The sequence below is a fragment of the Falco peregrinus genome, chromosome 12 (assembly GCF_023634155.1).
Source record: "Falco peregrinus isolate bFalPer1 chromosome 12, bFalPer1.pri, whole genome shotgun sequence".
Taxonomy (NCBI): Eukaryota; Metazoa; Chordata; class Aves; order Falconiformes; family Falconidae; genus Falco; species Falco peregrinus.
In genome coordinates this window covers 27,129,222-27,415,893 of record NC_073732.1, presented here as the reverse complement: position 1 = coordinate 27,415,893, position 286,672 = coordinate 27,129,222, and the positions used below count along the sequence as shown (strand labels likewise).

The following is a 286,672-nucleotide window of genomic DNA, read 5'->3' as shown; positions in this document are numbered from 1 at the left end:
AATCAGAGGCATTAATATTAAAAGCTTTCTTTGATTTTTAGAAAAGGGGAAAATCTGTCATATCAGAACAACTGCTTTACCGAGATGGATTTGGGCCAGGCCCAGGTTTTGTCAGGAATGGAAGATCGGGATTTTTTCATTTGTGCAATCCCTGAGGTAGGTGCCCAGAGCAGTGTACGGGCAGAGCTTCTGTGGATGTGTCAACCACAGCTTCCCACAGCTCTTGGTTTGTTTCACTCCCTTTAAGTGCTTTGTTTTATCAGCTCTTGCTCAATAGTGTAGAAAATAGACCTGTTTGGAAGCTGTACCTGGGAGTTACTGTAACACACACTGACGCCATTTCATCTGTGGAAGCCACAATTTATTGCACTGAGCATGTAGCGTTGACAAAGAAGCGACGATGCATTTAACAACTCCACGCTTGATTATATCAGGGAATTACTGTGGGAACACGGAGTGCGGCGCTGCCTGCTGCTACTTCCCTGTGTGTGCTCTTGGGGTCTTGTTGTATGAACATGTCAGTGGAGCAGCCTCTGTCCCTGGATAGTAGTATAGTTCTGGTCTGGAAAAATTGGTCTCCCGGTATTAGTGTAAAACATTTTTATCCTGGTTAGAGAATTAAGCTGTTTGCATTTCCCATTTGAGATGTTCTCTGCTTACCAAGAGGGAGGTGGCTCCAAACAGTCTGTCTGCTGGGGCTGACTCGCATGCCCAGGTGGGCCTGTTTGCCCTGTTTTATAGCTGCCCTATCAAAACAAAAGTTAAAAAAATAAAAATCAATTAAATGCAAACACAAATGGAGGTAAATCCTTAGCTGAGGCTTATGCATTTTGAACAAATGCTGGTGGAAACTTTCTAGTGATTCCCTGGGATCTGCTTGTTTGGAAAGTGCCCATCAGATGATGGAAATGGCTCCTAAAAAACCTCCTCTCCTCTCTCCCCATTTGGTTTCACGTTCCCACAGGCTGTGATAAGTTACAGTAACGGAGCAGGTCTGCAGGAGCCAGGTCCCTGCCCCTTAAGGACTCGGTCCGAGCGCTGGTTTACTCCTCACGCAGTGCCGCGGGCCGGGCAGCCCCCACAGCCGCGGGATGCAGGGCTGAAACCATCCCCGCCGGGTGCTCCCCGGACCCGAGTGCTGCCACCCCCTCTTCCCTCGGGAGCCTTGGACTTCCCTGTCCCTAAGATTTATTCCTGCCTCGTGCACATCGAGCAGGGCTCAAGCTGATGCAATTAGAGTAGATTTAATGAAGGAGCCATCTGCACAAAGACGACTGGCATGTCATTTCTTTTGCCTGGAAGGATCTGTGCTGTGCGTTCACCTTTCTGGCCTCACCTGTCCATCGCCGGCGACCTGTGTCCTCCCTCTGCGCTGCCCCAGCCGTCAGGGTGCTGGGACGAGCAGCACCCCTGCCGTAAGGAGTGCTGCCTCGTTACAGCTGGGTGCTTAATTGCAAATAGAGCAGTGGTCCAGGGGATCCGTGTGGGTGCCCCTTTATCTCCCACCCACCATGCCCAACCGTGAGCTAGTGGCACAGCCCTGCAAGCTGTGGTTTGTCGCATGAGCCGCTGTCTCACACCTGCGATGCAGGTGACGAGTGCTTTAAGAAAAAAAAGGGAGGGGGAGGGGGATATAACTTGTATAAACATTTGCATTTTAATTTTCTTTTAATTTCATGAGGCCCGTTATGTGTTTATCAAGGCATGTAACAGCTTTGTGTTAACAACGCAACAATGCACCATTAAACATGTACCAGCTGCTCCTACCCTGGTTTCCGTTACCGACAGCCCTCAACAGCTCCTGTCAAGGGGAGAAAAAAATACATGCTTTGCTTTAATAACTAACACTAACACTGCAAAACAAGAAGCAATAACAGAAAGGCCCTGACATGTTTCTTTGATGAAATACTGCCTGGGAACTCATTAGCTGAGCGTGCGGAGGATGCAGAGGAGCGCCTGATCCAGAGCACATGGCAATTTGGAAAGAAAGGTTAATCCCAGGGATCAAATTATGGATGTTATTTCTGATGACAAGTTTATTGATGTCTTACAAATCCCTGCTCCAAAGAAAGTAATTTGCATTATAGTGAACGCTTTCTGCAAAAAAAAAAAAAAAAAAACACAAAGGTTTAGCAAACCTGTGCTAGGTACCGGGATACCACTGGGAGCTGGGAGAGACCCTGAGGCAGCTGCAGGGAGGCTGTGTGCTCCAGTGTCACCTGGGCGGGGGGGGGGGGGGGGGGGGGGGGGGGGGGGGCAGGTCTTGGCTGCAGGAGTTGACTCCAAGGTGGCCTCAGGACCACCTCTGTAAGAGATCTGCTTGGTGAATCTGGGCTCTGCTGGCACATGATACTTCATTCCTGCTTGTTTTGGTTTTTTAAGCTAAAAAAAAAAAAAAAGCACCTATTTTTATGGTATACCTCTGAATTTGTTGAAGAGCACAAAACCACATTTTTATGTCAACATCGGTTTGCTAGTTTGCACGCATCAATGCTGTAACAAAGCGGGCAGGTCTCTGAGCAGAAATCTGTCTTTCCTCGTGCTCTCAAAGCGCAGAGAAAGGCTGTGCCCTGGCACACCTCTTGTACCCACCTGTGGGCTGGGGGAAGGTCACGCTGCCCACCCCTGGCTGAGGACCACCAGGTGCACCAGGGAAGCACTGCCTGAAGCCATGAGCCCCTCTCTGGGTGGCAGCCCCATGCCAGCACCTGCCCAGGGGGCTGGTGGATGCTGGCTCCTCCCAGGGCTCCCTTACAGCAGATGCTGAATGTTTGCCTCTTCCCTGTGGGCTTTCCCGTGTGGTCCAAGAGCTAAGTGGGCTTGAACTCTTGCAAGAAGCTGACATAGGAGATTTGTTGGGGATATTAAGGAGCCTTACCTCTGTTTGATGCCAGCCTCTGCTGACAGGAAGGCTCTAGCCCATTTATTTGGGGTGGCATCAGGCAACCAGATGATGCTAAATTAACAGGTAGGAAAAAATTACCTTGTTGTCATGGTCCCTTAAGGGATTAATTAGCTTGTGTATCATTGACAAGATAGAGTATCACGAGCTGCTGTGAGTCACATACCTATTTTTGTTGCAATTTTTGCAGTGCAATAACTCAGCTGGGGGTGGCACCCCAGGGTGATGGGGAGAGGAATGGTGGGTGGCCGAGTCCACAGCACCGGTGGCTGCTGAGCCCAGGCTGTCTGTGAAGCCAGCTCCGACACATTTATGCCGTTTTCTTACATGCTGCTAGTGCAAAGCATCCTTATAAGAGATTCAAACAGACTTTTTACTATCTTATGAAAAAGAATTGGATGTAATGATTCAGAACTTCGTGAATGACAGCAATTTGCATTTGCCCAAAACACAAGAATATCTCATATTTACTCTAATATACAATTATGGTGTATTTTAAATATAGCTTATACACCAGCACCTGTTTTTTGTAGGGATGGACACTAAGTAATCACTGGAGGGCAGTGTAAAATTGTGCATTTTGTCTGTGATTAGGCTCAACAAATGAGCAATGGGCTTAAATTTATACTCAGAGGGAGAGATTATAGTAGCTATAGTTTGAGTTTCATCACTTTCTGATATACTAATACATATATATTGTTCTGCAATTCAAGGTTATCATATGAAGTTAGAAACTTTGCTGTGAAGAGTATCACAGAAGGTTACTCTGGACCGTCTCCTCTAATGGATGGGAAGTGGCTGTGTAACCCTGAGGCTGGCGTTTCTGTCCCTAGGTTTAGCTGTGTGAGAGCAGGCTGCCTGCCCGAGGCTACCCGCAGAAGGAGCCCAGGTGGCTGGTGTACACCAGTCATTACTGTTCGTATGAAGGACAACAGCAAGAGCATCATCATTACTAGCCAGTAGGCAAGACTAGTTTAGGAGTTTAGTGTTTTATTTCTCTATCATTTTCTCTTGTTTGGGTGAACATGTTAGGTTTCTTATCTTTTTTTTTCTTTTGTCAGTCATCCCAGTCCTTCAAAAGCTTAAATCAGGCCTCCTAAATCTGTACAGAAGCTGGTGAGAAGGCTTGCTGCCTACCCTAGCTCATATTTTGCATTGTAGCTGTGGCAGAGAAGGAGAGGAAAACACAACTTAAAAAGGGATGGCAGATAGGGAAGACTCCAGCAGAGCAATAATACCATGTGTTTGTTCAACTGGATGCATATGCTTGTCCTGACAGTGCTGCCAAGGTGTTCCAAGGGTAGGATGACAAGGGCTATGTGCGCATGTGCCTTGCTTATGCTTTTCAAGCACATCTACCACCCAAGGGAGGGAAAGCCCACCAGCTGCAAGTGCTGGTTTCAGTGCTGCACCAGTTACACTTCTCCCAGCAACACTGAATGTATGTTGAAAATGGCCCCCATGGGCGGCAGCCAGCGGCTGTCGGAGTTCTGAGGCTGCCAAGGCCAGAGCTGAGGAGCTCTCAGCCCTTGGTGCATTGGCTCGGAGAGGGTCCATGTGGCTGGGCCACCAGCATAGGAAACGTCATTCCCAAGGCATCAACCCAGGCTTTTATAGTGGCAATTCTCTGCCTTGTTTTATTGTAACCTGATCATGGGATTTTTTTACAGACGCAGCCTTTGGTCCAGATGCTTTTGAAGCTCATGTGCTCACTCAACACACATAATTTAGTAGCTGGTACTTGTTTGTCACGGAGTAAATAAAAGATCTGCAAAACTGTACAATATCTATAAAAACATTTTAATGAAGCTTAAACCTCTTATAAAATAGGCATGGCATTAACCACAGACAGTGTAAAAGTTGGTATTGCTGGAAGTAATTATGCAGTGCTATTGGGCTTGTGCAACGCTTGCTCCAAAACTCCAGTCACCTTTCCCTTAAATTCCCCATTGATTTAAAGAACTTACTTTATTACCTGACAAGCTTCCTTATTCTCTGCATTTATTTTGATTTTGTAGAGCTTTCAGCCATGCCTTTATTGCTGCTGAGGAGTAAAATATCTGTTATAGCCAGAGCCATAAATCTCCCCTCTACCCAGGGACTAGATCTTCATGACTATAGATCACTTTAGTTATTGCCAAAAAGTGCCATCATATCACATTGCAAATTAGGGGGCTGAAAGACAGGGCTTTGCTGATTATGCCGATTATGTGAGTCTGAGGAAAATCCTTTAGTCCCCAAACTCAGTTTAGACAGTTGGACAAAGTTCAGGGAGAAAATTAGAAATTGATGGTCAGTGGCTGCTCTCTCCGTGGTCTTATTGAAGATAAATCCTGGGAGGGGAAGGGTGGCTGCCCACGCATCCCTTTGGGTGCAGGAGCAGGAGGTCAGGACCCGTGCCACCCCGTGGTGCGGGTGTTTGGTGCTGACAAACATCTCGCTGAGACCTCATGCCACAGAGGGGGCATGAGAGCTCCTCCAAATGATGGGCAAGTAATGCCCAAGGCTGATTGACACCCTTTTAATCACTGAAAATAGGACAAGTACCCCGCCAGTGTCCCCAGTGTGATGGTACACACCAGCAGCAGCACCGGGGATGCTCCATCCCCATCCTGAACCCAGCTGCATCCTGGGGACCTGCTTGCACCCTGCTGTGCTCCTGGATCACCTGAAACAGGGAGAGCCCAGAGCTCTTCAAAATGCTTCTCTCCTGATGATACAGAGCCACGAGCCCGGAGCAGGGGCACGGGAATGCTCCTGTCGGGCCTGAGACGCTGTGACAGGCGCGCCTCATCTGTCCCCTTACGTGCAAGGAATAGCTTAATTAACAATGGCTTTTAACAGGGTTGGGTTTTAGACACCTCATTGATATAAATGGAGATCAAAGTACACTTTTAATGTAAAAACTGTAGTGAAATATGTGTCTTCTGTAACGCTGGAAGTGCAGGAGAGGAAAAGCTGCTGTGCTACAGGTGGCCAGAGCTTTGTGGGGCTTTCCTAGGATCCCCACCTTCCCTCCCCTCTCCTGTGACTACAGTTGCACAGCCTCATCCTTTAAGCCCTTCTTTTCTCTCTGGAACATTAGTAAAGTAAAGAAATATGAATAAATTAAATGCAATATTAATTATTTACCAATCTGAAGCATCTCTTCCTGCTTTTTCAGAACCCAGCATCCCCCTCTGCAGCACAGCTCTACTTTATTTTTTAAATTATCTAACATTTCTTTCAATTTTTAATTCTCCCCCACTATTTAATAATTAATGGACTAACTTTCTCTGTAATATCTTTTTCCAAGCAGTGCTGCAGGGCTTAGAGAGAGGCCTCAGAGACAGGCAGAGTGGGTGAGGCAATAGCTCAGCGTCCCGCAGCTCTTGGTCTGATCCTGCCCCTGCTGCAGGCATCCCCTGCACCCTCAGCTGCCCAGCTGCAAAATAACATTGGGGTTTTACCCTGTTGATGTGTTTTCTTCTGGTCACTCTGCTACCGTGTGGACCTCTCCCAGTCTTTTTTTCTGTTGGTCCAATTTCTTCCCTTTCCCTTATTTTATTTTTCTGGGCTTTTCTCTCATACTGTCTTCTGTACCACTGCCAGCCCACATTGATTTTTCTCTGGTTTTATTTTTCCTTTTTTACATTAAGACCCTTTCACCCTGTTTTTTACTGTTGACTCTACTCTTTCAGTATGGTTTTCACTCTTGCTTTGCTGGGTGGTGTTTCCCACTAGCTGGCCATGCTGGCGATACTTTGCAGCCGATATACTTTCATGATATTTCCATATTTTCAACAGCAGATGGACCTAGAATGCCAAACTCTGTTTTTTCTTTGCTTCAGTGTGGCTTATTTTTGTTTGATAAGGGTGTAGTTTGATTCTTCAAAATGCAAAATTCTCTGAATGACATTCCCCACACCTTCTCTTAAAGGAATTTCTCATCCTGTATCTCTTCCCAGAAGGAATCCCCTGAAGCTTTAGTACATGCCTCAGCAACTGCAATGGCGAAAGATAATGCAGAGAAATATCTTTTAATATAACTTTTTTTTTCTGAAGGAGGCTTGCAGGTAGTGGTTTGTGTACAGTTTTCAGATGCACATCTAACACCGTATTTTACATATACCTACCTGAAAGACTCGAAGCGGGGCATTGAGGACACCTTTCCTGGGATTTTCTCTCTCCGAGTGTCAGCCTGAATTTCCTGTAAGGAAGCAGAGGATCCCGATGTCTGCGGTTGGAACTTTTAACAGCTTCCTATTAGTCCATTAGGAAAAAGGATTTTGGCATTCAAAACAGGATTACCATTATCTAAGAGAATATTTTCCCCTGAACAGGATTAAGATTTCCAAGCTTCGTTAGGGAGGAAGTGGATCGTGACAACTCAAACCATACCAAGGTGGCCGGCAGTGCAGTGTTAGGGGTCGGAAACAAATTAGCCTGTGAACATTTTGTAGTGGGTTGGCTTGGAAAAGTGGGCACCCGTTCCTGCTCCCCGTGTCCAGTGTCTACGGAGCCTATGGAGGGAGGTGAGGAGAGTGACTGATGTGCAAACTCTGTCCAGTACTGGTGCTTTTAAATTAATCCCTATTTCTGATCTTTCTGCAATTTGGTCATTGCTAGAACAGCTTCCTTTTTTTTCTCAGATGATTTATAGTACCAGGGGTGGGTGGTGCAGAGGATGACCTGCGCCATGGGGTGAGGATGCAGCGGGGCTGCCTGATCCCCCGCCATGGCTGTGCCTGGGCTGGTTTGGGTTGTGCAGGAGGAGAGTGAGCAGGGCTTGGGCTGCTGCTGACCATCAGAAAACTGGGTGGTTTTGGGGGGGTTTGTTGGTTTTGTTCGGTTTTAGGCTTTCTTTTTTCACTCGGCTGGATTGTAATATAATAGGGAAGTACCTTGGTGTCAACACTGTGCAATCACAAATAATCAAAACTGTATATGAGCTACAGAAAAAGAGAAAGCCACAATCATATAGAACCACAGACTGGTTTGTGTTGTCAGGGCCCTTAAAGCCCACCTAGCTCCAGCCCCCTGCCCCGGGCAGGGCCACCTCCCCCCAGCCCAGGTTGCCCAGAGCCCCGTCCAGCCTGGCCTTGAGCCCTGCCAGGGACGGGGCACCCACAGCTGCTCTGGGCAGCCTGGGCCAGCGCCTTGAAATTTTGAGTGCAATGTATTAGCAGGGCAATTTCGCCTTTGAGAACCAATTTTCCCATTTGTTTTTATAGCTCAGGTACCACAACACTTCCTGGGGCGTAGCTGGTAGCCGAAGAGAGGGTAGGGACCCGCTGGGAGGTTTCGAAGGGTAGCACCAGCCCTATCCATCCCCCGGGAGCCCTCAGGGCTCCAAAAAAAACATAACCCCTGGAGGACAGTCCCTGCCGTAATGCAAACATTTAAACCGACTGCAATTAATCCCCTGCCAGCCCCAGTGCTCTGTAATACCTGCACAATTGAATGGGCTGTGCACTTTAGCCATATTAGAAGTATACTTTATTCATAAATCCAAATTATAGCCATTTGCATACCAGATAACCCGTAATTGCTGTTTAATGCTTTTACATCCTAATACTGTTACAAAGGACAAAGACTTATTAGGATCTTTCTCCAGTGATCTCTTTTGATGAAGAAAATATTAGCTGGGAGTTCTTGGCATTAATTCTGAATGGCTGATATTGATGGCTTACTGTAAGCTCCGCTTCAGCTGGCAAAGAAGATATTTCAAAGCCCAAAGCAATAGAAAGATGTGAAAATGGAATGACATGTATGTTTTGAAACCAGCTTGAGAACAGCTCAGAGAAATAAAACATGGCTTTATAAGTTAAATCTCCCAAGGCCTGGAAACGCTTAACCCCAGCCCATTTGTATTCAGCATCCCTGGGATGCTGTCGCACTTTGCTTGTGATCAGATAAGCAGGTGGGGTTTTGCTAGCAGAAGATTACATTAGTTTGGGATTGTTTTTTATTGCTGTTTTAGCAGAAAGCCTAACTTCATCTTTGTAAGTAAACAGAAGCAGTGATTTAGTCTGAGTGCTTGGAGTATCCCCCCTCCCGCAGGAGGCGATGCCGCTGCCCTGCGTGTCAGGTGTGGTTTCTGCACCGCTGCCGCCCGCCTGCGGGCGGAGGTTGAGAAGGAGGTAACACGAAAATAAATGGGAGAAGTACAGTTCAGGGGCTGGGTTCCCCACTGCAGCACCGGCACCTCTGCATGACCTGTGCCTTCCCCTCCTCCTGGTATCACAGGCTGTCTTCTGATGCTCGGTCCTCTCTATGCCACCCCTCGTGCCCGCTCTGAAGGCGCGTTACAGGCAGCAGTGCAGCACCTAGCAACCCCGAAGCACAGAGATTTTGACCTAAAATGTTGATTGTTGCCCAATGAGGTGGTCAGAGCCTCACTGCTTGCTGCAGATGACTGGGCAAGGGTGGAGCTGTAAGGAACAAGTGGGTTGTATCCTTGCTACGGGTTGTATCTTTGCTATAGGTTACACCCTATGAAATGTGTATATTCGCATACATATCTTCACTTCTGGGCCTTACCGATGACAGCTAAGCTGTGGCACAAATTTTAAAGCTGGCAATTAAGCGGATTCAAGAGTAGCTAATTACCAACACCAAGTAGAGCGTTTTATGGGTTTTGTTCACTCTAGCTGCACTTTCCACCCAAGTCCCTTCAGGGCTGGTATTTTACCAGGTGCTTCTCTGGTGTGATTCCTTGATAAGGCATGGTGAAGAAAGACAAAAACTCCACCTCCTTCACAGACTGATGAAAATACTGAGTTTTTGTTTCCCCAGCCTTGGACGGTGCCCTCCCACCCCAGCCCAGGGGTGGGCTTGGGGCTCCTGCAGCCCTGGTCTGGGGTCTGCCACACTGTCACTTCAGCTTTTTCACTTTCTTTGAAGAAGAAACGTTGTTTCATATGATTGTATTTCTCCCTGAGAAGACATTTAAAATCGAATTTCTGATTAATCGCAGTCTGGCATGCCAAGGTTTGAATATGTTCCTAAAATATTTTATGCTTGAGGAATTAGACTGATCTCTTTAAGTCTAACCTCAGGGAAGGCAATTTTGAAGAGGGGTTATGAAGCGATACCCATCTTTCAGAGGTGACTGCTGTCTATCAACCTCCTCGAGTTTAATTAAAATGAATGATCGAGCTGTTCTTGCCTGAATAGTCATGCTGGCGCTGTATTCCTCTGGAATTGCTTTATCCCAGTCTCTGTTGTTTCATGGACTTGGGGCCAGTGAATGGGACATGCATTGAAAGGCACTAGCTGGTACTGGGGGACCATGTCCAGTCCTGGCCAGCCAAGGCAGCCCCAGCGGAGCAGGAGGAGGAGGAGGAGAAGGCGAAGGCAGCACGAGAGGCTCTGCAGGCTGAGCAGCCCACTTCAAACACCACACAATTCTGCATGCATAGCAACTGGCACTGTCTATCAGGTTAATGAACCACAGAGAGGATTTATAAAGGAGCCATTACTCTACCAGGTCAAAGCATTTTTTTTAAATGCCTTAATATTAGTTTTCATAACAAGCTATTATCGCCAGCTAATAACTTGAGCAAATAATTGATCTGTCTTTTGAGGAGCTTTTCTTCAGGCATCTTGGGATGCTGTGTTAAACTCAAGCTAGAAACCTCAAACAGGGTCCATGGCCACAGCAACACCATCTTAAGATAAGAGGCGAAGGAAATGTGGCAGAGGAAGGGTGTGAGTGATGGGTGCCCTGGGTATGAGTGGGTGAGTGATGGGTGCCCCGCAGCAGCACAGCCTCGGACAGAGTGGGTGTGAACTGAGGCACTGCCCAGCGCTGCACCGATGCTTTTTGTTACTGGGACCCATGTCTGGTTAGAGTGGTTTGGCGTCTGCTGAAATAGAGGGGCAGGCTTTGTGTTGTGCGGGATCCCTGTTGCAGGCTGGGTTTTGTTCTGCGTGCACGTCGGCTCCTGAGAACACCTCTCGACGGACGGGAGCCGGGTGCTAGCTCCTGCCCAGCAGGTCTTTGGCTGGAAACACGCTGCTGCTCTCCCTTCTCATTCCTTCTGCTGGTGCCTGCCTGCAGGCTGCACAGCACGGGGGAGGGGCTTCTCTGGGGATGCTTCGGTTTGTCACAGTCCTTGTTGCCACTGAATTTCCCGGGAGTGAGAGCTGCTCCCACCCAGAATTGCAGGAACAGGCTAGCTAGACCTGGACAGCCCCGAGCGCATCGCAGCTGTGTCTGGTACCCGTTTGCAGAACCTCATCTTAAAACTGCAAGCCTGTCTGCGGCCCTAAAGCTACCCATGCCTCTTTGAATTCAGCGGGTTTTCTTTTAGATCGGGCCTGTTAAGTAAATGTCTCTTTCAAATATGCATCAAGGAAATAAACAAAGCCCCACTATAGTGGCATATTTAAAAGGCTGCCGTGCTAAAAACAACATGCTACTGCCAGCCACTCACCCAGAAATAAATGGAAGCATATAAACAGAGCTTGCAATAAATGTTAATGCATTTTAATCTGCTCTACTACCTACCTGCCAATTAATTTTCACAATACACTTGTAATAATGAAATAAAACATGGCTTTAAAAGTATACAGCAGAGTTAACCCTTGAATGTCTGACAGATGGAAATGTGGGAAGAACCTGCCCCTCACCACTGACCTGGGAAAGATTTAACAGTGTTGAGCTTCTGGCTGCGTAAGGAGGCAGCTGTGCTTAACTACGCATTCCGAGCAAATGATATATTTTTAATTACAAAATTGTTATTACTGGATTCTAAAAACCTAAAATGCATGAAAAAAATCTGCCAACTTTGAAAACTCTGGGGAGCTACATAATGACTGGTGCTAATTATATAGTTACAACACGAGCTGAGCGAGCAGACTGAGAAGGCAAAATTTTAAGTAAATAAAAATGACAGTGGGATTTAATTAAAACAGAAGGAACTGCGTGAAACCTGTGAACTTTATGTAGCTGCTTGTTCTTGCCAATACCACGTGTGACAGAGAGAGGCTGGGAAGGCAGCAATAGCAAGAGATGAGGTTTTGTCTGTCTTCTGTTCCCCCGTTCCCTTAAACATGAGCAGCAAAGGCTGGGAAGCACGTTCAGGCGGCGCTTGGTGTGCAGAACAGCAGGGTCTGCTCTGCCTTACGCACCCTGGGGAGGCTGGGCTTGGGGCGGCTGCCGGTGGGAGCCCTGGAGCAGGTGCTGCTGGTACCCAGGTCCTCAGCAGTGGGATGGGAGCAGATGCTGCTGCTGGAGATGCGGTGGCTTCAACCACCCATCTTTAACTTGGTTGCACTGTGGGAAGGGGAAAGCAGCCAGTGCCCTCTCATTTGGGTAGGGATGACAGTGATTCAAATGGTTTCTAACAAAAATAACAGCTTATTTCTGGGTGACTATTTAATTCTCTAACAGAAGGTTTCTGTAGCTCTGGGGATAATGTGTGAAATGCCCCTGGGGTAAATACAGTCCCAACTATTGTTACCCTTTGAGCTGTGCTGCCTTTCCCCTGCAGCTCAGGGGATGCCACGTGTACTGGTCCCCACAGCAAAGGAGCCCAGACCACAGGTGCCCCTTGCAGCCCTCCCCTTGGCTCAGCAGTTTTAAACGTGACTTGATGAAATATGTATGCAGGTTATTTCAGGGCGAGTCCTCCAAGCTATTAGTTTATGCCAGGTTGACTTAGCACAGCCCTTTGATTAAAGACAACTGAAATACAGTGCGGGTTTCCTTCAGTGATCATCCCCTGAACGATGGCATGGGATTTGGGTTTCTGTTGCCAGAGATGCCTGTGCTCATGTGGTGGCAGATGTGGGTGTACGCGGTCCTGGATCCACGGTGCCCAGTCCTGGTGATGGCTCACAGTCCACGCCTTTCTGCTGCCTCCTGCCATCCTTTTTTCCCTGCTTCTGCAGGTGGATGGCACGGGAGACTGGCCCTGTGGAGCAGATGGTCTGTGCGTGGCTCTGTATCCTTCAAGCTAACCTCAGGAAGCCCATGTCCTCTTTGGTGAACAGCAACAAGCAGAGAGATGGCGAGAGGCAGTGACCACCCAAATGGCACGCTGCAGAGATGAGTAGCTTCTTGCAGAGGCCAGGCCAAATGTATTGTCCAGGTGTCTTCTAGATGACAGCCAGACCTTTTTTTTTTTCCTGCCTTTCTCTGAAGCCTTGGTGATGGGTGAGAGTGAGGACTGTAACCTCAGCTTCTGGGACCACAGGGTGAGGGATGATGGGGAAGTTTTGGGTTGTGTTTGAGCTGGCGTGAAGGAGGGAGGCAAAGAACTGCCACCTGGGGCCTGAGGAGGAGTATTTCCTGGGTGAGGGCGAGGGCAGCAGCAGGGAGAGGGGACTGGGGAGGGCTGAAGCAGCACCTCCCTGTGTGCGGGGCACAGCATCCCAGCATCTAACCCACCCTGCCAGCTTTAACACAGGAGCCTAGGGGTGAGAAGATTGCATTAGCGCTGCAGAAGAGAACATATGCTATCCCACATTGGCCTCTAGCTCTCTGAAGAGATTCCCACCTCTCCCATGCCCCTCTACTTCCCCAGCCCCAGGCACCTGCTGATGCTCAGGCAAAGGATGCTGTTGGCTCCTCCCCAATGCATCTTCCCGAGCTGCAGCTCTCCCAGCCCTAAACTACTTCCCCGCCTGAACATTTTGCTGATGGGGAATTGTGTTGGTACAGCACTGCCTCGCTCCCAGCAAGCGGCATCAGCCACAAATGCAGCACTTCCCAGCCAGGCGTAATCAAGGCATTCACAGCCTTTCTTTGGGTTACTTTTATCTTCCACTATTCCAAATTTTGCGCAGGCCCCTTGTTACCCTGGTGGTTAATAGCAGCTTCAAATGCAAATCCAACAACACAAGGGTGGTGAAATTGTGGTACACAAAGGAGCCGAGCTCCTGCGCCTGCCTTCAGTGCCTCGTCCCACGGCTGCAGAGGCAGGAGCAGCCCCAGCAAAGCACGAGCACAGCCCTGCAGCTGCCAGCAAAAGGGGGGCGTAGGGAGTCTCTCCGTGGGGGAGCTGCATTTCAGGGATGCACTGAAGCCAAAACTCAGGCTTTCTTGCTTTGTTAGAAGTTTACCTGTTTTTTTAATTTTTGGGGGGAGGGTAGTTATTGCCCAAAATAGCCTTTGTAATTGAGGCGCTTGTGAGCACAGCAGCATTTGGATTTGCAGGATCTACTATATGGAGCCCAGCAAATATGGGAGCTTCCCTGGCACCCAAGGGGGAAACAAGGGGCCCAGGGGCTTCACACTGCTGAATCCACATGATTATTGCTTGATTATTCTTTTTTAATCCATTACCTTGAGTATCTCCTTAGTCCCCAATCTCCAGAACATCATCCCAACACCCAGCTGCTCTGTACCACAGCACCGCACAGCTGCCACTGCTCTGCAGTGTGCCATGCTCCCCAACCATACTCGATAGCTTCTTCAGGACTCAGGCTATGAAAATAATCTGTGGCCTCCCGCAAGGCAGTGGTATGTTATTTGCGTGATGAGATTAGCTCAGGAGCCTGCAGCATCCCAGAGGAGGTGGATGTGGTATTGCGGACCCAACAAGGAGTGCTGCACCCAGCACCAGGCTGGGAGGGGTGCTGGGTGCTCATCCTTTCTGATGGAGGTCACGCAACCCTGTGGGGGAAGCGTACCAGATCTGGGCTGGACTTCTGTACAGCTTCTTCTCCAGCTATGGCTTTCCTGCCTGCAGCCCCCGCCCAGCCCGGCACTCCCTCCTTGCTTTAGGCACTGCGATGCGCTTGCAGGCAGCGTAGGCTTTGTGGTCTGTGCCGGCAGCAAGGGAGGCAATGTGTTTGCAGCAGCTTCAGAGCAATTATCTGGGGAAACGTGAGCATTTGCTGTGATGTATTCAAAGTCTGGGCTTGGGAAAAAGATATCAGCACCAGCATCAAGAAAAACTTAGCTGCAGAGTTTCCATTGTTTGTGGTCCACACTTTTAAGTAATTAGAAGAAATCTATTATAGAAAATCCTAATCCTACATTGGAAAAGGGGTGATTAAGAGACCCAAAGGATCGTTACCATTGGGGCTGGCCATGCCCATTGCCCCGGGCGGCCATGGCATGGGGCAGCCCCAGCAGCTCTGCACCTCGGCAGCAGGCATGGAGCCTCCACTTCGTACCCTGATCCCTCCTCTCCCCGCCGCCGAGGCAGCTGCCAGCCCAGGGAAGGACCTTGCTACTACTTTACCTGTAGGCCACTGTAATTTCCTGGGAGTATTCAGTACAAGGTGCTAACTGCATGCTAGAAAATACCGAGATATGTAATATCTTAGTGGATCCAGTGCCAGAGAGAGAGAAATGAGCCAGCACAACTACCACCGAATTTAGATGGAGGGTTCAAGTTTAAAACTCTTTAGAAGGGGGAACAAGTTTTGCAGTTTGCATGTGCCTAACGCTTGAAGCTCTTTGTCATTTCTACCTCGAGCCCAAATACAGTAGGTTATGCACCATAATGGTTTGTATTTTATAGTATCTTTTGTTTTGAATGTATAGGACATTATGGACAGTTCATTAATTACCGCTCACAGCGCCAAGCGAGTCAGGGACAAAACTGTCCTGCCTAAAGGGATGGAAGATCTGAAGCAAGAAAAACAAATTTTTATGAGCACACGTGAGCAGAAAAAAGACAGGGTCCTCCTCCCCACATCCCACCTTTAATCACCTTCAGTAAAATTAGGATGCAACTCCCAGCCATGCTGGTTAGAAGTTACCTCTCGGTTCACAATCAGTGATTTCAAAAATCCCACTAACTCTGAGAAATAGTTTCCCAGAGTTTTTGATCCCAGAGCTATCCGCTGCTTGAGCCAAGGACAGCCCACCCCAAAGTGCAGCTTCACACTCTCAGCTGTAGTATCAGTCAGGGTAAATATTTACAATATTCACTTCTTTGCAGAAAAAAAACCCATGATAATTTAGTTGTTGGGAAATGTGCAGTAATTTGCCATATAATTATGGGTTGGAGCAGGCAGCCAACACTTGCATAGCTTAAGTGAAATGTGAAATGCTGGTATTGGCACGGTGACGAGCAGTCCCGGCTCGAGGTCAGGCATGGTGCCGCAGGGAGGACGGGCACTCGCCCGGCCCAGGCCACCCACCTCGCTCCCCCCAGGCCGCTGCCTCTGGCTGCACAAACTCAGCTGTTGGTGGATTATTAGCTAGAAGATCAGACGTGGTTGCAATAAATTGGGAGTGTAGAAAAGCTCCCCAAACCCATCTGTGGAGCAGGAGCCTGCAAGTGTGCATGTGTCCATCTGTCCTGGGCACCGCGATGATGAATAGTTCAGGATCCCACCGTATTCCTGTTATTAAACCAGGTTTGATTCCTATGTAAAATGCATAAACAAGGATATTCCGTTGAAATTGGTGGGTTATATTTCTATTAACCCCTAAGAGTGGGTTATATGTTCCTATTTCAGCTAGATAGGAGCTGCAGCAGTCCATGCATCTCACGCTGAGGGTGGCTGGGGCTGGGGCAGCAGCTGGGTGCCCTTCACCCTTCTTCTTCCATGTACACAGCCCAGCCTTAGCAATAACCCCACATCAAGTACAGAAAATAATTTAAGGGATAATGAAAGCAATGAGTTCAGGCTGCAATTTTATTGGCAGGAGTCCCCCGCTGCTGAAATGTCATTTCACTCTTCAGATAACGGGACAGAAATTTCAGCTCTTCCAGCCCTGAGTCGAGCAGCGGGAGCTGAGAGAAGCATTAGCCTCCTGGCGACGGGCTAATTGCTCCATCCGACTTTCTATTAATAAGTGTTGTCCGTGGGAGAGAGTGGACCTGAAAGGAGCGGGGGGCTCAGCTGCTGCGGCGAAGCTTCAGGCATCCAGGGTCCCAGCTGGGCTCCATGCAGGAGGGGTGAGGATCCTCCGGGCAGTTTAATTCATTTCCAGGCTCCAGGGCACGTCTGGGATTGCCTCAAACCGTATCACCGGGCAAAGCTTCAGGGACGGGTCCTGGTGCAAGCCAGAGCGATGCACCTGCCCGGCAGCACCGTGGGGAGCAGAGCCTGGCCCGGCCACCGTCATCAAGAATGCCATAATTTGCCATCAGCTTTAATTAAAAAGAGAACGAGCTCTTTTATGGAGTTCACAGCACGGTTACCTTCCTCGGGTTTTTTTCTTATGATGCTGGAAACCTACCCTGCCTTCCATCACCAGACAGGCTTGCAAGCTGGGAAATGCTGCCAAAAGCGTGAGCTCCAAACATGGCTTGCACTGCTTTAGCTAGAACCAGCCGGTGCTGTCCCTGTTCCCAGAGCTGTTCAAGTGGCATTTCCCACCAGGAAGGGCGTGCATTAGGATGGAGACATATTTTTGTTTAGTAAATCAGATGAATGCTAATTAATATAGCCACAACGGTGTTACTTTGAAAGCGGCAAGTCATATAGGAGGAAAGATAGAAGTCCAAAAGGATAAAAAGTCATGACATATTAATGATTGAAAATGTATGCTGGAGCTGGCAGAACAGAAAGTATTATGAATAATTCAAATGAGACAGGATTTCCCTTGCAAGGTCGAGGCATGTGAAAGGGAAGGCTTTTGGAAAGAGCAGCATTATATTCTCCTGGCGTTGCGGAGAGATCTCCATCCATCCAGAGGGTTAAGACAAGTTCAAGCATCTTCTAGTTGTTCGGAGAGGAGATTATATTGGAAACGATTGGCACCACGGCTCTTTTGGCGGGACATGACAGCTGCTGGGAAGAGTTAAGCCGGAATCTTTGATGCCAAGTGAATTAAAAGTCTATTTTTCAACTCAGCTGACAAGTCCCGGAGGAATGGCCACCGGCAGGCAGGGGAAGGAGGGAACGGAGCTGTAGGCAGCCGGTGCAGGGTTCTGCCTGGCCCGACAAGTGCCTGGGATCTCTCGCAAAATGGCTTGAAAGAGGAGCCCGGCGCAGAAGATGAATGTGAGTACACTGCAAATTGGATGCTTTGGGGCTATGCTCTGCCTTCAGGCTGGCTGGTCTCTGGGGTTTTTAGCCACCTCCCTAGAAACACAGTTCAGGAGACAGATCCTTCAAATAAAGCCCGATCTGAATGCCCAAAAGCGCGACTGCCCGCCTGATTGCCACCTTACAGGCAGTGCTGCAAACTGTAATGCAGTAGGAAAACCTGAGCCTTTTTGGTACAACGCGGGTAGAAGTGGGGAAAAAAAAATCCTGTACCTTGTCCGAAGGAGCTCGGACACAGCAGAATTCCTATAGGCACTGGGGAAAAAGCTAAAGGATAGTAAAGAACTTGTGTTTCTGATTTCAGAGCTCCAGCTCTGCCTGAGCCCACCTCTTGCTGCTTTTCAGCAGCTTGCACAGACAACAGGGGAGATGCAGCAAAATGTATTAGCCTAGTGCTCTGCATAATCAAGTGTATTGCACCTTCCAGTCTGCCGTTCAGCAGCCTGAAATGTTCGTGGGTGCATCTTATATTAATCTGCAGTAGCAACAGCTACAACGGCAAATCTACTGGATCCTTGAGAGAGATTCTAATTAATCCTAAATTAATATTTTTAATCTTAATTTGATTTATTTGATGAATTTTGCATGGACTGCTTTTTTCTTGAGGAGTATATCAAGGGCAGTTGAAAGGTTTCTTGGTGTGACCTTAAGCTAGCTTTTGTGTCTGGAAATTTTAAAGGAAATTATTCCAGCACCATTTTTAAGGTGTGGGTGTAAGTGAGGTGCTGCAAGTATCTAACTGCCTCACAGGAGCCTTTTGGGACTTGGATATCTCATTGCAGCACATTCTGCTCGGGACAGGCGAAGATCTACCTGCGATCCCCAAGCACGAGAGGCTGCAGATGTTATATTTGGTGTTTGGCTGGGATTGTGACTCAGCATCTTGAAACAAGCTGCTTCCCCCGGGGGGCTGTGCAGTGAGGGGCCGGAGGCAGGTGGGAGCCCACGGTCGGGTCCGTGGGGCGCTCTGGGGGCTGGTGGGGTGTGCAGCCCCAGCTCCGGGGGTCCCTCCCTTGTCTTTTGCAGCAGGCTCTGGCTCCAGATGCTGCTCTGCACCAGGGGAACCCCTGTTTCCCCACAGCAGGAGGGAAGGGGCCGTTCAGTGCAGATACAATGGCGACAGGGTGGCAGCAGAGAAACCACCTGGGGATGGGCAGAGCAACAAGCTGTGCCCAGGAGAGGGGGTGTCCAGCCCAGGCTGGGGGGTGCTGGGCAGGCAGCCCCCCACCTGCTCTGCTTTGAGTCCCTTTGTTTTGACAAGGTGTGTATTTGGCTCCGTTCAGCAGGGTATCAATGCTCAGGGCTCTTAAAAATGAGTAAATTGGGTCTTTAGTGTCTCAGAGGGGCTTCAGAGCAGCTGAGGTCCCATGGGAAAACCCAGTGTACAGGTGCTGCTGGCCACTCTGCCGTGAGCCATAGGAGTGATATTTAATTTGTTTTAATGACTCGGACAAGACATGTTCATATAACCATGCTCTCAGTAGCAGCTGGACCATTCTGAGTGAAATTCATTGATCGGAAAATGTGGCTCCAATCTCACTCATGGCAAAAATGATTTTGCCTGTGCTGCGCACCGCTGGCTTCTCCAGCCCGGGAAATCCAGTGGCAGCCCCTGGCATGGCCAGCCCTCCATGACCAGGAAAATTAGAATAACTTTTACAGGGAGGGGAGGAAACAGCCCTGTGAGACTGAGCCCTGGCAGAACTGTACATGGAGGAGAAGCCACGCCAGAGGAGAAGTGATGCTGTACATGGAGGAGAAGCCACGCCAGAGGAGAAGTGATGCTGTACATGATGCTGTACTTGCCTACTGCCTGGAAAAATCATGTGTACCCTCAGGGAGCAGCCTGCACATCACTCCTCTCCATGTGTGATCCCTGGAAAGCTACATGCACACAACCTGCAGAAACATGGGAGCTCCCGGGCTGTATTTCAGCAAAAACCTGAGGGGTGAAGGCTGCAAAACTGAGCTCTGGTCCTGAGTCTCTGCAAACCTGCTGTGTACTCTGGGGAAATGGCATTTCTCAGGCTCCTGACAGCATGACTTGTCCCTGCTCCTGCTTTGTCCCCAGTTCCTCTGTGCTCTTACCCCTGGAACAGACAATCCTCAAGCATTTTCTAGAGCAGGTGAGCTGCAGAAAGGGACAGCTGTTGCTCCCCAGTAATGGTTAGCGTCCCTCGGAAATGGGCTGGAGATGCCCCGGGGCAGAACAGCAGTGCCACTGTCTGGGGTGTCATGCCTAGGGTGGAGAGGGAGAAGATGTGATGCTCCCTCTGCCCAAGCCGAGAGACAGCCCTGAGGGAGCTGTGGGAGGAGGTGGGCAATGCTCCTCCATCTGCCCCAGCCCCACACACCAGGTCTGTCCGGAGTTGTTAATGACAGCAAAAAGGCAAAGGAGCCGGCTGGGAAAGTCATTCCTAATTGGATCTGTAGGCAGCTATCACTGTCCGCCTCTGCCTCTGACCTCCTTAAACAGGATCCCGAGGAGCACTGAGCACACAACCACACTAATAAGCTTATACTCTTGAAAAGGGAAGAGCCGGTGCGGTGTGCTGTCTGTCGGTCCTGCCTCAGCCTTGAAGGTGTTTTTCCTCCCAACCCCGCAAGAATTATTTTAATTCTTTCTAGACCCCAGCATCCAAGAGCTGCGCACTTATTAATTCCCATTCAATTAATAGCTCCTCTAATCTCATTCTGAGGCTAATCTCTTTCCAATTGTGTTGCAACATAAGAATTACACGCTTTTTGTTCCGACGAATGTGATAAGGGGAGGAAGCTGCCTGCATGAGGAGCTGCAGGCAGACCTGCCTGGGCACACGTGCCTGCCCACACTCCTGCCTTGTCCAGTTTTTCCCACAGAGCCTCCAGGCACAGGAAATATGGGAAAAGCAGCTTCTGGAAAGAAGTGCTTTCTTCAGCCATCCTTGTAAGGCATCCATGTCTTCAGAGCTGGGTAGCCTGAGCAATTCTTTTCACTGCAGCAAACCCTGGGCTGTCAGAATTGCACCTTCTTGGGTGCCAGCAATATTCCTGTTTCCCTCCGCCCAAAGAGTTACAAAAAAACCAAAGCAGAATTGGGGAAAATCTCCTTCTGCAGTATGTAACAATCTTGAGCAATTTTAAAAGCATTTGGGACAAAGCAGATTATTTTTAAGCATCGTGTCCCTTTAGAGCCACACACAATTTTATCTGGCAGTCCTGTGGAAAAGCGCTGGTTTGTGCCTGCTGAAGCAATTCTCTATTTAATGTAGCCAGCCTCTTTTATCTTAACCACGTTCTCATTACTTATGGGGTTTCACTGTTAAATGGAAAAGCTATCAAGTGTGCTAAAACATAGGAGTTATTCAAGAAGCAGCAAGACAGGAGTGCCGAGGTGCAGGGCAGGGTGGGACCAGCTGGGTGGCAGCCAGGGTGGGTGCAATGGGTCCCTCTCCCCGGCTGGGCTGGGGGGAGGCAGCGGGGGATGCTGCAGCGGCAGTCCCGTCTTGTCTTGTACGTTTGGCAGGGGGTGGTTCTTCTTGCATTTTCCCAGAGGAAAATCTTTGAAAAATACCAAATTCTGTGTTTCAAACAAGACTTTCCTTTGAGGGCCATGCAACTTTGACACTCCAGAAATTGCATTCACACAAACCAAGGTACTCCGCATCCCTCTGTTTGAAAGACTCAGGTGTAGATTAAGTGTTGGCTTGGAAAAGTGGCAAGGGTTAGCTTCCCACTTAAAAATCATGTTGATGTAGAAGCAATACTTGAGCTGTATTTTGTGGAGGGTTTGACACTTATAGATGGGAAAGGGGTTCGGTTTGGGGGGCAAAGTGAAAGCTCAGCTCCAATCACACCACCAGCTCTCAGAGAAGACACCTTGGGGCCATTTCCAGACCTGCCGCCTCCAGGGAAAAGCAGCTTTGGGCTTTCAGGAGCATGTCCCAAGCCCTGGTTTTACGGGGGTGTCTGTGGTGAGCCCCAGCACAAGCAGAGGCACTGGGGACTGGTCCTCACCACACTGGGGTGGCCGTTGGGGTCTGTCCTCCATCACAAGGATAGTGCTGATTCAGTGCTGCTTTCAAGGCATTAATTTTTTTTTTTTTTCCCTGTGAGTTATTTTAGGACATCTCCTTTCTCCCAGCCCAAGCAGCCATGCACTAAGCATGCTCAATCCTCCCTCACGTAATTAATAACAAAACCTCCAGCAAGGCTTAGCCACTGGTGTTAATTGGAGCGCAGCACGGGTGATGGCAGCCGGCGCCAGCCCCGCTAAGAGGATTATTCACTTTCTGTTTCACCGACTTCCAGTTCCAGTGGGAAAACCGGCAGCATGAGGCCACTGCCGAAGCCCGGGCTGCAGTATGAGCCTTGGGGACCTAAACATCCACAGCAGTGATGTGCTATGCTGCCCTACCATGTATATAGTCTGGGGCGGTCCTGGGAGTTAACTTTAGGTTTTTTCTTCTCTACCTTAGCTCTACTACCCGGCTTTCTTGCAGAGAAATGCAAATGTTGGTCCCACACTTTCTTGCAGCACAGTCAGAAATACCCAGCCCGCCCACTTTGCAGCTTAGGAATAGCTGAAGATGGAGTTGCTGCCTTGTGAGGGTCCTGTGAAATAAACAGATAAAGCTCACATGAGCTAGATTAAACCTACCACTTCAGAACTCCTGCGCTCAGTATGGTCATTATTAAGGCATTTAAACAGATTCAGTTGGTTTGTTCAAGATATTATCCTGGAATGACCGTAGGGAACTGAATCTGCTGTCGGGGAGCCAGCCTCTCAGATGCAGCGTAACCCTGATGCCAATTGCTGAGCCAAAATAGCAGCACCTCGAGCTCAGTTTTCTGTCTACATCTTGAAGCCTTGCTGGGAACAGGACTAGGGGGAGATGCCTTCAGCAATAACATCTCTCTCCATCACACTGAGTGATTTTCTTCTTTGCTGCATCACAGGGCTCAGGTCGGGGAATACGGAGAGCTTGTCAGTGATAATCCTCTTTGTGGCTGCAGGCAGGAGACCTCTTGCCCCACGGACTCAGATGAAGTTAAAGGACTATATCGCCTGTCACCATACCTTATGCGAAAGGCAGCATGCTGTTGAGTTTACATAGCACATGTTGGCCGAGGCAGTGTCCCTGGCACATCTTGCAGCCTCCAGCTCCCTGTCCCCAGGACTGGAGAGGATCTGCTTTCCCATCCCAGCACGGGGAAGCTCGGAGCTCAGGCTAATGGCCCACACCCTGCCAAAGCTGTAGTCTAAAGACCTGGAAATTACCCCTGTGCACCAATAATCCAGCCTTTTAATACGTACCATGTTGTTCCCTCTGTGATAGCATAGATCGGTCTTGTTCTGTGCTGCTGCGTCTGCCAGGGTATCGCTGGTGAATAAGCAGCCAGGAGCTGGCAATGACATTGCTTTGTGCCTGAAGCTTTGCCTAAGTGGGTTACAGCCTGCGACTAGCGATACCTCTGTTTAAACAGCGCACATATCAGAAATAGATCTTTTCTCTAGAGTAATAGGTCGTGGCAATTTGCTTTCTATTTTTTGCTGTCCTACCCTGGCATTTGTGCGCCAAGTTTGGCAGCATCCCTCTGACCTGCTGCTCGATAGCGGGAGCTTCCAGAAACAGAGCTTTTCGATTTTTGATTTTTTCATTGGGGATGGAGGGTGTGAGAGGGGGAAATGCATGTTTCTCTGTCCCTGCAAATGGTGGGGTCCTTCTGCCATGGAAAGGGCTTTGGCCTGATGCCACAGGCAAAGGGAGAGGTTGGGAAGATGCCCCACCCAGGCAGGGCAGCAGAGCCACGGATGCCTGGGACCCTCCAGAGTGCCCCAGCCTTCAGCTCCACCTGCGAGAACTTACGGTTCCCTAACCTTATTTAAATGCACTTTGACAAGGGTTTCTGCACCCGTTCTCTGCGATGGAAAATGGCTTTATGGGACCAGTGGGAGCGGGGACTGTTGGTACCCTTGTCCTTTCCGCTGTCGCCAGTGCCAGTGACTTCCCTGCGTGCTTTCCTGCGCCCCTTAGCTGCCTGTAGGCAATGCTTTCACCCTGCAAAATTGTGATGGTTTGTTTCAGTTGTTAAATTCAGCCTCAAAGACATCCCTCATTTCACCTGGCTTTTACCTGAGCACCCACCCAGTGAGCCCTTGGCAGGGATGGAGCTGCCTTCCCTCCCACCAGACACCAGTAAAGGGGATTATCCCTGAGCCTTCCCCAGGGCAGGGGACAGGCTCTGGGTCAGCAGGAGCTCCTTAGGCTGGCAAGCACAGGTAGGATCCTGGGAAGGAGCAAAACAAGCCAGGCTCTTGCTTACGAGGGTAAGGTTGCTCACCGTGGCTGTAGGACAAGGCTGTGCCCATTATTTTGTTTACTTGCTTCGTCGCTTCAATTTCCAGTGCACAGATATTAAATAAGACTCCTTTGAGGAGAGGAAAATAAATTCTCTTGGAGAATTATGTTCCAGGAGATCCTATAGAGAAAACAATAAATTCATCAGATACATTTTGTAAAAACAATTAAAAATAATTTAACTTGACACCAGTAGTGTTAAACAAGATTAAGAAAAGCTGAAAACATGGGCTCACAGTTTAATAAGATAATTATATTCAATACCTATCCTTTTCACCTTTTCTGGCTGAGATTGCAGAATATTCCTACTACTACCTGCACCCCATGCATGCTCCCACTTCCATCTTTTCTTAGGGAATAAGGCTCCTGGGGTGAACACACTGCCCATCTGCACTGGGGATTTGCTGCCAGCCCAGCTGCAGCTGCAGTACGCCAACAGCCATCTCACCGGTCATCCCAGCTCCAGGGAAGCTGTCTGGTTGGCATCACGCAATAAATTATAGATGATATAAATTGAATTGCAGAACAGGAGCCGTGGCTCTTGCAGCAGCTCCTGTCTCTGGCACTGGGTCATGCAGGCACAGCACCCACCCTAGCTTGTTCCTCCATGCTTCCTTGGGTGCTACCTCTGCCCATGGCTCGGGGCTGGGGAGGTGCCATCTCCCTTGGCAGAAACCAATGGCCAGCAGAAGAAAGATCATGAGCTCCACCATGCATGCAGCAAATGTTCGCCTGCTCCCTCGTTGTGATTTTGGGGCTGGAAAAGCCACAAAACGGGGCCGTTTGCCAGAGCAAAGCCCCGCACTCAAAGGCAATCAGCTGAAAAGAGCAGTGAGTGATGGAACCAAGGCAAGACAAAGCACGTACAGTTGCTTTCAGGCTAATATGTAGATTTATGCAGAAAACAAATATAAAGAGCTGCATCTGTTGCAAGCAAAGTATAATTCATCATCAGGCAAGAGGGCTTGTTTCCTCACAGCTACATTTGCTGTAGTTACATATTTTATTTTCCCTGGTTTTGCGTGTCATGTGGGAGGTTTTGGGTTTTTTGAAGTTACCTTTCTTTCTTTGAATACAGATGAGTACCAAAATACTTCCCAGTGCTGGGTGACCAGATTGCTAATGTGGTACATTAGAAATCTATGGCCATCAGCTCTTTGGTATGTTTTGCAAAACCAAGCAGGTAAAAAGCCAGTGATCAGCCTTTGAATGAGTGCAGAGCTGTTAGGTGTGATAACAGATAAGGTTTTCCTGGCCTTTCCATATTTGCAATCTGTTTAGTCTTCTGCAACCCAAGGGATGACGGAGGGAAAGCTTTCAAACTGAAATTTGCCCTCTAACAGGCGGCTGTTAAGCATGCACATATATTTTGGAAAGCAATTCTCCTTTGGTGCTTGAAAGGAATCTGTGACCGTGCAGCTGCAGGTTCTGACACCCTTTGCTGCCTTTTTGGGCTCTGCCATTGTCCTTGCTGCTATGGGGCTGCCCCACGGGCGCAGCATCCCGAGCCAGGTTTTGGGGATAACTGCAGGGAGATGCTTGGGGAGGCTGCTGGCTCTGTCCCAGGCCACAAGAAATGGGTCTGTGGTCTCAGTGATGCCCTTGCGAAGATGAGATGGCTCACTCTGTCATCAGCTGAAGCAGAAAGGGAGAGCAAAGAGGGGAGACACGGACACACACACCCCCAGTGCGCACTGCGGGCATCCCACTGACCAGCCCATGCCACCTGGCACCGTGCTGCCTCTAGCAAAATAAATGCTAGGAAAAGCTGTGGAGGAGAAGGCCGTGCAGGGAGTTTGGTCTCATCCCTGAAACTGAGAGGAAAGGGAAAAAAAAGCAAACTCAAAACAGTTCATCCTTAGCCTGTTTATTGAACTGTTATGTTAATATTGCATTGCTGCGAATGGCTGTATTAAGCATATCATAAATCACTAGAGAAAAGCAAAGCAGCGGTATGTACTGCTGTAAACCTGAACTGCATCTAAATGTATATGGGCTCGTAAAGATGCAGAGACAAAGAAATAACAAAAGATAATTGCCCTTGACTGGAAACTGGGAATCAGCAACAGTTGTAGGCTCAAAATTAAATGGTAATTGAGCAGATTGATGGAACCAGATCCCACCCTTTGAAGGGCACCTGCAGCAGTATCTCTTTCAGCAGTAATTAACTGCACCTTCCCCTCTCCTGGTGCAGAGGTTCCCTCCATGTCCCCAGCTGTGGCTGCTTTAGGCTGGGTTTATTTATGTGTAGCCTGCATCCGCCTCTGAGCTGAGCTGAGCAGTGAAGGGATGGTAAAACTCCTTGGTATGTATTCGTCTTGGGAAGAAATTGCGTGACTGTGCAAGGACTAGCCTAACTATTTCTCCAAACCATTTTCTGGGACTCTCATTTAATAGGGTTGGGCAAGAAATGATTCACTGTAAGATATTTACAGTCCCAGAAAAAAATTCTCAGCCCTAAATCAGGCAGTGGGCTGGATCATCTGGGGTGCACAAAAAGTTGGGAGAAATTCCTGAATGTTGGTTCTTGCTCTAAACGTGACCAGTCCCAACTCAGCCAGCTGGGATGAAATCTGCTGCGATACTGGCCGAGCGCAGTCCTCCCTGGTTTTGTTAATAATTACTTTCCAGCCCCAGCTATGATACCCAAAGGCTCCTGAGGCAGATATCGCTCTCCTCATTGAAAATTAATTAAGGGGCTGATTCCATCCCCCTGGTCCCATAGCCCTTGCCCCACACATCTGTGGGGCAGCAGCAGTTCTACCCAAAGGATCGTGGGCAGGAGGGGTTTCTGTGCAGAAACACTGCATAAACCTTCTCCGCACATGTTAAAATCTGTGAGTTAATGCATTTAGTAACCAACATAAATATTAAGATGCAGCAGCACTGTTGTGGACTCGTGCATTTGAAGTATTTCAGCTATTTCCCTACCCGCATTCCTTACCCACATGCCTGTGAAACCAGTTTATAAAAGGGCATTTTTTTCCCCTACAGCTTGATGATTGCACCGAATTCCAGAGGCCTTTTGACAGATAAGGAGGATCCCTGTTGACCTTGCTTTTTGTTTACCAGCCCTCCTGTGCCTGCCGGAGGGGAACTGGCACAGGGAAGCAGCCCTGGCAGGCTGGATAACAGAAGGAAAGAGGAATTCCTAACCTCACGAGTGTCAGTCAACCCCAGCCACGTGTCCTTGTTGGAAAAATAGGGGATAGCAGACATAATTCTGGCTTGGCTGAGACGAGGAGGAGAAGGAGGGATGATGATCAGGTTTCTAAGGTACCAAGCACATCTGCATCAACCCATCTCAGCTTCCCAGTCCCCAAGATGGCACATGCTTCACCCGAGGACAGCGGGACAGTCAGATGCGTCAGATGCGTTGGGTGGTGTCGTGCTGGAGGGGATGGGCATGGCCAGGGCAGGCTGGAGGAGATGGACATCCACACCAGGAGGAGTTGAAGGAGAAGGGATAATCAGAACTCTTCACCTGGAGATAACCATTATCCAAGCAGTCCTTGGGGAATGCTGGCACCGGACTGGTAATAACTTAATTGCAACCCATTTACTCCTTGAAGGGTATTTTTGGTAATTGCCTTTAAATGCACCTTTGTTAAAGCAATGAGGCAGAATTCACTTCCTACTGATTTCAGCATAATTTCAGTTTAAACATATTCAGGTGGTAATCCTCGCCTTGCTGAAGCAGTGATAAACCCTCTGGTGTGTGTATCAGCACATTTCACAGTATTTGGGAATAAAATTAGTTATCCTGGCTGGCGCCGCTTTGGTCTCCTGAATGACAGATCTCAAGAGATTTCATCCCTTTTCTGTTCTACTATACTAAAATGGTCAAGAAATAATTTTAATTTAAGGGGATTTTTTTCCTTCCTTGCTTTCTCCTTCATAATCCACTGAGAAGCAGAAAGGCATGGTGAGTGCTGCTGAAAACGGAGGTGTGCCCTTTCTTCTTCCTTCCCCACCGTTACCTTTTTGAGTATTCCCCAGACGTCAGACTGTGAATTTGTCGTTGAGTTTGGTCAGAGATGCATATAAAAAGAGTTAAATTAGATATGTAAGAGAGGCTGTTTGAAAAGCTCGCCCCTTTTCATCCACTTGGTTCATTCATCCTCCATCCTGCAGCAAATTATTTAGAGGAAAACCAGTTTGGGCAGGACCATCTTCTTTATTCTCCAATTTGTACAAAGGGTGGGAGGCGAGGTGGTCTTCGCAGGTGTGTTAGGACACCAGTAATGGCCATTTGTGCAGCCTTTATACTGTCGCAGCAGCATTGGTGTGGCCATCGTAGACAGCAGCAGCCACAGTCCCCGTGCTGCGAGCCCAGTGGGGTGGAGAAGAGCTACGGGGGGTCTGGGGTCCTCTGGGCCTCGGCGAGGGAAGCCCTGGCAGAGGATGAGCCATCCCGGCAGCTTTTCTTGCTGCAAGAATTGAATACCAGTATGGGGAACTGGTGCCTGACAGAGCCAAAAAAGATGAAAACAACCTAAGAGGGCATTAGTTCTGAGACACTGCCGTTATCCCTCTCCTCCGCCTCTGTTACCTCCTCTGACAGCAGAGGAGCTTTAATGAGAGCGTAATCACTCAGACTCTTGCTGCCTCGTGTGATTTCCCTCCCCCCTTATCCCCCCTCTAAATTAAGCAAAGGATTAATTTGCTAAATTTAAATAGTTAAACCTGCAAATCCAAACGGCAATGCACAAAAACAATTGCCGCAAAGGTTTTGCTGGCAGCCGCGTACACTGCGCTGTGCCGTGGCCCCCAGCTCCCCCAGGGAGGCTGCAGCTGCCCAGGGAGGGATGGAGCTGGCCAGCCCCCATCTCCATGCCCCACCAGGCTGCCGGTGAGTGCCTCATCCTGTTAGTTTTTAAAGGAAATGGCATTATTTTATGTGTTTTGTGTGTTTCGTTTGTTGCTGGAGTCTCGTTGCAGAGTTGCACAGGGCTGGCTGGGAAACATGGAGCCATGCAGCATCCTTGTGCTTCTAAGTCCCAAAGCCAAACCATCAGGGTTTTCTGGCCTATGATAGGGATAACCCGAGTGTGCAGGGACTGCGGGATGTTATCTGTGATTTTTGGAGGGGAGACACCCTTTGATGTATGAATAAGCATTTAGTAAAATCAGTAAAAAAATGTTTGAAATACGAGTTGCAGTGCCAGTTTATCTCAAACGCGGCGAGTCAGCAGCACGCAAGGGCATTTGGTTGCTCGAGGTTTTAAAAGTTTGTGAAGGTGCTGAGGACCACACTGCACAGGGCTGGAGCTGTAGCAGCGGTCTGGATGTGCACCCACTCTTCTGAAATATTTATCCCTCTGAAGGGATCACAGAATTTCTGTTCTGATCTGTAGACTGCTTTCAAGCATTTTCATCACGAGGCTCTTCCCCTGCTACTCTCAAGCCAAAGCAATCTCGTTTTCTTCCTTTTCTGGTTTTATTTACTGGTTGTGGATGTATGCTGCCAGCCCCAGGAGTCACGCAGCACTTAAACAGGGCTCAAATTCTCCCTATAACCAAAGCACTGAGCAAAACCCCATCCCAGGCTGCTCCCAGAACAGCAGAAATCCCATGAGGTGGGAAAATTACAGGTGAGAACTTGTGGTCAGTAGAATAACAGATAGGGCAGGTAAAAAATAATACAAGGCATTGGTGCCTGGCTGCATGGCTGAGCAAGGGACAGCAGAGGCGCGGGTCCTGCCTGCAGCAGTGAGGACAGCTGATGGAGGGAATAGCACCTCTGCCACGGGTGTATTTATAAATGCATTATAGTCATCACTTCTGTATGAGTGATACATCCCTTTTCCCAGCAGCATTTGAGCTTAAATTTGACCTTTTTTCATTCTGCCGCCTACTCTGATGTCTGTGGGAATTATTTTAGAGGCACCAGTCTGCCAAATCGGTTGTATCTGGGACTCTCAGCATCACCTGGGCAAATAGTTAAATAACACCAGCTGCAGCTGAACACAACGAGAGGAATAGTCCAACGTCCCCAAGTCGTGCTTCCATCCTCCTGCAGTTGTCCCTGGCACCTCTGGTAGCTAGTGGTGGGACCTTGGTGCAGCTTGTCCTGTGCTCTGCCATGTGCTGCAAGACATCCATGGGAGGCTGGCACGGCACGGCACGGCATGGCCCATCTCGGGCAGGCAGCAAGCCAGGGCTGTCTTGCACAGGAGTTTGCTAAACCTCTCCAGTAGAGCTCAGAAAGCGTGAGTGGTTCCTCCCAGCACCAGCTGGGGGCTAGGCTGGCTGCGGGGGATTAATCAAGCAAAGGGTACTAATAGGAAACAGTGACAGATGTCAAGTGTGTATTGCTCCTATATATAATTTGGCCTTAAAACACAAATTCATGAGTTCCTGTTTGCTTTCGTAATCTTGGAAGGTGTCTGTCACCATGGTATCTGTGTGCTGCAGGCAGGACAGAACAAGGATCCTCTTCACACCAAAAAAAGCAGGGGTTTTTTTCCTTGGAAATGGTGTAATGCCCATCCTGAGCTGTGGGCAGAAAATGGGGGGGTACACGGGCTGGTGCTGCCGAGGGACACCCTGGATGGAGGCAGCTTGCAGGCTCCCTTCCCTCCTCCTCCTCCCTAGACAGTGCCAGCAAGCTGGGCCATGGCCAGCTGGGTACAGCTGTGGTTCCTGGAACAGGGAACATTTACCAGGGCAGATGTTTTAAAGATGCCTGAGAATTAAGGCGGTGGCGTGAATGAAGCCAGGGACCCTTCTGGCTCCTGCAGGCTTAGGAAGAATAAACCACAGCTATTGCACTTGGCTTGCGCTTTAAGCAAAAGTTGGCAGATGCATTATTTGTAATGAAAGATTAGAATACCTCCACAGCATGTTCAGCAGCAACAGACCCACAAAATGTGTGGAAGAAAACTTCTATAGGAGAGGAGGAATGGGTAAAAAAAAAAAGGTCCTGAATATAAATGGCCAGTTCAGGGACCAAGGAATATATTGGCTCTCTGATTTTTGGGGGCCTATGCTCACTTAGGTGTGTGTTGGGGTCCAACACGGACTCCAGGCAAATGCTGACAGCCTTTCTGCTGCCCGTGGGATGACAAAAACCAGAAATACTTACAGAGTGGTTGTCCTATGAAAAGGAAATGTGCATTGATCTCAGTGCAGTTCTTTTCCTCTTTAGGGGTAGTGGGAAGCATAAATTCTTTGTGTTCAAAGGAAACGATGCTTTCCTGTGCTATCTTGGGGCAGGTGGGTCCGCAACATTTCCCCAGCAAGTCCCTGCCTGCATAATGACAGCAGTCAGCTCTGCGTGGAAGTCAATTAAAGAGAAATCCCCTCAGAAACCCCAGCCAGACTTTTACACACAGTTTCTTTGGACTGGTTCTGAGTCTAACCTCGGGCTCTCAGTAGGCTCCACGTTGCACAAGTATGAGCAGCAAACCCATTCACTATGAGGAACACCATCCAGTTTCAGCTGAAAGTACCCAGAGGCTGCAGCTCTGTCCTTTTCCCTTGAAACGCAGCCCAAACTGAACTAGCCCACCTGGAGAGCATCTGGCTGGGGCTCCTCTAGGAGAGGGGAGACTAAATGGACAAGCTGGCAGGAAAGCCAGACTTTCAAAGCTGGGAAAAATCCAAACTTTTTGAAAAGTCACAATCCAAAAGCATTTGGTTAAGAAAATATCAGATCAAATGTCATCATTCGCTACTGACTGTGCTCAAAGCCATCACTAGCTGGCCGCCTTGGGTATCCGAGGACTGACTGATGCCAGGGACTCACCGGTTTTCTGGTGGGGCAGGTGGGCTTTGTGGCCCTCTGCTCCCATCTCACTGCCTGCATCGGGCAGCACGTCCTGTGCGGGGCTGCTTAGGGTTTGGGAGCTCAGGAGGGTGCTGAGCGGTGGGGGAGGTGAGGACCCAGCCAGAGGAGGTGTTCTCATACTTAGGGAGTTGTATGATGTCTGTGAAGGCCAGGAGGAGGAGGCAGCTTCAGGGTGGTTGTGACTTCCCGGCTTGCCTGCCTTCCTTCCCTGACCCAAAAGCTTCTGCAATTTAGCACAAGAGAAAGAACATAAAATGCATTTTAGAATGGGGTTAGTGTAGTGCCGGAATGGTAAAACGAAATAAATCTAATAGCTTATGATAATATGCAAACTGGCTTTTAAAACAGCACTGCATTCATCCCATGAAAGTAATAAGTATCTTATTTTTGATATATTTCTGTTTCAGAATAAACTCAACATGCCTTACTTGTACTAAAACCTTCTTTGCACTGAATAAAATAACTGTAAAGCATGTTCTTTCATCTACAAGGGCTTGTGTTCACACTCTTCACCCTTAAAAATTCAAATGAATTTCAAGTTTTTCATTGCATTGGAGAAGCAACCTATTTGATGTGGGCTTGTAAATGAGATAAATTACATATGTGTTTTGAATAACAATATCTGGTTTCTTCTTGTGAATGGTCAAGTGCAAATATACTCTCCACATATAATTAGAAATGTAGAGGGCTTAGTACAAGATTAAAAATGATCGTATCTGTCTGCTATGAAGAAAAGTAAAAAAAAAAAAAAAGAGAGAGAGAAACTTAGAAAATCATCAGACACGTGTATTCTTGTTAACCTCATGAGAGAACACCATCGTTTGAAGACAGGGCAGCAGGCAGGCTGTTGCAAGGTCTGGCAGTGTGGAGAAGCAGTGCCGGGGAGGCAACCGAGCCAGCCGCGTTGGCTGAACGGTGCTCACCGTGGCTGGAAAAGCCTTGTTGCACCCAGAACCGGCACGTTTGTAGTGGGAGGTGGCTGCCACCCACAACGTGCCCCTCTGGGCATCACGGGCTGGTGCTGCACTGGGAAATTTGATGTACTACACAGGAGGGGAGCTCTCATCTTCCACAAGATGTTATCAGTGCTCTCCTTGCATCGAAGAAATCTTCCGAATCAATCAGGTTGTCGTGGTGTAACCCCGGCTGGCAACTCGGCCCCGCTCAGCCGCTGGCTCGCTCCCCCGCAGTGGGATGGGGGAGAGAATCGGGAGGGTAACAGTGAGAAAACTGGTGGCTGAGATAAAGGCAGTTCGATAGCTGAAGCAAAGGCCGAGTGCGCAAGCAAAGCAACCCAAGGAATTCTGTCGCCGCTTCCCACGGGTGGGCAGGTCTTTATGTACAGCCCCAGCAGAGCCGGGCTCTGCGTGTAACGGGCGCTGGGAAGGCAAAGGCCATCGCTCCCAGCGTCCCCCCTTCCTCCTTCTCCCCCAGCTGTACGTGCTGAGCGTGACGCCATATGGTCTGGGGTACCCTGGGGTCAGGGGGGTCAGCTGTCCCGGCCGGGTCCCCCCAGCTCCCGGTGCCCCCCAGCTCCCGGTGCCCCCCAGCCCGCTCGCCATGGGGTGGGGTGAGGAGCAGCAGAGCCCTGGGCTCTGTGTGAGCGCTGCTCAGCAGGGACTGAGCATCCCGGGGTTATCGACGCTGTGCCCGCCACAAACCCCAGACACGGCCAGTGCCGGCCGCCGTGAAGAAAATTAACTGTACCCCAGCCCAAAGCAGCACACAGGCACACCATGAGCTCCTATAAATAAAGCTTTCCACAGCCTGTGACTGCCAGACTGGAGACAATAAGGCAGCTCCTCCGCTTTGCTCAGCAGATATTTGCTTTTTAGGGTGGTGGCGACACTAAAATAGACTCAAATAAAGAATTGCGCCCTGCAAAGTATGTCAAATGCCATCCTCCTCCTAAACTTATAGGTGTGCAACTGGTAAAAACTTTTGCCAATATAATCCTTTTCCAGCATCGAGGCTTAACTCTTTGCTTCCTGTCATTTGTTGGAATTATCTTTAAAACCGCATTTTACACGGTAACTGATTTTGTAAGTCCCAACCACAAGTGCCAGGAGCCTGGGAAGCAAGCAGGGACCGAGCGGGGAGGAGGGATGCAGCCCTGAACATGGATGCTCTTGGTTAACACGAGAGTAACTTGGGATAATCTGTGCTGGTAACCTGGAGAGCACCTGGTAGAGACACTTAACCAGAGAGGTTAATATCACCTTGGCCAAATAAGCTGTACTGCTGTTCACCGTGTGTCATACTCCTGTTTTATCCTTCCAAGCTGTGGATAGGAGCCAGGGTCACTGGCCCCACGCGGCACGCTTAGCTGGACAAAAAGCAGGTGTCTCCATGACACCTAAACCAGTTCAGCCCAAGTCTGCCCCAGCTCCCGGCAGGTTACACAAATCTCCTTTCTGTCTGCGTTGTGCCGTTGCGTTTTTGGTACCCTGCATGGGTTCCTGGGAGTGAAGCCATGGCCCTCCATGGCACTCGGGCACTGCTACCAAAGAGATGGGGGTTAAATAAGACTCGCAGGTCGGCAGCGTAGGCATGGCCTCCAGTGCGGCTCTGCCACTCCTTGGGATGAACAGCTGCGTAGCGAGGAGTTCAAAAGCCACGGGAGTTAACTGGCTGCAGATGTTCCCTCCTTCCTCCCTTTACCCCCTTTGGGTGAAGCGACAAACCAGGCTGGACCACCGGCATGCAGACATGTTATGGAGCAGGAAACCGTAGAGGAGGGGACCACCAGTACTGCCACGCCAGACCCCTGCCCCCCCCCCCCCGGGTGTCTGTGCCACAGACACGCTCTGGCGTGTGTACCACTGCTTGGTATCACCCCACCACCCCACCCCACCGGACAGCTCTAAACCCCGCGCAACCTTAAGGATGTGTTTCTTACATAGTTTTCCTATTTCTGCCAAAAAATAAACTCTCGATCCAATTAAATGGTTGAATTTAATTAAGACTAGTTGCTGGCTCTCCCTCTGCCAGACCCCAGGGCTGCAGGAATACATCCCCAACATTCTCCCTACTCCCTGTATCTGCTGGTCTGGGTCTGTAGGGACCTGCCAGAGCTGGATGCTGCCGTGTCTCCCAAAGACCGTTCCGGGGGTGCTCTGCCACATGATTAATGTTCCCCATTTCGGCCACACAGCCTGGAAAGCTCTTCTTCAAATAGATTTGGGAATGGGAACGTTTGTACGTTAAACATGGCTTCAGTGACCCAGAATATATCAAGTAAATTAGGGGGTTTAGCTTTTTTTTTTTTTTAGCAGTTATTTATAGGCCCCTCTTAACTAGTTATTTGAAATTACTGCCAAAAAAGAAAAGGAAAGAAACGGGAGAGTGCGGGAAGCGGTGATGCGCCACGCGTGCCCGTGTGCACCCTGGGGGTGGCACTGGTGGTGGCACTGGTGGTGGCACTGGTAACGAGTGACCGAGCCCACGCGAAGCCCCACGCGAAGCCGGGCCCCCCGAGCCCGGCGCAGAGCGATGGCGCAAGGCGCCCTCCCGGCCACCGGCGCTTCTCCCGGCAGAGCCACGCGGGGAGCCCGGGGCAGGCGCTGCGCACCCTGCCCGCAGGCAGCGGGGCGGGGGCTGCGGGCGCCACGGCGGCGGTTCCCGGCCCCCCCCGAGCGCCGCCCCCCGCCCGCTCCTCCCGCTGCCGCCCGCGGAGGGCGCTGCGCGCGCGGGGCCGCCTCCTCCCCGCCCCGGCCCGGGGCCGCCCCGCGGCGGCTGCAGCGGCGGCTCCGGTGCTGCGGGGGCGGCCCCGGCGAGGCGGGCGGCCCGCCCCGGGCCGGCGGTTCCCGTGCCCGGCGGGCAGGGCCGGGTCCCGGTTTGTCTGACGGGCGCCTCTCGCTTCTCTCCGGCAGGACTCCCGGGAGGATGGGATGGATTTAGGGAGCGACGCCGGCAGCAGCCGCTCCAGCTCGGAGTCCAACTCCAGCAAAGCCACGCCGTGCTCGGAGGGCAAGTCCTCGCCGTCCCCCAGCAGCCTGGACCTGGCGGCGCTGGAGGACTCGGAGGAGGAGGAGGAGGACGGGGGCTACCTGCCCTCCCCGCCGGCGCGCCGGCCGCCGCCGCGCTGCCCCGCCGGCGATGCCCGCTGCCGCGCCGCGCCCGCCCGCCGGAGCGGCTCCCCCGCCGCCGCCGCGCCCCGCCGCCCCGCCGCCTCCCGCCCGCGGCCGCCCCAGCCCCAGCGCCCGCCGCCGGTACCCCCGCAGGAGCGGCGGGCGGCGGGCGGGCGGCGGGGCGGCGGGGCGCAGCCCCCTCGGGAGCCGCAGCCGCCGGCTATGGACTGGGCGGCCCTGGAGAGGCACCTGGCCGGGCTGCAGTGCCGGGAGCAGGAGCGGGGCCAGCGGGCCAGCCCCGCCTCGGTGAGTCCCGGGGCCGGGAGGGCGGAGGAGCGGGCGGGCGGGCGGCGGGTGCGGCTGCCCCCGGGGCGGTGACTCGCTGCTCGGCCGCGGCCATGCCGGGGGAGCCGGGCTCGGCGCTGGGGGGTCGCGGTGGGGATGCCCCCCCCACCTCCCGGGACCGGCACCCGGTGGCGCTGGGGCGGCGTGGGGTCGCGCTGAGGAGGGGTACGCGCCCCCCAGCCCGGTGCGGCGGTGCCTGCGGGAAGCGGGGGGCCGGAGGAGGTACAACTTTCCCGGGGCATCTCCGGGGGGCGGCAGCGGGGACGGGCAGCGGCTGGTGCCGGCGCCCGGTGGGGGCGAGGTGCCTCCGCCAGCGCTGAGCCGGCTCCAGGGGTGGTTTTCCCTGCAAAAACTGAGGAAGAGCCGCCTTCCCGCTGGCTGGGGACACTGGCGGCGCAGTGGGGGGTGTTCCCCTTGCGGAAGGGAGGATGACAACCTGCTGTCGGCCAAGACGAAGCCTCAAAACGTGTTTTTACAGAAAACCCTGTAAATTGTTACGCGGCTGCATCATTTGCAGAGTGTTTTAGGAATTGCCCGTAACTTCGGAGATGCCAGGCGCAGCCATGGGCAGCTGAGCAGGCGCTGCACGCGTGACACCATGCCGGCGGAGACTTCCATCACATATGAATTAAAAGGAATCTACAAAATCTCCCAAAACCGCTGCAGGAGCCCTCGGATGTGATGACACACATGATGAGAGATGTGTGCTTCGCCACCATGCCCTGCGGCCTTGCTGCTGGAGCACTTCATGTTTTTTAAATTATTTTTTTTCCCTTTTTTTTAAGGCATTCCATCCCTTGACTTCCTGTGAAGTCATCTGGCTCAGGGAGGTGGGGATTTCCCCCTAAATCCTCAAGTTACACCTAATCTGAGAGAAATCTCGGTGGGTGCTGGATATGATAAATAAACTGATAGAGGAGTGGGGCAGCTGCTGTGCAGGAGGCTTTTTCCAAAGCCTGAACACTGTAGCCTCAGTGCCCTGAGGAACCAACAGGTAACATCCCTAATTACAGTCATTTGTGCAGAAACTCAGCTTAAAAAAAAAAGGGAGGGGGGGGGAAAGCAACTCATTTTTGTGGTTTGGGAGCTTATTGCTTCAGCGTTATCTGATAAACTCCTGCTGCCCAAGCTGCTGGCAGCATCAGCAGTGCTGGAAACTCTGCCTCCAGGTGTGTGCTTAACGAGGTGAGGTATCACCAAAGGAATTTTGCCTCTTCACCTCTGTAAGGATTTTCCTCCTCCATCCTTCTGTTCCCTCGTGCAAGCACGAAGGCACTGGAAGGCATTCACGGCTGCTTCACGCCCTGGCTTGTCCTGCCCAGAGTCAAGGTTTACAGCGTGTGCTTGCAGCCTGAGCACTCCTCAGCAGCATGTGGAGCCAGCTAGAGCTGCGATGGCCACCCAGATCTGGGCATCAGGGAGCCCAGTGCCTTCTGAGCATCTCCCCATGGGTAGGGCTGAGCTGCCAGTCCTCTTATGCTCACCAGCAACTGGAGTTTTCCGCTCTGCAAACATGAGTTTTTCAGTGTATGTGGCCCTGGAGAGACCTTCCTCAGCCCTTCACCCAGCCAGTGGTCCCAGAGGCACCTGAACAAGGAGCTTTCCCAGTCTCGTCTTTGCTGCTTCGATGCCCGGATTCCCCTTCCCCTGGCGCAGAGGGAGGAGGAGGAGAAGGTGTTCCAGCTCTGCTCCCTCCATTGCCTGCCTGGGGCAGAGGGAAGGGGCTGTTGGCAGCAGCCCAGGCCCTGCTGGGCAGGGGCATTGCCCCCACACACACCCCCCCCACCCTGCCAGCTAGGAGGTGTTTGATGTGGCTGTAGCACCCAGGCTTATGCCCCATCAGCTGCGGGGACTCAGTACCTTGAAGGCTAACTAAAACCAGATTGAAGAGAAGAATCTCCTTTTATGTTTGGGTTTGTTTTTTTCCTCCTGCCCTTGACATTTTCCTGTGGTTTGGTATCTTGTTATTTATAACAAAACCTTGCCTTGCCCTACTGGAAGCTCAAGTGTTTGTAAACATGAAAATCATTAAGTGAAACCATCCAGGAAGTAACTACAGAGAAACGGACTAGCTTGCTCCAACTGCTAGCAGAATATGTTAGAAAAAGGAGAATTTCAGCGCTATAGGCCTTGACTGGTGTAGTCTAAAATGATCTTGTCACCAGGGATGTGGTGTGATAGCAGCTGTTGCTGTGAGGGGAAGCATTTCCTGGGCTGGTTTGCGTTATCAGGAATCCAGTGTAGATGTTTTATTAAAGAATATAAAATCCTGAGCGAATGCTGTGAGATTAGAGGAACAGAGAGTTCTTTCTGCTGTTGGTACCTGTATTTAATTGCTTTTTATCGTGCTGCAAGAGAAGGCAGGAGAGAGGCCACTGCTCTGGGGTCTGCTCGCCGTCGGGTCAGATGTGCTGGGAGAAGAACCCTGCCCACTCCATCCCTGCCTCCTGTCCCTGGCTGGCAGCATCTGAAGCTGGTTTCAGGAGTTTCTGGTGATTGCAAGCCAGCAGTGACCTGTGCCGAGTCTTTGCAAGCCAGCAGTGACCTGTGCTGAATCCCTGCAGAGGGATGTTGGTCAGGCTGGAGTCCCAGGAGAAGAGGAAATTCACGGTTCTAAGGAAATACTCACGTGGGTTTAGGAGGTTTTCTAGGCAAGGAACATCTGGGCTGAAATGCAAGGAGTGCTCAGGAGGGCTGCAGCTGGGCTAAGAATATTTAAGCTGAAGAGGGACCTTCGGTCACCTCTGTACATGCAGAGATCTGCCCCAGGTTGCTGGGAAGGTTGGAAAAAGAGAATATTAATTACATGGGAATGGCTGTTATCTCGCTTCCCGATGTGATTGCACAACACAAAGGAGACATGAGGGGCAAGGCTGGTTCCTCAGGTTGCATACAGGGTTGAGAAGCTCCTACCGGGGGAGCGTTTGGAAGAGGCTGGTGACTTCTGCTCAGCATCAGCAGCCCTGTTAAGTGATGCTGGTGAGAGAGCACAGGACCAGCCGGGCTGGGTGGTGCTGGGCTGCAGGTCTGTCTGTCCTGGCCATGCCGTGGCCATGGGCAGGTTGTTCTCAAGGTGTGGGCTTGCTGTAATACCACCCAGGTCCCTAATGCCGCATCAGCATGGTGGCTCTGCGAGGGCTCGCATGGGCCAGGTACCCATGGGAAGATGATGTCTAGAAATGCAGGCTGTTTCCTCCTTTCTTCCCCAAATGAGGGTGAAATGACTGTTTCTGGAGCTGCGGGTCAGCCGAGCTGCCTGCAAGCCTGCTCTGGCACGCACAGACCCAATGAGTTGCGTTACATGGCTCTTGAGTCTGCCCGGCATCTACTTAAGAGAAGAAATGACATCTTTTCTGAAGGCAGTTGATGCTTAAAAGGTTCATTTAAAAGGTGGTTGGACCAATCTCATCACCCAGCTGCATGAAGCCTGCCCCCTCCCCTCTCTTTTTTTTCCCCCCCTTTGCTCAACTCCTGGCTGTATCCAAAGCGGTAACAAATGTGCCGTGAGATGATTTATGGTGCTTAGGAGCTGCTGAGGTGCTTGGGAAGCAACGGTGCTCTGCTTGCCTTTTCACTAATGGCTCTAATAAAATCCAAATCGCCATTAATGGTTTTAATATTCTTTCCATTGCATCTCCGAGGATGGTAATTACAATCAATAGGATGTATTTTCTGAAAATAATATCTGCAAATTCCGTCGTCAATTAAAAAAAAAAAAAAAAAACACTTGCAGGAGAGGAAATGGCACAGCCAGCCGACTCACCCTCGCAAAGAGACTTGGGTGCCTGTGACAGTCTGGAGATGAATGACACTACCGAATGAATTTTGCTGTCCACAAAGCAGGCTTATCGCAGGCAGTGGTGATAAAAGCTCATCCCTGCGGCCTCCAGGACTTCCGCAGAAGCCTTCTGCATGGGTAAGGGTGTGCTGGTCTGGATTTTCCCTTCTCATTGCTAAAATATTCCTGCATACACTGTGGAGACAGACAGACACCGGTTAGCTGGTGCCTTTGGCAGGACCTGTAACACATCGTGTATCAGCACCGTCTGCCCAGGCACGTCACAGCCTCAGGCATGGGGGCTCGTGTGTTTACAGTGTGTTAGGAAGTTAAATTTGTTTCCTTCTGACTTGTTTGATCCTTGAGGCTGTCTTGACTTAGTGGAGGTGGGCAGGGTGCTCCAGCTTTGCTCAGAGCTGTGTTTGATGGGCGGCCAGCTGCCCACGGGGGTCTGCAGACCCCTTTGGGGGGGACCTGGAAAGGTGGCGAAGAAGAGCCGGAGGCAGTGGTGGCAGTCCTAAACCTGCTGTGTGTAGGTTGGAAAAGTTTCAGGTCTGCATTTGAAAACGGCTGGAAAACCCTGCAAAGGGCTTAAAGGGCTAACAGGAGGTGCCAAAAGCTGTAGGATGGAAGTTATCGCAGACCGTGTTAATACCTGTTTCTTCTGCCTGTGGCTTTGTAGGTGTCTCCTCTCATGGCTGCTGAAAATTTGAAATAAATTCAAAGTATATATTGCAGTGTGGGGTGGAATCTTTAAACAATGTAATAATTGGCCATGGGCAGGGGTCTGGTATTGACCGAGCAGTAGGGCAGCTCTGGAGAGAGAGCTGGGTCAGAGCAGCTGTGGTGGAAGGAGAAATGTGTAGACCGGTCTGGCAAGAGGGAATAGAGAAATGGAGTGAGCAGCGGTGCTTCTGCACCCAACGGGCACTTCTTAAAGCCCTGCGAGAGTGTGGGTGTAGCAGGGCTGTCGGGAACAGGGGCCGGGACCAAGCGCAGAGCCCTGGTGTTGCGGCGTGTTGTCCCTACAGGCATTTAGGGAGCAAATATTTGCTTGAAGATTGACAGCGAGTTTGTTCTCGCTTAAAATAAGTAATAATTGCCTGATTGAGCTTGCTTAAAGTGTTACGTTCTTCATCCCTAGATGATGTTCGATCTTGTCTTGGCTGCAAGTGTTGGGAGAGAGAAGTAACAGCCAGGGGTTTAATGCCTGAAAGCAATTTTCCCCAGACAAGAACTGTCAGTGCATTAACTTCTGGCACACTGATTTTCAAAATCAAACTTCTACCTTGCAGGAAATTGTATTTCTGTCATTCCTGCAGCGCAGAGGTCCAGCAAGACCTTCTCTCTCCACCTGACAGCTCTTTTACCTATTCGATTTGACCATTTAACTCTTCAGCAGGCTACTGAAGAAAGTCAAGTCATGATGAGAGAGGTTCTATGGGGCAGTTCATTTGTTTTAAGGCTTAGCTGACATGAAAATCAAACCTTTTAGCTGTGGAAAATCACTGCAGTTTCAGTCAAACCGGGGGTCTGTGCCTGCTTTGTGCCGGTGTCCCTGGGTGTGCGGGACCTGCGGGGAATATTGCAGCGGGCGATGCATCACTGCCGCATTCTGCTGTGGGTGAATCAAAGCAGCACCGTACTTTGGCCGTTTTCCACCCAGCTCAAAGGTTAGATGAGGCTGGCAAGATATTAATGATTCCGCCAAAGTGTGCAATGTCATTAAGCTAAGAAAACATCTATAGGTACTCTAAAGTGCTTGTTGCTTGAAGAGCGTTGGTAATTATATGGATTGGAAAGATGTATGTTTGCTGCTTCTGAAACTCGGCCAGGCAAAATGCTCGCAATTAATAATCTGGAGCAAAAACTTTATCTCCATTGCTGCTGCAGAGCCTTTCATTAAACAGAGTGCTAAATACATGGGGTGACAGCATACGGATTCTTTTTTGATGAATGATTCTCCTTTATTCGAGTATTACTATTCTGTGAACACCTCTGTGTGATGGACCCGGGCGAGCTGGCAGTGCTTCCCAGTCGATTGGTGAGTGGTTTGTATGGGGTGTGGAAATTGCCAAAAAAAGCTGAGAACGCTGGGTGGTTCTAACACTAATTGTGTTGCAGGCAACGGTAAATCTCCCTTGACTGTACTTGTGTGCAGTACTGAAGGGCGCTATTCGTGATTGCTGACTGTATAAGGCCAATAAGTATGTTTTAAAAGAGTATTCTTGATACTGGCTATCTTAAGTAGCAAATGCTAAGGGTTTCTGAAACGAGAGGTGAGCCTATATGCAAGTCAAAATTTTTATTGTCTCAGAACATCATTTTGCTTGTGTGATCTTGAAATGATGGGATTCTGCAGTCTGGAGCCCTGTACCCCTCTCCTGCTGCACCTTGACTAATACCTTTAAATTCCCACTTAAGCCTAAGTGAGTATCTGGGGTTGAAATCGCAGTGGGCAGCAGGAACGCTTATTTGACAGGATAATAATTATGTACTTATGTATCTGTTGCTTGCACGTTGGGTGTGATAAACGCAAGGTAGTGGGTTTTTAATTCTCAGAATTGACCTGTGCTGTGTAAAACCTGTTATTTTTGCCGCTGTTATGTTGGACAGACAGCAGTTACTGCGGTTGCGCTCTGCCTGGCAGTGGAGTAGGATGGGGTGTCTGTAACACCTGGCGCTATGGCAAATAACGGTGTATGCGGAGAGAGAAATTATAGGCAGAGGGTGTTTAAAAACCATGTGAAAAGTGTTTCTTCAGTGCAACTCAAACCACGTTACAGATCTACTGAGGAGCACTCGAAAGCCAGGCTAGCTCCAACCCAGCAGCGACTGCCAGAGCTGCTGCTGACAAAGCTTTTCAGGAATGAGTATTAAACTCACCAGGCCCTCAAACTCTCGCGGGCACTTAGAAAGGTAATAAAATGCAGCAAGCAGAAAGCGATAGGGTTGAAGTCTAACCAGGCGGAGGTTGCCGGAGGAGCTGGGATGGCCAGCAGGGATTTGCTAAGCATGGAGCAGCCCCTGCTGCCCCGCCAGCGTCAGCCCTGCACGGCAGACGGGTGGGCGAGTGGTCCTGGGTCTGGCACGGAGCGATCCCTGCCTTTTCAGGGATCCTGCATCTGTAGGGCAGGGCTGCCCTCAGCTGCAAAGGTAATGGTCACGGTCGTTCCACAGGGACCTCAGGCACGTCTGCTGAAGCTCCTTATTTAAATGTTTTAAATAATACTCCAAATACTCCCAAAACCTTACCAAGTGTGTTTAGGTGCACAGCAGAATTGGCTTAGCAGTGATATGGACAGCAAGAATTGTTGAGATTTATTTCCTTATTTCTCTCTGCCTGGATTTAAAGCGGTTTTGCACTAATGGCTGCGAGTCGGAAAACCAAGTGCAACACTTGTTTATTTTTTTTAAAGTTTGTGTAGAAACTGGAAAGGCAAGAACTGGGTTTTGGCTGCATTCAGGGCGTCATTTTTCCTACTCCTAACAGAAAAAAAAAAAAAAAAATCCGTAAAATGAACGTCCGTGGTGGAAAACTGGGTCCCTGCCTCCTGCAGAGGTAGGTGGGCTTGGAGCACCTAAGCCAGGCAGTGCTCCTGCAATAACTTGGTATTGTAAACAGCATCTAGAGAGAGATTTTCCAGGCAAAACCAATCTGCTTCATGCTGTGCTTTAGATAACTCCTCAGTGCTCATGTACCATCAATACAAGTCGCTCCGGAGCAGCGATGCTGCCTGAGGCTGGTGTGCACCAGAGCCCGGTCCTGCCCTCCCCGCACATTTTGAGCACTGCTGCATCTCCTCCTGTAGTGAAGATAGGTGTGCTATTCTCCAGCATAACTTGTGCTGTCGGGGCAAGGAGCACCCCAACTGTCAGTGCCTGTAGGACAGGGAGCGGTAGGAGCGAGCGGGGGATGCTCACTGGGGTGGGCAGGCAGAGCCATGGTGCTCTTGCACCGCTGTGCTGGGGCGTGGGCGGGCAGCTTGGGGTGTATCGGCACACCCCTGCGTGGGTTTGGTTCGGAAGGGATACTTGAGATTTATTGTCTCACCTCAAGAAAGCAGAGGATAAAGGCAAAGCCAAAGGGAGCTTCCCTGTGCTGTGTGATCTAGTTTGTAAGCGCTTACATGGGAGATAAACCATTTACCAATATTTTGGCTAAGCTGCCTTTGAGAAGGTAAAATAAGCTCGCTGAACTCCAGAGCAGCTTGTGTTTGGAGGCAGTACGACTTCCCCTACTGAAATAAAATGTCTCCTTTCTTGTGTCGGGAGGCTTGTCTTTGGGAACTGATGTAGCTGATAAGCTGATACACTCGGCTGTGCAAGTTGCTGTATTGACAGCGTGGCCAGGATGCAGTGGTGCAGCCCAAAGGAGGTTTACAGGGACCACCATTTCATATTTAGAGGGGAAAATGGACTTTTATGATGCTTTTTGTGGGGGAAAGCCTATTGTGAGGTTGTATAAAATTCCCATGTTAAGTTACGAAAGTTAGGTATTATTGCCACTGGAAGGACATCTAATTTCCTAATTTTCCCCGGTGCCCCTCAGTATAGGTATTTCTTTTTTCTAAACCAAATAGCTGTTTTAAAAAATGGCATCATCTGATCAGTTGAGTGCTTTCCAAGGTTTCCCACTGTGGACTGCAGGTTAACATGGCCAGGGGCTGCTCCCCCAGCAAGGCATCCCCCAGCCGAGCATCGCAGGTGCAGGGCAGAATAGCGCTGCTAAGGAGGGCTGCAACATCTCCAGCAGCGGGGTTTGGTCTGTTTTGGCTGTTAAATCTGCAAATAATTCAACTTTTGTATGAGAAGTTTCCTTAGCTATAACTAAAAAGATGTGAAAATATTTCTTCCATCTTGCCCACTAACCTGGATCTGAAATCAATCCTGCTTCTGTAAGCAAAGCACTGATGGCTTCGGTGGAAAATGAGTTTCACTCGTACAATTATCTGCAGTTGTTGCCTTAGACCTGAGGTGCTACATAATCGCTCTTCCCCTCAAGGGTTTCCAGCTTTTTCAAGTACTCGTATCATTTTGGGGTGCTTTGTCTTTCCCTGTCGCGCCTGTGGAGTCATTTGCGTCACAGAAGTGGTAGATCTTATTTATATCAGCAATCTGGGTTTCCTGCTCAGTGGTCTATAGATCTCCTTTAAATGAGAAAATCGCGCTAAGGCCATTTATTTCAGCTGGTCCGTGATTTGTTAAAATGAAATCCGAGCGTGGCTGGGCGGGAGGAAATAGCTGCAATTCGGAGGGGCTGGGAAGGAAAGGGAAGTGCCGGGCTGAGATTTAATCCTCTCTCGGCTGGTAGATGGCAACACTAAAAAAAGAGAACTATATTAAAGTGCTTAATTCTTTATGCATACAAAAGCTGCTAGTATGTACGGTCTGTAGGGAATCGAAGTGCTTTTAGTGAGTTATTAAAAATTTAATCTAAACTTTTTATTTAATGTAATTCCTATATTGAATTTATTAAAGAGGGACTTGGGGAACTATCAGAATTCTGCACCTGAATCATGTATGACCATCCTCTTCTCTATCTCCTTTGTCTGGTAGGAGTTTGATGATAAACTATTCGTAGTAGTTAAAAATAATAAAAATCTGTGAATCATTTCTTCTTACTGAACTGTCTGTATACTGTGCATTTGCATTAATGCATAATATCCAGTCGCTTGTTATGTAGCCTGGCACAATCTAGCTGGCCTTCTCTTTCTTCTGCTTTCTCATCTATTGTTTCTCAGGTTGAAAATCACCAAGCCAGCTTCTCGCTGTGCCTTGCAAGGATGGAGGAGGCCTTTTCTTAGGAGGAAGACTCCCAGCTTGTTACTCCTGTAGGCTGGCCTGGGTGCTGTTGGGAGCGGAGGGGAAACATCCTGTAGCATTGGAAAAAACCATCTCTGGGACCTTTTCCAGTTGTCTGCTTCTGAGAAGGGCAAAGTAGGTGAAAATGAGGGCATGTGCCTGCAAACAGACCTCCGTACGGCCCCGTCTTGGCGTGGGTCTTTGGTCACTTACGTATTTTTAAAATGGCTAATATTTCCATACCTTGATAATATTTAAATTGCACAAAAAAGTTGCTTGGGAACTTATCCAGTCCTCTTCCCCGCACAAAGGCTGGATGAACTATACCTGTTTCCCAAGAAATATCAGTCCAGGCTGTCCACAAGCCGTGTGGATTAGGGTTTCTCGCATTTGACTGTCCCTATATGCCGTATTGCCAGGTATAGCTACGTGTGTGTGTGTGTGCGTGATATATATGTTTCACTCGATGTAAAGATGCGAGATGAGTTTTTGCAGTGCTGGTCCTGGGCCATTCACCATCCCAGCCCTCCGCATGGCTCAGTCCGATGCGAGGCAGCAAGCTCTGTTATCCCTAGGGAGCTGTGCTGCCATTCCAGGCTCTGAGCTCCCACCCTCTCCAGCACTTCATTTGCAGTCCCTCCTGCCTTGTTATCAACACGCTCTTGTACCCAGGAAATGATTTGGACGCAGAATTAGCTGAAGGTTAATATCAGTGAAATTGCTGATACTAATAGTGGATGCCGGAGGGCTTCTGCAGTGTCCAAAAACTCTTCTGAGGGCTTCAGCAGCCGGCTGGGGCTGAGCCTGTAGGAAGGCACGTGCTAACGAGGCTGGAGCTTGCAGCCAGTGTCATCTGTTGAATGTAACACACTGCTTAAGGCATGCCTGTTAATTGCTCTTATTTTCGGGTTTTGCACTGGACCAAACAAAACTGGAATCAAGGCTGAAGTAGTTTGAAGGTCTGGATCCAGCCCTGCAGATGTCCCTGCCTGGGTCCCCAAGGGATGGCATTTCATCCCAGAGATGAAGCGCCAGCTAGCTTGATGTAGTAGCTGCAGCTTTATGAAGTTTTTTTGCTTGTTAATGTACATGGAGGAAGACCAGTAAACATGTAACATAGCACATGCCTGATGGAGAAATAACAGCTTCTAGTAAAATAAACTTTCCACGGTGAAGGCCACCAGAGGTATCTCCGTGCCTTGGACGTGCTGCTGCTGTTTCCAACGTGGCGATGAGTGTTCCCTGGGGCAATGCCCGCTGCAGCAAAGCGGAGCACTCCTCTGCTCCCTGAAGCAGTGCCCTGAGAGCTGGGGAAACCCATGTTGTAACAGTAAGCTGTAATTGCTTTGCTGTAGCGGCTAGCATTCTCATCACCGTCTCTTTTTCCTCCCACGACTCAGGTATTTGGTATCCCCCATTCCCTTTCTCCTGCATCCCCTGAAAATCAAGCTGTGCCAGGGTCTTCAGGCCAGACCTAGGCTCTGCTCCCGAGGTGGGGTGTGGGTGTGAGTGCCAGCACAGCCCATGCCACCCCAGATGACTTCCTACAGCCCACGCATGAGATGCAGGAACGTGGCCCCAGGCAAGGACAAACAGAATGTCAAGGAATCGTAGTTATTCTAAAGAGCTTTGCTTTGCTCTCTCTGGGCGGCTGCACCAGTGGTTCTGAGCGAGCAGTGACCCGTCAGGTGCCAAAACCGACTTCTCTAGAGCAGCCAGTCACTGCGAAGAGCGAGGATGGAGCATGTGGCTTTCTCTGACCTCCAGCAGTAGCTCTTTGGGCTCAAAGACATTTTACCGATGCTTAGTAAGAGAACTGGTTGAGGGGCAGCCCCGGCCAGCCGAGAGGAAGCCGTGGGGAGGCTGTGCAGGCGTGAGCTGCTTTCTGCAGATGTGCTCCTCACTGTGGGGATGCCAGTGGAGGGGTGACTGCGATTCCCTGGTTTGCAAACCAGGGCTCCTGCCTGGCTGTTGCTCTACTTTCATGTTAAAAGGCCTTTCATTATCCCTCCGCTTGGCTTGCGGCTCCCGGCAGAGGTGATGGAGGGAGAAGCTGTGCAGCAGAAAGGAAACACCTTATCTGAGCACTTTCTTTCTGTGAGCAGCTTTTCCCCAGCTCCTTTTGCACTGATAGTTTATATTTTTGGATTTTGTCATACTGAAATTTCTCTGTAGAGGAAGTCTAAGGCCCAGAAACAGCTTCTGCTTAATGGGATATCGACAGGTTGTGCTGATACCCGATTCCTTGGGAGTTCCTGAAGCTTTGCAAAAATATCACTGGGCTTGTTTGCAGAAGGTAGGGCTTACTCCTAGAGCCACCTCAGCCTACCCCGGTGGGGCAGGGGTGTAACGGTGAGTTTACCGTCCCTGACATGGAATGCAGAAGTCCAATATACCATAAAGCGCAGAGGCTGTGGCAGGGCACAGGATGGGGCGAGTACTGCTGTTCCCCTGGCCAGCTGCAAGGCCTGAAATCAGGCCAAGGCAGGGGTTTTATTTGCAGCACTGCTCTCTTTTCTTCTTTATATCTGATTTCTTGTTTGTCTTCACGAGTGTTGAAGTACTAAAGACTTATTTCACTGCTTAATTATCATTGTTCCGTTTAAACTTGAAAATTATATTGGAGTGGTGCGTGGAGCCTGATTGCATTGTGTGGGCATTAGTTCTGCTGGGAAAGAGGCTCGGAGAGATGAATGGTGTTTCAGATAAATGTGGTGCTTCGAGAAGCTCAGAAGACAGCCCCTATCATGAGAACAAATGGTAATTCTCTGCATTTTGGCCTCGTGAACAAGGAGCCACTGTGTGCAAATGCAGCCCCGCTGCGCAGGGATGACGCGCTGCTCTCTGCTCCCAGGTATTTTGAGCCCTTCCAGGGATTTTCACATCTGAGGTGCTGGAAAGCTGCAGGCAGCCGCTGGGCTGGGGTGGCCAAGCGGTGCCAAGGCGTGACTTTGGGTGAGGTGGCCCTGGGACAGACCCTCAGAAGGCTCCAGCAAAGCCTGGGCAGCAAGGGCACAGGGCAGCAACACGTCTGCTGGGCTGAGAGGCTGGACAGTGCCACCTGGGTCCCCTTGGCACAGCGGTGGCCCTGCTTGTTTTGGTGCCGGCGGGGTGGAGCGTGGCGGAACCGGGGTGATGCTGTGATGATAAGTAGCACCAAGGGAGCAGATGGGGAGAATGGGGCTGCTGGAGCAGCCTTGGAGGAGGTTCCCACCCAGCTAAGCTGTGCTTGGTTATTGATCCCTCTGTTGTCCTATGGCTTCATCCCAAGGTGAAACAGCAAGTTGCACCTTGCCCCTTCTGATTATCCAAATTAATCCTCCAGGGCCAAGCGCTGCCTTTGCTGGGCACTCCTCCCATCAAGGGGCATGATCATCACTCAACCCAAAGGCTCAGTTTTGACACAAAGATGGTGTAAGTAAAAAACCGCAAACCTTTAAGAAACCCCTCGCATGCCTGTCTGTCAATATTGATCCGATTCCAGCAGACACCCTAAAATGAATCACTTGTGATCTTTATTCTGTTTAAAGACTCTCAGAAAGCAATACACCACATTATTAGTAGAAACTGGAGGCTGCCGGAGCTCGTCTGCTTGGAGGAAAAGAGTGCCTGAGGCAGAACAGGAGAGGGGGAAAAAATGTGATTTAAGAGACAAGAGTGTTCTCTTGCTCTTATTTGGTGCTGCTCTGCCACCCGGCAGCAGCCCAGCGTGGCTGCCTCGCTCCATGACTAATAAGGCTCAGCTGGGATCCACCCTTGCTTATCCTGTTATTTTTAGCTTTTTCCAGCCTCATACTCAGTGTGCCTGCCCTACCGAGGGGTATAGCCTCACGTCTTATTTTAAATACTGGGTTTGCACCCTGGCAGTCTCCCACAGAGGGCTGTGCAGGGATGTGCAGAGGAGTGGGCAGGGATGGGGTTTCTTTTCCTTGATGGTATTGTTTTTGGAGCTCATAACTGATATCCATTGCAAAATGTGCCATGTCTTTTAATTGTAATCAGCTTTCTGACCACGAGACAATGTGGTTTTTTTCTTTCTCAAGTGGCAATGGGGTTGGGTGTCAAACTCGGAAAATCATCTTTGTGTCCATTTTCTTAAAGGCTGAAAATGTGAAGCAAACCTAAAGCAAGAGCCCGGCTTTGCTCGCGTGGACCTGCGTTTGCTCCCACACAGTAATCACATCCTTCCAAAAAACACTGATCTCGACAGCATAGGGGTTGGAGCCTCTCTGAAGGCTCACTGATTTTTCAGAGTTGTGTGCATAGTGTAAGTAGACCCCCCTTCAAAAAAAAAAAAAAAAAAGTAGATTTCTGCCAGGCTGTGCTTGGAGCTGTGGATATCAGAGCTGTGTGAAAAAAACCCTTCTGTCTATTTTTGTCCTAGCCATGACTCAGAGGGAGGTTTGTCTCTGTAAACTCACACTTTTATTGAGGAAGCATTTAAAGGACGCTGCTGTTACCTGTTTGTATTAGTATAGTCATATTTAGGGTATTTGGCTCTGTTTGAAGATAACTTTTAATTTCAGAGTGAGTTTGTAGTATGGTTTGTTTACTTCAGCCTGCAAGTCTCTGTTCTGTGCTTTTTACCATCCATTTTGCAATTGAAATGAGTTGAAAAATAAAGCCAGCCCATAAATAAGCCCTCTCAACCATTCCCTGCAGAAACCCAAGGGAATGGAAAGGGATAGAAGGGCTCAAGGCGACTGGTAGCAGGACAATCCCGTCCCCGTCCACAGATGTTGCCCTCTGACTCCTGTGGGGTCAGTGGCTTAATTTATAATTAATAACTCTGCACCTAATTTTTGTTGTCGAATAAACATAGGTGCAGCCTGTTGGTACACGCCATGCTAAAACCTAATTAATCGCCCATATTTAAATGCAGGTTATACTGCTGTCTGCCTGCCTGCATGGCCAGAATGGCGTTTCTGGGATTTTGCTGCAATTAAAAGGGCTTAATATTTCATCCAGAAATTGCTTTTGGCCCCAGACCAGTAGCTTAATGTTTGCTATGTGTTGAGCATGGGACATGGGATTTGTGTACGTGCTACCCACTCATCAGTGTTTCCATGTAATTCCTGTCGTCCCCAGTCAGAGGAAGCCGAAGGCCACCCTGTCCTTCATCCTCTCAGGGAAAATCCCTCTTTTCTTCCTCATCTCATGCTGGTTTTTTTCCCCTGCTCTCTCTTCATTGTCAGAAAACACGTGAATTCCTCTCCCTGCCTGCTGTTAAAATGCAAGGGTGTTTAGTGGAGGCCCAATGCAACTTTATTTTTTTCAAATATAACAAATTTATGTTTGAAAAATGAAAACGAAAAATATAAATAGGAGGAGGGGTAGGCAAGCCCGCCTGCAAGCTGCACACAGCAAGCCTGAAACATGCTGCACAGTGAATTTGAAAATGCATGACTGGGGTATTAGCTTTGTTAAAAACTTCTACCAAATTTGATATCAAAGAGATCTGCTGAAGACATTACTCAGGGCTCATGCTTTTAATGATTTTCAGTTATTCTGTATCAATATTTATACAGCTGCAACTCTGGGAATCTTTTATGTGAGATTCCAGATGTTTTGAGGAGCTGTTGGGTGCCTCCCGCTGATGCCAGCATCCCCTCACCCAGGCGCAGCTTGGGGCAGAAAAGGGGCTTTTGAGCCCAAGTCAGGGGTGCAGGCTGCCGGCGGGTGCCCCCCTGTCGCAGCTGGCAGAGTGGCTGTGCCGGGCACGGGTGCCGCGGTGGCCAGTGCCTGGCTGCTCCTGGCCGAGGCAGGGGATGAGGTCGGGCACAGCTGGTCCAGGCACGCTGGCAGGGGCACGTCCTGGTGCATCGGCCAACCAGGGATGCTGCTGGGGTGGCTGCCCTGGGGCTGGTTGGCACAGCGGCAGCGGGGAGAGCTGCTGGCCGAGGTTTGGCTTTGGGTCGGTTGAGGCAATGTAAAAATAATAGGCTGTGACTGGGTGACATGTGGGTTATGCCAGCTAGCCCAACCCCTCTGCTTTCACATCGGGTCTCCTGTATGGCACTGTCTGTGTGTACAGGGCAAAAAGTGCTGGAAATGGTTTGTAGCTGATGGGATTTGCTATAAATCCTCTCCCAAATGGGACAGAAATAGCGCTGCGGAGCGAGGTGGATTGCAACATTATAATTTATTGATGCTGATGCAAAGACTTACAGGTTTGCCTCATCCTGCTGAAAAGTTCATGTTCCCCATAGCATTTTGCATACCATGAATATTGCATTTCCAAAAGTATGGTTTATTCTTAAGAATATAAATAAAATTGCAAGGAGGCAGCTGTAGCTTTCCTGTTGCTATCTCCCCACACTACTTAGGAGCTGGTAGATGAAACTGTTCTCTGTTCATTAGCAGTAAATACTTGGTGGGCTATCGTACCTGCTCATCATCAGACCGCTTGTAAATTCTCTGTTATGCATGTGTGATCCAGCTTATAAATTGTGCCATTGAAAATTAAGCCTGTGCAATGGTATCAGTGAGTCTTTCTAGATGGGTTTCATGGAAAAGTCTGGTTGTTTACTGTATGTTTTGTCACTTTTATGTCACCAGAAAGTTATAAATACTCAAGTGACTTAAATTATTCACTCCAATTCCCTGCAAAGCATTTGACATCCTGCGCATCAGAGGTATCGGAATGTGAAATTACTGTAACCTTCTGTTCCATGTTTTTGAGGGGAGAGAAAATCGTGGGTTTATTATGTAATGGCAAGGATGCTGGCTGTGGGACGTGTAGAAAATTGACAATTTTGGATGAATTCCTTACTGCTAAAAATGGAGCAGGAGGCTCTTAAAAGTGCAAGATGTGCACTGCAGCATCAAAATAAAAATGCAACAGGTACCCTTCCTGATGCTCCTTAATTCCCTGGTCACATAGGAATTCCAAAATAATAGTAACTCAGAGTAGGGTTTTTTCCCTGTGTTTCCCCAATAGCATATTTGGTCCTCAGAGGACCACAAAGAGTTTTATTCTAATGTTTCAGTGCACTTTTTATCCTAATAAATTGATCAGTTGGTACCCCCGTAATTCAGGAGGGGTTTGTAAAGCTGCTGCTACTGAAGGACTCCAGAAAGGTCCGTGAAAGTAAAAGGGGCAGGGAAGATGGAAGGACACTGTTTGGATTCTTAAACCATTATAAGTTTATCCCCTTGTAGAGAAGAGTAACACATCCAAAATGATGGAAAATGCCTCGACATCATCTTCCTTAAATAAAAAATAATAGTCTAAAGCATTATATATGCATGTAATCCAAACAAATACTCCCTTTTCCAAGCAGATGTCTGGTATTAACTGATTAAAAAATAATCTTTTTTTTTTTCTTGCTGGATTTAAACCCTGGAAAAGCTTTAGCTTGGCTTAAAGGGGGGCTAAATCCATCACTCCTAGTAAATTGTCGGCAAATAAAGCTGAAATCCCATTTTTAATTCCTGGTTCCCTGCAAGCTTGGTGTGCTTGGGCAAGTGCACGGGCTCGGGTTGAGCAGGAGCATCCCGGAGGGGCTGGTGGGGCTCGCTCGTGGTGGGCTCCCTGCCTCTCCCTCTGCTAGTCGTGCAGTGTTCACCTCTGCTGATCCAGCTGCATCCTTATTTTGAGATCTGAAGAAAAAGCGTAGTAATTTAGACTAGCTTTTTGCATCAACAAAATAGGTTGACCAATACCAACCTGAAAAATAAACTTTCCCAGCTCTCAACCTTTAAAGCCCCTCGAGGAACGACTGTGGGCTGGATAGTGTTTCTGGTGGTTTTATCGGAGATAAGGAAGCCCATCGCTAGCCTGCCTGGTTGAACGAGCACTGCTCCTGCCCTTTGCTTTCCCCTTACTAAGCTCTTAGCCTGTGTAAGTCCTCGCAGCTGGTGGGGTTCAGGCACACAGCGTGGGACATGTGTGTGTAAAAATAAATCTGTGGGACAGTGAGAAATGACAAACATGTAAGGAAAAGGGCTGTCTGTGGCTTTGGTGTGAGTAATACGTCCGGGCTCCTTCCCTTCCCTCCCACGGCAGCGGGAACCTGCCTCGCTCGGCTGCCCTCCGCTCCCAGGCAGCATGAATGGGAGGGTTTGGCTTTACTGCACAGCTACCTTTTTTTTTTTTTTAAGGAATGTTTTCCCCGAGTAGGAACCATGATGAGAGAGTTGATAACCTCTGCTTATTACTCCCTCTCCCCGGTTAATGATTTCCTTGGTCCTGGGGCAGAAGTGCAGCAGCCAAGGGAAGGCACGAGGCAGCGATGGGGCCGGCAGAACCAGCCTGCCTGGAGGAATGGTGCTGCTGGTGTTTGCCACTTCATGCTGCTGGAGAGGGACAGGGTTTGAGATGTGCTGTGGGACGTGGCCAGGGGGCTTTCTCTAAGTTTAAAAAGAAAAAAAAATATGAAAAAGCAACAAAAAGATGTGCACAGAATCAGAAATTGTACGTTTTCCCCCAGAACTGTGGATACCAGGTGTTTTCTCCTTCTGTAGATGGATAATTAATGAAATCCTGTTGTTTCACGACAAGAATCTGCGTGTCTGGTAAAGCTGCGTTACCTTTCTCTGCGGGACAGCTGCCGCCGTGGCATGTCCACAGAGAGTAGGTGGAGGGGTGCTGCTGCCTGCGCCGTGGGGTTGAACTCCTTGTGTCCTCACCCCTGCAAGCTTCTAGAGCATCGGGTTTGGGCTGCTCCTGGTGGCCCAGCTTAACTGCAACGCAGGGCCAGGCAGGGGCTGCTCAGCCAAGCAGCAGCTGAGCAGCATCTTCCCAGACCTTCTCGAGGAGACCCGGAGCCAGGGTTTTGAAAGGAAGTGTTTCATGCTAGTGTCCCCAGCTTGGTACCGGACCCCCTGGAGAAGTTCTCCAGGCCTTTCTGAACCACACATTTCTAGTTCAGCGCTGGTTTGGGGGAAAGCTGCAGGAAAGCTTGTCTAGGTCATCTCATAAGTGGTATAAAATGCTGTTAAGTTAGAGCGTGTCTTGATAAGAAAGGCCAAAGGAGGCAGTGCAGGTACTCCCCAGGCTTCTCTTCCCAGCTCAGTGGGGCTGTTGGGGGTCCCCAGGGATTTCCTGGGGCTTTCCACTGGGTTGTGCCTCCAGGGAGATCAGCAGCACATGTTCACTGCCTTCATCCAGGAGCATAGTTTCCCATTGACCCACCTGGACGACAGCCAGAAGCCTTCCACTCAATTTAATCACTCATTGCTTCAATTATTACCTGCCTGCTCGCCTCGTTTCTGAACAGGTAATCGCAAATGGATACAGAACACAGGAGCAAATCCAGAGGTTGGGGATGATGCCTGGCCCTTTCCGCCTGCGCCCGAGGCTCATGCGGGGCTCCCTGCCCCGGAGGAAGAGCCTTGCTGCAAACGTGGCTTTTCTGCAGCAGATGCCATGCTAAGCCCAACGTAGCACGCTCGCGGGTCATTTTGCAAAAGGAACAAGCTGTTACATAGGCTGGTGGGGTGGTGGGGGTGTGTGTGTCACCCTGTGCCACGCCATACCTGGATGCAGGGAAGCTGGTGCAGTCCCCGCTGTGGATCTGCTGCGCAAGGAGCAGCTCTGAGTCACCACCGTTATAGATAGACCCGCACGTGGGAAGGGGGGCGTGGGGGGGTGATTTCAGGAGTTTTCCTTGTGATGCACGTAATAAATGGCATTAGAGATTATGTAATGTGTGGAGCTGCTTTTAGCTTGCCACAGATACTTTTCCAAAGCAAGCCCAAGATTTATGCAGTATACTGAAAACTAGGGATTGTTTTGTTGTCGTTATTTTGATGTTTGGAAATAGCTGCTTAGTTGAATGGGATTCTCTGCAGATCCAGTAAAAAATACAACATCATCCTCTCTTAAAAACTTAGCAGAATAATTTTTTTTCTTTTTAAATGAAAGCTTTATTTTTTAAAAGTTCTGTTCCTGCAGAGAAGGCCTCAGGGAGGAGGGTTGGAGCTGAGGCAGGGCTAGGGGTTTCTCTACACCTGTGCCGCCCAGCTGCACAGGGGCTCGAGGGACTTCTCATCCGCCCACGGCTGCTCCAGCCTGTTTGTGCGGGTGAGAAGCTGGGAAAGCTGGGGCAGAGAGATGATCCTACAAAGGCCTTTTTTTCTAGAGGCACATCTGGTGCAGGGAATCAAATCTGAGATGCCCTGTAAGCAAGTGTGTGTGTTTCGGTGTCACGTGCATTTCTGCACTTAGCCACAGCTGGCTGCGAGGAGCAGCAGAGTAAAGTCCTCTTTGCCTAACGAAGATGGAGTTTCTTTTAGCTGCGAGCCCAAGCGCTTGGGTCGGAATGCCCAGCACATGGTGCGAGCCCAGCCTGTGGCACCGCCGTTGCTTTCTGCGTGGGTTTGTGCCTCTTGGATGGGTAGTGTCAGCTGAAAACACGGCTGGAACGTGAGGCTTGCTGTGTCCTCCCTCCCAGCTGTGGCCAGGGCCAGCCCAGCCCCAAAACCAAGCCCAGGTGAGGCTCTCAGGGTATGTGTTACCCCCTGGAAAATGAGCTGTGCAGTCAAACTGGAGCTAAGAACCCAGCACGTAGCAGGTTGCAAACACAGATCGCGTCCCACCATTCTTCCAAGTCTCTGCTGTTAAGGACTTTTAAAATAGAAAACAAAATAAGGGTTTGGTTCCCTCCACATGTCAGGCCTCCAACCTGAGCTTGCAAACAGGGAGGAAAGTTTGATAATCTCACAGTGCTATTTTGGGGTAGCAATGGAGTAGTCTGCCTGCTGGGTGGCCAGTGATGGGTGTGTGGCAGAGGGACTTCCCAGCCCTGGGATTCCAGGGGGGTAGAGCGGGGGTGGGGGTGGGGGGGCTTCCCAGCCCTTGGGCTGTGAGCACCGGTTCAGCCCACCTGGCTGTCGCCCTGCAGAGCCAGCACTGGATGTATGCTTGATCTTCACGGGCTTTTTCTTTGGAGAAATTTGTTTAAAGCAGGGCCTGTTGTGGTGGGAGAAGGGCACTGGGATGGGCACAGGTGTTTCAGGTGCAGTGTCCAAACTCGGGTGGCACCCGAGGCCAGAGCCCAGCCGAAGGAGTGCTGTGGTGGAGGGCTCAGCATTCACCCTGGCTGCAAGGTGGAGGTATAATTAGCTAGAAATGTAGGGCAGAGCCTTTTCTAGAAAAGATTGTGCTGTATTTCTGCAGCAGAGGGGAACAGGCAGGTGTCTCTTGGCTCGCATGTAACAGCTGGGTGTCTCGCAGCCTTTCGGGGAGGTGGCTCAGGTAGCTGTGTGCCTCGGGCCTGGGGTCCTGCAGCATCCTGTCGGTGCTGGGGTCCAGCATCCCACCGGGGGTCCCGCACCCGCCGAGACCAGGCGCTGCCGCAGGCGCGGGGGGGCTGGAGCTGCGGCTGCCGCAGCGTCGCCCCGGGACCGGGGCGGGGGTCTCCCAGCTATACCGCAGTGTCTGGTGGAGGGGTTTGTATGTTTTTTTAATTTTTTTTTTCCTTCCCCCACGGAGCAGCGCGGCTACCAGCAGCCCTGCGCGGAGCCCCCCCGCTCTTTGTGGCGGCCGGGCGGGCGGGGGCGGGACCAGCCCCCCCTCCGTGCTCCGCCGGGGCCGCCGCTGCGCAGGCGGAGCTGCGCCGCAGCATCCATCTTACCGGCGGGCGGCTGGCCCGGGCTCCCCGCCTCCTCCTCCGCCTCCGCCTCCGCCTCCCCCGCCGGGGCCGGAGACCCCCCGGGGCGGCGCGGCGCGGTGGCTGCGGCGGATGATGCACGGAGATGGTACACCAGGAAAACTGCTCCTACCAGGTAAGGGGCGAGCGCGGCCTGGCCCCCCGCCCCGAGCCGCGGAGGGGCTGCGGGCAGGCTGGGGTTGAACGGCGGGTTCCCGGCCCCAGGCACCCCCGTCCGGTGCGGGGCCAAGCCGTCGCGGGGGGGAGAAGTCGGTTGCCCGCGGGGCTTTTGTGCTCGCCATGTGATGCTCGCAGGCGCGGCGGGCGCCGGGGATGCGCTGGCCCGGGGGAGCGGCGGGGGGCGGGTTTGTCAGGCAGCCGCCCGCACCCCGCCGCACCCCTGCCTGGATGAAACCCCTCGGTGTAAGCGAGCGAGCTGTGCTTTCCCACTTCGAGAATTGCCGTTGGAGAGCGACGTACATTTGACAATAGAATAAATGGAATATTTCTCTGCCCTTTCCCGATTTACCGAAACGTGAGAGCAGACCCGCGTGATCAATTTATTTTCCGATGCAGCCACGTCGTGGTTTGTGGCGTTCAGCTAAATCACCCGGGCGAGAGCTGGCGGTGGGTTAGGGGTGAGCGCTTCCCTCTCAGCATCCATCACGGCCGCCCGTCCCCGGGGCCCTGGGCCTGGCAGTGGAGCTTAGAGCCGCGGCTGCTGGGCCCCCACAGAGGGGTTTAGTGGGGCGAGCAAGAGCTTGGGGTGGGCTGCTGGCTGCCGTGGCTTCATTCCCCGCTAAGGGCAGAGTTGGGTGCCTTTGGGTGCACCTGCATGGGAAATGGCCTGTTCAGGGCTCCGTGGTACAGATGGATTATGAAATGCACAAATGCCTGTCCATCTGCTCCGGCGATGCCGAGAAATGCGTTTGCGGACGTGCGGTGGAGTGTGTTTTGCAAAATACCCAACAGGCATTCCCAGCAGCAGAGCTGGACCCTGGGGAGATGGGGTTTTGCCCAGGACGGCGGCTCATCCTCCTTTCCCCCCACCACCATGTTTAATTCTGACTTCAATCTGTTTTAAGGCAAAATAACTCATATTGCAAAATATATCATGATGGAAAAAGATAGCAAAGCATACGCACATAAGAGAGAGAGAGAAGTGTTGAAAAGATTTTTTGCTAAATGTTTTCAGTCTAGCAAATGCTTCTGGAAATAAATTTCTATTTTTAGCGCCTTTGGAAAAAAAATATCCTGGTGGGGTTTTTTTTCTAGCCTCGCTTTTAGGGGATCTAATTTTTCTGCTGCTTTGAGCCTGTTGCTCTCTGCTGCCTTAATAAATGATGCCATTGTTTCCTTTCAGCGGATGTTTTCCCAGCATACTCGTAGGAACGCAAGGGTTAAAGGTTGCGCATTGTTTCCCGGGTGGAAGCTGGTCCATGGTGGTGGGCGAGCGGAGCTGCAGCGAAGGCCTGGCCAGCATCCCTGCGTGTTAATGCACTGGGCTTGCTGCGATGGCAGCACTGCTGCCTTTCATCTGCTTTAATCTACTTGCTTGTTTATGAATTGGTTCCTCTCCTTCAAACCAATAAACAGTAGCATGAAAACAGCCAGAAAGCATCCAAATTGTAGATAAAAGTCCAGAGGAATGATTTCTCTAATGAAATCTGTTTTAAAACCTTCCTACAACGCTGCAGATTAGGAGCAACCCCAGCCCCCTCCCAAACCCATTAACCCAAAGGCCAAGTTTTAATCCTTTTGTGGCCCGCAATCCCGGGTTTTGGATCAGACTGGAGCCAGCAATGATAGGATTTTGGTGGCTGCCCAGAGTGCCCTGGGGGAGGAGGGTGGCAGCGTGTAACTGCTCTCCTTCCTCCTTGCACCCTTTTTGTCAGAGCTGCTAAATTGACTAAAAATAAACCAAACAGAGGAACAAGCCGACGCGTGGGGAATACTTGAAAACATGTTTGTTTCAGAGAAATTCAGCAGAAGAACTCTGAGGTGACTGTTTCATGGCTGGGGTATAAGCTCCGTGGCAGGGAGGGTGCTGGGGATGGGGTGCTGAGGAAGAGGAGGGTATTTCTGTTGTACTCTGTGCCTTGCCTCAAAAGTCCTGTTTCACAGCATAACTGAGCTGTCACTGCTGCTCTCTGAAAGGCAGGTGGCCGTGGGTCCTCCTGGGGTTTTGGATGTGGCTTAAGTCAGATTCATCACTGTGAATTTAGGCTGGGTCCTCCATGGTCAGGAGGTCCCAACATCTGACATCTTTCCTGTGGCTGCATCCTGCAGTCACGCAGACTGCTGCTGCTTATCGTGCCATGTGTTTTCCTCTTAGTTATTTCTCTTTTCCTATTTTATACTGATTTATTTCTCTATGTCAAACGTTTTATTGAAGGCTCTGTATATCTCCTACAGTCTGACAGGAAAAACATCAGCTTGGATTTGTTGGGTAGTGTTTTGTGGGGTCCAGAGCTTGCACGGAATAAAAAGCCAGCATGCAAATCCAGGCCTTAACACAGGAATAAAGGTTTTATTCTGGCGTGTGTATTAGCGGTGCTTTACTGGCCTGCAGCCTGAGCCAGTGTTTCAGTTTGCTCTGTAAATGCGTGTTTCCAGCGCTGCCCAACAGGTCCACCTTTGCATGGAGCAAAACAGGACTCCTCGGGCTGCTGCCGCCTTCATCTGTGTTTCTGTGCCACTGCTGTACAAGTGGACAATACATTTACATCATCTCCTTGGGTTGATTTCTAATGTGCCTTTAAAACCCCCGGCACCCGTTACCCTGCCTGAGGCTGGAGCCTCCAAACAGGCAGTTGCCCGTGGGAACAGGGTTTGGCTCCGTGCGCTGGCATCAGTCACGGTCTGAGCTATCTGCTGGCGGGAGAGTCGCTCTGGAGATGTTACTGGGCATTACACGTGCAAAGAAAATTAAAAAGAAAAAGAAATCTGATGTAAAAAATGAGATTTCTTTGCTTAGAAAGAATTTCTTAGCTGGGTCGTCCCCTGCGTTCTCCTGGGACCCACTCTGCCTGCGTGCCTGTGGTGGGCTCGACCCTCTGCTGCTCTGGTGATGCCAGGTTTGTGCGTGTACCTTCAGAGAGGTCTGTTAGAAAGACCCCTGCAACAGGGAGGTGCTGGTGTGGCTGTGGGTCAGGCTGGCTGCCTCAGGGATGGACCAGGCGCGGCTGGCCGGCACCCACCACTCCCAGGATCTCACCAAGCACTGAACCGTAGTAGTCCATAAAAGCCACAAGCTTAAAATATGAAGTGCTCATTTAACTGATTTAACAAAAAACCCAAACAAACAAACAAACAAAAAACCAAGCAAAAAAGGATTTTTTTATGTGTTTTCTTTTGTTTGATATCTTGGGGTTTTGTAGGCTTTTGTGGCATGTAGAAATACCAGACTGTCATCGTCTTTTTCATTAAAGTGAATACAAATTCTTATGGCAGAATATAACCCCAAGAGACAGGCCTTGGAGAAAACCTCAAACGCCATGAAACCCACCATGGAGCACTGGCAAAGTTGGAGAGCTGCTGGCCTGGCCTCTTGCCTGTGACTGTCCCACTGGAGGGATGCTACCTCGTGGTACAGTGGAGGAACCTCGGTTCATGTGGCCGAGCACGCTGACCCTGCATCTCAAACCAATTACAATAAAGTAAAATAAAGCCTGTGTTATAGAGAGCTGAGGATGAAAGCCGCTTTGTTTAGACAGAGATCAAAACAAAAGCTCTGTGAAGTAGGTGGAAAGTACTTGGTGTGCTCAAGCTCAGGGAAGCATCGTGAGAGGGAAGGCAAGGTCCGTCGCACCCCCAAATTTGCAGGGACTTGTCGTTAAGTGCCTTGTACTGGCTGCTTTGTGCCGGAAGGATGCTGTACTGCAAAGGGACTCTTCAGCAGAGATTTATTCCAACCTTTATTTATAATGAAGTAAATGTCTTGTGAAATAGCTCCGGCAACTTGAGATTTCTACGAAGTCACCTCGATACTCTGGCCTGAGCGTGGCCGGGAGCGCCAGTTTGGCAGGGAGGGCACTCGGAGTGCTTTCACTGACCTGTGCAGGGCATTTAGGGGCTTTTTCTACCAACCGGCAGTGCCTGGGAGCTGGGCCCCAACAGAAAGGAGGGAGGTGGCTCCCCCCCCCACTGGAGAGTGCCCCAACAGTGTCAAGGGAGTTTTTCATTGACTCAAGCAAGCATTACGTATGCACAAGAGTTTCATTTAGCTGCGTGCTTGTCCACAAGCAATCGGTGCATGTCTAAAGCACATAAACCCTGATGTGTCCTACTTCCTCACCTTGCTGCAGGATGAGCTGAGTGCTGCCGTCCCCGGCCCGTGTGTTCCCCACGGCACTGGGTCCATGCCTGTGTGCTCACACCGTGGGGACATCCCACGTGGGGAGCAGCTGACCTGCTCCAAATATGCCCATTCTGAGCTTTCCCTTCGTGCTATAAAAAGAAAATCAGGTTCAGGCTCACTGTCCCCGCCGCCAGCATCCCCAGTGGCTGCTGAAGGAGCTGTGGTGGCTGTGGCCATGGAGGCCACATTCCTACTGACACAGTCTGATGCGCAAGGAGTCCTTGGGTAGCGATGCCAACATCGAGCGTACCTGGCGGCAGAGTTGCTTTTTTATTTGTTTAAACCCTCTACACACAATAGATGGAGGGGCTTGTTTCAAGCGGGGGCTGGTTGCCAGAGGAGCAGTAGCAGGGCTTTGTCGGGCAGTCCAGCACAGGCAGCGGGGCTGCTCATCTGCCCGCAGTGGCCTTTTGCATCAGGTGGGGAAGGGGTGGAACACCAAAGGGTTTGGTCCCTGTGCTGAGACAACAACAAATTCATTTGTTTTGTGGTTTTGATATCCAGGGTTTAAATTGACCTCTGTGCTGGTGGGGAGATGCCCCTCCCAGGAGCGCAGAGCTGGGTCTGGTGCTGGCTGCCGAGGGGGGCACCCAAAAATGGTTATGGGGGCTTCCAGCTACACTTCTTAACCAGGTTTGGTTTTTTCCTGTTGCCTTGAATGGGGCAGCTGCTGGAAGCGGGGTTTTCACTGGAGACTGAGACCAACTCTGTGGGATCCGCTCAGGGGATGCTCCACCACGAGACTGGTCCTGGAGCATCCCAGCTCAGAGCGCAGGGCAGAGGTGAGCTGGTCTGAAACCTGGAAGCAGGGATAAAACATTTTTAAAGTGTGGGCAAAAATTGCTAATATATTTTCAGCAGGCTGTGTCGCTTCCTACCCTTATTTGATGTCGGGTTGCAGAGGGGTGGGTTGCACATCGTGTGCGTTCCTGCAGTTTCCTTGCCCTGCATCTTGGGTACCACAGGCACAGCAGGACCAGGCGGGGGCTCACCATCTCAGCCAGCCAGAGAGGAGACCTGGGGACATCCTCCTCCAATGCATGAGGGCAAGGTGATGCAGGGAGTTGTCGCAAATTGTGGGGAAGCATGTGGCAGACTGCAGTCTCAGCCCCCAGCCCAGTGGTCCTGGCCACCACATCCTTCCTCTTGGGCTATGGGATTTTTTTAAATTATTTTTTTTCAGATTTATTGTGTCAGGATCCGTCCCCTGCGGTCAGGAGAGGAAGTTAATTTAGCAACAGCAGGAAGGGACACAATGAGTCAGTGGTGGAGAGGAACTAAAAATAATGAAATATCCAGAGAATTACTTTGTTTCATTTGGGAATTACAGTTACAAAGCACCGTTCTGGTACAAGAATGGAATTAAACAATCCTGTTTATTATTACTGTTTTTTCCTGAAACTTCAGAGCAGAGTGATGCCATGATGCATAATTTGTAAGTTCTCAGAGCTGGTAATCAAATAGGATATGCATTTTGGGTGAAATGATGTCAGCATGACTTGGATATACCATTTAAGCACGTATACAGGGCTATTAAAATTATTCATCTTGCATGCAGCATAGATGTGTCACACTAGAAATCAGCACTTTTGTTGCTGGTGTGCCACACTTCGAGGATCACTGAGAAATTGTGGCATCAATTCCATCTTTCTAAGGATTTCCTATAGAAATGCCTACCCCGAGCATGTGATCTCTGCCTCTTGCTGCCCACCCAGAGTAAACGTTTCCCACTGTGATGGGTGCCATGCAGGTGGGACCTCCGCAAGGACCAAGCAGGATTTGAGCAGGGCCGGGGGGCAGCGGCTGTGTTGTGAAGCCTGGATCTCTGGGCAGGACTGCTGGAGGCATGAGCTGGAGCTGTAAGCGGTGCAGGTTTGGGAGCTGCAGAGCCCCCTGGAAGCTGGGGCTGGGGTGCTCGCCCACCCTGAGCAGGCACCAGGCAGTGCGGGGGTCCCCAGGCTCTGCAAGCCCACAAGTTGGGTGGCAGGTTAAGGCTGGACACCTTTTTGAGCTCTGTCAGTTAATTCCTGGAAACTTTTTTTTTTTTTTTTTTTTTCCCCACTTGAAAAAGCTAGTTTAGCTGAGAAACAGTTCCCTGGGGTCCTTTCTGGTGTTTTTTCATGTTGAGTGAAAAATTCACCTCATGGTTGATGTTGCTGTGGCTGCCCATCCTTGAGCAGCGCTGGGAGGCCTGAGGACCGCTCCAGCTCTGCCCGGACTTACAGCCCCAGCCGCGGGCAGCATCTCCGACCGCTGGGAATTCATTAGGATAACTTCACCGTGAAAGCCCCTGGAGAAAACCCCTTCCTCCCGTCCCCTCTGGCCATGGCTATACTGCCAGGCTTGAGTTTTGACATCAGACACCGGGTTTTTTCCTGCCCTTGTGTAGCCGTTGAGGACTCGGGGCTATTTTTATCCAGCGCTGGCAGTGGCTGGAGGAGGACACGGCTTCCCTGGCCCGGCACAGCCTTCGCCTCCCTCTCTTCAGCTGGCGGGGGCTCCAGCGCTGCCGTTGACTTTATTAGGGAAAAGCAAGGTGCTCCGGAGCGGCCAGGAGGCGAGAGGGGCCAGGGAAGCGTCCCAGCCAGGGGACGGTGGTCTGCTGCAGGTCTTGGCTGCGGGGGCGAGCGCTTGATCCCATGGTGCTAACCCAAGAGTGGAGGAAGGGCTGAGATGCCCCGGTGGGAGCGTTTCACCGGCCACGTGAGGACCCGGGAGCGAAGGCGATGAGTCGGGAGGGTGATGGCATGGGTGACGTCATCAGGAAAGCAGCCGAGCCGCCCGGGGAGGGGAGTTATAAAAAGGTAAGGGACAAAAAGGAGCCTTTTGTCTGCCAACAGTTACTCTCTTGGCAGGAGGGGGACCTGCCAAAGCACTGCCCAACACCCTCCCGGGCACTGGGTTTCAGGTGCCAGAGCAGGGAGGCGCTCGGTGATGTTTAATGCACCAGCACAGGGCAGCAAACCTTCCTCCTCCTGCATTTCCATATCGCTTTATGATAAATAAAATGTAAAGAGAGGTTTCTAAACGCGTCCTCGTACCCTGAGTGCCCTGGGTTTTAAGGCAATTTGCTACGTGGCTTGATAATGTGAGTTTGACTCGGTTTCGCATTTACCAGCAAATCCCCTGTGCAAAAAAAAAGGAGATAAAAACAAATGTTCTGCAGTTGCAAGTTCTGTTTTTAAATCCAATAATAGCCCTTGTACTTTGCAGAGATAAAATAAGGCACTGCCTATGGGTCTGGAACTTTAAATATAGTAATTGTCCGTGGCTGGTAATGACAAACCCTGGCAAAAATAGCTTCGGTGGCCCAGCCGTGGCCCAGCGCTGCTGGCTGGCCGGGGCCAGGCACGGGCTGTGCAGCCTGTTTGGTGCTGGTGGATGGTCCTGGCATCCAGCCTCGCAGCATTTTAACCCCTCGCATCACAGTGGCACTGCCCCGCTGGGGCAGGATCCTGCCAAAGTGTTGCTGGTACCCGTTAAACTGTAATTTACTGTGTAATTAGACTTTTTCCCTCTCCAAGCAGGCAGTAGCTTAGCAAAGCACACCTGGTATTCCATCCAGGTTTGGTACTGATCGGTACAACTCCAGAAGCGCCGTCACCAGGCGAGGGGCCTGGCAAATCACTGTTACACCTCAATGCCAAATAAATCTTCCATGTGCGATGTTATATGCTATGTCGGGCGATGCTGGTAATGAGTAAAGGCTGCTAGTACAGGTGCCTGCATGCGGAATAGTGTGGAGGGGTGCCTGGTGGAAAGCGCAGCCCAGCTACTGCTGCCTAAGTGCCACAAATAACAGTATGGGCTTTGCTCCGTTTCCCAGAAAACTGCAGAAATCTTGTGACTGCTGCCATGGGTGGCCACTCTGCATCCAGCATCAGGTCGGTCAGGGACAGCCTCCAGCATCAGCGGGAGCTCTATGTGGCCCCGGGGATGGGTTTATGGGAAAAAGGCATATATTGTATAATGAATGTATGCTCTCAACAAAACATGTAGGGGTTTTCGGTGCTGAGGTGGCACAGCATGCCGGGGATGGGCTGGGTGCCGGCGTGGGTTGGAGGTGAGCGGTGTAAGAGCACATATGGTCGTGTATCATCTGCAAGCACAAGAGAGGTGATTGCAATAGCTTTATAAGCAGCAGTAATTACAGCAGGCGGTAGGACTGGGAAACGGTGCTGGGTGTGCTGTGGGGAAAGGCTGAACCTCTGCTGGCAATTTCCCTTTACTGGAACGGTTGTGTAAAGCGTCTTACGTGTAGGCAGTCACAGCCATAACCTGACATTGTGTTTTTATTCATGTGCTTAAACAAAGGTAGCTGCTGACCTTCTGAACTGGAAGGTCAATGGTAAGAAGGAAAACATCCGCCCCAAACTGTTTTGCCTATAAAATAGAAAGCAGCCTTTTGTTTAAAATAATTGTCTAAACTAGGCTTTAGCTTCACACCAGACCCCTCTTTCAGAAATACATTTTTTGATTCAGTGTCAAAATACACACTTAAATAACTTTTTAATGTTTTTCTTGCTAGTACCTTTGCATGTGGAGTATTTGATCCATTATTTTTTATATACCGAGTAAGTGTATCTGATAGTCAAAAAACCGCTTGCAATATTCCTTGTCGATTTATAGTTTTCAGTCCCAGCTCAGGAAGCATGCTGCAGCTGTTGGGTAATTCATCTAAGGCCCAAAGTCCAGTTCCCTTAGGTATATTCTATTTCTTAGTAACTGTTCCCTGTTTTATAATAACAAATGGGACTCTTGATTTCTTTATGGTCATTAGCCTGTGTCTGGTTTATAAAAGGGGATATTCTGAGCTCAGTCCTGGGAGCGGTGTTATTTAGTATCCTCAGTAATGACCTGGTGGAGAAAACAAATTGCACATTGATTAAATGTACAGATGTCGAACTGGGAGCTGTTGCGTCTCGGTGGGAAATGGAGCAAAATTTAAAAAGATCCGGAGAGACAGCCCCATCTGAAAGGGGTAAATATGTGAAAGTGTGCCTGTGTTGATGTGTATTTTAATGCCCAGAAGAGTTTTCAGCACACACAGAGTGGGTGGGTGTGCTGCAGGGGTGGGGGAGGAGCGGTCCCAGCTGGCGTGGAGGCTGGGATGTGCCCTCCCGGTTGGGCAGGAGGAGGTGGAGATGTGCTCTGGGCTCCTGATTTCTGTTGAAACACAAGGGAAAATCAGATGTAGATGGGAAGATGTGGGAGAGGATCATCTGAGCTGGGAAAACGGGGAGGCTAAGTATCCGTGACTTCATGAAATATTGATGCACTGAGGGATGCAGCTGGCACTCACGGGGAGACACCCACATGCATCGCGAGATGGGCAGCACGAGGAACCGGCACGGGCAGCCCTGTCTCTCTCTACTTTCAGCCCATTAAAAAAATATTGCTTGCTCATTTTTACTTAGTTTTTTCACTGTACTGCCTTCACCAGCAAGGCTGGCTAATTTTCCTTCGAAATCTAGCTGCCTCCGTGTGATTGAGGCATCAGTTATTGAAACCTGAAAAAACAAAGTAGAAAAACATAGCTGGCCAGCCTGGGTAGAACCTTGGAAAGTGGGAGCTGAACCCAAAATCTTGATACCACTTGATGCCATGGGGATTATTTTTAATACCTTAAATGTTTTAAATAAAAGGGGTTAGGTTTTGTAAGTATGTATTTTGATAAGAGATTGACGATATAATGGGCAGTATGATAATGTAATGTATGTAGTCAGCACTGGAGATGGAATTAAATTATTAGCTATTGTAAGTTAATAATTTGCATTTTGTTACATCTTAACGTCCTTGTATCAAAAAAGGTGCTTTATTTTTACTTAAGTGAAGTATAAGAAGCACAGTTACATTGATTAACACTGTGGAAGCAGCTCATGCTTGCCTGCTCTGTTTTCTTTTGCTGTGTATTCGTGATCGGGTATTATGTGTTATTTTAAAATGAAACGTTTGATGGCTTCAGAATGTTCCTGCTATCAATAACTTGCCACCTTGTATGAATTTGTTGTCAGTGTTGGCATATAATCCATTAGTGACAGACACTGGGATAGTACTGGTGCTAATTTTGAACCTAGATCTGTGATTTTCATTTATTGCACATTGATTACACAGTCTGTTGGTGATTAATTTCAAATCACTTTGTAGTTTGTCCTTATTCAAAAAAACTTATGTATATATAAACCCACATTTTTACAACTGTGGATAATTTGATGGCAATAGTTAAAAATACATCTCTAAGCACGCTGGCAGAAGGATTGTGTGGTTTTGGAGGCTGCTCAGGGAAGTGGAAGATGTTAATGGTGCAAGCGTGGCCTCGGTGGCTGTATATAGATATAGGGGTATATATACATACACACGCACATACATAGTACATATATTAGGTATATATACTAATGCGTGTGCATAACCAGATGTGTGTGTAGATATAGATCTGTTTCTATCAGCATGTGGAGAGAGATGCAGATGGGCTTCCCTGCTGGCATGGGTTATGCGGGCCACCCAGGCGTGGGGGGGATGCTGGGCATCACGAGAGTGGCAGTGGGGAGGTGGGACAGCTCTCCTTCCTGCACACTGGTGTGACTGGCAGCTTCATCCTTTCTTGTTGCCCTTTGCTTTCAGGCCCAGAAGAATGAGCGGGAGTCCATCAGGCAGAAGTTGGCTCTGGGCAGTTTCTTCGACGATGGCCCGGGACTCTACACCAGCTGCAGCAAGAGTGGCAAGCCGAGCCTCTCCTCCCGGTAAGCCGAGCCGAGCCTCCCAGTAAGCCAGGCGGTCTTGCAGCCCAAAGCCCCTTTGGAGGCTGAAAAGTGTGAGATGCCTCCAGTGGGACATCTTGAGACCTGCCCTTCAGTGGATCCCGTGGTTTTTGCTTGCAGCCATAGTCTTGAATTTTCCTTGTTATAGAACAGTATCTTACGCTCAAAACACAGTAATTATATGTTACATAAATAAATATAGATAATATGCTAAAATATTAGTTTTAGACTGTATTAGAAGAGGTATGTGAATGCTCAGGGGATAAAGCAAATGAGCTGAAGCTTCCCGAGTTAGGTTTCCTTCAGGTTTTCATTTAGATCTCAGCCCTGAACTGGGCATTGCTTTTGGACTTGGGCAGACCAAGAACGGTGGTGGAAGTATCATGAATGCACAACTGGACTTACTGTCAGGAAAACAGTTGACTAATTTATTTTTTTTTTCCCAATAAGTTCTTTGTTGAGTTGCAAAATGCTGAGGATTTTGATGTCTGAATGCCTGGTTTAACGCCAGACGTGTATGTCTGAAGGCACGCAGGGCGTGGGGATGGTCCCCTGGTCCCACCAGTCCTGGCTCAGGCAGTGTGGTGACAGATGATGAAAAACCAGTGGCTTGTGAAAGCGCATCTTCCTTTGGTGGCTCAGGAGGTGGCAGCCCCTTGGAAATGGATCTGATAGCTAGCTCTGGTGACAGCAGGGCAGTGGAGAGCAATTGATCTCACGCACAGAAAACCCTAGAGAATAGAAAAAATGAGGTTTAACGGGGTTTCCTGCCTCCCCACCATGTCCTCATGCTCCACACAGGCTCTGCTTGCTGGACGTGGCTCCATCCCTGGGGCTGGCACATTGCATAGCATGGAACCTCACTTATTCTGATTTTTAAAGTTTCTACATCAAATATACTCCAGAAAAGCTTGTTTATATTCAGCTGCCGGAGAGTAACCCATGGCACTTGGAAAGCATTGAACACCTCCCTCATTGGGAGTGAAAATCTACCTGTTGCCATGGTGTGGGAGAAGAAAGAAGTCTTAGAGAGGCATAAACCCAGGAGGAATACTGTTATTACACCAGAGAGGTACAATTGTGAAATTAAATTGAACTGCAAGTCATTTGAAAGGGAAAACAGTTTTGCTCTGTGTAGTTACAGCTAAACCAGGAGCTGCTATCTTGTAATTATAGCGCCGGTCTAATTAACGCTGCACGGCAGGGTTTGGCAGCTGTGCCACGAGAAATTACCAGCTGTACCTGAACGCTTTGGCGTTTCATTAATATTTATAGGCCAGGCAAAGCATTAATATTGCACGGTGCCTGTTACAGGACCTACGGGAACCTTTGCAGGACCGTTGCTCTCGTGCTTGCATATGAAATAAAAGAGCATAAATGGCTGGGCATGAGGCGTTGGGGTCTTGCTCTTGATGGCCACATGAGTCACAGACCCACGTTTTGCACTGGCTCTGCCTTTTCTGTGCGATGCAGTTTTAAGCTGAGCCAAGGGTGCATCTGGCTCCCTGGCCTGGGTACCCGTGTCTGTCCGTCATGGCTTGAAAGCTGGTGCAGAATTATAGAACAGAATTGTAGAATGGTTTGGGTTGGAAGGGACCTTTAAAGGTCACCTAGTCCAATCCTCTTGCAATGAGCAGGGACGTCTTCAACTAGCTGGGATTGCTCAGAGCCCTGTCCAACCTGACCTTGATGTTTCCAGCGATGGGGCATCTGCCACCTCTCTGGGCAACCTGGGCCAGTGTCACCCCACCATAATTTCAATTATCAATGCTCTCTATTTAATGGTAATAGTGACTAGGAAATTGCACTACAATAAATGGAAAGTAAGAGTTTGCTGTCTGTAAGTACCAATACAAGACTTCTCACGTTGGGAATGAGGAATGAGAGGCAGCAGAATGTCTGGGGGGTTTGCTCTGTTGTCAGCAGGTAGTGATGGAGTACGATGCACCAAGAAGGCTGATGGAGTTGACCCCAAAATCTGTAGTTTCTGGGGTTAATTTATAATGAATTTGGAAGATGTGCAAAGCCTGACCCTGGTGTCAGGTGGGCAAATTGTCCTGGAGAGCCCAAGTACAGTGGCTCAGGTGGTGGCTGCAGAGCTGCTCCACAATAGAAGCATCAATGGGGCTTTCACAGACACCCTTTTGTCCAAAAAATCTGTTCCCTTGTTCACTCTCCAAGGCTGCTTTGAGCAGAGGGAGCTGTGAAGTCCACCTGGAGCTTGCTGTGCCATGCTTTTCTGGGGGCATCAGACAGCACCGGTAAAACATGTTACCTGGCTGATGTCCTGCTTGGCAGCAGCTGCAGGGGGATAACTGTTGTGTGAGTCAAAAATGGGGCACTTTCCACTGTAGAAGTGCTTTTTCTTTTTCCCAGCCTGCGTTGGGATGCCCCTGCCCTGAGCCACTGCATCCAGAGAAAAATCATTCCCAGGGAGGCGAATTTAAATGATCTTAACCTGTCCAAATCAAGTGATGGAGCAGAGGGTCCAGAAAACACAGTAATAACCTCTTGCGGTGCAGTAGCACCTCTTGGTGACAAACAGGCTTATTACCCTTCTGAATAAATCGTTTCAATTGTTAACACATTATTTTATGTCATATAATATTATTATAAGAAATATATATTTCCTATCTTAATGTTTTCTGTATTTTATATATATACTTTGTATACAGTATTTTATTTAATGTAATGATACAACCACCCATGATGACAAAAGCTCTGCAGTGTCTCGGTAATTCTGAAGTTCATCAACAGATGGTGGTAGAAGCATTGTCACTGCCGTGCCGCTGGGTTTCCAATCCCAGTAACTGACGTCCAGACATGGCAGCACTGGGCAGGAGCAGGAGCTTGCCCCTGTCCTGCCCTGCCACCGCGAGCTGGTGGTCCTGGCTCTGTGCTTTTGGGTGGGGGATGACCATCTTCTTGGAAAAAAAGTGAAAATGGTTATATTTTCCTGAGGGCAATACAAAATCAGGACAGAGCATCACTTTCAAAGTGAACGATGCTGCAACACCTTGCCCGTGTAACCCATCAGTGCGGTGGGAGAGCCATGGGCTGCTGGTGACAGCGGTGTCACCTCTCCCTTTCCCCCTGCCACAGATTGCAAAGCGGGATGAACCTGCAGATTTGCTTTGTGAATGACAGCAGCAGTGACAAAGACAGCGACGCCGATGACAGCAAGACAGAAACCAGCCTGGACACGCCACTGTCACCCATGGTAAGTCTGGGAACCCATCCTGCAGATGCACTTGGTTTGGAAACCATAGGGCATCCGTAATGGAAGCTGATAAAGAGCTGATCCTATTGAAATAGCCGTGCTAAACCCCAGAACAGCATCTTCAGCCATCGATAAAAAAACGGCAAGATGCTGAGGGGCAGATAGCAGCTTGCCCCTGGCTAGCACACAGCTGTTGTAGAGCAGAGACCTTTCCTTCTTCCTTCCTTCCTTCCTCCTTTTCATTCTGGCTCTGATAATTATCAGGGCAGTAATGGATACGAAGTGGTATCAGCTCCCACCAGCTTTCCTCTCCTCTCTTTTCCTTTGTGTATATAACTCCACAGCCCCAGATGTTTTCCTCCAGCTTAACCAGCCTGTCCCTTCAATGCCTATTGATCTGCTTGGCTCCTCTTTCCCTTTAAAGTGCTCAAGTTGCTGTTGATAGTCACGCGGGCTTATCTGGGAATTGATTTTTAAAGATAATCATGGGGATTAAAATAAATAAAAAAATCTGTGCTCTTCACCGTTTCTCTAGAAATGATACCACTTGTAAGTGCACAAAAATATGTTAAGCCAGCAGCAGGCTTTGCTGTGGCGTGGCTGGGGCAGCGGTAACGGCTGCATCTCTGCCTCCCTAGAGCAAGCAGAGCTCGTCCTACTCTGACAGAGACACGACAGAGGAAGAGTCGGAATCCCTTGATGACATGGATTTCCTCACCAGGCAAAAGAAACTCCAAGCTGAAGCCAAAATGGCCTTGGCTATGGCTAAGCCCATGGCCAAAATGCAGGTGGAGGTGGAAAAGCAGAACAGGAAGAAATCGCCGGTAGCAGATCTTGTAAGTGGGGGCTGTGGGATGGTGCGGTGGGGTAACACCAGCCCTTCTGCTGTTTGATTTTGCTTGTCAAGACACACTCAGCAGCTGGCGGTGCTTCCCCACAGTGCTTGCAGACATGCAGAGGTCCAGAAGAGATAGGAACGGGCTGTCAGGAGTGGAAGGAGCAGCATGGGACACCTTATCGAGGCGTTACGGGAGTGGGATGGATGCAGGGAATGAGATGATGAAGCATCAGGGTTGTTACTGCCTCGAGGCCAGCGTGATGGTGCTCATCCTCTAAGGTGTATTCTGCTCATCCCATCCCATCCCAGAGCACTCCTGCCTTGGCACAGCGCTGCTCACCATAGCCTCACCTCCCTTGGCATCAGTATATTGCTGATGCTGGTAGATTTGAAAATGGGTCAAACGTGTAGATGTTTCAGTTCAATCTGTTAGTCCTGGTGGAGTTGTTGATGCATGCTTGTGAGAGGGGGATGCAAGCAATGTAAACTGCCACTGCTCAGAAATACAAGTAATTCAAAGAAGACAGTAAAAAATTGGAAATTTCTTTTCAGCTGCCACATATGCCTCATATAAGTGAATGCCTGATGAAGAGAAGTTTAAAACCCACTGATCTAAGAGACATGACTATTGGGCAGCTACAAGTGATAGTCAATGATCTCCACTCACAGATAGAAAGTAAGTGATACTTGTTTAATTATTCTTTGGTATGTCCCATTTAATTAAGACCGGTTCTCCAGGATACACATAGAAATGTTAATGTACATGTACGTGAAATGTTAATGTAAATGTACAATAACACAAGTGTATGAGTCTCTCCAGATTTGGCTCCTTTGGCTTTCTCATTTGCTTTTTGAAGTTTCTCCTAAAGCACTCATTTGGCTCCATAAGGGAGGGGGGTCATAGCATTGTGCCAGCACCAAATGCCCCACTTGCAACTCAAAACCTGGTCAGGTAAAAATAGTCTTGGGAAATCTGCCAGTTCTGGAAGCACCTGCCATTCATGGGGTTGTGGCTGCGTCTTCACGTGATGCTATGCCATGGCATCAAAACCATTCATCAGTGGAGAAACCCTCCAGTTTAGCAAACATCCCAGGGTAAACCCATTCCCAGTTAACATGACTGTGGGTGCCCAGCCCCTGGCAGGGCTCAAGGCCAGGCTGGACGGGGCTCTGGGCAACCTGGGCTGGTGGAGGTGGCCCTGCCCGGGGCAGGGGGTCGGAACTAGATGATCTTTAAGGTCCCTCCCAACCCAAACCCTTCTGTGGTTCTGTGATGCTGTGCAGCCCCTTAACACATTTCATGGGTCCTTGCCTTTGCCTGCCGGGGCAGTGCCACACCTCACCTTTGCTCTCTCCAAAAGATCCAGGGTTTTCTTTCCCCAAGGGCTCTTCATCTTCCATTCAATTAATTAATGAACCAGACTTCTCTGGTGGCTGTAGGTCAAAAAAAAAAAAGGCTGGCTGGGGGCTGCTGTGCTGCTCCTCCCCTACCCGTCTTGGTTAATTGGCATCCCTTCTGCAAGCAGCCCTGCTGAGGATGCAGAGCTGTGCCGTGGAGTCGTGATTTGTTATTCTGTGCTGGAAAGGCAAAAAATAAATGCTTATTAATTAGCCTCACTTTAGAAAGCACCCAAGTATGGGAGCTTAAGTGTTAACGTCATTAATACCGGGCTTGCTTCCCAAACTGAAGAGGCGTGAAACCAGTGTAGCTGTATAGAAGCAAACTGTGAATGCCAGCTGTGGCAGGGAGTGATGGGCAGGTGCGGCCCTCAGGGGAGCCCAGCCTGGCAGGTCAGTTTTTCACATGGTCCTTTTTGTTTTCTTCCCCTTTGCTGCTCTTTGACACAACCCCCAGCAAGAAACCGATGTCGCGAACACCGCTCTTGAGCAGAGGGGCTGGCCTCGACAGTCACAACCCAGGATGGGTGGGCAGCATGTTCTGTATCGCTGCAGTATTGTATTAAAAAGCTAAACTGCAGCCTCGGCCACTCCCTGCAGCCTGCTTCTTGCTCAGGGTTATTGCCCACAAGTGAGCAAAAGCTGAACCAGCAGGACTCCAGGCACCAAGAAATTAATCTTGTATTTCTGCTGCTGCATTAAGCCGTTTCAAGAGAGGAAGGGCTGGCACGCAGTGGCGAGGTGCTTGCAGTTCATCCCAGAAAACATGCATCCTCTGGGGAGCTCCCTCCTGGTTCTGCGCACCAGCTCCTGTGTGACCATGGTGGGGAAGCATGAGGTACGGGGCCCATGCCTGGGTTCCCCAGGACATCGGCAACTCACCCCCTTTCTCCCCGGCTCCAGGCTTGAACGAGGAGCTGGTGCAGCTGCTGCTCATTCGGGACGAGCTGCACACAGAGCAGGATGCCATGCTGGTGGACATCGAGGACCTGACCAGGTAAAGGAGGCTCCTCGGGATATTTCTCTCTCCTCACAGGTCCCAGATTGCTGTTGGCAGCACGTAGGTGTTCTAGCAGAATTTTGGTACTAAAGCTTTTGCCATCAAAGGGCTGAGTAGGGTGCTGCTCTCTCCCCGGGGACAAGCAGGCAGGTTGTCACATCCGAGTCTTGCAAGACGCCATCGCTGCTTCCCTTAACGAAGAGCAAGTGATGGAGGGGGGGATCTGGGATGGGAGGTGGAGGTGGGTCAGTAGGCAAACGCCAGCACCACCTTGCATCTGTTTCTCCTGTGCTTCAGGGAATACTTTGCTTCCTAAACGCAATTAATGGCAGCTCAGGAAATTAATTTCATTTAGAAGCTGCGGTCAGCACGGTGGGGACTTCAGTGCACGGCGAGGGGCACCGACTGTCCCCATCCCAGCATTGCTTGGGGGTGAAGGGCTGGCTGGCCCTGCGGGAGGGGAGGGAACATCCCAGCTGGCCCCAGACCCCTCCGGAGAAGGGTTTCCTCTCCCCTTCGCCCACCTCCTGTCCCCTCCTGCCGGGAAGGAGCCCAGGCAGACACCTTACCTCGGGATGCTGGCTTGGAGACAGCCCTGCGCGTGGTTTGGGCTTCCACCTCTCCTCAGCACAGCCACTCATGCAGCTTCTTTCCTCCCCCCAGACACGCTGAAAGTCAGCAGAAGCACATGGCAGAGAAGATGCCGGCAAAATGAAGCCCGGAGCCCCGGGAGCAGAGCTGGACGAGACTTCATTTTGCTTCTGTGTGTCCCAGCGCCGACGTCCACAGTGGCACGCAAGAAAACCAGTGTTAGTCATTGACCATGTCTGAAGCTTTATGTCCGGTGATTGGCCTCTGCTTCTTAATTTATTTTAATTTTTTTACTTGTGCCACTAAATATCAGGCATTTTAATAATATTATTACAAAAAATGTACAGTACTTATAACATTATAAATCATGGGTGAGAAGAGAGGGTAGTTTAACTTTATTTTTGTCTGTTTAGAGATTTTCAGTTGAACGATATTTTACCATTGACTACTTTTTTATTCTTCACTGTAGTTTTAAAATAAAGGAACTGTACTTGAAGGTGCTATACAAGTCAAAAAAATACATGCCTGCCTCGTAGTGAAGTTGTAGCTTTCAGTAATATGTATATTTTAATCAGTTTTCAACATTTTGTGAATGTTGACTACCTGACATTCATTTTTAGATGTGCTATTAACATTCGGTTGGATTCAGAGAGTTACCTTGAAAGTTTTATGTATAAATATGTAAAATAAAAATTTAAAAAATTGTTTCATATGATACGTCTTTTTGTTGCCTAGTGGTTGACTTCGGTGATGCACCAGTAATGTATTCCTCGAACTAAATGTGCAATTCCTCATTTGTCATCACCAGAAAGAGTCTTTTTTTTTTTATAATTTTTTTTTTTTGCCAGTCACATGAAATTATGGAGAGAAGACAGGATTTTTGTAGAGTTATTTATTTGTCAGTTCATAATGTATGTATGACATGGACTTCAGAGATTCTTCTATAATAACATTCAGTGGGCCCTAATATTGTGACTATTGTTAAGAATCAGCAGGCACATACCGTAGATGGTTTTTTTATATATATTTTATTGTCTGGGCTAAATATTTAAATGACTCGCCAATGTCAGAAATAAAAGAAAAATCTATGTTAAAAATCTAAGCAGCATATTAAATGTATTATATATGGTAATTACTCACCTCTGCCTTTGGGCTGGGCTCCCGTGCTGTGTGCTGGATGTGCCCTCCTCTGCGGTACGGGAGGAGGAGGGACACTGGGAGACTAATAGGTCTGTCTCCATCCCTCATTTATTTGATTTAATGCTGAAAACAGCTCGGCCAGCCCCTTCCTAAGGCTGCCTGGCCGTAGCCAGCAGCAGACGTGCATGTCGCGCACACCAGCTTTTTACATTTTAATTCTTTTTTCCTTGGGGGGGGGGGGCAGGAATTCATCTTAGCGAAGGGTCTGGCTAATGACTTATTCAGGGTGTTTTCAGAAAAGCATGAGCTGCATTAAAATTTGATCCCCACGAAGAATGTATTTTATAAAATGACTTCCCCACCCCCACCCCACCTTTTTTTTTTTTTTTTTTTTTTTTTTTTTTCAGAAAGGGCAGGTTCTGGAAGCACCGGCCCTTGCTGGGGTTTGGTGGGGCTGGGTGGGGGGTGTTGGTTTAACTTACGGGTTTTTTTCCTTTCCCAGGAGTTGCTCCGGGGGGTTTCCAGTGGACAGTCCCTGTCCTGCAACCCTTTGGGCAGTGTCCCCTGACCAGGGAGCACGGCCTGCCCCAGGCAGGTGGCTTCTGCAGAAAGATGCTGGGCTGGTTTAGGCAGGAGAGCCCTCACCTGCAGACCAGGGATGATGTAAACTCTTGTTTTGCTTTTCTTTGAATCTATGCAGAGAAAAAATAATATATATATATTGGGGTGTTTGTTTCCCTGTAGCTCTTGGTTGGCTTAATGCTGTTGCCTGCACATGGGGAGACCTGCCAGGTTTTATATTTCTGCTCTGTAAAATGCATTTGCAGTGCTCTGAGGCCAGCATCATCCCCACAGGGCACAGAGTTGGTGCCTCCATCAGAAGTGGCTGTTCAGGTGTCAGCAAGGAGGTGCCTGCTGCTGGATTTAAAGCATGAACAGCAAAAGCCCCAAATAGAAAAGATTTGCTCTCAGCTTTAAAAAAAAAAAAAAAAAAAAAAGCCCCCTGGTGCTCCTGGGGAACCCCATGCCCTCCACAGCCGCCCCCAGCATCATCCCCGGCATCACCCCTGCCAGGGTCCAGCTTGTGGGGCACCAGGGTGAGGCAGCCTGGTCAGGCTGGAGTTTCGTTCCCTTGCTAAGTGCCTTTAACTTGCTGAAGAGAACTAGTTATTCCGGTCACCTACCGCTGGTTTCCCCCCTGACATCCTTAGGGGGTTGGATTTTTTTTAAGAAAAAAGCGTGTTTCTGGGTAACTGCATCTCCTTGGCTCTGTGTCCCATGTACTGAGGCGTCGTGCTGGTGTGTATGATGGCAATGCTGTGGAATTGATGGATTAAATGACATTTTTAAAAGAGAAAGGTGTTGCGTGGTTTCTGAGCTGCTGTTGCTGCTGCTGCTGCTGCACTGTCACAGGCAATATGTATTCTGCCACATCTTTCTGGGCATTGGTCCCACTTTCTGTCCCTTCTGTATCCTCCTGGGTGGGTTTTTGGTTCCTCCTCCCCTTGTCCTCACCAAACAAAAAACATCTGCCACAGGATGCCAAACTTCACGGTGTTCTGGAGGCTGCCTGCAGCTCACTCCGTGCAATAGGAAAAGCACATCACGAGGCTAGAAGTCACCAAAAACAGCCTGATGCAGTCAACAAAAACACCTTTCCACCCTGCACACGCACACAGGGCTATGGGGGTGGGGGTCCCACAAGCTCCCCACATCGCCCAGCCTGCTCCTCAGTATACCAGCCGCACTTGGCTGTAGCTAATTCTCTATATCCATGGGGAATAGCTGCTCCTCACAGCACGGGATTTTTGGGAATCCCACCCTTGGCAATGATTTGGGGGTTTTGTTCTGACTTACCTCTTTTTTTTTTTTTTTTTTGTTTTTTTTTGGATGCTTTTCTTCCATGAATGGGGCATTTACCGGTTCCACTTGGGACTCCCAGTATCAGTACTGTAACCCTGGAGCCGAATTCCCCAAAGGAGACTCCAAGGGCTTTCAGTCAGAAAGTTGCTTTCACGGGGTGAGCTCAGCAAGGACAGTAATAAGTAGCTTCTGTTATGACAGCGGCCGCCTCTCCACCCTGGGAACTGGGATTCGGCATCCAGCCATTGGGTTCCTGAAGCAGCCTCCATGCTCAGTGCCCCTTGCCTGTAATTGGGAGGGGTTTACAAAAAAAAAAAAAAAAAAAAAGTGTTCATTTAGAGAAATCAGTCAAATGACTAAAAACCTGACAGAAAGCGCAGGGGTATGTTGGATGGGCTGCGGCAGGAAAATATCCACCAACGTTAGCTGCTGCCTGCGGTGATGCTGCCTCCAGAGACCAGCGGGCCCCCAGCAAATACATATATAATATATATCACAGGACGGGGGGGGGGGGGGGGGGGGGGGGGGAATAAAGGAAGGCTGCAGAGCTGTGATAAATGGCTGCAAAGAGATGTCATCCTCTCCAGCTGGCATTGCCAGCTGGGGCCAAGGGAGCATGGGGCAACACGTGCGTGAAATCTGTATAATGGTCCCTCTCCCTGCCCCGCACGGCACAATGGGCCCATCGCACCCAGCCTGCGGGCCCGGCCCATCACCGGCGTCCAGGCGGGGTGCCGAAACCACAGGGTGCTGCCAGCTCACCACCCATGTCACCCACCGTGGTTCCTTGCCCAGCGGAGACTGGGCACAGCCATGCCTTACCGCCCACGGAGGCAACGGCAGGCACAGAGCTTCGTGCAGCTTGGAAACAATTATGAAGCTTGTTTTTTTAGCAGTTGCACATTATTATTATTTATAATTAATATTATTATTACTACTACTATTATTATTATTTTGCTGCCTGAATAGCTAGGCAGTAAAGGACCTGCTCTACAGTGTGCCATGCCCTGTCCCCATCGTGCTCCCCTCCAACACCTCTTTCTTCAACTACTCCTGGACATCAAGGAGAAATTCTGCTTGCTTTTCCTTGCCTGTCTCCAGCTGATCTCACAACATGATGTTTCTTAATTTTTTAAGTCTGTCTCTTGGTCCTAAACTTACCTGTACTTGAAAAGCATGAAATGATGCATTAAAAAAGAAATCATTCTGATGCCTGACATAATATCCCGCTGACATTAAATCAGCCCTTGGAAGTAGAGACATGCTTTTTGAGCCCGACGCTTCCTCTCAAACAAACCTTGCAGCTTGGCGGGGGGGTGTCTCCATTTTTTTTTTTTTCTCCCTTTTTTTGCGAACCCACCCAGCAGCTCCCTGCTGCGGAGGAGCAGTGCTCGCTGTGCGTGGGGCACACTGCACACCATCCAGCTGGGCACTGCCACGGGCTGTGAGCATGTAAAACCGTGGCAGAGCATACACAGAGCCTTTTACTTTTCTTATTTCACCCTTCAAAGGAGAAGCACTAACAAACGAGGACCAGGTCACGCGCTGATTCAGACGAGAAGAGTTGGGGCAGTGGGACACGACCCTGTGCGTGCTGCCTGCAAGGTCCCTGCTCCCAGCCCCACCAAGGACAGTCCCCATTGCTTTGCACTGCTGCTAGGGAAGGCGATTAGCAACGAGGAGCTGGTTTTTTACCTCTTCAAAGCAAATCCATCCTTGCGCAGCCCCAAAGGAGGCTCTGCTTTGCAGAGGGCATCCCCAAGGAAACACCGTCGGGGTGGTGGGGGTGGGGGGGTGGGCTTACAGTTCGCACTGGCTTCCCTGCAGAAGCCTACGTCTGCTCCCGGGGAGTTTCTCTTCCTTCTTATTGTAAAGCAAAGTGAAACCCATGTGTGCGGAACCCTTCATCCTCCGCTTGTTGCTCCAGAGGTGACTGGGGACATCCTGCACTCTGGGCAGGGCCACCAGCAGCAAAGCTGGTTGCTTTGCCAGCGAGTACCAACTCTTGTGCTAAAGCAGCTTTCCTCAGTCACTCAGTAGAGTTAGACCTTCCCTCTCCACTTATATCAGCCACCAGCTCTTTCTCAGTGCTAAAATATTATATTTTAAAGTCTCTTCACTGTGGAGGGGAAAAAAGGATCGATGCGAAATAAATGATCCCAGTTCCCAGTGGTGCAAAAGGCTCTGACCCATCACAGCCTCTTCTAGTTCATAACTTGGTATTTGATGCCAGTTGGGATGCTGGCTCTATTGCTGATGGAGCAATGCCATGAAAGACTGGCAGCAGAGCCCGGCCACCACACTGAGCACTGCCGTAGCCACCTACGCCTTGGCTTCCTAACAACACCAGGTTTGGGGAAGAAACATGCCTTCAAAAGAAAAGTGAAATAGCTACGGCTGTATGAAAAAAGGGAATTGCAGGGTTTTGCGTGCATCTCCTGAGCTAACAGCCTTCGGGCAGCGGCTTTTCCCAGGCAGCCAGTTCAGCACTCCTCTGCTGCCCGTCAGTGAAGTTGCCGGCAGAGCCGTGGGAGGAGAATTTACCCAGGTGTTGGCCTCAGCCCACCGTGGAGGCAGACCTGACACCCCCAGGCAGGCACGACTTCGGAAAACTCCCATTGGATACTCAGGGAGTTTTGCTGGAGTGACCAGTGCTCATGGCTGAAGGGGACTGACCTCCTCAAGGCACAAATAAGAGTTGGCAAGGGTTCCTGCAGCTCTAAAAATCACCCAGAAATCTGGTTTTGGAAGTAGGGAAGGGATCCACATCACTGTGTCGGACCACTCATCCTGCACGTTCCCACTGCCTTGGAACATGAGCTCTGGGGAGCAAAGGGACACCAGCCCCGTGTCCATGCACAAGTCAAGAGCCTGCAGCAGATGCGTTGGGTTGGGAGATGTGACTAGAGGCTGTGCAGTCGTATTTGGGCTGCCTTTGAGTTCAACATGACACCAGGAGCCTGCAGCTTAGCGCAGCCTGCTTGGGAATGGTTTGGGTCTCCTACAGAGCCCTTGCAGGGTCAGCAGCTGGGTGTAGCCATGTATATATAGATTCTTTATATATACACATTATACAGTTTCAAACAGTTTAAATGTGATGTTTCTTCCATGCTCTAATCAAACCAAATCCAGAGGTTTCTCTTTTTTTGATTGTTTTAAAATTAAGTCAAGATTTGTTGCATCTAAATTAAAAATAATTTCAAAATTAAACCTGTTAAGTCTTTGTTCTGTGACCAATACCTTTTTTCCCCACTGGCCACTTGCAGTTAGCAGAGCCATCGCCACAGCCCACCTCACCCACAGCACAGACACAGACGCCAGACTCTGGACCCTCACCTTTCCTTTGCTGAAGCTGAAAGATGCAGCCAGATGGGAAATGAAGCGCTAACACACCGCCGAGCCCCTCGTGCGTATCTAGTGGAAGTCAGCTGAAGAAAACCAGCACTCAGGCTTCCGTCACCCGGGCTGTGTCAGGAGCTCGCCCCTGCGCAGATGCTGATGCTCCAGGCGAAGGCAAGCCCTGTCCCCAACCTGGCCTGGTCCTCTCCTGGCTGTGCTGGCCTGCAGGATAGAGAGCAGCTTTGCCATCCCTCCCAGGAGAGGTGACTTCACACAGGAAAAAAACTGAGGTAATACAGATTTGTAACAATTCTCATTCAGAACAACCTGGAAGGCTGAATAAAAAAAAATATTTTTGTTTGAAACACAAGTCACGATTGCCCTGTGCGTTACTGTTATCATTCAGTAAGGTGTTTTTCTTGTGGCTTAGTCTAAGCTGGTGACAGTGGCTCTGCCACAAGCACAGAGCTGTGTCTGGTTCCTGCCAGCTGCCCCAGCCCACAGCAGGTGAAAGCCATGCCCGGAGAGATGCACATCGCAGCTGGCAGTGGTTAAACAACTGACGCAGACATTAAGAGCTTTACATGGCATTGTTAGGATCCAAACCTGTCCAATGCTTCCCAACCTTTTCACAGGGGTACGGCAAAGCCCCGCTTCCCCGCACGCTGGGAGAGCAGCTGCCCCACGCCCTGAGCCCCTGACTCACACGCTTCAGCAACCCTTCCCCTTTCGTTCTTGAGGATGAGGCAATCTGTAATCCAAAATCAGAGCAGCTGCTGCAGACAGCTTTAATGTTCTCATTTAAAAGCGGAAGGTTGTTCTGCCTGTGAGGCCGTCATCATCCCCATGGGTTCTGTCAATGGAGCAAGCAAGTTAGACCATGTACTTCTATAAAGTATTTTCAGGAATTACTGCTCACACGAGTATCATGTATCCTGAGAACCGACAAGCATGCATAAACTGGGTGCTCCCTCAACTAACTATGCAAAAAGCTTCTATTTTCCAGTACCTGTTACCAGCTGGGTCTGCCCTTACCTGCCCTGCTGGGAATTAACCTCCAGGAACAGCTAAATATCATTAATCTTTGACCTAATAAGGATAATACATACTCAACATATTTGTAGTACTGAAAATTGGAAGTCAAATGGCACTTACTCACACATATAAGCTGTACTTTACTCACACTCTACACATACGTGTAATCCTTACTCCTGCAAGCACATCGGCTGCTCCAGTCCCTCCTAGTGAGCACTGCAAGGTCCAGGCCATCCCTGCCCATCCCTCCAGCACACGCTGCCTGGGCCTGGCAGACAAAACACCACCCTGCGATGCCAGAAGGGCTGGTTTCACCCCTGAAGAGACATTATTTACTTCAAATAATTGCTTTAGGGGAAAGGACTGGTCCCTAGCCCACCTTTCCCACTAAGATCTAGGGGTTATAACCTCCTTTCAGTCAGGGCTTCATTTCACTAAGACTGATGTATTTATTTTTTTATGCTTATCAAGGAATAATAATTTAAAAAATTAAACGTGTCCCTCTAATAGAAATTATCTGCCAGGAGAGTGCCTGACCCGGAGGAGGAGCAACGTGGAGAGCCAGCAGTGGCTCCCTTTCACCCATACAGCACGTCACAGCGCGCTTTGACCTGTGCAAAATCCTGGGCACAGCATTCCCGGGGGAATGGGTGCTTGAATAACTCCTGCCAAATACATGCTCTTGGGACTGGAGCTCGGTTCCCTCTCTCACGAGGGAATGCTCTAACCGTGAGTCACACCAGCAGCTCTCCGGGTATCCCCAAGCACTCGAGACTCTGACCTTGCATCTCGGTAAGCCTTCTCAGGTTTGAGTCATCGGCTGGCTCAGCCCCAAGAGTGCGAACACTCTCCTCATCCTGCTGCTTCAGGATGGGGTGAAGGGTTGCATCCATCATTAATGTGATTCAGGCAATCATGCTGCATCAAAGAAACGCAAAAAAAAATCACACTGGTGCTTCTCCTGTTAACCAGTATCAACTCTCCTTTTTTTCCCCTCAAGTGCAAAACCACTGCCAGATGAAAAGACAAATACAAAACCGACAAGAAACGAGCAAAACTGCAGCCGCCCCTCTGCCCCACCACAGCCGCCCTCCTGCCTGCCCATCAGGTCAGCCACAGCATCTGAACCTGCCAGAGCTTCTGCACAGGAGATAAAAGGGACAGAAGAACAAATTAAAAAAGCACCCAGTGATGAGAAACGTTGCAGCGGGTGAAAACAGAAAGCGAGAGTGAAAGAGGGACCATCAAAAGTGCTGGCAAGCCGGCAGCACTCCCCTCGGTGGGGGCCCACGCTCCCTCCCCACACACGAAACCACAGGCACCGCTACCACTGGTTGCATTACTCACCCGGGTGTTTTCGGTGCTGGGAGGGGCAGGGATGACAAGGGGACAAAGGAGGATCCCATGAGGGTCCTGAGGTCCCAGGGTGACAGGCAGGAGAGGGACCACTGCTCCGAGATCTGATGCAGGCACCTGGGGATGAATGTGGTGCCCCAGCCCATGGCACCCCCCTCTCCCTGCCCTGCTGTACCGCAGCATCGTCCAGCCCTGTCAAGGTCCTCACAGGAGCTTTTTCTTTCTGTTAATGTCATAAAACTTCAAAACAAAACCCACAGGGTTGAGGGAGAGTTTTCCCCACATCACCAACCCTGTTTCTGTGGGTGAGGGTTTCTAGAGCTTGCCCACATCTTTTGTTTTCTGTAAGGCATCATGAGCTAAGTACAGCAGCCCCTTGGAGTGACAGTGCTGAAACTGGTGTTAATGCTCCTTTAGCAGAGAGCTTTGCAGTTGACCTTCACTAAATGCAGCCACTTGACAACAGGGAAAAAAATCAGGTCCTACATCCAATTGAAAAAGCTGCTGAAAAAACATTGGGATAAAAAAAAAGTGTAACTCCTGGCTTATCTCAGGCATACATTGACTCAGAAAATACCTTCCTTCCCCCCACGTTCTAGGGTGCTCTTCAAACAATCCTCCCATTTCAGTGTGAGAAGTTACCTGCCCAAAGTGTAACCATCAGAATACCTGTGTGTTTTTCAGGGAGCCACAGCACCCATCCAGCCGTCACCCCAGTGCCATCCCTTTCCCGGAACAGGCTGTACACTGGCATGCAGATTCCAGCTTGGGAGTGGAGTCTGCAAATAACACCCACTAAACTGGGGGATGCCCGGTCCACCTGGCCACTGAAGGACCCCAGGCTGTACCTGCCTGGCACCAGAAAGCCAATGGCCAGAAAACCACAGTGAAGAGCAGAGATGCTGCAGTACAGGGCAGGATTGTGGGGAAAACTGCATGAACTCCAGTGATGGCTGTAAGAGAGAAGAGCCAAGAGATGCAGGTGATGACTGACACAGGATTTTATGGGTTCCAGCACCCTGACTGCCAGTGCAGAAAAGCCACTTCCACTCAGAAACAGCATTTAATTAGGTATCAACCAAATATCAGCATAAGCCCATACTTAGAGTTATGTATTTCAGGGGATTCTTCAATTAATAAGCACCAACAGTCAAAAAACCACCAGGAAAGCTTATTTCGAGTCTTTGCTTTCCCATTTTGTGGAGCCATTGGTTCCCAACATAGACCAGAAGCAATGCTTCTGTCAATGACAGCATTCTGGTGAGATATCTGACCCCAGATCTTCTGAAAAAAATTTCCAGGACCAAAAAAATTATCCTTGACCATATGTTCTGAGAGCAGTGAAGAGTACAAAAATTAGTTTTATTTACCGAAGCATCCAGAAATCTTATTCCACACAACATTTTGCAGTTCTTTTTATGTAGCAACTATCTACAATTAACTGTCAGCCTAGCTGGGATATAATCATACTGCAGCTTTAATTTCTATATGTATATAATTATTGCATAATTATATCTGTATAGAATTATAGTTACAAGGAATAGGATCTCCTACAATTAACCCATCTCTTCCCATTGAAGATGTGTTACAGGTTGCTACATGACCTTCGCTAAGGGTTTGGTATCTGGCCTGTTAATGCAGAAAATTCACCTAATTTTACACATTACAGGAGAAATAACATTACACAACCAGAGACCCAGCTCAGAAACATCGCTAACCACCATGCCACCGCAGCACACGGCTGACGATGCAGCGGCCGGCGCGTGCTGTCCGTGGCTCTTCACCCACAGCTTCCTCTGAAAGCAGGGTGGGCTTCATTTAGCTTGGACTTAGACAGCAATCATGGAGATAAAACTTAGCCTGCTGTTTGTAAGAGGGGAGAGAAGGCAAGCCAAGACCGAAACACGAGGTTAGCACCACAGCGTCTCGTGTCAGCACACGTTTCCAGGAACCTCCCATTTTTTTAGAACAGTGTGGCTGGAGAAGATCCCATTTCTCATTACTTGCCTATGTCCTCAAAACTAAACTGAACTGAGGGGCTTGGGGGGCTGGGTTTTTTCTAATTGGGTTTCTTTATTATTATTGTTTTTCCTTTCTTTTTCAAATAGGATTTTTAACTATTGTTTTGATTGAGTGCAGCATAGCCAAGAACAGAGTTTCACCTAGTTCTGACTGCAATACAGTCAAAATACAGTTTTATAGCAAGATCCACAATGGTTCTTGTTTTTCTCTGGAGGTTAATTTCAGCCAGAGCAGTTTATAGTTGAAATAAACCCAGTGGAATTACATTTTCTCATGTAGAATCATACATCTTCTAACATTTTTAATAGATTCTGGTATGCAATTACTGCACTGTATCTCTAAATGCGCACATGATATACCCCTATCTTTGTTGTTTTAATAACAAATGTATCGCTCTACCTTTATAATCCTTTGTTTGCCTGATGAGATGGGAACCCGAGATCAAGCCACCATATGCAATAAAAAGGGCATGGATTTTTGAGTTTCAAAAGAACTTGCTTTCCGGTTTTGGATGCTGCTGACATAGAAAATATTATTACATCTAATTATGTCTAACTCCCCAAAATAACATTACTGTGAGATGTCAAGCTGTATATAAGCACTAAGGACCATCAAAGCCCAGCCCGTAGATCTTTCTGCCGAGGCAGAAAGACCTTCATGCCTGGGACCAGGGCAACCAGGGGCCTACAACACCAGCCCTGATGCTGAGAGGCATTGCTTCCCTCTCCTCCAGGCTGGCCGCGAGACCACACTTGCCCCGAGCAAAGCAGACAGGCCCAGAGCTGCTCCGAGACCATGGGCAGCAGTTATCGAGATGCTTCGTTCAGACTCCAGACTGGTCAAATATAGGATGCTTTGAGGTGAAGGAGGCAGACAGATGGATGAGGCTAGGAATGAAAAACCATATAAGTCTACCCAAAATAAACATATCAGTAAGACTTTATTACCTCGTGGCTAGGACCCAGCAGTTAGTATCTTATACATCACTTTGAGAAAACCTCAATAGAAAGTGCCCTACACTGGAGTGCACTTGCCTTCAGTCCACGGCCAAAACACAAGTGCGGTCAAGCAGAGAATACAGATACAGTATAAATGGGGTGAAAGGAGCAGAGACTGGCCAAGCTCAGCTCGCCACCCATCCAAACCAGCACAACCACCGTGTTAACACCATGCCCAGCACCTGTCCTAGGGACTCTCACCACAGTACCTGTGGGATTGCTGCTCCGCTGGGATTTGGGTCTGCAGCGTGTGATCACAAGTGCTGGAGCCTCGGCGGGTCTCTGGATGTATCACCTCTGATCCTGCAACACGTGTACACGGGTCTTCAGCAGCCCGGCATGGCAAGGGCTTGGGTTTCAGATGCTATCAGGAAAATAAACAAATGGTGACAGTGGTATCATTGGAGCATGGTTCTTTATAGATAATAGAGAAAAACCTTCCTATTTGTAACACAGCAGATATAGCAACATTCAATTATTTCTTCTTCTACCAGGAAAAAAAATCCCTCATCAGTATTAGGATATGTTCCATTTTATCAGTGAATTAAACCCACCCTGTGTTTCAGGAATACATTACAAACAGTTGGGCTGAGGAAGCACTCACCAAGATAGGATTTCTACTTTGGAAACACCTGTGCCACAACAGGACATTCCTTGTAAACTTGCAAATTCCTTGCAAAAAATTGCAAATACCAGCAGCACATATTGGACACCGTCTAGCCCCAGTGTTTCCCACCACATAGCTGCCTCAGCTCACAAAGGAATCCCTCTGGGAGCTGGCACTCAGCAGCAGGAAGGAAAGCCCTCTCTCCTGGCCCATGAGACCATTGAGGAGAGGCACCTCCACGCACAGCTTCCCCTGAGATAATTGTTCTGTACACAATGCCCATTCAATAGCAGCCTCATTCAGAGACCTCTGAAGGTACCTGAGCTAAATATTCCTCTTTTTGGACAGAGAACTCAAACTGATAGCCCAGTACATGGCCTAAGTGCAGTGCAGGAATGCCCTGAACAAGAAGCTGTGTGTCGGTGCCCCACCAGAAGAGAAACCTCATGCCCTGCTGCTGAGGGCAACACTATGACTGAATGCTGGGCAAAGAAACCTGGAAAGCCAAAGTGATGCCTTTTCAAGAACACACATGCAAGTATATCCCAAAGGTCTCTTTCACTTCTGTGTCAGAGAAAAAAAGTCTCCTACACAAGATTAAAACCACAGCCCACAGCCTAATGACTAGCACAGAAGTGGAAAACACACAGTGAAATTGGAAAATTATGCGATGCTGGTATTCTAGCAAAGTCAGTCTCTCAACACACCGCAACCTTCTTATGGGAAACAAGTGTCAATTAAAACAAAAAGAATCTGAAAATGCAATATAAAACTCTTGATCTATCCCACTCCTTTCCAAGTTGATAGCAAAGCTCCCATTGAGTTCACAGCAGGCCTGATGGATGGATGTTTCCTACAGGCTTTTAGCCAGGCTAAGAATGGCCATGCGTTATATGAAGTAGCACTGGAATATTTGGTGATGTATATCAGCAAAAAGCAAGGTTCCAGGCAGGTTTTCATGAATATTCACTAATGACATCTCATCGGGATAGTTTTAAATAGTAAAGAATGGACTGAGGAAAGCTTATCTACGTGTCATACACACACTTTAAGTCATTCTCATTGTTCCACAGGCTCGCTGCATGCTGTGTGCACAGTGACCAGCCCTCCGCACAGCTCCCCCAGCCTCCGATGCGCCACGCAGCATCCCTCCTGCGGCATCCCCCGCCGGGCGCGGGCAGCCAGCAGGAGCAGGGGCCGCGCCCCCAGCCTCCCCCCAACACACACACCCAACCCCCCCGCGGGGCCGGGATTCCCGGGATGAGCGAGGGCTGCCCCCGGCCCGGCTGCCAGCCTCACCGAGCCGCTGCTGGAAAGGAAAGCCAGGAGGGGGGAACTCCCGCCCGCCGCCCCTATAAGATGCTGCGCGGCCCCGGCAGCGCTCCCGTGGCAGCGGCATGGCACGGCGCGGGGACCTCAGCAGCGCGGGCAGCGCGGGCAGCAGCGGGCAGGCAGCGCCGCGTAGCGCCGCGGCCCGGGGCTGCAGGCAGCGGGCAGGGCCCTGGGTGCTGCTGCCCGCGCTCTGCCTGGCACTGGCCCTGCCGCCCCCCGCCCGGGCGCTGCCGGCCCCCGGCCGCCCCCGCCTCGCCGAGGGGCTGAGCCGCTCCCTGGAGCTGCTGGCGGCTGTCAACGCCTCCCTCCACCGGCTGAAGGTCTGACAGGGGCCGGCGGGACACGGGCTGGGCGGGCTGGGCAGGCAGCGAGGGGGAGGTCGTGGTACCCAGGCGGGCGGTGATGGGTTGGCGATGACACCCAGGTGGGCGGTGATGCGGCAGCGGTGGTACCCAAGCAGGCAGTGATGCGGCAGCAGTGGTACCCAGGCAGGCGGTGATGTTACCCAGATGGGCAGTGATGTGGCGTGGTCATACCCAGGCTGGCAGTGATAGTACCCAGCTGGGCAGTGATGGGTTGCTGAGGATACCTGGGAGGATGGATGTTCTCTGTTGATTCACTTTAAAAATCTATAACTGGCTGTTGCTTTCATGCCTCCCTTGATCAGCCCTTTAAAATGGGCACTTGCTCAGGTCTCTTTCTCAGCCCTGATTCACCTCAGCCCCACAGAAACACACACGCCATTAGCAGTGCCAGAAACACATCAACAGCTGATTTGAATGCTCTCTGTTTTGGACATGCTCTTTCTCTAAGGCCCCTGCAAAGCTGGCTCAGGAAACACTTGCTCCTGACCTTGTCTTTATATTTGCATGTTGCTGGTGTCATTGGTTTGGTGCAGTAGCATCTTCCCATGCTAAAGCCCACTGGCAGTAGTGCCAAGGGGATTTTTTTGGCTAAAATTCCCTGCTATTGTTGCAAGCTTCATCTCAGAAAACTGCAAAAAAACCCACCACTAAATAGGTGTGCTGTTCCACACTTACGGTGGGTCAGCAGGCACTGTTAAAGGTCTATGTGGATGGTATTTGCTGTTTTTCACTTTCTAAGAGATAGTTTACATTTGAAACTGTAGCAACATAAAGTTCTCAATAGATTTGGTGCCTGAGAGAATAATCTAAATTAACAGAGGCAGTACAACTTGCAACAACATATAAACCAAACTGTGAAAAGTCTGCGCTTATTCCCATTAAACACAACCACCACAGCATTGCAGTCTCTTGGTCTATTTGCTGTCTTTCATATTTAACTGCAGTCTTCACACAGCCTCATTCCTAGAATTCAGCTAAGCACAGAAAGCCATGATGCATCACAAAGAATTGTGTGTATTTACACACGCACATATATATATGTATACAGTACCGTGAAGCTGAGTCAGTGACACATTTTTATTCCCTTCTTAACACAGGAGCTCGGCACCCTGGGATTTGAATGTAACCTTGAAGAGGTTGATCTTGAAGATATCACTAAGAATCAAATCAATACAATAAAAGCTTGCACATCTGAGGATCCAGGGGTAAAAAAAAAAATAATAATTTAAATTTATATCAAGTTTCAGCATCATATTTCCATAGAACAGCTAGCTGTATAATTCACACTTCCACAAAATCACCATGTCTCATTTCTTCTTTAATTTGCAGACTGGAAACTGTCCAACACTGGAAAGATCTACTTTTGATACGGTAAATTGCAAGTTTCCCCAAAGAACCCCTTCTTTTGCTTGTACGTGTAAAGCATTTAACAACAGATTCCCACATTTCCTAATAATTCTGACTTGTGCAGAGTAAATGCCTGTGGGGAATCTATGAGGACCTGAATGCCTACAGGGCAGAGCTGAAGAGCTTCAATGATCAAAAGGTGATGGAAACCATTGATGAAATGATGAAAGTAAGTGTTTCTGTCTGTCTCCTTCCTTTCTGCTATTTCAGTCTTAAACCAGAGTTTGCTCCATTCTACAGTCAGTCAAATAGTGATATTTCTTTAATCTGTTAATTTAAAAAATGGTCTGTTACTGTTTTTCCTAGAAGGGACTGGATTTTTTATGAACTGTGTGTCGCACCATGTTTTTGCCTTGCTGGTATGGCCAATGCATCAGGACTCGGGCGCGTGGCTCCTGAGCAGCCCTCCTTCCTTCGCTCTGCTCCACTCTCACAAGGAGATGGGCTACAGGCTCTTCTGCCAGCTCCTCGGGGAACTCAAAAATAGAGTAAAAGATAACGGGGACATCGCTCTATTTCTCTTCCAAATACCAAATAACAGTACTCCCAGTACACTGAATACGACATAGGATGTACTGAACTTTGATAAATATTATTAGTGAGTAGAGGGAACAGATGTTAAAAGCTGTTTAACAAAAGCTAATTAAAAAAAAAAAGTTAATTGTCTTTGTATTGACACAGTATCTCCCAATAGCCTGGGGATTCTGAGCCTGGTCTAAAGGGTCACTGGACAAAGCCGGCCATAGGCTTAGTATTAAAAAAGCACCTTTATTCCTGGGCAGAAAAAGCCTCTGTGCACAAATGGACATTTTTGTCTTGAGGAAAGTACAGCCGTGCATCCTAAGGCTATTAATTATATCATTAAATATTTCAAACTTTATCCTAAGCCTATTAATTGTTTCATTAAAATTTCAGATTTTTCTTTTATGAGAATACATTCCTATTTCTAAATCTTGTCATTTATCACTCAGGGGGTGAAAAACCTAAAGAGTTTTTTTTTGTTTTAGCCACTTTCTGGTGAGTTTTTAACACCCCTACCTCTTCCCAGGCCCTGAAGGGCAGCAGCAGGAGCATGCCGCAGCCGGCGGCAGGCGCGGGGCTGGCCTCCTTCAAGGAGCGGATGAAGCTCTGCAGCATCCTTCACGCCTTCCGGATCCGCGCCTTCACCATCACCAGGACGATGAACTACCTGACCTCCCTGGAGAGCTTGCTGTGAGCGCCCAGCACTCCGCGTGTCGGGGGACCTGAGGGTGCCTTGGAGAAAAAACAGTGTCAATACCCTGCGAGGTGTTGGGGGCTTTTAAAGAATCTAGCACATAATATTTCACAGCATTTCTTATAAATCATGTTTTAGCAAGCTCTTATAAGTGCCTTTTAAGCTATCATATTAAACTTCTAGATTTCTAGAAAATAAGCTACACTGTAGTACCAAAATGTTCTTAAACCATCACTCAACAGTAATTTGTCTTAACTGTTCTATTTATTTAGCTGTAATTTTTAGAAATTGAAACATGCTTATAGAAATCTATTTATGATTATATTCCTTATTTATTCTATTTATTACCTATTAAAACTATAGTTTGCATAAAAATGGTGGTGTCTTTTCTTTTTTTCTTCCTTGAGCTATAACATGAATACTTCTAAAATATTTTGAATATTGCTGGCATGTAAAGGTATACCTTGGTAACTTTTAGCACTGGTATCATATTTTAAAATCCTATTTCTGTCTTCTTACTTACATCAGTTTCTCATGGGTTTTCCCTCAGACTGGGCACCCAAAGCAACCCGTGGGCTTTCATCCTCATTTACTGTGATTTTCCAGCCGGTTACATGGGAGGAGCCCTGGCCCCACCAAAAATCAATGGCTAAATTGCTTGTTTCAGGGAGGCAAGGATTTATCCATGGAGGCCAGGAGGGATGCAGGAGGATGACCTTCCCCCATTCCTGCCCACGGTACATGAGCCAGCCCAGGTGAAGTCCCCCCTCCAGCAGCCAAGCAGCAGCTTTGGCCACGTCCCAGCCAGCTCCCACGCTGCCTCTGCTGCCCCTCATCTCTTGGTTTTCAGCTCTTTCCCCTTGCTTGGTTTCTCCAAGCTCTGCCCTCCCAACTCCTTGGGGACCCCCAAGCAGCACCCTTTGATGCTGAAGGATTGGTGGGATCCTCAGTTCTTCTAGATGCTGAGGGGGCCACTGCCACCCTCCATCCCCTCCCCTCTTCCCCAAGCACTGGCATTACCCACCCACCACATCAGCCCTTAAAATGCAATCTTACAAACTCCCCCCGCCTGGACTAGAGCCGTGGTCCCTACTCCCACAGACCACCCCCAACACAGACCAAGTTGTAAGGTAAGAGCAACCTCACACTTCAGTGCTGTGATGCACCTGTAACGTCCAAATCCCTTCTGCCTGCGAGAACTGGACAAAGCCAAACTGAAGACCGCAGAAATACAACATACTCTTTTTTTTTTTTTTTTTTTTTTTAACAGCTTCTTGATTTTGATTTAAAGAAGCTGAAGGTTGAAGACCTTCTCTCTTTTGACCATCTGCTACGCAACCCGGTTACCCTCATCATTACTAATCAGCACCTTTTTTCCAGCTTTGATCGATTTCTGCTTTTGACCAGAGGGTCCTATTAGATCTTTGAGTTTTACCTGGTATCTTAAAGATCCCCCTGATGGCAATTTCCCTTGGCTTCTCCCAGAGAAAAGAGCCCAGGGCTGCTGTGCTGGGGATGGACAGCCCCACACAAGCATCCCTGCCTTCCACAGCTTTTTTCCCCCCTAAATGCCTCACTGGAAGAAGAGCCCACAAAGTCCTGGGCACCGACACAGCCCTTCCCGTCAGCGCTCGGCTGTATGCAGCATTGGAGCATCAAGGGCTGAAAAGGCGGCCCATAACACAACCACCTTGCCACATTTCATCCAACGGCTAAAATAAAGAGAAAATAATCAAAAATCATACGTAAATCGCGTACATGTTTCTTTTTTAATCCTTATTTTTCAAAAGTATGCTTTTCCTTTCATAAACATATGCAGAGGAAGATGATCAAAAGAATCACTTGTCTTTAAAACCAAGACAATCTCCTGTATCACGTTACCACCCTCTTCTGCAAATAAGGTTCTTTCCAAATCTTTTCCAGTTCTGTAGTATGTGCATTGCTGAGCAACAGCCTCTGCCAAGATTTTGGCTTCTTCCATTTTAGTTTAAGCACCTAATTCTATTCCATTTAAAATTATCAAGCAAAAAAAAGTATAAAAAGTTTCTAATAAAAAAAAATATGTACAACATAAAAAAAATCTCATAAAAATTGAGACAGACTATACAGAAAAGAGTGAAGAAGAAATTCCCAGGGAAAATTTAAAGTTGCCTGGAGTTATTAAGTGGTGTTCCCGTGAAACCAGTCTTCGGGTTTTTAGAAAACAGAACCACAGCTTAACAAGGACTGATTGTACACAAGTATATACAGTGATTATGTATATGTACAGTGATTATGCAAAGGAATTTATCTGCAAGTTTAGGATTATTCTTCCCTGATTCTGGGCATCTGTGAGAAATACAGTGTACCTCATGATTTTGGCAGTTCAATATTTTTTTTAAGGGGATGAAAATTTCCGCATAACTTTCCTCCCTGTCTTTCCCTGATAGAAATAAAAATGTTTCCTGATAACAACCATGTACCTGAACAAGGTAAAGTGGTTTCTTCCAGTGTTCACGTCTTTTAGGACCGGCTCAAACATGACAAAGCTGGGTGGCAGCGCTGGGTTTCCCCAAGCACGAAGCCCTGCGCTGCCAGCCGCAATGGTGGGATCCGCTGCAAGACTGATTGCTCCTGAAAGTCTTAGATGTGCTCATAGCCACGCAAAATTTCATTCACATTTCTTGTGGAGACACTGCCTAAACTTTCCACTGAGTGATGATGCCTTGCATCTTCCTCCCCGGATCCCAGCGCAATGCCGGGGGAGTGGCTGGAGAAGCTCCCGCCGTGCTCCTTCCAGCTGCAGCTCCACAGCTCAGCACCGAGCCCAGAAACCTGAGGAAAGGAACACGCACAAACACACACGGGTTAGCTGACCTCTAGAAGTTACTGCAATATTGAAGTTGAATAATAAATGTATTATAATAAACGCTATGTGAGAGCACAGGGCTCTGGCACAGGCAGGTTTGGGAGGGTCAGATGAGCAAGGGAGCTCCCCCCACCCTTTGCAGCAACATTGCTTCTGGGGAGAATTAAGAAAGAACAAAGTTTTGCCTGTATCAGAAAAAAAAAAAAATTGTTTCTGAGAAAGGTTCCCCATGGCTGGCTGAGTTCTCAGCTCGCTGCACAGCTCTGGCTTGCAGAGGATGGACCGAACGTGAGGAGCCGCACAGAAATAAGCGGGAGCACCCATGGGCAGTGAGGGAATACATACACACACACGGGTCTGCAGGACCCAGCCGCTAAGTCATCCATCAGGGGAAGGTGTTAATTAACCGTTCCTAAAACAGATAAGAGTAAAGACCCAAACATCTCTTCTCAGGACTTCCAGAGAAGACCCAGCATTGGCTTGGGTCTATAGCACCGATTTGCTTGACCATGACAGCCAGGTCATGCTGGGAGCACTATTAACACAGTCAGTGCAGAAATATTATTCATTTTATAGCAGTTTCTGAAGGGAAGTATAAAAATGCCACAAGAAAGAAAGAAAGTCATTGCTGACATCAAAGGGAGACAATTTTGACCTATGTAGTAAAACATGTACTAGGCATTTGGTAAACTCTCTGATGTGAATTCTTAAAATACATCTGAAACACACTGATGTAATTAAATAAATATAACGGGAAGGCGATACCTTGCAGGGCTTGCAGTATCTCATAGGACACTTTTTCACGGAGACTTCTGTACAAGGCTTCTGCAGTTCCGTTGCTTTGTTCTCTGTCTCTCCACTTGCTCAACACCAGAAATTTTTGCATATTAACTTCTTCTTCTGTTGCCTGAATCTGCTCGATGTCTTTCATTTCCATCTGAAGACACTCAATGGCAATTTCTCGCCACTGCCTACCAAACAACTTTGCGATCACCATCAGCTGTTGATCAGTTAGGTTTTTTGTTTCAATTCCATCTGAAAAGACACAGAACAAAAGCCAGATTTAACATTGCTCTCTCATTAAACTTGTAACTAAATTACACTACTAGTTCCACGTGTGGCCAGGGGACATACGATGAAGGTAATCTTATTCAGATTATCCAGCAAGGTCAGAGCCGAGTGCTGGAGAAAAGGACTAAGAAGCTGAAGCTCACGAAGATGACAACACCTGATGGCATGCTGGCTGCTGTACATCAGTGGGTTGCTCCCCATTTATAAGCAGCCGTGCATCCAGCAGAAGAACTCCCTTGGTACATTAAGTTACCAAGCACCCAGAAATTTTGAGATGTATAAAATTAAGGCCATGCTAAGCACTCTCTCTCTCCCATGCCTGCTGTTCTCAAAACCTCTGGCTGCTCTGGAGAGGTGATGTTTGTTTTTCCTTTAATTACAATGGCTCAGAAGCCTCAGCCCTGCTGTTACACAGCCTGAGCCGCTTTCCTTCTTTGCTTTCCTTCTCCCCGTCATCACTCACACATCAAACTGAGGTTCTGAGGGATGGAAGCTCTCCCTCTGGTGGCTACAGGCACCCATAAACAAACACCTTCTTGGCTACTTTTGCTGATGGGTTTTTTATTTATTTATTTATTTACTTGTTAAACTCACATTATTTCTTCTTTATTTTTTTCCAGGTAACTGTTAATAAATGAGGAGTTTCTGGGTGGGAGCTCCCAGACACCATCAGGGCATCACATGTCAAAAATAAATATGAGCTGCTTTTGGTTTTTAATTATTATTTTGTCTAGCCTGTTATCGCTCAGGAGATATCCCAAGCACAAAGTCTAAGACATGTAGTGGAAACCTCTTTCAAAAATAGCCACTATTGCTCAGTCTTAAAAGACAATATCATTTTACCTGAAGCTTTTAAAGCAAATTGCCTAGCTGCTTCCCCCCATTTATTTACCAAATGCATGACAGTGTAGCAAAGCGCACAAACGTAGGTAAAAAATTCTGCACCTACAAAAGCAGCGCTTTCTCCTCCTATATTTCATGCTCTGATTTGTGTAAGTCTTTAAAAAAGCAAGCTCAGGTTCAATTCAAAGGATAAAAAAACCCCTCCAAAACCAAAAAAGAAACAAAACCAAACATGTTGTTTTAAATGACACAGAAATGCTTTACCTGCAGGATTGCTGCTCTTTTGCTTTTTGCCACAGATCTCGTCTTCTTTCAAAATGCTGAGGGCTAGTTTCCGTTTTTTGACACCTAAGAAGAAAGCAAGGGGTGATGTTGTTTCTTTAGTATCACCTGAGCTACAAAAGCAAGCCAGGTACCAGCCCTGACTTGTCTTCAAACTGACTTACTGACTGCGCTTCTTTTCTGCTCGTTTTTATTCTGATCGTAATGTATCCAGTCACCTGGGAAACAGTTTGTAGAGGAAACAAAATGTGAGGCAGGAATTCCCACTGCTATGCCTTACATCCAACAATTCTTGGGCACAAAACCAAGCTATTGGGTGGATTCTGGCTGCTGAGCTAAGATTTTATAGAACGAGACGACTATCCCCTTTTCACCCACGTGCTGCAGCACGCCACCGATAACATGCAGTAGAGATTGTGCATTATCCCCTGTAAGTAACACGAGAGCGGAGCATCCTCCCGTGGCCCCGCAGCCTTCGCCCCTTTGCTCCCAAGGGATCCGGCAGGTCACTGCAACCTCCTGGGGTGCTCCTCTACATTTTATCACTTCCAGCCCCAAACCCGGTGGTTTTAACAGTAGGAATTTAGGTGTACCCAAGGGCCGAGTTATACTCCAACTCCTGCACCTTTTCAGCAGGAACCAACTAGTCGCGGGAAGACCAAAGACTCACTCTCCCTTAGTTTTGCTTTCCAGACGGTCGCTTCGGACTCTAGCTCAACCAAAGACAAGGTGAAGTCATCAGGTTTCTCCAAATAGACTTCAATGTAACTTTTTAGTTTCAAGAGAGATCCGTCAACAAATTCAATTTCCTATACAATGGAAATAATGTTAAAAATAAATATTTATCCAAAACATATAAACTAAAGAGGAGGTATTTGGCTACTGACACAGATCTGAGCCCAACCCCTATCTCCCCAGAGTTTTGCTGTTGACTTCAGTGTCAGGATTTCATCCCAGAGCTTTAGGGCTCTAAGAGGAAAATGCTTTCTGCAGCAATGGCAAATGAATGTGAAAAATGCCCTTAATGCCAGTGCAGGAGCGCAGAGGCAAAGCCACTTTGTGGCACATTTCTAATGAAGCTGCAGTGCACGAAATGGGGGTTGTGTAAGGGACTCACCTCTGGAGTTATTTCAGCTTCTGGCTCACAAATTAATCTATACTTCTTTCCTTTCTGTAGTAACTTCTGGCATACAGGGGGCTTGTCAATTTTAATGAATTTCTTATTAGAATGTTTTACAGCTTTTGAGATATCCTAAAATTTAAAAATATGATTTAAAGGTTACTCACATCAGTAAAGGAATTACCATTTAAAACTTAGTTAATGTGGCTCTCTGGTCTTTTCTCTGGCCACAGCTCTATAGAACGGCCACGACCCGTTCCACAGGGCAAACATTACAGAAAGCTGCACACGAAACACCACACTCAAAAACACCCGAGGAACCTCTGCAGCTATCATGCTACAGGGGTGAAAATAGATAAAAGAGGTTGCAACCCGAATAAAAGGAAGGTCATTTGCTGCTGTCATCTTCTAGTGTTTGCCTGTGTGTTGTTGGGGGGAATGAGTGAGAGGACAAGAAGCTCCTCCAGGTATAAATCCTGAGCTCTGTGGATTTTAGTGGCAAATGGGTTTCTTTTCTACAGCAGCTTGTGAGCTGCTACTTCAATATAATATCCTAACTTGGCTGGCAGACCTTTCTGGTACGGAAGTCTCATTATAGACAGACATACACGTATAGCTCTGCATGCAATTGCTGGGGCGAGAGAAGAGCATCTCACTGCCGCACCCCATCCTCCGTGCAGCGTCCCCAGCACCAGCCCTGCTGGTATTTCTACACCACGCCACACTACACCCCCGACACCAGCCATACCTTTATAAAGGAGTCATTGTTTGTAGCCACGTAGACCCGAAAGGACAAGGAGGGGTGCTCATCAATGACTTTGTAGAGGATGACGGCACCGTGGTACTGCACGGGCTCCTGGCTCTGGATGAGTGGTCCCACCGGTGACAGCGAGCTCACCAGCCACTTCACGTGCGAGGCCGAGTAGTCGGCGGAGGGCTCGATGGCTGCTCCCTCGCCCTTGATGTGCAAAACCTTGAAGGCCATGCCAGCACCATGATCTGCGGGGACACGGGGCTGCCTCAGCACCTCCTGCTCCAGCAGCCCCCCGCAGCCACCGGGCCGGCCACCAGCACTCACCGCCCAGGCAGAGGGAGTGGGGAAACTGGATGGAGGTGAGAGCAGGGGCTGAGTCGCAGCGCACGTCAAAGAGGGGGCCGCCCACGATCCACGGCTTTTCCACCAGGCTGGCGTATTTGCTCCAGGATAAGAGGGAATATGTGATTTTGACGGGCCCCGTTACTTCAAAAATCAAGCCTGTGAGGCTGCACTGGTAAGTCCCCTCTGCATCCAGCCGTGCCCTGCCGTGGGCAAGAACAACCTGGTTAGTTTAGTTTCCCCTGCCTAGCAAATACTATAGAAATGTGGTTTGCAAGGGATAACAAAATCCCCTCCCAACCAGCCAAGAGCACTTTATCTAAATAGCACAGAAGCCACAACAATTTTTTTTCTCTCTAGTCCCTACGTTTAAACTGTCACTGGACTGTTAAAAACTGGCCAGGCCAATGCACGCAAAATAGCTGGAATGAACATTTTGCATAACGCTTCCTGCAAACGAGGCAGCTGCTTGTACACAAAAGGCTCAGCGCAGCTCCCATCAACATCGAAGCCAACATCATGCACACACGGACACCACCAACATCACGCACTGATGACAACTTCCAAGCCAGAAAGAGGTAGAACAAGGCTAGCGTCCAAAATAAAATGCAGGGTCAGTGCAAACAGGGAGGATGACTATTCCTGTGAAGCAGGCCAAGACCCTTCATGTGTGTCCAGACTAAAACAAGCACGTAAAAATGTACCTGACATTAATTACTGCAGCAAGACAAGGCAGGCAGGAAACCTTCCTAAGAACTTTCTTGGACCGGGATCTGGAGGCAGCATAGGCAGCTGCTCTAAATTGCTTATTTTTAAGGATTTGGGGGTATCTTCTGGTATTACTCCAAATGTATTTGTGCAGCAAATTAGTTTTTTTCCCCACTCAAACTGAAGAGAGAAGTATCTTGATGACAACAGTGTAAATGTATACCCATTGTATTAAAAAAAAATCCATACACATATTGTCCTCCAGACAGTCTCCTAGGGGTCACTTGCTCCTTCTGGTCCTATAAACAGATTTTAAAAATACATATTTTAAGAAGTCTATAAGAGAGCAGAATTATAATTTGCAAATTATCTCATGCAAAATATGTGGGTCGGTTTTTTTGATAAACGTACATTTTCATTTCTGCAGTGCTCACAGGGTAGCAGACAGTTCGCTCCTAGTGAGAAAACAGGAAGATCAGCTCATTAAAAGCAAAGTAATTAAACACTTGGGGGAAAAAAAAAAAAAACAAACCACTGGCCCTTGAGAGATCCGTTACTACCTGATTCATCGCAGCACGGTAGCAACTCCTTCTCCTCCTGTTCTTCATCTAAAAAAGAAGTTTGCAGCAAATACCTCAGCCTCCAGCAGGTTTCTGCTCCCATGTGCAGCAAGGACAACCCACCAACCTAATTCGCTTACATTCACCAAAACCTCCGGAGAATATTCCTGAGACCCAAGCTGTTGCATGCACACCTGCACGTGCAGGCTGTGCACAGTGTGGGAGTGAAGCCGAACTCCAGGAAACAGCTTTTGTCAAAACTTCATAACTTACCCAAACTAGTGGAAATTTTCAAAGGGTTAAAAAAAGATTCAACCCCAGGAAGAGTCGCAAGGTGCCAAGTACAAAGTTCAGCCACCTGGCACAGAAGCTGGCAACAGGGCTTCCCAGTGAGCAGGCAGCCACGCTGTTTGCAGTGTATTTGCCCTTAAAATTATTTAAAAGTGCCCGAACACTCCTTAGTGACCCACAACATGGCAGAAAGCGAGCAGAGCTGACGCATCAAGGAAACGCCTTTACCCCAAGGGATGGATTTTGCAGAAGCCAAGCAGCAGAGCTGTTGTGACAAGGCGTGAGGAAGGGCTGGCTGCCGGCGTGCCGCCCGCTCCTGCTCCCCATCCCACCAACACCCCTCCCTGCAAGCAGGGACTCCAGCCAGCCTGTCCCAAAGTCATCCTGGGACTTCACCGCCCTCCTGGCCAGGCAGATGTGGGAGAGGCAGAAAATGTATTGCTACAGCGAACAGCCTGGAAAACATCAGGCAAACTCCAGCGAGTGCGCTGGCACCCTTCCTGCAGTGATGCTATTTCAGTCCCCGAGCCACAGCGGGGTTGTCGTGACCTGGGGCCACCCGCAGCACGTGGAAGCTCAGCTCGGCTCCATCCTGCACCTCCCCACGGCCACAGCCCTGCTCCGGCTCCGTGTGCAAGCAGGGGCAGCCGTGTCCCCACGCAGGCACGCCACACACCCCCTTCCTGGGCACACTCTGCAGCGAGCCGTCCTCCCCAAGGGCTCGCAGGCGACGCTGGGCAGCTCTAAATCCCTCTTCTGCCATCAGCTGTCGCTACCCACGCACATCACTTATCTGGGCTGGCTCCCCCTCGCCATGCAAGACATATAAGGAACAAAATAAAAGTGCACTCACGTGACCGTCTTCCATCCGACTCCTCTGCATCTGATGAGAAAAAGCTTCGTAATTATTTAACTAAAGACTATCAATCTTGCATGAAACCAGAATAAACTGCTGGTGGTGTAACCTGCCTAAGAGCAAAGCCGCAGGCTTTTCATCAGCAGAAAACGCTTCCTTTAATTCTTTTCCTGTCCATCCTGTTTTGCCACTTTTGCTGCCAACTTTTAAGCAGATTTATAGCCTCTTGGTGTGTCGCGTGTTATGTCTACAAGGCTACAGCAACATTAGGTGCTGCTCTTCTATTATTGCTCTGCTCTAAACCGAGTGGCTAGAAAACCATGTGCTCACAGAGAGATCATTCTGCTTTTCAGCATGCGACCACTGAATTAACAGTCTGGCACAAGAACCTTGGGACCACTCCCACGCAAAGCAGCTGTTTTCAACCAGGTGGACATCTTCAAAAGAGAGAGAATAAATCACAACACGATGCTCACCTGACTCTTCTTCCGAGCTACTGCTGGAGCTGGTTTTGGAACCCTCCTCTCCTGAACAAGATTACACCCCGTTAGTCACAGGCAGAATGAAATAAGGCAATGCCACAGGGAAGTAAAAGGATAGATCCAAAGTTTAAATACATCAGGTTGGTCAGCCAGTTAGCTAGCAGAAAAAAAATACTGAGGTAGAGAGGAACATCAGAGCATCAAATCACAGCAGCAGAGGAGACCTAGGGGTCACCCAGGCCCTTCTGAAAGGTATGTGCGATGTTCAAAGAGCTTAATTTTCCTGTTTTACACAACCTGGGACTGCTCTGGAGCTTCACCTGTGGCACGTCCCAGTACACCCAGTTAAAGTATGCGTTTCTGTGGCATGCAAGTGAGGTGGGAGAAGCACTGGTGGGAGCTGGTGTGTCCCACCAGTGATGCAACTCACATGGATGCACCAGACGTGGCTTTAATAAATTATTCTTACAAACATAAGTTGAAGAGAATCCAGTATTGCAAAGCAAGTGACTGGAGGAGTCACAGCAGTGTCTACACAGGGGTTTTATCATGTTGTGGGGAACCGGCAGGCGCAAGGCCAGCCACGCCATCCCACGTGCGGGGCAAGCCTGCAGCCACGTGTGTGCTCACCCACTGGGTGCTCCTCGGCCGAGCCCTCTCCCTCCGTGCTGCCAGCTGCCACCTCTGCAAGAGAAAAGCAGTCAGGGGACATAAGCTTCAAAAAGATTTAACTCCTCTCTTGGTGTTTTTGTACTATGCAGGTTGGAGGAAGGGAATAAATAGCAAAGGAATATGAATTTTAAAAAACAGTATAAAAAAAATCAAAACTCTTATACATGAAACCAAGGCATTGCACCGAGGTGTTTTAAAGTCAGCAGTTACAATAATTGTCATTTCCATTCCAAAGGCTGGGCATTTCTCATAACAAGCCCATTTGAAGTGCAGTTATTTCATGAAATTACTGTACCTTTTTCATCTGAAGAGAGGGACTCAGCTCCGCTGGAAGACAAAATGGGAAATACATGAGCAGATCCACCAGTCCTCTCCCACCTTCCACACAAGCAGCATCTACCCACCTCCCTGCCCGCTGGCATCGCTCCCTGGCTTTGGCCAGGGAACCAGAGGTTGCAAGGGGACTGGGGAGGGGGGCTTGGTGTTTAAAAATTAATTTTCTTTAACATGACCTACGGCCCTAGCTCTTGTCCTAGCCCTGCCAGGGATGCCTGACTGCTGCATGTGCACTGGCACAAACCCTGGGCCCTGGCCCCCTTTGCCAGGTGCCCGTTGGCTCTGTAGCAATCCAGGCGGAATCCCCGAGCAAGGCACAAAGCTCAGATAAACATGGTGGCTCGGCCACAGCAGGTGACTCCAACAGACCTCATTACCCATTTGTGGCCTGTGGCAAATTCAGACCAACCTCTGGTCTCATTCACTCTTGAAAAGGGGAAATATGCTGGTTTTGTCATTTAAAGATAAAGATCAGGTCTGGAAACCTTTCTGTGGAGCTCCACAGCGTCTTTCCTGCAGCCCCACCAAATAACCACCATAAAAGCTGCTGCTGAGGAAGGGAATCGCCATGGGCACAGTCACCATAAACCAGCAGGCGATATCCAGCTCGCTCTCACTCTGGTGGCACCAGCAAATATCTCAGCCCTTCTGCCCTGCCAGCAGCCTGCTGGAATAGCCGCCGTATGCCATGTGGGCAGGGAAAAGCATCTATCCCCTCGCTTCTCGTCTATCCCCTCGCTTCTCGGAGGCAGGAGAGGGATTTCAGTGCCGCCCCGGTGATGCTGAGGGATGCTGGCAACGGCAAAGCTGAGCCACTGCAGTTGCTCTTTGGCAGCTCAGCTCAGGAGGTTGATTTCGACCATCCTGGGCCACCGCTGTGCACCCACAGCCCACCTGCTCCCCGGGGTGCACCCGGCAGACAGGGGGTGCCACTGGATGAGCGGGCATCATCGCAAGGGACAGAGCCTCAGCCGCCACTGCACTGGGGCAGCTCAAATTAAGATTTAAATTAAATTTTAAGCTCACAAAATTAAAGCTCAAATTAAAAAATAGAAAATGGATAGGTGGTAATGGTAGAGGCAAGAGAAGAACTCCACGAAGGTATGGCTGAGGCACTAGGTGAAACAACGCAGGCAAGGGGGGCCCGGGTGCAGCACGGCAGGGCGGGTGGCTGCACTGGGATGCTCCCACACAGCCTGGAGCTGCCAGTTTGCTAGCCCAGGGCAGGGGAAACAGTGCTGCAACCAGCGAGGCACGCGGGAGAAACTGGGGAAGGGTTTTACCGCGGGCGCGAATGGGAAATTACACAACAGCGAGTTTGCTTCCAAACTGTATCTTAAGAAAAAAAAACAATAAATAATGACACAGTATCTGCAAGGGTTGGACGAAGCCCGGACATACCCCAGAGACGGTGCCTGAGCCAAGCGCCGTTTGTGCAACCCCTCCACCGAGCGCTGCCTTCTGCACCAGCCCTGCCAGCAGCGGTACGACCCCCGCGCCGCGGCGCCCCCCCCTCCCTTATAAACCGAAAAACAGGCTCGAGAGGGGAGAAGCTGGGGGCAAAGCCCCCACCGACCCCTTTCCGTGTCAGCAACCCGCCCGCCGCTCATGCCCCCAGGGGCGACAGCACGGGCGGCCGCGGCCCCCGCTGAAGCCAAACAGCGCTCGCGGCTTCGCAGGCAGCAGGTGAACGGGCGGCGCTCGCGGCGGGCCCGGCGGCGGGCCCGGGGGTGCGGGGCCCGGAGTGGAGCCGGTGGTGGAGCGGGGAGCGCGGGGCGGAGCGGGCCCGGGGCGGAGCGGGGCCGGCGGAGCGGGAGCGCGGGGCGGAGCGGGGCCGGGGCGGAGCGGGCACGCCGCTGGCTCGCCGAGCGCTTTTGTTTGCCGGAGGGGGGGTGCCGAGCGGGGCGGGGGGCAGCGGGCGACCCGGGCAGCGGATGCGGGGAGCTGGGGAGGCTCGGGGAGCCCCCGCTGCAGGTGCAAGGCCGGGCCGTGGGCCCCAAAACCGCTGTGGGGTTTTGTTGTTTGTGTTTGTTTGGGGTTGTTTTTTTTTTTTTTTTTTTGGGGGGGGGGGGGCGGAACCGGACGCGGAGGGGGTGCAGAAGGACCGTCTGGGCTCTGTGCTAGCGCGGGCCGGGGACCCTCCGCTGGGGTTCGGCAAGGGGGGGCGGATGGGGCGGCGGAAGGGAACGGGGGGGGGGGGTGATGCTGCGGCGGGTGGAAGGGGGGCTGGGGGTGGAGGAAACAGGAGGATGCTGGGGGGATGGGGACGGTTCTGGAAGGATGCAGGGGGGATGGGGAGGATGCTGGGGGGGCGGGGAGGGGCTGGGAAAGCGGGGGGGGGCGGGAGGGGGGTAAGCTGTGGCAGCGGGAGGACGGCGGAGAATGGAGGGGGGGTGAGAGGAGCAGGGGATGCCGGGGGGAGGCGCGGGGCAGCCAGGACCCCCGCTCCCCCCAGCCCCGCTCACCTGCCGGGCTCCTGCCCGCGGCGGGACATCGCGGCAGCAGGCGGGAGCGCGCGGGGCTCCGGCGGGAAGCACCGTATCGCCGCCGGGGGGCGTGTCCCAGCGGCCCCGCCCCTGCTGCCCGGCCCCGCCCTCAGCCCCCCCCCCCCCCCCCCCCCCGCCTGGTTGTATACATATACATATACCCATACACACCGCAGGGCACAGAGCCACTCGGGACTTGCTAATGTATGCCGGATGCATTTGTGTATACATCTGGTGTGTGCATACACATGCACGCCCCAGGTGCTGCACAGGCATACTAGATACACCGTTATGTCAGATAGATACTGTATGGATATGCATGTATACACACTGTATGTGTGCACTGGGTACACTAGTATACTCAGGTACTAGATATACGCTATATAGATACATACCTATATATACACACATATAAGTCACACACACACATGCTGTCTCAGTATAGATACAGATATGGTATACCTTCATAAATATATATATGGTATGCCTTTATAAATATATACAACTATATATATACTTCATAAATACATATACTATTCATATACTAGACATATTATCTATTATATGTTAGAGTATTAGAATAAAATAGAGGTATATACATAGTAGAAACATAATGTCTATTATATATATATTGTATATTATAATATATACTTATATATTATAGCGTGTATATATAGTATATAAGTATAATAATACTTTTATAATATATATAAAAGTATATATTCTATGTAACATATAGTGTGTACATATACGCACTATATATAATATATTATCCATAGTATAATATATATTATAGATAATACATACATTCTATACAATATAATACCTGGCCCCTGCCCGCACAGGGTGCCCAGGTCCGGCCCTTGCACCGAGCTACCAGCATGCGGCTGCGGGCTCACACGCTGGCAGTGACAGGGCTGGGGTCCACACCGCCAGGGGACAGCGGGTGGTGGCCCTGCTCAGGCCCATGGGCACGTCCCGAGGCTGGCACCAGCATGGGGACTGCCAGCACCCACGGCCACCCGGGCATCACCCACACCTCTGCGCGGGAAACACCGCGGGCAGCTCTGCACACTGCCAGGGAGGTCGGGAGGGGGAAATGCCAGATCCTCACAGCTGGCGTGTCAGGATCTGCCTCGGAGATGCTGGCAGAGCTGCTTGGAAAAAAAAAAAAAAAAAAAGAAAAAAAAGAAAAAAACCAGCCCAAACCTGCAGCAGCACAGAAGTATTTTTTTTTAAAAAGGGACTAAAATAAACTTTTTAAAAGCTTCTCCAGCAGAAGTGTTTGGGTAGTAAAGTGCTCCTGGAGCATCCAAGGTGCTCCTAGCAAAGCAGCAAACTGGCAGAGCCAGCAGCCCCTCTGCCCTGGGGGTACCGGTGTTCTGCGGGCAGCTGAGCATCCCAGCTGAGCATCCCACCGAGAGCTGCCCAGCCCCGCAAGGACAAGGACAGGGATTTGCAGGCCCCCAGGCAGACTCCGGTCAAGGAAACCCTTGCACACCCTTCCAGACCCTCACTCATGTCGCCTCCCAGCCGAGCACACCAGGCTGAAAACATCCAAAGTCATCTCGGTTTGTTCCTGGACAAGCTAAGCCCTTCTGAACGAGGGTGCCCCAGATGCTCCTGTTAAAGCTCTACCGCTCGTACCCAAAAGCTCACCCAGCCCCAGCCCGTTTCTCAGCATCCTCCTCCCCCCTTGGACCAACCACAGCCCAGCTCCCAGGTGCAGGCAGGGGGCGGCGTCACCCTGTGTGTGTTTGCCCACGGCACACACCAGGAAAAAGATAAGCTTTATAAATAAACATAAGTATATATGTAAACATAGTCTCAAAATGCTGTTCCAGGTGCGTTTGGAGTGCTCAGCTCCCCTTGCGCCGGGTATGAGCGAGCTGGATGTGGCATGGGGAGCCTCGTGGCGCTCCCCCGTGCACCCAGCCGCAGCCCCCCGCCACAGCACCCAGCCAGCCCCACGCTGCCAAACTATTCTGGAAAATCCATATCCCCAGGAAAACAGACACGCAGAGGTCACGGGAACAAGCTCTAACATTCGGGCTGCAAAGGGTGTTTGTAAAACTGGGACTGAAACCCGGCCAAAATAAAAACCATTCCCTGTGAAACACTGGAAAAGCGACCCAAAGGGTCAGTTTGGGTAGAGAGGGAAATGCCAGCGAAGCTGCCGAAGGAAATCCCCGTGGGAGCAACACCCTGCGGCCCGGCAGGCACCCGCCAGCCCAGCCTGCACAAACGGAAGGAGGTGGGAAAAGTTCATGGAACAATGACACGAGTTTGAAAGTGAAAAAAAGTGTCCACAACAGGACACAATGAAGAGTAAGGAAGGAAAAAAAAAAAAGCAAGATGGAAAAGAAATGAGAAAGGGAAGGTGCAGGGGGCTTGGGTTGGTGGCTTTGTCTGTCCCGTCCCCATCTCTTGAGTGTCACTCAGAGCTTGCTAGGTGTGGCTGGCCTGAACCATTACTTTCCTGACTGTTTCCAGACATCCTCATACTGAAATGAAAAAAACATATTCCTGCAATAACATCCTGATAACTATGACAACACGAGGTATTCATAAATTGCCCTGTGGCGGGCCCAGCCAGTGCACACTGTCGAGTCGCACAGCAGCTGCATCACTCGGTCCAAAACACTCAAGTCTTTTCTTTTGACGGCCTGATTCACCACCAGCAAATACTGGCCCAGTTTTGCATAGCAGTTCTTTACCAGTTTAAACTGGAGTCGTGCAATGCTGGTGAAACAAGGCTCGAATTCAGATTCCCGAAGCATAAATCATCTTTCTTTCAAGGATGGGGAGAGAAGTGATAGCAGTGCACAGGTGGCACTTGATAAGCTAGTCCTTGCCATGGCCAGGGAAAGCTGGGCTGTGATCACCCGGGACACGTTCCCGCAGCTGGCAGCACGGTGGTGTTCTCCGGCCTCGCCGCTCCCCTCTGGGAGGAGGCACATGAAGTCCCCATCGCTGAGGGCTGCAGGGGGAAACCACCACAGGCAGCCAGCCCAGCCTCACCGGAGGATTCAGGGTGCAGAGCTGGACATGCCTTCAGATTTTTGCGAGTGTGCCAAACACTTGCCACCTAAACCCAGGTTCTGCTTGAGCCATTCAGGTGGGGCACCACGAACGCAGCCACCCAGAGCGTTTTCACCTTCCTACAACTCCTCCCTGATGACAGATGCATCCCCCGAACCCCATGTCTGTCCCAGCCATCAGGCAGGGAACAAGCATTGCTGCTTCCACGAGAGACTACCCAGTTTTAGAAATGGGGACAAATCACATAAACACAGTACCTGCACCAAATACAAGCAGGGTAGCAGTCTGTCTGAAGAGCAAGACAAGGAGAAGAGCCATCTCCCCTTTCTCCCTTGGCAGATTCAACCAGGGTTTTCAGAAGCAAGTTTTTCAGCACCAAAGTTGATAATGACAGTTTTATAATTATATTATTATTATTATTATTGCTGCTATTGCTGCTGCTGCTACTATTACTACCATTATTACTATTGTTGCTATTATTGCTGTTACTGTTTCAATTACACATTTGCTTTTTGGGTACTATTTGAGCAACTAATATACTTACCAGAACACTTACTGATAACAAGAGAGACTCATACAGAAAACTGATGTAAATGCTCCTGAACAGCGCACTTTGTGGTCCCAGCTATTTTTCTGCCCAAGCCAGCCGTGACAACACAAAGTCACAAGGCTGCAGGATTTTCAGTGCTCAAGCTGATTGTTCATCTCCTCAGTGGACTTGTATTTTTTAAGAAAAGCTCAACCAGAGACCAGTTGTCCTTGCTGGTTTCAGTTGGCTGTGCACCAGCCCAGTACCACTGTGCATGTGTTCCAGCCCTGTATGGGATTATTAATACGTATGCAAAGCAAGAAAGTGTGTTTGAATATATTCAAAGAATAGCTATTTGTATATTCACAAAGGAATTTGTGAGAGTACCCTGTGCCAAGACTAAAATGTGGGCTGTAATTGTTAGCTCAGGACAGTGCATTACACTGTCCGGTTAAATCCCCTGTGTCAGGAAATTGAAATCTTTTCATTCAAATGCCAAGCGAGTCACATACTTTGCATACAGTCCTTTGCAATTAGCTTAAGCGTGGAATTAGCTGTGTTCGAATTGCAGGGCAGCATCTGGTCAGTCTTCCAAAGCCCAGCGCTTTTCCTTATTCATACGCGTCCCCTCATGCCCCCGCTAACATCTTGCCTTGGAACCCCGCCGCCAGCTCCGCCTGAGCACTGGCCAGGCTGTTACTCATTAGGACGAAGTTAGGCTTTTCCTCGCCAGCTCTTGCTCCACCCTCAGGTTAAACACGCTTTTCCTGCAGCTGCAGGACCATTACTTGTTGATAGCAGCAGAATTAAATCCTCTCCCTGAAAGGAAGGCATCGGTTCTAATACTGTACGTCACCAATCGCTATGGCTTCCCCCTCGGTACCGCTGTACGCCGCAGCAACGCATCCAAGGTGAAACTATCCCCTACATGTTTTCTATAGGCTGCTGCTACTCCGTGTACCTATCTGACACCTACAGCGGCCTCTCCCTCGGCGATGGGGTCGGGGGTTATTGCCCAGCTCCAGCAGTTAGCACGTGGCAGGGGGTGAGGAAGGGGAGCAGAGCCCACCGGTGCCGGGGTAACTGGGAACCTTGCAGGAGTGCCGTGGCGTGGCCGTTCCCGGCTGGCAGCTCTGCCAGCCAGAGCCAGGCACGCAGCCAGCCCGTTACCGAAACGGGGGCTGTGCCTGCCCCCCGGTGCCCCCCTGTCCCGGGCCTGTGGTAGAGAGTAAAATAAACCTGACGTTGCTCCAGGATCCCCGGGCTGGTGCAGCCCAGCCTCTCACCCCGACTCGTGCCCCCCGCCGGGGCTGGGCAGCTGATGAAGGGGAGGAAGAGGAGGGAGCTCCGCCTTGCAAGGTCATTAGGGTAACAGGATTAATTAACAGCTGTTTGGTGGGCAGCTGGTCTGAGATGGACTGGGCGCCTCCCCGGACTGGGCGCCCCCCCGGACTGGGCGCCCCTGGCCCCCAAACCCGAAGTCACACCAGCATCTTTCCGGCTGCTTTCAAAATGATCCTTAACCAGCACCAGCGCAAAGACTCCTGCAGATGGCAACAGCTCCCCGGCCCCTCCGCTCCGCTCCGCTCAGCACCGCACCGGCTCAGCGGACTCTGCCGCCCGCGACTTACGGGTCATGCCAGCTCGTCAGCGAGAATAATGGCTCGTTGTGGGGGGAAAAGGGCTCATTTCTGCAACAATTTTTTTTTTTAAAAAAAAATCTAAATTAATATTTCATTGCGAGGATATGCTGTGATGGAGCAGTGGGTGCGCGGCTGCCTCCAGACCGGGTGTGCGGGGCTGCTTTATGCCAGCCTAAAGAGGGAAAACGGGAGCGTTGGAAAGTCCTCTGACCTCCGGCTTCACTGCTCGGCTGATTCCCAGCACGCTATATAGGAAAGCAGAAATATACGGGGTTGCAGACCCAGTTTTCATTCAATTCCCAGCACTTAGTTTTCCTCTTACAGTAGCTTCTACAACCAGGTCTTAGACAGTGTGCGTAAAACGCATAGCCACAGCCCCATATATGCCCTAGCATTTGATAAATCAATTTCACACTCACTTCTTTGACAGCTGAACCTTTGGGAAGCTTTATGTTTTTAAGATTAAAAATATAGAAATTAAAAAGCATCATTCGTGGTGACCCAGTTCCGAAAGTGCGGCGGTGCTGTGCCACTTCAGCACTGCTGATGTGGGCTCAGGTCTCCACACTGTCTCCCAGTGTCTCTCCAGCATCCCAGCAGATGCTTCCCACTTGGAAATAAACCCAGATGCATTAGGAGGCTTTTTTTGCTACTTTTGGTGTGTAGGGTTTGCGTGTTTTCTTAAATAAAAGGCAGGGACTGGCTGCTCTTTGGAGTAAGAGAGCAACTAAGGAGAGAGGAAGACTCTGAGCCAGGAAAGGAGAGGAAGGAAACCAGAGGGAATTGCTGGATGTGGCGGCAAAACCTCTAGCTGCGGCCGGCGGCAGACGGGAAGCGCGGCGGGAAGGCAGGTCAGCTGAGCACACACAGGAAATTAAAATGAAAAGAAGAGAAAATGAGTTTTAGCCTCAGAGTTGCGTTACTGTTCAGTAAAATATATGTATCAAGGGGCACCACAGGGCTTGAGGAGACGGTGGTGAGAAAATCAGTGTTCCCCCTCAAAATGACATCCAGGGACCCCCAGGAGAGGTGACACATCACAGCCACAACAAATATTCCTGGATTTTACCTCGAAAAAATACAACCATAATCACCAGGGGATGGATCCCAACGTCTCCATCTGCGTCCTGATTCATTTTTGATTTCATAATTGCATACAGGCCTTTGTATAATGTACAGGCGCTAGCTGGTTTTAATTTCCACTAACTTCTCTGCAGACAGGCTTTTGTCTGGAAACTGTAAATGAAAGCATCACACATATATCACCACTTGTGATGTTGTGTCGTCACTTAGAGAAGTAATTACAAACAGCCACCACCTTCTTCAAGGTGAAAAGTCCAGGAACATGTTGCTAGAGTTCCTGCTACACAGAAATTGGAGAACACCTGCGTCTCCTAGTTATGCCACCTGTATTTCCTGAGTATCCGCTGCATTTACCCCATTCGGCTCCACATCGTGTCCGCAGCCCGGAGCCCCAAGAGATGACAGAAACTGCAGGAAGCCTCATAACATCTGTGCTGAAGCACTTGCTGAGATGCAGTGCACAGCCCAGGGAGGGAGGAGGATGCTCTGGGCTCAGTCTCTCACATGTTGAATATCTTTTATAGCATATTAACTTGCAAAAAGTCCCGCACTGACAGATGCATACTGCACATGAACTGTGCGCCTTGAGCTTTCCATCTGCTTAGGAAAACAACTATTTGGGGTGGTGCATGATAATCTCCATACCCCAAATGATACCACAGCACTCCCAAGTACTCTGTTCTCCTCTACCATCAAAGAACCCTGCAGCTAATTTTATTAAAATGAAATCAATACTGTTTAATTGTCAAAACACTTTAAATTACTGGTATTCCAGAAAACTACCCAGTGTGGGCAGAATTATGATCTTTCTATGCAACATCACCCGAGCAGATGACAATTCAGGTCTTGATGCTGCCAAGCCGTCGGCACAGGAGGAATCCCAAAGGAGTGGCTTTGCCAGGCCAGGACCAAACCTACAAGGCCAGGAAAAAACTCTTCTATCACATCAAAATAATTAGAGCAATTCCAGCCTGTATTGAGACCATCTAACACATTTTAAGCTAAATTCTATTACTCACTAAAAACTCTTGTTCCTGACACGTATTCAATGTCCATTTATGAAAAAATACATCTGTTGTGCTGCCTAGGGGTGAGGCAGTGTGGGAGCACGCTTGCTACCTGCCTCCCCAGGCCAGTTTTCCACCCCAAACCTTCAGCAGGGAAACCTGGGATGCAAAGACTTACCTGTGTGTATTTTCTCAAACCATAACCCAAACCAGAAGCAGCCCAGGAAGCCCCTGGAAATGCCTCGAGCAGGCCCAGCACTAGCAGGGCTTCAGCTTGCCGGCTGCTGGGCACACAGATAGCTTGAGCTGCCTTGGAATGTTTGTGCAGATGGGAGCTGGGCTCACCGGTGCGCTCAGCATGTCCAAACTGGTGAGGCATCCATTTGCATCACCAGGCAAGACAGCACTGAAAAAGTTTAGGAACCCAGCAGTTACTGGTTAAGTAGCAAATCAATAGGAGAGACATGACTCTAAAAAGGCAATTAGTTAATTAACTATTATATAGCAAATAGACTAATACACTCAAATATGGGTTTGCATTTGAAGTGTTTGCTTTAGTGGGAAGTGCCAGGCTTTGGAAAAGGCATTGTGGCACCTGCGGCAGGAGCAATCCTTTTCCTATGCCCAAGGGAACAGCCTGCAAGCTTAGTCATTGGGCTTGACAGGACCCAGGGAAAACTACCTGTGGACGGGAATGCTGTCAGTCCGGGGAGATCATTCCCAGTGGCGTGATGGGGGATCAGAGGAGGAGCCAACAGAGCCTTCAGGTGGAGTAGGAGATGCAGCAAGAGCCAGCGTAGTGGTACCAGGCTGATGACGGCAGGGATGGGACATCTGCTGTCCCCAGTAGTCCTGTGTACATAGGGACATCCCTCCGACTGGCCTGCCCAGCACCCAGTGACAACCCCACCACCAGCAGTGGTATGACTAGTAAATCCCATCACACAGGGACTGACAAGGTGTACCCGGACCCACGGCTCCAGGCAGGTAGGGGGTAGGTTGGCACTGGGGATGGTAAAAATTCCCCAAGACCTTTATCCATAGCAACCAACTGCTGGTGGATCTAATATATTTGTGCTGATTCATTATGCTGGAAGCAAGGAAAGAAGAAAAAACAATTTAACTAATTCAGTCCTTGGAGAATTAGCCAGCAATCCAGAGGCACTGGTACCCATTGCCCTGGGCTCCACCAAGAGTCAGTTCAGATTTATTTTTTTAATTTTTTTTTTTACATTTTTTTGGTTCTGATCGAGTTTTGTGGAACTGGGGTGGTCCAAGGTTGTTGCCCACCCCCAGCCCAGCTCTGCAGCCCCTGCTCCCCCTCAGCCTCACTCCACATCCTTGCCTGAGCTCAGCATCCCACACGTGGCCGCCTTCCCCGTGCCCCCCAGCCACGGTGGGGCTGAGCTTCGCAGCAGCCACCTCGGTACAGGGCTTGGGTGGGTGGGCATTGCTCTTCTCTCAACAGCAAAACCATGATACATTTTCCATATTTTTGTCCTGACTTTCAGAATTTAAATGTCAGCTCCCCCAGACATGACCGAACTAATGAACCCAGCCTGCAGCGAAAGCCGGAGCTGGCTGGGTGGTGGGGAGGACACAGCAAATCTGCTATTTTGGCTTGACAGGACCCACACATCTCATTTCCCAGCATGAAATATTTGCCCTTTTACACCCAGACCCATCAGTATGTATGTGGGCTGCTGTAAAGGGACCCACCGAAGCCCAGCTGCGTGGTGGCCGGCTGGACCCCCCAGGCCCAAGGAGTGGACCCCAGCAGGGCTGTGGCAGAAACTTTCCCGTTTGCTGTGCCGCCTCCAAGGCCGGCACGGTCATTTACAGCGTGTAAACACCGTGGTTAAAAATAGCAGGGTCAAACCTCCCCTGTCCCTTCTTCCTCCCCCTGCGGCTGCCGCCCCCGCACTGCCCTCCCCAGCCTCAGCATCCTCATCCCTCCCTCTCACTCTTTCCCCAAGGGATGCACACGGGGCTGCATGGCTTCGTGCAGGCAGCGCAGGCAGGATGCTTCCCTGCCAAGCACGCAGCCTCTCTGCCCTCTCACGGCTATCACCTCTCTCTCACCAAAACAGCTGGCAGGTTTTTCTCAGTTTTTTTATTTTTTAACAAGCTACCGACCTGCTGCCCAGGTGATGCCCTGACCGGCCTCGTCTGGGCCGGCTGTTGGATTTACTCCCAGCAAAAACCAGTGTGCTGCCTGTGCACAGAGGAATCTGGGGAATTCGGGCTGGTGCTGACAAACTGGGGTGGGAAATGCTTAGTTTAGTAAAAGTAAAGCATCCTCAGACAGACAGAATGAGTGAGAGGGGAACAGGAGAGGGTTTTCAGCAGGATGGTGCTCAGTCCCCACGGCCAGGGCATTGCCCTGCTCTCAGTGACCCCCACACCCTCCGTGGCAATGGGTTGCACAAAAACTGAGGCCACCTGGAATTCCTGCATGGGATGGCAGAAAAGCAGCCAGGATGCAGCTGGGGTAACCCTGCATGGGATGCAGGAGCTGACAGAGGGGAGGAACATCCCCGCGCAGCCCCAGGGTGCGGGGCCGGTGCCCCTGGCTGCACCCCAGTTGCAAGCAGACAGACATTATTTCACCTCCTGATGCTTGGGGTGAGCTCGGGATGCGCAAAGGCAGCCGGTGAGGGCCCAGCCAGCTGGGAACCGCTCCTTCGTGTGCCTTCTGACTCATGCGATTTGTGTGGGTGGCAGAGAAACTGCTCCAAGAGAAAAAGGAATGGGAAAGAATCCGTTGCTATATTTAACCACAAATAATAGGAAGAGACTGAGCTTTTGGGCTAAGTTGTAAATAACAGTGAGATGAAATCATCTCAGAAATTCATGACTGGATCATGGCAGCCTCTTGAGAAACGGCATGACTAACGAGGACCACAGCTCGGAAAATTGTTACCCCCCTGTAAAAAAAAAAAAAAAAAAAAAAAATTTTTTTGGTTATTCCAGACCACTGCAGCGATCCTTCCAACTGTGACAAATTGTCCTTTATTGCCTTTTGGTTGTTTCTGTATTTTAATATATTTCAGCATTTATGTGTTCAGCTGCTGTCACATCCACCCGCGGCCACCCAGCCCCCTCCCCGCCTGCAGCCACCGGCCCGTCTCCCAAGGGTCTCGCTGCCATTGTGGGGCTTGAAATCCAATGTGTGCTTAGGGATGGTGTTGGATCAAGGTTATAATCCTGAAATTATTTTTAGAAATGAATATAATTTTGATTCAGAAGAAAAACAGCCATTGGAGAAAATCATCCTTATTATATGAGTGTTATATGAAGAGATGTTTGCTATTTGTAACAGTAAAAGCCTCAGCCAAAACTCCCTGCATGAATGGGAGCCTTTCCGCGGAGTCAAAGGTTTCAAGTCCTAACTGCAAGGAATTATTGCAAGGGGAGGACTAGTACGGTCCAAACTTTCTAATGCCTATTTTTAGTAGAAGGAATAAAATAGAATACATTAACTGCAACGTGCAACCTTGGAAGCCTGATGGCACACTTGATATCAGTATCATTGCCCTGCGATATTCCCAGCTTTAATTTATTTGAAGAAAATACATTTCATTTCTGGAGGACATCTAACCTTGATTAAGAGAACTGACCTAGCCCGGGAAGGATCAGGGTCATGCAGGAGTGTTTCAGCCTCTCTCTCTGCTTTTTCATAGTCTCACAGCAAATATTTGCTGGCAGTAGAGATTTCTGAGCTGTGAGGTAATGGCCTTTTTTTTTTTTGGCTTTTCTTTTTTACATATGCAGAGTCATCTTCTTGTTTCTTAAGCCTTATTACAGTTACAGATGTGCTTGAAAAATGTGAAGCAATAGATCTCGGCTTTGTGTGTTGAATTCTACCAGCCCAGAGCTTTCCCTGAGCAGTGCTCCCGGCTCGCTGCCGATGGGCTTTCTTAAGGGCTTCTTTAGCAGTTTTAATAGAAATGTTAAAAACTACATATTCTTTATTTTGGCAAACTGTTGTGAAAATACATGGCTTGACCCAGCACCCTGAAACACCATCCTCACGGCACCGCATTTACTGATTCAGGAACCAGGGAGAGGAATATTTGCAGAAGGGCTGTAACAGAGCCCAAAATGCAACATGCTGTGCCTGCACATCCTCCAACGCAGCGGCGATTTGCTCCATAATTCCTACAAAAGCCTCAACTATCACAAGGTTTGGGTCTGCTAGGTATCGTAATATCATTGAAGCTGTGACGGCTGAGCCTGTGTCTATCTACGATCTAGATCACCATCCAAAGCTGCGCTTCCCTCCATCAGTCCGTGGGATTATTCTGGCTACCAAATGCTCACCATGTGTGCGGCTTTCAGAGTCTTGCCCAAAAAAAGCAACTTCAGCTTCTTTATGTTTTTTCTATTAAGTTTTTCCATATTTAGGGGAAAACATATAAGAGAAAAGGAAATGCAGATGTGAAGCATCACTGTACAAAGAGTATTTTAGGCAGCTGACTCCCATGAAGGTGAGTTCAGAGTTACACAAATGCTAGTGGTCGCAGGGACAATCATGTGCACTATAAAATAACTATTTTGCCAGGTCAGCACTTTGGCACCATTTGAAAGATCTGGAAGTCAAGTATTTAATGATCCGCTGCTCCAAAGGGATCGATGTATTTCTGCAAGGGTCATTTGCAGGATCGATACTTGTGCATTCCCTGCAAGACTGGAGAAAATCAACTTCTAAAGCTCCTTCCCAGAAACCGCTCGGCTGCCCCAGTGTTCACCCGCGACTCCAGGCAGCCGCAAAGTGGGTTTCTCATAGCTCGTAACAGGAGCAGACTTTGGGGTGAGGGAAGCACAATGCGGCCATTAATGATGATTTATGCTCAGCAAGTCCGGGGGCTGCCCCATTGCTCTGTTGTGTTTGCGGGGCACAAAAAATCTCCTTGCAGGCCTGGGAATGGCCCGGACCATCCCAGGCTGCCCAGTGCTCACCGGCATCCAGAGGAGGAGAAGAAGGAAGAGTGAAATAGGAGAGCGGTTCGGATGGGCAAGATCTTCCCATCTGCACTTGTGTTTGGGGCAGCTGTGTAGGGTGAAAGGCTTCTCCTTTACTCATATTCTGCTTTAGCATTTAAAAATAAAAATAAATAAATATTTAATAAAAAAATATATATATATAAAACAAAATTCATGCAGGAGCTCTCACAACCAAAGTTCTGACACCTTTTTTTGCTAGGAGACTAATACTGGTGACGTGTCCTGGCTTTTTGGCTCCCCACCTTCAGGTAGTTTCCCAGAAAACTGTGTCTCTTCTTCCCTCATTGCCCACAGGGTTTCTCCCCTGGCCATGACCCAGCTGCGGACAAGTGTTTGTGGCCACAGCCCAGCTGTGGTGTGGAGGGGGACGTTGGTGGCAATGGAAGGACCATGGTGTGGGTGGTGGGGCAAGGAGCGTGGAGGTGCTGTGCCATGGTGCTGGTGCCTGCTTTGTAGGTCTCGCTCCCAAGCGTGGTAATCAGGGTCTTGCTTGGTTTCTTGAGATCTAAAGAAGCCACGGTTTTGAATGGTTAAGTGGTAGAGGCATCTGTAGATACACAGTTGAAAGAACATATGTTACAGCAACCTGACAATTTTCAAGACTACTTCTGACAAACATCTGGGCCACCTCACCTGTAATTTCACTTCTCTTTCATCAGTGAGAAGGATCACGGCAATATGGCAAGAATCTTGAACTGCCTACAAATGATGCTGCTGCTAACAGAAACAACACTTCGCTTTACTATTGCACTCCCATCCCTGCCAAGAACACTTGCAGGACGATACACAGCCTGGCATTTGGCGTCAGTAACCTGGAAAAAAGAGCAATGATGTTTAGATCTAACCAGAAGACACCTCTCGGAGCACGTGGGGACTGCCCCAGCACACACGGACGCCTGCCACGCTTCAGTAGCTGATGGCATTGATTTGCCAGAAGCTTTCGGTGCTGCGGATCAGTATGACAGTTCAAACTGTTGAGTTATGGCTTTAACATAGATGTAATTAACAGGTTGTAGGCTCATTTAAGAAAATTACAAGGTGAATTATGAGGTTTGAACCCCAGACTCACCTGGCTGCTTTGCTGCATCGAGCCTGAGCATCAGCTCTGAAATGCACATCCCTGGCGAGCAGGCAGAGCTGCCTCTGTGCTGCGGGCTGTGCCCGGGGGACCCCGCCACATCTCCACATCACCAGCATTGCCTGGCCCACAGCATCTCTTCCCCCAGATGTGGTGAATCACCACATCTGCCCCCCACACTCAGCGTATCTTCTGGGAGAACTCGGATGAGTCAGGAAACTCCCACTCCCCAGCTGGACCGTTGCCTGCGGGCGGGTGTTTATCCCCCCCATTTCAAGGTCCTGCATGCAGAGGAGGAGAGCAAGGGCGGCTCCCCCAGGAGCTGCACGGGGGGGTGGTGGGGGGGTGGTGGTGGTTTGGCACATTCCAGTTTTCACTTTCCCGGTGCTGCCGCCTCCCCAGCCAGGCCAGCTTGGTGGTCCAGCTCCCTGCCCGGTGACAAGGCCACTGGGGGTCCCAGAACAGCTGCAGCCCCCCTCTCTCACCAGTTACCATCCCAGGGAGCTGGCAGGCAATGTCTACACCGTACTGGCCCTCAGCAGAACAGCCACATTTCCAAAAATCACCTATCCATCATCCCCATTAGCAGCTGCAGCTGCCTACAGTCTCATTACTCACATCATGACACCAATTACTCCTGCTGGAAACAATTACCCACCTGCCCACCGTACCCACACGGAACCCACAGCCGGGCAGAAGACACTCTCCATAGATTTCCAAAAGCCCAACCAGCAGCTGAGCTAGCTCCACTGATGTACCACCCTGAACCCCCCAAACCTGAAGAGGACCCAGTGTTTATACCCGTTGCCCCAGGATGGCTGCAGGCATCCTCACGCAGCTACGGAGCCAGCTGGGACAAGTCCCCTGGCCCTGACCCCCCAGGAACCAGTGTGTCTGCTTTTTCCCAAGCCAGGCGTGGGGCTGTGGGAGCTGGGGCTGCTGGTGTGAGCATAGCTGCATGCCACAATTTTAGTTCTCATTTCTTGCTATCGCAGCACCCTGTTCCCTCCAGCCATGGTTTTCCTTGTCTGACAGGGTGCAGAGCTGATCCTCAGCCTGCGGCACACATGCTGGAGGCCCAGCCAAAATGTTAGCTTTAATGAGCTATCAACAGGCTTTAATATTTCATAGTGTTCTGATTGCGGAGTTACAGCTTATCAGAAATGCTGTTAAAATGCAGTGCTTTATTAACGGATTGATAGGCTTCACTGGGCACCCTGCTGTTTACTCACCACCATATTTGCTTTAAAACAAATAAATCACATCAGTTATTATCAAGAGTGGAGCAAATGCAGCCCCAGGCATGGTAGGGAACTGCTCCCAGAGCCAGTGCTCAGCATCCCTGATCCTGCTGGCTATGGGTTGGGACATGTCCCCAAGGCAAAGGGCTGGGGTCCCCGCAGCCACCCCTTCACGTAGGGTGGCAGAGCCAGTGCTGCCCGGGTAGGTCAGTTCTAAAGCAGCTGGGGCTGGGGCTGTGCCCCGCTCCGTGCCTGAAGCCCACCTTTCCTGCCGTTCCCAGCTCCAGCGCCCTTCTGCAGGGAGAAATGTCCATAAAGTGAGGAAATGTGCGCAGAATAAACCCCTGAAAATCCAGAAGGTAATCATGGCTTCTCATCGTCCACCAGCAGCCCAGCACCACTGACCTGCTCCTTCCTTTCAGATTATTTTTATGCAAACTCTGCCCAAGGCTGTACCATGGCTGAGAACCTTCTCCTCCCATCGTTCCTCCTGAGTGCCACAAAATCTGTAACAGATACAGTAGGCATGAATTACCCAAACGTAGGGATGACAGCAGGAGTATCGCTGACAGAAATCAGCAACGAAATCATTACGGGTTGAGTAAACAGGACAAAGGAAACGAAAACGTTACACACAAGGGTCACGTAGGTGGGTTAGCTGCCGTGTATCAGATTTGGCACGATCACCCAAAAGGAAACCAAGCAGAAAAGTGCTGGTCATTTTTTGCCATGTTTCATATTAGTAAGTTTTTCCATGACTAGATTAGACCTCCCCCTCCTCTCCCAGTTGCCTGAGGACTTTTGCAGCTGAGCTGAGGGTAATCAGCAAACAATGCAGCTGAGGGTCTTCAGTTATGGGGGCTGAATCAAGTGATGGATTGGGTCCCCAGAAGCATGGGCAATGGTCACTTCTAGGTGACACAGGGACCCCTGGGCCTTGCCAACAGGCAAAAAGCTACGAAACCTTAACAGTAGAAATAAAAACCAACAGAGAGGAAGAATGAAGATCTCACTCTCATCTGTGCCTTGCACAGGAGCCAGGGAGCCAGCCTGTCACTGCAGCTGTCCTTAAGTGTCAAAATCAGTGGTAGGCTCTGCACCTTGCATTTCCCCTCCCATGGGTCGCTCAGGGCTCAGGTATCCCTTGTCCTCATGTCCTTGGCTACCACTCTTCCCTGCATGCTTAGGTACCATTCATCCCCTTGTCCTTGGGTACCACTTATCCCTCTGTCCTCGGGTACTGCTCATTTCCGCATCCTTGGGTACCGCTCATCCCCACATCCTCGGGTACTGCCCTTCCCCACATCTTCAGGTATTGATCATCCCTGCATTCTTGGGTTCATCCCACCATGCATCCCTGTATCCTTGGGTACCATTCATCCCTGCATCCTTAGGTTCAACCCCATGTCGTTGGGTACCGCTCCTCCCCACATCCTTATGTTCATCCCCTGTCCTTGTGTATTGCTCATCCCCACATCCCTGGGTACCACTCACCCGCATGCCCTCAAGTACAGATTATCCCTACTCGGGCGTCCTGCCCCCACTCAGGGAAGATGGTTTCGGTGCAGCGGCAAGGTTTGGGGCACAGTCAGTGTAAAGCTCGGGTGGCAGGGACACCCCGCTGGTGGCCCCCACATTGGCAGAGGCCGGGTGCGGGCGGGGGGCTGCCAGACCCGCACCGCCCTGGCGGAGAGGCCGAGCCTGGCCCGGCGCCCCGTCCCGCACGGCCGCCGCCCCATTAGCCCCTGAACCGCCGCCAAGCGGCCCCATCAATTTTTCATCGGGGATAAAAGCCCGGCGGGCGCGGATAAAACCCGGCGCTGCCGCCGGAGGGGCGCGGGATGCCAGCCGGCCCCGCGACCGTGGGGAGCTCCGCCGGCCCCGCGGAAGGTGCGCGCCGGGAGCGGAGCCGGGCTGCGCGGGGCGCGGAGAATGGCGGGCGGGCGGGGGCCGGCGCCGTGCGCCCGGGGGGGCTGCGGGGGGGCGGGGGGCGGGCGGGCGGCGGGGCGCCCCTGGCTGCCGCGGGCGCGCTGGCTGGCGCGGAGGCTGGCGGCGCTGCTCGTCCTGCTGGCGCTGCTGGCGGCCGGCTGCGCCCTGCGCCGTCGCGCCTGTTCCGCGCCCCGCCGCCGCCCCCCGGCCGCCCGCCGCCCCCCGGCCGCGCCCGCCGCCCCGCCGCTGCAGCCCGGGGGTCCCGCCGCCCCGCCCGGGCCGGGGCTGGAGCTGCCGCCGCTGCCCCGCTACGAGGAGGTGAAGCATCTGCCCAGCTACGAAGAGGCGCAGCGCCACCTCCACTGCGCACCCGCGGGTGGGGCTGGGGCCGGGGCGTCCGCGGCTGAGCCCCCGCGGATGGGGCTGGGGGTCCGCGGCTGAGCCCTCACCCCGCTGCGCACCCGCGGAGGAGGGCCCATGGGGACACGCCGCTGGACAGAAGGACACCACGGTCCCCACGGGCCAGGCTGGCGCGCAGCCCTAAGGGCCAGCAGCGGCCCCAGGAGGGGTGCGGTGCCAGACACGGAGGTCTCTGGGAAGAACCTCACGGACCCCCGGGCAGACCCCAGCCCCTGGGAAGGCCGGGCACCGGACTCTGCCAAAGGGATGTGCAGGGTTCCCAGGGCACACCAGGGCTCCCCAGAGGGACACGCCACAGCCCTGGAGGGACCTGCAGCCTCCCCGGGAGCGTGGGCTGGGCAGCACGATGGCCAGGGACCGCTGCTCAGCCCCCGAGCCCGGGCACGGGCTGGTGAAGAAGCGGAATAAGTCATCCAGGAGGAAGCTGACTCGGGGACATCACCTCTGGGACGATGACATTGCCTCTGATACAAAGACATCACCTCCAGCACGATGACGGGGTGATGGAAAGAGCTGGTTGCAGTTGGGTGCTGCATCCCCAGCTCCCCTTGCTGGGAGCGTGCCGTGGGCCTGGGAATGCCCAGCTTGCTCGGCTGTGGAACCGGCAGGAGACCACGCGCAGGGCCCGCATGCATGACTGCACAAAGCCAGGCGGCCAGGGCGATATTCCTTGTACATCTGTTAATCTGATTGTTGCAGACACACGGCCTAGCTCTGCGCAGGAAAGCACACAACCTTCCGTTTCTCTGAAGACACCGGGCCATCATATATTCATATGAAGCACTTAGTTCTCATTAAAAGCCTTAAGAGTAGGGTGAAGGTACCTGAATTAAAACTAACAGTTTGCATGTCAGTACTTGAAATTTTATAGCACGGGGCAACCCTTGACTGAATTGGATCAATAAAAATATACTTCGGAAACAGAGATTCTTACATACAATCAAGTCACAAAAACGTCTCTGCTCCCCAACTTTTCCCCATACCTTACAGAGTAAAACAGCAGTGCAGAGGAATCCATATGCCACAGAGGACATGTTAGTATGTCCAATTTTAGGGGAAGGCAAAGAGGTGATCCCAGGAGAGGACAACAGCCAGACAACAGTGGCAACTGCTGAATAGGTAATGGCCGTGCTCCCTTTATATTAAGACAAGGCTCAGTGCACAATCATCTGCATATTCCACTGATAGCATAAACCCAAGTAACGTTATAGTCATTGCAATTCAAATCACATATACGTTCAGACCAATGATGGTAACACAACTGTATTTATGGAGTCATGAAATGTCAGCTGGTTTGGGAGCTGCTGAGTAAGTGTGACATGGGATATCTCTGATCTCACAACAATAAAGAAATGGAAGCCTCAGAATTTCTGCTTAATATGTTTAAGTTCCCTTCCAACCACGATTCTATGATATCAATCCTGAAATACAAACCCCAATAAATTGCCTTTTATTTTTGTTCCATTTTCTCCCTATCTCTAGATGACATCATCAAGAATTACATTTGTTTTAGAAAGCTTCTAGCTTTTCCATTATTGGTTATTTATAACTTTGACTATTCTGAAGTGAATAAGGCAACTGAAAACAATACAACTTTAAGAAGCCAAATTGGCTTCCCAGGACACCATGCTATAATGTAAATGAAATCTGTCCCTTTTTAGAGCAGCAGCAAACAGCTAAGCCCTGCTTGGGCTCTCTTGTGCTCACTAAGCAAATTTCGTATCTGCTTCTGCAGAGATTTTCATCATTTACATACCTTCAGCTTTAAGTTTTCTAAGCAAACCAGCAGAAACCTGGTCCTGGGGCACACTGGCAGGTCTTGGTGTGCTTTTTTGCAATGACATGCAGTCAGCTGCAGGGTTGGTATTTTACAGGAAATCTCAACATCCAGAGCACTACAAGCTTCCAATCCAAAGGAAAAAGAGCAGAAAAAAACAGGACGGAAAGGTTTTGTCTCCTACACACCTCTGTGAGTTGAGCTGGATTATCCATGGTCTGTGAAGGGCAGCACATGCACACACCTTTGCCAGGTCTTGGCCACAGCGATCATGGATTTAACAGACAGACATTAGTGCCTATTCTTGCATTTTTTTTCCTTCCATGGTTGTTATCATTCTTTCCATAGTATTTTCTACCTTGCTTTTGTTTCTAGATATATCACAATCAACCCCAGATTCTTCTTTTTAATTGATCATATTCATATTAATTTACAAAATAGAACAGAACTTATGCTATCTTGTTATTAAATGCCAGTTGGCCTTAGGGGTTTTTGTTGTAAATTCTTATTTCTATGGATAAGCAAGGTAGAAGCGCAACTGGCTGTCCTCATCTCCCAGTCATCAATATAAACCAGTCAATAATTGAAACAGAGTAAAATCATACCACATATCTATTTTGGACTTAGAACTTTCTGTTTTGAACAGGAATTAATATGCAGATTGGTTAATTTATATGGAAACCCATTGATTAACATTTGGAATTACAGTAAGAATTAAGTTCTTCACTGACCATTCACTGCAGATGTGTCTACCCAAAAAAACTTAATTCCTGAAAGAGTAATCACTTGCAACTGTTTATTTGTCTGAGGATTGCATGCTCCAATTTCTTAGGGAAAGCTGAAAGAAATGATGTCTCCTAGTTTATTCACATTTTTAGGAAGCAGTGTCAGTGCTCGTTGTCATGGGCGTGCATTTCTTCTCACTAGGCTGAGGGTACATCCAGCACCAGGCAGATCACTCCCATTTCCAAGCACTTTTTCCATTTTTCCACCTCTCAACTTTTTATTAAAGCTTTAAAGTAGGAAAAGTAGCAGCAGGTATCTGTCCCTTGCAAAGAAGCATTAGCTCTTTAATAGCTCTAAAGAAGACAGCACAGGCGCTGCGGGAGAATCTTTACTGGCATACCTGCAAGTTGCCTGTATCACGGTTAAGCTGACCAATTAATCCCGTACGCTTCCAAAGCTAACAGCTGCAGGAAGGGCATCACTCTGGCAAAATACGAGGTTCGTATCTTGCCAAAATGGTACCTTCTGTTTTACAAATGACAAAAATTCCCAGTTAATTTTTTCTTAAAAGTTAAACTGTAAAGGAATTTATCATTTCAGTCAAGGGACCCAAACCAAACACAGCGGGCTTACATCACTTTTCAAGGAGATTTACCAGATATGCCCAAAAAATCACATCAAAGCTGGCACCAGGCCAGTATGATCCAGCTCTCAAATCGCTTTACTGCTTGAAAAGGAGCATATTTCACAGCTTTGAGGCATTTGGCATTGCTAAGACTCACTCTGTCCATGTAATACCAACTTTTTGATTCCTATTTGGTTCTTCTGGAATCAGCAGTACCGACACATCAGAATTCAATGGATAGCACTTCTTCCCCCCCACCCCCTTTTACCACCAATATTTTCATTCACTGTTCATTAAAATCTACGTATTTGCTGAAGGAGTGGCAAAGACTAACTCTGAGAGGACCACAGGACATTTTTTGTTATCTATGATAGTGACTTGTACCTTTTTGCAGGAGGCAGGTCGATAGCTCTGGATGCAGTCCCGCTGCAGCTGAAGGCAGCCCACGCCGCCCCCCCTCCGTCAGACGTGCCCGGGCCATTTCTGTTAGTCAACGGGAGCTGCACAGCTCCAGCTCAGCACCTGCTTTGCACACTGGCTCCTCAGCGTTTTGAGAGCCGTCACCAGCTATCCCGGTCTCCAGCAGGGGAGAGGATGGTCTCCTCCCAGCTCCCCGGATCAGGCAGGGCTCAGCTAAGAGGTGGCTTGGTCCCGCTGCCCACTCGCACAGGCCTGCTGGGTGACCACAGGCAAGTGGCTTCACCTGTCAATAAGGGAATGACAACCCTGGCCACCTTCATCGAGTGCCATGACGGTTATCGACGTTGATTGGTTTGAGGTTTGACACCTTTCCAAGTTACATAATTTGCCTGGCTTTCCACCATCTGACTGCATTATGGACATCAGCTTCTTGGAATCCAAAAATCAGCTGGATTTGTGTGGCAGAGAGGCACAACGAAGCCACAGAGCCAAAGGCTGGCATTCGGTAACCTGCCGTTACCTCTCCCCTCCTTCAGACAAAGATGCTTCTGTGACACAGCTTCTGGCCTCTGGTGTAAAATTGATATATCTGCAGTCACCTTATGCACAGCATCTTTTAGAGATGAAGATTTGTTTTCCTGCAGTAGGGAATGGTTCTATACAAGCTATGAAATTCAGCCTTCACGTCAGATGATTCAAAGCTTCACCCTGTTCCAGTTCCAAAGAATAAAATCCCACAAACATAGATCTCAAAGTCTTACTGTCTTAAATATCAGAATACAAAAAATACTTTTCTTTCTTCTTCCGGACTATTAAAAAAATGCAAACCATAAAAAATTGAAGCTGGAGGTAAAAATGAAGCATGTTTCTTTAACCATTTGCATTATCTGGAATAGTTGCATCCAAAATGATAGTTAAAATGTGGCATAAAGCAAGGTTTAAATTTTTTTTAATTTTCAAATCCAAGAGGAAGTTCCGAAAATGCTTTTTTCACTGCTCTTCGTTGCAGTCACCCATCAGTAACTCCCCTTAGAAACATAGGGTGGCTGCTGTGCATTGTAAACAGAAAACTGTCCACACGGAACAGACAGATGGCAAGGTCTGTCCATCGCCAGATGATGGACAATGCATGAAGGCTGGGATGTAAAAATGGGTGTCCTCTAATGCAGGGCAGGGTACTGACATTAACAGATTGCTTAGGTTTGTTCCTCACTACAGTACTAGAATGGGGTGAAAGATCAGCAAATTTTTACATTATTTCCAAGCCCACGTGCAAGGAGAGCCAACTACATCGTTTGCCATGTTTGAAAATTCAAAAGACAGAAGTGCTACCTAACTCACACAACATCTTTTCAGTATGTTGCTTTCCTAATTCAATTATGGCTTTTAAACAGCCAGCTTAGCATTTACCTTTACCTCACTTAAAGATACACTTTTCACATTCCCATTTGAATCTCCCTTCTTACAACCAGAGAGAATCTATGGTGGTCAAGGTCAAATGAAGTATGTGAACTGGAATACGCATCCTGCTATAGCAAAATTGGGGTTATATTTGAGTAACTGATCCATCACAACAGCAACTAAAACAATTACATTTCTATTGTGTTAATCCCTACTTCTTAAATAGGTTTATGATGTTTAAAATTAAATAGTCAATAATTAAATAGGGTGCTATCCATTTTTAAAATAGGTATTCTTAAATCATTGAAGAATCAAGTATTCTTGCACTGGACAATAATACAACCAGTAATTGCTTAGCCATTTCATTTACAGCTCTGGAAGGTTTTAAATCAGGGTTTGGACAAGGAGGTAGTATGACACAAACACAACAAGTAGAGTGAAAGTACTTTCGATCTTACTTTGCACTTGCTAATATGCCAGTCTTTCTGAATACATCAGAAACGGCCCACTGAAGCAGATACCCAAGGTTTGGTTTGTTGCAGCTTGTTAACATACCCAAAACATCTGTATCCTTCTGTTATCTCTTTTTACTTAACAGATGGCATTAAATGAACTATTGAAAATTACTGAAAACAGGTACAGACACAGTGCAGAACTTCAAAACCCCAGACAAACCAGCACAAAATTATCTTGGACTGGGCAAATGGAACTTTTCTGGGAACTGCACCTGTGATACGTAAAAACCCTGGAACAATCCCAGGGAAGCCATATAAGAATGTTTCCTTCTGAGAATATTCTGAAATCTAGGTTTCATACCCAAGGCTGGAATTGTACCAGGTTACCTGCATATTAGAACCTGGTGAAAATAAAGAATATTTTTTCCAAATATTTATTTTTCCAAGATACTTATTTTGCCTTGTATTCTATTTAACACAAACATGGCATATCATTCAGGACTGGATATGCACGGAAAAAACCCAGATCTCATCAGCAATAAATACCTTAAAGTCTTCCTTGTGCTTTGGCCCAGGAACTAACCCACCTTTCCCATCACCTAAAATAGAACACTTCTCATCAATACCGAGACATGGAGAGCCAGCTTGAAGTACTGCTGTACCACCTTCTGTGAACATCGGCATCGGCTGAACATCAGCCAGTCGGAGACAGTACCTTTGCAAGCGTGGCATCCATCCCACTGTTTTATCTCAGTCTTTGCCATGGCTAATTGTTGCACCAGGCACTTTTAAGCAGCTGAGTGAATTTGCTGCCTCTGCTGTACCTCCAAGTGGCCCAAGAATAAAAGAGCGAGATTGAGCCGAGATCCTGAACTTTGTAGCACCGCTAGACTGGTCTTCAAAAATTGCTTACATTGCATTACAAATCTGAGCCAAGTTTCATAAATTTAACATTAAACACTTGCCATTAGTGGTATTTTGGGCTCATTTCTGGAAAGTAAGTGCTTTCTGCAAGTTAACGGAAGGTGTTTACTTTGCCACATGTCAGCACACCAGAATACTGCAGAGCTTCAAATGAGCTACATCAAATACATTGTTTTATTTAGCAGTCAGGTAAATCAACGGAGATCACTTAATGCATCACCTACTAGATACATTTAAAAAAAATTCCGTTTTTATTAAGAAATTTATGAGCTGTGCAAAAAACCATCATATAATGATTTACAAAAACGTTTGCCAGATATACAGATATTTAACATTTTGATGGTAATATTTCAAAGATACATATTATACAATGTCAGTTATGAATAACTTGCTCATATATTTGTAACGCAAAAGGCTTCTGCAAAGAACATCTAGCATATGCAGCCACTTTCATATGTAAACCAAAAATATATCTTGAAACAACACAAATGTAAAAACAGTATTTTCAAATCAAGTGCTTGGTGCAGAAAAAAATATGTGGGAAGTTCTTCCTTATTTTAAATGAGTATGGTATTTCAGCCTTAAGGAAGCTTTCAATATTGTCAATTATACGTGCTAGATGCTACAAAACCAACCAACAATTCTGTGTGTTACTTCAAACAACACTCAAAGCACATTCCACTGCATTTTAAATTATTTATCTCAGAAAATACCTTTTATTGCTAAATTGTTTGCTGCAGGAACAAACCTGAGTTGCTGAAGTAATCTGAAATCATCTATTAAAGAACTTGCTCATACATACGTAGTACCAGGAGTATGTATTACCATAACTGTGAATAAAATATTCCTTTGTATTTATAGGTGCAAGCAAATCCTTTTTTTACTGTTCAACACTTAGTTTGCTGAATTTGTCTTAGGGCAACTTAAACAAGTCTTTTCAGAGGTCCCTGAGTTTGCAGAAATAACCAAACTACTTAACTAGCTGCTTAAACAGGGAAATTGGTAGTTGGAGGCAACTGAGGTTAAATAATTTTAATGGCAATGAAAATGTAAAAGCCACTAATGGAAAGACAGTAAATTTTCCTTTTTTGTCATACATGTATTATGGACTACAAGGTAACTACTCGCTGGAGTTAGGCCATCAGAACATAAACCCAGATCCAAATGAGACTGTAGTGAATCAATAATTCTGCCTGTCATCCAGCCATTAGCAAGAACCACAGCAATTCTCACTCCTGTTCCCCACAAAATGTTTGCTGAGACTTTTTTTAATGTGTCAAAATATGCCAGTACAAAATATCCAAGAAGCGCTCATTAAGGCAACCAAGAGGACAGTTATTGCTGTACAGTTACACTGGCTCTCACTGCGGGACTGGTTGCTGCTCGTTCTCGTTCTTTAGCAATTTCCATCTCTATTTTGGCTTTGATTTTATTCCAATCAACTTCCAGCTGTAAGAAGAACAGAAAAGGGAGTACGCAGAGGTCAACTAGCATTATATAGAGAGGTCAAACAGATAGCTATACACTAAACAGACAATTTGAAATTACGATTACAAACATTATGTATCAATCATTACACAGCACTTCACATATAAGCGACAACTTGTCGACACACTAATGGAATGTATGAAGGCAGAGTTGAGTTCTAACAAACTGAGCTTTCCACCTTTAAAATAAAACAAGCTTGATATCTTAACAAATACTAATACATCTCATTGTGTCTGGCAAAACCCCATTAGAACACAAAAATAACTTGGATCAAGTCATTACATTTAAATTAGATGCGACCTCTGTGTCCTATTACTGAGAGTATAGCCCTGTATCAATAATACATGCAGTGATGTCTTTTGACTGCGCCTGAAGTCCACCAAGTAAACACGATAGCATATTACACTAGTTATCGATATAACAGAAATCAGATTTCTGTTTGAAATTTGTCGTCTAGATCAATATAAGTTTTACCTTTATATTGGCACTTCTCCAGCTGCAGAGAATCATCACCTTCCGGCTGTATTCTATTTCAGTGAAACTTCAGACAACAGACATAGTACAATATCCATGGTACAGTGGAGTACAACTGTTGCCTGTCTTTCCAAAAATGCTTGACAAGAAAGAATGGATCATGGTGCATTTGGTGACTACAAAAACATGTCCAAAACCCGGGCAAAAACGTAACTGCAAAGTTCAGTTTCATTGCTGGAGAATTAAGACTGTCAAAGATGGGATGGGAAAAAAGTCTCAATTGCTGCACAGGGAATTTTCAGAGTAGCTGTTACTCTGTTAACTAAGTCATGAAATAACAAGGAAGATTCTCTGTGAGGGAAGATGTAATTGCAATACCCATATTCTCATGTGAAAAGGTTAATACCTCAATTCAGGATGCATTTACTGGGTCCAGGTGCTTTGGATCTGATGACTGAAATCTTTATGGAGCTCTAAGAAAGAATGCGTTTGCTATAACAGATGTCACACAGATGCTAAACATACCATATACACGGCTAATTCTGCCATCCAGCCCAGAGAGCTACTTGCCAGCGAAGCCAACAATCCTTGCCAGTGACACCTACTAACTGCCAAGATATGGATTCTCAGTATACTCATTAGGTTCATAATACCTTATATATAAAGACGTGAGATGTAACAACTAAGCACATTGTTTAGATTCCCTATCTGCTTGCAGATCCGTGCTCTCAGCTGCAGTAAAGAGGTAAAAACTCCTTACTTAAGCCAGAAGGAGCTTTAGGTGGTGAAAGGGAAACAGACCTATTTATTTTTTTCCCTGAGAAGGAATAGCAGCACAAAATCTTGCTTTTCTCTTCAATGCCCTTAACGTTTCCTGCTAACTTTGCTAGTTACCACTACAGCCAAGAGCTTAAAATCCACTTCATTAAGCAGGTTCCCTCCCAGTTTCAGAGGCAGCAGATAAGACCTCCAGAACACGGATGCAGAAAAGGACTTCTTTATTCCAGGAACCTTCTGCAGTCTGAGACCCAAGTTTCAAGACTGAGTGTAAGGTGAAACGGGCTCCACCCGTGTCACTCTGCTCACACCTTGTCACTGACAGGGTGTTATTGCTTAGGAACCCTTCCAGAAACTACGGCTTTCTTGATGATTTAAAAACAAGACAGTATTATCTAAAAAGTCTCTTTCAGAAGCATCAGGGGATTAAGATGATTTTTGCTCAATAATGGATTTAAAGTATGTAGAAAGCATACTTCCAGCACAGCAGCCAAAATTGCTGCATGATAAGAGTGCCTGGAATCTGTTCTTTTTCTGTACTTCCTAGGTAAAGTACTGCAGAATGGTTCATTGGGGGGCTAGATACTGTGCAGACTTTTATTCTTGCTTAGGAAATGAAACATCCTTAGAAGTGCTAAAAGCTAATGACTTACATTAGAAATCAAGCTTTATTGAAAGTGTAATGGACAATGACCAATTAAAGGATCTGAGCTAACAGCTGAGATTATTTCCTGATCCATCAGCTACTGTGGATGCAAGGATCTGACACTGTCAAAGTACACGTCTCTCTTCACAGTTTCACCCTCGGAATGCTTCAGAACAGTGAGGGGAAGAGCAGGAAGGACATAAGGGCCACTCAGTGAAATTGCTGTCTAAGGTGCACATGTGCGTGATGCCTCTCATAAAAGAAATGCACACAAGGACTTCAGTGGAATCTAAGGTACTTTTAGCTTATGAACTGTAAGATCTATCCTCAGTCTTTAAGATCTGTGAAATGCTAATACATTGAAATGACCTACTGATGATAGAGGGTTTCCAGAGGTTTGATGAAATTGTATATTTAGCTATTTATCACATTCAGCAGAACGGTTTGTAGTTCACTTTTAATGCATATCTGGAAATCTTCAAAGTTTTTTATTGTTGCTATCCATAAAATCACAAAAAAATGTTGAAGACATTTTAGAGGTACCCATTCAATCTGTACTAAGGTCTAGCTCCCTGTTTATAGAGAACAACTATGCCTTCATTTGTATAATCCTTGCCAGATACTAAATATATACATTCCACGTCTGCACCTTCAAATAAACCACATGCACAACTACTACTAGCCAAGTAGCCACACATCAAGCTATGAACTTGTATTCAGATGTAAAAATTTTAAGATCTGTGTCCACATTTGAACCAAAGAAGGAAAACGTAAGAGCAATTCTTCCCCACCCTCCCAAAGTGGCTACAAGGGGCAGGCTGACCTAAAGCTGTAGGAATAATTCTGAGCAATACTTACACCTTCTGCATATTGCAAAAATCTTTTGTTAGTTTCTTTTTTACCAAAGTCCTCTAGGAACTTTTGTCGATAAGCCAGGACCGTGTCAACATGTGTCTTGTGCTTTACTGCTAGTTCTAGGGCCCTGGAATAAAACAGAAATGGGCTTGTCAGGCTATATAAATGCTCTGGCACAACTACAATCACCATGGTTTTGCAAAACGATATGCTGAAAAGCATTCGGGCTGCAGGCAAAGATTCCTAATCTATAGTGCCAAGCAGTTTTACATTAGTATCGGTCACAAGAGGTTAAAAGTAGCCAGCGAAGGAAGACTGTCTACTTTATGATGCATGCTATGAAAAATATCCAACGGTTATTTCTGTTGACAACCTCATCACATCATTGGAGTTTGACAATACGAGTCTTTTTATTTCAAGGAAATAAAACAGAGTGGTTAGAGTTTAGCACTCTCAATATAAAGGGGCAAAAGTAATAATTTTTAATAACTTTGTAACAGTCAGGAACCACTCCTGAACAGCGTCATAATACTTATTGATAGTGTATGCTACACAGCATTTATGAATATTCTATAGGGAGGAAAGATTAGGCATTGGATTAGTATAACCGATTACTCTCACATCTGTTTTCTTCTCGATGGCATAAGGAATACTTATGTTTGATAGATACAGTTTTTAGATGAGACATTATAGGCAACATAATAAACCCCACAGATATGTGGGGAGGAAAAACAACTTTTTGCCTACGGTGATATGAATATAATAGCAGAGAAATTAGTAGTAAATGGCCTCAGAAGATTCTGTTAGAAAACGTGGGTTTTTGTTTAAAGGAGAAATTCCTACTTTGTTTTCTCAGGCCTAATTCATATTTCATCCACCTACACAGTGCTGGGAGTCTGAATCGCAACGTATCTATTTTTAGCAACAAGACATTTCAAAACAGCCTTAATTCTTTGAGGGTCACATACAGTTTGAGGTATCACTAAGGACTTTGCTGTGTCAAAAATAATGAAAAAGCAAAATGTTATTTAAAAATGCTTCCAAACATGCTTTGCACTTCTGTCACAGAATACTTGTCTTCTAAACATGACAGAAAAGAAGTTACTTCTTTGGTTATTGTCAGGATATGATTTACTTCATCTTTTTACAGTTCTGGGCAATTACAGTACAGGTAAGCATCTGCAATAAAACAACCAATCTCAATAATTTACAGGTTACCTCAGTAAGACTGCTTATAAACATACTGTGTTTGAAGAAATACTACCTATCCCAATTGTAAAGATTAATGTTGACTTGAATAGCTTGATAGATAAGGCCTGTTTGAAGAAGCAGGGTTTCAGCTTCTTGGGTGTTTCCACTGAACAGCAGTGTATGAGCCATCCTTGATTCTTTTGATGGAAGATCTTTGATGGAATTGATATACTGAACTTTGTCAATCTGTTAACGAGATGTACAGTAGTTTAATAAGGGAAATTAATGAAGAAAATTAGTTTTGCAACAATTTAACTAGAAATACATAACTAAATTTTCTTACCTCACCAATTGATGCATAGGCGATTTCTGCTGTAGTCATGTCTTTGTTGGCAACTGCCATAGCAGCTAAACAAGCCCACATCGTCTGATCCTGAAATTTAAAAAAAAAAAAAAAACCGCAACTCTTACAACTTCGAATATTTACTATCCTGCTAAAAATGACTTCTCAAAGGAAGTATGCAAGTCCTGAATATAATGCATAACAATACAACATTTCTCAGTATGCCATTTAGGGCACCGTGGTCTAACTCTCTTATTAGAAAGTCACTACTTTCTCATCTTTCCTCAGAACTCCTTCATTATAAAAATGTTGAAGTTGTGATCAGCTGAGACTGACAGTGTGGCTAAATGAGTCATTAGCTCTCAGCATCTCAGCCAGTAATGAACTCCTGCCATTGTATCACTTCACAGCCTCGTCACTGTGTCCCTGTCACTGCTCATGGATAAAGCACTGGCTGTAGTTAGGAAAATCAGTTTAAGCTGGCTGATCTCAACCTGGCTTCACAAATAACTGCACTGGAACCACGATGCTGACAACAACTATACATTTATCATAAACGTACTATAACTGAAAAAATTATTTGACTGTAGAACAATGAATCTGCTGAAAAGTAAATAAGAGCTTCAAAAGTTCTGTCTCCTTTGTGATATTTTCAGTACATTTTATGTTTAGAACTAAGAATTAGAAAACCTTAGTGGTAATAATAATATTACAACCTTGTTTTCTATTTTTGTAACTTTTGCAATATTATTTGGGTTTTTTTACACAACAATAAGGAAACTCCACTAACTCAGAAAAACATTTAGGAAGATTCTGACATTTTGGTATCTTATCTTTTCAAGTCTGACAACATTATAACAAAGCTATACTACTAAAACATACTAATTAATACAGTTTAGGCTACCACATGTGAAAACTCTAGGTCAGACAGGAAAAATTTAATTTTGAAGACACTTGTTAGTCCACACACAGTCCAGGAATTAAGTGGGTTTTAGTAGTTTTGCTAAATATGTTTAATAACAAATTTGAATTTTTTTTTAAACACTTCATCATATGGTTTTTAGAATAGGTTTTTAGAAGCAGCATAGGATTACTGTTAATTTTAAACTGACTAAACAGCTACACTGAGCATGCTTTAAACATATTCCCATGCCATGTCTCAAAATTGCTTTTATATGAAACAAAACTGGTAAGACCCACTGAAGACAATGAAATACAGTAATTTAGCCTAAGGCTTTCACTATCACCGTCTTTGCACATGTTCCCACTCTTTACCAGGATTCAGGACAAGAAAAGCATTCCTCCTGGTAGCCCATAATTTGGGAGATTCAAAGTTGTCCAGAGAATCAAATACTAATAAAATCTTGGTCACATTTTTCTCCTGCTTCCCTATTATTTAGAAATTTAGGTGATAAAATGCTGAAAGCTCAGCTTGAAACTATTCAAGGGACCAAGTTTCTAGGAGTTTTTCACCAATTGGTCTTGTGTTCTCTCTTTCCTCAGAAAGATGGTCCGTTTTCTTATTACTGATTAGAAATGCTTTGAACTGTCTACCTGGGTTGCCCCAAATCAACAAAACAGCCCTGTATCTCCATGAAGAGTTTATGAGTCATGAAAGATAAACAAAGTACTCAAGGCAAGACCTTGGTGTAAGGGTGTTCCAGGTCATCCCTCAGCCCAAAAACAAAGTATCAAATAGAGAGGATATTCACACCATCTAGTTTAGGCCAGATTAGATTACCTTCTATCAAAGACAAAAATTTTCTTTTGTCAATCAATGCAAAGGAGAAGTCTTCAAAGACCAAGACTGAAGTATCTAACTTGGGGATGCTTAAAACCAGATGATGTGAATACTCTTCACGCTGAAAATAAAGATTCTGTTCCAGTTTTTCTTGAAAGGCCTTCCTCACTTGTTGACAGATAACAGATTAATGAGGAAAAGCTCATAAAAAAGGACAGTGAAAAAACCATGATACCTATATTGAGATTTCATTTAAAAAGCACCAAAAAATTAAAGTATTTTTTCCTTTTAAGTATGACTAAAATCATTGGATGACTCTGCCCATAAGAATGAAGAGGATGCACGAGAAGTTTGACCAAACAAACCCCCTGAATTAGAAAACCTTCATATCAATCAGAAAAAAACCTATTAATATTACCACCCAATACAGTTGTTTTATTTTTAAAAGATGATGCATTTAGATTACTCAAAAAAGTTAACATAATACTGCATTTGAAATCTGAAATCCCAGTTCCCATTGCCAAATACTGGGAAAAAAAGCCTACTATTAAAGGGCTAGCACCCAAAATAAAAATCAATATACAACCCAAGTTTTCTGGATGTGTATTGATTTAATAATGCAAATACAAAAATAATTGAAATACCCATTTAAGGTCATGGCAATCATATGAAAGTGCTAAACTCTTTTCTAGGACTACATGGGGGAAAGGAAGCAGGGTTTGGGGAGATTTTTCATTGTCAGTTTTAAAGACTCCCAGACTCACCTCATCTGTTGCTGTTGCCTAAATATATATAAAAGAAAGCAAAGGGGGAAAAAAAAAAATCACACAAAAAACAAGTGAAATAAAACATGAAAAACTACTAGGCAATGGTGGAGACACAGATAATTTTTAATCAGTTATATTAAGGCCTAGTCCTGAAAAGTTAAGCTTATTACTAACTTCTGTGAGTACTGGACTTTGCTGTGAATAAAAATAAGCCTTTTTATTATATATAATGACAACTATGAAATGATGCATCTGTATATTACATAATTATGAAAAATGTATAATTTTTCATGACCAGCTCAAAACCAATCAGCAACAAAGCAGAAGAATGGAAATCAGATGTAACATCTGAAATGCAATTACCTTTATTAAAGGAATACTTGAAAACATAAATATTACAGTGAAATTATATCTGAACATTCCTGATAATTAGCATTTACCTTGACAAAGCGACACAATCTGACAGCATCTTCCCATTTAGAACTACTAATATATTCATGAAGAATCGCAGGATAAGGTGACATATTAAGGTGAATAAGTGAACCATCTGCTCTTCTAATTGTTATTTGATTTCCTACAAAATGTATAATCTGGGGATTTTTGCCAAATTCACTGGGTAGAGAAAGAAAGGTAAGTTAATATTTACTTCTTTCTAACTGAAAAGGACATTAGGAATGTAAAGAAATCTTTGTTTCAAAATTACAACATGATTATACTTCGTTTCCAGAGCACATAAAAATCTAAGCACCTAGTTATTCACTAGTTGTATCCAACAGGTAGTTGTAATGTTAACTAAAAATAAATGTTAGTTATGCACATACACTGGCTGTAAGGCAAATGCAAACTGGGTATTTGTGCAAAAATTTTCAAATACATTTGTCAGTAAAAAGTATTTGGGCTCCCACAACTCTTAGAATGAAATATAAAATCCTTCATCAAGAACACCTGAATTCATTATCACAAGCGCGCAGACTGAAGCAAACATGCTGAGCTAGAAATAGTATTATCTGTGATGTAATGTTTTGATACATTTAATTTCCAACAGATACTTTTAACATATCTTCTTTTTTGTTTGATTTTTTACAAACAACTAAGGCAGTATTTCATGAGATATGATTAAAATTTTGCTTATGCATCAAGATATGCATCATCCATTTCAACTGCAAACTTTATGACATGAATTATAAAACACTTTTTCCTCATTTCCTAATCAAGAAGTAGTAACACAAGAAGAATTTTAGAAGTTGCAACCCTGGCTTTTACTTCAGCTGCCAAAATTAACATAATGTTTTAAGGAACGAGTAAAGTAGGTAAAATACACAGTAATACTATTATGATAAAAAAGAATATATTACCTTGCATCTTTTTCATACAGAGTTTTTGGCAAAAGATCTTTATCTACATTGACTGTGTTGGGGTAGTACCAGACTGTAAAATGAGTATCTTGAATCCCACAAAGAATGTTAGACGTGTCGTTCCAGGCCAAAGTTTGAACCATTGTCCCTTAATTTAAAGATAGATGAATAACATGCATTTCCACAAGAAACTTCAAAATAAAGGTACACTTCACAAACTGTAGTAAAAGGGTAATTATTAGCCATTCTTAGTTCCTTTTATAAGGACTGAGTTTAACACCTTGTTTATAAAGTAACATCTTACATACTTAACTTCCAGTCAAATTCAGTTCTTGCTTTCTGAAAGTAAGTTCTTTTCAGAATAATGGTTTTTTGGACTTGGTTTTGAGACTGGAGACCAAAATTAACACAATGGTCAGACTGCAGCTTTGTACTTCATGGATCATGCATCTACCTGCAGCATTTAAACTTTTAATTAAAAAACATTATGAAATTAAGAGTTTGCATTTGCAAGAAAACCTTCTGAAAGATTCTGTACTGAATAATTCTGAGGAATACATTCTTCTCTAATACCCTTCTAGCTGCTTGCTCCAGAATGCAGTAACAAGTGCTTAAATGTTAACAGCTGCTTTACATGTAACTGATATATTATCAAAATTTAGATAAAATGTACTAAAATTGCCTCTACCACTATCTTACGGAAGCCACAGAACTATTTCCAATGTTTTTTTCAAGTCCAGTTTCACTATTAACTAAAAAGCAAAATTTTGTCTCTTTACTAGATAAAAGTCTATTTGCCTGCTAGCACATGATTGAACGTTATTTTGAATTTTCCTTACCTATTTTGACAATCTTCTGTTCTTTTCCAAACCGTTTAACTGAAGTAATGTAGAGATCTCTGTTCTTATCAATAAAAGCTATTTTTCTTTCACTTGTAAGTCCTTTCTGGTCCAAAGCAATCGCCACAATTTCCGTCTGAAAAGGAAAAAGAAAATATCTGATTTTTATTTTGGAGATTCGTATCACAGAAAGCATGTGATATTCAAAAAAATGAATGCTTTACTAGAAATAAGGCACAAAACTCTTGAAAAACCGGATTGTGAAGACACTTTATGTGTGTCTTCTCTGTGGAATGAGGCATTACATGAATTGAATTTCATGCAGATTAAACTAAAACTGCAACAGAGAAGAGTCAGCAGTTCAGGAATTTACTACAGAACTACAGAAATACAAGTTGCAGTCTCAAAGCAAAAGCTGCCTAAAAGATGAATGTTTTTTCTTCTCTCCAAAGAAGCTGCCTATTTTTGACTTTTTTGTATACCAGAAGAGTGAAGAAAAGTAAGATGCAGTTCAGGCAATCATTTTTGAAGACAGTAAAAGCTCAGACTGAAGGCAGACAACTTTTTGATGATGTTCCTTTTCTTCAGCATTAACAACAGGTTGACACTAATGAAAGCAGCTTTGGAGGACATGCAAAGGAAACTCAGGTGATGTTTTACTGCATAACAAAACTATTTGCCTGTAGTTTCAAACTCTTATGTGCATGGGAAAGACATGCCAGTAACTGAACACAACCTATAACATATCCCTTTGTACCTCGACGCTGCATAAAGAATCTGATTTTTGTTATGTCAGCTAGGCTTGTCAAGCTCCTGTCTATTACGATGGTAAGCCTTTAAAAGTTTATTAGACCCATTACTGAGGAAATCCGTTATTGATTCTTAATTTCAAAGTATAATAAAAAAGAGACACTAGATTCTTCACCTTACCTTATGGGTTAGAGGCTTTCCATCACCCAATGGCTTTCCAGATAAAGCTTCAAATATGTAGATAACTGAAGAAATTAAAAAAAAAAAAATATTAGTTACAAATAAGAGTTCTTCATAGACTTTTCAAGCAGTTCCATTCATTTTCAGAGGATAATTTACTGCAAGTGGGTACTTATTACTGTGTGCTAGATATACCAATGACTCACACTCTGGTGAAAAAAGAATCTTACAGTTGGGAAAACTTAACCATCAGAGTCTGCTGAGCTTCGGAATAGCCTCATTTTGCAATTGGAGTGATCTGTGAAAATTCTCAAATATCCTTCTTTCCAGAGCATTGATAGCCATTGAAACATGACATCATGGACTGATACAGAAAAGTAATGTTTTACTTCCCATCACAGCTCAAATGGTTATTTACAGAAATGACATGGAGTTCTATATGATGCAAGTTTGTACTCTCCATCTGAATAAATTAATGTTACCAAGGTTATCCGATACATTTATTCAATCTTAACCCATTATTTTGATGAATATGAAAGTTTAGGAAGTGATACCATTGAGTGGAATATTTTCCTGAAGAAATTATCATCATATAGAAAGCTGCCCTTCGAACAATTGTGTAATGCATTCTTTAGAAGCATTCTCTATTTTGTTAAAAACCTGCTCTGTTTTGAATTCTTAATACAGTGGTCCCTAGACATATTTTCTTGCAGGACAGTTCAGGTTTTCAGCTTGTCATGATGATACAGTTAATGGCAATACATTAATAACTGGCTTCCTCAAAAAGTATCTGCTTTATCCAGATATACTTGAATTGTATATATAAATTCTTGCAATCTTTACCAGAAGCCCATCTGTTCTATACTCTCCCTGTCTCACCCTCAAAACAAAAATAAAACAAAAAAACCCTCCAAAAATCCCCCACCTACACCATCTCTATTTATGGGATATCCAGTGATGACTCAAATTTGCAATTCACTTAAAAATAAAGTTTCTCTTTCTTCCTTTCTTTCTGTCTTTATATATACAAGTGTATGTGCGTGTGATGCACACATATCCCTGTGCGTTCAAAACCTATTCATACATACTTTATACATAGTCTGTGAATACGCACATGAATTCAGACAGGCATAGGTAGAGTATTCAAACCTAGAGGAAACTGTAACATTATAAGGAACACCGGTTGTAATTTAAAGCACGCAATTCAGCGTTAGTCCATGGATGTTTTCAGATGTGACAGAAACATTTCAGATGTTCAGTAGCACACCCCACCTGCTATTTCAAAGCACTACCTGTAAGTACACTACGTAAGATGAACATACAAGTTCATTCCAAAGGATGGCGATGTTAACATGTTAATCCTGCTGTGCATTTCCTTCACTAGGACACAGGATGTTGGTTTGAGGTCAATGGTTATACAGGCAGATTTTTTTTTTTTTTTTAAATACAACTGTAAGAGCAGGTGTTCAGAAAACATTGGTTGAGTTTGCAAAGGAAGAAAAAGGTTTTGCTCTTGGCAGCAGACTAAATATATAAAAAACCCCACCACCCTAGTTGTTTCTGAGAAGTTCTATTCTTCTCACTTTTATGCATGTCTCCCTGCATGAAATTGTTGATCTAGCTATACAAGCCAATTTTACAACTACTATACTAGCTATAGGAAGTGAGATTAAGAGTTTTAAAGAAAACCACTGTACCTAACTGACAAGTAAAATTGGTTAACTATTCGTGAATCTACAATGTTTATAAAAGTATTTAAGAAAGTAAGTTTGGGGTTGTTTTGTTTCTTTTTTCTGGTCTGGAAATATTCCACATCACTTTATAATCATTTAGAACCTAAAATAGATCTTTTTAATATGTATAAATGAAATATATGAATAAAGGGTATTCTCTCACTTTGAACACTCAGAGAAAGAGAACAGCTACTGTATGCCTTTTAACACACGTGTTCTCTTACGACAGAATAACTGCTCCTAGGGTGAGCAGCTCCATTTTAAGAACAGGCTCACCTCCCTCTTCCAGCTTTATTAGAGACTGAGGAAGGACTGTAAATGCAGAGATACCAACCTTTTTTCTAGATTGCTGAAGGAGGAAGAGTATCCAAGTAAAAATACTGAAGGACAGCAAGTGATAGCGTCCTCTGTTTCAGTGTAAATTAGCTTGTAGAGAGCTCCATGCTACAACATGTAAACTGCTTCCTGCATCAAACTGAGCTATCTTAGATATTTCTATATTGCAGTGCATTATGAAAAACAGACCTGCCCTCAAAACAGGGCAAAGAAAAAAAAGAACGGCTTCTGCTGGGGTGAGTTGAGAAGGATAAACAGGCTTAGATAAGCCGTGGTTTCCTGTGCCAAGGATCTGTTTTCCCATGTGCTGGCATATTATCAGGCTTTTTACCACTACTAGTGGGGCTTGTATCTAAAAAAGAAAAAAAACCCCACCCCTACTCATTGCCCTGATGGAAGCTCCTATCAACAGAATAATTTGGAGAGCTTATCTTGAAATCATAGCCAGAAACCCAGCCTCTGTAAATTACAATTTTGATGAAGATTACCCTGCATGCAGAACCAGCTCACAAGATTTTCAGGACACTAATGGGAAAGGTTTGGAGATGGAGATGCTCTTCAGTCTGCTCAGGAAGACAGGCAGGGGAACAGGGCAAGAGAGTGAGTTTACCATTGAAACGTTAAATATGCACGCATATAGAGAACAGTCAATATTTATGGATACATTTTCTATATAACCTCAACTTATTGAAAGTACTTCTACTGCTTTTGTTCTAACTACATCAAGGTGTCACTACGGCAAAAGTATAAAGTCCCCGTGTTACATGTATTAATATACAAATATACATACACTCATGTAATATAAATAGACATACACACAGAGTAAAAAAGAAAAGATCAGAAATAAAATACAACTTTTTACTTATCCATTTAGATTTTGTTTGCATCCTACTGCTTTCCTCCTAATAATTTACACTGAAATATATTTTTGCTGATTAAAATAAATTTTAATTATTACACAGCTGTTTTAGATATCTAATGTCTTCGTGTTTGATGATAACATTTTCTGAAGTAATTTTCCTCAAAAATTAAATACATACTAGTAATGCTACTACTCTTAAAAATAATTACTCAAAATGAAAGAAAGTATTTGTTCTCACACAAAAGATAAAATGTATTTTTTTTTCTTGTACATTCTTCAGTTGTACAGAGTAGCAAAAATGCTTTGTAACAGGGAAGTGAGAAAAACCTCACCTACTTTTTCTTTTGTTTGGGTGAGGATATTTTAAAAGATCATTATAAAGGTTTTCTTCATTGACCAAGTAATTTAAGTTGCAGGTTATATGCTGAGAAAACTACCATGCAATCAGTACTAAAGGGCTAACTCCCTGCCAGGATCTTCTTTTGTACTTCACACTGAAAGGCTTTTTTCTATGGCAAAAAGAAGATAGATATGGTGGTTCTTTGCTGCAGAACAAAGAATTTTAAAATCCTGAATCTGTTTAAAATCTATTCATTAATACTAGGGTAACAGAGTTATAGCTAATAGATCGAGCGAGTGTCAGTTGGAACCACGGGCAGGAAGTTTTCACTGTTTGACTCTGCAATAACAGCACCTCCTGCGCACAGTTGCTCCCACCGGTAATCCCCTTACTGGCTGTATCGCAGGAGAAATACTGCTATAGATAGCACTCCAGCCCTCTATTGTCATCCTTGTATGGCCTATAAATGGCACAGTTACGAAGTCAAAAGTCACAGCGCTGTGGGTTTTTCCAGCAAGGGAAGTGTCTGTCTCCAGCAGACACTTAAAATTTATATTGTTGCACAGGTAAACTCATAGCTTTGCATCAACAGAGAGAACAAAGGAAAAGAGCTGACTGACAAACAGATATTCCTGTACCATTCGTTAATGCAAAAACTTACCTGAAGCTCATTTGGCCATGTTATGGTTTAGAATCACAGTGCTTTTGATGCCAAAATACAAAAGCTAAGAGAATAAAACTCTTCAAGAAGACAGCACTGAGACAGAGTACATCACAGCCTCATACCTATGGCCATATCAGTTGCATATAAAACCTACGTGCTGTAAAGATACAAACCCAAAAAAACTAAAGCAAAGAATACCCGAGAACTAAAATTAATCACAGCTAATATACTGGTAGCTTCTAAGAGCAGCAGCCAAGCAGAAAAAGTTGCTGAGTTACTTCTTTAGAAAAATCATGTCAGGGAGTGAAAACCTACCGTTCAAGTATTTAATGCAAAGATTCCATGGTTCTCTGATGCATTACACACAACTGGAAGTGCAAAGACATATATCATTCTCTAACTTTTATCATCGATGTTAAGCGAGACCAATCATTGTAATACATTTTAAAAATAAATATTGTCTTTATATCACAGATAAATTGTTTATGCTTTGTGCTTTTTTTTTTTTTTTGTACCAAAGATGTTGAAAGCCTCATAATGAATTATTAGTAAACACAGAACTACTAGAACAGAGAACTTACCCTTTTCATCAGCTTTGTCTTTTACTGCTAGAGTATCATTACTCAGAGATACTGTCTGAGCATTTAAAATGTCTGTTCTCATTCCTGGAAATTTTGGAGAGGAAATTAATCTTCCTTCATATGAATATAAATAAAGTCCTCCACCATCTACAAGAAGAAAATGCCTGCCAAAAAAAAAACAACCCACCACCAACAAAAAGTAAATAATTAAATGCAGAAAAGCATGATTATAGTTTCAACAGTTTGAAGGTAATTGTCTAACATCCTGAAATTGTTTTCAGTTAAATACATAATTTCTAAACTTTACATTTCAAAGTTGATATTCTGAAAGCTCTGTATGGAATATTTCAGTTTTAGTGTGAATGTTATCTTTTCCATGAAAAATACTTATTACCTGGAATCACTGTGACTTTATCTGTTATGATATTACAGGATTTAAATCTTGTAACTCCTGATGACAGGGTGTTGTAAGATGCTACTCCCCACACATCACCCCATGAGACGATGCTGTGTGTATGAATGTATGTGAGAAACAGCTTTAATGTATACAGCTAGCTTTGAAATAGTATTACCTGTACCATTTTCTTCAGTGTGACTAGATTATAGAGTGCAGAAAATAGAAGACATTTAATGAACTGATCACCATCTCTCACGATGCATGGCTTCAGTGAAAAATAACTTATTTGCAGGAACACATTGCAAACTTTTATTGTTAAGTAGAACTATTTATGTTCTGTATAACTGGTAAATACGGTATCTCTAGTTCAAAGACACAAAAAACACACCCATAAACAACAAGCCAGTTGTTAGACCCTCAGCTATTGTAAATGTTACCAAACACTGGCACCAAATGAACCGCTGTTTGTGTGCACATATATCTGTAAAGGTAGCCTGGTTTTACCTAATTTTTAGGTTTGTCTCTGTGGATCACCTACACTGCCAAAGAATCTGTACCACATTTTCAAAATTTCTTTTAATCAGCAGCACAAAACTCCAAGTCTAGAAACTGATCTTCAAAATCCTGTCCACTTGCTTACCCATTCTCTCCTGCAGTATCTTTGTAGACTAGGACATACGTGTTTAATTCAAGGCATTCAAAATTGCTGTGAGCACTGTGCTGCACTTTGTAGAAATAGTTGTCCAACAATATTTGTCCACAAAAATTAATACTACAACCAAAACTCAAGAGTTTTGACTCCTATTCTTAGTCCTTTGAAAGACTTCAACAAAAGCACATGTAAAGATCTCTTTGACAAATGATTTTTAGGAAATACAGAATAAAACAAAAGCATATGTAAAGATCTCTTTGACAAATATTTTTTAGGAAATACAGATTAAAACAAAAGCATATGTAATAATCTCTTTGACAAATGATTTTTAAAAGGAAATACAGATTAAAGTTTTTTTAAACAGAGGAGGAAAACATATTAATGTGTTGCAACTAAAAATACAAATAAAGAAAAACGAAACTATTTATTTGGCATAGCTGGCAATGTTTTTAATAAAATCTGGAGACCAAAGATAATTTATAAAAAATATATAGAAGTTCAAAAAAGCAATATAAAACATAAAAAAACCCCAGATGTCAGCTCTACTTTCTCCCATAAATAAGAGTATAAAATACATAATGTATTAAAAGATTCATTACCACCATCGTAGACCTACAGTAAACATAGCCTTTCCATGCTACTCAACGATACTGTGTACTCTTTGTCTATTCCTAATATCTCATTACATACTTATAACAAAAGTTTAGGAAATGCATGTTCACATCTAATAGTGAGCATTACAAGAAGTTACCTACCTTTCTGCTTGTAAAATCAAACTAACTGTTCCTTCCTTCAGATCAAAGATCAGTGGTGTATTCCAGTTCTTTGTACTGAAAAAAAAAAAATTCATCATTTGTTAAAAATGCTAATCTTCACGTATCATTGCAAATACAAAGTTTAACTCACTAAGTAAAGCATACACATTTTAATCATCTAATATTCCTAAAAAGGGAGGTTTTCAAAAGGAAAACAGCATTTAGGAAGCCAAGCAACACTGATAACTGTGCAGTATGATCCAATAACACTTCTGCCTTCATTTTTGCATCCCTTCACACTAGAGCAGCTAACCTAGGAGTCTTACTAAACAGCAAAATCATATTTATATGAAATAAATATATTTTTTAAATATTTCTGAATCGCAATTCAACTCTTACAGTGATCTGGAGTTAGGACAGTCCCTCTCATGTGTCCTACTACAGGCTGCATTACTGTTCAGAATTAATCATCTCACTGAACATCTCACTGATAAGTGCCTTTAGGAGTAAACTTTAAATTTCTGCACACGAAACAGAATATCATATTCTTAAAACATGATGCAGGATTGAATCATTCCTATTCTACTCCAAAATAATGGCATGCCAGAAGCAGAATCCAAAAAAAGGAGTCCCTAGGTGGAGGCACAAATACATTTACATCCAGTCACCATTCCTGCAGCTTCTATGTGAAAGGAAAGCCTGCCAAATTTTTGCAGCAAAATGAACAGTCATGGCACCAGCAAGAAGCTGAAAGAAAGGGTGATGGGGGAGGGCAACTATACTCTAATACATTTCATTGTAGATGATGCTAGGTTCCATAGAATATTTCAATTTGTTAAAATAAATAAATAAATAAAAGTTAACTGCTGGATTTCAAATAAAATTTCTCCTAGTCTCCAACAGATAAACTTGAGAAAGCTTCATGGATTTGTATTACTTACGAAAACACGTAACACTGAAGAGAAGTTGAAACAACCAAATGCCCGTAGTTCAGAGAGGCCTTAATAACCCTGTCACGGAACTCCAACAAATCTACCGCATCATTAATAACATTGTGCACCTAATCAAAAGAAAATTTTGTTAAATAAACACACAATAACTGAAATGAAAACTAACTAGTGAAATACCATATTTCTTTCTTATTTTAGGTACATGCTGATACTAATATGCAATTAGAACATATCTATGTGGGAACAGGCCCTTTAACAGCACTGGTAAAAACTTAAACTCTAAGGTTCAATAAAGTCTGAATAAACAATGAATAATTACTGAAGAGCTGGATGGAGTTCCTTATAAGAAAGGAGCAATAAATGTGTACTTGGAATACATAAGGTATAAGAACAATATTATACATGAAGTTGAGAAAAATCATCTGAGCTCAAGGATGTCTGAAAGTTCCCATTTTAAGACTCAGTGTTTGGTTGCTGATTATTTAAACATTTGAAATATAACACTTCAGCGATCCCATCATTCTATCATCAAAACAATTCAGCAATATCCAAGATTTGGATAAAGATGTATTGTCTAGATGCTGAACAGCTCTAGCATATACTTTAATGCTACCTCTCTGAAGTAAGGGAAATTTAGGAGATGGCCTTGATGAGCAGGCTGCGCCTTTGCCATTTCTGTGAAAATTCGCTCAAAGGACAACGTTTCAAGAAAATCACAGTTTGCCTATAATCAACACAGATTTCTGAGCTTGAAGATTTTAGGCAGCTAAAATCTAAGAAGGTCTCTTATGGCAGGGTTTTTTTGTTTGCTTATGGGCTGTTCTTTGTTGGTTTTTTTTTAAGATGTCACCATTCTGAGGGTGGTAACTACTTTTTCATTTTCGCCATTATGCAACCAACTGCAAAACAACGACTGAACTCAATTATTATGAAAGCCTAGAAATCATTTCCAAAGACATATTAATTGCTATGTCCGCTGCAGTGATACATCCGTAATTAACTTAGCTATTGTAGTACTCAAGAAAAAAGAATGCATCTAGAACTTTTTTGTAGGTAATATTTTCCTACATAAACATATAGGAATTAAATAAAATAATAAAATAAAAAATTAGTCCTGAATCAGGGTTAGCTATACTTCCTGAGTTGTTTGCATATTCAAACACCCTGGAGATTATTCATAGAGCCCATCTGTTACGAGTCGATGTCTGGGAATGAAAGAAGAAATATGAATTTTTACCTGCTAATTTGTCTTCTGTGTTCCCAGACACTGACTCATGTTATCCCACCCACCGGACCAAATTGTAATACAACATTTCTGTTGTTACAACTTTTCCCAATTACATATTCAACATTAAAAGAATCAAGACCAAAAAATATTTAAAGGTCTAATTAGGAATTTAGGAACTTGACTTCAGTTTTGAAAATATTGGCCTGATGTCAAATACCAAATGTGTAATTTGGAAAATTTGTAAGAATGGAAATCTTATATTATCCCAGTGTTCAGAGAGTGAATGTTGTGAGTCAGTGTCTGGGAACACAGAGGACAAATTAGAAGGTAAAAATTCATATTTTTGTCTTAATTCCCAGATATTTGGTAACCTAAATGTGGATTAAGGCCAAGATTTTTCAAAAGAAGGATCCTAAACTTAAGCTCCAGAAACCACATGTAGGGGCCTGTTTCATTTCCAGCAGTGCTGAGACTTGGCAGGTCCCGCTGAGGTCAATGCCTGTTGCTCAGCACTCAGCTGGAAGCGCCATGCAGGTACCTGATGTATGTTATATGATACATGACAAATTTCTGTAGTTTTGGAAGATCTGAATCTAGGCTGCAATACAATATGTGGTGCAGAAAAGCACGTTACATCTCTTTACAGTTATAGTCAGAAACCAAATTTACCTGGAAATGCTGTAAGACAGCAACATTCATCACAGCGTCATTAACAACAAGGATACATTGAATGTTATTAAAGCATCAGCTACTACAAAATGCATCAGTACCTCAACAACTCATGAACGCAGATAAGGTGAAGAAAGCTCCTCTGTATTACCTACACTCAGTTATGCAACTTCATCTTTGCTGACAGTTATTGTAATGCTATTTAGTACGACGCTTTGGTTTTGGCCAATGTATTTGTATTGTTTTCTGGATAAACATTTTCATTATACTTGGTATCATCTCTCTTTTGTACGTGGCCTCTCACAGATAATTTCACATGCTTTTTAAATGAGCTTTGCACTTTTCTGGAGGATAAAGTACTGAGTTATGTAGTTCTCGTCCATCTGGTGGCATGGTTTGGTTTACATGGATCCGATCTTTTCCACAACTAATAATTATTTACACCATTTACTAACTTTGGCCATTTCATGATCTTAAATGTTTTCAGTCATATGCACTCGGGGAAAAAAAAAAGGATAATGTTTTATCAAGGATTAAAAATGCCCATTTTGTATTAAAAAGAGCCTTAGAAAGCTAGCAATCAGAATGCACAGCTCTGAACTGTGAAAATTACCTCCATGGTTCTCCTCTTAATTAACGTTATTTCAAAGTTCTTCCACTCCCAGTGCTGCTCCACGACATGGGCAAAGATGACATGTCCATTTCCACATGCTCCGGCTAGTTGCGTGCCATCAGTAGACCAAGCAATATTAAATATGCTGCCAGTATTTGGCTTCTCTAAAGCATATGACCACTTGCAGAAAAAGAGAAAATATTTCTTTTTTTTTTGGTACTTTCTGGAAATGATTTATTGTAATAAATAGATTTGCAGGGTGATCATTTTTTAAGACACATCAATGAACTAACTTTTTATTGTGGTTTGAATAAGCAAAACAAAGAGATTAGATATCTAAAGTCCAACTCTTGAAAAACAGGGATACAAAAAAGAAAACCATTAGCTACAGCAGAAATGAAGAATGTCACAATGCCTGAAGTACATTAGGTAAAAGTTATCTAGTCACAATACATTTAAAGCGTACTCATTCATTCACAAATCTAAGCAATCACAACCTAAAAATTAAGTGAATACTTAGAAACAATTATACTGGTTGCAGGAGTGCAACAGGCTTACGGTCTGAAGTGTGATGCATTCAGTTTATGCTGTGGTTGACAGTAGCTCCTGAATATAGAAACATCAAGCCCTGGGCATAACCAGTCAGTACAAACAAGGCACAATGGGACATTGGTGGGTTATGAAAAGCTCTGAAAGCGATGCCTGTATACTGTTTTCCTCCTAACATAAAAAAACAGCTTGATACCTTGCCCACCTTTTTCTCCACTCTCTGTTGTTACTGTACAGGGGAAGGATGTATCCAAAATTTCCAGTTGCTATGCTTGCAATAACAACAAAAAATTGAAACATTACTGCAATCAAAGTAGTGACATCTGGTCTAGCTTTGGAGAGAACCAGGAGCAATAGTTTTGTGTGCTGCGTCCATTTTAGTCTAATTAAGAGGTGCTCACAGAGGAGTATCACAGTTTAATGCTGTGGAAGCACAGGTCAAATAACTATAGTTCAGAATCTTATTATCAAAGTAAGTATGCAGTGTACCTGCCTTCCTACGCAGCTAGAAATTCAAATAGTAGGCAAAACGGCATCACTGCACTTTTTCCTGGTAACTGGGATTTTGTAAGGTGGAAAGGCTCACTAGGACATAATGCATTTCTGCGGTATTGCAGCTAACATTTTCCTTCACCTTTTCCTACTCTTTACATGATCTACCTCTACTAAAGTATCAGTTTGGTTTGTTGGTTTTTAAATGGATGCTCAAAATTCCTGGGGCAGCAGGAAGCTGTGACAGCAGCGTGACTGAGAGCTTGCAGTGCTGTCCAGATCAGAGACACCGCTTTGCCCAAGCGGCTAGCCAGCCTCGGGAAATGACAGTAGAGATTATACAGCGGTTCGTGGGCTGGCTGCTACAAGATTATTTTAATAAATAAAAAAAAAGGAGCTTTATACTCTCTAATGACAGGGTGTAAGCTGCATTGAACGTTTTAATTCCTTGCCTGCCTCAGCACAGGGCACATTGCCCCCCCCTCCTACCCACACGGCTCCACGGATTCGCTTGCTCCAGTGCAATGTGAATGCAAAAGAAGAGCATGTGTTCTGCTGAAACGGCACGTCATTTCTTATCCTTTGATATCTCCCTCCCATATTTTCATTCTCTCTGTTAGCATTGTGAAGAATAAAATTATAAATCCCCCTAGCACAAAGAACAAGGAAGAGGTATAAAAACTAGCATTTGCTTTTTTCCTTTTGATTCATACCATGGATGTAGTTACAAGAAATGCTTACATTTAGTACTAAAGCTGATTTTGTTCTTTTTCAATATTTTAATTTCCTCTAGTGAAGAACTTTATTCTTAAATTCCCCCAGACTTATGTATGAGGGATCTAAAGTTAGCTAGATCCTTATTAATACATTCTTGTCAAAAACTAGAAGAATTTTCACACCAAGACACTTGTTTTCTATTTCTTGCATCTCAGAAATACAGTTCATACAAATCATCCCAAATCTCCAAGCGTTTCCCTGAAAGTGGATGAGAACAAATGAAACAAGCTTTTTATGGACTTTGAGGAAGACATTAAATCAGATTTTAAAACAAAAAGCAAATATCAACTATCACTTCTCCAGAACTATGCAATGGAATATTTTAAAAAACATTCAGCATTTGAAGAACTACCTGAATAGTCAAATACATTTAAAATCTTAAGAATCAAATCAGTAAGAAAAAACATGTGATTGAAGTTAAATGTAGACATTGGATTCTCATGACTTTTGGATACATGATATTATACCAAAGGGGAGACAGTTGGAAGAAAATACTCACCTAATGTTTCTAACACATTTCATATTCTGATTTCTTTTGCAGTACACATAAACCCCAAGAAATACTAAGTCCTTCACACAAAGTCTTCATGTGATTTATATGAAATGAAATCACAAAAATTACAGTAAAAGAAAGGTGTCATACTTAAATGCTCAACAGCACGGAAACACAATGGGATGAAATTCAACCTCCCAGTCACACTAATGATTTGCAGAATACTATGTAAGATGACCTACTGAGTTAAGGCTCTTTTACTGCCTACACGCATAAGGGTGAGCAAAAGACAATGTCAGCATTGACTGAATTTCCAGTTTCAAGCACTCAATTTTAAGGCTTCAGCTTCCATGCCTCTTGGCTGACAGACACGCCATTTACTGCCTATATGATCTGCAGTTGGGAAAGGCAATTGTAATTTTTGGAGAAAGGTCCATAACACACTCTTCTGTCTCAATGGGATAAATACTGTATGAAACACTCCATAGTAATTAAGAGCATAATATTTAACTATGTCTGACATCCTTATATGGCAAATGAGTAAGCTCTTGAGGTTGTAGGAGAAATGATTGTAACAAGCACACTCAGAGAATGCTCTAAATGTCCTACATCTGAGACATATTTTTCACAGCTGGCCAGATGTGATCTATCTGAGAACACTTTGAAGAAGTACTATTTCAAAACTCAGTATTGGGATCCTCCCAAACAGACAAGGCTGTTTCAAAGGTCATTTCCCTTTGATCAAGAATCTACCCATCAGTCAGAATGAATAATAAAGGGGCATCAAGCCATCCACTAAGAACCAGTTTAGAGAACTTGAAGAATGTGGCTTTGGTGCTACCTTTTTTATGCATAGCGGATACGCTGCAGCTCCGAGAGGATACATTTCCAAAACTACTTTTTTAAAAAACCAAACTATCCAGAAGTGGTTTTTTTCCAGGTAGTTGAAATACACAATAAATATATCCAGATTAAACCCCAGGTTTTTTTTTTTTAAAAATATATTTATAAAGCAATTACGAAGTTTTATTTTCCAGTTATTTTTTAAAGCTCTCAGTATAATTCAGACCACTCCAATGATTCATACTCCCTGCAGATGTCTGCTACATTTATCATGTACACAAAATGTCATAATAAAAATAATTTAGCTTTCCACTTGTAAAATAGGAACAATTTTTAAAAAATAGCTGTTATGTATTTCCTAGATATACCAAGTTAAAAAAAAAAAGAAAAAGAAAAAAAGGGTATGAATATCCCTACTATATTATATGAATGACTGTATGAACCTTGTTCTAATATTAGCTGCAATGTTATACTTTGGTATTACTGTTTACCTTACACTTTTCCTGTGTCATAATTAATTTTTCATTGAAATCAACTCAAGAACAAAAACAGTAGTTATAAAAGTTTCATTATATTAAATAAATACATAAAGGCAATAACTTAAGCTTCCCTTTTCTGATTGCACAATGTAGTAAAAAAGATGAAGTACTGTAGTCATTGAAAACTGACTTCCATAAATGGAAACCAAGGAGGCTTTTGAGATGTCGGTGAAATTATTTCAGTGAGAAGATTCAGAGAATTCTGTGTCCCAGGAACAAGGACAGTCTTTCAAATCTATAATATTGATGCTCTGAGACTCAGTATGAAGGATCTAGTTAGTTATTATTTCTGGACTGAATGCAATAAATAAAGAAAGGTCATCCACATAATACCACAGCATAAAGGTTCTGAAATAAAGATTGTGAAGAAAGAGTATTTTCTTATATTTTAAATTATAGGAGTAATACAGATGTCAGCTGTACAAATGACACTTGGTTGTTACTGTCTGGTCTCTGTTTCAGCTGTTCACCAGTATGTGGAGTTCTGAATGGGGAATGCTGATGTAAGCTGAACTAAAGCTGATGCTGCTGTACCTCCTCATGATGTCAGAACCTACACAACATACCTAATCCACTGACTTAGTCTTTGCCAATAATTTCACCATTGTTTATGAAAAGACAACGTGCAATCTCTCCCACAATCCATTCCAGGAATCAGAGCACAGAACAGACTAACATTAAATACATGCTCTCGTCCTTTTATGCCCTAATTGATACAAACCAAGATAAGCATGCTGGAACCAGCCTCCAATCCAAGTCTGACACAGAAAGTTTCAGGTCCTCTGAAACCAAGGATATCTATCTATCGATCTATTGATCTATTGATCTATCTATTTTTAACTGAAGGCTTAGTTTTCCTTGTGCTCCACGGGGCATTTCATGTTAGTGCAGAGGTAGCTGACATCTGAAAATACATTAGTCTGAACATCCACTAAAAGCTGGCAATCGGCTCTCACTACTTCTACATGATGAGCCGACACTTTAGTGCAAACTTCCCAGAAGCTTCTAATCAGAAAATTAATTTTCTGATGTAATGGAAGGCAAATTGAAACTTACAAGATTATAAAAATCAATTAAGCTGCGTATTAGAAGAACAAAGCCAGACAGAGGATATCTAAAATTCTCCTGAAATCCAAGCACATTCTCATAATTATTAGACCCAAGAACTAAAAATAGGATGACAAACTGTCCCCTATAAATTCTTAACCTTAGAAAATGAAACATTGATGTAGTTCTTTAAATAGATTATTACTTCCATAGATGATGCACATGTTTTCATTTTCTTCCAGAAGTCGCATTAGCCCACTCCAATAAATTCAAATATGCCAACTTGGAAAGAATTGGTCAACAACATAACTCCATAGGAAACCTATCTGTAATATTTTTTCTTTTATTGACCTACAAAGAATTCAGGATCATGACTATTAATAAAGGTAGATGAAATAGAGACAGCGCAGGAAAAAAAACCCTTATTTTTGTTACACTGCCAAACGCATATGTCTGTGAAACATGACTAAAACTAAATGTAATGGGATCAAAGCTCGTTGTAACTCTATAGAAAACAGATTTGCTTGGGTTTTTTCATAGTGATCTAGCTTAGGACAATTCAGCACTATCAGAATAATATGAAAACACATGCACTGTATACATTGACTTTCAAAATCTTGTTCTCTCTTTCATATTTGTACAATAGCTAATGTTAATTTAAAGGATAAATAATGTTAATTTTACATTAGTAACACAATTTACTGTCCTGAATGAAAAACACTGCTTTAATGTTAAACACTTAAATTATTTTCAAAGCTTCTCTGTAGGTACCTGCTACCACTGTAGTTTTAAAATTCTTAGATGCTTTTTCCCCCTCATTTGTTGATAGTTTAAAAAAAAAATTAGGAAAAAAGGACAAACACTGCTAAATATGTGACCAACCCTGGTCATTAAGTTCAGTCTGTATCTTTTTGAGAAAAAGCTGAAACAAAACACGGTACCACAGAGCTCAGTATTTTTTACCCATAGCACTGCAATCATATTTCTTTTAAATGGTGTGGTGGGTGAAGAGTAGTTGTTACACTTGCAGAATGTTTTCCTTCATTTTCTGTAGATATTAGGCAATATTCCCTAAATGTTATTAAGTTTTCCAAATGTTTTTAGTAGAATTTCCAGCAAAATTAGACATTCCATGGAGCAAGCCATGGAATATAAAAAGCTGCATATAACAGAATCAGTCAAATATGCAAACTACCAGTCTAGTAAAATGGCCACAATTCATTCTGCAATAAAAGAGAAAGTTTGTGGAATTTACATGATTATCTAAAAGCATGAACTTACAGATTTAGGTGGAGAATTGCTTTCATCACAAAGAATTTAAGCATACTGATGAAATCAAGTTAGAAGTGAATCAAAGGGCAAGATTTAGCAGTCAAACAAACATCTATCTATTTATAAAAACAGAATGTGGATAAATATCACCAGAAAAAACGTTCAACAAGAAGAGCACGATTAATTTGGAAAATGACAATCAAAACTCAAATCAAACTGATCAATCCCCATTAAGGGTAAATAAAACATTAACGAAAAAAAAGCTAAAAGGCCTCCCCAAAACAAATGCATAAATGCATTTAGCATTATTAAAATATGAATTTGATGTCCATATTTGCTAACTTTTGTTGGCAATTCTGAAAGGATTAATTTGACCAGTGTTTCACTTTAAAGTTTTTTATTGATTATCCTTTTACACTCCACAGCACTGGGAAAGCAACCTGTCTTTGGAGCAGATGGGTACAGTCCATTTCCTAAGATACTTACGTGGGAGTGGAGTGGGGAAGGAGGAAATCAGTGAATTTCAGTCATTCTTACCATCTTTTACTGTGTAAATATTTTGACCTGATCAGTAATGTCAAGGGAAGCATGCAGAGCCACAGGAAATAGCTTACATAAATGAACTTTTAAGCACTGCCCTCCAAGTGATTAGATTCTGAAAAGCTGTGAACACCAGGAAGGCTAAAGTCTATCCATCAATACATCCACCTTTACATTTCAATATATGTACTTTAAAACTAATCTTAGCACTCTCCGCAGGGTTAATGATCATGGGCACTAAAGCAGACAACAAATTTCAACATTAAATATATTCTGTTTGGTATTCTGTAGGACAGCCATAATAATTTCTTTTACATACATAATGCTGTCAGAGCAAAAGTGATTTTTCAATGAAGAAACACAACTTCTAGAAGTTACTATTAGGTTTGTAGTTTTCTTTTAACATGAAGCTATTAGAACAAAGTATCCAAGTAGAAAGAAAAGGAGAAAAGAACATACCCTAACAGAATTTAATATAATTATGTCCCGAAACTGAACACATATGCTAGAGAAGAGTTAATGATATATATATATTGCCTGATGGCTCCCTGAGGAGCAATTTGCCAATACAGCTCCATTACATCAGACATAATAAAAATGTCTATGTTGACCAGTAAAAGCCAGGTCTGGTTCTCTTCAAACTCCATCACTCTGGTGGTATGTGAATCATTCTTCCTTTTCCCTCAATACTAGCAAAACTACTTCTTTAGTAACTATTTACACTCAATGTCAGGAAAGAAACTTTAATGAAAAATCATGACTTTTAAAGATAATAAATCATCATTGCTAGCTGCTAAACAGACAAAAGCACCTGGCACTAGCTACTGTATATGTCTTCATTTCTTTAAGAGTTAAGCAATAAACCAGGTAAAAGAACCCTTAATTTTATGAAAAAATAAACCTATCTGCATTAAAGTTTCAAACAAAGTCCACAAGCTTGTTCAATATTAAATGCTGATTAATAAATTACTGGTTTTCAGCTAGCAGGAGTTGGAACCATACTTAACAGTAAATTATATTACATAATAACTAGAAAGAAGAACAGCAAGGCCCTAGGGATCAGGAACAAAAGCTATATGCTACAAACCAGCATACATGACAGCAGAAAAAAGAAATCTAGTATTTTCCTTCCTTTTCTGCTGCACCAGTCCTTGCCACATTGAAGCATAAATCTATAGTGAGTGAAAAATGCAAATTAAATTGTTGGCCTCACCCACACAAGAGCATATTTATTTCCATTTACCACTTGCTTATACAGCTCAGTGGTCCCAATACTCAGAAACAATATTCAGAAAGGAGATGGAAAAGTGTTTGTGGAAGAAGAAGGCATGGTTTAAAGTGCTGTTTTGAAAAGAAAATACTAATGGCTAGTCTGAATATAACCTGGTCCAATGCATATATGATTATACCCACATAAATATATCTTATTCAGCTTCATCAAGTGAAATGTGGTGTGTGTGTATATATATATATAAACACTTCTACAGCAGCATATTTATATAGGGAGATGGAAAGGCAACATTCTTTAATTACATTTTAAGTGGACTTCAGTGGCATATTAAAATGGAGAAAAATCTTCCTATCTACCTTGCCTGGAACAAAAGCTTTCAGGCAATCTTAAAGGACCCTGCTAAGGGAAGCAGCAAGCATATCAGCAGATATGTGCACCCAGCTGGTAAAGATAATGACAAAATCCCACGCTCAAGGCCTAATGCTAACCCAACCAAAAGAATGCCAGGGAGAAGAAAAAATGTCCCCACCGGTGATGTAGCCACCTAACAACCATTTGAGCATCTTACCCTCTAGCAGCTGACCCATGACTGCACAATCTTTATGACCATACACACAGAGACAGTTTATCCATTTTCTTCCGCAAAGAGAAATAGTATCTAAATTTTGAACAAAGGCAGACAAATCTAACAGTAAGGCATATCTTCTTTTAAAAGAATAATTACAATGATGAAAAACATTAGATGATGGAAATTGCAATCTGCTCTCCAGCCTTATACCAATGAGAGAGAAAATACCTTCTTTACTTCATTATCTTTTATACTACTTAAATATATTTTTTACCTGTGTGAGTTTACCCCTATCTTTTGCACAAGCTCGTACCTCAGGCCCCAGCTCCACTCACTACTTTACTCTTTTAACTTCCTGCTGTGTTTGTATCACACAGGTAATAAAAATCTCCTTAGATATCAAAATAAAACTGGAAAATTAATAGTTTCCAAAAGAAAATTGCATCAAGTACTATTCTTTCAAGACAGTTATCATCAGATTTTACTTATATAGATTAAGTAGCAATAGGAATTTTTTAAACCAAGTAAGAGGAAACAGCACAGAAAATAGAAGCAATTCCTACTTCAAATTTAACACCTAGCTTACACTTACTTCTGCCGTTGAAGATCAATGAAACCAGAATCAGTATAGGAAGTGAAATATGAAGACTCAGAGATCTTATCCTGCATGCCTCTTCTCATGTAATTTTTAAAGGCTCTCCTTCATGAACGTAAAAATACTCAAAATGCATAGTCCAAGTTCATGGTAAAGAGAACTCTACTGCAGATGGCTAAACACCACAGCAAACACTGTTTTCCCAATCTCAGCAAGAAAGCAACAAACACAGCAAGAAAAGAGGTAGAGAGTGGGGCAATAAAAGTCCCAAACCAGCAAGGTTCAATGCAACATGAGTCTGAAGAAAAAGCTGCAGAACCACAGGAAATCCAGAGACAATTAGTGCTCTGGGCTAACTTAAAATACCAATGAAGGTAGATGAAACTGTATTAAATTAATTTTAATTGGAGACCAAGTTGAAAAAATCCCTAGGTCAACAACAACAAACTGGGAGCAAAGCTCAACAATATCTCCTTTAGGAGCCTTTCTTCTCTTACAACAGTTAAGAAGTAATAGAGACACTCTGATGGCACCATTAAAGTATGTCTTTAGCTGAAAAAATTGTGCTGTCTAGCCATCAGAAGTAGAAGCATGAATATTTTCCTAGCTCCTCTTCACTATTGCTTTAGCCTTATAATTTCTGACCCCTGACAACTGCATTTTGTGATCCTCTCACGAGATGTGCTTGTCAACTCAGTATTTTTTAAGAAAAAAAGCTAAATAGTAAAAGCACAGGACATTGTTCTTCTACCTCCTTTTTAAAGATAGGTTATTGCTACACACGCCTGATTTTTTATAGATAACAATGGCATTTATGATGGTCTTACATGAGATGCTTTTAAAGTCTTTGTGTTTTTAAGGAAAAAAGCTAAAAAATGCACAGAAAATCATCCTGAAAGGCAAAATAGTATTAAAAAATTGTATCCAACCCAACGCCTATTTAGAAGTGCAGCTAAACAGAGCATAGAGGCAATATTTTAGTCAGATGCACCCAGCTGAAAAGTGCTGGAAGTCACGACTAGTTTTTGCTAATAAAAATACCCGTCTGTACACATATATCCTCAGGAGTATTTACTGTATTATCAATAAATTTGCACAACTCCACAGCTGTTACTTCTCAGAATTGTTACTTACCCCAGTTTTATCGCATAGACGCAAAGTATGAAAAGACCCCACAGCAAATAATTCTCCATCCACAGCCCAGGCAACAGATGTTATAGGATATTCATGGGGCTGTGAGCTGTACAGCAGACGTCCATAACTGTCCCAAACCTTTAAAAAAAAATTTAAACATATACCTATATGAACATAGTTTGGGCATACCTTTACTTATTCTAGAGCTATCATTTTCCCTCAAGATCACAGAATTTGCACAAATACACTCTCTAAGTTATTTCCGTGCCTTTTAGCCTAACTAGAAAAATCACATATATTATAGTTAACTTTCATTAAAGGTTGTTCTAATAAATATTGTTTGCTCAATGCAATAGAATTTGCTGCTATGGCAAATGTTACGTTATTCTCTAGAAAATATTTTGAATTAGTGAGCTTTGTTTCATGCAAATTACTGTAAGTCTGTAAAATAACCACAAGGTTTATTCCATTTGCACTTGTTTCCCAACAATGTGATGCACCTCTGCACATTTCCAGACCAAAGAAATTTTCTCACTGATTGAAATCAATAGAATTCCAGGAAGCAATTCACAGTGTAGTAAACTGATTTTAACACTTTGATAATTTAAAAAAAATTCTTAATTGTGTATATTTTTATCAGAGCCATTATACATTTAAAGAATGATAGAACCAACATATGATATAATTAAAAATAAGTTCCTACTTAAGGGAAGAAACACAATATGTGCTTTCTATTTTGGATACAGAGTATACTAACAAAAAAAAATGTCTTAAGGGATTCACTAATGCTTCTGTAATAGAAAACAGTAGCTTTATCTCCTTCAATTTTGTATGTCATTACTTTTTTCACTATATGTCATAGCTTACGCTATTTCGAGTAATTATTTCTGTATTTCTGCATATTTTCCTTTCGCAGTTGTTTCACTTGCATTTTACCTATTTTTATTCTGCCACATTTTTAAAAAAATAAATTCTAGTTTTATGCTACTAGACAGAGGTGTATTTAAAAACAATACAACAGCGTAAAAAGCAAGTTTTTCTTGAAAACTGAAAGACTTCTCATTTAATTTTGAGCTTCCAAGTATTATTAAAACCAGAAAATGTCAGAATGCCTAGTATCTTTTTTGGCCTTTTTAGTTTCCTTTAAAAGGTTTAGTAGTGCTCACCTTATATTTACAATCTTCACCTGCAGAAAGAATAAGATCATTAACTGAGTTCCAGTCAGTTTTTAAAATAAGTCCATCATGGGCTTTCCACTGAAACAGAAAAAAAAAAATTAAACATAGATGCAACAAGTCTGACAACTTCTATTTTTAATATTTATCATTCATCATTTACTAGTATTCATACACTCCAATGCAGACAAGTGTTTCCAACAGTACAAACGCACGGATATCATCTCTTCTGCAGAAAAATAAATCAAACACAGCTTGAACAAGGCAGAATGAAAGCATAACAATCTGCACCAAAAGCATATTCTAAACCCTTGCTTGTGTATCTTTCTGTCTTTTTGTAACAAATGAAAAGGGGAAAGCTGCTGTATCTTTTTACCTTTTGTTTATTTACAAAAAGGGATGAGCTTAATCACATGCCTGAGGAATATCCACAGCAGAAATTGTCAATTTCTTCTCAGTTTAGAGAAATGAACAAGCTCCTTATTTGCAAGAACACTAAAAAGAAAAGGGGGGTCGGGAATGAGCAGTACACGTGTTGCATGGAAAATTTTAGCACAATTTCTCCTCAGCAAAACCAAATAACTGACAAAAGTTTTCACATGGAAGCATGAGTCAATGTTAATGTATTAATGATACCTGCAAAACTTTAGCATTTGGCTGAAGAGGTTTAATAATCAGTTGCTTCCCTGAAGTATAGAGAACTTTTTCAGAATCAGGTCCCCAGGCCACTGAGTACACTGGTGATCCTGTAGACAGACAGAAAGAAAATATTTATTATGACTTAACTGATGAAATTATGCAGAAACTGCTACAGCCACTTCAAACTGGTTACTTAAAATCACGTATCAAAAATTCAGGGCTGCGAGAAAGCCAAACTAGGGCAACCATTTGTTCCTCACACTTGTCTGATGCATGCAGGGGTCCTCAAACGTTTTAACCAGGGGGCCGGCGTGTGGATGAAGTGGCAGGCAGTCATCTGCGGCTGCTTGGTTTCCCCCCCCAACCCCCAGCAGAGGGGGGGGGGGGGGGGGGCGGGGGGTTCTGTAAATATGGGGGGCCGGATTGAGGACCCTGGGGGGCCTTATCCAGCCCACGGGCCGTAGTTTGAGGACCCCTGCATTATGGCCATGTTTACTGGTTCACTTCATGTTTCAGACAGCCATTGGAACAGCAGTAAGAGACAGATGCAAACTAGAAGGACAACTGAAGACTTTAGTTCATGGTACATACCCTTCCAACACTCCTTGAGGAAATAAAAATACATAGATTGAAGTCCCAACAAATTCACTTGAATAAACCATCAAACACCTACCACTTTCAATGGAGACACTCTAAATTTAACTGAACAAATCAACTCTATGAAAAACAATAATGAATTGATGGCTTGTCCAATGCTACCTACTGAAAACGTGTATGACTTCACTACTGCTATAGTTATCTCATTTTCTCATACTGTACCTCTCCATTTTGTCAATGCATCACTTAAGACCTACTGATTTTATTTCAAGGTCTGTCCCAGCAGACTCTGACCACATTTATTACTTGCTTTTTCATTTCACGCTCTCTTTGGAGAGAGAAGAATAAAGCAAACCACCTCTGGAAGAATTAAAATTGCCACATTTATTCTTATAAGTTATTTTCTTCAGTCAAATCACCTTCATAACCAGACAATTTTGTTTCTTCAGCTTCACTGAACCTCATGCATGTACTCCCATTGGTTTTATTTCCTCACTTTTAAAATAAAAATCTGACCAATTTATTCCAAGATACAGTCAGGCAAAAGATGACATTGTCACCTTGACATTTGGGTCACCTTTCCCCTTTAAGGTGCTCCTCTCCCACCTTGACATACTGATCCCCTGGCTCATGATTAACTGGGACACTGCAAAGATTTGTGTTGTCCTTTCCATCGGTACAAATTTCTCTATTGTATCAAATAAAGCCCTTCACAGACAGTTTACTTGTAAGGTCTATCTGCATTACAGCATCTTTCATTCAGTATTAAAATGTTAAAGTCTTCCCAACTGATCAGTCCACAAACTCAGCCTTCAATGCCCAGCTGTCAAATCTCCAGAGCTCCTCTCTTTCTGTTTAGTTTGTAGACACTTCCTACAAATACCTACAAAACCATTTCATGTTTACCTTGAAATCCCCGCAAACTTGTTTGCCAGAATATCTACTACATGATTAAATCCGATGCTGACACCACTGACTGTGATGTTGACCAATCCTAATTAAAAACTAGTAAATATCTGTATTAAAAGTAAGCCCGGCAAGTCAGGTAGATGGCTCACCATGTCACCACCTATTATTTTAATACTGTGTTTTTAATGCTGCATCTTTCTCAAACCTCATTATCTCTTGCCATTTACCATGCTACTAATTCGTAAACGTTTTTATAAGTGAACAGTGTTACACAACTCCAGAAAATGAATAGTAATAGCTGCATTTTGTATTTACTTAATCTTTTATACTCTGACACAATTTTATTCACAATTGTCACTTAAGAGATACAGAAAATCAACATGACAACAGTCATCCTAACACTTTTCAACAGACATCAGAAAATCATTCTTTGCACCTATAATGGTGAGACTGAATGCAAAGGTGGGCAGAAAAAGCTTTATATTGCATCTAAATTATTCTTTGCAAGATGTTTAGGCTCCATAATTAAGCATCTGACAAAACACATATTTTTGTTTTGCTGCACACATAAAAAACCCAAACATCCCATACACAAGCAACTTACAAAACAAATGATAACAAATAAACCCAGAAAGAGTGGTCCACAGGCTTCAGATTTTTTCCAATTAACTGAAAACATGTTTTTGCAGACTGAAAAGTCCAGAATGATGTATCTAGAATAAAGCTGACTGTTCCATTTTAAGATCATGTTATGTTGAAGTTTTCAAATGACCTTTTTTGAAAATAGAAGAAAGTAAAAAATTACATGGAAAAAGCATCCAGGAAAAAAAAATGAGACTTGCCAACTATGCAAATATTTTCCATAGTACTTGACAGGATTAGTCTCCCCTGAAGAAGAAGAAGAATCAAAGTACTACACTACTTGATTCCTTGCAAATAAAACTAAGAAAGTTAAGTAAAGAGCATGTCCAAACATTTATTTCTGTCACAGCTAAAGCCCTGTAGCAATGGACCGCAAGTTTCAGCATGGCCTCAGCATTACAGTGCATATAAAACTGCAAGGAGGCAGACTGCAGTAAGTCCCTGTCACCCCATTCTCTTTGCTTTTTGTAAAACTTGCTTCCGTATCTTCTGACATGGGAAAGAGATGGCTTATTTCAAGCTTCTGTTTTTCTCTAACAGCCTTAATATTCTCACTGGCAGAAGAGAGGCCTTTGAAGACATGATTCCATTATCTAAACACAAGCATCTAAGCGATGTGATGGGCCAAGGATACTCTCAGGTCCCATGTCATATCTGTAAGGTCCGCACGGGTATCTCAAGGAGATTTATGTCCTTCTGGAATCGATTTGGAGGTTAGGCAGAGCAGCCCAATGAACCTCAAATGGCACATCTACATTAACACTACTAGACTTGTACCCCAAAAGTTCTGTTTGAGAAGCAAGAAACCTCAGAAAAAGCAACTGTTACAATCTATATGTTTGTATTTGACAGTTTTGTAATTTTAGAAGAGGAAAACGGAAAGAAATTATCCTAAATTCTGAGATATGCATTTTTTTGGGACTCCTATCAGCTGATAGCTAAGTGTCAAATTGATCAAATAAACTGAAATTGACCAAATAAACCATTTTTAAATATATTTTTTTATTTATGGTAATAAAAAACCCCAAAAGGCTTAAGAAATGCTTTTACAGTGTAAAATTTTCAAAGACACATTTGGCATATTAAGTTTCATTTTAAAAAATGACTCAGGAATATCTTTATGGGAATATTTTGATGAAATTTAGATACTTAACTGATTGAACTGCTATATCAACTGTTGTAAAATCACCTAATATCTTACCACTTAAACTCTTGAATTTTCTCTCTGAACAAGAAGCTGGTTTTGTTATAGCAAATCAATTCGGCGCACTAAACTTGATTAGAGCTTCCACATATTCAAACCCTAAACTGAGACAGGGTGTCATCGCTGCTAAGTATTTTTGTACTTCATGTATTTTCTTTTAGGAAGGCATTTACTTTATGTTACTTAGAAATACAGAATTATGTTATTTTCTTTTTTTAAGTTGTCAACTATTATAGGAGACAATTCACAGAAACATACAACATATATTAAGTAAGTCTGGCATTAGCTGTTTTCCTACTGGCAGCAATTTATGTTGAAAACGACATAAATTCTGTCACCAACTGTACAGAAATTCTGAATAAACTAATTTTTGTCCTGCTCTAATGCTGATTTAACAATCAGAAGACTTTTTTATTTAAACCAAATGTTTAACTTTTTTATGATGGCTGACTACTTAACCACAATTTCCAGGGCTTAACAGCAGGAGCTAAGTTAACTCATTTCCTTCTGCACTTAACAAGAACTTGGTTGGGAAAAGACTGCCAACACATTGCATTGCTGTGGAAAGAAAAATTCAGCAGAATGTACAAACTGCAGTGAATTGCACTGGTGATAAACAGTTTCAGGAAAAAATACTCTGAGAAAAGTAGTGAGAAAAGCAGAAAGGGTGGGATCTAAAGAGGGGACCTGGAGAGGGAACATCAGCATTAAGCATACAGGGTGGACTTCTTCACATCCCAGTGTTCTATTCGCAGATGTTCATCCCCAATGAATCATTCCCATGGACAATGCATATAACAGAGAAAGAGCTCAGGTGGAGTGCAGGAGTGACAGAGCAGTCACTCTGACACTTCCAGCCACAGAAGGTATTTTAGTAATTACAACAGTAAGTTTGTGAGAATTTTTACTTTCACAGGAGTAGAAATATTAATTCAATAATTTTATTTTGTTCTGTGGCAGCACAAAAAAACAGGAGCTGCATTTGGAATACAGTTGTCCCTTCAAAAGCAAGTTCCACCTCACAATAAACATATTCTAATTAAACTGTTTACATTGTAACTGTAGCAATTTTGCTTCCATTAACCAAAAGGGCAACCTACATGCCAATTATTCCTATTACTCCTTGGTGCTTATTCATTATATTACTCACTGGAAGCCCATCAGAAAGTCAGCAATGCTCAAGAAAGATGAGTACTCACTCAAGAAAGATGTGGTCTTAAGAGTACTAGATGAGAAACTGAATTTGAAAGAAAGGTGAGAGAAATCACCTGAAGAACTAGAAATTCATCTGAGGTAAACCAGTTGAATGTGTGGCACAGAAACAAGAGGTGGATAATGATACTCGGGGTAGATCCCTGAAGTTTGTTTTCTTGCTTGCCCTGAAGATTCTCAGACTTGGAATAAGTAAAGCTGTCAGCTTCACTAGTGGGAAAGGCTAAAGAAACGGCACTGCAGAATAATCTTGATTGTGATGCGGAAGGCACAACCGCCCTCTACTTAATTTTCAGCTTCACAATACCTTTGACTCTGTGGAGTACTTCGAGGATTAGAAAGCCAGTGGTTTACAAACCTCAGCAGCAGCAATTTTAGACAGATGTTTCAGGAGAGACTATGCAACTGTGAACTCAACACTGGTCCTACTAACTGGATGTTTGGCCTGAGAAGGACTCTGCTGCTACAGACTTCATGTCAAACAATCTTAGTGTCAGAGTCTACAAAGCATCATAAAAATTTGTGGTGGTAGAGCCATCTTTTCTTTCAAATGTGGACCTTCAATACTCTGTACATCCTTATTTCCTAATTCTGTGGCTCTCTCCGAAGGAACACAGACACTTTGAGCACAGCGTCATGCTGCAATGCATACATCACAGAACACACAGAGAAATCCTGCTTCAAGCATAATCATGTGGGTTACCAACGTATACCAAAGAGATCCATGAAAAAAACCTATCTCATCAAAACATACCAGTGTACCATGTCAGCTGGAAGCCCAAAGAATTGCAAATACAGCATTTTTTAAAAAAAGTTTTCAGTTTAAGGAAAAACAGGAACAAAAGGAAGTATATTAAGGTAATTAAGGATGAAGAAGTGAGATCAGGCTCAAAGAACAATGCAGCCATAAAAGCAATACATTACACCTGAAGGCTGAATGCAGTAGTGGCTATGGGGTCACACTTTATTCTGTGCATCAGCACAATGGAAGGACATGTGGCCAAGGGCTCCATATAAGTACTGAAAATGCTAAAAAAGGGAAAAATGTATGTTCATGTTTTTGTAGTGAATAAAAATCCAAAGATAGAATAGGCATGTGGACCATCATACAAAGATAAGAGCTGGAAAATTTATTTCTAATACAAAGAGTGGAATGAGTAGAAAGAATGTTAGCAATGGTAATCCTTTTATTTCTCAAAAAGATGATAAAGGAAGTGAGAAATTAGCTCAAACATGATATACTTCTTTTAAACAACATAACAATCTCTGCAGAATCCTATGCTGATCCCAGGTATGTAAGTAGCTTACAGAGGGGTCTGCGGGAATCTGATCCTATAAATTTAAAGATTAAAGGGTTTGTGAGCTTCAAGGGATTTTATCTTAAAACACAAATACAAGACGACAATTATTGCATGGAGACTCAACTGTACTTTTATACTGTCCCAGAAACTCTTAAGAAACCAATGAAAATTCAGCTTGCGTATTTCAAACTACGTGTCTTACTTTATAAGCTACATCAAACCTCAAATAAGCACAATCAAGCATAAAAAAAATCTTGAAACACATCAACTGAGAAATAGTGAAGAACATGTGCTTCAACCTGTTGAGGGTTTTTTTTTTTGTTTGGTTTCATTTTTTCCAAAAAATTAGTTCAGTTACCTTATCTTTTTATATTGTAAGCATGAAAAAACATTACATCTGAATATGAACTTCCTTAACAGAACTGAAATATATTTTACATTCACTCCTGTGGTTAAAATGCCTTCAACAGGTTGAAAGAATTTAGATAATTTGTTTCAGAAAGAGATAAGGGTCTGACATTTAACCCAAACCCAGGTGCATGTGGTTTCTTAAAAAATGTCAAAAGGTCACATGATCTCAATGTATGAAGTCTGAAAAACAAAATCTGGCTCAGTATCTTCACTGAAATACTACAAAAATGTCAGAAATTATGATTATAAAAATAGCATTTTAAAAATATGAAACATTTATATAAATATGTATTTGCAGTTGATACTGTTGCATTTTACAATAATGTGATTTTAAATTGACTTAAATAACTGGAATGCTCTAGTATGCATAAAACTGTAGTTACAAAGCCAAGATCAAGGTTAGGTCTCCATGGCCCCGGTTCAACAAAGAATTTAAGCACAGGGACCATTTCACTTCAGTAGAACTGTTTGCATATACTAAATTAGTTACTGGGTTAAATAGATAGACAAACCAAGGGCTGTTAAGAGTTTTTTTAAAGTTCAGAGGAACTAACCTACACACGCTTTGCATCTTTCAAGCATTCTTGCAATGCTTTTAGAGATTATTTTTTTTTTCAGTTTCACCATAAGAGTCTGTGGCTTGATAAAAAAATAATTTTTTTAATTTTTAATTCTTTAGCCTCTCCAGAATCCTTAGGGTGGAACTGAAACTATTGTCTAAAATTGTTGCAATAACACTTCTCATTTGAAGAGATCTCTTTTTAAAGATAGTCATCTCATTAAAAATCCAGTTTCCTTTGTATTCAACTATGACTTCTGTTTAATTTTAGTTAAGTTTATCAAGGCCTTAAGACCCTTAAATAAACCACTACTGCCAGATTTAGGGTGTTATTTAAATATATTTAATAATATCCTAAATAAAAAGTTCTAATGGAACTTTAAGAAGATTAACTTACCTTGCTGAGCTAAAGTGGATCTCAGCATTCCACTTTTAGACCAGATTTTCACTTGGCCATCTTCACCAACTGTAAAATTACCACAGAAATCATCAACTCAAATGCAATAATAAGTCTAACAAACATGGTGCTTGTATTTACCTAGGAAACACTAGAGTTAAAATAAGTCCAGGTCTTCTTACAGGTAAATATCGTTTATTTAGTTTTCCTAACATGCGAATAGATAGTATATTAAGGGACAGATATTCAAGACTGTTTTTCTGCTATTATCAACAACTCTCTTCTTCTCCTGAAAATCCTTATAGTCTTCTTATCTGAAGCTGCTCCTGGGAAGAGAAAGTCCATCACTATTTAAATATCCTAAGTTCTGTATTTTCTATTCAGCATTGCTAGCACTTTTGATCTATTTACAGTTCAATGGCCCAGAGGCTGATTAAATGAGTCTCTGAGGAATCTGAAGAGAGTAGGAGCAGATTTTATGTATTAAACCAGAGGCTTCACAGTTGATAAATGGTGAAACTGAAGATAACTGAAGTCTCTGTTTGGAAGGCTTAAATTTTATAACATAACTGTGTGTTACCAAGAAACTCAGTTTGCTTATTAAAGATTAAGTTCTTATACGCTATACAGCATAGCTATGTATGCATTAAGAACACAGATTTCCTAGTGTGCTATCATATTTAAAACATGCAGCTCTGGGCCCTCATTTAGGCCTCCCAGATTCAATTAATGAGGAAAAAGTTGCATTAGAAACTTAATGCCATTCTTCCATTCAAAGGTAATTTACTTACCAGATTTCAGGTTTTTACATCTGGCCAATGTAGCTTTTAAGTGTTAAAAAAGTATGACTTTTCTTTTTTACAATCTTATTTGTGTCCATTTGATACTGATAGAGCCATAAAAAACATTTTAACTGATACAGTATCATCAACGATTCAGTCTTCCTCAAAGTATAGTTGTGGTATAACAGTAGTTATCTTCTCAGAGTACACTGTTTGGATATGGTGATGAATTCCCATACTCTCCCTAAGTGTCACGCAGTCTTTCAAAAAAAACCAAAACTAAACCAACCAATCAAACAAACAAAAAAAAACAAACCAAAAAAAAACCACATGCCAGAAAGACTGAAAAGGCAATTTTGATTTTTCTTTCAAGAAGTTCCTGAGGCAAATCTGTCTTTAAAAAGAACAATATTTCTATCCCTCTGGGATTTCAGAGGAACATGCCAGACAGAGTTCCTTGAGGCAGAATTTTAGAGTCAGACTGAGTCTGGAAACAAGCAGATCCAAAATTATCTTCAGTACTTCTGGACTGAGTTGGAATTCGTCCAAAGAAATCAGCTGTGCTAGATCAACAGGAGGCTGCAGAAAATTCTGACACCAACAGAAATCCCATAAAGGAGAAGTCTATAAGAGGAAATTTAATTAGCTTCCCCTTAACATCAAGATAGATGTTTTTGACAAAAATGCCAAAAGCAACTAATTACCAAAAGATTTAGGACAAAAACATGTAGAGATGCAGACACTTGGAAATCACTCTCCCAGCCTCAACAGAAAAGAGTTAGACTGCAGCTGGACCTACTCTACTTCTAATAATCAAGAAAGAGAAGCATAGGAACATTCAAGATGTTCACGAGGACTTAGTAAGCTTTGCTGGCTAAAAAACCCCAAATGTCATGTGCAGGAATATAGGTGTACCGACTTAGCAACCTTTTTTGGTAACAGATTAAAAAAACCCAACAAAACAAATATTCTCCTTTATGAAGTACAGAACATCCACAAAAACATCTAAGCACTCTGGTATTAAAAACATTTACTTTCAAGTAAATAGGATAACATCTAATATACAGGATCAATTAAAAAATTACATGTTTTTCCTAGATCTTCTATTATTTAAAAGTGACAACATTCTTCTAAAACAGCATTAATCAAATAGTGCAAAATTTACTTCTATTAAACAAGGTGATAATAACTCCAGTGATAGCGAAGACATAAAGAAAAGTAATTTATTATAGCTAGCTTCATTTATATTGTTGATTTTTGTTTCCCCCTTCTCACAAGAATGTCAAATTAAGCCAGTGTGTGAACACTTAATACTCTTGTTCATTCAAATTTAATGTAAATATAATATAAACTATGAAATTTAGGATTACATCTTCTAAACATGTCAAGGATTATATTATTTTTCCATAACATTCTATTGTTATTTATCCCATAAAGTACTTACATTCTACACATTTTATTGAAAGCACTTACTTTTCATAAATCTTGTTTAATAATGTATTTTTGTATACTTACATTTCTTCATGTCATGTCAACTTTGTATATTAAAAACCTAAAAGGCTTTATTTTAAAAGAGCTTTTCTGTTATATTAGTTTTCAAAACACTTCATTACTTTAAGAATGCTTACCTGTAACCAGTGCTGTTCCTTCATAATTCCACCTTCCTGCAAGTACAGCTCCACAGTGTGCTTCTACACTCTTCTCTACTCTTCCTAACTTTGAAATTAAGTGGAACTTCCCTAAAAGAAAGTTTGAGATGGAAACAGTGTATCTAATTTTGTGACCCGATATTTAGGACTGTAATGGTGTTTTCTGTTACAAATACACACAAAACAAGAAACCAGCAACAAAAAAAGAACAAAATATATAATTAAGTTGTTCACAGCTATGATTAGCCCAACCAAATGAGATCTTGAAGAAGGATTACTTGTAAACTCGCTACAATGTTGTTTGTTTGGGGTGATAGCCATAATCTTTGGTTTGCCTATTGCTTTTTCTTATGTCTCTCTAAAGTTTGCATGTCTCTCTGGGGACACAACTGCCTGATGTTATTTCATTGTCTGAAAGCTAACAGAGGTATATACACTGCACCCCAGGCAAGTCCTTGTGGTTTTGGGTTTTGGGCTTTTTAAGATCTGAAAAATCACTCAACAGCAAAAGGATAATGGAAAAGCTAGAACAATCTGACCATCGGTGAGTGCACTGCTCTGAGGAAGTATTACTGCTTGCATTATGGAGCTGTTATGGAAATTCACAGAAGCCAAAAACAAAGCTATTAATGATTTCAACAGAAGCATGAGGAAGTCTTTCTTTCCAAATGAGGGATGTTGCTTAAATCCAGGAAGATCAAATTTAAACTGGACCAAAGAGCAGACAACAGAGGACTTGGAAACATGTGGCAGAACAAATGCATGGCTTAGAATAGTAGTGATTTAAATTAACTACTTTAAAACCAAAATTCTTTAAAAACTATTTTATCAAATCTGCCAGACAGTGAACCACTACAATTTTCAGAGTGACCAGTACTCTTCGAGATAAACAGTACACAGATCCCTCACACTTAGCGTGTGCAAACACTCCATTACTTAAGAGGGAATAGTTTTTCCATTAATAACATCCTACTTGGGAATATGAATTATAAAACAGGCTTTACCTGGCGAGCCAAAACCAGAAACTAAATACCTGACTATTTCCATAAAGGACCACATTATCAAGACCACTGTGTGCATGCAGGTGATAGGAGAGTTAACTATAGACAGAACACAAGGTAAAAATGCCCAACACCACCACACTAAATGTACATTCAAATGGCAAAATTTAGGTGGCCTGCACTGCCAGAAGCTTGAAACAACTTTTACTGTGTTCTGCTCTCCCATGTTTTGTGTTGCACTTCAATCTTAAAAAAAAAAAAAAAAAAACAACCAAAAAACCACACAAAAAACCCCAACAACAAAACCCAAAGCTGGACTGAAAATAAAGAAAAAGCATTCTGGTAGATCTGTCAGTAAATAACCATGAAACATATCAGGGTTCTCCATAATATTATTCAGATTAATACCATCACACTTTGTCTACATTTTACTTTTAAGTACATAAACAAAAAGACACAATTATCCAGCCAAATCTCTGCCAATGCAAGATTTCCAAGGAAAAGATTTTTGACACTGAAGAAAAAGAATGGTTTGAATAAATCAGTTTATTTGAACAGACTATTTTAAATATCATACAAATCTATACATTTTTGCTTTTCTTTATCACATATTTGTATCTACTAGAGTACTCTTGAACAGCTAGTTAATTCCATTTTTTTTCTGAATGCACAGAACTAGTATTATCAGAATGACCACCTCTTCCTCATTCAGTTAAGTTTTAGCTTCCTAAAATGTTCAGTACTGGTATTCTACATTCAATGCATTATGTCATTTTATAATTATGAAATATATTTTATCTAATTAATGTTTCATTCTATAGAACATCTCTCAGGTCTGAGATTCTTGGGGTTTTGTGCATAAGCAATAACTGGATTCACAGGAATTCAATGGCTAAGTACTATTTTTTCCAATTAAATTGTCAAAACGGCCTTTTCTGGCTTTAAAATAATCCATCAAAAACCATGTTTTATTTTGCTGATCACCTGTCTTTTTCAATGCATAGTGTACTTGTTCAATCTGTAGCCAAGACCTTTTTCATTGCAGAATACTTACACCTAATCTGATCATAGGACTATGAATATTTTCATGCCATCACCTACAGTATTCATCATTTAAGTGGCTGCACTCCTCATTAAGTACATATTTCACTAATTTCACCCCCTTTGGCAAAGGGGGGGGGGGGGGGGGGGCGGGGAAAGAAAAAGCAAAAAGCCTTACAAATCAGGAGCTAATATACACAGAAATCTAACTCAAAGGCGTTCATAACTTTTCAGTATCCCATCTGAAACATCCAGAATTACAAAGAAATTCTATGGCACTTTATATATTGAAACAATAGCTTCCACTGACCTAGGTAGAATCTGTGAAGACCTCAACACTTCTGTAAGCAAAGCCCTCAATACATAAGAGAAAAAATGAAATGAAAGAAGAGACAGCTGGCAAGGAACTGAATACTTTGGTTAGGTCACATTATCAGGAAAACAATGGGCCATGTCACTGAGTACAGGATAAAATCCTGCTATATAAGGAAACGCTCAACTCGTTTACCAATCTTCTGCATCCTTTCCCACTCCACAAGCTCTTACTTCTTTCACAAGGCATCTTTCAAACAGTGAAACATAGCAAATTGTAGCCTAGCAGGAAAGAACACAGTTTCATGTAAAAGCAGGTCCACCTTAGGCACCAAGACAGAATTCATCTGGAAAAAATGTGATCATGCATTTAAAAACTGTATCATAATACTTATGCAGAACAGGGCCAAATCAAGTTTTCACGGATATCATCTTTACTTCTGCAACTTCTTTACTCTTCCAACATATAAATTTACAACTGATGACAGTCAAATGATGTGACTCATTAGATACTGCTGCTTTCACTGCATTCACACACAGAGGTTGCTCCAAAAGCAATGTTTCCATGGATTTCTCTGCCTTCTGCTCTTCAACTTAACATTGAGGCAGTGGAGGCTTTCAAATTAGAACTTACTGCCTTATACAATCAAGAAAGGGAAAATTTTAGCTGTATGCCTGGAGTAGATAGAAGTGATTCAACTTAAATCTTACTTTACATCTCAGATTTATAAAATACCGTTCCTTTACTTTTATTAAGTACAGAAGCCAGAAGCTGTCCTCAATCTTAAAGTGACTCCAGTTCTGGAGGAATTTCAAGTGGGGGATTAACAGCCTATTCAAATACAGAATATAACACATGTATGTTTTGTTCATTACTTTTCATAGACTTAAATGCTGACCTAATGTAAAATTATCAATAGCATAAAAAGTTGAAAAAATAATTCCATTCACTTGCAATTTGTGCTTAATAAGCAGTTTAAAGCTGAACGTATTTTTTATTGTTGTAAAAGAGCAGCAACAACATCAATGTAAGTAGGAAGTAACAGACCAATATCCCACAAAAGATGCAACTCAGAAGAAAACCCAAGAGGATTAAATTTACTTTTGCTCTAATTTCACAAACATCTGGAGATCAACCAGGAATTAATGCAACCCTGTAAAGACATTATACTCCTTTTCCATTGGATTCAGCAGATTTCCAGGAATCCTTATCACAGAGATGAATTAGCTGTTGCAGGAAAACTGCAGGCTTGACACGTAAGGCATGCTATATAAGTAATAGTTAAACAGAATTTTAAAAGTAAGGTTTTTAGAAAATAGCAACAATTTTTAGAAAATAAGCAACAAAACTTGTTCATACACTTTTGCATTGCAATAATTCAGTTGCATATGCAAAAAAACCATATCTTTACAAGATAAGTTCCCTTTATTGAAAGTGGTAAGTTACACTAGTAAATAAAAGCTTGGAAGTTTTCTAACCTAAGTTTTTATCTCAATTTATTCTTTCACAAATTAGGTTAGCACTGTTCTGTATTTTGAAGTACATCTTAAGAACAGTTTTCCAGAAACTGAATGTTTAGGATGAATTTACCAATCAAAGTTAAGAGCTTATCACTTAGTCCTAAGAACAGTTAACTAGGTAAAAAAAACCCTATAAGAAAGAAGATGAAGTACTAACTCATGCAAGACAAAACCTGAATATCTATGAACTAATTATTGCAAAAATAACTCACTTCATAAGTAACAGCAAACCAAATCAGCTTTTGTTGCTAGACTCCCTACTGCCTAAGCAGGGACCCCAGCTGAATGCTTCCCTTCAGGGAGGGCAAGCATAACACCTCCTCCCTGCCTGAAACATCTGGAGCCGATGCTGCAGCTGCCCCCTCCCTCGGTAGGCAGTTTTCCACCACAGAGCTGCCTCATTCCATAAAACCCACCAAGGAGCTCCAAAGTTACCGATTATCTGCCAGTCAATCCCTTGACAACACCAGTCATGGAAGCCCCATTTTCTTAGGGAACAGAACTTTAAGGGAAAAAGAGTTTCTTCATCCAGTTTTGTTTACATTTAGCACTCTTATAAACATATAAACAAGTTGAGATTTACTCTGTCCACTTAAACAGAAATTACATCCTATCTTCCTCCCACAATACAGCATCTTCTTACCACAGAGTATCTGTTGCTCTATAACAACCATAAAGCATTTCGTTTTAATAGCAATTTATCCAGCAAAGCTCAGTTCTCCTTTGCACTGCGCTATGCTAGCAAAACAGTAGCATTCAAATTAATGACAGGAATTGCAATAAAGGCCCCAGACATCCAGAAGGAATGCAAGGGCTGAATACAAATTCGACTCACTGAACAATACAAAATTATCTAATGACCGATCACTGGAGTGCCTTGAAGAACTGAAGGCTGTGTCCATCTTGGGAAAGGGGGAAACTAGTGAATTGCAGTCTCTGATCAGACAATAGCTATCTCAGCCACAACACGATTAAGTTGATAACACTTAGGGATGTTCTGAGAACTGGGCAATTTGAAGGGCCTACACGTGTGTCAAATAAAATAAAAAAAATAAATAAAAAAGTTGGCAAAGGTAGCCAAAACAGCTTATGCTGCATGCAAGCAAGAAACAGCTGCATTAAAAGAAAGTGAAAGTTAATCAAGCTGATCTCCCAAAGCTGGACAATGATAGAACTGATAGACTCTCAAGTGCATACAAATTATAACAAAGATATAACTACATGTTCATTTACAGGTTTCACAGATATTTTTTTCTCATTCTATAATCTTTAATTTTATTTTTCTTACTGTTATGGAGGAGACAGCATTTTTCCAGACCTTTCTCTCACTAGAACTTACATCTGAAATCTTTATGAAGTACTTCAACATTAGCTAGAATCCTACAATGATACCTTTAGGTCAGACAAAAAAAAAGTTTGGAAAAAGTCATAAGCAAATGAACACAAAAGTCTTATCAAGGAAAATGCAGATCAACATCAAGGGACTTGTTTAGAATTTGTCAGTCACACACAACTAAAATCTTGAGCAGCAAGAAAAATCATCTGCTAAGCTGCAAGTACCTCTGCCATTGACATAAGCCACTTAAAAGTAATTTAGTTTCTCCTAGTTCATTGCAAAGGTCCTAATGCATCTTGGAAAAGATTCTGAGGCCTACCTATACATCATTCTATTAATCAATCTTTATTCCTAAACTGTAGCTCTCTGTTGCAGTGTCACTTAATCTACTTACAGGAGAAGGGCAAGCATTCATTCATACCTACTAGATATTACACTTCAGAACTGGTATCTAACTCAAACTTGCACTGGGTTCACATATAGACTGAAGTACTTCTGAATGTACAGCTCCTGCGACATGCTAATTTTTTAACACTTCTGAAAAAAGATCCACTTTCAACCTCTCCAAACACATCTGTGAATATAATTTACTTTTCCTTTTTATCTTACTGATATAAAAAAACAGAAAAAACTAGAGAGAAAATCTGCATAGCTGAGTTTTAGAAGAAATCTTTTTCACGAAGGTAGTAGTAGCCTTTACATATTTCTTCAATCAGCTGTCAAAGCATTATTCAAGCAGAACATGAAATATTAGCATACTATTCTAATAACATTGGAAAACTGCCTGAATAAATTAACAGAAGATCTCACTCATTACAGTTGCTCTTTTGCTCGCTACTGACACATACAATTTAGAACTTTACAGAAACAGGTCACTAGAAATACAACTGTGAAAACAGAAAGGAAAAGAAAGGAGAAAAAAGCAAGGAATTAAGAGCATCAGTTCACCTACCAAAATCCCTCCATTCCATGTTTATCATTGAAAGGAAAAGAATAGAAATCCCATAGAAATCAGCTCAGTTAACATTGATCATTGACTTTCTGAAGAACATCCTTGTTCAGGTAAACTCCACCCCCTCAAAAGCGTAATACTAAAATGCATGCAACTATTAATTGATACAAACAAATCTTCCTTTCAGCTTTCACAAAAGCTTGCATTTCCACCTTAAGAGCTCTACAAGCAATACTTCATCAGACCCAGCTGCCTAAGACTCATGATAAAGTTCAGCACCAAGTATCACAAAAATTACAACTCCGTTGGTTGCACTTCTCACCTTCCCTCCCCACATATACCCAGGAAACAATAAGGAGCCTGCCTTCAGTCATCAAAAGATGTCCTGTTTTTGTCTGTAAGTTCAGTGCATTTACTCCTTCGGAAGTACTAAATAACTTGGAGAAATCTTGGCCTCTACTCTGTGACTTGAACCCTGAGCCCTCCTAATTTTTAAGTGCAACTATCACCAAAAGTCATAGAAATCTCTAAAATTTAATGCAAAGCATGAATTTCCTCTATCTTCTTCAAATACGTAATACCTCTCTCCACCCGTACAGAAAGCCATGCTGGATGCATCAGCTCCACACTGCTAATGCCCAGTAACAAACCTTCCGTTCCCAGTCAAGCTCCCTGTGAAGGTAGCCAAAAGCCTACAGTAAGTTCCCCTCACCAGAGAAAACATACTAGACCCACAAAGTCAAGGTTCTGGCCAAAACATGGGCAGAAGTTGGCTGGAAATTCTCCACCAGTCCCATTCAAACTATCAATAGGTCCCTGTGAAAGCTATCAACAGGGTCATGGGCAGATGTCCATCATAATCCTGATGAAAACTCTCTACAACAATTTACTGTGAACTGTTCTGCCTAAAGATGCTGGCAGAGATTTAGAGCAGCATATTGCTTTGAGTTCACTGCTGAGAAACTCCAATCACTACCATTTCTGTAGAAATACAGCTTTAATACCAAGATCTTTGACTGCTGACAAAAGAACATAAACTAAGTTTAGTATGTCGATACCATCTGCTTCTTTGTGGCACATAATTTCTAGTTCCAGCAGGCTAATTTGACTTACTCTGAAACCTTCAACAGCATTATCAACCCAGTAAAACACAAAGCTGGAGAAAATTAGTATCAGTGAAAAGACTGCCTGGCTTCTGCAAGCAAGTCATACAACTCTTGCAAGTCACCTGGATGCCAAGATCTTGGATGCAACATGAATGATTTCTGATACTTTCATAAACTAATACACCAACCCCATCGACAAGTTCTTAGCAGCGCATTGTCAGTGAGGCAGTCCCAGCCTATATCAAGAACTTATTTCTTAGCAAAGCGTTTATCCTAACACGATTTTTATAACAAGGTCAGTGTAAACCAGCAGATTTCATAAAGGATCAACCCCTTTTTAGAACTGGTAGGCTCAGGAAGAAACTCTCATCTGAACTACGGTGTACCCACACGGTAGGTTCTTTGTAACAAAAATAAAGGGGGGGCGGGGGTTGTTAAGAAAATTTATTTTTACCACTATTTTTCATATTTTGTTCAAACAAAGAATTAGATCAAGAAGAGACTCCAACTGTTCTTTCTTCAAGAAAAGGGATGAGGGGGAAAAAACAAAGGGGAAAACTTGCACTGAAAATTTCTGATGGTATGGAACATAATCCCCATTACAGTACCAAGGAGACAAACGCTGACCCGAACAGTATGGACTGCTTCATCATAAATGTAATATAATAATGAAACCAGTTACCTAAGATTTCTTCACTGAACTGGGGAGGAGGGTATCTGCCCTCATGCAGGAAGAAAAATCTGGCTGTGTGCAAGTCGGGCAAAATCAATTCCTAGTCTCTTTGGGGAGGAGGAAAAAACACCCCAAGCAATTGTCAAACCTTGCTCTTACCTCCCTTTCACAAAACAGAATTCACACCCTGGATACAGCAGCTACTATACTGGATGACATAGTCTAGTATTAGTACACTAGTATATGGGACAAATAGTAGCATACAGGATATACATATGCATATATACATCTGCCAGTATACTACACATCTATACTAGTCTTACATCTCTGACAACAACCAGAACTAGATGCTTTAGAGGGATATTCAAGACTCCACAGATGGCAGACACAAGTCTTGCTCTTGTAACACGTCCAAGAAATGGACTACATTATTTAGGCAATTTCAGTAATTTGGTCATCAGTTTTCATAACTGCAAGTGATCTGGTATCTACGTAGGCATGCAGTAGATACATATTGAAAACTACTGGTTTATGAAATTGAGAAAAAGATGGTAGAAACTGACCTACATAAAAAATTACCTATCTGCTGTCAGAGATATGTTTGATAATGTTGTATTGGAGGAAATTACAGTAACACAATGTATTAAATTTGAAGCAATTATTAGTTTTACACCAGTGCAACTGGTATATAAGATTTGAAGTTGCTTTACTGGAGACTATTTAACTGCAAATAATTTCTCATGTGTTTGAGTGACATAAGCACAAAGTGGTATAAATTATAAAAAATTTAAATTGACTTACCATCAGAACTTGTTAGAACAAAGCTCTCTGCATGGGACTGCTTCTTCACACCAATAGTTCTGGGAAACCAGTGAAGATCTATGGGATAAATATCATCTGGAAGTTTCACTACTCGAGTAGTCTCACTAGTTAAAAGGTTCCACTTCATAATTTGGTGATCATCACTGCAGGAATATAGCTCATCAGCTGTAGTCCACCCCACACAGCTAACTAATTCTTTATGTTTAGTTAAATTAAGGAAGTCTAAAAATGTTAATTACTAAATAAGCTTACAAAATATCTCATCTAGGCTACACAAAACTGAAGGAACAGTACAGGAAGATTATTTTGATAAGATTACATGGAATGCTTTATATAAAAAATATGATTCTTCATTCTTTTTTCACTGTTTTGCATCAAGAAGAGCTGGTAGAAATTCAGCAAAAAAATAAAGCCAACTATCATGCAAAAATATAACTCTTGTTATGATGCATACTTACTGCAACATAGCTGAAATGCTGGGTTACACCTCTAGAAAGGTTTTAGCGCACAATGCAAGTGCAAAACACCCAACTATCATTCAAATATGTCGGTTTATTAACACCACAGCATATACAAATTGTTGACATATCTAATTTATTAATAGGGAAAATACAATTTTCTTTACGTCCATCTCTTATTACAAGCAGGTAGATATATCGCTACACTTATTTACTGTCTGGGAAAGCTTTTAAATTACCACTGCAAGTAAGAAGGGAAAGTAAAACCTCAAAATTTGCTATCAAAGCATTGATTGGAGGGAAGGTATTACTCTAAGAGTGTTCAACACCTCTCAAAGTGTTGCCCTTAAAGGATGCACAGAGCAGGAAAGTGAAGAAAAGAAAAAGGAAAAAAAAAGCCATCTGCAATTTACAAACATTTTACCATGACATCTATGATAAAGAAAACCTTTCTGGAAAAGAGTCTAATCAGAATTAACATGCTGTCCTACGGTTTGTTCCATGACAAAGGATATGTTTTGGTTCCTTTAAAAGTGAAGTCTTCAGTCTCATTTCAGTTGTTCAGATGGAGCACTAAACAAACAAAAAAAGATACATAGTTATAACTGTAATAAAACAAGACAAACACCTGTGTAAGTAGCCAAAATTAAAAAGGGAGATGCTAACACCAAGATAAAAAGTTTTGACATGAGTAATATTACAATAGTACTGTGGAAAAATAAACACAAAACAGACCCGAGTTTAAAGGGAATTCTGTTTGTACAGTACCCAACCGTGTATTTATCTGATTGCTTTAGTATAATAAATACAGTGGACAATTTAAAGAAGTGATGCGAGGCACATATTGCTGGAACATAGGTTGAAACACTGAAGTTCTATTGCACTGACTTATAGCCATGAAGGTAGGTAGCAAGGGAAAACCTATTTTGCTTTCAAAGACAAGGCCAGAACTTTATTGTCGTTTTTGAAAACGGCTTAAACAGTCTTTACATGCACCTAGAAGGCAGAACGCTCACCCTCAGGTCGCACAGCTCACCTGCTGTCACCAACAGGGACCTCCACCGTTACTCATCCTACTACACACACAACGTTCAACTCCCCAAAGAGTCCATCGGCAGGTTAGCTGAAAGCATTTACTAGGAGTTTTAAAAAAGATGGGGCAATAACTCTGACACGGTGCGTGGCTCGGCTCCTGCCAGCCCCACGCCTCCTCACCTCGGTCCCCGCTCGCTCCCTCCTCCCCTCAGCCGTTTCCCCTCCGGAGCTGCCGAAGGGGGAGATAAGGATCAGAGCGAGACTGAGCAAGAGCCGGGGGGCAGCGAAGGAAAAGACAGACGGCAGGATGGAAAGAAAGGGCGTAGATGGCGGTGGCGGGGCGGGAGCTCGCCCCTCACAGCGCGGCTGCCCGCGGGGCCGCTGTCGCTCGCCGCTGTGAGGGAACCGCAGCTCCCCCCGCCTCGCCTGCCTCCCCAGAGCCCTCGGACAGCCTCAGGCACCGCACCGACAGCACAGCCCGCTCTCCGGCCATGCCAGCGCCCACTTTTTCACCTCAAAGTTTTCCAAACGGGAAATTATCCCCCCTCCGCCGCGCTTTCTCCCGGCGAGCGCCAGCGCCCGTTCCCCTCAGGGCCGTCCGGAGCCGGGGGTCGGGACTCCCCCGCCCTTACCTCGACTCCCGGCTGTCTCCCGGAGCTCTCCCTTCCCTCCTCCCACGTCCGAACTGGGGGGTCACGGCTCCCGACCCTCTCGCCCACCGCGGCAGTGAGTCAGCCCTGCCGCCCCGCAGCCACCCCTGACGGCGAGGGGAGGGGGATGGCCGCCGCCTCCCCAGCCCGCCTTTACCTGCGTCGGCAGCGGGACAGGAGAGAGCAGAGCGGCGGGGACCGCTGCCTCAGCGGCCGGCTCCCAGGCTAATCCCGCCTTCCTCCCCGTCCCCACGGCGCCACGGGAGCGGCGGGACCAAGGCGGCGGCTGCCCGCTCCCCCCGCGGCCAAGCGGCTCCGTCTCTATGGCTACTTCCCGCGATACTTCTTCTTCCTCTTCCTCCTCCTCCTCCTCCTCGTCCCACCGCCACCTCACGGGTCCTCCCCGACCAGGTGACACGGCCCGCTGGCGTCACCGCGCCGCCCGTTAATTAATACCAATTTTAAACCGTCGTGTCCCCACAATTTTTATTTGATTTTTACTTTTTAATTTTTTTAATTTTTTTTTTAATAACGGCGCCCGCTTACACCGCCGCTCCGGCCTCACCACCCCGCCGCCCGTTGCTGAGCAACCAAGCGCCGCCCACTGACCTACTTCTAAAATTAAAATAAATCCTTTCCACGCGGAGCGAGCGGGCACGGCCATGGGGTTGCTGTCACCGTCAACCGCCTGCCTCTCCTCTCTCTCCCTCCCCCACCCCCCCCCAAAAAAAAAAAAAAAAAAGCGCATCTTCGCGACTGGGGGGGGGGGAATTATGATTTATTTTACTTTTTTTCCAGCCTGTCCGCGCAGTAACGGAAAACAAGATGGCGCGGGAGCGGGGCTTTTTTTCCTCCTTTCAAACCCGCGGGAGGCCGGCCCCCTCCCTTCCCAGCATGCCCCGCGCTTTTCTAACGAATTTCGGTTCGAGTTCGCCGTTTGGGCGCCATTTTCGAGTGTGGAAGCTGCTGAGCCGCGGCAGGAACCGGAGCCGCCCGCGCTGCCGCAGCGCGCCGCCTCGCTGGGGCCGGGTGCCGCCAGCCCGGGAAGGTACCAGCTCGGCGGGCAGCGCGGGGTAGCTGGGCGGGCAGGGTTTGGGGTTTCGGTGCTGGTAGTTTGCCTGAGGGCAGGTGGAGTCGGGGGGCTTCAGCCGCTGTGAGCGGGGCGGCGGCGACGTCCTCGGGGCGGTTCTCTGGACATGGGGTGCTGAGGGAGAGGGCAGAGGGGTGGCGGGCTCTGCCCCGCGCCTCGTTTTTTCTCTTTCCGCATGACCCTGAGGGAGGGGAAGGCGGCGGCAGCCCCTCTCCCCAGGCCCAGGCGGTCGGGCGGCGGATCCCCCGCTGAGGGCTCTTGCCGAGAGGCCTGGACTGCCCGGCGGCCGCTCGGTCTCCGCGCTGGCGGGGCACGGCGCTCCATGTGTCCGTCCTGGCTGGTGTCTGCAGATGGGGGTGAGGAGGGGGGATGAGAGAGGGTCTTCTGCAGCCCCAGGGAGAAAGCCCGAGGCTTCCCGCTGTGCCCTTACGGATCTCTGGGGACCGCGCATCGGAGACCCACCTAGGACGGGGAAGTACAGGAATCCGTTTCGATGGCACAGAGGCCCGATTTTAATCTGCTTACAAAGCAGGGACCCATCTATAACTAGCTCTGCCTGCCTCTTCTATGTTTGAAGTATGAGAGAAAAAGGCAAAAAAAGGCCGTTACGACTTGGAAAGACCGTGACAGGGGCGCAGTTGGACTCCTTTGATTAACAGATGGATTAAAAACACCCCCAAAAATTTGCCCTGATAAGGGTTGACGCTATCAGATTTAATGCGCTGTTAATAAGGAAGCTTTTCTATCCGTCTCTGACTCTTTTCGCCGTCCCCGTAACAAAAACGCCACTTGGCAGGAGATCGTCGAGAGATGCTTTTAACGAACACCTTTGAGCTGACTCGGGGAGGGGCTGGCCACGAATTTGTTAAATTTGTTAGAAAGTATGTGGCAGCAGATTTATCGCGATTTAAAAGCAAAGGTCAAGTAGTTATGCTTGTTCATTCTGTCGGAGTGGGGGGGGGGGAAGGGTTGGTAAGGTAAATAGGTCTATATTGCACAATTCTGTTGGAGTGGAGCAGTTTTGGAAAAAAAATAAATAAATCTGGTACTTTGAGAGGCTGTAATTGTCTGAGACAGCCATTGCGGAACACTTAACAGGGGCATAGACTCAAATTGCCTTAAAATGAGTTCTTTCTCTCATTTCCCTCCCCTCCCCCATTGTCCCAAATGAAGGACTCTCATGAGAGTGTGGGTTGGGGGTAGGTCTGAAAACGTCAAATGATTGGCACCAATTGTAAGATGACTTTCTAACCACGTCAGTTTTTTATCTTGTGAGAAGTAAACTTTCTCATGTCTGTTTTTCTGCGAACTAACTTTGCCACTTGCTGCAATTTAAACTCTTTGGAGAGAGTTTCACTCCTGCAGTCGTCTTTTCTTCCCATCGGTTGCTTTCTATTTATACTTTCTGGGAGCTCTGCTTAAGTGTAATGTTTCATTCTTCATCAGTTAACTTGAACATCACAACTAGATTAAGGTATTTTGTTTTGCCTTCTCTGTTAAATGTTGAATGCTGCCGGTACTGGTTGTTATAGTAAAATGAGTGTGTTGATTTAAACAGTTTAAGAGTCAAGTCTTTGCTGTAATTATGCAGGTCTTTTTGTTTACCTATATAAAAAAATATAGTCAGCATGGACTGTTGAAAGTAAAGCCTGTGTCAGGTCTGAAATGTGTATGTAAAGAGTGCTTCTAGAAGAGTATAGACAAATGGCTACTCAGTTTGTTATTGCAAATGTGTCTTTAACTCTTTTGCCCCCAGTATCATGGTTCCCATCTCTGAGCATAGTAACTGCATTGAACATGGCTGTATGAGTTTTCAGTAGGTAGATTCATGCTGTTTCTACAGACTAGGGTTGATCGGTTGGTTTGGGGGCGATGTATCTTAAAGAATATTGTTAGGCTAATCTTGAGATTTTATTTCAAATTTGGATTATTGTCTTCAAAATACCTCTAGTCTGTATTTTCTAAATTCGTCAAACATCTGGGCAAACATGTAGGTATATTCCTTAGGGGATTGCAGTTCGATGCTTGGATCATGGGGTTTTCTTGTTTATGTTAGCAAAGGAGATAGATCCCTTCAGTAGTTTGATTGCTTCGAATAGAAGGAGAACAGCCAACAGAGATCATGACAAGCAAGAGCACCAAAGCCTCTACAGCAGCCCATCAGAAAGGTAGAGAGCCCTTAGAGGAGCCTACCAGTGACATGGAAGTGGAAAACAATGGTGACAGACAGCTTGACGAAGTACCTCCACAAGGTGGGTCTGAATGTTGTGGTTCTGATGGTGTGTAAACTCGATAGTAGTGCCTGTTTAGCAACAACATTCAGTTGAATTTACCAGCTGTTCCAGATAGGGTTTGCTCCTTTCTCTTTTGGAAAGGAATATTGAAAGCCTTGACTCCTGGCAAGTTTAAACTGCTTTTAAAATAGTAAAGAGGGCTTGCAAAGAGTTAAAGTGTTTGGACCAGTGATTTAGTACAAGTGCAGAAGCAATTTGTAGACTTTATCCTAATAAAGCCTATTTCATATTCCTGATCTGTAACGTTGTACTTAAGATTGTGGTACAACAGCAGGATTTTTCAAATTTATATGCAGCCAATGGTATGGGATTTCTTGGAATGGAATAAATGTCAAGTTTATTTACTTAACTCTTAAAATGATTTGACTTTCTTTTTCATGAAGCAGTGTATTCTTGAGTTTCTTGTGTTGAGATTTTGCTGAAAATGTCTGGAAAAACAACAGTGTGGGTCTTTTTAGGTAGCCAGATATGCAATTATTACAGCAAGGTATTTCACACACAGATTAATACGTTGAAATTGGTGGCAAAAACTACTGTCTATTTGAAGAAGTTGCCAGTGACTGCTGAAAAGCTGCTTTGCTTACAACTAGCTGATATCCAGGGGGCCAGTTTGTTTTCGTAACAAACTTCCTGTCTTTGCAGAGTGGTTGTGCTGTCATTACAGCTTTCAGAGCATTGTGCAGCGGTCCCCAAATCTTGCAGAGTGACTTGAGAGCACGCTTGAAATGTGGCTTTGCACTTATTAATTAGAAAGACTTTGCCTGTTTCAGATTTGCAGACTTATTGTGATGGTTGTAGCTATTGTAATTGCAGAGTGCCTATTAAAGTGTGTTAGAATAAGAATTACATAATGAAAGAACCAACCCACCAGTGTATCGATGGGACATCTTGAGTATCTCTTTTTAAAGATTCAGTTCACGGAAAGAAGAACTTAAATTCCACTTAGCTCCTTTTAATAATTACAGGCAAAAGTATAGGTTTGGTTCATGTAGAAATGTTGTTTGCTTTTCCAGTTAAACATTTCAAAAGGTGTCTAGTCATTGAGAGCTTATAGTCTTTTTTTTTCTTTCTTTCTGTTTATTTTGGATGTTTTTTAGAAGTCTCAAATGAGGTGCTTGCTAATCGAAGTTTAGAAGATATTTTGGGTAGCATCCCTCCTCCCCCACCTCCAGCAATGACCAATGAACCTGGTGCTCCTCGTCTCATGATAACTCATATTGTAAACCAGAACTTCAAGTCCTATGCAGGGGAGCAAACTTTGGGACCTTTTCATAAGGTATCTTTCTTTTACCTTAAGCATTTTTTAAATGAAGGTAAGACTTTGTGTGTTAGTATTCCTTCCTGTATTTTCCTGTAAAAGCTTCCCTCAAAATAACTGAAAAATATTTAAGTTTTAGAATTACTTATATAGTGATATCCTAGATTTTCATTATTGGACAGTTGAGAAAACAGTTAAGTGCAACTTTGTGATACTGTACAAATTTAATTTGTCAGAAAACCTTAAAAACCCCATACTTCTCTCTTTATTTCATTTACTGGAGAACTTTTAGGGGTGTGTTTGAAGAATGAGAGTATTTTTGAGTGCCCATAGGAGACTTACGTGTCTAATCATGAAACTTTCCTTGCAAACAGGATTGCTAAGTGCAGTATTGCTTTGAGTTAGCAAGTTAAAATTTAGAAAGCTGAGCTGAGGTGTGGTTCTTTTATTAAATAAATTGTACTGCTTTACCTTTGGCAGTAAAAACTAAGCTATCAAATAGTCTGCAGTTTCATACAGTAGGAATAATTGTGTTTTAAACTGTTCACAAACAAAATGGGTGATGTACACTGGCCAGGATTTATTTCCCTTTGAATATAACTTTTTTTTTTTTCTTCTGTTATGCAGCGTTTTTCTTGTATTATTGGGCCAAATGGCAGTGGAAAATCCAATGTCATTGATTCAATGCTTTTTGTGTTTGGGTATCGAGCACAAAAAATCAGATCCAAAAAACTCTCTGTGCTGATCCATAATTCTGACAAACATACAGACATACAGAGTTGTTCTGTGGAAGTCCACTTCCAAAAGATCATTGACAAGGTATGTATGCTTCTATTCAGAGCAGTGGAGACATTTTCTTTTTCATTTTTCTTTAATGATTTGAAAACTTTTAATATTTGATTATTTTAGTTTGAGATGGGGAGAACTTCATAGCATGATTAGTTTACCTTTGAAATGTAAAACATCAATTCAAAGTTAATTAGCTTTAAAAATTACTCTATCGATGGTGCAGTTCTTAAAATATTCGTAGGGATTCCTTTTTTATTTTCTGCAAGACTAAGAACTGGTACAGATCTGTTTTAAAACTATTTAGAACTATGTAATAATCATTTTAAGAAGAAGTCGTTTCAGAGTTGTCATCTCATTTACCTCAAGTAAATAAAACCTATTTCTGAAATTAATAGGACCCCTAAAAAATTACAAGTCTCTGTTTGGACATGTTATATATTCTTAAATTTATAATATAACAATGTATATTAAGAAACAAAAACTATTTTAGCAAAACTTTTCAAACCAATTAGAAACTATTTTAGGTTATCTAAATTTAGAAAAATATATAATGTATCTGTAACTTTCTTATTTTTACTTTATATACTGTGAACATGTCTGCAATTTTAAAACAGATTTTTCATCAAAAATTCTGGACCTCACATCATACTACTAAATATTTCTAAACCTGATATTTTGTTTCATTGAAATAGAAAGTATTGGCAAGTTAAAAAAAATTTATTTTGCTTGCTACTTTTCATGTATTGATAAAAAACTTTGTGAGGTTTTTCTTGATTTCTTGCAATTATACTGCAAGGAATTTATCTTCATTTAAATTTAATTTTTGTGCACACATTCTAGCTGAAGTATGAACTGTTGAGTTTGGGGTCAGTCAAAATAGTGGGAAATGTACCCTGAAATGTAAAAAAGTTGTGTTAATAAAGTGGCAGTATATATGGCCTTTGAAGGAACTTTTTAAAAATACAATTTTTTTCCCCTTGGCTTTATATACAGACACACATACCTTTTTCCTTTTATTTATAATAACCAGATTAAAAAAACTTTTTCCTTCATTTGACTTTGTATTAACATATAGTAGCTAAGTTTATGATCAAAGAAACTTCTGCATATACTAGATAACAATTTGATTATGCTCTTGGGGGTTAATCTGGGGAAGTGGCAGGCCAGTTTATGTCTCTACAAGAAGCATGCATCGATTTGAACTTTTTAAAATATAGTACCAGCTTTATTTTAGTTGCTGCTTTGTAGATGAGGCTAAGATATCTTTTGAGAAGCTGATGATGTCATATTTGTCACATCTTTAATGTTTTGCTTTTTATCTTCTACAGTTTCTCTTTAGAACTAGTCAGCTAAAAGTAACTCCTTTTCCTAGCACTATAAAAGAAAAGTTTAAAATGCAAACAGCAATTGAAGGCATTCAAGACTTCCTAACTAAAATTAAAAAGTAGAATAGCACAGCCACTTTAAATTTGAAGTAGGCCTTTTCCTTTGTGATTTGAAGCAGTGGTAAAGAGAATAAATTAAGTATTTTCAAAGCAATGGCTTGCATTAGAGGTGGGAAAGGCATAATATGAATATAATGATATAACGATAATAATAATATGAGGGCCATTGTTTAAACTGTTTGGGCTATTTTTTATCCAGTTCTCGAGGTTGGGGTTTTTTTTATCTTTTTTTGAGATAGGCAGCTTTAAGACAGTTCCATTTCTACTAGACCTCAGAGAGCAGTTGACTTAAAACCTGAACATGATAAAACTTCTGTGCTTAATTGTGAAATATGAAGTAAGCCTGAGAGAGTAATTGTTTTTGTGGCTTTGTTTTTCCTCAAAACAGGAAGGAGATGAGTATGAAGTCATTCCTAACAGCAATTTTTGTGTATCTAGAACTGCCTATAGAGATAATTCTTCTGTCTACCACATCAATGGAAGGAAAAAGACATTCAAAGATGTTGGTATTCTTCTTCGAAGCCATGGAATTGATCTGGACCATAACAGGTTCTTAATTTTACAGGTTGGTATATGAATAAAAGCAATTTTAAGTCAAGCTACATTTCCAGTTATAGTTATAAAAAATGCTGTCTAGGTTTTAAGTCTTGTATTTGAGGCCTTAAAGTACTCTAGCAGCACATCATGGTTTGCATGCTCTAATAAAGATGCGAATCATTATTTGCTGCTTTAGAAATTTAAGGAAGAGAAACAGTTGAAGACACTAATATAAATTTTTCTATTAACAAATTAGTGTTCCTGGCATGTGGATGAATAGAAGAGTTGTCATACTTGTTCCGCCCTAGCAGCACGTAAATATTGGTGTAGTAAAATAAACCTTAAACCCCAATATTATTGTGCTGCTTAAGCGTGGCAGAGATTGAGCAACTTGTTTATACTTTAGATAAAAGTGCATCAGTATTAACATAAATCTTAATGATTCTACTGTAAAGTTACCTACGGCTCTTGTATATAGACATGGTTTTACTGGAGGAGTATGTATATAAAAATTAACTGCATAAAAATTGAGTGCAAGAAAAAACTCATGAAGTGTGCTTTTTGTTTACACTTGCTTAACAACTGTAGAGGACTCAAAGAATGGCAGGTTTGTAGCCAGTTCAAGCTATGTTTTTAAAGGCTACAGTTTACAACCCATACTGTAAAAATAATCATAGAATTTGTCAATATAATACCATTTTTATTCACATTTGATTTTAAAATTATAAGGTTTGCTGCGTCTGTTTGCTGCTTAAAAGACAGGCTGAAGAGAACCACACTAATTCTCTAGTGTTTAAATAATGATAGAGAATTTTGCTATGTGCTAGAGAACTCGATTTACATTAAGCAATTAAAATACTTGATGGAAGTATTTAAATATTAATTCAATTAAGTAACTACATATGCAATTACCTGTAATTATTTCACTACTATTACTAACAGGTCCCAAATCTACTCTGAAGGATCATGGCCTAGAAAATTAGTGAACAGTGGGAGCCTCCCAAAGTCTGAAAATTTTCAGTAGTTTTTCAGGCCTGTTTCTGTCAAAGGAGCTTCCACTTACACCCACAAAAAGAGGATATTTCTGTTTTGAAGGCTCCATGAGAATGAATTTTTCCCTCCAACAATTTATTCCTATATTTTATTTTTCAAGATGGAGTGAGAAGTGCCTCCGACAAAACAACTGTAGTAAATACACTGCGTTTTTTTCTATACAGTTTTTCTGAAGTATCATTTTTGGCAGAATTTCTAAAGGGAGAGAATGCAGAGTCGAAGATTAAGCTAGGTAGGAATTATGGTACAGACACATCTAAAGCTTAGTGTTAGAGAGCATGCCCTTTTACCTCTGGGAGAAGAAGGGAACAATTGGGAAGATGTATTGCTAAGCTTTTTAAATTATTTTTTTTCCCTGGAATTTGACTTGTTCTCTTCTACCAATAATTGTTTCCTAGGAAGTTATCAATGAAGAGAATATTTTCCTAAAAGCTGAGTTTCATTCTTTTCCACCTGTACAATGAGAAATAAGGGGAGGTGTAACCAATATTAAGGCATAAAGTAATGGTGTATTTTGCTTTTTTTTTTCCCTTCCATTCCACTAGACTCTTTGTGGGTAATGTATTATAATGGATAGCAGAGGAAACTACTGAGATTTTCTGGTTTCTTTAGTCTTTCTGACTGAGGCAAGGTCCTTTCCCTTTGAGCATAAGGTTTTGTGCTTTTTTTTAAAGTGAAATCTACTCATTTGGCGACTCAAAGTTGAGTACTTTCAAGTGGGAAGTGTAGCAATGTTTTCCACATCATAACAGCAGAACTTCAAAACTCAAATAATAAAAATATATAGTTAGAAGTAAACGAGACCATATCAGAAGGCTGAGGCTGTGGATTACTATCACAAGGATAGCTGTTTTCCTCCTGATGTTTTTCAATTTTATATTTAAAATTGGAGAGATAAGTAACAGTTTTATTTAGCTTTTACTCTCCTCTTGTTATAGCTAAAATAAACCAGGCTCTCCTAATTTTAACGTGATATCAAGTAATTTATCATTTAAAATAAGTAATAAATCTCTTTGATTTTTACTGTGCAGTAGGGTATAATTAAAATATTTCACTCATACTATAGACTGTGGGCAAAAATGTTAATTAAAGATTATCAAATGCTGGGTTTGGTGTGTGACAGAATATTCACTGGTTAGGACATGGTCACTTACAACTTTTTCTTTAGTACTAAATGTAATAACAAAACCTTTAGATGCTTGATTTTGTCCTGTTAGCATATTTAGCATTATAGAAAATAATTTGCCTGTTAGAAGACTGCTTTATTTTTCTGGTTTCTTCTCTCCACTTCACCCTCTATTTTGCAGTATTTTTCTGACAGAGCAGGGTTTTGTGCCTTTTAGGACAAAACTTGAAAGCTCAGGCCAGACTGAATTCTGTAGAAGTTGGGTAGGGCATGATACAGGTACTTGTGCTTATGCTGTACTGAAATTAGTAAAATCAAACTGCTGATGACTTCTGTGAGTACCATTACAAAAAGCACCTGTAGAAAAACAGAATATGTAAGACTGAGTAGTTCTAGAAATATTACAAATTCTGTGCCTGAACTAGCTAACTGAAAAAATCTTGTTTAAAAATGGTTCTGGTTACAACCAGATTTTGCCAACATTTAACAGGAGGAGTTCATCACTTTTGTGATCCTTAAGTTCTAACACTCCATATTTCATGTCTTTAATAAATTGTTATATGCTTTTAGTACTTTGGGAATAGGCAACAGTTCAGTGCATTTTTAATGAGCTTCCCACAGCCTGAAACTGCAACAGGAAAAAAAATATGCATATTGTTATTTAAGAAGTATGCTAAGCACTGTGGTAAAATCTAGCATCTTGCAGCTATTTTTCTGTCTTCCACACCTAATGCCCCAGCTTCAGTAACTTGTATATCTGTAAAGGACAACAAATAAAATTACTTTGCTTTTCTCGAAAAGCTTACATGGAACATCGGTGTACATGTACAGAAAACTTGTGTGGGTTCTATGCTCTGACCGGGCTGGGCAAAACTCAGAAAGTATGTCTGCTGTTGCTCAATAGTGACTCCTCTGAACATGTTAACCTTGAGGCCAGAAAAAAATCTCAGCCTCTTTATCCTGGTTGGCTTGCCTCTAAGGAATTATTAAATAAATGTGGAACACTTGAAGGAATGTCAGTTTTGGATACCACTAGGGTGTGCATGTCTGGGGACTAGCTGTGGACAGCAACCATTAACGCCTGAGGAAATTGCCTTTTGCAGTCTTTCAAGGTAAGAGAAGTATAGTTGATAACAAACTTGTTAAAAGGAAAGTGGAATTTCACAGGTAAATCCCATTCAGTGACTTTGCAAGTGAATATTGTAGAAATGGTAATGAGTGGGACAAGACTTTGAATTAATTGTGTACAAAAAGATGGTAACATGGGAGCAGACTTCTATCGGTTGATTTCAGTTTTTAGAAGCCCTTTCAGACAAATTGAAACTAGTTTAAATACATCTTGTACTGATCACAGTAGCATTTCACTTAAAGGTAGACTTAAAATATTCTCATGTAATCTTAAGTGAATATAAACAACTACAGTGATTTTTATATATATGTATTTTTGTAACAGATTGGAATGACATTTTATAACATACTAAGCCTTATCCTATGGCAAGATTATATGTTGCCAGAAAGGAAGTTTAGTCAAGTTTTTCACCTGCTGCTTTATGGAAATAATGTAGGAGTCGCTCTTTCAGTGTGTTGGAGAGGAAATGAGGGAGAGCAGATTTTCTTCTCACTTTGAGATAAGCCTGAAGTTCCCAGTTGTTGAGGTCTGCTTTTGTAAGGAGGCACACCAACATCTGAGCTAAAGCACTGAGTGGAACACAAGCTGAAAAGCTCTACTGGGATTATAAATGGAGGTCTATGCTGCCAACATTGGTGGGGAGGAGAGGTTTGTTCTAGAAAGGTCAAGGACAGCTGAGCTGAAGTGGTAGGAAGAATTAAAGCAAGTTTGATAACATCATTAAGTAAAACCAGACTCTTTGAATAAAATATTATGTAAAAATAGAAACCTCACACTGATTCAGAGTACAGAATCAGTTTCTCTGACTTTAAATATTATGCTTTATGCTGAAGTGAATACAGAGCAGCATAAAATATGCTAATGTGTCTGCAGTTTAAAAAAATAATTTCTCTTATATCAGAAAACTTACATTGGCAATTCATATGATTTTTATTTTGCAAATTGCAACATAACATTGTAACCAATGTTTATTAAGCTTTCTTCAGAAAAACAGGGAAATATGGAAAGTGGAGAAAAGCACTTTTTTAGGGGCAGTGTGTAACAGAGTGATCAACTAGTTTAATGAGAACATACCGATAATCTTAGGTCAAACATTGTAGGGTGAGTTTGACAATAACAGATTTAGATTCCAAAGTGACTCTAGATTTGTGCTTAATTTGTATTCTTGTATTAAATACAAGAATGTCCTTAAGAAAGCTTCTAAAATTAGACAGATGTGCAAACAGCTTGACAAAGGCTACTTTTAAATTATTTCCAGAATGCAGAATAGTAGTTTTGTGCAAACAACCGCATGTTGTATAACAGGCTAATTCTAAGTTTTTCCTTATCTTTGGACAGTAGTGGCCTTGTAGATTTGTGTATGTGCATTTATTACTTATTTGACTTTCTTAATTTCCCACCTAGTTTGTAACAGTTTTCTTGGAAGGCAGAGCATGAGGTTGAGTATTTGATATTTTCTTCCCTCCTGTATGTTTGCTATTGGGTAAAATTGAAGAGTAGAAATGAGATGTGACTGCAAGCATTACATAACAACAGCAATTACATGGAATTGGAAAAAAACCCCACCTGTTGAGGCTTACAAGCGCTATATTACAGTCATGTTTCCAGGAGAAGAGGAGTAGCGTTACAAGAATACTGGTTAACTATGTACATAGCTTCCAAGGCCCATGTATGCAGAATTAGAATTCACAGTCAAAACTTTAAATGAAGAGGGGAGTATGAGGTTAATGTCAAAGTCAAAATGAAATTGCCATTCTGGAAAATGGGAGATACACAAATTTAGCACTTACTTTTGCTGTTCTGGACTGTACTTCTGCTTCAAAAGTGAGAGCTATCATTTTGGTAAAGTAAAAAAAGTGCCAAGTGTGAGCACTGTAATGCTAGTTCAATATAAGGAAAAAAAAAAAAAGCGGGGGGGGGGGGGGGGAGAGGGGTTGAAAACAGTGTAAGTTGCATACAGGGAAATGGAAAGATGCGTCCTACAATGCTGCGTAGTGGTTTATATAAGATAAAAATGCAGTTTGGGTGTCTTTATATTATCATGAAACTGATTACACACAATATCCAGGAGAAAAAAGTATTGTGAGGCAGCTAGTGTTAGATGCAGAAACGAAGAATTGTACAAGGTCCAAGCTAGTGCTTATTAGGCAATATGACAGGCTGATTAATATTCATTACTACTTTTTCTCTAATTTTATTCATTGGCTTTTTCAGCAGCTATAAGTTCTGTTAAAGATGTAGAATTGGAGCTGCGTAAGAAAATAGCCTGAATCTTATTAGCAATACTTCAGTGGTAGTGCTAGTTCTGATGTTCAGAAGTGGGTTAGAATAGAAGACCAAGGAAGGAAAACCAGTAATTGAAATTTCCCAAAATTAGTCTTAGATTTTTGATCTTGTAAATCTCTGTAGAAAAATAGTAAACATTCTAAATCTTCTAATGTGGTTTCTCCTTCAAGCGAATCCATAGTGCCACTGGTTTCATTCTATTGGCTGCATAAGCCATTGTTCTTCCTTTATGCTGATGAAGCTAAGAAGTTGTGCATGCTGTATTTTCAGCTCCTGTAGCTGGCTGGTGAAATACTTGCAAAACCTATTGTCCAAATTCCCCTTGCTATGGGAGAAATGCTTCACTGTTTGAAAGAAATTGAATTATAGCTTTTCTCCATAAAATAAGTTTAGAATTTTTAAACTTTACCATTATTTTATTAAGTTTGCCTTATGCCAGGTCAGTTCTGCCTAGCTTTCCATATTAAAAAGCTAAGAAAATAATTGAAATTAGGTTATCATGTGGATTGATCAAGGTTGCTTTTCTTCAATAGGACATACAATAGCACATTTTGGTTATGGCTACTGTAATCTTCCACAAAAGTTTGAGTTAGAGGTGGCTGTTGTAACTCCAAGTACTGTTTTCTTAGCATTCTGGATATGCTGGGTACAACTCAACTCTTTGCTTCATTTCAGTGCTTAAAAGACAAGTTCTGTTGATCAACTATTACATGTAAAGAAAACCCTATTGTTTCAAAGTTCAGTTTGGTATTAGTTTTTCTAATAGCTCATCCCTTTTTTGGAACAAACTTGCATGCTTAAACCATTTAAAATTCAACATGTTTACATTAAATCTTTTTTTATACATGCATATATGATAGTCTTGTGATGTTTGTGACAGAATATTGTTATGTGATGTTTGACAAAGTTAAAGTAAATGATGTTCTGACCACTGCATTTGCATCTCACTTAAATGAAAAGGAATTTTGTGATACTGTATAATATAATATATAATATATTATATATTATATAATATAATAAAAATTATTTTTATAGGGTAAAGTTGCAAACTGTGATTCATTTAATCAGTTTACTTAGTAAGCAAATGGAATATGCATATTGATGGTACTAAGAAGTTACAAGATCATTGTAATTGTGCTGTAACAGGTGTAATGCTTGGGATTCCAGTATAGCCTGCTGATACGCATCCATCCATTGCTCAAAGATTTTGGACTCAATCACAAAACTTCCTTTTACGGATGTTTGAAAAGCCTTAAAAACTAGTATGTTATTAAAAGCATGCTACCATTAGAGTGAAACTAATAAAATACCATTCTGAATGTTAAAAAAAGCCATGATTGCCTTAAAGCCACATATCATAGCCATGGTCATATCCAAAATTTTGTAATAGGTAATTTTGTTTCAGGATTAAACTGCTTCAACCATAATCCCAGCCAACAGCTTTCTCTGCAGTTACTGTAACATTTCTGTTCCAAGGCAGGAATTAGAATTTGGACAGATTATAGTAACTAGGCTTATTTTACTTTTCATTACTCCAAATGCTGGTAAGCAAAAGAATTCTGAAGTGAAGCTATCATCTTGTATTGATGCAGAACCACAGCTTGGTAGATTTGACATCTAGGTATGTTGAAACTTCAGAAAACTTATGACAAGAAAATATCCAGGCTGTTACAGGAGGTGCTCATGATTTACTATTGGCTTCCTTTGTACAACTTGAGATAAGAAGGCTTCCTTCTGCCCAGCACCTCAAAGGTGGAAAAAATGTAAGCAAAGAAAAGCTTGTATAAAGCACTTGGTCTCATTCACCAGTATTTGCAAAATGTGTAATTGTGGGGTTTTTTAAGCCTGGATTCAATTGATAAAGTACATTGAGGTTCCATCAGTGGTTCAGAAGATATCTTGTGTTGTATTTGCAACAGTTGCAAGTGGAAACAAAGACAAATAGGTTGTCCTGCTCTCTAAGGTAATGCCTCACTAAATTGCTCAGCCATGTGTAAAAACAAAGGGTTTTTGCAATATGTAGTATTGCAAAATATATACTGGGCAGTATTTTCTCTAAAACTCTTACTCATGAGCAAAACTGAATGTAATTTTGAATTCAGTTAGATGTTCTATTACTCGTTTTGAATTTGACTAGTGTTGAAGAGCTCCCCTCCAAAAACTAAAATACAACTGGAACAGAAAACTCCCCTCAAAAACCACCCAAACTATCCAGTACTCCCCACCCCGAATGCAGTACATTTCCATCTACTGGATTCCAAGCTACAAAATTCCTTGTTACAGTATGTTTTAATGTGCCCATGATTTGCTGTGCTTCAAAAGATTTCTTGATGTGTGTGTTAACACTTTGTTAACTCAAAGTTTAACACTTAAAGTTAGTCCAGTTCATTAGGTTGTGTAGAATCACGCTAATCTATCCCAAGGTTTTCAGCACTTTATTTTAAAGCTTCAGATTAAGACACCAGAAATTGACAACTCAAAATCCTGGAAAGCTGTGTTTTTCTACTTGCTGCTGTAATTATTCTTTGGAGTGCTAACAAAGCTGATCTGCAAATGTTGTGTTTAACAGTTTACTTGACAAAACTAATTGTGTTGCAAGATACTGTCTTCAAGTTAATTTTTTCCCCAAATTTTCAGGGATGAGAAGAGGAGGCAGTAATTGGTAAGCAAACATGTTTTTCTATAGGTTCTCCAGAAACAACTAGTCATAAGGCAGGCAAGTTTTCACAACCGAATAAAAAAAAGTATTGTTTCTTTCTTCATTAAGAGTTTTAAGGTTGCTGTCAGAAATTTTTCAATGACAAAAGCTTTTGACTACCCCTGTCTTGTTTCATAGCACCATTTTAAAACAGAGTCTGACAGCTGTATTCTGAAACTCTGTAATTCCAGTTCTAGCACAATTGCAGACTGAACTACTATTGTACACAGCACAAATTACCAACGGATACGGTTTATCACCATTTGAGGCTGGATAATGTCAGTATTGGGATTAGCGCATTATGCTGTTCAGACTTCTGAGCATTGGAATTAGTGCTTCAGTCCACAGACCTTACTCTCAAATGTAAAGGAGGGTTGCTGGAACATAACGCTACTGTCTGCCAAGAGCAACAAACAGGAATTATCTGCAGAACTGAAAAGTAGTATCCTGTTTCAAGACCAGTGGTAAGAGTTGCAGAAAGGCAGTTTAATGAGTAGGTCAAAACTTTGCCTTATCAAGTGGTTTGATAACCTTGTTTAAAATTCAAATCTTTATATACCAGAAAACATTGGATAAACTCAAATTAAAAGCTTTCTGTTCTGAGAGGATCGGTTGTTTTAAGAAAAGAATGTATAATTTCAGAGAAAATTGTAGTAGCTCCAAGAAATGAAGTAAATAGTTTAAAGACTTTATTGTCCCACCTTTTTAGACCTATATTGGAGGTGAAATTCTTGCCTCTTGCAAATGTCCTCTAGGAAATTGCATACAGCAATGGAACGTGGCTCTTTAAGCCAGCTGGCTGCACTGTTAGACTAAAATGCACATTAGAACTAGGACATCTTTAATATGAATGCAGAAGAGTGTGCATGCAACACAGAAATTTGAGTTCTGTCTGTCATCAATGTCTTACATTAAATGTACAATGCTCCTAAAATACTCCTAGGATGAAAGCGTAACTTTCACTGAAATGCATGGGACTTAAAAATAGATAGACCCTTGATTTGGCAGCCTCATAAAGTTAAAATAGTAATAGAATATTCTGATGGTGTTGCCACTTCTGTCAGTTCACCGGACATCTTCATGGGCATCCACCCATGGCATCGGCATGGGCTTGAACGCAGGAGGCACAAGCCCAGGCACTCCTGGCCGGTGTATTTTGTGCTGCTGCTTCACCCTGTGCTAATGCTGACCCTCTCGTAGTCTCAACAGTCATCAATTTCAAATGGTTAATTTCACTATGAGCAATTCTTACACTGGTTTTTGAAGGTTTTTTACAATTTACTTGCTTTAAAGCTTTTTCCTTTATGCACAATAGAAATTTAAATGTAGAAAGTATCTTAAACTTCATGACACTGAAAAATAATTCACCTCTTCAAAAGTTCGGCTATGCCAAGGAAGGCGTAATCTCCAGCTTCCAAGTTCCTTGAGTTGTTCTTCTTACTTTTCACTAGAGGAGATGGCTTTCAAATGAGAATGGCTCTTGCCCTTCTATAACTTCGTATCCTGCTGTCAAGCAAGGTTTCTCTTTATTTGCCCAGCGGTCAATCAACTTTATTGCTTAGAAATTTTTCCACAGATAAACTTGTGTTCTCTGTTACAGTGTACCCATGTTTTCTGTAACTAAGCTGAGGCATTTTGTAGAAGCTGTTATTTAGATGTATGTTTGTTATACAGTGTTTGGGTTGACCACCTCTGTTACTAGTGATGTGCCCCCATCCCAGTGAAAACTTCAGTCTGATGTAGATGACTTCATGCACGATGCAGAAACTGAAATTGGGTTTGTAATTCCATTTAGAGTTCTTGCACCGAACGTGGAGCCTTCCCAAAATACTCAGTGGATATTTGATGTTTTTTCATACAGTGATTACTTAATGTTTGTGGATGTTTCCTCTGCTAGCTGTCTGCCAGTGTCACCACTGTCTTGGTGTTGACATCCATCTTGATTGTCTTCTCAACTGAACAGAGGATTTACTCGTTTTTACTGTTGGTTTTTTTTCACATTTCTCCCTCATGAATCCATGCCTGTGAACTAGCAGAAGATAATTGAGGCAAATAAAGAGATTTCTTGGTGGTCTCTGAGACACTTTTAAATTTAGGTGTGAAAGTTACGTTAAGCATGTCCAAACATGTTTCCTTTTCAACAAATGTCTGCCTGTTGCCTTCTTAGTTTCACTTTCAGAAACGCTGTTTGTATTTCGAAAGATTAGTTGCTAGATAAATGAGCAAGGTTGTATTTTTAGGGTGGGTTTTTTTTTACATAATTCAAATAATGGGTCAAGTAATAAGCACAGTTAAGAAGTTAGGGAATAGTTAAATCGACTATCAAGTTTTACAGAATGCAGAGTTGTAAAATGTGTTTTTTTCTCTTGTTAATCGTTGTTGTGACTAGCAAAAAGAGCAGGTACAACTTCCTCAGTCTCCTTTATCAATTAAAATAGCTGGAAACCTTTTTGTTTCTTAATACGTTAACTACAGGGGTGGGCTAAACAGATTTCATAATATTCTTCTAAGTGTTCTTAATATATTAACTTGGTAAATAACAAATAATACTTAATACTCTTCTTATTCAGTTACTGTTTATAGTTTCTAAATTTTCCTTTTTACCCTTGATAAAAAAAAAAAAGAATCCGAGAATTGGAAGTAGGTAGTCTGTCTACATCTCTTTACATAAGATGAAGAATATGTAATTTTAAAAGTGCTTGCCTATGGTGAAGCACAGGAATTGCATATAAAATTGACAGTAGCTAGCCTGACAAGTTCAATTTGTGTGTTATGTTCTCAACAGTGCTCAATTCAACTTTTCAAAGTGTTATTGTACCATATGGTCTTAACTGAAGTCACCAGTAATGCCTGGTTGTGTGGTAATGTATTTATTTGCCACCTCGACAACCATACCCCTGCTTTCTTAAATTACAAGGTAATAGAATTTGACACAATGGGATTAAATTTCATTATTGACTAGATCATTAAGCATATTTGTAGTTATATTCCGTTACATTAGTGAGCTATGGAGAATCCTCACTACATTATCTTTCTTAGATGGTTGTGACTTGAACATGGTTAATTATACTTAGCCAGATCATAAATACAGTTGATTTCTGTTCCTTGCTTGTCCCTAATACCCGTGCCTTGTGTTAGATCCAGGGTAGTTCTGTGGTTTACAGCAGCACCTAACTTGAGGGATATATATGCAGTGTAGGAAATCCTTAGACTTGATGCTCAGCACAGGAATTAAGTATCTTTTCTGTGATTGCTTTTTCTTGGATGTGAACAGAGGAAATGCTTTAATGCAAGGAGAATCAACATAGAGACAACAATTCCACAGAAATGTAGGCGGCTACACAGTTTCCTACCTGTAAGCAGTGTCTCACTAACAGGTGTTTTTTGGCAGAGAAAACATGCTTTCATGGCAAGGGAGCAAATGCGTAATTGGAATTGTATATAATACAACTGCAATTGTTGGAAAACTAATTGTTTGGCTTTTTGAGATGTATAAGAAATAAAGGTTGGATTGTTTTTTTGTCTTTTCAAACCTGCTGATACTTTTTAGGAATGGTAACTACCAGAAAAATAAAAGCTTAGATGCATTAACTTCTAGAAATTTAAATAAATAAAAAAATCCTCTGCCTCCTGTGTTTATGCTAACAAAGGACTTGCATGCAAGAAAGACTTAAAACTTCACTTCCCCCCCCCCTTCTACTCAACCGAATGGGATTTACCAATTGGAAGAAACATAGGGCCACTAGGTGTCATTGTGTACTGAGCACGGGTAGCAAAACCCCTTTCGCAAAAAATCCTAGTTCCTTAGCTAACATTCGGGAGTCCCTTACCCTCAGGTTCCTCAGCTGGTTACAGGTCTGATTTACAATGCTCGCCCAGGAATTCTGCCCTTCGTTGATGTCTGTGACTGCTCTTCCTGGTTCTCCAGCAGTCTCATTAATCGTCCCTCCTCCTGTATGTTGTTAAAATTCTTCCTTACCTGTGCTTTTGTAGAGTCTTAGCTGTCAGCTCAAGCTCAACATGCAGCCAACAATGACAACTAAATTCTTAACTATACTCTCACTTTGTGGATATAAACTTTAGGTTTTTTGCATACATAGCTCATATACTGGGATATAAATTTTGGTTTTGTTTTGAATTTTGTTTGTTCTAAAACTAAATCAAAAACTAATTGGATTTGTTTCATGCATTTAAAAATGCCACAAATGTCACAAAGGCCAGTGCAGGTACTCCGCACTATTGGCTATCTGGCTTACAAATAAGTTGTCTCTTGCTATGTACATAACTACCAGGTTTTTGAAGGACGAGTAGTTTTTACTCAGTTTGCGCTGATATGTGCAGCATCTGTCACATCAATTCTTGCTCCAGGATACCATTTTCATATTTGTATATTCAATTGCATGTCTTCACCTTCTGATGTATGACCATGCAATTTACAAAACTTAATCAGTATTTTAAAACATTTCATGCTACTCTGCTGTCCTAAGCATAAAATGTAGATAGTGGATTTTTTTGTTGTTGTTGGCTAATGTTTGCATCGGTAAAATAAACAGTCCTTGTCTTCGTTTAGTCTTTTCTAATTCTTATTTTTATAAAAATCAAGTTATTGCTATTCTTGAGGTTAATAATTTAAAGTTGATGCTGTACATAAAGGAAAGTTAAAAGAAGGAAGCCTAATAATAAAATAATGTTTTTCTGTTTCCAACAAGGAAGACTCAGCTATATGAATTACAAGTCCAGTTCGTCCATCAGACATGATTTTATGGACCTTCTGTTTTCTAAAAAGAACCCTTCAGGGACTTCAATCCTGATTAAACTATCTTAAGACTATTAGGTGCTACGTGACCTAGAGGGCATGCTTTATTCTCTTCTTTTTTTAGGCTGGGGAAATACATTTTGAAACCGTAGAGAAATGAAATAGACCTGAATGTTTGGCTTCAGAAGAGATGCTGGTTTTCACACACATCACCACTATGCACTCCGAGGAAATTTTTGTTCATTTTGATCTGTGTTTTCGCAAATGTATTGCTACTCTGAATAGACACTTTAGATTTTTTTTTTGTTTTGTTTTTACGATGCTAGAGGATGGTCATATAGCTGCATTGCAAAGATGTTTGTATTTTTTCAGAATGCTAACCCTTTCCCCCAGAAAAAAAAATAATTTAGAAAACATGAAACTTCTTTTTCAAGGGGGAAGTTGAGCAGATCGCATTGATGAAACCGAAAGGCCAGACTGAACATGATGAAGGCATGCTTGAATATTTAGAAGACTTAATAGGATCCGCACGACTAAAAGAGCCTATTGAGATTCTGTGTCGCAGAGTAGAGATTTTAAATGAACAGAGAGGAGAAAAGGTGAGTCACAAAATTTTGCTTAAATTATAAATAAAAAAAAAGCTTGCAGTATTTCATTACTGGAGTTTTTTAGAAAACGTTAACAGAGACTTGGGTTATCTTTATCGCATCTGTTGTTTCTCTCCATTCTAAAGTGGGCAGTCAACATCACTTGCCCTTCTTTAAACACTTAAAGTGCTGTTGGGTTTTGATTCCCAAAGGTTTTGAATGCTTGAGTTGGAACACAGGATTTTACCTGCTAAACGCTCTTTGGTCATATATGCATGTATTAAATGCTTCTCGGACTGAATAGAGGAACAGATTATCTGAATATATCCAGATAGGGCTTTTTATCTGCCTGACTCCTATCGCTAAATAGCAAATGGGAGAGCAGCAGGGAAACCTCTCACATGCTAGGAAAAGGAAAGGAAGAAGGAGGCAGAGCATGGTGAGGTGAGGCATGCACAGCTGTATGAAGAAGCTTAAAAATACGGAAGATTAGTTGTGACTTGAGCTATGTAGATCTGTTGCAGAACTTGCTTTCATAACATTTTATTGTTGTATTGAGTTCTGAAAATACTAAATAATATCAGAGTTCTCTTTACTTGGGAGTCCTTTGTAAATCCTAATATGTTGCCATCATCATCTTTTTTTTTTTTTTAAAGGCTGGGAAGGAAAACAAGACATGTAGTTGCAGGAATTAACTTAAAAGGGGCTAGTCAAAAAGTTGAAATATAGGTAACAGCATATATGACTGTGTATAACTGCTCTATTTCTCACCTACATTTTTCCTTGATTTGCCTGAGCTGTTCCTAGTATCTGTAGGATCCCTTTTTAGTATTAATGGATTGCCCTAAGAGGATAGTTTCTGCTGCAGAAATTGTGATCTGTTACCTCAGAAAGCTTGCAGTGCTACATTGCCTTGCAGAGTTAATTGTTGAACACCATCTCTCCAGAGGACACCTGTGCTACGAAGGGTGGGTCTGGGGTTTTTCTCCTCATGGTTGGTTCTTCTGTAGTACTAGCAGTAAAGTCAGCTCTGACTCTTTGTTTTGTCTAGTTAAATAGGGTTAAAATGGTGGAAAAAGAAAAGGATGCCTTGGAAGCAGATAAGAATAAAGCCATTGAATTTCTTTGCTTGGAGAACAAAATGATTAAAGAAAAGAGTCATATCTGCCAATACTATATGTAAGTAATTCTCTGAAGTTTTGATTTGGCTTTAATGTAGTGGTGATGTTAAACTCTGCTTCCGTATCTCTAATTGCAAGTATCTTGCATTTCTTAACAGCTGTATCATTCCTTCAAAATTAGTTGAATAGCATGTGGCTAGTGACTTTTGTTTCAAGTTATGAAGTTAAAAGTTTTTAAGTTTGAGACCATTTTCACAAAATCCTTTTAAAAAAAACCCAAACGAAAAAAACAACAAAACCCAAAACCAACAATAAAAAAACCTGCTTTCAGTGTTTTACAAAGTAGTCTGGCAAATTAATCTCATGTAGATCATTTAACAACTGTTTTCATATGAAGTATCTAAATTGTTAAATTTCCTTGGTGTTCTGTATTAAATTGGTAAGATTACTTGATAATGAGTATTGCATTTAATACTTCACACAATCACTTTAAATTACATTTAATATTGGAAATATATATTCATTATGTTAGCTTTATGGAAAAAAAGTGGAGTTTTGGGTTTTTTTCTGTTTTTCTAGCTATGACCTGAAGAAACAAATAAATGATATAGAAATGCAGAAAGAAAAAATTAATGAAGAAGCAAAGGAAGTTAATGAGAAGAGTAGTAAACTTGCAGACAAAATGAAAACCAAGAATAAAGCTTTGAAAGAACTTGAAAAGTAAGTACTTTAGGTACGGATTTTAAAGCTAAGAGTACTGTGGTTTATATGTTCTGCATATGTGGCATTGGAGTTAACAGGTTTTTCAGAAAAGGCAGTGGTGGTTGTATTACGGGGCGGGGGTGTGGGGGAACAAACCTGAGAGAGCAGAAATATCCAGTAGTTGCATGGGAAGATGATCAAACACAGGGAGCACAGCTGGGTTTTTCAGTAGTTCTACAAAAAACTTACAGCTATCTGATGAGCAGAGTCATTTACAGTATATCTAAACATTCCCTGGCAGGGATTAAATGGTCTTTTGCACAAAACTATATGTAAAACAATTTCTCATTGGTTTGATTTGGTTCTGCAGTTGCTTCTTTTGCAGAAATCTGGGTAATATTCACAACTACAATAAGAAAATGTCCGATTTTTAAAATTAATTTTAAAGTACATACTTTTTAATATTAACTGTACAAAAAATAATTGGAGATTGTTTCAGCTTTTTAGATATATGACCATAATACTTGGGTACATGGATGTTAATAATTTTTTTTCTGGTACCCTTATGAATCTTATGCCTAGATTGTGTTTCTCTGAAATTGATTTGCCTGGGTGCCTATCTCCAATCCAGCTGCAATATTAAACTTCTCATCCTCTGTGATCATAGTAAGTTATTTGTGAGAGATGTGAATTATAAATTCTATCAGCAAAAAAATAAAATTTCTGAACATACGTTTAATATTGCTTTGTTAGTTGATCTTTTCCTGATGAAACATGGCTTCCCCAGGGAAAATACTGTGAATACAGTAAGTCTTGGGTGTTGTTTTTGACAGAAGGCTGAGTAGTATTGGTTTAAATTCTATATGCTTACTTACTAAGTCAAGTTGTGTTGGCCTTATTTTTATAGGGTATGGAACAGATGAGACTTTCTTTTTTTCCCTTCAGGAAAATGAATACAATTGCAAAGTACATAGAGGAAAATAAAGAAAAATTTACTCAGTTGGATTTGCAGGATGTTAAAGCAAGGGAAACTCTAAAACATGCCAAAAGCAGTGCTAAAAAACTGGTGAAGCAACTTGAAAAGGACAAAGAAAAGGTAGCGTGAACTACAACTTGATTTACTTAAAGAAGGATAGTTGGTTGCTCTAGTTGAGAACATCTTTGTGCAGCCAGGATAAAATAGCAAAGGACACCAATTGTACTTTGTGCAACAAAGATGGAAAAGTATGTTGTTGTTTTTTTTTTAATCAGATATTTTATGTCATTTAAATCGGGTAGGGATTTTGTTTGCAAATCACTTACTGAAGTAATGCATTATTCTCGCTTAAAGCATTGCTTGTTGCATATCTTACTATGGAAGACTGGCCAGCAGTACACCAGGCTGTTTTCTGTCTAAAAGCAAAGTTAGAAGCTTTCCTGTTGCTTCTCTGTTGGGAGGTCTCATGGTTTGCAAAGCATCTTTTTATCATGTTTGTTGAGGTTACAGGAATGTTGCATGTTCTCACAGTTACTACCTTTGCAAAACTTTTTTTTTTCCATTTTCCTAGTTCATTTGGTTAATTTAGTGGATATTTTTTACCAAGATGGTTGGTGCCAGCTGTTATAGATCTTAAATCACTCTGGATTAAGACTGGCCTTCTGAAAGTAGGTATTTAAGAATTAAGCCTTACTGTGTTTTAATGACTTGAGTCATTAAAATGTTTTTTTACTGCTCTGGCTTGCGTCTCACTGGATGGGCTCTAGAACTGAACACACTTTGCAAATAAAATCCAGGCCTCCTGCTAGAGCCACAGTGTATCTTACCCTAGAAAAACACCTGAGCTTCCTTAGGGCTTATGCCTCCTGTGACTTCCACATAGCACTTGAAAGGCAGGGTTTAAAGATAAGGAGCAACTTTTTTTTCAGTGGAAGAGGAAGTTAAAAGTCTTTTCCTTGTATAGGTAGAAGAATTGAAAAAGCTACATTCCAACAGTGAAAAAGCTATCAGTGAAGCAACATCTAAGAAAGAGCTTCTTGAAAAGGCAAAAGAGGCAGAAGAAGAAAAACTCAAGCAGGTTATGGATAGCCTTAAGGACGAAACACGAGGGCTTCAGGAAGAAAAAGAGGTTTGAACTGTTTTGACTTAGTACATTTTCTGTATTAACTGACGTGCATAAGTATTTACACTTACAAATTAAATGCTCACAAGACAGTCATAAAATGCTATTTTATATGACAAATACACTGTTTCATGTGTTAGTTCAATGGATCTTAACTGGGAAATTAATTTTGAATTTATAATCAGAGCTAAATCATTCTCATTAAGTTGTCTGCTTTATATAGTGATCGTGTAAAATCAAATATCATTCATATATGCTGATTAAATAATTCTACACTTTCATTATTTGAACATGCTTTAATTTATTCTCCCATCAAAATGTTTAAGCCAATATGTTGCATAAATAAGTAAGCAGATTTTGAAATGGTGTGTTCCGAGCCTTTTGTGCAGCTGTAGTCTGTCTTTGAATTAGTAGACAATGCTACAACGCTTGGTTATTGTTGTTGATGTTACCTGTGCAATCACTAAACACCTGGAGGCTGGAATTTTACCCTGTAAATTTGGGGGCTTATTTTCAGTACTTGAAAACGTGTTTTCTCCATTTGCTCTCTAAGTTAGCACATGCATAGGGCTCCTCCCAACTTCCAGTTGAGAAAAGTATACAAAGCTGGTATAGAAATGTTCTGTGATAATTCTCTGATGTTTTTTATAATTATGAAAAATGCCTTATTTAATTTCCATACAGAATGTTAATAGATTAAAAAATACTTGTTCTTCTAGACAACATAACGGTTTTCTGCTGACAGGAGAGCTTGTAAGAAAACATGCCTGTTTCCTCTTTCTTTCATACAGTGTGACTGATGCAGTAAATCCCACAGTTGTCTGGTTGTAGTTGTAACATTGTCAATTTTTGCAGAGCAAAGAGAAAGAGCTCATGGAGTTTAGTAAAGCAGTGAATGAAGCACGTTCAAAGATGGATGTAGCCCAGTCAGAGCTTGATATCTATCTCAGCTGTCATAATACTGCTGTGTCTCAGTTAAATCAGGCAAAGGAGGCTCTGATGACTGCTTCAAAAACTCTTAAAGAAAGGAAAGCTGCTATCAAAGAAATAGATATAAAATTACCCCAAGCTGAACAGGAACTGAAGAAGGTGAGACTTGACTTTCGTATATCTTTGAGTCACAACACAATGTTGCAACACACAAACCAAAGTTCCACTCTTAATTTTAGCAATAATCGTGGTGAAAATAAACAAAAAACTGTCTCAAATAAAATAACATTTAAAAACTGTATTCTATATATTCTAATACTCAGTTAACTAGTGAAGTATTTGATTTCAAAGTTACTTTTGGTTCAGCAAATGTTAACGTTAAGCACTAAAATGAAATCCTACCTATCCCTGCAAGAGGATCTATTTAAATGTCATAATGAGACACGATAAGATAAATAAATGGCTGTGTTTCTGAGCTTTCTTCGAATTTCACTGCTTGCTCTTATCTCATTCCCCAAAGAAAAAAGGTCCCGCTACCTTGTCCTAAGCCTGATTCATGATTTCATAAGCTGTTGTATTTGTGTCAGTGTACTAAATAGTAGCCAAAGTGTATCCATATACCAGCCATTCTTCTGATAAATGTTTGCTACTTCCACTTTCAGTGGCTGGTATCATTGCCTACACAATCGTGAATCTAAGACTCCCTAAATACAGTAGTTTTTGTGAGGCTAAGACAATCTCTTTCTTTTAACCATTAGAAAGAGAAAGAGCTTGAGAATCTGAAAAGAGAAGAATTGGGTGCTAAGGATCTTGTTCGAAACCTGCGTCAAAAAGTAGAAGAAGCCAAAATTTCTTTATCACAAAGTCGCAGTCGAGGAAAAGTGCTTGAGGCTCTGCTTCAACAGAAGAAATCTGGAAATATTCGTGGAATATATGGAAGACTGGTAAATTTTAGAAGACTATTATTGTCTTAAGCTTTATGCCAGGGGTCCTCAAATGTTTTAACCAGGGGGCCGGCGTGTGGATGAAGTGGCAGGCAGTCATCTGCAGCTGCTTGGTTTCCCCCCCCAACCCCCGGCAGGGGGGGGGGGGGCGGGGGGTTCTGTAAATACGGGGGGCCGGATTGAGGACCCTGGGGGGCTGTATCCGGCCCGCGGGCTGTAGTTTGAGGACCCCTGCATTATAGGAACAGAGTGGTATTTCAGTAACTGAAAGGTAAAATTCTCTGCTCTGGTGCTATGAATTCAGACAGCAGAGCTGCAAATCTTATGGACTTGTTATAAATTTAAAAGAGAAGATTGTTGAGGTTCCTGTGTTCAGCACAGAGTAAAAGCAATGGCCATGAGAAAGCTTTGTGTTTTGGTGGGCTAATATTTAAGCTAAATCACTTAGCTGCAGTCTCTATGGTAATATCCTCAAGCCAGGAATACTAACATCTTGTAAACCTGTCCATGCTCTGGTCCTGCCTGTGCTCCTGTGTTTGGGTATGGCTGACAGCTGTAGCGATTCTGATTCCTTTGAACATACGTGCTGGAGAGGTAGTGTGGAGTAGTGCTTTTTACCTTCTGCTGCCACAGCAGAAGGTAGAGTCGGTCAGTAACCACACACTTGGTAGGACTGCCATGGAACTTAAAAAAAAATCTTCCAACTTGTATGTAACTTCATGTGGAATTGTACACTTTTTTTCCCCCTCCAAAAGTTATAAAATTTGATGATCTCTTTGCTGTTAATTTCCTCTTGTTTTACTTGCATACATGTCAAGTCAAAAGAGTAATATTGTTTCCGAAGACAAAGGAAAGCTATGTCATAGCAAAAAGTTGAGAGTTATCAGTTCTCTCCAAGCAGCGTTGATTTAAAGTTCTGAAAACTTGCAGCTGGAGTAGAGTTCTTCATTCCTTTTTTTTCACTAGCACTGAACTGGTGCTAATGCATATCGCTAAATGCAAAAGTGTGATTTTTGTATTCTGCAGTTTTCTCTTTTTTTCCCCTACCTGCTCATCCAAGGAAAATTATCTCTGCTTCAGAAAAATTAGTCTATGTAATGTACATTTGAAAAATGTGTGTATAGACTTGTTTAAAAAAGATGAAGTTCTAACAGCAGCAGACCACTGTCTAGCACAGCTGGCATGAATTTTGTCTCATACTGTTATCACTTGCCGCAGAGAGGAGTGTGAGATTAATCTGTTCTTGAATAACTCGCAGTTGGCTGTGCATGCTGTTTTTCTCTGCCGATGAACAAGAATTTTCCAAAGGTGATGAAACCCCCATACCTGTTTTTCAGATCACTGCAGGACAGCACACAGAAGTGTATGACTTGCTGGGTCCTTCCCAGCTCACCAACAGTAAAACCATATACGGAACACATGAAATTATTTTTTTAGGCCAGACTGTCTCTCCAAAATGCTAGCATATACAATTTAACATTTGCCTACAGTAAATAAATCAAGGCTACCTCATTGCTCTACCAGAAGCACCACTTTTGAAGCTTGGGTATATGAATTTCTGCTATGGGAGTAAGTACATTAGAAATACATAAACAGCAGTGTGCAGGAAAGGCAGGTGTGGTATTATTTTACAAATACTAATTAAGGTTCAAGTTTTTTCACAGAAAATCATTTTATAATTTGTTTTCATCTCATTTCACTTTGTGTAAAGTTTTTGTCATTTATTTCTTAATACCAAGAGAAGAAAACATTGATGCCAAGCTAATCAGTGTACTTCTGCCTCCCCCTGCAACCCTCAATTATTAGGGAGACTTGGGAGCTATCAATGAGAAGTATGATGTTGCTATTTCATCGTCTTGCGGTGCCTTGGACGACATCGTTGTTGATACAATTGATACTGCACAGAAATGTGTGAATTTCTTAAAGGCGGGAAAAATTGGAATTGCCACATTTATAGCCCTGGACAAAGTAAGTACTGGCACTTTGGCAAAACAAATTGTTGATTTGTCCTACTGTACATAGTATTCATACTGTATAAGTATAATGTATTGATATGTGTGTGTATAAATATGTATTATATGTGAATAATTACACTGTGTATGTATTAATACAGCCAAAACTAAAATATAATATGTTGGTACCTTAAAACATTCTACTGGCAGATAACATTTATTTACAGAGAATTACAAGGTTTTTAGATAACCTATGTGTACAACAAATGTTCGGCGTGCCTATTTTTACATTTAGGTTTTTTTTTAACAAATTAGCAAACTTAATAATCCAAGTGATCTAGCAACTGTAAACTATGAAAACTATAAAAGAGAACAATGAGTTACCTGATTTTATAATTAAACTGGAAGTTAGTAGAGATCCCCAAGGAAGGAAGCTTGACTGGTAATTGCAACGGGCTTGAATTTGCTTTAAAGTCTTAGCATACCTTACAATAATGAAATTAACTCGTAATTTGGCCTAAGGAATCTCTTTCATTTATCTATCACTTTGATGTAGATGGCTGTATGGGAAAAAGCATCTGAAAAAGTCCCAACTCCTGAAAATATTCCTCGGTTGTTTGATCTGGTGAAAGTAGAAGACAAGAAGATTCGCCTGGCTTTTTACTTCGCCTTACGTGATACTCTAGTAGCTAATAACTTGGAAGATGCTACCAGAGTGGCATTCGGAAAAGATAAAAGGTGGAGGGTGGTAACGATGCAAGGACAGGTCATTGAACAGTCAGGTATTTAAGTGTAAACTTGAGATTATATTTTAAGCACTTTATAGATGACATCTAAGCACAGTAAGCTTGCTAACTTCTTTTCATCTCTCTTACTCTAGGAACAATGACTGGTGGTGGGAGTAAAATAATTAAGGGCAGAATGGGTCCCTCAGTCATAATGGATGTTTCAGAAGAAGAGGTTGGTACATAATCTTAATTAAAAGTGGAATTTCATCAGAGTTCCTTATGTTCTGGCAGTTTATATACATGTGCTATTTTCTTTGAAATCTGTATGAGTAGCTAACAATCTGTGATGCAAGATACATTAACAATGATTTATAAAGCTAAAATTCCCCAGGTTAGCATAGATTATATCGCTTTTAAGTGCAGTTGTTCACAGCCCAGCTACCATATGCCTATTACTTAATTCTTACTCTCATAGTTCTGCCTTTGCTAGCTTGGAAACTGATTGAAGATACTGAGCTTAAGGAACAATTAAGCTGCAGAGCAGCATACACAAACTCAAGAGCAAGAAAAGACAGGTTGAGTCCTTCATTTTATGTCCTTGTAAGATTTGGCAAGGAGTGGCAGAGCTTTCCTTCCAGTTTGTATTTTGAGAATGTTTTAGAAAATAAAGATACAGCTTGCTTTTTGTTCTGAATTCTTTTAGGTTTTAGCCTGTAGTTTTATTTAGTACAGTTGTAGCCTGGGTCTTTTCTGCCTAGTACCTGCTGATCAACTTAACTGTGATCAAAGTGTTAGTACCTCTTCAAGAAGACAAACTCGCCTGTGTATCTGTCAAGTAAACCATGGCTCCTGACATCAGTCCTTTCCCTACAGAAGACGGAACGTTTGCTCTTTAGGAATGAGAGCTATAAGCCAACACAAGGGTTGGACTTTTGCTAAGGACACTGAAGCAGTAGTTCGTGTTTTTTACATGAAAATACTTTCAAATTGGAGAACTTCAAAATCAATCTCAGCTGTAAGGTTCTCTCTATGGGATTTCTCTGCTGGAGGAGATAACCATGTCACTGCCTTTGCTGACGTTTCTGTGCTTTTTGGTTTTATCACCGAGAGGTTAAAATATCTATCTATTCGCCTCTCATCTGTCGTCTGTAGTTTCACCTTCACTCAGCTTGGAAAACAGGATTGCACTGGCCAAGAAAAGATACAATTCTGCAAACCCTGGAGAGTTTGACATACCACGCTTTTTTTTTTTGTCAAGCCTTTTCAGATAATGCTGTACTCTTAAAGAACTAATGAGCTAATCTCATGGACAAAGCATTACTGCCCTGGCCTTGTAAAGGGCCAATAAATACATAAGGCAGCTCATATTGGGTTCTTATTAATTAAGGGACTTTGCTATTTCTGGTCTCCACACTTCAGATTTATTTGTTGTGTGTTCTCTCCAAGAGACAGACTTATGTACTGTTTTCTGTTCCATCCATGAGAGATACTGTGGCATTTTGTAAAGATTAGTAGCTGTAACTTCATTTCTCCACTTTCGAGAGTTTTGGCTCTATACCTGTCTAGCGTAGTGGACAGCTCCAAGTAAACAAGTATATTGATAATCTGCAGCTGTTAGTTCTCTGTGTGTAAAAACAGAAAATGGGCTGAGATCTCTAATGTGTCCTTATTCCTTTTGCTCTTGAAGGTGAATTGCAAGGCTTGGTCGCTTGGCCAGTTACCATGTGCAAAAGCTTGTCTTCTTAACAGCAGGCTACAACAGGAACCACAAGCGTCAAATTTTACCTATATTAAAAACTGCTTCTAGCTTCTGCTTGCGTGTGGTTTGCTTTCTGCCTTCACCATTCTGACTTAAGCCTTTGAAGCTTATCTACATCTGCTTCTATTTCATTAAAATAATTCTCCATTACAAGCTATTTTGACAAGGATTTTTCAACTTGATTTTTCTTATGCTTGCTCCTCTTGTTTTTGACTATTATCACTGATCTCCTCAGCAGTCAGTCTCCCATTTTGTGTCCAGCTACAGCAAATTTTCAAGTTTTTATTCCACTTTCTTGTATTTTGAGAGATCATAGACTGTCAAGCACATGAATAAGACCTTGCTGTGAAGTGGTGACATTAGGCAAATGATCATATCTCATCTTTGTGTAGGTCAGTAAAATGGAATCTCAACTGGAGAAAGATTCTAAAAGAGCAGTACAGTATGAAGAAGAGAAATTACAACTTGAAGGAGACATAAGAAAACTGTACCAAGATGTTTGGGAAATGAGAAATACTTTGGAAAAGTATAAAGCAAGTATCCAGGTGAGCAAGTTTATTATTGGAACAGTATCTGGCTTCTCCAGCAATGTGCAGGAGCATAACTTCTCAGCCTTAGCTTAACATAGTCCTTGTTTTAGTGTCAAGGATCTCTTCAAAGTACAGGATTCTAACACAGTTGTGTTTTCTATAGAATTTGTCTGAACAAGAAATATGTCTAACAACCCAAGTTAAGGAACTTGAAGCTAATGTAATTGCTGCTGCTCCAGACAAAAACAAACAGAAAGAATTGGAAAAAACCCGTAACAGTTATAAAAAAGGTAGGCTTTCTGGAGAGGGGATTACAGATAAAAATTGCAGTCATGTTCTTTAACTAATACAGGAATGGATGGTTAAAACTTTGTTCTTTGAGATTACCAGCACGGTACTGGATCTTGGTTTGGAACCTCATTTCTTCTGAGGAGGGCAATAAAAAGTGCTTCTAGAGATAAGGATGTTAAAACTCTTTTTTTTGCAATTGTTCAAGTTCATATTTGAGTCAAGCTAAAGTAAACATTAATTTTAGGGGGTTCGTTTATTTGGTTAGATTTTGGTGGCTGTATTACATACAGATTCATAGGGAAGCGTAGTTTAATTAAGGGTAAGAATTCTTCATGTGGAGGTAAAGGCTTTTGCTGTGCCTTGACTGGCTTATTATGTGACTTTAAAATTACTACCCTGTATTCTGTTGTGGGCACACTGCACCCCTGTGCTTTTTGTGAAGGTTGTTTATTCTGAGAACTTGAGTAACAGTTTCTCTGAAGAAACTGGTAGCTTTGTAAAGTAAACCTTGTCTGCTTTGTATTTCTTGTGCAGGGAATAATAGGAGCATAGTAAAACATCATTCCCTTCACCCCACAATTCTTTCATAGCGTTTTAGGAAAAAGAATATGTACTGCTGTTCTCTCTGTGCCTCTTTTGAACAGTATAGCATCAGGAAAGTATGAATGTATGATTCCTCAATCACACTGAAGTTTGATGTTACAAATATTTTCTCTTAATATTTGTACCAAATAATGGAGAGACGCAAACCTGTGTTCTCTGGAGAGATGACTGCCTGCCACATTTCAAGCCTCTGCTCTACCGCTTCTGTCCCCAAAAGGAAATTAAATCTGTAGCAAACTTAGTGAGGGACTTTGTTTTGCCTTTAGAATGCTAAAGTGCTATGCGTGTTATTTTTGAAAGCTGTTCAACGTATTAAGGTGGTTTTGTTGAGTTTTAAATAGAAGCTAAATAAGGAAACTTACTTACCTTGAAGGTAGAGTAGGCTATCCTATTATTCTGCATGCTGTAGTAACCACACGGTAACACCAGTTACTAAGCAATGGTTAGTGGCCAGTTCTTAAAATTTAACCTCTGAGCATTTTTCCATTAAAAAAATGCAAAGAATGAAGTTTGGAATAGCTTCTTATGTACTATCTCATGTATTTATCTTAGATATATCAAGTAATCCAACTAAAATTTTTTGTGGTTTCCACCAAAAAAGGCTTGGTAGTGTAACAGTGTCAGAAAGATGTGGGTGGTATTTTTTTCTTTTTGCCACAGTGAAAAAACAAACCGTTTTTCATAGTATGAAGAAATATGTACACTTCTCAATATATTAATACAGCAGAGCTTTTTATCACTTAAATTGTGACGTGTTGCAGGAGGCCAGTGTTCCTAGGGACAGCATGATGACCTTAACTCAGTTTTGTTTATCGACAGACTATGACTGCGTTGCTGAGAGAGCAAGTAAAATAGAAAATGAAGTTAAACGATTACATAACCTCATAATGGATATCAATAACCATAAACTTAAAGCACAACAAGACAAACTTGATAAGATCAACAAAGACATTGACGAATGTACTTCAGCTATAACCAAAGCCCAAGTGGCAGTCAAGACTGCGAACAGGTATGGCAGACATGGCTTGCTGGGCTGTAAAGCTTTGGTCTGTAATTGTCTATTGCTGCAATTCCTGTTTGATTAGTCAGATCTTGGGCGGTGGCGGTGGCATTTGTCAGGCTAGAAGAGATGATTTTCACCTCTTCATGGCTAGAGGAAGCCTGGAGGGAGGAGGTCATAACCTTTCAAACTGAGACTGGTTCTTAATTAAGAACCATAATCTTTGTTAATTACTGTGCTTTAAAGGCAAAGGATCAAAGACCTAGAAAGCTTAGTGAAATCTGACCAAGGAGAGTCATGTCAGCCTTCAAATAGCTGCATCTGTTGGCATCGATGCCTGCAGGACATTTGCTTGTTTTAAGCAGTCTCCATAGCTAAAAATTCTGTGACCTGAAAATCTTAATTTTCAGTTGCATGTCTAATACTGTAAATGTTGCTTGTGTCAAGGAGGTAAAGGGAAATAAAATCTTTAGTTTATAAATAGGAAGATGAAAAAGTCACGTTTATTTCGTTTTTTTCTGTTAATACTTGCCTATAGCTGAAATGCAATCTTTCAGGATAAAGATTCAAAATAGCATTTAATTGCCATGCAGTGGAGCAGTTCAAATCTGAGGAGACTGATTTCATTGTAAGACATGTCAGGAAATAAAATGTGAATTATTTTTTTTGTTAGCTTAACAATGCATAATGAATACTTATAACAAATGTCAAAACTGTCTCTGAAAGGGCAGATGAAGTAATTTAATGAGGCCTGTCTGTCTGCTGTATGTTTAAGGAAGACAACTTTGTTTTACTTGGATATCTCAAGAGTGTGAGAGTTGAGGCATAAATAAGCACTTCCTATGTAGTTGTCAATAGCCACTGAACAATCTTTACAAGGTTGTGTTTCTAGATTACCTTATGTCCTACTTGCACTTGTGTGAGCTATACAAACATCTTGGTACCCATGCAGAAACATGAAAAAATCTGAAGAGTCTGTTCTTCACACCGAGAAGGAAATTGAAGATAACAAGAAACAAATTGAAGACTTAACAGAAGAGCTGACTGCACTAGAAGGCAAAGCTATTGAGGTTATAAATGACCGCAAGCAAGCTGAAGTAAGTGTCATGTTAATTTAGTGTGTTTTTTCACAGAGGATGTCTGTGAAATAAATTTTCAATAGTAGTTATTGTGCCAGAATTGTTTTAACGGCTGATGTCTGTCAGCCTTCATCCTTAGACTGCCAGGCAGGCCTAGCAAGGGGCCGCATTAGCTGGTAGTATCTTCATTTATTTAAAAAAAACCAACCAACCAACCAACCAACCGAACCGAAACCACCTACCAAAAAGCTACCTTGCCATTTAAGCCTCAGACTTGACAGTGCTGGTCTAGAGTATCTTTTTCTCTGATACTCTACTACTTATCCTCCAAAAATTCCCATGGGGATAAAATGGCAAAGAATATTATTTTCTGTATCCCGCCGTATATTGTGGGCATTCATACAACATTAATGATTTTATTTAATCGTTAATCAAAGTTGGCCTTTAAATACAGATGCCGGGGGTGGGGGTAAAATTAGGGCAAGACAGTCCTAGTATGCAGTCTGGCCTTCAACAAAAATCAGAATGATGAGTTCTATCCTTATCATATCCTAGTTACAGCCTTCTAGCCTTCGCAGATTTTGTTGTACAGCTGCAGAGTGGCATTCCACCATGGTCAGGGAATGGGAATGGTGTTCTTTTTTGTTTTTTCTATACTTACCTGAAAAAATCTGTTGACCCAGTTTTCTGAGGCTAAGAAAAAAATCTTAAACCAAGTTTCCCTGAAGAAATTACTGGTTTTAAAACTTGCTTAACTATAGATCTTTTCTCCAGTTATGTGACACTTCAGTTTCCCATCTAGATTTATGTACAAGAGTGAATGAAAACGACCAGGATGGCTGGAATTCTTCCATACAAAGCTGTTTCTTTGAGACAGTCTTTCTCTAAAACTGCCTTTTAGCTAAAAACATCCGAATGTAGGACTTGTTTGATCCAAATCTGGAATGAAAATAAAAACTGCAGCGTATTTTCAGTCATTCCAGAATTCAGGAACTAGGTTGATCTAAATACAAGAATACGTATTTGTTTACATCAATACTTAGGACTGTGGAGAGTAACGCTGTGAATAACATAATGAAAACAAATCTATAACCTGAGAAAGCAGTAATGTTCTTGTAGGAAACAGATTCATGCACTTTTTTGGTCATTTCTGTTTAGGAAGCATTGCCAGCAGTTCAGGAGGAGCACCGCGGTTTACTCGAGGAGATTAAAAACATTCAGGATGATGAACACACCCTTCGAAAGGAAGCTCTTAATATTAAGCTGAAAACTGAACAAATTGATAGTCATATTTCTGCACACCAGTCGAAGATGAAATACTGGCAAACAGAGGTAGGGAAATTGTTTCGTTCCTAAAACTTGAACTATAAGATCTCAAAAGATTAGTATGTTGAATATGTCGACATGCAGTTAGAAAACAGGTAATTTGGGAGAAAATTCATATTCAGCTCACAGTTTATTGGTGTTTATGCTATAAAAAACAAATCTAAAAAAGATGACCCTTCTGTCTTTTACTTTTCTGGTTTACATACAAGGTTATGAATTACCTTCTAGCTTTTCAAGTTTTCTTTATGAAAGTATGGTAGGATAACTGTAACTGACATAATGCTGTCTATGAGTAATTAAGAGCAATGAGGAAAAAATAAATAGGCCATAAACAGGAACCAGGAGACATTTTGTGTCTGCGTATCCTCTCTGTAGATACTGGAAAACGTTTTAAAAGGGTAGGCACCCTCCTAGTTGAGAGAAAAAAAGCAAGACGTTGATAACTAAATTAACACAAGTTATGTGTAACTACTCGGTGCTGCTTCCACTGAGCTGTTCTTTATAAATTGGCAAGACCTTTTCCTTGAAAGCATTTCACCTAAAACTTGTAGTCCATTTGGTACGTCAAATTGCCTTTCCCCAGTGATAGATAATTGGGCTGACAGGAATTCTGTGGGGCCAGCAAAAAAATTTGCTCCTCAGAGGTTGCTGCTTGAACCAGCTCGTCGAGTAAATTGGAGTCAGTGGGAGTAAGGAATTGCCAACTCTAGGTGCTACAACACCTAGCTTCTCAGGCTTGGACTTGTATGGACTGCTGGCAGCCTTCACACAGGTGGACGCACAGATAGCTTTACTCACACCTCATTTCTTGCCATCTAGTTCTGTTGAACGAGCTAGTTCTAAGTGTTTGACATGCTGTGCGTTCATTCCAAAGGTGACTGACCAGCTTCTGGGAAGGGCTCTTAATCCTTCTGGAAACAATTCTGCACAGAATTCTGACATTTTCTGGCCCATAGATTACTTGAGCACAGAGTTAACACCTCTTGAAACTCAGGTGTGTGCTCAGGGGGGCATGCTCTTTTTATTATATATCCTTTCTACTTCATATTTAAATCATGTAGACCAGCAGATGACCTCGCAATGCACAGTGCCCTTCATACCCTTGTTGTATGATGATAACGGGGACAGCTACCCAGCAAGCAAAGCTGCTGTCAGAAGTTCTTCAATCTTGACCATGCAAAGTATTAAGTATATAGTTGTTGAAGTTCTGTGGCATCAGTAAAAATGATTTCCTCCTTATATGCTACTGCTCCTCTCACAGGGAAATCTCCTTTGTAAGAATGATGTATATAATTTTCAGGAACAGAGTATTAGGGTAAAAGGATAAGTTGTCTTTTTCACAGCTCATTTTTAAATGTGTTTTTTAAAAGTTATGTGAAGAATCTTTGAATGTTTTGAGATTGGAAGCTTCAGTATGTACTAATACAGAATATGTTTATTTTACAAACATGTTCATGTGATAACTACTGTGATCTTTAAAGGTTTCTGGTGACTGGTTTTGAATTTCAGGTATCAAAATTGTCACTGCACCCCATAGAAGATAAACCACCTGAAGAACTTCCAGTATTAAGTCAAGAAGAGCTTGAGGCTATCAAGGATCCAGATGTCATCACTAACCAAATAGCTCTCCTGGAAGCCCAGTGCCAAGGAATGAAACCTAACCTTGGTGCTATTGCAGAATATAAGAGGAAGGTAAGCTTAGTTACTGCTGTCTGGTAGTAGGATTAATCTTTTTGATATTGTGTTACCTGTTGGGGCAGTAACACGGTACGCCCCCCGTCTGAGGCAGCAAGCGTTGTGTAGACAGCTTTATTGCTTGCCCGTACTTCAGTCTGTACAGAACTCGTGTCATTGCTTCTGAAGTACGGAGGTGACCTTCCAGCTGTGCATTTTTCTTCAGGTGAGTGTTCAAATAGATCCTGCCCTCGAAGCGCATCCCAAACCACACTCTTTATCTAGGTGACTGAAGAGACAATCTCACCTACGGGCATACTAGGGGAAGGGGGTGCTGCTGTTCTTCCGTTTCTTTCTTTGGGAGACTGAAATGGAACCCTTGTATGTTCCCTTTCTCTGCTGCAGGCCATGCTGTTGCTAGTGTCCTTGAATATTTGTTAGCTCGTACTTAGCCAAGTATGACAGTTGTATCTAGGAATTTACGTACACCTTTTATATGTGATGTCAGGTGAAGACAACTTTCTCCTGTGAAAGTTTTATTTAGAGTCAACTAGTCTTGACATACTAGGCAGATCCACAACAATACTAGGACTTTTTTTTTTCTCCTCACAATACTCACTTCAGCAATATTGGACTGTTCAACACATTAAATTTTTTTTTTATTCTAACATGGGTTTTCCATCAGCCACTTAGAGATGAGAAAAAAGAGAAAGGTTGGATTTGTTCTTTTGTTTCAAGGCTCTTAGCCATTATGGGGAAAATAAGTTTTCAAAAGGTAGGGAAAATAGTTTAAAATCTAAACTAAGGAGACAGCTTCTTTAACTGTAATTTTGGTGGTTTGGGGTTTTTTTTCTACAGGAAGAGCTATACTTGAAACGTGTGGGTGAATTGGATGACATTACCACTGAGAGAGACAACTTCAGACAAGCTTTGGAAGATATTAGGAAACAAAGGCTACATGAATTTATGGCAGGATTTAACGTAATAACAACTAAACTGAAGGAGAACTACCAGATGCTTACTTTGGGAGGGGATGCTGAGTTAGAACTTGTGGACAGTCTGGACCCCTTCTCCGAAGGAATCGTATTCAGGTTTGTCAAAATACTTTGTATTATTGCTCTAATCTAATAGTGGTATTGCTTTTTTTCAATGTGCTTTTTAAGTAAATTTTCATTGATCATCAGCTAACCACGACAGTCCCCCTCTTGGCAAGATACTGACAGGAGCCACAACTTTTTAGCACGGAGATTGATTTCTCCTGGAGAAATAAGTAACTCACTGCAGTTAGAAAGCTTTGGCTTTGAAGTAATTTCTCAGGCTTTCCTAATCCCCAAATCATTTCATTCTGCCTAGGGGATCATGTCAATCACATCCGTAACTGAAGATTGTTCTGTTGTAAATGCTCCTAAGAGTACATTCATTACCTAAAGAGTAGAACAGCACTTTTGAAAGATAATTAAATAGCGGTTCTTAAGTGTTCTAGTTCCTACAGAGAATGGCAGAGTGTTACAGTAGTCCGAGTTCAGGTCAGCATCAGCTGACCACACAGCCATGTGTGCACCCAGGGAGTTACTCCTTGGTGAGTAGAAATAATCCAGTTTGCTACCTCTGAGCTGCAGAGGACTAAGAGTATCAAGCAGCTCATCCACTGTTTTAGTCAAGCTTCTTTATGTGTCATTCCCTCCTGTCTTGTGACTTGCTTTTCACCACAACTAACTTCAATTGAGAACAGAGATAAGTTACAAACTCTTAATTTGTTTCAGTGTTCGGCCTCCGAAGAAAAGTTGGAAGAAGATATTTAACTTGTCAGGAGGAGAGAAGACTCTTAGTTCACTGGCTCTAGTTTTTGCTCTTCATCATTACAAGCCAACGCCGCTTTATTTTATGGATGAGATTGATGCAGCACTTGACTTCAAAAACGTATCTATTGTAGCATTTTACATATATGTAAGTATTTCATGGTAACTAGTATAATCTTCCTAAGATATTTTCTTCTCTGCCAGAAAAACAAAGTAGTAACACAATTATGGCCAGATTTAAAAATCTGGAGTGATAGAATATTATTAAGCGGAAACTATGTACAAAGCAGATTTCCAGAAAGGTGCTTACAGTGTTGCTTTCTCTGTATTTTTTCTAAGCTGCTAAGCTTAATTCTTTCCTGAAATGCGGCAACTAATAGAGGATTTACAAGGGTTTTTTCCCTCCAAATCCTGTTTCAAAAGCAGTCTAAGGAGTGCTAGAATTTGCCAAAGGTGCCACATTTCCTTGCTGCTACTGCTTCCTTTTTAAAAAATAGAGTCTTTCCCCAAAATAATCAGCTGTAGTCAGCTGAGAATACAGTAACTTATTTAGCTCTTAGTAATGTGTTCAAGTATCCAAGTTCATGATTTCATTCTCGGGAGCAGCCAAGGTTCCTTGGGTTTTTACTTCCATTTCATTAACATGAGCTGTTTCCCATAGGCTTCTTTGATCTGTGTCTTTATTAGTGTTCTTTTTCTTTCATGCCTTTAAAAAGTCTGTCATTGCTGTATTTAAGTGAAACAAACATTTACATTGCTACAGTTCTGGTTGCTAATTTAAACTTGGGATTTTCAGAACTATCCAAGGTAGAAGCACCCTAGAAGTACCAAAGACTGATTAGCTACTTAAAATTAGGGAAACACTTCAAAGATGCCTGCCTACAAATGTAGTTTTAACCTTTGCTTCCACAATACTCGTACTTTCACAAAGGAGGGTCCATCACCCAGATGGGGTTTCGTAGGGCAAAGAGTTTCATTTCAGCTGCAGTGTAGACTAACACTTAAATTTAAAACTTAGAGTAGTTTAGCTCTTAAATGCAAGTTAGAGTTTAGTGTAGAGCTGTAGCTTGTATTCTGTATACAGCTTCTAAATTAGCAGTCCTAGGAGAAAAGATCGGTATTTGAGCCCTTTTTATTACATCTAGCCCTAAGCTTCTGAACCTCCTAAAATTCGATGTAAAGACAGAACGTGGGTACACGCCGCGAGTCTCCTCAAAGTGATGAAGTGCTTTGTTAGCACAGGGAGCAGTGGCCAGCCCTCGCTCTGCCCTGCTAACTGCTGCACAGCCCGCGCAGTGGCCTGCCACCCTAACCAGCTCCACGCACATCATTGCTGGGTGTTCGGAGATGGCTGAAGGGGGTGAAGACGCCCCTGTGCCACACTGTACCCTACGGGCTGGATTTTACCCAGCTTTGCAATCCCACTTAGTTAGCAGTTGGTCCTTACTGGATTTCTCCAGTGTGGCAGCAACAGCAGCTACACTGATTCTGCCAGATTCTTAAGGATAAAGTTTGTTTTATTTTTAAAGCGTCACCAGATTTAGATATTGTTACCTCTCGTCGTTCAGGGTCACAGAACTAGTGTTCATCAAGGCTTGTCCTCATTAGCCAAGGGCTTTCTTTCCCCTATTGCCATGCACCGAGAACAGGTTTGTTTTCATTCTTAGAGCAAGGGTTGCTTTAACAATTCAGGTAACTTAGTGATACCCACCTTCGGTAAATCTTGTGGAATTCATGTTAAAACTATGGTGAATTGCAACTATGGAAAGCAATTATATATCTTTAATCGAATTCCCTTGAGTAGGCTGTGTAAAAGATAAAAGGAGGAGACTCACTGAAGTACAGAGCAGTGCTTCATGCCGATAGCCAGGCTGGGAGCATGTTGTGCACCTACTGATTACGGACAGCAGGGACTCTGAGGCCTCATCACCTGCAGACCTGTTGACTGACATACTTCTAGCGATGTTTTCATCAGTTCCTAAAACCTGAATACAGAGATCATACAAGAACAGAGCTTTCTGAAATGCTGTGGGCTAACACAAATAACTTCTGTTTCAGGAACAAACAAAAAATGCACAGTTCATCATCATCTCCCTGCGAAACAACATGTTTGAGATTGCGGACAGATTAATTGGAATTTATAAGACTCACAATACCACGAAAAGTGTGGCAACAAACCCCAAAGTTATCGCTTCAAAAGGACTGGCTGAACTTGCGGCTCGTGGGTGTAGTATAGCTCAAAAGTAGCGAGGAATAAAGTTCCATTCTTACTGCTGCTTGTATCTAAGATACTTTTGTATTTGAGATTTTTTTTAATTTCAGTTTTGTGTTTTATCTTATTAATAAAATCAGCGTCAATAAATTCCGTTTTTCAAATTACACCGTCTATACAGATTTTAATTATGTGACCTGAGTTTAAAAAAAAAAGCTGTTGTTTCCTAAAGCTTACCCATGGAATATTAAAATGCAGCTAGATACATAATTTAAGTCAATGCTTGCCTTCTGCGTTTGGTTGGAAATGCCTGTATGGCTGCATATACCAAACAAGTGCAAATCTTCAGAGCGTCCTGTATTGTTTGATTATACAAGTTCTAGTGAGTAAAGGCAGTGTACAAAATTATTTCCCTGTATACGATAAGGATGTCATATGTTATGCTGCATGGTTTGGGACTAAGCCGTTTGTAGCCATTTTGTAATGAATTGCTTCAGTTTAGGAAGCTGCTCTTCAGTTATTTTCCTCTCCCCTCCCACAGGGCCTGCTCCTCCCTCAGCTGCGGCCACGCTGTGCGCTCGGGTTTGTGAAGGCAGGAGTTGCCATCTGCTCGCTTCTGCTGCCCCGCACAAGGGGCTCGGCTCTTCCTGGGGAAGACTTGGTGAGGTTGGGTGAAGCTGCACCTGGCTGTGACAGGCAGCTCTCCCTTCCCATCAGCAGCATCTCAACACTCCACTGTACAGGTTTTGCTTCAAATCCCACCCCTCTTTTTTTTTTTTTTTTTACTTTAGGAACTGAAATTATGTGGTTTATCCCAGAAGCCAGCCCAGTATCTGGCACACTTGCACCAGTACTGCTCCTGGTGCTACGCTTCCTGGGGAAAAAACCAGCTCCGTCACAGCTGTGCTGCTGCTCGGTGGAAAAGCTGACCAAGAGGAGCCGGTGCTGCTGGGCCTTGTTTACATTCCCAGCTCTTGCTATTTTCGTACCTGGTCAGTTGATCCTGCCTGCTGCTGTAGTCCCGAGGTGGTTCCTTATGCCTCCAGCCAAATCTGGCACGATTGGCCCAGATCCGGTGCAAGCTTCACCCTGTCCTAAAAGGCACAATCAGCAACATGGACTGAAGCAGGGGGGTAACATAATTTGCTATAAAGTCTAGAGATACACTTTCTACGTAATCTTAACCATTAAGATCACCCCACATACATTAATTTTCACTTGACAACATCTGATATCAAGTGATGTGTACGTGCACCACAGACTATTGCCAGGAACAGATCTTGGTGTCATACGTGGGCAGTTTTCAGAAACCACAGCTCAGCAACAGTCACAAACACAACAATACATGAGAAAAACCCCTCTCTGGCCCAGCCCCGCTCCAGCCACCAGTGCTGTGCACAGCCGGGCTTTTCTCATCTCGAGATGAAGCTACAAAGTCTTGCAGCAGAGCTTCAGGATGAGCGTGCGGGCAAGATCAGCCAAGAACACAGCAGCAAACTACTTAGGAGGCAGGCTGCACTGCCTGGGCACCTGGCAACTAAAGTTTCTGCCCTCCAGATCTCGATACGCTTTTTCAACCAGACTTACCCTCTTTAAAAAAAATAAAAAATTAAAAATGCCTGCAGTAAGAATTACACCTCTAAAACAAGGTTTCAGAAGAAGGTAATTGAAAAAAATGGGAAAAAAACCCACCACAGGTCTGAGAGGGTACAACACCCCCCCCCAATTAAAATGGAGTAAAAAGATTTGATTTGCTTGAAAAAGCTTCCATCTTCCCTTCATGAAACTAAGCATGCAGGGCTTGTGTCCTGCCCAGCGGACAGAAAGCGGGGCTGGAGCAGCTTGGCTGGGGCAGGAGGCAGACGAGATGCTGCTTACAGCGCTTCCCAGAGCCTGCGCCGCGCTCCAGCAGTCACCGCGCTGGCTTCCTCGGGCGCCAGCCTTTGCCACCTCGCTTGCGGGAACACGAGTAAAGCAGGCCTGTGGCGGGCGAGGTGAAAGGCTGAAATCCACAGCAACCCAGCTCAGGATGTGCTGCTTCAAAGCGGCTTCCAAAAGGTCACGCTGCAACAACAAAAACCAACAATAAAATGGGGAAGAAAACAAAGCAGCCAGGCAGAGCACTGCCGAACAGCCCCATTCCTGCTCCGGCTCCTCTGGGGCTGGCAGGGGCGAGGATCGGAGGGAAGGTTCTGTGCAGTAAGGAAAGCAAGGTGCCAGCCAATCCTACTGTAAGAATACATTTTATTTGTATGCAAATTTATTAAAATATAAATTACATTAAGTACAAGTACTAAATGTTTCCGTGAACAGTAAAGGCATTTTATAAATTGTAGTTGTCTTGAAAAATAAAACCGCATTATAAACTCTCTTAAGTTTTTAAAAGTCAGGAAAATAAAAGACAAGAAGGTGAGTCAAAAGAGAAGCCTTACACGGTAGTGGACAGCCACTTAGCACCAGGTTTCGAGACTCACACGCTAAGCTGACAGCCTTCTAGCAGGGCTTAAGACAAAAACAAATTCCTGATTTTATTGGGGAATTACTGCAATGGCAATTACACAGTCTCAAGCTACACTGAAAGACCATTTCCACACCTGCCTGGTGGTATTGGTGGGCCTTGCCTTTGAAATATTACAGAAAACTTGGGTACGAATTACAGAAACGGGTCCTAACTCCCTGGGCATGGCACAGCCGCGCCGCTGCCGAGCCGCAGGGAAGGGAGCCTCGGCGCGGTCTTTTATCGATACAGCGATATTAGGTTATCGGTACCGCCATTAGGATCTTTAGGCTCAAGGAATGTATGGGCGTTGCGTCCCGGGACTGACCTTGCTCGAGCTGCAGCCTGGCAGCAGCTGGTGTTCGCTGGACCCCAGCGGTGTCTGCCGGCAGCGAGAGGCAAGCGGGGGTGGGCACAGGGGCTCGCACCCCCCCAGCCCGGGCCCGGCCTCCAAGTCCAGCGCTACTTAAACAACTCCGATTACTCAACCTGACAGAGCAGCCAAGGAACGCGGCCATGCTGAAATACACTGTTATTTCTATCAAGTCAAATACAATTAGACATGGCAAATACATACTTGGGATTATTTTTTTTTTTATAAAATCATTAGCAAACTGTAAGATCATCTGTGTTCTGCTGTGGTAACTGCAACATTTCAAGGCCGTCCCAGTACTTACTGTAATTAGCCTGTAATAACTGAAGGCCAAAATTGGCTTTCGCGGGAGATTTCGCTCCCGAGCACAGCTTGGACTGGAGCATCTCGTATCAGAAGCAGCGAACAGCGTTAGTGGCCGTTTGGCTGCAGAATACACGACGAAACCATGTCCTCCGCTAGCCACCCTGAACAGAGTGAAACCCAGAGCCGTGACTACACGCTTCAAAAAACAAGGCGTATCAGTATAAAAACCACAAAAGAGTTTTTATACACACCAGAGCTAGCGACTGACCCATCCCAGTCTAGCCAGTTTGCAGCCTGAGGTGTTTTTTTAACCTTTAGCGTTCTAGTGCTTTTATTAAAAAGCAATTTAAAGTTACATTACCCAAAAAGAAAGATAAAAGGTGTTCAAGGACAGTTTACAACCAGGACTCCAGATTAGGATGTGGATGCTTATTACAGCTCGCTTATGGATACGCACTTTCTCACTAGCTCCCAGTTTAAACCAACACATACCAACCTACCATGGGTTTGAGCGGAAGAGGAAGCCTTTTTTGTTGCAAACCTGCTAGCTAAGAGTTAGCTAGAAGGTAATCTCTACAATACAAAAAAAGGAAGGATACGGGAACAGAAAGGAAAAGTGTAGAGTTTAACAATCCAGCTTTTAAGTAGAAATTAAAAATCCTGTGGATTCCTACGCTTTTAATCACTGAAATAATCAAAGAGAAACAATTCTGCCTAAAAACTCCATCAGTGAATTACATGTATGGCACAGCACATCCACTGTATTCTGCAAATGGGCACTGAAATCTTGATAAATGAGCAGCCAGAATTCTGAGATACAAGCAGAAGTAGCTTCCATTACAACTGATGACAGCGGTTTGTAAAACGAAAGCACAGTTACCGCCGTTACAAAAAGCAGCAGGACTGCTAAAGGATTTACAGCCTGAAGGAGTTTTTTAGACACTCTTCCTTCCTTCCCACCGCCTTTGCTGCGTAACTTCCTTTTTGGAATCAGTTTTATTTTTGGAGTGAGGGTCTTGTTGATCTGACTGAGCTCGACTGTAGACCACACATCCCTCAAGAGATGCCCCATCCTTGGATAAATCTCCATAGGTTTAACATCCGGCAGTTGCTTCTGTTTCAAAGCTTTTATACGTTGATGCATATCATTCACCTTTTCAAGAAAAATAAGCGGGGACTCTTCTTTTTTAATAGCTGTATGCAGCCACATTAACTCGAGCTGTTCTTCCCTTATTTTTTTCAAGTTCTCAATGACCGGCTCGTATTCTTCCACAATGCGTGCGTTGATCTCATCCAGTGCAGTCAGCAGAGCTTGTTTTTTGTGCTCCAAGGTATCGCTAAGTTTCTTAAAATACTGCACTACTATTTTTTTATCATCCTGGACAACGCTTTCACACTGGGACTTCTGTTCTTTCAGCTTTTCTATAAGCAAACACACATCAGTCCAGTGTTTATCGGTTAGCTGCTCGAGAAGTTTTCCGCAAGTCTCCTTTTCTTTTATGTAAGCACTCTGAAGGTCATCTATCGGGTGACCGTTGTGCTTCCCTATCGTAAGGCAATGCCCACACACCAGCTTTCGATCCAAGAGACAGTAAACGTTCAGCGGCTGCCGGCAGTGTTCGCTGCAGGTCGCAACGTCAGAGCGATCTTCCTGCTGGTATTTCTCAATAATAGCTTTCAAGGCAAAGTTGACAGGCAACGACTCGGTACCACCGGCAGGGATTTCAACGACACTCCTGCAGTTGGGACACTTCAGAGGAACTCTCAGGGCTCTCCAAATGGCCAAGTTGCTCGACAGCTGGATAACACCTTCCAGACAATTCCTACAAAACGTGTGGGAACAGGGCAGAACACGTGGATCTTCAAATATGCTGTAGCAAATGGAACACGTTAATTCTTCCTCAAAGTGATGCATCTCCTACAAAAGAAAAGCAAAACAAAACAACAACAAAAAAACCCCGGTTTAATCTCTTTTTACAATCAACTCATTTAAAATAATTGGTTAATCTAAGCGCCTCAACATGTGATTTAATGACCAGTAACTTAACCTACACTGGCACTTAATTGCCAAGGGGGAGGGGGGGAAAGGACAAAAAAAAAAAAAAAAAATGAAGGAAAGTGAGCAATGGCTCAAAAGATTTCAGCAAATTCTGATCTGTGCTTAGTACCGAAGTGACTAGACAGTGTTCACCCATATCCAACTTCTGCCTTAAAAAGCTCAGAAAAGCTCTCTGCTACTAGAGGGTTTTTTACAGTGGGAAACAGTAGAAAAGAGTGACAAAAGTTAGAATGAAAGTTTCTAAATAACCTAAGAATTATGAGTAACATGAAAATAGAACAATAAGTACAGAAACTTTTTATGCTCCCTTAACTTTTTTCAAATGTTACTTTTGCAATGTAAGTAGTCATTAGAGTCTGAAGCAGTGAAATTTACTAAAAATTACCTTTAGCTTCTGGCACAAACAGAAGTCTAACTCAGCGGCCCTTAAATACAATACCACTAAGAGTAATTAAACTCATGGTCCTATTCCTGGGTTACTTAAAGCACAAAACTAAAAACCTAACTTTCATTTTCCATCTTTTGTAATGTTGCCTTGTTTTGCTTTGCCAGCTTAGTGAAATCACACTGTAAAGTCACAAATAGCAATAACTCTAATGCCAGTTTTCATAATAAATCATAATTCTGTTTTGCATTCTGTTAAAAATGGGGAAATTAGTACGAACTTTCCTTATCTGTGTGTCACATTCTCCTGTCCCCTTCACCAGTTTTACTCGACCCTGTAGACTTTGCTATGCTACAAAAAGAAATTGTCCAAGCTTTTATGTCAAAGACTCTCGATTCAGGTTCTAACTCTAAATGTGAAAACAGCGACATGCAGCTGGGGTAACGCAGCTGCACAAAGTGCTCCTGACCCTTTGTTTGATTCAGTCAGGAAGGTAACTACCTACGAGATTTATTTAGGGAGGGTATTTTACTTTATTCAGATGTGCCCTCTTAATCTTTTTAATGCAGTAGTATCTTTTTGCATTGATCTATCAACATTTCTCACTGACACCGAGATTACCAAAGTTTAAGTGAATCTACTTAAAAGGAACCGAACTATTAATTACACTCTCCTTTGAAAACAAAACCTTAAATCGCTTTTGGAATCATGACAACTGCTACGGATTAAATTCAACACTAACTAACAAACATTTTACAATAATTAAGCAGCACTGTTACTGCAACAGGCACAGAGTAACGTGAGGGAAGTCAGAAGCTAAATACTCAGACCCCGGTTCTTCGAGAGTTAAATCAGCTCCGAACAGAGAAACTACTCCGATCATACAGAAATAAGCGTGGCTTATCTTGCTTCATTGAGAGAGTCTGGTACACCCAAAAGTGAAAGTGTTCAGCTCTGCATGTCTGATCAGACTCTTTTGCTTTGTAAATCCAGACTGAATATTAATACTAATACGACTAATAACAATAATAAATCTAACAGCCATCATCACCTAAAACATCCAGTTCAATTCAGGGAAGTATTTGTACATTTTTCAATATAAAGTTAAACTTACTCAAAACACATTTAGAAGCTTTGGGGGGGGGGGGGGGGAAGAAAAAAAAAAAAAAAAAAAAAAAAAAAAAAGAAAGAAATCTATCCAGCACACTCCAGGTCATTTTTCAGCTAATTAATACAAAATGCTGGTTCACATATTTCCACTTTTTAAAGAGAACCTGACAACAGTTGGACGAAAATCTACTAGAGAAACATCATTTTTAAGAACTACCCTTTAAAAGAAGAATGATAGTATGTTAGCATTTCTAACTAGCTAGTGTATTCTCTTAGTTAAAGAGAATTAATATCAACTGCTAGAGACGTTTAGCAGAAGACATTCAGGACACTTTAACACTAAATCTACTTCTGTGCTGCACTGCTCTTACTAAGCAGCATGAGGTATTTCTCTCTTTACTGGGAAACCACATACATTTACTTTCTAGCTTTTCCAATCAGCCACCGTGGCAACGCTAAGTTCTTTAGGTCTATACGTTAATAATTTCACATTTTTAAGTGATGCTCCAGACACCGAAACTAAAGAAATGTGTCAATAATGAAGGGAAGCTGAACAACAAATCTACTTCATTGTCTAGATCAATTAATTTTTGAGAATTAATTCCCAGAGAAAATATATTTTAAAGTTTTATATATATATATATATATATAGTTATTATGAATCTTAGGAATGTCACTTCCACTTAAAAAAAAAATAATCAGGTTTTGCTCATTGTTAGAAAGGAAAGAATCCTTAGTAGGTTCTCTCATTTATTATTTTCTCCTATTTATATGGAATGAATATAATTTTTGTTAAAAATGTCTTATCTTTAAAATCACTAACTTTTTCTAAATCTAGGGCTGTAGTTCTCTTCAAAGAAACTGTTATAGGAGGGAAATATTCTTTGTAAAGAACACACCTAGCTTATTTGAGCTACACACAGAACAAGATAAATTTAACCTTCAAAAACATTGTTTTAACTACAAAGTAGTTGCTTGCTACCATAAAAACAAAGGAGCAAATTTAGCAATTTTTCCTTAGCTCTATCACACATCACCTCAAACTAAGCGGTGCCCCGCCAGCAAAGCGGGGTGCCTCGCCACCAGCTGCACAGGTTCGAGCAGCAGCCAGCCAGCCCCGAGGCCGTTTCATAACCCTCGCCGCCAGCCAGAGGGACTGAAATTCCCATTTCCACAGAAACACAGCGCTCTGTTTCCCAGGCAACTACAAAATTTGAAGAGTGACAGCAGTTGCCTGCTAGCATGCAGCTCTGGAAAGCCAGGCGGGCAGTGCCAGGGTAGGAGCTTCTGCTCCCAGCTCCCCGCACGGCCAAGGGTGCGTGGGGCACCCCGCTCCAGCCCCCCAACCTCCCAGCACCTCACAAGATATGACCCTTGTTAGGTTTTATTATTATTATTCATCAATTTCAAAACAGTATTTGAAATGCTAACATTGATGTTTGCTATAGGCACCCTGTGTTTTTTTTTTTATTTGTTCTAGACAACTACTGCAGAGTTGTACCAGGCAAGCAGCAAAAGGTAGAAATCCTGAACCTCACCCTGCACTAGCAGCAGCACGAACAAAATAGAAATAAATCAGGAACAGAAATAAATCCGTAGATGGCTATCAGAAACAGAGAAACTGGGAACTCCAACCAAAAAAGACCGAGAAGACCCAACGTCACCAAGTTAAGCAAAGAGAAAAAAAGTTTTCCGGGTGGGGGAAGTAGCAGGAAGCTGGCAAATGCTTTCCTGCATAGAGCAGATATTTTTCCTTAAATGTTCCAAACAACTGCAGCAGCAAGTATGTGTGTGCCCGTGTGTATACATATTTGTTCTAAGAGTCACTCAGCATAAGTAAATTACAAACTAGAAGGTATTTTAAAAATTCAAAAGCATAATTGCACCAGTAAGGTGAGTTTCAGAAATCTTCCAGCAATAGAAGGCCTACTAATTAGCTATGATTTTATCCTCTTCTAATTAGCAATGCTGTAGACAAGGTGAAAACATGCGATACAGCCCACCTGTATTACAGTTTATCTGCCAAAGCTTGCAGTCAGGCAGATCAGAGTGAGGTGGCGGACCCCTGGTAACACCGCGTTCCTCACCTAGCGAGCAGGACACCGCTTATGCAGCTCATCATGCAAGACATTGTTTAGAAACAGTTATATCTGCAATACAGCGTATATCAGCATTTAGGTAAATACCCAACTGCTTTATAGAACAAGCCAGCTGTAACAAAGCCAATACCCTCCCATTCCACTCTGGAGAATTTTAAAAGATGGATTTGGCATTTGCTAACAGTTGCAACAGCCGATACGAGAGTTAGAAGGCGCACTTAAGGCAAACCCTCCCTAGGAGTCGGTACTGCCAGGCTCCTGCTCCTCCTCCACGCCACTGTCAGGAAAAACAACATCTGCTCTCTCCTAAAGGACACTGTAACGCTCAGCTTGACTTTCGCTACTGTACTGAGCTACGACCACGTCAGAAATGCCGCCTCCCCATCCCGCAGCGGTCCACGAGGCCCTCCTGTACCACTATCGTAGAAGCTCAAGTTTACGTTGTGCAAAAATAAGAGATTAAATGACGTTGTGGGCAGTGTTCACCTTAGTGGCAAAGGATGACAGAACTGTTTAAAGGCAAAACAGAAGGCCGAGGTGCAGCTCTGGTATTTGCTGGTGCATCAAAAGGAATGGAGCCTGCCAGGTTTGCTGGTCATAACAGGCCAGGGAGCAGAAATCACAAACAACAGCTAACGAACCTTAAACCTCTCCACTGCAGCCCACTTCAGCTGCGCTGCTTCTGCTCCACGCCACGGATATCCCACGGCCAAGTCACCGCCATCCTCGGCCAGCCACGTTCTGCCCCGGCCCCAGTTCCGAGCACGGCCGTGACACAGCTGCCCCGGGTTTTAACACCGGCTTGGGGGGGAGGTTTATGCCCCGAAAGGAGACGCGCGCCGCGGAGAAGCCCGTCCGGTTTCCCCATCAAGCCGACCCCGCAGCTCCCTTCCGTAGGTGCCTCCGCCGGCCCCTCGCCGCCCGGCCGCCTGCAGCCACCCACGTTCCCAGGCCCCAGACGCACCGTCCCTTGGGTGCTCCCCGTCCCCGACCTCCGCAGCCCTGTCACAGCCCCTGCCCTGGAGCATCACCGCCCGGCAGCGGGGCTAGCAGGGAGGTCGCACCTCTACCTGCCGAGTCCCTGCAGTCCCCCCGCCGGCGCCCACCCAAGCCCCCGGCTCGCCGGGGCCCGCCAAGGGTCCGCAGCAGCGGGGTGCAACACCGGGGCGCTGTGCCCAGGGGCCGAGATGGCGGCGGCACCCCCAGGGCGGCCGGGGCACCCCCAGGGCGGCCGGGGCACCCCCAGGGCGGCCGGGGCACCCCCAGGGCGGCCGGGGCACCCCCAGGGCGGCCGGGGCAGCCGGGACCCCAGCGCGCCCCAGCCGGGAGGAAGGAGGCGCGGCAGCCGCACCGCCGGCCGGGCGGTTCCCCCTCAGGAGGCCGCTCCCCGCGGGTCCCGCCCGGCCCGGGGCGCTCCGCGGGGGCGCAGCCGCAGCCCGGGCAGCCCCGCGAGGTTCTTACCGGTGCGCTGCGCCCGCGGCCCCGGCAGAGCCGCCCGCGCTACCGACAGCGACCGCCGCCTTCCAACCGCCGGCCCGCGGCCCAGCCGCGCATGCGCGGGCGCCCAACGGCCGCGCCGTTTGAAAGTCAACGGCCACTGGGGCGGGCGGCGGCGCGGCCCCGGGGCGCGGAGGGGGCCCCGCCGGGCACCGAGCCGGTTCCCCGGGGCGGGGCAGGCCCGGGCCAGGCGCTCACCGGGAGCACCGAGTCACCGCCCCGCGCCCCCGCACCGAACGGCGGCCGCAGCTCGAGGAGAAACTCGCCCCGAAGCGGGAAACCACGGGGCAGAAGAACCTCCGACAGCGGCCCCGGGGCGCAGGAACGGGCGCTCTGCCACCCGCTGCTCCGACACCGAAGGACTACACGTGCGCGGTGACGGCCAGCTGCAGCCGAGGCAGCAGCCGAGGCACCCGCGCTGGGTTTGCCCGGCCAGCGTTTGGTGCCGGGCGCGGAGGTGCCCGAAGCTGCCCCGTGCCCGGTGGAGCCCGTGCCAGCCGGTGCCACCGGGCCCAGCGCGGGCCGGGGCCCAGCCCGGCCGCCACCGCGGCAGCGCGTCGAGAGGGGAAAAAATGCACCTGTGCCAGCGGGGGGTGAGGGGACGTGGCGGCGGCAGCAGCCCTGAGGCAGCGCAGGCGGCGGCGGGGGGGCTCCAGGCACGGAGCAGAGATGCCCCCCCGGCCTGACGAAGCCCCTGGCCAGGCAGGCTGTGCCCCAGCCCGGGGGGAGCACATCCCCCCGCAGCCGGGGCAGGAGCCCACAGGGGGCTGCGACCCACGGGCGGGAGCTGCACCAGTGCCGCTCCTGGCAGGGCCTGTGGCCCGTGGGGAGAGGAGCCCGGGCTGGGGACCCACGGGGACCCACGCTGGGGCAGGACAGAGCGGCAGCAGAAAGGCGCTGCTGGCGGGGAGCAGGGAGAGAAACTGGGAATTAAGGCCAGGAAAGAGGGAAGATGTTTTTAATATTCAGTAATAAACTAACTTCCCCAAGGCAAGCCTGCTGTGCCTGTGACAGTAATCGCAGAGTGATCTCCCTGCCCTTGGCCTGACCCACGAGCCTCACGCTGGCTTTTCTCTCCCCTCAGAGCAGTAAGAGCAGCTTCGGTGGGCACACGGTGCTCAGCCAAGGTCAACCCACCAGAGCATGTTTCCCTACTTTGGCTACTGAAGACAGCCGAGATATTTTACATTAAGCAATACTGCTACTGCTATACATTAAAACTGGGCAATTACAATTAACACAGAGCTTACCTTCCTCTTGCCAAGCAAACACCAAGACTGCAGGAGAAAGCAAGCAGACTAGGGCTACGGTTCCTGACTGTTTTACCAACATCTGCCAACACTGGTAAATCTCAAGACTGTATCAGTTAAAGTACCGATAAAGTATCAGTTGTGTAGAATTCTCTCAGATTCCAGATTATTCTATATTTATTTACAGTTAACTTTACAGTTTTAGTGTACTTTATTCTCAGACATTGTTTATAGTGAAACTGAAAGAAATTAATTTAATTTTGTAACATAAATCATAATAAATCATTCAAAAATTACTTAAATCTGTATTAAAACTGGTATTTAGGGGACCCCATACAACTATCTGGGAAACACTGGAATTACGTTTTGAATAATGAAAACCCTCCTGCTCTAACAAATTAACAGTCACCGCTCAGCTGAGAGGCACCGAGTTTACCACACTAGCTGTAACTGGTGTTTTTTATGCGAAGCTGTTACAATCACACCAGCCTTACACTACCTTGCCATGTCAGTTACATCACTTCAGATTTTGGTTTAGCCACCTGCCGTGCAGCAACACCCCCCTGCCCCACAGACACGCGAGATGGCACTGCCAACTGCACGGCTGCCGCTCCCCAAGGCAAGGAGAGGGGGGACCACCCAGGATGTGCCTCCCTCCTCCAGGGAAAACTGAACCCCAGAGAGGGGAACATCTGTCCTTCAAGCCAGAAGCAGCTGAACCCCAAGCCAAGGCAGGCATCGACTTCATCCACAAAGAAACTGACCTCCAAACAGAGGTGGTCTGTCTCCCAAGCAAGCAGATACAAACGTCACAGAGCCTCCTTACCATACAGAATACAGCTGACTCCAAGTGGAAGAGGGATATTCCTTCAAAACAGTAGAGACGACATGAAAAAGAAGTTTCCCATGAATAAAGGAAAAGGCTGACACAGGGAAGAGCTCTTCCCAGAGACACCGACTACATTCATCGCCTTGGGCACCTATCCAGACACCACACAGCAAGAGATTTATCCACAAAACCTTATGAATTAGAAAGTTTCTGTAAAATTCTTATTTTGCCGTAAAAGGGACTTTAAGATGTTGAAAAACAAATCCTTCCTTAAAAGACATGGTTTGAAGAAACATTAGGTCCTTCCTGAACTGAGAACAGAACTTGGATGTCTTCAGAGAAGGTAACGTCATTTCCAGAAGAGATGCAGTAATAAAGTGAGGAACAAAAGTTAAGTCCAAATACTTGCTTAATTCTAGAATTAGAGATAATTTAATTCTAAAATTAATTCTAAAATCATAGATATGGGTCTTTAAATAAGCAACTTCAGTTTAGGTTTGTGGAACCTGAAATGGCAAAGAATAAAACAGCACGGACTTCTTCCTCTGGCTTTATTTCTACATGCCGGGGCAACTCTGCATGTTGGTAACGTTACAGCAGGATTGAGAGTGTATTTTGTATATCTGCTTTGCAAATACACAGTCCAAACACGGTGCGCTTCTTTCTCAAGCACAATGATGCTTCATTATATATTCCATTTGACTGTTCCATGTGTCCCACAGCAGAAAATCTGCTAACAGCATTCCTTTAGTTTATTCACATCCCCGAACTACTCCCAAGAACAGATCAGAGGACAGGAGAAGACTGTAGGTGCAAGGTATGTTTTTCTTCTTGTTCTACTCTGAATGAGATAAAATACAAGCAACGCGGAGCTAGTGCTAGTTATTTTTGTACTTTGCTACATAAGTAATCAGTACATCTTACGATTGTTAGTTTTATAGAGTTTGGGGTATACTGGGGAAATTCCCCCCCTTACTTTCCTACCCTACAGTTTCATCCTTTCACGCCAGAAGACTGCCTTATTAGGTCATCAGGTTTAAAAAGTTGCTTGCTTCTTAAAAACCAGTAAATCATGACCTTACTCTTAATTACAGGTGGACAGATCCCTGCCAATTGTGCTCATCCTGCCTGCTGATGGTACCAGAGACCAGAGTCCTACATAATCTCGTTTCCGCAGATTGTTTTGTTAGTGCACTACCTTCCTCTTCCCCTGCCTCCACTTCTAACCCAGGCAGCAGCTTCACGCTTCGGCCAGCCTGCCTGTCACAGCAGCGGCCTCACCTACCTGCCTTGTGCGGAAGCAGCCTCATGGGCTCGAAGAACTAGCTGAAAACTAACCCAGAAAACAACTTGTTTTTCAGAGAACAGGTCCATTGGCTGGAGGATTACACCACAAAACGGGTCATTATACCAGATGGGCCATCACTAAACCACCTGCTGTGGCTATGTCAAGACAAGGAGGATATGTCATAAAAAGTCAGAGATGAACAGAATGCATGCACTCCCTGACAGATCAGTAACCTACTTTTTATTGCAGAGATGTCATCTCAAATGTTTTATTTACTATCTGAACAAGAAAAAGTAATATTAAGACAGATATACAAATCTTCACATCCAGAAGTTTACTCTGCCCTTATGCCCCTGTTTGCAGAAGCGGCTGCAACCACATGGATGATCTATTGTTAGCATTCCGTTAACTGCATCACATGGCAAAAAAAAAAATATTTGCAAATGAATTTTTGGGAATAAGCATTTTCTAGAAGCATTCTGCATCTGGCAGGAATTGCAGTGGACGAGACAATGGGCCAGTGTTAGCTCTGCACAGCTGCAGCGTACTAATGCCAGAGCCATGCCAAAAACATTAGCCTAAGAGACAGCCCCCTTCTAACTGCATCCGTAGGGCCTGCTGCAGTAATAACCTGCCAAAAGATGTTTCTGCAATTTAAGTGAAGTACACAAAAATCCTAACGCACACTTTGTTTTGAAGATGCATAGCCAGTGCAGAACAGGGATCCCACAAGTCTACTAACATTAAACAGACAGCAACATAGGTATCATTTGTATCTCAGTACAAATGAAGTAAGTGGGAACACACTTCAGCAGTTCATCCCATCAAAAAAAATCTGGATTTCTATATTTATACAATTCTAGAAAGCTTAGAAAGCCATCACATGGGAAAACACACAGAAACTCACAGCAGCTAAAAAATGAAAGTGCCATATAGCCGAGGTAAATGTGTAAGCAGGTCAAGGTTTGTAACTGAACGTGTCATTAGAGCAAGTGATAGAGTTAGTGAAAATACATCATTTTAGGCGAGGAAAGCCTTCTTCAGGGCCACAATACAACCAACCTGCAAACTCGATCTTTGGTTCCACCACAAAAGTCTAATTGCTGGCTGCATACTTCTGGTTCATTATAAATACCTTGTCAAAGTAGTAGAAAAAGGAACATGAACTGTGACATGTAAGCAAAGAGGTCCAAATCTGTGACAGATTCCAAACAGCTTAAATGAGAGGTGGGTTGTGCATATAGTTAAGAAAGAAAAAAACTGAAATCTTGTAAGGGAAGTAACAGTAGGATAGAGCAAGATTTTACTGTCACAGTATTGCACAGGCAGGAGTTCTACCCATGACAGCCATGCACAGAACTTCACTGGTTGCACAGACACCCTCTTAACAAAAACCTCTAAGGCTGACCAAGCACTCAAGATTTTTGCCTGAATTTCAATGCTGAACCAGTTGCTAGAGTTACGGGTTCCTCTTCTCATGGTAATGTAATTGAGAACGGTGTCTTTCAGACTATGCGTTTGTAGCTGTCCATGGTATCGGACACCCCCCTCCCGCCCTACCCCAAGCTCATGAAGATCTAAACGTGTTTCAAGGAAAGATGCTTCTCCAGCTCATCAGTACTCTTTAATCTTTGTGGTGTTAAGACAGGAACGTATTGATACTTCATCCCAGGATCTATACTAACTACACTGCAACAACAGAGAAGACCACCTAGAAAACCACCGTGCCTGCAGAGCCCAAGTGGCACAGGCACTCAACATGGGAGTCGATATTGGCCATTTCTGGGCTACATGCACTTTACATGCACAGAATATTAAAAAAAAAAAGTTACAATCCTTTCCCCTCTACTACCCCACTCAACACACAAGGAAAAAAGCTACAGAAGCAACAAGGGAGCTTTTGACAATAATTTACAATACAAATAACTGACGTTCAGAGTAAGAGCATACAGTGTTTTATGCCCAGTTTATTTTAATATGCTTAGAAGATTTAAGAATTCAAGAGGAACGAACACTGAATCTAAGAATTTCAATTCTACAAATGATCAGCTTGAAACCATGATCTGGTACAGCCAATAAAAAGTCTGACTACTGACCATGTGCCTTTCCACCAAACTACAAAACTTCTGTAATGCATTTACCAATAGCTGGCATTTAATGTTTCCCACACATTTGTCATTTTCTAGTACTACTAGCTTTCAGTATCGTTTTATAGAAATTTACAAGTATATCAAAGGTATTTATGTATGACAGTTTTAATGATGGCTTGAAGAAAACTGTTTTCCTCAGCGCTGGAGCACACCAACCCAGCAAGACACAGGACCCCCACTTCAAGGTATTTACAAGCAAAAGTGGAAATGTCTTTACGGAAATGAGGTTTCCAGTCACTTTTCTGTAGGGATTGAAGCAATATTAACTTTTTCAATGAATTGTGTGTGCCTTCCGAGTTTCACCCTGGCAGTAGCTAAAACTTACTATTAGTAAGAGTTTGTAAACTTTACGCATTTTCTGCTACTAAGTTTCCTTTCATAAAGTCTATTTGATCCAGATGCAGGCCTTCTGTAATTGTTTCCAGCCTTGTGACCAGTGTTCCTGCCAGTAATTTGGTGACATGCAGAGTTGAAGAAACATTTATAGTTAAAAGTGGCAAAGAGTCTACAAGTATTAATATGAAGACATTCTTAGTTATAAAGCAGCAACAGTAACTCAGTAATTTATGCAACACATTGTATGATAGGAGTTAAAAAATACAGAGATTTCCTCACTTGCAAGCAGGAAGGCACCCCCCTTCCCAGCACATCCACTGTTTTCCTTAGGCCTCTGAAGCGGCGTAAAAGCAGAGTCCTGGTTACACAGAAATCATCAGCTTCTCTCACTCAGGGCTGGCTGTTGCCTTAGCCAGCACTTCATTTCACTTGAAAACCTGTCTAGTTGCTTGTTATTTTAATCACACGCTCCAGAAATTAAGTCAGACTAGCCTGTTCCACCACCAAAACAGCAGAAGTAGACAACTTACTGGGAGTGCTTGTGATCCATCAGAAGATGCACCATCCTGTGAAGAATGATGAAAGGTATGTCTCTGCTCAAGGCTCCACGCATCCAGCAAATGGCTCTCCTGCGCTGAAACGCCTCACGCAACCAGGGCCCGTTTCCACTTCCAATAGTGGGAGAGAAAGAAACAGGGTCAACCTCTCTCAAGCTATCCCTTTCCATTCAGCCTACTATTCCTCTCTCCAAGGAACTACACGCATCCTAGCTAAGTCGGCTAGTCCGACACCAAGATCCTAGCAATGCTGCTCCTTGGAATAAAAATCCTGCCTGAAAAGCTTACAGTACGGATTAACTTCCATCCTTTCAATAGTTTACAGGTCTTTTTCTAGGTATCTGCTACCCTAAGTTCAGCCGAAAAGCTTATTTTTCTACTTCAAAGTACTGAAAGAGTAGATTAATATACAACCTCACCTCCACATCTTTGGTTATTTTTATTAGAATTGAACAACAGTGACCAGTGAGTTACCATCTGCATGGTTACAGACAGTCTAAATATCACAGAGCAGCATTCTGCTACTGAACAGCTTGAGAAGTACACTCAGTGTCACAGCTTTAACGTTGGAAGGCAAACGGCCCAGTTGCTTCTGTTGATGACATAATCCCACTGCTCAATCAAGTCAGAGGCTAAAATATATTCATCTTCACATGTAGCAGAAAATTGGTCTGTGACCCACTGCAGCAACGCACAGCTGTACCCCTGAGTAACTGCCTTCTTACTTTCTGCAGTCTTAATAAAAGTAACCCTATTTCTTGTTTGTAGCCCAAGCCTCCCAATCGACTCCCCTCTCCCCGACAACGTAATTCATTACATTACCTCAAACTGCAGCTTTGGGGGAGCAGGGAAAGGCATTGGGACTGGCTTCAGCTTTGCTCCTGAAGAACTCTGAATATTGCCACCCTGTGGTTGCTGAAATGTTTAAGCTTTCCAGATCTTGGTAAACTAACAGAATAGTGACAGGATCTGCTGTGAAGCAGGTGAAAATAATTTTCCACTTAAACAACAAACACCAAAACCCAAACCCAACAAAACATCACCACTGACCTTGTAAGAAAGTACAGGCTACAGCAAGAACCACACTGGCTGAAGTAATTACCTGTACCTACATCACACCAGGGAAAGTGCCAACAAAAATATATAGGCATTTACCGGCAGTAAATGTAAACCTTGCCATAGTGGTTTGTTGTTTTGTTTTGGAAACACAAAAGTTGCTACAAACATCTGTTATTTTCTTAACCCTAACAACAAAGGGTTCTAGTGGTTTGGGGTTTTTTCCCTATTGTTTTGGAAACATAAAAGTTGCTACAAACATCTGTTGTCTTCTTAACCCTAACAAGAAAGGATTCTAACAACAAAGCAATTTTCTACAGTACATGCTTCACAAAGATAGGTTAGTGTGAAGGCAGGAATTATTTTACTTATAGCACTGCAACTTCCTTAAAGACATCAGTTTACGCATTTTACCTCCTCTAAGGATTCCCTACATTTTAGATGAAAACAGCCCTAATTTATTTAGCGAATACATAGTATGTAATTAAGTAAATTAGTTATTACTTAGTATTTATACCAAAACAGTTGTTCACCTCAAGCCTACATAACATACCACACACCACACTGACGTTTGGCAGGTAAAAAAGCCTCAAGATCCAGAAATGTCAATGTAACTTTCATCAAATGACCTTCTGCGCCTTTTGATGAAAACTGGAGCATAGATTAAAGACACACTGAATACAACACTGTTGCAAGTTTTAATGTTTATTTCCCCAAGACAGCCTAGCCTGCACTCTACTTGGATAAATTTCACAAGCTAGTTTCCGCTGCTTCTAGTTTTAAACTTTAACCATGTTTCTGATGACAAGGAATGCTGCAAAAATACTCTAGTCCAACAAAGAGTTATGATCACAAAATAATCTTTATCCATTCTACAGTGTTTCAGAATTACCAGTTGATTTTAAAACACAAGGTAGATATAGATGCTAATGGTGGCTAATCTGGTATGTTTTATTATAGCAAACTGTTGTTCATGCAACACTTGTGCTCAAAGGGGAAGGCACAGCATTTCCTACAATGAGCCACCTTATAAAGAGTTCATTTTGTACAAATTTGTAACTTCACCTTTAATTTAGTGTGCAGAACCTCAAAACTGAGGCATTACTCCAATTATAAAAACACTTGCATCCTTTTTGTGCAAGTTTTAAAAATACAAAGTTTTCTCTCTAAAGTGGCTCAAAATAGATTGTTCATGGCTGCCTACATCTAAGATAAAAAGAGTCTAAAACAATTGGATTAGGCATATTAAAGGTGTTCAAACCATGACTTGATTTGTACATCTATTCACACCTCTTTTTCGGTCTTTATTCGGCAGTACATATGCACCAAATTTCATTTTTAGAAGTTTCCATATCATTTTCATAGAAAACAAAGTTTGAAAACAAGTAACATTGAAACACAGCACGGTATTCTACCACAACGGAAACATTTGGTTACAGGACTCAACAAAATCTAAAAATGAACTATGCTGTAGATTACCACATGCAAAGGTCTTCATGTTATCTTTGAAAATGAAAAGGATGAGATTTTATTACCACATTTTACTGCTTTCTACTATTATGGCAACTTGTGTACTGCAACACAGTCTATTTGAAGGGAAATGTATGTTTTATTCATGCAAAAATCTACAAATTAGTTTTGATGATATGGAAAGCTTTTCATAACATCAAACATTCATCTGGTGCAAATGCACAGGGAAGCCTTCCTGAAATTCTGACTTTACAAACAACTAATAAGCCATACAGGAAAGAAATTGAAAATAACTAAAAGAAAAATAAAAGGGAAAAAATAAACCAAAGAAGAAACACAGGCTGCAGGAGTAAACCAGAGTCTGCTGCTAAACCGGTCTTTTGTTTTTGTGTCCAGTGTAAGTTAACACTTATGAACTCATTTTGATGATTTACTAGGTTTATTATCAGCCCCCTGAAGGCGAATCAAGCTTGCATGCGTTCACATACAGCATCACAACCATACTCTCGTACACACGCCACTCCAGGACTAGGAGCCTGCTTCAGGACTGAAGAGCCCCGTATTTGAAACATGAGCCTGGCTCCACAGCATCGAGTCCAGACATTCATTCAATGGTGTCCATTCACACGGTGCTTCATAGCAAGGCCTGGGCTCATTCTCCTTGGACTTATATGGGCATCCTATTCTCTTATGCTTACAAGGCTTGATGATGATAGTACTGCATTTCCCCCCAATTGCTCTAGTAAGTCATTGTTCCTTCTCAGGCACTGAAGATCTTTGACCTGTAGCCCTTTTTCTTTGAACAATCTAAATAAGCATTCAGTGTGAAGTTTTTCATTACATTTTGCCACTCATTCTCACTCGCACCCACTCGCCATCTTGACTTCATTTGGGCTTTTCTGTGATTCCAAATGAAATCTTCACATTTTCTTTCCCGATTTAATGCAGCAGCGGATCCCATGAGCCAAGATTGATGGATCAAACCTTTTTTTTTTATTCAGTGCTGCATTGTACCTAACTTCCAAAATACCACTCTAAAACTGGAACCCTTCTGCTGGTACATTGGCAGATGAATTGAAACCAAATGTTCCGCCTTGTATTGCTTCTGGAACAAGGCTAGGATCTTCATCAATCTGTAACAGAACGAGAACATCGTGAGTAGGAATAGAAAGACCAAAGCCTCACTGAAAAGGAGCCTGACAATCCTAAAGAGCATCTACCTCTCCGCCTAATACACCACCTTGCATCAAGTCTTGCCATTCTTCTCCCCAATTTAGTAAGCACACTCCAGTGATGAAGTGATTTAGGGCACAATGGTTTCACCCGTAATTAGGGGGTAGGCTATATGGCACCCAATACTCTCTCGTTTATGTAGTTTTCACTCCTGGAAAGTATAGTGTCAGCCACATCACCCTTATGGCCAGCTTATAAACAGTCACAGTTCTTAAGGCCAGTATCATTATATCAAGTAAGGATTAAGCCAAAACTGCAGTTTCCACTTAAATACATAGTATAGAGATTACCAAACTGATACTAGATTAAATTCCAAGTCCTGCTGTATATGCAAAATTTGAGTCGCTAAACAACGCTTGTGTTTTATTGTCCATATAAAAGGAAAACTTCAGCACAAAATAAACTTTAATGCAGACAGTAGGGCACAAATGCAACTGAGCTCTACCATTTTTGCAGTAACCTGCTCCCAAGAATTCTTCAACCAAGTGGAAAACCCTCTCACTTCATGATATGGATTGGTATGATTGCATTTCTTTTACATGCAATTAACTTTTATAACTTAAAGTGCATACGAATTTAAAACCTTACTTTGATTTGTGTTACATGTTTAAAATGAAAAACAACATTCTTAGTCAGCACATCCTACCTCTGAAACTACTAAAATATTTCAAATAGTTTGCTGCTTTGCTTATGAAGCAGAATTACCAGAGTCAGTACTCAAGTCAGCAGGGAGCTTATCAAATGTGAAATGTCAAGTTTAGTCAGAAGCTGACAGTTAAAAGAACTATTCAAAGCTCAGTATTTTAATCTCTAGAGATGAGGCTTAAATTCAGCATGAGATCTCTAGATACTTCATCATGAAGAATGGTAAGATATGCAGCAGGTTCACATAAGGGCTCATTCTTCACTGAAAAATGAAACAAACCTCACAGAGCAGGCTTTAGAGCTGTTGCCTTTATCTTGAACCATATTTATAAACACAATTAGAAAAGCACGACTGCAGAGCAATTGCACACTTACATCATCTGAAGAGAAGAACTGATCAATGATCTCATAAGCCAGTTTGTAGATGTCTTCATTTTCATGGTTTTGTAGCTGTTCAATTTTCTCCAGGCCTACAATAAAGACACAAGAAACGTAATGGAGTTAGTTACTAAGTTCAGGCAAAACAGCCTGCTTTCTCCTTAAGGCCTCATCATACAAAAGAATTGAAAACAAATCTAGGAATAGAGTGACTATGAATAAGATGCTGTTAAACTCATTTGACATGCTTAAAGCATAAAAGCTTTTTTAGAGATTTGAGGAAATAAAGAGATTGAAGAATACACACCATGACCAAAAAAAAAAAGTATGAAAGGTCAATTCCAGCAGTGATAGTACTTCCCTTCTCTTCTCGCTATGAGCGGTTAAGCTAATCTGTCGAAACGCGGTGAGGGCCAAGCACTAATATGTTCTCCCTTTCCACAAAAACAACTTTTCAGCACCTGGTGTGATAACCCCAAGCTGTGACATTCCAAATCCACATACTGTTGTGTGGCACACATGCATCAGTTACTGACCCTTAGCTTCATTATATAGCAAATACCTTCAGCACAGTGTAAGTCACTTGCAGACGTGAGTAGAGCATACATATAAATATTTTTCAAGTTCAGACAAGCGGAGATTTACAGCTTTAGGCATGAACACGCCTTTTCTCCCCTCCCAGCCATCACCAATCAATTAAGATTTCCCCTCTGACTATCCAACTCCGTATCAAAAAAATCCCATAGTTTTTTTACCTGTGCCCAAATTTAATACCACTGCTCTATCATCCTTGAAGAGTGTCAATCAACTTCAATGGCAACCAGTATAGAGAAAGTTTGAAAGCCATTAGGCAATTAGAGCTATCATATTCCTGCAACCATTGCGCACAGAACTTTTTTCCCCAGATTCACCTGGATATGACTTGTGCATGACTAAGGAAGGTAAGCATAACACCCCTATATTAACATAAACTAATTTGTCATGTACACCAGACTGTTATAAAATTAGCATCTAATAAACTTTATTGCCATTATCCAGCTTCTCCACATTTGACTTATCATGAACTTGATCAGTTAGGAAAAGCTGAGTATATTCACCTGGCAGGCATGAACAGGTCACTTTCTTAACAGGTTTGCTTAGAACATCTGTGCCAACACACAATAAAGCCAACAACAGATACACATGGTAGGAAGCCAAACCAACTATTTCTCAAAAAAGTATCAAAATATTAAGCATCATACCTCCACACTCTTCTATAAGATTGGCTATGGTTTCTGCTTCATCTTCAGCCATTTTTAATATATTACTTAGTCCATCCAGAACCACCTGCACAACTTGTGCATCTTTTACTGTCAGCAAATTGCAAAAGGGAGGAATTACATTTTGTTGAATTAAGTATGCCACCTAAGGGGGGGAAAAAAGCAAACAGTTAAACCAGGAATGTGAAAGAAGCAAACATTTCACCACAAGCACACATGCGAACAACTTTAATGAAGTCAAAGTTCTCCAAGTTACCCAACCAGGTAAGGAGTATTCTGAGCAATTGCTTTCAGAAATTCTTGTTTTGGAGCATGAACAGGTATACTATGTATTATGTTACAAATTTATTTCAAGTCTAGAACACATAAGTAGTAGATATTGTTAATTTTTCAGTATTAGACATGGTATTTCAACGTCACCTTTGAAGAATGACACCACCACCCCAGCCCTGCCACAAACCTCATATTCTGGGCTTATAAGAAACTGGTATGTTTCTACTAAATGGCTACTATCCTTATAATTATCACACTCTTATCTGCAGGGAGAGAACATAAGAGATGTTGAGTGACCAAGAATCTCCAGAGCCTGAATGAAGCCATTCACAGCTGCTAGGCCACCCTAACTGAGGAGCTTCCATCCAAATCCCCACTGATACTCCCACTCTCAGGTCATTCCAGAAATGACAACTGAAGTTCATGCTTAAATCTCTTGTCAAAAAGGGAAGACAGTTCCTTAACAGCAGAGGAATACAGACATTCATAATCCTGGCACAGAAGTCTGAACCAATCAGCTGATATACTCTCTCAAATGCACCCAAGACAGACAGTGGGCCTTTTCTTAAGGTTTGACTCACTTGGTCTTTTCTTCCACTGATCGTTAAGTTGCTTATTGCCCAAGCAGCTTCTTTCTGAGTACCAAAGTCACCCTAAAAATACAACCATAAGTAGAAATAATCATTCCAGTTCTTATATTACCAAGTATTCTACTAAAAGCTTGTATTTGTTACAGTCCACTCTGCATGGTATCACCACATCAGTTTTCAGTAAGTAGGGAAAGTAACGAACAGATCCTGTAGATGTTTGTGTTTGAGTCCACTGAGAGTGCTCATCCCTTTCCTGCAACGATGTTTTTAAGAGGAAGGGAAACCTGTTTGCATCAAAGTAAATAAAACCTGCAGTACTCTCACACTCCTTATCAACAGCTGTCACATATTACAGTGAGAGATAAGCAGTAAGTGTCAGTTTTGATAAAGCACTGTACATGCTATAACTGCGCCTGCCTCTGAAATTAGTCAGCTCAAGTCTGCTTATTAAAGAGAAAGGTCTCCCAACACCTTTCTCAATGATTAATAAATTGGCAGTTAACGGAACTATTTGTGAACAGTTTTATGTTACTTAGGGGAAAAGACAGGTATTTCTTCAGTCTCAACCCCAGCCTCCACACTGAAGGAAGATACTGTATCTTTGTCACAGCTGAACACATTATAAGGTTGGCATTTGTCATCCTTCTGCACTTCATGAAAGAAAATCAAGTAATGAATCAAGCAAGAAGTAGTAAATGTCTGAAAGATAGAAGTGTTGTGCTGATCCTGTTCAAAAACATGCTTTCAGCTACCCTTCTTTCCCACAAAGGAAGTGTGAGAAATCACACTTGGGAGCACAATGTGGTTTGGAAGCTGATTTTTTTTTACAAGACACTAATACCCAACAACTGAAAAGAAATACAGGTATTTTAAGTCACAAGTGATGACTCATCACCACTCCACCTCTAGTACTGAACAAGCAACTAGTGACTTTGTGAAAAAACGTGAGAAAGGCATTCAGAAGTGTCGACTGCTTGATTTTACTACTTAATAAAAAAGGTAATAAAAGCATTAATCTCAACAAGCTTCATCTATTACTGAACAGAAGCACACATCCATACATGCATAGGGTGTTGCTTTTCTACGGGAAAAACTCTGAACAGACGCAAAAGCTACGATTATTTTCTATGGTCACCTGTTCTTTGTTGATGCAGTTTTACTTGTTGAAAAACAAAAAAATAGATGGGACAACTCCAGTCCATGACCTAGTATCACAGACCATCAACTGGAATACTCTCAGACCAGATATATGCAGTAACACAACCAGGTTAATAAATGCCACTGTTGAGCACTTCCTCCTTATGTTTCCAGGTAACAGAGGGCACGGAAGGACAAAGTCCTTAAGCCCTGGCAAAATGCTAGGAATTAATTCAATGCTGTTCCCAACCAGACCTCTTCATGCCACACAGGAGAGCAAAGAATTTTATCCCTTTTGTTCCCTAAGTGAGAAAAATAATTTAAATGAGATCTTGAAGGACCTGAGATTCCCCTGATCTGCTTCCTTTCCCCAATACATCTGGCACTTAACATCTCACAGCACTTCACAGAAGAAGTAACAGCAATGTATTTTATCTTGCAGCATACAAAAAGCGCTCAAGGGCACAGTTTACCCCTGCCCCCCACATTTACAGTATGATGTAAAACATGAAGCAAGGAATTAAATGTCACTTTCCCCAATTAAGGAAACAATCTGTTAAATCCTACTTGTTATCTAACCTTATCTAGAAGATGTATTATCATTGGAACAAGGTTTGCATCTATTACTGCCTGAACTTGCTGCTGATTTCCTGCAGTGATGTTAGATAGGAACCACACCGCTTCCTGCAAAATGAAAGGATGCGAGAACTTATTAATTCAAATAGTCTTCTACATCATTTATTTCACTACAGCAAGATTTTATACATGCATATTTTTATATCTGCAATCCATACACTAGCAGATCTTAAATACAGTCAAGTATTGTATCACTTTGTACATAGCTACACTCCTAGTAAGTAGACTAGACACACATGCAACAAAGCAGACAGCCTGCACTCCACAAAGCTCTTCAGTCTTTCTTTGTTACCATGTTACAGCCAAATACTCCAAATCCACAGATTAAGAGGAAAAAATATTTGGAGACAAAAAAAAAAAAAGTCACAGGGATACAAACAAGCACTCATAATTGATTCTGTTACTGAAAATGAGCCGTTTTCAGCTGATGGCCCGGTGAGCTCCAAAATGCATTATAGTTCCCAGACAGGTGTAGCAGAAGACAGTATGTTTTTGACCTGCTTCATAATGTTTCTCCTCTTAGTGTCAATCATCAACAAAATGCAACACCTACTACTTAAATGCTTGCTTTTCAAGAATATTATGAAGTTATACGATCATTCTGTCCATAAGCCCAGGACTCTCTCCTTCTAGCAAGAACCAACAGCAGGTGCACAAGAAATCATGTAAGACTATCTTTTCCCCAGTAGGCCCTCCCAGTCCTGAACAACTAGAATTTTGAAACAAGTCAAAGACTGTATTTGGATTCTTACATTAAAACAAGGATTGAGAGGCCCCTACCCCCCTGTTTAAGTAGGAATCTACAGTTTGGTCAAGAAATAAAGTTTCACATAAAATTTTAAGCGTATTGAGAGTAACAACTTTTAACCTTACAGTTGGTAAATTTCTCTTCCATAGAAACTCTCCATCACTCCTTCTCAACCCCCTTCTCTCAACTTACCTGGCTTCACAACATTTTAGATTAGTAGTTCTCTGAACATGAGATTCAGAAATTCTCACATTTCATTCAACTGAGTCTCTCAGATCAGATCACAGGATCACTTTCATTAATGAACCTGTCAGAGATTTCGGATGCCTAGGCTTATCCTGGGGGGCTTCTTTTGGGCTTTAATCATTGGCAATGTTGTAAAGTGGCACCCCAGAACTTAACAACATGCCTCAGATGCACTCCGGAATCAGCACTGCATTATCAGTGCCCCCATTCAAAGCCTTTTCTATACATGCAGGCATACACACACACACATTCCCTACCCCCACCCCCCCACACTCCATTCAAAGAGACATCCAATTATCTCTATTTCATCACTTCCAAGAGAGTCAGTTTAATTAAAGTGACATTTCACATATCAGGAACTAAATTCTAAGTCAACAGTCAGAATAAAAAGACAAAGCTTTAATTTAATAAAAATCCAATTGAAAGAATCAGGAAACAACATTCTTGTCAAGCAGGAGTTTGCAGCTCCTCAGAGATTTTTCTACAGCTGTTAACTTCAAGAAAAATTTTAGCACCCTGCCTGCTCTTGCCATGAACTGGTATAAGCTCGATTACTCAAATCTCTACCACACCACATTATGTGGAATGCAAAACAGCCAAGTCCCATATAAAACAGTTATCAATTGAGTGCAATCTCTGCAGTTACCTACCTTATTAATTTTTTCTTTGGGATGTGTCAGAAGTGCTGGAAAATGTGAAAGGGCTTCACAATTCAGAACTACCTGTGTCTGTTCATCGGTACCAGTGACAATGTTTCCTACAGCTCTCAGTGCAGCAGTCTGAAATAAAATAGTTTCTTTAAAGAGAGCTCTTTTAACCAAAGATTCTTCTGGTTGTGCACATACTTTCAAACAGCAACAGTTAAAAAAGCAAAAGTTTTTATGCAAATGCTATACCACACAGGAACAACTTGTTTGTTCAAACACTGTTCAAACTTCAACATGAACTACAAAAAGAAACTAACTACTTTCTCTAGTATTGTATTTTGAACAACACTTCCTTAAAGTTATCTAAACTTACTTGCACTTTAACTTCTTGATGACTGAGAAGAGGAACCAAATGTGGTACTATTCCGGAGTCTATCACCATCTGGATCTGTTCATTGCCAGCATCCGTTAGATATGAGAGCGCCCAGACTGTATCTACTAATATCTAATAGTAAAAACATTTATTTTTAAATAGTACAGAAATATCACAAGTCTCACAAAACAAGTTAAAAAATTCTCATTGTGAAGCCAGAATTGACACAATACAGCAAAACCCCACTTTGTTCTACAAGCTTCATACATTCCGCTCTACACAAGTTTGAAATACAACTGCTGTTCAACCTGTTCTAGCTCCAAAGAACACACAGAGATTAAAAAAACGGCCAACCAACAGCTAAACTGCTCACTACAGCTTAAATTCTGAAGGATATAAAAGCAATTCCATTATTTCTGCTCTTTTCATGAAGTACTGGTACACAATGTGAGACAGGAAAGACTCACCCTGGAAGGGAGATAAAGCCCTAGCAAATATTAAACTATGAGCATTTGGTACTCTCAGACCAACGTACATCCTATGGCATCAAGTTAATTTTTTTCTTGGCATTCCAAAGTTTAAGAAAAAGCTGTGATATTTTGTTAAACATCTGGCACAGCAGCACCTAGACTGAATTTCCTCTCTGTGCATACATGCGTGTATTCACACACAGAAAAGCCAATTTAAAGAGCAGTAAATCTGAACATTTCAAGTGACAGCTTACAAAGACAATGAGCGAGCATTGTTTCAGCTGGCAACTCTTGACTGATTCACAAATACAGCTGTTTCAAAAAAATTCAAGTTAACTTAATTTCACCTACTTACATACAAGAAATGAAATACTATAATTACTATGCAAACATTAGTTAATACACTTCCATATAATTTGTTACAGCTCTATTGCCAATAACTTAAGACAACTGAGCTACAACTTCACTAGAAAGCAAAGAAAGTTAAACCATTCCAACTTGCTTAGGCAAAAAGCTAACTTATTTCATAATTTCAGTAGTCTTGCTCATTTACTTCACTATTAAAATAACCTAATATTCATATTTAACACCTCAAATTATATCTAAAGCTAACATTTTACATATGCAGACAGTAGTTTCTCTTTCATTTACAGTTTTTTATTGCAACCGCAAACTTACATGCTAGTCAAAAAAAAATCCTGTATCTGCACATGAATGTTCACAGAAATGTAACTGAAAATGCATTTTATTTGTAAGTGTACGGAAATTACATGCAAGTGAATATTTGCAAATACACAGAGAAATACCAGGCAAAAAATCGTAACTGATACTTAAAAATAAGCAGTTATTAGAAGATACCAAATTAAGTTTGCAGTAACAAAAGGGATATTCTTTTTAATGAAAAAAGTTAATTATGAAAAGCTTTATACTTCAGCTAGAAAAATATACCAGAACACAAAACTGGCTTTAAGTGGCATTACTTACATTTACATCTGTGTGGTGAATTAAAACACAGAGCGCTGGAAGGATCTAAGGAGGAAAAAAAGCATCTGCGTTATTTTTAAGTCAGGCAGACACTCAATTTCAGTTTATTTACACTGAACAGTGAATAATTCAGTCACCTCCTGAATGGTTTCCATCGGCGGTGGAGGATCTTTGTGACGGCACAAATTGACCATGACCCAAGTAACATTTCTTAAGAAAGTTATGGGAATAGATGGGCTGATGAAGGACAGCAGTGGTTTCACTACTCCAAGACTAATAACATAATCTCTACACTGGGGTCCATCACCTGTTTGAGAGAAAGGATTACGAAGAAAAAGATCATCCTACACCATTCACAAAAATCTGACATCGGCACACTTAAACTTCAGCTATTTAAAATGCATACAAGGTTAAAGAATATTTGCCTTGGAAAGACGCATGTAAGTACAGAGATATGTACCTCTAGATATACATCCATCATAAAGACATTTATATAAAGCTTTAGAAAGACCTGTGGCTGCCTCCCTAATTGCTGCATTTTGAACTAATCACTAAATGTAGCTAAATTCTTAACAGAAAAGGTATTCCATAATTTATAGCAGATGTACAGGCTGGGGTGGTGGTAGACAATGCCAAACCACCGAGAACAGTTGATAGCCCCATGTATTCCTGAAGATCCCTTCACAAAGTTTATAATCAATACTAAAATATCCCAAGAGTAGGTGAAAATTGCCTGAACAGATACTGTCATCTTCATATCTGAAAGATAAGCACACTTTCATCACTGCCTAGGTATCACTACCATTGACTCGAAAGCAGCATCTGACGTGTACTGCACACATATCACTAACAGCTTCAGGCAGTTGCAATACTGTGATTTTGTTGGTCTCCCTCTTAAGGACTAGGCATTTCTAAAACATCAGACTGCCGAAATCCCAGTATGTCAGAACCAGTATTAGTCCTCAAGCACTACAAACATAGTCAGGGCTGTAAACCACCAAGCTAATACTTGCACAAAAAGAAAAATCAAATGAAAGATCGAATGATCACAACTTATCTTGAATTCAACACAATGTATGTAAGCTCAAGCAAAACTTCAGAACTCAATGCAGAACAGTTTTTGTTTTAACAATCTGCACATCTGTTTGCCAGTAATTCTTTTTCCTGTACCTGGAGAGAAAGTATGTAGGCATGTGGTTTCGGGTACACACCATTGATACACAACAGAGACAAGAGGAAGAACAGGGTAACTGCCAGTCTAACAGCTGCCTTTTGTCTCATAGTTGAACACCTCCAAATTTAAGACACAAAACCCTACCTATTTTATTCATTCAATACCAAAAGGAACTTTGAAGTTTTTAGCAGCAGGAGTAACACAAACCTATGATATTTCCTAGAGCCCATACAGCTTGCTCACAAACATTTTGATGAGGTGAATGCAGCAGTCTCAGAAAAAGCGGCACAGCATCTGAAAGATACAAACAAAACCCCATGCAACTGTTAAGTAAACTGAAGTTTAAATACATCTCTCAAAAGACAAAATAGTTCACATAATCAGCTCTTAAGTTTCAGTACTGCATGAGAAATTTTTCTCCTGGTTAAGTATTGGTCAAAACTTTACTAACTTCTTACTGAAATAAACCACGCTGTAACAATTCTTCCTTTACTGCACTTTCTTACAGAGCCCACATTTCAGAATATTATTAAAGCAACTCTTAAAATAACCCAGCATTTTAATTTGTTTGCAAGTCTCAAACGCTTACTGAAGCTTGTCAGGACTCCAAATTTAGTTATATGTATTGAATTTAGAAATTCTGTGTTATTTCTATCAGAACCAACAGCAAAGCAGTAACTGTTTAAGACCAGCCTCACTCGCTCAAATTAGCCTGCTTAACAGTGAGCAGGTACACATCTACGTTATTGACTGGCAATGTAGTGAAGAAGGCAGGACAGGAATTTAATTTGTTTCAATCTTACTGATTTACAGTACCTCATACGCCTCCATCACATCTTTACCAGTAGTAAAGTATGTGCCAGTTGCTGGTCCTAGTACTTGCAGAAAGCTAACTACTGAGGGATCTTCTGTATACATTGCCAGTGCAGAGCTCCAGGCAGCACTTCAGTGCACAACTTCACCTGTGGCTCTACCACCAGGAAATCTGGTTGATCAAGCACACACAAGTAGCTGTGCAAGGTAAACTGCACCAAAAGAACCTCTGCTGCCAATACAGATGCACTACTAAGCACCAGGCCATTGCGTACTTTTCCCTAACATTTCCAACTCTACATGCAGTATCTTTTGATAACCGTTATGAAGGTACGTGTACAGCAACAGCAGCCGTTTCTACAAATCTAGTTACCTTGGTCTCCTGAAAGCTAACAGATGCACTCCTCAATGTGAAGTCTCCTTTTATATCACAAGTTTTGACTCTACTCAATTTGCGACCCATTATCTAACATACTGGCATAACCTAACTGACCACTTCAGAAGAGACTGTTCAGAAAAAAGCCAACTGACTGAGCAGTAAGAAAGGGATTCAGAAGGCAACACACAGAACTCCACAACTGTTATCAAGGCAGCTACTCCTCTACCCTATGTTGGTGTCAGACAGGAGAATGCTCGCAATATTTAGAACTAAAGCTAAACCAGTGTTTCAAACACATTCTACATGCACCGCATTTAGATAACTGATCCTTAGGATTCTTTTATCACCAGCATGAAATGCGCTCGCTTACATGATTTGCTATGACAGATTAGTCTGTATGAAACAGTCACTTACTTTAGGTCACATTTCGAGAGGCTCATATTTTTAGCGAGATTCTCTCAATGTAAATCATGTTTTGCTAGAGAAATAACAAATCACAATAGATTCCATATTTCCTACTAAATAAAAGTACTTTACAATGCCTGTATGCCTGTAGAAAAAACGTCCCCAGCAAGCATATTCATAAGTAGTTTTGGAAAGATTACAGCAGACCACCTTTTTCATTGAAATAAATCACTGCAAGATATAAACCATAGTTTCTTCTATTATAGCTATTCCATTGGCTAACACAGTGCATACATGCAGACCTAGCTAAATCAGAGATCATCACTGAAAGAACTACTACACTTGGTACTCATCTTTCATCCACTGATAAGGCAGGTTTAAATAAAAAGAAGTGTTCCAGATCAGAGGTGTGGGACAGATTATACATTCATTAGATTTCCAAAAGAAAACTGAGGATGCAACTGGGAAAGGAAGAGGAGGAGGAGGAGAAAAAGGGAAGTTAAAAGTATGAGCAAAGATGCATACTATAGTGGTCAAATCCAAGCTATACCAAAGTTAACAGGCTCTTAACGCAGAGTTTGTAAAAGCAAAAGGCAACTGACCTTGCAACCAAAGCAATCTCAAAACATACATTCCCATTTAGAAAAAAGAATCCTTTAAGCTGAAGCTGCCTGCCTTAAATTCCTTCACATCTGCTGTGGAGAATTAACCTATTTTTCCATTTAAAGATTTCTGAAACACATGCAGCCATTTAACAGAGAAGATAGTGCTAAGAGCTTTCTTATGAATACTTCTTTTTTTTCTAAGCATAAAGCCAATAATACACAGTTTGTGAGAAGCCTGTAACCGGTTAGCACTAACAACAAAAAAGAAACAATCTTCTTTGATCACTGAAGAGAAAAAGCCAGCCACGGAATATAACAAACATTGACATTTCAACAAACAAACCACCACATGTCTTAGAAACTGTACTTACTATATTGAATAACAGTTCCAAGTAGTTCTAAAAAGTCAATATATGATGGTTGTGGTGGGGGAAAACACACAAAAAAGATCACACGTAATTCTATGTCTCTTCATTGTTGGAAGCACAGCATGTTTAATGGTATCAGCAGCATGCACTGCAATATAACACTGATTCCAACCATTAAAGCTACTGGTATCTCACATAATATAAGTTTAATGTATTTTTTTTTTCCCATAAATTTTAGACAAAAGTTTGTTTTACTGTATGTTTGCTTCTTCCATAGGTCTCAAGAAGCTCTGCTGTTTTATTCATTGACTTCAAAAGTCTGCAGACACTTCTAAATTCTGCTTTATCAACACAAATACTACTTTGACTTAGGACATGTTTAGAGTACAGAAGAAGGTTTGCTTTGCTTGGCAACTCAGATTCCAAGTCCAACAACAACTCCTTTCCGTGCTTCAGATTCCTCAAAATATAAAGGACAGCGTTTTTTCTTCAACTTCAGTTTGTAAGAGAATTCGATGTCAAGCACCCTCTGAACTTGGTCCGCGTCTTTTCCTCCCTCTTCACAGTAAGATAGGAAATCCCTCCATGGGAGTTTTTTTAGGTGGGTTTTTTTTTGGTTTGGTTTTGTTTCAAGTTTTTTTGTTGGGTTTTTTGAAGTTTGAAAACTGGAAACCAGCAGATATCGACTCTGCTAAAATAGTGTGAGTTTCCAGAAGACATTACTCACCATTGGGAAACCCAAAAGAATTTAAAATCTGAGAAAATGAAGAACAAAAGCAGGTGTGCGCTTCAATTGATGCTGCTTGCCAGAGAAGAGGTAGAACATCTGGCAGGAGACTTCATGGGCAGGTCCTTCAGCGACGTGCCTGTGATTGACAACTCAATTTCAACCATCCTGGCTATCGCATGAAAGGACCAACCCTAACATGTGGATTGGTGAACATGCTTGAGATAGAGAGGAACAGGAGTGTGGATGCTCTTTACAGTATCATTCAGATGATCTTATTTTTGTGGAAGCTACAGTGCGTGCTTTATCAATGATCAAATACTGTTGGGACTTACTAGATTGAACTACTGCCTGTGTTTGCTCAGAGGTTCCAGAGGCAATGTTTGTCAAAGCCCATGCAGCTTCAAACTGTAAAGAAGGACTGCAAAGTAAGAAAAAAAAAATTGTTAAATGAGTTTTCAAATCAGATGCCATAGGCACATTAGCTAAATACCAAGAATTCTGGCAACAATTAAAACATTCTGGAGTTTCAGAAATACTCACTTGTCATCTCTTTCAAGACAGTGCACTAAAATAGGTAATATTCCTGATTTTATTAGATCGTCAATTGGTGGATTGCGATCACTGGAAAGCAGTTTTCTGTTTAGGAAAAGGAGAAAACACAAGGCTTAACAGGCAAATCACAGAATGAGAAGTCATGACTGTAAAGGATCTCTGGAGGCTGTCTAGCCCAACCCTCCCACTCAAAGTGAGATTACTGCCGACACCAGATCAGGTCAGTAATGGCTTCCCTTGGTTTAGTTTTGGAAACCTCCAAGCACAGAGATCCAACAATCTCCCCTGACAAACTGTTCCAGTGCTGCACGCTGGGAAGTGTTTCCCCAGTGTGTTTCATACTCTCAAAGACCAAGCAGGATTTGTTTTCTCCACTTTAAGCAACAATAACTAGTCCTCAAAATTGAAAAACTGAACTACTGAAAAACTGAAGTCATTATATTCATTGCCCATTTCAGTTGCCATGTTTTCTTTGACTACTTTTGAAGTTTATTACCAGTCAGTAAAATAAACATCACTAGTTACTCAGTTACACCCTCCTAAAGCTTCTTCCTCCTCCACCCAACATGGGAGATCAACAAAATATGGCTGCTTTGATGGGAAAGGCAGAAACTTGTTTCTTTACTAAGGACATAACGTCAGACAGCAAGGATTCACAAAGTACTACTGCAAAGAACAGAAGTGTACAAATTTCAGTTTTCAATCGCTTTAGCTTCACCTTTCTACAGCTAAGGAATGCAGGAGAATGAAGGAAACTTCTTGGAGGCAACAACTTGGGCTGTCACACCAAACTTCTACTAGCAGTGGGAAGAGAGATTATATACAGTCATGTCTTCACATACCAGCCTATTCACAAACACGCAGAAGGCCTGAAGAACTCAGAAACTAGAAACCAACTTTTCACTGCTGCGTTACCCTGAAAGTTATCAGTGGTGTGTTAAAGGGGCAAAAGAACAGGAGATGAAGAGCAAGAGCTGCAGAACAAAATACCTCAGAAAGCTAAGTCATCACAATAGCGAGAATGTGAACCCAGATTATGTGAAGGCTCTTGTAATAAATCATATATGCACCTTCAACTTCCAACTAAGTAAAGGAGATTCCTTTTGGAAGTGAAGACAATTTACACAAGCTTATAAAAATAAGGAACAAATGTCTACTTGCAGAATCTTAATCCTGATTTTTGTACAGTGACAAAACAATCATCATGCAGTCTGCTCACAGACTACCTGCTCACACAGGTAGGGAACTCTACTACAAGAATATATAAATAAAACTTGAGGGTGGTGGGGGGTTGCGTGTGTGTGAGAATGTTTTTGTTGTTGTTTGGGTTTTGCTTTTCTTAAGCACTTCTAATCACTCTTCCACTCCTCATATTCCAGTCGTATGTTCTGGGGGTTAGACCCAGGCAAGATTTCTCCTTCCCGTTTCACCTTCAGACCAAAGCATGGTACAGACTCAAGACAAAAACATTTGTTTTCCTCTCTAAAATGTACCTTAGTGCCTTTTCAGAAATGTAAACTACATTGCCTTGATTTTAAATTAGTTTTCAATTTTAAATTGACGGTTACAATAGTGAAATCCACATGGACATGCCCATTTCATTTTACATCAGGCTTAATTCAGTGTACTTTTGTCTAACCTGGTTTAGAACAGCTGTAGTAAGCAGCATGGTCTACATGATGCTACCTTGAGTTGAGGGAACTTTTTAATGAAGGCAAACTGCCCAGTGGCAATGGGCATGGAAACTGGCTTTGCCCCTATCGGTTCTGAACACATTAACTTCCAAAAGTCAAGTGACTTCCAATTCACCTGACTTCCCTATGATCTGAAAGTTTCCCCTTTCACTTGAATCCACCCCCTTGACCACAGAGGGTAAACAAAGTTGTACCTTTCTGCTACAACAACAAAAAAACCCACCCAGTAGCTCACAAAATGACAGTTAAACACTGAATTTATGCAAGCAAAGTTTCTAAGAGTATTTTTAAGATCACTTCTTGAATATATTCAACTACATGGAATTCTTCTTGAAGTGAAAAGTGGTTTTAGTGGCCTAATCCATGACAAAACTGCAAAAAGGATTATGCTGGTTCTTTCCATCCTTAAAGACTTCATAGTCCTCCTAATCGTATATTTTACTCTACTTGTGAGAAGCATCAAGTATCACACTAATAAATCCTAGTCTTTATACATAATGAAAAACCTGACTATTTCGAAGACTAGGTGGGTTGTTGGTTTTTTTGGTGAAGTTTTATCTATCAATTTACCTTTCTGAAATCAGTAAATGACATACTTTTTCTAGTTAAGCTAGAACACATTTTCTGAATTTAAGAGCATGATAAAATAAGAATAAAAATAGTGTATTTGAGAAAAGTGTTCTTACCTTGCAGCCTGCACAGCACTTAACTGTATACCCTGGTTGTCACTTGAAGCATTCTAAAATAAAGAGAATTTAGACTTTTCACATGTCTGTCACCATGACATTAAGAATGTTCAAACAATTCAAATTTTTTACCTGTACTATTGCCTCCAAAGAAGTGTTTTGCTAGAAAACAGAGACAAAGGCAGTTAGAAATTAGAAATGTATTTTAAATACATAAAAAGAAGACATGCTTGACAGTTAATTAATCCTTACCACTCTAAAGTCACCATCTATATCGGAATCTTCACAGATATCTTCATGGGGAACATTTCTCCTCTTTAGAAGATGTTCATCTCTTTTGTTCTTAAAAAGAAAAATTATTTAATACCTTTAAAACTTTGATTTTGGAGGTTTGGAGGGTGTTAGGAAGGGTATAGAAGCTTCTGTTTTAGACACACATCATAAACATGCTTTCATTGATACTGTTAAAATTTCCAGCACACAACTAGTTGGAAAGGACTACATAGAGAAGCACATTTTGAAAATCACTTCTTCCTAGAAAAATCCTCCACCCAACTTCATCTACAGTAGTAACTACTTTTGCTGGGAGTTTCACGTGCACACATCCATCAACACTGACATTACAACCTATCCATCATTATTTATAACATAAGGCTAGTTTTCTGTTCATCTCATAAGTAAAATTATTCAAGTTATGATTACTTGTCTCAAGAGCTAGTTTTCCAACAATTTTAAACAGTGCCAGCTTCACACACATACTCTTCCACTCTTATTTCTGTGTTGAACTACTGTTTTGGGGAAAAAAATAGCTTTCTGTCTACAGATTAGCAGGAACTCATTTTCAAAGTAAAAACCAAGGGGTTTTTTTAACTAAGTTTTTAGAATTGAAAACCTAGCTGGAGGAGCAAGAATTCTTCCCTTCAGTAGGTTACAGATAAAATTGGGTTTTAGGAAAAATAATAAGGAACTTCTAGTACAAGGTATGGTAACTTTAGAACTTCCTTCCAAGCTAAATTACCTTCACAGAATCTGTAAAGACAAATAGATAGTTTAATAATTATGATCTTACTGGACTATGGAAAGAACACATAATAGGGATGGGGATTTTTTAAGCCTTTAACAAAAACTCCGAAAATTTTATGAAATATAAACATAGCCAAATACCATCCGTAAGAATAATGCTAGGTCATCTCACCTTTCTCAACTCCACAACAACTTCATTCCTTTGTCTTCTCATAGTCTGAAAAGGATCAAGATCAAAGCACATTATGTTCTGAATCTATACCAAGTAATTCAGAAAGTTCTTGCACAACTATTTTTCATGCGCTTGAAACAGGACTTATACAAGCAGGATTTAATTTTCATTACAGAAGTAGATATCCAACAAGAAATGGAGGTAACTATTACACCTGCCTGTATTATTTCAGAGTAAAACAGAGTCCCCTATGTCTTCATGTCGAAAAAAAAAAAAAAAGAGTTCACAATCAGGAATAAACAACTGTCTTTTAACAAAGGGCAATGCTGAAAGAAGTTGTGCAAAAACCACTGCCATCAAAAACACCATGACAAACTAACAGAAAGCACACAAAGGTTGCCCAATATTTATAGCCTTTTCTTGATTTAAGGCTTTTTTTAACATACAGACAGGGATACGGCATGAGTCAAAGCTGCCACTTTTACAGAAAGGCATACTGGTACACTTGAAAACTGTAAAGTCAAAGTCAAGCAGAACTGCCTAGCTACACGCCTAACTAAGAACATCTTACTTCCTCAGAGTAGTGGGGAACTGGGTGATTCCCAGGGCCTGGACTACATAGCAGGCCCACTGACCAGCCAGAAACCAGCAAGGAGCACAATTCATTGCTAACAGGTAACTGTCACCATACAGATACACTGAAAAACAGAAGTTTAAGTTCAGGCTGTGCAGGTAGTCCTTCACCTAAACAAAGTACGACTGCTAAAGAAAAAAGAATTTCAATAATGTAATTCTTCAGAATAAACAGATGTGGACAACACCAGGCCGTTTCTGGAAGGATGCCTACCAGGCTTCTCATGCATGTGCAGCACCCCAAGTGGACCCTTCCAGACACAAAAGGTGGCAAAGTTCTACAGGAGCTCTTGCTCCCCCAAACCTCCACAAAGATATCTGGGACAAAACAGCCACAAAGTAAATTTACAGGTTTCACATGTTTCTGATATGCACATGTTTCTATTATTGTATGAAGCAGTACTAGCCTCGTGCAACAGCTTTATAAACAAGTTCAAATTAAGAGACCTAGTAAGGCAAAGCTGAGTTACAAAAATATTACTTATAAATGAAAACAACATAAAACCCTTGGCACAGTAAAAGCAGGTGGGGTTTTTTGTCATTTTCCCTACAGTTCCTATTAAGAATATTCAGCAGGAAAAAATCAATTGTAAACATACATAAATTGGTTTACTACTGCTTGTGTAAGTGCAAAGTGGAAATAGAAAATCAGTCTATATTGATTTTATTCTACACTTTGAACTTTAACTTCGCTATTCTCATTCACCGTAAAAACAATTGCATTTTTATTGTGACTTAACTGTTCACAAGCCCAAAGAAAGTCTGAAATCCAAGAGCGTAAGGGACCACATTAACACTGAATACAAGAAAAAGCAATAGCTAAGAGATCTCAGCAATAAGCAAGCAGTTCTGAAGGTAAGGATTAAAAGCTTTACTTTCAGGAGCACAATTATTTTTATTGAAAAGAATGTGCATTTCATCAGAATCGCATTTCTAGCTCTGAGCAAGACAGTTTGCCTTTTCAAAAGAAGAACTTACAAGGAAAAGAAAAGGGCTGGAAAGCATGCAAATGAAAAAGAAGGGACAGTTCCCCACTGCTTTGGAGGTAGAACTTTTCATTGCTTGATGACCAAAATAACAGTTAAAAAACAACCTGCCCAATGCAACAATAGCTTCCCACTAAAAAAAAAGGCAAAATATACAAGCATACCTACCTAATGCAGCTGCAGCACCTGGAATGACTAGATAAGAGCCATAAGCAGCAAGTACAGACTGTCCCACACTAAACACACCAAAACAAGTTTCCAGGAAAACATGTGCATCTTTAAAGAATGTTAACTCAATTGGTCAATCAAAATTAGAATTAATAGCTGAGTAATTCAGCTTAGATTCATGGCTTTTGCAGCTTTAAACCTGTAAAAAGTCATGTCTACTACATGAGGTCAACAGCTAACACTGAGCACTACCAGTATGCAGTTAAGTTTTATTCCAGTGCTATGGACTTACTCTCCCCAAAGCCAGATAAGCTTTTCGAATATTTCTTAGAGCTCTTCAAGCAACTGTGAGAATCACAAAGGTGTAATCTCTAAAGAGGAAAAAATAGACACTTTTCTAGTCCAATACATGTTCTCTGAATCAATATAATACCTGTCTTATAAATACATAAAAGAAGTTGTAATACTGTGCAATAGCTCCAACTCAAGCTTCTATATTGACACAAAATGGAGAGAAGTTTCTCCAGCAGCTATCTTCCTACACATGCATTTGTTACATGTTTGATTACAGACTACTGGTGGCATCACCCGTCAGTCTGTGCTTCAGCTCTCTGAAGCGCGTATCACTTCAATGCTGCGGCGCCAAATCCCCTGCGCAGCTGCATACATCGCAGGACTCCAGCGACTGCGGGTCAGCATTACACAACTTGAGCCCAGAAAGCATTGCCTAGGGTTCAGCAGCAAAGAAGTGTGCCCCACCTGAAGGATGAACAGCAACTCCAAAGACAGAGGTGAAGGCAAGAGGCACTCAATAGTCATTTATATGTGCTCGAAGTGCTACTGCCCTCCCAGAGAAGCTGATACACCTCTGGATACCACCCACCATTCAGAGGCTTCAGAAAGAAGCTGCAACTTTACAACTGACTTCAGAGACTGAGAGGAAGAGCCTGTAGTAATGGAGTGCTCAGTGTAGCTTCTTGGAAGTCTACTAATTGGCCTATTCAAGAAGAAAATAAATTGAGGAAAAACTCTGGAAAGAAGGCTGCAGAATTGTACCAAGCCCCTGATGATCTCACAAGACTTCATTAATGCCTTCCCAATCCACAACTGTTACTGCAACCTAACAAAACAAGCCTACCTATCAAAAAGCTGTACTGCAAGGATTCCTCTCACCAGACTTCAATAATGACATTGCTTGTCACAGAAAAGCTGTTGCTAACCAACAGCAAGACCCAACATATGTTTTCAAGGAGTAGAAGACTGAATTGCTAGAACACAAACTATAAAGGCACGTAAGATGGAAAGGATATTAAAAAGTAATAGATAAAATTACTGTGATCCAAAAAGGAAAGTTATTCTAACTCAGATGGTAACACATCTTCAGGACAAGCATATATGCATATGTATGTGACAGATATGGGGAGAAGTGAGCAGGGCTGAAACAAGTACTCAGAGAAAAAAAAACCTCAGGTGTGTCATTTAGAAGTTTCTTTACTTGAAAAATCATATTTGCAGTTGATCAGACTTTAAAAAATAATCCTGAAACTTCATCAACAATCTGCTAGAAGAAGAATGTTCTCCCTCCAGACATAAGCTGACAGGCCCTTGGTTTAAATTCCTGCCTATTTCTGAAAAGGACCAGCATACCTTGGACTCTCAGAAGCCTTCACATGAAAGACAAGCAACCAATCAAGTCACTCCTAAGAACAATTTACCAAAATGGGGCTCCACTAAAATAATTTTCTGTGTAAACAGTAGTTGGTTCACTGGTCAACCTGCCACTGCTCTCCCAGAAATAAGAACTGAAGTTAGCTCTGTCTAGTTTCACAGCCCCATCACCTCAGCCTAGAAATTGGATATTTAGTTTGGGGAAACTAAAATGACAAACAGACTCAAGACCAACTTGTGTCACCTTTTGGAAAACAGCTCAAAAGGCAGAAACTCAGGTATAGCACTTTCTTGGCAAGTGGCATTATAAAGCTAGATTCTCCTTTCTGTTCTGTTTAAGATTTGGCTTGGTTGTTAAGAATTCTCTGAATCACTTCTCAACTGTGAGTACGAAACCACTCCCAACTTAAAAGTTTCTAGAAACAGAATTCAAAATGGTCCTTGGAAAGTGTTCCAATATAAAATCATGCATCACTTCAGTATGAATTCATGTGGCTCTTTCAGTCACTGGATCCTGTTCTTCATTTGCTACATCAAAGAATCAAATGATCAAATCTATTTCTGTCAGCCTATGATTGCTACCCCTCTCCATCCTCCTTTTTTCAATTATATTTAGCTTATGTTTTATCGTAAGGGCTATTTTCTGACCATTAGTCATTACTGAGCCCTTCAGCTTATCATTAAAATCTTGTGCATTAACTGATACCTGCAGGGTCCTGATAATTTCTAGTGTTTTTCACAATGCCAGGAACAGAACAAGTGTTCTATGCTCCACACTTAGGTGTTCTATGCTCCACACTTAGCCCTTTCCAAGTACACTAGCATACACCTGGAGCTCGTGTTCAGCTAACATATCCTGATCCCTCTTCCACTTTTTTCTCTGAATCACTGCTTCTCAGAAACTCAAGACTATCACACACCTAGCCCATCTTTACTGTTTTGTGGGGCGGGTTTTAAACAGTAGCTCTGTTTACACACCTACAACAGGAAGGTCTGACAGCATACAAATAATGGTAGAACTTTACCTAGTCTTCTCATTCTAGTGAGCTGTTTCCAAAGGCAAGCTGCTTCGATTGTGAAACTGTAAAGGCAACAAGTTACTTCAAAGCAGAGCTACTTGAGCCATCTTTCCTTCCTAGAAAGTTGCTACTCCACACTAGCACTAGCCTGTCTATGATTCAAAATACAAACTAAAAAACCCACACAAAGCAGGTGGGGGGCATATGTGTGGAAACCAACTACCATTTACCTCCAAAACCTTTTGTGAACTGGATGGGATTTTCAATTATTTTATTTTTAAAATACCACTTACTAAGGCCCTGTGCATAAACTGCTTGCTTACTAGCCTAGCTACTCAGAAAGCACTCAGTCTGCAGACCACAGCTGGAGAAGACTAGTCTACAGCCCAGAACATCCAGTGCAGTGAACACAGCAACGACTAAGAAACTTGTCCTTCATAGGCCTAAAAGGCACTGAAAAACACAAGGAAAAAACCCTTCAGAGACACATGCACCTTTGTATTTGTACTTGGTGAAAAGCCATACTCTTCACATTCAGTTTAATCAAGTGATTCAGGCCCTCCGCTATCCATTATTTCCCTCCTATATTAATCCTAGCTCATTTGCTAACTGGAGCAATAAAGTCTACTCTGAAGATCACCGATAAAAATGCTATGGGATTTTAAACCCAACACAACTTCTACAAGATACCACCAGAAAACACATCTCAGCAACTATTCCACCTTCAGAATTATAATGGGACTCTCAGTTACAAGCAAGTAAATAAAAATCAGTATGTCACTGCACATGCTGTCATTCTAGTTCTTCCTGGAGAAGCTGTACATGCCAAATAAAATGCCTTATACAAATATCTGAGTAAGATTTTTAAATGACAAAATGTATGAGCTTCACCACAGAATGACAAGTCATCTTAAAGGAACCTATTTTTAACTAACTCCATGAGTGAAATTCCTTGAGTTCCTCCATGTTTCAATCCCAACCAAACTATTTTGTGTGGGATACAGAAAAAGGTTGAAAAGATTCTACCCACCTGTGATATCCAGTATCTCTCATAATACTACCTTTCCTTCAATCCCCTGAAGCTTCCTTGGTGCTCTCAGATACACTGTTGTCATTACAAGGCCAGTAAACACCACTGCCAACTCTTCAAAATCTTGACATTGGTGATCTTAAAACATCTAGATTCAATGGGTGCTCCAAAATTAGTTTTGAAGTACTCTGCATCACAATATTATCGTCATTTCACATCACGAGTCTCTCAGTTACAGAGCAGAAAGACCTATTTGACACTTCTCCTGTGCTGGCACTACTAAAGCAATTCTTCATCTCTCACCCAGCAACACAAGCAAGTCAGGAAAGAAAAGGCCAGCAGAAACTCATCAGTTTCTTTCAGTATTTCTAGAGAAACAATATGCATGAAAATTTTAATTTTATTTCAAAAAACCTAATGTCAAATTTGTGTGCTGTTGCAGACAATAATCAGCAATAGAAAATGAAGTGTTGAATAACACGATAAAACAAAATGAAGCAAACAAAAACACCACCCCAAATATTCCCAGAAGTAAGGTCATACTTGAGACCCCTAACATGCAGTACTAAGCAGCAATTACTCAAAACCAAAATGTACATAAAACTATGTATGTTGCAAACAGTGAACCATTTGCATTTATCCTGGCCTTTGTATAGTAAAGATCTAGTATTTGATTCCAAGGTCTATGGTACTACAATTAAAAACAAACATTGGAAAGAAAATTGGTCATCACCACAGCCATATCCACAACAGAAAAAAACCAGCTCAACCTTTCTTATTCAAGAAAAAAAAAAAAAAAAGCCCAAGTAAAACCTGTTCCTCATTGAAGACACAGAAGGAAAAAAGTTACCTCAACTAGCTTTCCTAGTAGGTATTTGCATAATTTTGTCTAAGAGTCCCAATGGGCATTTGTTTGAGTAAGATTCTGGTTCTGGATGTTAAAAAAAGTGTGACCACTTCTGCAGTTCTGTAAGGCTAGCTCCTTTTTGTGCTGCAAGAATACAGATTTTTTCCTCACAGCTCTAACAACTCTTTAAATCTTGGAAAACCTTAACAGAATACTGTACATACAAGACTAGAAATCTTAAAACACTACACAGAGATACTGCCTGTGTATTAGCCACTAATTATTGCTCTCACAGCACAAACTCTTCTGATATTAAAAAGTTCATTACACAGAATATTTCTTCGAGCAGTACTATAAATAAGAAAAAAAGACAAGGAGGCATTTTATACTTCTGGTCACAACAAATCTCTCTATTCCCAGCGTCGCCACCAATCTGTCATCTTATAACACATGGCAGCAATTGTTTACAACATAACATGTCCATGCATGCATGTTTACCTAATACTTAAGCATATGAAGGAATTTTGCTAAACACCTTATGTAAAACAGGTGTGCATGTGTTGGGGGTTTTTTTTCTCCCCCACCCCTATGCCAGAATTTGTATTTTTAGAAGCACATTGATATGGACTGGAAAATTAACTCAGTAAGTATCCAAAAAGCTAAAAAGATATGCTTAGAACTTCAGGAGACAAAATGCAGGAAATCCCCTGTCTTTTGCAAGATATACAGTAACTTTCTGTGAAGATGTAAGGCCTGGAAGGTAAGTACCATGTGACATCACCTGTCAGCAATATAACTGTCAATGTTCTGAACAACATGGAATCATGTATGTACTATTTTTAAAAAGTTCGTAATTTGCAACATGGCAACCCTCCATAGCATCTAGAAGTATCTATTAAGTTGGGATCCACCAAAACTAGTGATTTATTATTTATCTGCTGATGGTGAATGGTGGTAAACTGTCATGGAAAAGGAAAAAGAAAGATCATGGTTCTATAAAAGAAACCAATGGCTAAATGCACAATTTCAGCAGAGATAAAGGGCAAAGAAATAAAGATCAAATGTTGGCTTCCTATGTGAAGTTAACAGACATCTTTCTGCCAAAAGTAGCACAGGAACACAGGTGTTATGAACTAACTAAACACTCATTAGCAACTGTTGCTACCATAGGATACTTGGCTATAACTGGACATTACCAACATTTCTCACACTAATGAAAAATGTGATGTGTAAGCAGTTAATAAGCAAGAATGATAGCCATAAGCCTCAGCTATTGTATGAAAAATAGCCATCCACGGTAGTTATTTTAGGTACCAAGCATATGTTCCAGGATTTGTTGGATAGATGTCAATATCTAAAATTTAATGTGGCCCAACAGTGGCTTTTTCACTGTGTAGCAGGCCGTTCAAGTGCATCAGCAGATTACCTGCTTCCCCATACACACACCTATGCTCTTTACTTGCATGTGCTCACCATGAACCTTCCCTACTTTAGCTAACTTACCTTAAAACTTGGTATGCAGGCAAAAGGAGATAAACCACAGATGAACTCCAACTTGTATCTTCCCATTAATTTCATTTTTTACTATGATAGCATACACTTTACTGTGCATCTAACTAAAGATGCCTTTCTTGTAGTTGTCTATTCAATGGTAACAAAACAATTTATAGAAAAATCAAATTAATATCTAAAGCAAGTAGTCGCTAACACAGCTAACAACCTTATTAGTAAACAGAGCAATCACTGCAGTAATTATTCTCACTTCCAGTGGTTTTGGCATCACCAAACTTTGCACGTAACTGAACAACAGAATTGTTCTGTCAATATACTTGGACAAGCTAAAAATCGAGGTGTTACTGACTCCTGAATTACCCAAATGGGAAACTTGGCAGATGTTTTAATGAATGACAGCAACATAAACTCATCTCTTACTTTCAAAAAAGAAATAGTGTACAATTGCCTTCATATGAAAGATTAAAATATTATGCTAACCATAGGGACACATATTGAGGCTAGTGAAAAACAGAAACAAGAATACCAATGCCCATTTCTTCATCAGAGCCTTATTCTGACAAAATTATGATACACAGGCTTCCCCAATAAGCACTGTTAGCTAAGTGCTTATGGATGAGGATTGAGACCTAATTTTAAAATCTGAGTATTTACTGAGATAATCTTAAATTAATTATTTCTTCTACTGTGTTGAGGAAGCATCTTCACATCTCAGATAATGTATGCAGCAATCCAGCCACCAAAAAGTTTAGAGGCTCCCTACTACAAGCCACAACTGTTCCCACACTCAACTAACTGAACAGTAAAACAGCAGCATTTTCCCCGTTTAAAAAAAAAAAAAAAGGTGGGGTTGTATTTTTATTAATAATCTTCAGTATAAAGTGTTGGCAATAATTCATTTATTCACTTCAGTATCTTCCAGAGGCACAGAGCAGAACACCCAGCTGGGCCCTAATCCCTGACTCAGGCTTTTAGGGGCTACTCAGCGCAAAGAGCGATAATTAAGTGCCAGCAAGAAATTGAGGTAGAGCCACACGAAGATGCGACTGCTGTCGCAGACAGCAAAACACCGAAGCAACACCTCTACCAAGCGAGTGGCTGGGCCGAACCACGCCGGAGCTGCCCCGAAACGCCAAGTCGGCACCGCGGGGGAGGCGGCACCGGCCGCTCCTGTCAGCCACCCCCACTGAGGCCCCCCGGGCTGCCCCACCGGGGCCGGCCAGGCGGAGGGAGGGCCCCCTACGTCCCGGGGCCGGGCAGGCGGCAGGAGCTCTACCCACCCCGGGGGTCGCCCCACCGGGGCCGGCCAGGCGGCGGAAGCCACCCCCCGCTAAGGCCCCGGGCCGCCCCACCGGGGCCGGGCAGGCGGCGGAAGCCGTCGCCCCCTCAGCCGCGTCGCTCTCGTCTCCGCGCGGCGCCCAACGGCCCGGCCGCGCCCGGCCCCACAGCGCGGCCTCCCCTTCTTCTTCTTCTTCCCCTTCCCTCCCTGGGCGGCGGGGAGCGGCGCTCCCGCCTCTCGACGGGGCGGGCAGCGCAGGCCGCGGCCCCGCCGCGGGCCCCTCGCCGGCGGATTAGGAAAGACGCCACACGGCGGCGGCCCCCTCCCGCCGCCATGGCCGGCCGGCCCCTCCCGCGAGGCGCCGCGGCGGTTACCTCCAGGTCGCGGCCTTTGTTCTTGAAGTTCTTCAGCCGCTGGTTGTCCAGTTTCTCGTTGTCGGCCATGGCGGGCGGGGAGGGGAAGGTGGGAGGGAGCGCGGCTCCTGTGCCTCCTCCCGGGCCCGCACCCCCTACCCGAGCCCGCCGGGGTCCCCCTTCCCGGCGCCTCCGCGGCCGCCGAGCCCGCTTACGCTTCAGCACCCGTCAAGCCGCGCCGCCGAGCCGTGAGGCCGAGGCGAGGAGACGCCACTGCCGCTCCTGGGGCGGCGCTGCCCGCTGCCCCCGGCGGCCGAACGTGCCGGGAGCGAGGAACGGCGCGAGCGGGGGAGGGGAGGGGGGAAAGAGGGGCAGCCTCACTCTGGGCCAGCCGGCCGCGCCCGCCGATTGGCTGCGGCGTCCGAAGCCGGCGACCAATAGGAGAAGGGGAGGCAGAGGGAGGGTGCTGCGCGGGGGACGTGACGCGCGCGGTGACGGTGCGCGGGCCCTTCGAGGCGTTTCGGCCGGTCCCATCAGCCGCCGCCGCCATTTTGGGTGGCGGGTTTGGCCGCGCCGGGAGGAGGAACGGCGGGCGGTAGTGCCCTCCCCGCTCTCCTCGGGGCCTGCGCCCCCTTGTACCCGCTTGTGCCCGCTGTTTTCTTAGCGGAAAGCTTATCCTTTGCCTCACTCGGGCTTTGCGTTCGCTCCCCTCAGGGGAACGGAGACATCGCTTCCTCCCCCGCCGCTTTATTGCCACTTTAAAGAAATAGAATGTTTGGGTTTGTTTTTTGGTTTTTGTTGGGGTTTATTTTTTAAATAAAACTGTTCTACTTGCGGCCGCAGGACGGCAGGAAGAGGGTGCCCGGCTGCTTCGGGCGGCGTGGGAAGGACGTGGGGGCCTCCGAGCCACCTGAAGGGAGAGAGTCAGCGTTGGCATGCCTTTGAAGTTTCGAAAAAGTGAAAGACTTGAATAAAAGGAACCGCTGCAGCTGTCACGTTTGGCACGGTCCAGATTTTAATCTCAAACACTTAGTAGACTGGCCCTAAGCACAACTGGTTTTGGAAAGAAAATAGTAGAGCGCAGGATACAGCAGCAGGTATTCTGGCAGGCCCTGTGGAAACATGGGTAAACTTTCCTCAGGAATTAATATCATCTGTATGCAGGATTCCACTGTATTGGGCAACATTCTCATTTACGCTGCACAGCAACTGTGGACCACGTTCACAAGCAAGACTTGATGGAAATATTTCTGATAAGGGTGATCAGAAATGACAGCAAAATTATTTTTCAGTGAGATGAGATTCCGTGGATCTTTCTAGTTTCCTAGCATGATGAAAAGAGGCCAGATTGGTTTATTTGGGTCCAAAAGAGGTTGCAGTCATCTTCTGGATTCTGCTGTCTCAGAATTTTTTACATGCCGGTCTCTTACCAGTTTGATGATGACAGTCAGGTTTAGTGGCAGTGGATTTCAGCCAGTAGAAACTGCTGTAACTCATTGTTGGGTGATGTAGGTGGATGCTGTTTCCAAACTAATTATGAGCTTTCACCAGATAGGCTTCTCACATTTGAATATAGTCATCAGTGTGACATTGTGACATACATTTTGTAAACTCCCTTCTGGGACTTAAAGCTTCCTTCCAGGGTGCTTTCTAATAAGCAACATTATTTACGTGTTACACAAACTGTGGTGAGCTGCAAAAAGTCATTCCTGAATTTGCATTGATCATACCAGCAAAGGGAACGATGCTACGAAAACTCCATAGATGTGTTTTGTTTGAGCATAGACCGAGACTGTGTTTACATCAAATACTGTGGCTATCAGAGTACATCCCTGTCTTTATTCAGGTAAATCCAAACTATAAAAAATTATTCATTGGGAACTCGCATCTGATAAAACTTGCCTCTTGACAGTGACTCTTCAGAAATACAAAATAAATGTTCCACTTCTATAGCTTTTCTGTGATGCAGGTAATTAGACTACAGAAAGTTTCTGGAAGGGCAGAGAGATTAACAGTCGCCAGGAAAACAAAGTGGTTTATTTACAAAACATCCAGTGGGTTTTTATTTCTCAAAGCTCACTTCAGAATGCCTTTGACAATTGGGAAGCAGCTTTAACTTGTGAGGAAAATACACTCGGAGCAGTATCTGTTCCTTCCAGTCTTCCAGAATATTAGGGGGAAAAAAGCTACTATCCAAACTATTTAAGCTAACCTGGATATTTTTTATTGAAATGAGTTAAGGGTATTGAAAGAAATAGATACACTTGCAGAGCAGAGGGGATGCCAATTTTTTCCTACTTTTGTAATTTGATCCAGAGAATAGTACCTCTGTTCATAACTAGAAGCACTCACTGGAATATATACAGCCCTCATCCTGCATGTAGTTTATACTTACTCTTAATGATTGGAAAATCAAGTCAGCGGTTGTGAGGATTCCTCTCTGTTAAGTCCTGCGTGTTGATAGAGCCGTTGTTTCGTCAGCGGCCTTATGATTTTCCATAATACTTGTTGAGAAAAGTCAAAGCTGTGATAGGAGGTGCAGTCTCCCAAGTCTGTAAACTAAGTCACTCGGAGACTTACCAATATCAGAAAAGAGAACTTGCTTTAGTTCTTTGTGAAAACACAAAGATTATGATCTTTCAGACTACAAGCTAATGTGTGTTTTATCTCGGGGAGATTTCTCAGAGGATGAGGCTTTGTTCTAGATAGAGTTCTCATCAAGATTGAAATGACAGGACTCTGAGTCACCACAGCCACATCTGTTGCCTAAATGTTGTAGTGATGTCACAGCAATATGAGTAGGGTAAATCAGTCAGGTTTAATTAGTCCTGATGGTATTTCATATAGGATAGCTACTTGTCTATCAGTATGTAAACTGTTTTGTTCAAAGCCACTGTGGGTGCAGCAACGCTTTCACACTGCAGTCTGGATATACAAAAAAGACCTTTTCTTGTTATGGCTATTTACATTTTAAAAAGTAGTACACTTTGTCCATTTGACAATGTTTTAGAAGCTACATAGAGAAAAAGAAAAAAAGAACATCTCTTTAACTAACAATCATTTTCATTGGTATCACAGCACAGCTGCCTTAAGAAAACAGAATATTATAGAAGTACAACCCTCCCAAAACCGTACCTCACTTTTTCAAAAGTAATGTATTTCCAACTGATGCTATCATTTCAGAAGGAAGCCTTTAGTAAAGAAACAAGAAAAATATTCACATATGTAAACAGTAGAAATTTGTGAAGTCTGGGAAATAATAAATTCTACCAGCATGTTCAATTTTAAATTGGTTGAATAGAATTGTCAGGTAGTTTCTCATTGCTTTTAGCTTCTGCACTTAATGTTTAAGGAAATGATCAGCAAGTAAAATATTTTGTGTTACCAAACTGGAAATTTCTTATATTTGCTATGGCTTTTGTTATGTTGAGTTTATTTTATAACCCTCTATTTACATCTGAATGGTTTGAATTAACTGAAGTAAAACTCCCTGCTTTTGACTGCATTTTCAGGCATATTTTAACACTGCTTCCTTCTGTGATTAAAGATTGTGTTGTATGTATCACAGGGACATGCAAAATGCTTAGTATTTTTTATTCTCTGTCATCTTTGAAATTGCCCTAGATGAACATACCTATTGTAATCACGTAGCTGATATGATGAAAATAGTATTACACTGGCAACTGTCATCTAATACTTTTTGCTGAACCACAGTTTTTTACATAGTAAGAGTATGAAATCCAGAAAGAGATACCTAAAACTAACAAAAGTTTAACTAATAACTGTTTCAAAAGATTTGAAAAATCAGGATGCAGCCCTATGAATCTGTTATTCTGACTGGCTCATCTAGTTGTACATTTAAAATTCCTCTCCTGAGGAATTATTCCACTGACTGGAGGAAATATCAGAATTGTAACAAGCCAAATTGCTTTACAATTTCACCTAAAAATAAGAAGTATTGAAAACTTACAGTTACCTAATGGCATAAGTCATTGGTCTCAAAATTAAAAGGTATTTTACAGATCTATCAATAATTGGCTGACTAGTTGTAGTGTCACTTCCTTTGAGGAATAATTTTAGTGTCCCTGAGAAACAGTTTTGCAGAATAAGTTTAGAATTCTGTGGCCCCAAGGAGGTTTCTTCGTGAATCCATCTCTTCAAGCACAATTGAGGCTCTGTCTCAGCAGAACATGGTTATCAATAATGAAATTGGACTCTAGTACATTGGGACTAGCATGTTACTTTCCTGACTATGTCTTGGCTCATAGAATCATAGAAGCATTTGGGGTAGAAAAGACCTTTAAGATCATCAAGTCCAACCATTAACCCAGCACAGCCCAGCCCACCACTGAACCATGTCACTGCATCTATGCGTTTTCTAAACGCTTCCAGGGATGGTGATTCCACCACCTCCCTGGGCAGCCTGTTCCAATGCTTGACCATCCTTTTGATGAAGAAACATTTCCTAACATCCAGCCTAAACCTCCCCTGGTGCAGCTTGAAGCCTTTCCTCTTGTCCTGTCACTTGTTACCTGGGAGAAGAGACTGACCCTCCTGCCTACAGCCTCCTTCAGAGTTGTAGAGAGTGACCAGTTCCCCCCTGAGCCCCTTTTCTTCAGGCTGTACCCCCCTAGCTCACCCAGCCGCCCCTCACAGGGCTTGTGTCCTAGCCCCTTCCCCAGCTCTGTTGCCCATCTCTGGACACACTCCAGCACCTCAGTGTCTGTCTTGTAGTGAGGGGTCCAAAACTGCACACAGTATTTGACGTGCAACCTCACCAGGGCCAAGCACAGGGACGATCACCGCCCTAGCCCTGCTGGCCACACTATTTCGGATACAAGCCAGGATGTTGTTGGCCTTTTTGGCCATGTAGGCACCTGCTTGAGATTATAACTAATCAGGCTATGAAGGTAAAAAATATATATGGTGTCTAAGACCCAGCCCAGAAGTTTATGAAAGGAAAGAAAAACTATTTTGCTCCATCACTGCTCTTTTCATAGCTACCTTTTCCGCGTCTTTGCTAACCCAAATGTATACATGTTCATCCCATATTTACTACCTCCGACTGTTGCCACGCTTAGCACTGACTGATTGTATAACATGTGGTTTGGGAAAGGTGGACTTGAAAAGCCAGCACATTCTAGCAACCAGAACTGACTCAGTGCCCTAACTAGTAACAATGACCTCTTAATGAAGTCATCTCTCTGTTGACCTTCCCTCTGTATTCTTGGAAAAAGATTGACACAGACAAGGGACTGAGCAATAATCATGTTATTTTATGAGTAACCATTTGAAAATAACTGAAGAATCATCTTGGAGAATTTCCTTAAAATCCACACCTGTCTTAAAATCACATTGCCGCATCATCAGATCTAATAAACCATTCCAGTGTGCATAGTTTTCTTACCATGTACTTTCATGTGAAATAGAAGAACATACTATGCTCTTACTAAATTATGTATGTTTGGAGGAAGACTATCCTTCAGTGGTCTTTGATCTATATTTTTGATGTAGTATCATCTGAAAAAAATTCATAGTGTGACTTCAGTGAGGACATAATCATGGATTAATCAAGTACATTTTGCTTAATCTGTTTAGCTCTCAGAAGAACAATTACCATGTTATTTTTGTATTGGTTTGATTTTACTTCAGATCTGCACTGCAAATCTGCCAGCACTTGGAAGACAAATTTTGAAGAACAGACCAATTCCCTTCTGAATTCTTGATCTTGTGGCATTGGGCTGTCTTAAAAAAAAAAACAAGCGAACAAACAAACAAACAAACCAAACAGATATTTTGATTCTAAGTGAGTTTCTCTTAGAAGGGTATATTTTGGCTAAATGTAGGTGCCTACAACATAACAAATTATGCATATAATACAAATACTCTTGGTATGGTAATGTTTAAACTTCATGTGATGTTACAGTAGCTCTGTATCTTTTTATATTTTTGCATATTTCTCAGATTGGAAAATAATAGTAATGCAAATATAAAGATGTGAATTGGGTTCTGCTCACCTTCTGATCCTTCAAGCAATGACAGGGAAGATACTGAGAGCTGCCCTAACCTCTCATTAAGGAGTGGTTCTAAATTGTTTGCTCCCGGCACCTGAACATGAAGTTAGAGTAGCTTGAGGTGGTTATAATTTGTATAGGATTTGAGCTGTCTGGCAATATATAGGTGCTAGAAAGGAGATACCATTTGGCAAGGAGGAATTTGTCTCCACAATACAAGTTTCCAGTTGATGTAAGGAGCCAATTTTGTCACTTTTGAAAGTTTCTAATGCGGAGGTTGTACTGCATGGGCATTGTGCTCAGTAATGAAAATTCTGGCTTGCCAAGCAGCTACATCATATAGAGGGCATTCTGATTTCAGAGATCATTTAGATCTTTGGAGAAGAAAAAAAAAAAAAAAAGAAGAAAGGCAGAATACATAAGTTTGAGATGGCTTTTAGCTACCTTTGTCCCTTCCATATATGTATACACAGTAGACAGACTTGCATTATAAATAGTTTACATTTACAAACAGGTAACACATTCATAATTTGTGAACTTTGTGCTTGATTATGTAATTAGAAAACATGTAATTATCAAGTTATCTTTAAAAATATCCTTCAACTAATAACGTAAATTGATCTGAAATGTTTTAGTAATATATTTTGTTTTAAACATACATTTAGGCAAAATGAGTTCGGGCAGATGGCTTTTCATAGCAAGTAAACATATCTCCCTAGTATAAGAAACAAAATACTATGTCAAGCTGCAAAAGATTTGTGTTGCACATTGAAAAATTCCATTAATCCCGGGATTTATAAAAATGGAATAGCTAGTATTAACAAAAATGTAGATCACTGAACTGCTGTTGGGATATTTTATGATAATCTTTCATCTGGTATGCAAACACAACTACTTGTTTTCATTTTGCACAGAGCTTCTCTGAGTCTGGAGTCCGACTGTTACTTGCTGGACATTGAAACAGCCCTATCAAATAATACCTAAACTAAACTGGGGTCAGCTGTGAATATTGCACCGGGTGAAAAAGCCATAAAAAACTGTCACACACAAATAGTAAATATACAAAACTGAGCTTCACAGAACAGGGGGATTATTTTAAAAGGGACATTACTACAAAAAGTAATCTACGTAAGATTGAACAGGGCTGATCTAAGTAAAGCACCATGGGGCTTTTGGGCTCCATTAAGCAAGTCAATGTTTTTTGCACTCGTTTTCACTTTTCCCTGAAGTGCTCTGCTGTAGCTCCTTAGCATGAAAAGTCTTTTCTAGAAAGAGCTAGAGGTGCTGACAGTTTTTCTGCTGAAGGAGCAGGCAGGTGGAAGCGTAACGATCCCAGAGGCAAGTCAGCACAGAACCCTTAGCAGGAGCCTGTGCAAACCCCACACCACGCGGTAATAGGTCATGAGCAGCAGATGCCACGCTTGCATTGCGGACTTCCCCCACTGAAGCAAAAACAACCACAGCCTGCTTCCAGGGGAGATAACTCAAAGACAAACTTTTGCAAAAGACAGCACATTTTTTAAGGTTGTATCTAGGAGACAATTTAATTTCTACTGTCTGAATGCTAGTTTTGCTTTTAGTCTTCTCTTACATCACTGTGCTAGAATAGTTTTTTCAGATGTGCCATTACACAGCTACTACCTCTAGGATGTCTCCTTTTAGTACAGTGCTTGATTTTGCCTGAGCCTCTGTATCCTCTTCTACCATTTTCTTATTTTACTCATTTGAACTGCTTGAGCCAGACTGTCATTTTTCTCTCTTAGAAAATGTTCACACAAAGTTCAAATTCCTTCCTGAGGTATTCTTTGTTAGCTGTCTTAATTAGTTGCTCAAAAATTATTTGCCCAAGTTCTATGCCATTTTGTAATAAAAGGGTCTACACTGAGTACCTGCAGCATCTGCAACAAATCCTGCTACCACTGCTGACATTTCCTTTACTCTTTCTGTTGTCCAGAGGCATGTGAAAACAGCAGTATGATGGACCATGCATTGACGTGGATGCACATCATTCCTTTTGAGCTAGAAAGATGTATTAATACTGCTGTCTTCTTGGATAAATTATTAACTCTTACATCCAGCCTTCTGCCCAGCTTCCCTCCTCCTCACTTAAAAAAAAACAAACCAAAAACAACCAAAAAACCAAAAAAGGCACTTATTTCAGCTAATTTTTCAACTTGTTTTTCCAATTGTTACCCTAACCTACTAGTTTAAAGTTGCTTTTTGATGGAACTTGGCTGAAGTCCTTTGGATTACAGTAAGAAAAAAAGATTTGAACCAGAAAATGCTTAAACAGCTCTCCTATCTTTTGACTCCATTTGCTTTCACACAGGGGTCATTCTCTTGTGCAGATGGAGACTTCTCTTGTATTCAAAAGCTGCAGAGTTCCTGTGCATGTGTCCCCTTTATTTTTCTCTGTCCATTTAGAACCACTGGTTACACTGTATTTTAGCTTTTCTTTGTATTTAGAAAAAAATATGTGTTTATACTTAGAAAAAAACGCTCTTTAGTTGGAGTGGTACTTGAAACCTCACTTTCTAGCATCACAGTTTTTCAGAGTAATGAACTGCACAGAAAATCAGCCTAAAATATCCGAAAATGTCCAAAACATAGTAGGATTCAATGCCTTTCCATTTATAACACTTTAATCATGTTGTACAAGACACTAAAATTACTGAGAGATGCTCCTGATCTTAGTTTCAGTGCTGGCCCATATCAGATGTTAATGAAGCCAAAGGCCTGTTGATGTCACCAGGCCAATTTAGTTTTAGTGCTCTCACTCACTTAACACTGTCCCTCACGAGGCTTGCTTTCCTGTGCTTACTTACAGCCTGGGCATTACAGATGCCTTGAGGATCTCTTCTCACAAGGCCAGTTTGAATTTGAAATACCACATTATGAGCACTATTTATCTAGTTAAAGAGCTCTAAATATTTTCCTTTTTCAATTTGTGGAAGCCACCATGTGACAAGTTATAAGATGATGCACAATGTTCTGTTTCTTCAAAAGGAGAGACTGCAAACCAGATCCCCAGATGGTGCAAATTAAAGGTAGCTCCTCTGGCCTCAGTGGCCATGTGCTGATTCACATCAGCTGAACATCTGCTCCTGTGATTAGAAAATAAACTTAGGGCTCCCACATGACTGCAAACACTAAGCAGGAGGCAGTCCTGTTAAAATTTATGATCAGAGTTTCAAAGCAATCTCTGAATGAGCCTACTTCTGATCTCAGTTATTCTGTTTTAATATAACTTTTTATTTAATATAACCTTTGTTTTTGGGATTGCTTTTAATTAACATCGGTGATGTTTTCCGCAGTTCAGCCTATATTAATTCAGTTTTTAACACGCCGGATCAGATGTTTTGCAAACAAATTCATAGATCATGAAATGACCGCTGCCAAAAATGTTTCTTAGTACCAAAGCCAGAGTTGATCACAAAATCCATCAGCTGCAAATAGCCCATGAAGAACAGGAATCAATCATGACTCAGCAGATTGTGGAGCCCCACTTCCCTGCCTTTGTCCTAGCTGCTCTACCTTTCAAACAGAACAATTCCTAATAAAGGCAAGGGAAGAAAATTTCATTCAAGATAAAAAGTGAGGAACGGTTAGTGAAATGAGTTTCCTGAAAGATTCAGGAATATATTGTTTCCATGCTAAAAGAATTTTCCTTCTTAAGAAGCCCCTAGAACAAAGTAATTTTCTGGTAGCACTGCTGATGGTTAAGACAGTGACAGAAAACTTCTCTGTCACAGCTGCTTGATTTGGGCGAGTTCCATGATGTTTCTAGAAGGAAAGGGAAACAGTATCTGCTGGCAGGCCTGGGAACTCCCCATATACTGGGTTCTGTTCCACTTGAGTGCTGCAGAAGGGAAAGTCACTTGCCCTTCCTTGGGTTTTCCAGTGGAAGGATGATCCTCAGGGCAATACTTTTAAAATTAATATATACAATATGGTTACATAATTAAATGCTAGTATGAAGTGTTAGGTAATATGTGTTTCACATTGTACACAGAAACACTAATAGGATCACAAAGCTAGAGACATTTATGGGAGCATCTAAAATTTAAGCTCTTATTTCTGGCTGTTAACACTGCCAGTGAGCAGAATTTAGCATATAAAATGGTATCAAATCCAAGATGCATCTTTTATGCAACAAAAATGTAAATGTGCAGATGCAGATTGCCATTGTCAATGCTGTGTTTCAGACTAATTTTGCAAGGAAACTAGAATACATAAATGAATAAGGAATTTTGAAATGCTGAAGGACTGATATTGAGTAGAGATGTGAAAATACCCTAAGTATGCATATCTCTTTGTTACACTGTAATGAAGAAAATGAGTACTTCTGAGCCGCAGCACTAATGAGGCCCATTTTCGTAAGGATTTCTGACTGAGCTTTCCTTGATTTTCTGATGCCTGATAAACAACAATATTTCTGTTTCAGCTTTTCTTTTGAGGGGGAATAATGGCCACATAATTTTCCTGAAATACATAGCATTTTAGTAGCTTCCGGAACTCTACACCTCTGTCATATCACCTAGATCAACTCTTTCCTTTAATATTCATAACTTCTTTTTTTAATTAAAATCTCCTTTTTGTTATGAACTAGTATTCAGGGCTCTTATAAATCACTACCAACTTAATGTGAAAAAAAAATAATACTAATGGCAATTCCAGTTTAGGAACACATCATTATAATCTAATAAACTATAGAGTAACTTTTGTCCTTTCTGCATCATGATAGTCTGAGCCTGTGAGACATATATGATGGAATTTTGTAGTGTTCCTGCAGGAGAATGATGCTGCTGGCATGGAGAAGGGATGGGACAGCAGTGAAATTGTTGAGGAGTGCAGTCAGTCGGGGGGAACGGCAGTCTGCCTGTTTGGATGGTGTAATGACTGACAGAGTCTTTTTTGCAGTATAATACGTTTGGACAGACAATGAATAACACTCACCTGCAACCTAGGAAGTGGAAAGCTGATGTAAAGCTGGTTTGCAATCCCATCTGTTGCACAGAAGATGCTGAGGCAGACTTACCTGCCTGAAGATTTACTCTTGAGACACAAGATAGTATACATTTCACTCTAATAATAAAAATTGTGTTTTGGTAAAAATAAAAAGCGAAAGGACAGAGACAAAGAGGGAGAAGGGAAGAGGAAAGCTCTCCACATGGCCGGCCAGGAAGAGAAGCAAGGGGGTCCCCAGCTCAGCTGCCTCCCCTGGACTCTTCTCCAGTGCAATGTGATTGCCCCCTTCCCATAGTAATGAGGTAGTTTTCATTTCATAGAATCACAGAATCGCAGAACAGTTTGTGTTGTCAGGGCCCTTAAAGCCCACCTAGCTCCAGCCGCCTGCCCCGGGCAGGGCCACCTCCCCCCAGCCCAGGTTGCCCAGAGCCCCGTCCAGCCTGGCCTTGAGCCCTGCCAGGGACGGGGCACCCACAGCTGCTCTGGGCAGCCTGGGCCAGTATCTTGCCACCCTCACAGCAAAGAATTTCTTCTCAATATCTAATCTAAATCTACCCTTGTTCAGCTTAAAACCATTCTCCCTTGTCCTATTGCTACAGGCCTTTGTAAACAGCCCCTCCCCAGCTTTCTTGTTGGTCCCTTCAGGTATTGGAAGCTGCTCTAAGTTTTCCCTGGAGCCTTCCCTTCTCCAGGCTGAGCAACTCCAAGTCTCTCAGCCTGTCTTCATTGACATCTACTCAACCCACTACTGACCGTTCCTGCTTACAACACCCTTAGCGCTGTCTGGAGCATGCTTTAACCAGTAGCATGTGTTGCACACTAATGGGTTGTTATGCTTTGGACATTTGTATTACTGGGTTATGCTTATTAAATGTTGAAATGACTGTAGTCTGCTTGTTTGAACAGTTTGGACATCACTCACTTATAAAATTTCTGTTCCACAAAATGCTGTACTTTTGAAACATTCATCTTAATGTGGAATGAAAACAAATGTGGATTTTACCTGAAGTACAGAAATCTTAATTTAACAAATTGTTACTATCAGGTTTTTAAATACTTAATATCTGAAAATAAGTCCCATCAATGTTGTAATTAGCTGGTTTTTGTTTGAAAAAGTGATATACAAGATGGTTACTTGTGTGGTTTAAACCTCCAAGAACAGAGTTCTCAAGCTCCTATTGTCACCACTCGAATTTACAACCAGTTTCGGTTTTATTAACTGCAGTATATCTTATATGCCACAAGGTGTCTCTGTGTGGAAATGCTAAACTTTATACGAGGGTTTTTATAATATTACTCAATTGATGTAAAGATTTTCTACTATTTGGCTTGGGTTTTCCTTAATACTTGACAGGTTTTTTTTAATAACACATGAGAAAGAAAAGTATATGCAAATTTATCCATTAGTATAGGCAATACATTATTATTTTAAATGGTCAATGAACCAAATGACTTATTGGAAAACTGTAATCTTAAAAAAAAAAAAAAAAAAGCTCAATGTATAGCCCTTAGTAAGCAGGTGATAACAAAGAAATATGAATGTCTTCCTATGCGGGTTGAAAGGAAGAGCTGTTTGAAACTGCTCTATTTAATTTCCACATTTGTTTTTAAGAAGATCTGTTATGTATTCATATTCAGGATTAATATTGTTTAGGGTTACTATAAGGAGCCAGTTATTGGCATAATATTTTCTCTAAAGATTACATTATCTTTGGGGCCTGATGTGCCTAAGATCTATAAAATAGTTGCCTTTAGTATGTAATGTATGTTCAGAGATAATACATGTGAAGTTACATATGTGGGCACAAGTAGGAATTACTGTCTACATTGCATGTTTAATTGAAAATAAGAGAAGGCTTCTTAACACATTATTATCACAAGAGGGGAATGCAAAAACCACTCAGGAGATAACGGCTAATGATGATTTTTTTTTTTTTTTCTTTCTATTGCTTTGTATATCTGCATACACCTAGTACTATGTTTGCCCTGAGAACTTTTCTAACCTATTTTTCTTTTCTCTATCCTTTTCCATTGTATTTCTTTAGCTTATCTTCTCTCACTTCCCCTCCTATTTAACTCCTTATATACTTCTCCTGTAGCATACTATTTCTTATTTTGTTTTACCTTTCTAGATAAAACAGAGTAATTCAAGCTGGATTTGGATGCACTCATGTTGGTCTGCAACATGTGTAAATAACGGATGAGTACCTAAGCATTATATTGCAAGTAACTATATACATTTAAGATATATCAAACCTTATATTGTAGATCCTCAACAAAGGAAAAAACACGTGAATGGAGGCAAAGGCCATTGCGCAGTGTTGTGAATACACGCAATGGGAGCACCCAGCAGTGGAGACCTGGGCGTGAGACCTAGCCAAGGAGACTGACATTCATTCATCAGAGTTGTTAAGCTGTTTACAGAACGTTTTTACATTTTGTTTTGCATCCAAATGATATGAGGGATTTTCACATGAATCTGCAATGGTCCTAAACTAAACCAGAACATTTCAGAATTATGAATCAGCTAAGAAAAGGTTAAGAGACTAGCCTTCTTTAGTGATTAATGTGTACGCTTTAGATAAAGTAACTGAAAACGGTTAAGGCACAGTTATCCTTTAACAGCCAAGCACAACTGTAAAGGAGTTCAGCCTTTGTTTGGATCAGCGAAATTGTTGCTGCAGTTCCCAGCTATATTTGCTAAAAAGAAAGGATACACATGGCTTCAGACCTAGATGGTTTATTTAAACTCACAAAATTACTTATTTTAGCAGATGTTCCATGAGATTCAGGCTAATAGCAGTAATATAAGGTCTAGAAACTCTTCTCATCAATCAGGCAGCATATAAAACACAGAACAAAAAGATGATCTTTGCACCAAAGAACACACATTCTAAGGTTTAAAGGGACCAGATGAATAAATATGGAGAGAACAAGGAAATAATAAAAAAATATTCATCAAAAGATATGGGCTGCGGCCTTGTCATAAAACCCTAAGAGCTATTGTCAGATTTTTTGCATACATCGTGGGAAAGGAGTGCATTAAGGAAGGATCTGAAAGAAAACAACAAAATGGTTTTGTAAATGTGTTTAGGTAATTGCAAGTACAAGGAGCAGCATGAGAGCAAGCGTAAAAACACTCGATGACTACCTAATAAAAAGACCATGAATACTGGCATCACCATTTAGATAGCTGGTGAAGGACAAGGGAAGTGAGAAGGCTCTGCTGTGCAGACCTGCAAGTGTAAATACGTAGCTGGGGAGGGGAACACAGAGGTGACAGAGGGTAAGGGGAGGTGACTCTGGATGGCACCCAGCTTCACACTAGATGTGACACAGTTACACTGCAAAAACATCATGGATGGGTGGGAGTGGTACAAGGACACTTATCACAGCTAAAGAACAGAATATTGTAGAAACTGGAACATATGCTAATGCACAATTTGATAAAATTACATGTGTTCCAAATAAGATGTGTTTGGACATGTTGTGTTGCTGTTTGATTAATTTAGATTTGCAAATTGTACCTGCAGTATGGTGTGTGCTTTGTAAGTAAGGCCTCCACCCTCAAGAGTTTACATCCTAAATTAGAGGCTCATATAACCTAGCCTGCCTGATCTGGTGCAATATATGTCCAGAATCTTCATGCTTGTGCTGGATAGGAATACTTGAGCTAATTATAAGTGGAGGAAGTCTAATTGTAGCAGCACAGAACTCAGCATGGGTCATTTACTTTGGAAAGAAAGCCTGCTTTAAGCAGTTAAGTATACATACAGTGCTTCAAAGTATTGTCTTCCTTTACAGTAGACTTAAAACTTGTTTGAAAGGTGAAAGTCCTTCCTTTGTTGCAGGTAACTTGCCAGAAATGAGGGGGAGATGGCAACAGAGAC

The 286,672-nt window shown here is 43.4% G+C and overlaps 8 protein-coding genes, 2 long non-coding RNA genes and 1 other non-coding gene across 26 annotated transcripts; 5 read left to right on the top strand and 6 right to left on the bottom strand.

Moving 5' to 3' along the window:
• Positions 1-17,690: 17,690 nt before the first annotated feature.
• On the top strand, positions 17,691-76,448 carry SCHIP1 (schwannomin interacting protein 1). Of its 3 annotated transcripts, XM_055817288.1 has the most exons (8): positions 17,691-17,803; positions 35,854-36,357; positions 68,555-68,673; positions 71,794-71,911; positions 72,550-72,747; positions 73,302-73,425; positions 75,051-75,144; positions 75,811-76,448. In XM_055817288.1, the coding sequence occupies exons 1-8, from the start codon at positions 17,798-17,800 to the stop codon at positions 75,860-75,862; spliced, it is 1,215 nt and encodes a 404-aa protein (XP_055673263.1). In that variant the 5' UTR covers positions 17,691-17,797; the 3' UTR covers positions 75,863-76,448. The 3 variants fall into 3 exon arrangements, with proteins under 3 accessions (XP_055673263.1, XP_055673264.1, XP_005228954.1); XM_055817289.1 differs by lacking the exons at positions 17,691-17,803; positions 35,854-36,357 and adding an exon at positions 57,527-57,709; XM_005228897.4 differs by lacking the exons at positions 17,691-17,803; positions 35,854-36,357 and adding an exon at positions 64,479-64,737.
• Positions 41,193-45,798, top strand: LOC114010460 (uncharacterized). Its single transcript, XR_008749422.1, has 2 exons — positions 41,193-43,432; positions 43,468-45,798. It is a non-coding gene; the product is annotated as an uncharacterized LOC114010460 (long non-coding RNA).
• A 1,151-nt stretch (positions 76,449-77,599) lies between the features above and the next one.
• Positions 77,600-84,094, bottom strand: LOC129785384 (uncharacterized). Its single transcript, XR_008749421.1, has 4 exons — positions 83,897-84,094; positions 82,787-82,933; positions 82,078-82,302; positions 77,600-79,026 (listed from the first exon to the last, which is right to left on the bottom strand). It is a non-coding gene; the product is annotated as an uncharacterized LOC129785384 (long non-coding RNA).
• Positions 84,095-91,097: 7,003 nt separating this feature from the next.
• IL12A (interleukin 12A) lies at positions 91,098-93,468 on the top strand. Its single transcript, XM_055817393.1, has 3 exons — positions 91,098-91,166; positions 91,267-91,453; positions 92,225-93,468. Exons 1-3 carry the CDS (start codon positions 91,098-91,100, stop codon positions 92,416-92,418), a joined length of 450 nt encoding a protein of 149 aa, XP_055673368.1. The 3' UTR covers positions 92,419-93,468.
• A 702-nt stretch (positions 93,469-94,170) lies between these two features.
• LOC101915651 (caspase recruitment domain-containing protein 8-like) lies at positions 94,171-106,142 on the bottom strand. Of its 4 annotated transcripts, XR_008749451.1 has the most exons (17): positions 104,985-105,615; positions 103,543-103,574; positions 103,206-103,259; positions 102,570-102,620; positions 102,091-102,120; positions 100,947-100,994; positions 100,798-100,841; positions 100,636-100,685; positions 99,661-99,881; positions 99,331-99,581; positions 98,580-98,714; positions 98,133-98,271; positions 97,627-97,680; positions 97,445-97,528; positions 96,032-96,301; positions 95,612-95,678; positions 94,171-95,232 (listed from the first exon to the last, which is right to left on the bottom strand). XR_008749451.1 is itself a non-coding variant. In XM_055817455.1 (16 exons), exons 1-16 carry the CDS (start codon positions 105,191-105,193, stop codon positions 95,213-95,215), a joined length of 1,692 nt encoding a protein of 563 aa, XP_055673430.1. In that variant the 5' UTR covers positions 105,194-105,614; the 3' UTR covers positions 94,171-95,212. The 4 variants fall into 4 exon arrangements, 1 of the variants encoding a protein (XP_055673430.1); XR_008749452.1 differs by lacking the exon at positions 104,985-105,615 and adding an exon at positions 106,049-106,142 and having other exon boundaries at positions 95,612-96,301; XR_008749450.1 differs by having other exon boundaries at positions 95,612-96,301.
• A 23,462-nt stretch (positions 106,143-129,604) lies between these two features.
• Positions 129,605-183,547, bottom strand: IFT80 (intraflagellar transport 80). 4 transcript variants are annotated; one of them, XM_055816903.1, is made up of 22 exons: positions 183,184-183,547; positions 181,861-181,914; positions 180,863-181,088; positions 172,099-172,209; positions 169,689-169,757; positions 162,454-162,563; positions 161,809-161,898; positions 160,643-160,780; positions 150,563-150,742; positions 148,044-148,162; positions 147,103-147,177; positions 145,299-145,462; positions 140,783-140,847; positions 139,853-139,988; positions 139,014-139,161; positions 138,099-138,270; positions 137,656-137,673; positions 135,151-135,240; positions 134,881-135,053; positions 133,620-133,743; positions 131,745-131,811; positions 129,605-130,825 (listed from the first exon to the last, which is right to left on the bottom strand). In XM_055816903.1, exons 2-21 carry the CDS (start codon positions 181,891-181,893, stop codon positions 131,746-131,748), a joined length of 2,307 nt encoding a protein of 768 aa, XP_055672878.1. In that variant the 5' UTR covers positions 181,894-181,914; positions 183,184-183,547; the 3' UTR covers positions 129,605-130,825; position 131,745. The 4 variants fall into 4 exon arrangements, with proteins under 4 accessions (XP_055672878.1, XP_055672875.1, XP_055672876.1 ...); XM_055816900.1 differs by lacking the exon at positions 131,745-131,811 and having other exon boundaries at positions 183,184-183,477; XM_055816901.1 differs by lacking the exons at positions 131,745-131,811; positions 183,184-183,547 and adding an exon at positions 183,009-183,115.
• Positions 183,548-183,926: 379 nt separating this feature from the next.
• SMC4 (structural maintenance of chromosomes 4) lies at positions 183,927-224,990 on the top strand. 3 transcript variants are annotated; one of them, XM_005228899.4, is made up of 24 exons: positions 183,927-184,074; positions 186,173-186,368; positions 187,508-187,686; positions 188,296-188,487; positions 190,291-190,467; positions 203,922-204,086; positions 205,126-205,253; positions 205,775-205,915; positions 206,843-206,993; positions 207,838-208,002; positions 208,852-209,085; positions 209,685-209,870; positions 211,677-211,838; positions 212,379-212,604; positions 212,703-212,782; positions 214,702-214,854; positions 215,003-215,129; positions 216,553-216,742; positions 217,686-217,830; positions 218,971-219,144; positions 220,648-220,830; positions 221,671-221,903; positions 222,576-222,759; positions 224,670-224,990. In XM_005228899.4, the coding sequence occupies exons 2-24, from the start codon at positions 186,239-186,241 to the stop codon at positions 224,856-224,858; spliced, it is 3,894 nt and encodes a 1,297-aa protein (XP_005228956.1). In that variant the 5' UTR covers positions 183,927-184,074; positions 186,173-186,238; the 3' UTR covers positions 224,859-224,990. The 3 variants fall into 3 exon arrangements, with proteins under 3 accessions (XP_005228956.1, XP_055672874.1, XP_027633970.1); XM_055816899.1 differs by having other exon boundaries at positions 183,956-184,074; positions 186,178-186,368; XM_027778169.2 differs by lacking the exon at positions 183,927-184,074 and adding an exon at positions 185,402-185,590.
• Positions 224,991-227,050: 2,060 nt separating this feature from the next.
• TRIM59 (tripartite motif containing 59) lies at positions 227,051-243,169 on the bottom strand. 6 transcript variants are annotated; one of them, XM_055816906.1, is made up of 3 exons: positions 235,114-235,288; positions 234,139-234,243; positions 227,051-229,917 (listed from the first exon to the last, which is right to left on the bottom strand). In XM_055816906.1, the coding sequence occupies exon 3, from the start codon at positions 229,912-229,914 to the stop codon at positions 228,694-228,696; it is 1,221 nt and encodes a 406-aa protein (XP_055672881.1). In that variant the 5' UTR covers positions 229,915-229,917; positions 234,139-234,243; positions 235,114-235,288; the 3' UTR covers positions 227,051-228,693. The 6 variants fall into 6 exon arrangements, with proteins under 6 accessions (XP_055672881.1, XP_005244679.2, XP_055672880.1 ...); XM_005244622.4 differs by lacking the exons at positions 234,139-234,243; positions 235,114-235,288 and adding an exon at positions 241,533-243,169; XM_055816905.1 differs by lacking the exon at positions 234,139-234,243 and having other exon boundaries at positions 235,114-235,286.
• On the top strand, positions 234,470-235,528 carry LOC129785392 (basic salivary proline-rich protein 2-like). Its single transcript, XM_055817391.1, has one exon. It carries the CDS (start codon positions 234,470-234,472, stop codon positions 235,526-235,528), a length of 1,059 nt encoding a protein of 352 aa, XP_055673366.1.
• Positions 243,170-243,304: 135 nt separating the features above from the next.
• KPNA4 (karyopherin subunit alpha 4) lies at positions 243,305-272,161 on the bottom strand. Its single transcript, XM_055816904.1, has 17 exons — positions 271,822-272,161; positions 262,306-262,350; positions 261,363-261,452; positions 261,243-261,272; positions 261,111-261,163; positions 258,719-258,814; positions 258,511-258,596; positions 255,086-255,172; positions 253,842-254,011; positions 253,705-253,749; positions 252,251-252,382; positions 251,881-252,009; positions 250,180-250,284; positions 248,455-248,526; positions 247,583-247,745; positions 246,339-246,433; positions 243,305-245,218 (listed from the first exon to the last, which is right to left on the bottom strand). The coding sequence occupies exons 1-17, from the start codon at positions 271,888-271,890 to the stop codon at positions 245,120-245,122; spliced, it is 1,566 nt and encodes a 521-aa protein (XP_055672879.1). The 5' UTR covers positions 271,891-272,161; the 3' UTR covers positions 243,305-245,119.
• LOC114010492 (small Cajal body-specific RNA 7) lies at positions 251,256-251,547 on the bottom strand. The gene has a single exon (XR_003551913.2). It is a non-coding gene; the product is annotated as a small Cajal body-specific RNA 7 (non-coding RNA).
• Positions 272,162-286,672: the final 14,511 nt, after the last annotated feature.

Excerpts from the sequence above, each read along its gene's own strand:
- SCHIP1 (XM_055817288.1), top strand. Across the intron at positions 36,358-68,554 it reads AGCGGGCCAGCCCCGCCTCG|GCCCAGAAGAATGAGCGGGA; the intron begins GTGAGTCCCGGG and ends CTTTGCTTTCAG. Across the intron at positions 68,674-71,793 it reads AAGCCGAGCCTCTCCTCCCG|ATTGCAAAGCGGGATGAACC; the intron begins GTAAGCCGAGCC and ends CCCCTGCCACAG.
- IL12A (XM_055817393.1), top strand. The coding sequence starts at position 91,098 with ATGTCTCATTTCTTCTTTAATTTGCAGACTGGAAACTGTCCAACACTG. Across the intron at positions 91,167-91,266 it reads AAAGATCTACTTTTGATACG|AGTAAATGCCTGTGGGGAAT; the intron begins GTAAATTGCAAG and ends TGACTTGTGCAG. Across the intron at positions 91,454-92,224 it reads ATTCTACAGTCAGTCAAATA|TTTTTAACACCCCTACCTCT; the intron begins GTGATATTTCTT and ends CTTTCTGGTGAG.
- LOC101915651 (XM_055817455.1), bottom strand. The coding sequence starts at position 105,193 with ATGAGCGGCGGGCGGGTTGCTGACACGGAAAGGGGTCGGTGGGGGCTT. Across the intron at positions 103,575-104,984 it reads GCTCAGGCACCGTCTCTGGG|CGGAGCTGAGTCCCTCTCTT; the intron begins GTATGTCCGGGC and ends TTTGTCTTCCAG. Across the intron at positions 102,121-102,569 it reads TAGCTCGGAAGAAGAGTCAG|ATGCAGAGGAGTCGGATGGA; the intron begins GTGAGCATCGTG and ends TTTTCTCATCAG.
- IFT80 (XM_055816900.1), bottom strand. The coding sequence starts at position 181,893 with ATGAGACTGAAGACTTCACTTTTAAAGGAACCA. Across the intron at positions 139,162-139,852 it reads ACAGAAGATTGTCAAAATAG|GGACAATGGTTCAAACTTTG; the intron begins GTAAGGAAAATT and ends CTTTAAATTAAG. Across the intron at positions 133,744-134,880 it reads AATCTTTACAATTGGGATAG|GGCCCTAGAACTAGCAGTAA; the intron begins GTAGTATTTCTT and ends GTTTTATTCCAG.
- SMC4 (XM_005228899.4), top strand. The coding sequence starts at position 186,239 with ATGACAAGCAAGAGCACCAAAGCCTCTACAGCAGCCCATCAGAAAGGT. Across the intron at positions 212,605-212,702 it reads ACAGGTCATTGAACAGTCAG|GAACAATGACTGGTGGTGGG; the intron begins GTATTTAAGTGT and ends CTCTTACTCTAG. Across the intron at positions 221,904-222,575 it reads TCCGAAGGAATCGTATTCAG|TGTTCGGCCTCCGAAGAAAA; the intron begins GTTTGTCAAAAT and ends AATTTGTTTCAG.
- TRIM59 (XM_005244622.4), bottom strand. The coding sequence starts at position 229,914 with ATGCATCACTTTGAGGAAGAATTAACGTGTTCCATTTGCTACAGCATA.
- LOC129785392 (XM_055817391.1), top strand. The coding sequence starts at position 234,470 with ATGCCCCGAAAGGAGACGCGCGCCGCGGAGAAGCCCGTCCGGTTTCCC.
- KPNA4 (XM_055816904.1), bottom strand. The coding sequence starts at position 271,890 with ATGGCCGACAACGAGAAACTGGACAACCAGCGGCTGAAGAACTTCAAG. Across the intron at positions 254,012-255,085 it reads GGCTCTAGGAAATATCATAG|GTGATGGACCCCAGTGTAGA; the intron begins GTTTGTGTTACT and ends TCTCTCAAACAG. Across the intron at positions 247,746-248,454 it reads TCAGTGGAAGAAAAGACCAA|GTGGCATACTTAATTCAACA; the intron begins GTGAGTCAAACC and ends TCCCCCCCTTAG.